General features: G+C 40.0%; 3 protein-coding genes and 1 long non-coding RNA gene across 15 annotated transcripts; 2 read left to right on the top strand and 2 right to left on the bottom strand.

Annotated features, from left to right (window-relative positions):
• Window positions 1-4,422: 4,422 nt before the first annotated feature.
• Window positions 4,423-49,671, bottom strand: UCHL3 (ubiquitin C-terminal hydrolase L3). Of its 3 annotated transcripts, none has more exons than XM_075046056.1 (9): window positions 49,517-49,671; window positions 49,265-49,276; window positions 36,944-37,072; window positions 33,618-33,774; window positions 33,153-33,238; window positions 32,120-32,167; window positions 9,097-9,172; window positions 5,931-5,989; window positions 4,423-4,652 (listed from the first exon to the last, which is right to left on the bottom strand). In XM_075046056.1, exons 1-9 carry the CDS (start codon window positions 49,556-49,558, stop codon window positions 4,569-4,571), a joined length of 693 nt encoding a protein of 230 aa, XP_074902157.1. In that variant the 5' UTR covers window positions 49,559-49,671; the 3' UTR covers window positions 4,423-4,568. The 3 variants fall into 3 exon arrangements, with proteins under 3 accessions (XP_074902157.1, XP_074902158.1, XP_074902159.1); XM_075046057.1 differs by having other exon boundaries at window positions 49,245-49,276; window positions 49,517-49,573; XM_075046058.1 differs by lacking the exons at window positions 36,944-37,072; window positions 49,265-49,276; window positions 49,517-49,671 and adding exons at window positions 18,226-18,435; window positions 29,992-30,079.
• Window positions 49,672-59,133: 9,462 nt separating this feature from the next.
• Window positions 59,134-64,754, top strand: COMMD6 (COMM domain containing 6). 2 transcript variants are annotated; one of them, XM_075046070.1, is made up of 7 exons: window positions 59,134-59,243; window positions 59,894-59,952; window positions 60,538-60,603; window positions 60,784-60,860; window positions 62,158-62,326; window positions 63,433-63,585; window positions 64,617-64,754. In XM_075046070.1, the coding sequence occupies exons 1-7, from the start codon at window positions 59,195-59,197 to the stop codon at window positions 64,665-64,667; spliced, it is 624 nt and encodes a 207-aa protein (XP_074902171.1). In that variant the 5' UTR covers window positions 59,134-59,194; the 3' UTR covers window positions 64,668-64,754. The 2 variants fall into 2 exon arrangements, with proteins under 2 accessions (XP_074902171.1, XP_074902172.1); XM_075046071.1 differs by lacking the exon at window positions 59,134-59,243 and adding an exon at window positions 59,365-59,589.
• Window positions 64,665-187,101, top strand: TBC1D4 (TBC1 domain family member 4). 9 transcript variants are annotated; one of them, XM_075046065.1, is made up of 20 exons: window positions 64,665-64,762; window positions 139,509-140,111; window positions 141,487-141,576; window positions 145,215-145,319; window positions 147,855-147,987; window positions 149,854-149,945; window positions 150,722-150,832; window positions 151,467-151,586; window positions 155,194-155,268; window positions 156,280-156,506; window positions 158,371-158,520; window positions 167,362-167,522; window positions 168,454-168,663; window positions 172,318-172,476; window positions 174,072-174,230; window positions 174,687-174,931; window positions 177,845-178,004; window positions 180,294-180,463; window positions 183,011-183,187; window positions 184,823-187,101. In XM_075046065.1, exons 2-20 carry the CDS (start codon window positions 139,857-139,859, stop codon window positions 185,039-185,041), a joined length of 3,018 nt encoding a protein of 1,005 aa, XP_074902166.1. In that variant the 5' UTR covers window positions 64,665-64,762; window positions 139,509-139,856; the 3' UTR covers window positions 185,042-187,101. The 9 variants fall into 9 exon arrangements, with proteins under 9 accessions (XP_074902166.1, XP_074902161.1, XP_074902163.1 ...); XM_075046060.1 differs by lacking the exon at window positions 64,665-64,762 and adding an exon at window positions 76,934-77,593; XM_075046064.1 differs by lacking the exon at window positions 64,665-64,762 and adding an exon at window positions 77,135-77,151.
• On the bottom strand, window positions 69,720-77,612 carry LOC142039500 (uncharacterized). Its single transcript, XR_012652913.1, has 3 exons — window positions 77,519-77,612; window positions 71,962-72,066; window positions 69,720-71,065 (listed from the first exon to the last, which is right to left on the bottom strand). It is a non-coding gene; the product is annotated as an uncharacterized LOC142039500 (long non-coding RNA).
• Window positions 187,102-288,358: the final 101,257 nt, after the last annotated feature.

Here is a 288,358-nt window from a genome sequence, read left to right on the forward strand (position 1 = left end):
ACGGAGTTGCTGCACACATCTTTTGCTTACATGGACCATGGCAAGAACATATGCCATTTTTTAAGGACTACTGAGAAAAAGAGAACTTAAAATTTGTACTGCACACAAATTAGCTTCTCCTAAGATCTTTACTTAGGAGCACATCTTATTTCTGCTCTGTAAACAACCTTCTTAGAATATGAAGGAAGATTTTAGGAAATCAGTTCAACATACAAAGAAGCTCTCTATCGGGCATCGGTTTCAGAAGTACATGGAAATTAGTGTTACTGGTGGTACACAGAGGAAGGAAAACCCAGTGACTCTGGGTGAAATAAGTTCCATAGGAGATGTTTGACATTTATTAAGTTACAAATCCATAGAAATGATGTAGTTAGCTCCTCACAGTGGTATGATTTGAGACATCCATGCTATAGAGCCAGTGATGAATGAAATGATAATCAAAGCTGTAATTTTGAAATTTGTTCTTACTCCTTTTTCCTGCTCCAAGCTAGATCAGCCACAAGACCAAATACAAATGAAGAATCTGCATTTTTCTTGAGTGGGAAGCCTGAGCATCAGAAAACAACCCTCTCATCTCACTATTTAACATTCACGACTACAAAGGCTAAAAAAAAAAGTCTTAAATAAAGCATGTATGTGCTGCTGGTGCTGGCTGACATTGGTTTGCATTAGCTGTCATTACTTAACATTTTTCTGGAGAACTACTGCAGCCTTTCCCAGATTTTTAAGGTCTGCGTTTTCACTTCATGTTCTCACTTATTTCTGATTACTTTATTTCACTTAATGGCAAATCAAATCACTTCTCTTATGAATCAAGTGTTTGGTGTTTTAGATCAAATAATTTGAGCAATCAAGTAATTTAAGTCCTCATTTTAGTAAACCGCGTGGACCACTGCAGCTTTCAAGTTGTTCACTACGTAAAAAAATTCCAACATGCATATTTCTTCCTCAAAGTGAATTTTAAATAGTCACAGATCATTTATCTCTGTAAGCTTGAACAACAAAAATAGCTTAGTATTCCTTTGCACTAACAAGGTAAGTCACTAGACTCCTAGATCATAAGAAGATTACATATACCAGATATGACTGCTAATTGTTGGTGTCAAAAGTAGCAAACATAATACTGTTCTACTTGGCAAAAATAAACTGTTTCAATGTGCGTGCTCCTAGGGATAAGTCAAGCAACAGTTTACGTCCTATTCTTTTCATAGAGAGTTCTACAAATATTTGATACAATAATATTTTCTACCAAGGCAGGCTTCTTCCCTTAAGGAAAGACTGTATTTATTTTCTAAATGTAAGTTTTAGAAAATAAACACGCTTAACGGCCCACATTTCAATGACAGAAACCACATCTTCTTTCCTTAACTGAATCACACAGCCATGATTGAAAGGAAAGGGCATTGTACTGGTTATTAAATTCTTACGGTTTCTCAGCAAAATACTTGTAATAACATGGGAAAACTTACACCAATATACTTAAAAGAGCTTGAACAATCCTGAGTGCTTAATAGCACACCAGCTCCACTCAGCTAAAATTAACGTAAGCACTGAGCATGCATCTTCTCTTCACTCCCACATGCACCATTGCCATATGGTGATGTGTATGGCCGGCCCAGAGTGCAGGAGCTGAAGAGGGATTTCCTGGCAGTCAATAGCACTGCATGCCTCCAGCCAAACCATGCTCCACACAAAGGTGGTGAGGCTCTGGCAGGGCTGCACAAGTTAGGAAATACAGCGTTATTTTCCCACGGAGCTTGAGCTAATAAGCACAGTGTACAGATAAGGCAATGTCTGCATGGGCATCGCAGAGCCAAAAGCACTGTGTGGTCTGCAGGGCCTGTCAGCCCCTGGTCAGGACCTTGCTGGACTATATAAGTCAGCCAAGTGTTCATACCTCCCTCCTTGTATCCAAGTTATACAGGTTCTGTCAATGCCAAGGATATTCCAGTATCTTGTAGATCCCTTTACTGCCTGTGCTCCTCAAGATGGTCAACAATGCCTGTGCCAAAGCATGGTGTTAGAAGCACTGGAAAGCTGTTACACCGTACATGTTAGGTGAGACAGTACTACTGCAGTGCAGTCTTTCAAAATTTCAGTCTAGCAAGGAACTGTGCAGTGAGCAGATAGAGTTCAGCATAAAAAGTGGTGCCTTGCTCTTCCCTTTGTTATCTCAAACTTTTGAGAACCTTTCCAAAAGCAACGTTCACTAAAAAGTACCATCTTATATATTAATAAACTGGAAATTAACACTGAAAGTAAACAAAATAGAAGGAAGCCTTACCCAGCAGGACAACTGATTTGAAGACTATGTAAAAAAACGCTGAGCAAAACTATCATATTGCCAAAATACTAAGAATTCTTATTTATAAGTTTTTACTTAAGATTCAAGATACATTTTTCCAGTGTGACCATGAAAAATCCCACCCCATGTTTACTATTCTTTGATTTCCTTTGTCATTAATCGCTTAATCAGTCCTCATACTCAATCAAAGCTCCAGTTCTGAAGTGATTTTGCAATAAATAATTGCACAAAAATGGAGCCCCTTCATTTGTTACCTAAAACCACCAAAATCTTCTGAACATTGTAGAGCATTTATGGTGTATTTCCCTAAAGCAGACAACTGATGTAGCTAGTTTAACAGCTTTGAGCTGCACTCCTCTCTTTCCTCACCCTCCTCCCTACCCTAAAAAGCACCTTATCTATATTAATTATGGCTTACTTTAAATGTAATCCTCCGAATCACCTTTGGCAGAAAATATGAAATACCCCAGTTAAATTGTGACAACTTCTATTTGATTTTTCTGATATTAGCAGGAAGACAATGCAGCTGCTTTGGCTACTAAAGCCTTTGATTTTTATTTAAAAGCAAGTTTTGGGGCTTAACTAAGCCGCATGGCAACATAAAGCAAGTCTTAACAATACCGCATTTTATTGGGGTAAAGAAGTGCTCAAAAATAGAAGCTCATTAGTGTTGTTCTTCCCCCTCACTTCTCCAACCAGCTCACTTAAAGAAAACAGACTCTTGTTGTTAGTAGACTCTCCAGGTGACATGTTTTAGGCAGACACTCCAACTTTTTCTTTAGTGTGCAAAAGATGTTCTTAAGTGATAAGACAGACTCCCAGGCCCCTTTCTTTTCTATAATGAAGGAAAACTCTGCCAGACTGTGTCTGGCATAACCCCATTCATTTTTCCTGCAATGACAACTGATAGAGAATGAAAGCACCCTCTGGGACACAGAGGGTTCAGTTTCCTTTGGCAGTGGCCTTGATTGGAAGCAAACTTGAATTATTTCACTTCAAAGCAACAAATAAGGAATATTTGTCTGGAATGTCAAAAACACGCACATTAACCAAAACCAACCTTCACAAGAATCCTAATCCTAAAGCATAAAATTGCTTAGCCAAAAAAAAAAAAAAAAAAAAACAAAACAAAAAAACCAACAAACCCCAAACCAACAAAAAAACCCCCCAAAACCAAAACCAACTCCCAAACCAACAAAGCAACAAAGTCATTACTAATTCAAGCATAGAAATTGGTCAACAGTACCTTAGGATCCAGTGGGTGGGGTGGGAGGGATGGCACAGGGGAAGGGTATCCCATAGCATTCAGTAATGACACCTGACAAACTTACAACAGATATTCCGAAAGGGAAAAAAAGGTATATGACCATCATGGCTATCTTAAAAACTATAGTCTGTTTCTGGTCTCGTTACACAAAACTTCGTTACAACAATCATTACTTTTCTATCATTTATTTCAGTTAGGTGAGATACCTGACATGGCTGTATTCACCTGTATGTACCCTCCGCGTCCTACCATTTGAACTAGCATTAATTGCTAGTGTGGCTTTTCTGAGGCAAAAATCCATGTTGTTTTCCCACATATACAAATAGCAAACACTGTTTTAACTAAAGCTTTTTGACAATTTATTAACATTATTAGGCTTGAGAAACAAAATTAAGTTTTATTCAAAAAGTAAAGATTAAGATAACTTTAAAATGTTAGTGCTCACCAACAGTAAGAAGAAACAGTCCTTTTTCTACCTTTTTTCTACCATATATTTATTTATAAATAATGCACTGGAAAAAAATGCCTTTGTCTTTTGAGTCACCTGCAAAAGTTTTTATAATATTCTTGTATCATTATAATTAAAAGATGGAGATAGCCTCATATTTCAAGTTTTTACCCATTAACATACCACATACTCCACTCAAAATATCATCTGTGCATGACACAAATGATAATCCTGCTCTGAACTAGCTCATCATTATTATAATGAAATATCACAGACAGTAATCCCCAAAACTTTTAAGGGGGTGAAAGGGGAAAAACCCACCACATAGAAGAAGAAGTCTTGCACAAAATGCATGCGTGTATATAAATACCCAAAGTTGCTTTAGGAACAAGCAGCAAGATATAGCAAGGACAAATGCAAAGTTTATTCCACGTATGCTACAATTAATCAACATGTTTGGGAAGTATCAAAATTTGTACTATTAACATATGGCAACGGTTTTATTGTTACAATACATTGCAATAGACCAGCCCCACTGGAAAAGGCTTTTAAGCTGCAGACAGTGCAATTGCATTAAATCTTAATTCTTCTGGGTCACGTTCCATGAATTTCTTGCAAACTTCTATTGCATCCTAGGGAAAAAAGTAAAACAACAAAAACAAAACCACTATAAATTATACTTACTAAAAAACCCCCACAACTGAAATATGAAGATATGCTTTATACAAACTATGCGCAAAATGGATTTTTCCATAAAGGACTACTAAATAGTGTGACAAATCTACATGAATTGTATTTCTGATCTGAGTTACCAGTATTCAAGACTATTTACGGTGCTCATATGGGCAGCATAAGAGAGCAAAAGTTTTATGCAGAACCTTAGCAACAATTATTTTTGTGACTAAATATTACTTTGTGCAACAGATGTGTTGCTTGTCTGACTTTCTAAATGCATCTCTGACGTTTGCCTTTACTAGTGCTGCTGTATGCAGAAATGTTTCCTTTGTCTCAAGATGAATCTAAGCTGTGTGGGGTAAGTGAAAGATTCTGAGTAATTCCTTCATCTAGCTTTAGGGTGCAATCTGGAGAACACATGTTATCAGTAAAACAGAAAAAAGCCACATATAAAAAAAGGGAAGTTTTATCCAACTTCTCCCGCTGCCCAAACAAGCATAAATTGTATGCAAACTTTACAGACATTAGTCTATGCTACTAAACTGTAAAAGGTTTTGTTTGTTTCTTTTTTAGTTTCTTTGTTTTCTTCCTTTTGTAAAACTAATCTAGTCTGGATACAATTAAAGTCAGATCTATGCATTGCCTTTTCTCAGCTTCAATGTCACATCATTCTGTGGGGATGACAATTTATCCTCCCAATTCAGTGTATTCCTTTCCAATTAATTTCTCAACTAAACAGCTCTTGACACAAAGAAGCACCCAAAACAAGCCATGAAACTGGAGAAGAATGATTATTAGCAAGCATCAGAAAGGAAATCAACTTCTGTCTAGCATGGCACCTATGAAACTATAACTAAATCAAAGGAAAGAGAATGAAAAATTATCCTAAGTTTTCAATCTGATGACTTCATCTCATGTACAATTTGAAAGAAGCAGGGGTATATGAAAATCTCAGCACAGAAGAAAAGCCAGTCTGATCTTCTGTTCTGGTCAACTCTTCTGACATTTCTTGTTACCATGTTACGATACTCTCTCATCTAGAGTCACAACATGAGCATTCCGAAATACCTGTTTTAAAACTGAGTAAACCTAATTTTGTCTCACCATCCCACTTGCTCTATTCCTCATCCAACCATAAATATAGCAAGAGTTTTGTATAAATATTTTTCATAATTTTTGTGGAAATATAGCAAGAATTTTGTATAACACCATTTGAGAAGGTTTTCTATTCCTACCTCTAAGAAAGAATCGTCACTAGTTTCCCCATGGTTTATTGGAAATGGCTTGCGCCCATCTGTTGAAACACAAAGCAGCATTGAACAACACATTTATAAAATTAGAAAAACTTCATTTTTCCAGTTAAAACTATCTGAACAGATTTTTTGCTCCACTTACAAAAAAGCTACCTCATTTTTCATAAAAGAATCACACATGCAGCTAGCTATTCCTGATCTCTCTTCCACTGCTGACTGCTTCAAGAGATATCATTATGTACAGTCTGTTACATTAAAAAAAATAATCCAATCAAACAATGAAATACTTCTTAATATCTTATTTGAAAACTTTAAGGCTGTAAGTTGCAACTGGTTTAGTGCTGGGTATAGTACTTCAGTTTTTCAAGTAGAGAAGAACAATTTAAACTACACTTAATGGATTTACCCAGACAGACAGCTGTACATCTGTGGTCTTTGACAACTGTGATCAGGGACTCCACAACAGAACAGAATACCAAACCCACCAGTTTGAAGAGTCTGGCATAACTGAAAGGTTACTCTCATTTAAAAAAAATAAGGAAACAAACCCAATAATTTTAAGTATTAAGTACTTTCACAGTGTTTAAAAATGGTTGCTATAGTTAATTATTTTTTCACTCATTTGCAATATAATAATGCTATCATTCTCAGCATTTTAAAAATAATTTCATTCATACAAATAGAAATATGTTTCAGGTTACTTGTGAAGAGCTAACAGTATGAGGACATATGTCAGGATATCCTAAGTATTCACTAGACCAAATTCCCTTTTGGCTCTGTCCTCCCTTTTAAAGACTTTTCCCTCCCCAAAGATTCCATTGAAGTTGACAACACTTCCAAACTACATTTTCCATAACTAAAAATAGATTTAATGTAAGAAAACTTTTGGATTTACATGAACAAGAGGTTGTTCATTATTGTAACAACAATGATGGAAGGTACAACAACAATGCAAAACCCTCAGAATGTTCCTGGGAAACAGAACTGAATGCCCTGTACTGCTGCAAGCTAAGTTTGATCGTGGGTTTTTTTTGGGGGGGGGGGGGGGGTGGGGGTGGGGCGGAATTTTTTTTTACATACATCTTGGCAGAACAGCATTTTAATTTCATATGCCTATAAATAACGTGTTTTCTATGGCAAAAACATCATAAGCATTTAACGTCCATGTGCTTCCTTACCATTTTCTGCCTGCCAAAGCCCACATGCTGGCCACAATGTCTGAAGCCAGTGAATCAACTGAAAAACCTTCTCCCATTTTCCTACTTTTAAGTATTTTTTGCTGTCTTCTGCTGGTACAGAGAGAAGTTATTTTAAGAACAAAGGAAGTAGTATTATTGGCATTCCACTATACAGTGGAGGTAAATGCCTCTGGGTGTTTTTTTTGGGGTTTTTTTTGTTTGTTTGTTTTTTAATTTAAGCAAAAAATTCAAGTGGGTTTTATCTTGCATCATACTTACGGAAAATAACTAAACATGGTAATTGTAGTCTGTAGTGTGCTTTTTAAGCAGAGCAAATTAACGGACAATGAAAAGTTAACATGGAAATAGTAGCACACAACTAGAAGAGGAGCAAGCCATCCATCACGCCTTGAAATTTAGAGTCATAAAGTACTTATATTGCATCCTACAGCTGTTGCCTCACTATTTGATCTAGTTCACTGACAAGACATACAGCATCATAAAAATACAGAAATGTGTCCCTATTGTTCATGACTTACCACTGATAATAGCCCTTATATGACCTTAACATAAGCACTTCTTATATACCCCTTATGCCCCATGTTATAATTCGTTGTCACCTGTTAAGGGCATTGCTTAATTACATGTTGATTTTCAAAAGATGAAAATGTTCTCACCATAAAATACTGCAAAAATTATGTTAGAAAAGACCAGTGACTTGCAGTTTTTAAATCTTGATCTACTTGCTAGTTTTCTGAAGCACCTGCAGCAAAACCTAGTTGCCCAGCAACTTGTTTAAGATTTGAGTAATTAGAGAATATCTGAGCAGAACCTGGTGCTACACAATCTGAAGAGGGAAAAAAATAGCTGTAATTCAGAAAACAGAGACTACTGTTTTACAGTTAACTGACTAGTGACCAAAAAAAGGTAGAAGAAAAGATAACCAGCCTATAAAAAATGAGTTGCAGAATATTAGTATCTGCTAGTATCCTGACTACATAATTTCAGTTTAAACTGTATCATGCTATTTAATAATATAGCTAACACTTCTGAAGTGGCATACAGTTAATTTATTAATTTCACAAGCAATTCAGGGACATAAGCGTAACAGTATTTTCCTCTCTGAAACTTTGAGCATTCATCAATTCTTTCTTACTTCCTGTCTTGTACTGCTGTCCTGGTTTCAGCTGGGATAGAATTAACTGTCTTCCTAGTAGCTGGTACAGTGCTATGTTTTGAGTTCAGTATGTGAAGAATGCTGATAACACTGATGTTTTCAGTTGTTGCTCAGTAGTGTTTAGACTATAGTCAAGGATTCTTCAGCTTCTCATGCCCAGCCAGGGCACCTGACCCAAACTGGCCAACAGTGTATTCCATACCATGTGACGTCCCATCTAGTTTAGGAACTGGGAAGCGGGGGGCAGGGATTTCGCCGCTTGGGGACTGGCTGGGTGTCGGTCAGCGGGTGGTGAGCAATTGCCCTGCGCATCATTTGTACATTTCAATCCTTTTATTACTACTGCTGTCATTTTGTTAGTGTTATCATTATCATTATTAGTTTCTTCTTTTCTGTTCTATTAAACCGTTCTTATCTCAACCCAGGAGTTTTACTTCTTTTCCTGATTTTCTCCCCCATCCCACTGGGTGGGGGGGGAGTGAGTGAGCGGCTGCGTGGTGCTTAGTTGCTGGCTGGGGTTAAACCACGACAATGATAAAGGAAGTTTGGAGGCAGTCTAGTATTCTGTACCATTTTAACTTAATAGGAGGGAGTTGAGGGAAGGAGAATCCAAAAAAACAATGAGAAGAAGCTGCAATTGTTTGACAGAACCCCCCAGACCCTACGATGCAGCTGAAAAGAACCTAAGCCCTACATTACATCAAGGAATCTCTCTCAAACTTTGATAATTGACAACATTACTACTTGTATTTGTTTCAAACAAATGGAGAGAGCGGATAAAAAGTGTTCTTACCCAATTCATAGAGATGACCACCTACATTAACTAATGCAATAAAGTGAAGATCTACTTTTTCATCTATACTTGGTGCCTGCAAGATAAAACAAAACAAAAAGAAATTGTGTTCACTAAAACTCTTACCACAATACGATTAATGAGAACACATCATCATAATATGCAAAACACCTGGCCAAGAGAAATCACAAGTGAGAAGCACATTCTGGATCTATACAGAATGGCAGAAATCACACTGCAGAACATTTCGGAATATAATGAAGCTTCTGCAATGCATAGATCAGTAAGAATCCTTTCAGTAAAGTATCTGGAAGTATTTCCAATTACAGCTCTACATAAAAGCTTTATTTTTCATTACTGAATTAGAAGTTGTATCAGCTCAAATACATTAACATTAAAAACAGATATACATATAAATAGTAACTCCTTCACTAATGCATCTCCCATAACAAAGCAATGCAGGGCTGAACTCTGAACTTGTATTATCTTGAAACCAAAAATATTCATTTGGTCAAAATAATTTTTTCCTTGCAAGCCACGTATAGTACAGTTAACCTGTTCCCTCTTCACAGGCAGTCGAAAGAAACAGTTCACACATCTTAGGTGGGAAGGAAAATAACCAGAGGTGCCTAGACTGAAATTTCAAAGTGGCATCATAGCCATCATACCAAGAAAGGATTGAAGTGCAGTGACAGCATCAAGTAACATGACATAAAAATGGTTACAGTTGGTAAAGATCTGTCTAGCTCAGTACTGTGTTGCCAACTACAGCAAGCAAAAGCTTTTTCAGAAGAAAACACGGCATACACAGCATGGTATTCTGCCAGCATACATTCCCAGCGTCCACTAAGCAGTGGTTTTTGAACTTCTGAGCCAAAAGGTGCATCACCACTGTTGTGTTCAATAGCAATCGATTTTACTTCCTCATCAATCTGTCCAGTCTGCATCTGAGCCTCAATCCACAATTTAAGATACTGTTTAAGGGAATAGGAAAAAGCACCTCAGTTTTTCTTAAATGATCAAGAATCTGACTTCTGCGAAAATATATTTCAGGCAGTTTTCTTCTATCTTGTAATTACTGTTAGCCTTATGTGAATTTCTTGAAGCACCCCAAAAATCTAAGAATTTGCCAGAAACAGATTAGAGTATAAAATGAGTTGTAGAACCTTACAGTTGCACCATGTTTTCAGGGCTGGGTTAAAAGTTTCCTTCTTCCTGATCGTCATGAAAAAAGACTTTAGAAGATGATCTAAATTGAAAAAATGTAGCAAACAACCAGAACAATAAAGCAAAGAACAAGAAGTCACTCTTAAGTCCTTCAATACATCAAGAATGCCAAAGAACACAGCATTACAGAGGAAATGCCAACAGCTTACAGAAATTCTGTGTAGCAACCTCAAAAATGAAAGAGAGAAAAACAAAACAAAAAATCCCACAACCTCCCCTCACCCTCATTTCAGATTCCTCTCCATGACCAGTTAAAGTGCAAAAGGCATCAATTCCCTATTTCATCTGGCCTAGAATAGAGAAAGAGCATTCCTGCTGCTGAAAATGAGGCAGGTATCAAAGGGTTGAGAAGACCTCTCCAAGGTCTCCAAGGAGTCTTTTTTCCCTATGGCATGAGTCAATTGCCTTTGAGAAATTTGTTCTACAGAAGGCCAAATAAAGCCAGGGCTTAGAAAAACAAGCAGTCTCAAGAGTTTGGCTACCCCAGTTGTAAACTTCCAAGGACCACAAGTTTCCCTAACTTTCTGAAAATCACACAAGACAGTAGCTGACAACCACCTTGTTGTTATTCCCATCTATCAACCAACTTTTTACAGGTATCTAAACTGTGGTGGTACAAAAGTATGCAGGCAGGCAAAGCTGAAAGTCCTTGCCAAATTCCACATTGCCATCTCATTCCCTTGTAAACAAATGACTTCATGGCTGTTCACATATCAATTAAACCTACCAACTGGGAAAACTGGGCTTAAGGAATTTCAGTGTTAGGGGAAAGACCACTGCCAGTTAGTCTCACTTTAGGAAGTAAATAAATGGCTTAGCATTTAAAAGCTTGCATCTGAACGTACACTACCTGGGCTCAAACTGACATTAACTAGAAGATCTCAAAGTATCACTATTTCAGAGTACTTTGAGATGTTCAGGATTTGGTTTTGATCACTTTTAGAAGAAAATACAGTTCCCCCTTTGACCATTTTGAGGGTTATGTTCTTTGCCAGCTTCTAATGAACATGTTTTCTATAGAGAGACACACTTGGCATGCTTGGAATGCTGAGCCTATACACAGCTAGAAGATGGATAGGGAAGCCATCAAAAAAAAGCATTAACTTTTCATAGAGTTTACTTGGAGACAAGACTCCTATAGAATCCTGCTGAGTTTTTGTACACGCCTAATCTAAATAACGTATTTTCATTGTGTTATTGCCACAACCCGTGAGAAATGTTGTGTTTTTACATTTTTAATTCCCCAACCTCAGAATGAAAAGTTTCTACCACATGTTCTAATGTAGACAGTCCCCTTCCCTAGTGACTTCTTTTCATCTAATGTAGATAGTCGTAAATTTACTACAAAGTAGATCTATTACATTTCCTGAAAAATGAGGATTTCAATCTTTTTTGACAGACAATTATTTGCATAATCATAAGCACAGAGAAACAATAGGGTCTGAATAGTCAAGATAACCTAAAACTTTATATTATAAAAATCTGTCGCATATGACTTTTCCAATGTGATGAATCTGATTCAAAATCCCCCCAGCCCTCCTTAGGGAAAAAAAAAGACACCCATTGCATAAGTGTGCGTGCATGCATGCACACACACACGAAAAGAAGCCTAGTCAGGCCAATTTCTGCTTCACTGGGAAGCTCTAGAAATTCTAACGCTTGAACCAGAAGATTTTAAATTTCAAAGGAATGGAAAGAAGAGGGAATGTCAGCTTCAGGGAGATGTCTTCTGTGGTCTCCTTGAAAAGCTATACCTTTGGCCAAGTTTTCAGCTTCTAATAAACACTTTGTGTGAATGCTTAAAAGAACAAGAGAACATAGCTTTAAGAAGTCTGCCTGCATGTGCATCACTAGGTAGTATTTTCAGAACAATTAGAGCATTTTCTGTTAATTATTCTTCTTGTCAAAGACCACAGTAACATGAACACTCAAGTGTTGCGATGACCTGTTCCTTTAGATTTTTTTCATTTAGAAGCCCACTCAATGTGCAAAAGGAGACAGCAGATTTGAATGACCGCATGTATTAACCACAAGGAAGGAGGAAGACACAGGAGTCTAAATAAGATCATTGTCTAATCAGGATTTGGAACTAACCTATGGGATTCAAGACTCATTTTTCAAGTCTTCTGAAGAGCTGTAGCACACAGTGAAGAAAATTTGTATTTCTTTCCCATCCAGAAAAGAAAGAAAGAGGACAAATACCAGCATCTTGGGTAGCTTACAGAAGCTTGTATTATGGTTTCAACCTTAGTATAAGAAATAAGTTTTGGTAGCATGGGTTAGTGGACATTATTTTTCCAAGTTATCTCTTCAAATGAAAAAAACCCTGAAAAATAATGACTAGTAGACTTGAAACTGATTTGAAGAGGAAAAATGCAAAAAGTTTAGTGCTCAAAGTGATGGTTCTGAGAATATCTTCTTAGCTGAAATTTGTTCTTGAGGTATTGAGATAACGCTCAGTGATAATAATATAGTGTATCTTCATGGAATACCCAGTCTCATATACAAAAGTGACAGCCAAGGTTGTTGTGCCCTCTAATTTTGGATACCACACTAAAAGCACCTAAATGACCCAGTCCTAATTTTTCATAGGATTTGACTGCCTTCTCTGCTAACCTGGACATTCAAATTGAATAATAAACAATTGCTGACTGCTGTGAGAAGTCAATTTTTATTGACTTGTCTCAGGTCAATACCCATTAGTTCATGTTATTGAAACAACATCTCTACATTTTTCCTCTATTCTTCACTAGCAGATTTACAGACAGTAATTTTTAAAGTGGTGCTTCCCAAGGTTTTTACTATACAAATGATAACCCCTCCTGCTACCTCTTACTGTACTGAGAAATTCCTTGATTTTACCTTTAACTACTGCATGTTGCCCTCTCCTCATGAACTACAAGAGTCTTCTTTCCTGCTGTTGAACTAACCTTCAGAAACTCAATGGTACACCCCTATATCACTGTTTGCCCAATCATATTAGCTGGTCTAATGAAGTGTATTTCACCATCTACATAGTTTATCTTGCTAATGCACTTAGACCATTATCCCAATCTAAAAGTCAGTATTCAGTTTTCATGCATTTGAAATCTTCTGATCTTCAAATGTTGCCAACTTAGAACAAAACTGTTCATCAAATTTGATGCACAACTGGTTTCTTTTCCCCAAAACTGCATTTCTGGGACAAACACGCAATTGAGGAAAAAAAAAAGAAATTGTCTTGCTCTCATTGACATACTGAACAAGTCCTCACCACATCCTGCTTAAAATATATTTATGAAAGACCCCATTATAAAAACAGGTTCAGTGTTACGTGACAGATTTCAGGCAACTTCTTTCATCTAAAGTCTTCTATTTTTATTATTTCCTTAAATGTGCTCTTGAGAGAAAGGAGTAAAGCAAGAAGTCTCACAAACCAGTTCAGTAGAATCCTTTGCATTGGTAGTGACTGTGAACGGAAAAAGCACCACTTGGGTTAAGTCAAGAAATTGGCATCAAAAGTCTCTCAGGTTTTGGAAGAAGAGCCATAAAGACTGATAAGGAAAAGACAATTTTGCAGAACCTTGAGGAATAAAAAGTTTCAGATACATCTGCATCCAACTGAAAGATCTTGACAAAAGGAACTGAAGTCTAAGACAAGAAAAAACCTTAGGGGTTTAACTATACAATTTCACTCACAAGGAGTTACAAGAAACCAAAGAAAAACATATTAAAACATGAAGTTTACACAACAGAATGTTTGGTATGGTTTGGATTCAATAAATTTTGAAGTAAAGGGAAAAAAGTGATGCAATTGCTATTGGGTAGATTAGGCATCTGTAATTCCCATTTTGAAGCATGGAACACACTTAGGCAAATGTACTGTGTAGGCCTGTGAAAGGCATTTGAATCCTGGTTAAAATACTGCAATTAAAACAAAGACAACTGGAATGATGATCACAAGTTTCAGCAAGATTATTTCTAGCTCATTCTCACAGAACAGTGACATCTCTATTCATGCTTAATATACTGCAGTGAGTTTATGGTATTTGAAATGCTCTAGAGTTTCACAGTTGACCATACATAGCTTAATTTAGATCAAAGTATCCCTTGTCCAGAATAATAAAAATGAATTTCTGTAAGAAAGGTGCTGAGGGACTGTCTTGAGTGCTGACCTAGGAATGGACAAGAGGTTCCTTTGCTAAGCATTGCTTGTGTATTTTTCTACCATGCTGTCATGGTAGACAAGCTGTTTCAAGCTTATTAACTCTATATCCCCAGCTATAGCTAGAACATGTAAGTGTCAGGTGAGGTACAATTCCAAGCTGCAGGATAGCAGCATCTGATTTTGAATGGGAGGATGTCAAGCAAGAAGATGAAATTCAGAGATGGGCTCTATCAATGATCAGAGTATCTGGATACAAAATGTTTATACAAACACAAATATCCCTTTAGATCCATAAGCAAGAGAGATTATTAAGTAGTATGCTGCTCTAAATAGGTATTTCCTGTTTGTTTGGGTTTTTTTAAGAAGAACAGCAACTTTAGTCTGTCACAGAAAATAAATGTCAGAAAACAAAGAGCATGTTTTCCAACTTGAGAAGTGTAGGAAAGAAAAAAGAATTAGACTAGCTTGACATAAAAAGCAGCAAAATGATCCTAAGACAAGCAGAGACACTAAACTAAAAGAACAGATGACCTGGAAGAAAAAGAAATCATTACAAGGATTGAGGAAAAGTCAACATTACTAATGATACACGTTGTTACCTATAGCTTCAAAATTTGCCACATCTACTGCAATTTATCAGGTTTGCATAGAACATTTCAGGACAGTATTTTTTTTTTTTTTTCTTTTCTATTATATGTTCTTAACTCATCTGGAGACCTACTCTAAAAAGTTGTATTGGGTCTGGCTGAGATGGAGTTAATTTTCCCCGTAGCAGCCCTCGTAGTGCTGTGCTCTGCATCGGTAGCTAGAAAGGTGTTGGTAACACACCAGTGTTTGGCTACTGCTGAGCAGTGCTCGCACAGCATCAAGGCTGTCTCTCCAACATTTCCCCGTCTCACCAGTAGGCTGGGGGTGGGCAAGATCTTGGGAGGGGACATAGCCAGGACAGCTGACCCAAACTGACCAAAGGGATATTCCATACCATATGACATCTGCTCAGCAATAATAGCTAAGAGAAAGGAGGTAGGGAGGGCATTCATTATTATGACATTTGCCTTCTGGAGCAACCACTACGCATATTGAAGACCTACTTCCTGGGAAGTGGCTGGATGTCGCCTGCTGATGGGAAGTAAAGAATAGATCTTTTGTTTTCCTTTGTTTCCGCACATGGCCTTTGCTTCTGCTTTATTAAACTGCCTTTATCTTGACCCACAAGTTTTTTTCCATCTTATTTTCTCCCCCCTCCTCCTGCTGAGGAGGGGACTGATAGAGTGACTTGGTGGGCACCTGGCATCTAGCCAAGGTCAACCCACCACAAAAGTCAAGGAAAGTTTTCAAGTAGGAAAAGTGGTTTTATTTAAGGAGCATAAATACAGTCTCCCATCATTAAGACTTTTGCTCTTAATTTTGAAACAATCTATTTTCTGTCTGTCATGTTTAAGTAGTAGAAGTGTACTTAGAACTACAAGAAAGTTCAACTGTACTTTAAATACAATATACAGGATGTTTCCCCTTCCCCCCTTAAATTTAAGTGCATAGATTTCTTAATAAAAGCAATCCTAGAACATTTTCATACAACGCTAAGACCAAGTCAGCTCTTTGTACATCTAGCAGAATGATCAGAGCTATACTAGTAATAGTTGTTGGTGGGCATTGAGAGGACAAAACTTGAATGACAAGGTAGTATTTATTATCAAGCCAACTGAGACAGCTTTAATGCCCAAAATGCTGGTCTGTTTTTTTGCATATTACACTAATTTACATATAATTTGTGTGTTCTTGAATCTTCTTGGAAAGGCGTGTTATACAAAAGTGGAGAACAACATTTTAGTTACTAATAACTATCAGAATATATTGTATTCAGTGATAAATATTTGCATATAGGACTTACAATTTTAATCTGTCAGATGGAGACAGGATCTCAGGGGAGTTAACAAGTAATATTTTAAAACTATTTTTAGTGGCAAGCTTCTGTTTTGCCAGATGCAGTTGTATGGAAGGCCACTTATTTTTTGAATGAATTTTTTGAACATTTTCAAAGCAAATGCTCACTGCTAATGGCTGAGGAGTTGTTTTTAGAAATTTTCTGAAGTAAATAGAACTCTCAACTTGCCAACAGTGGTTTTCTCATATAATCACAACCGATTATGCCGTAATATCCATCTCTGGATAAGTCATGGTTTATTTGGTGTTGAAGTAAACTCATGGTCAATTAATATTTTTGTTCTAGGCAGGCACACTCAAGCTCTAGTCTTCCTCACTAAGTCTTTTGTTAACAACAAGCTTATATAGGTCAAATTCATAAACAATGCCAGTTTCAAATTACAGAAATATGACGTAGAATTTTCCAAGTTTTGCTAAACAAACAAGAAAGTCCCCAGGTAAAATGTCAGAGGTATGCCAATGGCAGATATATTAAATGGGGGGAGGAAGCATGAGTTGCTGAGAACTTAACTCTGTGCTAAACTCCATGCCTCCTCACATCCCAAGGTATTTAACTAGCTCCAAATGATAATATTAAGAATGTTGCATAGTTCTGAAGATTACAAGAGAGCTAGATACTTAATAATAGCAATTATTATTCACATAAAGAGAAAGGAGTCTGGGAAAAGGTCCCATCTTGAGATACTTATCAGGATAAAAATATAAAAGCTATAAAGAAATGAAAGCATTTAGACACTAATTTTTAATAGCAATAAAACATTAAGAAGGATTTCCACATCTGGAAAGACAGATCTGTATGAAAAAGGAAATTATTTGGACCACGGTCAGAATAGTTATTTCACCTCAGTAAAAAAATCCACATACCTCAAATAAGAATTTCTAGTTACACAGGTGAAATGTGGTCATTACCAAAGAATGATAAAAACAAAAATCACAGTACCAATTTTGCTTTTAAGACCATTCACTTCTGCAAGATTTTTCTTGGGTGTGTACTAAAAGTGCAATCACTCCTTAAAAGCAGGATGAAATACCACTAAAACACTCTTTCAGTTTAGTGTTTCTGATGGTGGTCATAGGACAGTTTAGAAATATTGGCTACTCTGTGCATGTAATTTTTTTTCTACGTTTTCAAGATATATTTGTGCCCTGTGAGTGAAGAAGGAAAAAAGTTTAAGCATGGTATTTGATGACAAGCTTTTCTTATTAGAATGTCTTCAACTAGAATGTATGTCCACAAACTGGATAAAGAAACAGATGTCAAGTGAGAAAGTATGCCAGCCCCTTGGGATTCCAGGAAACATTTCATCTTTACTGAAATATCCAGGGACCATTAAGCAAGACTTAGAATGAAAGAAAAGGAGACTAGGTTTAGGATATGAGAACATAAACCAGGTCTCAAACATAGAAGAAATAATATCGTGTGACAAAGAATTAGAAGCCTCTTGGTTTAGCACATCCAAATGAAAGATCATGAAGATGAGGTGAAAAGAAGAGACTGGATGTGGAGCCTATGGCAAAAAAAAAAAAGCCACTTCATGAAGGGCAAACTTCATCTATGCTTTGAAAATGATTTGGCATGTGTATTGAATCAAAAATACCTGGACAGCAAAGCATGGAGTGATGTACTTTTGCTGTCTGACATGGGGGGAAAAAGGAAAATAAAAAAAAAATTTAAAAAAAAGGGAAGAAAGAAATCCTACAAATGGTTGAGAAAAGACCCCAACAAAAAATGATGCCTTGAAGACCGAAGTTACATGGCAGAAGGCCAGTTGTGTCACAGTAAGAAAAGACTGAAGATGGACTACACTTACAACAGAATGAAGCCCAACAGATGGAAGGCGTATCAAGGGCCGCCAACGACGAAGACGGATTGACGGACTGGTAGCCTTTGCAGGACCTACATGATTACGTTTGGCCCAGGAGAGGGATGCAGAGTGACACAATGGTGAAGCCTTCGTTCTGCTGTAGCTAACCTGAGGCTGCGATGAGGATGGTGGTGAAGACAGCGAGGACGATGACGACTACATAAACATTAAAAAAGAACATACTTAGCCCACTTAAACTTGAAGAAACATACCTAAAAAGGCAATTGCAAAGATTTCCACTATTTATTATACTGTCCTTTAACTGATCAAATCACACAGATAATAATCAAGAATGTATTGAATTTGAATGAGAAGACAAAAGAACAATGAAAATAAGCAAAGACATGGTCCAAATCTGAAGTTTATCACCAGATAAGCTAGAGGTTATTCACACCCAGTGAACTTCATACGAACACAAGTTAACTGACTCGTTCAAGAGACAGACTGGGAAAGTGAGGAGGAGGGGGATTTAAGTATCATCTCATGGAAGGAATAGTTGAGAACAGAGTTTTGTCTACAGCTACAAGAACCGTAAGCAACAGTTCTTTGATAATTTGGGAAAGCTAGGTTGTGCTACTCTGGGATTTAAAATGAATCAAGTAAGTACTGTTACAGAACCCAGAGTTTCTTTACCGTTCCATGTCTAACATAAAAGGAAAGCAAAGGAAAAGGGAAGCTTACCGTGGTGAGGTATGCAACTTCCTAAGCTTTTCACCTATTCTTCTAAAATAGCAGGCCAGTGGCAGTATTGCCATTAACACTCAGGATCTCTTTAGTATCCGTGGAAGCAGTAGGACTATGTTAAACCATTCAAATTGTTACTATTAGAAGAAAGACCACAGAAGTATTAAAAATGACTCTCAGCTGCAACTGACAAAGTTACAGTAAATATATTAAGACCAGAAAGGACCATTGTGATGATTTAGTTTTGCTCTTCTGTCCCACACAGGCCACAGGACCAATCAAGTTCAAGTTTTGTTTGGATCAAAACATACTCATAAAACAAAAACAAACATTCAAGCTTAACAATATTTTTACTACTGAAATAAATTAGAACAACCCAAAATTTCAATCAATCCTGTCTATAGTTACAGAGACAGTAAGTAACATATTCATACAGTTTACTAAATATGTCAGTGCTAAATGAAAAGGCAACCTTTCCTGTTACTAGTCCTGCTTAATGATGATATGAATATGGAACAATGATTACATTAGTTCATCTGGCCACAATGTCAAACCAGGGGCTCACCTTCAGTTTATCATCCACCATTACTTTCTCCTCTCAACACATATAAAAATCCCCAATGACTTCTTCAGTCTTTCAGAGAACCCCTCACCTTCTGTCAGAAAATAAACTTTCTTTTGTGCTAATTACAAAGCTTTTATTGGCCTCAGAAAAGCTATCCAGACTGTCTTGTGTTGATGTCTTGCACTTTGCTATCTCTTGATCTTTTTACACTGCCTATAGGTTTGCTATCTCTTGATCTTTTTACACTGGCTATAGGTTTTGGGGTGTATTTCTATGTTGTCTTCCATGTCACTGATACAAGCTGTTTAACAGTACAGGTCTTAGAAGCAATGCCTGTAGAGCCCCACTAGCAAACACACTTACTCATCAGTGATACCCCACTTATCTGCATGGATACCAGCCAGCTGCTTATGAATTGATTAAAAGTTATACAAGCAGAATAAAAACTGCAGTTCCTTGAGGTATGTCCCACATTATGCATTCAATGCAATGATTCTAGTAGACTTCAAAAAAGAAGCATTAGATAGCTTCTCTGAAAAAAATTATTTTCACTCTTTTTAATCAATGCATAAGTGCCAGTCAAAACCATTTACTTTCTTTGGATTATTTTTGAAGCAATTCATCTTCTTTCCCATTGAATTTTATGTTTTTTCCTTTTCCTATCAAGAGTGGGATAATGAATTGGTTCTTCCTGCTCTGATATTGCTGACCTTAAAGAACAAAGGGATAGGAATTCTTCATAAAGAGCAAGCATCAAGTACAGTAGGAACTGCAGAGCTCAGAGATAAGCATGGAGTGTTATCAAGTCTCAACCTGTCCAGAAAATAGTTTTTCACAGGTTTGCCACAGTGTTTTGGGTGGGTTTTTTTTGTTTGTTTCAATTAGCTTCTGATTTTCAAACATTCTAATCGACCCCTAAATCTCAGTAGCTCCACATAAGAGAGGACAAAACCAGAAAACCTCCAGCCCAAAAATGTAACTATATGCATAAAGAAGAATTTAGCAATGCCAATACTTCTATGAGTCAGAGAAGCTTACAAGACTTTAATGGCTATTATAGTTTATCTGTACTACTGGTTGTTTTTTTCAAATTCTTCACTTGAACTGATTTAAAATGAGACATTTTACATTTAGATAACATATCAGATGGCTTTAAGAACAATTTATTCTCAGCTTGCCTAAAAAAATTCCAAAAGGCAACTGATAAAACACTGCTCCTAGAAGTCTTCACAGTCCACAGATCTCCCTATGGAGGGAAAAACCTGTAAGATTAGAATCTGCTGTGGGGTACAAATTTAAGAGCTTTGCTGACTAGACAGTTCAGGACAATGGCAAGACACACTACATTATGTTTTACAATTTTGTAAGCTGCTGCTATCAAAACAGACAAGTTTGTTAGTCTTCCCAGAATCTGCAATATAGTAACTGTTTACTTTGAAATAGTTAAAAAAATGAAACTGAAAAACTTGTTGAAAGTAAGAATTTACTATGGCTTTGATGCATTTCATTGACCGAAAGCTGTTAAACTGTATACTTTTGCTCTAAAAAAACCCCCTATATTTTAGCACTCCTAGTGTAATTACTATGAAACCATTAATAAGACTTTGAACAATACCAAGTTTAAGGTCTGTTTAACAGTACAGGGATGAGCAGAATATTGAAAGATTTTTTTTATAAAGCCTTTTTTACTTTTGTTACCGTTTTTACCAAAATTCTTCAACTTTAATATTCTTAATGATTGCACATATTTCTTTATTTTATGGCTAATATTGCTAAAATAATGAGAATATATTAAAAACGCCCCTTGCCTGAATGTAATGAGACCAGAAAAGACTTTAAATTCTCAAAACTGAATTTATAACCTAGAATGAAGTTTAAGGCAACTAAATATTTTTAGGTCAGTAATTGTTCTTATTTTAAATTCCATTCATTGAATCTTTTTATCTTTTATTTCCTGTACTAGTGGGTCCCCTAGTGAGATCAACCAAGACAAAAAGAAACTTCCTCCCCACTGAAAATATACTTTTGCATTTGTAAGAGTAAAATTTTGACAGACAGTATACAGGAATTCTGGAAAAGCAATGTTAATACTGGATTATGACTAATGAACAAGGCTGCAATAGCCATAAAATTCCATGCATTGCTTTAATAATAAGCACAAATTAAGCTGTGTCAACGGAAGTTGTTTTCAACTGAATATTAAAAAAAATTAAAATACAATTACATGTCAATAATAATATGAAATGAATGTTAAATACACAACTCCAAATAAACGATACAAAGTTGTACATTTCGCATTTAATTTAAAATGTGGAAGACAAATCATAACTTGAGACAGTCTATTCAAAGAAGACATTAACAGCTAGAAACTGCAAAGAAGAGAGCATTAGACTAACTTCACAAGATGAAAAGATCACAGGAGCATATTTCTGTGCTGAAAATGTAACAGGTCAAATATCTGAAGTGGTAAAACAAAAAGCCTGAAATAGAATTAAATGTTATTGTCATATAAACCAGTAAGCACATTAAGTTTATGGTTTGTAATGCAAAAAATGCATTTTAAACAAGTTAAAAGCTTCATGGAATATGTAAAAAAAAATGTTCAGGCAATTATCATCTGCCCCAATCCAACTCATTCCTATATATAGCTGTTATTAAAGCCTTGAGCCATTTAAATCTAAGATCTAAAGGAAACTCCTATGAAGTTCGTCAGGCACCAAGAACTGTGCTTTTGCACATACCTAAAAGTGCAGAAGTTTGATAGTGCTGAGCAGTTCATGACTTGGCTCATGCCCAAACCTGTCAGGTTCTAGAAACAGGGATCTGTCTGCTCACCTTGTTTGGGGAACCCAATCCAGCAAAGTATCTCAGTCCATGTCTAATGTATTGAAGACCTGACAGGACAAAGCAGCATCTGGTATTGCATGACCATTTCTTCCTAAGAAGAAATATTTATTACTGATGAACTTGCTAGTGGTTACAAAAATTCATCTATCTGGAAGCTCAAGTTCAGGGCATCCTCTCAGTGGAAAGTTCAAGCCCATGCCACCTTCCTCTAGGGATGCTTCCCTGTCTATCAGCTGACTAACTATTCTGGGACTGTGGCTTTCTTCTTTCCTCCATTTTGAGGTTGTGTCACTGTGTAGAAGGAAATGCTAGTTGCACTGGGACAGAGATCAAATGAGCTTTAACTGCATTCCAACATCACTGGAAACTTGGGAAACAGAAGGAGATACAATACTTTCAGTCCTGGTCTTCGTTTCATATGGACAACCCTGGGATCAGAGGCCCTGCCACATGTTCTGCATCTGCTCAGTTGAGTCAGTCCATGAGTGTGCAATAACTCCTCCCAACAAACTAAGTGTTTGTGGCCTCGTTACACAGTTCCCGTACAGTAAGCCCTGTAGTAAAGATGGGGGAAGGTTGAAGTGACAATAAAAAGTGCAACTTTTCCAGCCAAATGGGCAATATAAGAGTTATTATAGCTTTATGATTACATTCAGAGAGGATGTACTTAATATCTATAATTTTTCCCCACCACCTTTTGAGGCTTTTTTTGTTTTGCTTAAGTAATTGCTCATTATTGAATTAAACACAATGTTTTAGAGGGTCTGTATTACAGTTCAAAGTGTACTAGCGTTTTTCTTCCTTAGAAGTCATTATCCATTTTCACATGCAAATTAAATCTATGCATCGCACTGTCTGAAAAAAATCCTCCTCTTCCTACACAAGTGTTTTTAATCTTTTAATAGCATTTCAAGCCTGTTTTGGCAGTGGTGGTGAAATCTTGAGACATGAAGTTCCTTCAAGCTTTTATAAGAAGATAAGCAGCCAGACAGGGAAGAGGAACCTGACAAAGAAGTATTCCACAGAAGCAGAAGCTGCTTCGTGAGCTCACCTCCAACAGTACACCACAGAATTCACACGAACGAGAGACATTATGAATATTTCAACTGCAAGAAAAGCCCTGTTCCTAACTAGAACTTCCTTACATGCAACAAAAGCCTGCACAACATTCAAATTCTTAGGAAGTTAATGTTCATAAACTCCACTCCTCACAGACCTACTTGTCAACATTACAATTATCACCATTAATATGTATTGAAACTGAGACTACAGTTTTTAAACTGAATTGGGCTACATCTGCTAGTTGATCAACTTCTGCACCAGTAAGTTTAGTGTTTCTGCAGCTGGTAAAAAGAAAATCTTTACAGTATTCTCCATGTCAGTTTAATCCATGATTAAGAATGGACAGTATCCTGAGACTATTACTTTGCTAGACATATGGGTAAAGACAGAGCTTAAAGATGAGAAAAATGGTGAGATCAGAGCACCCAAAAAATCTTTCCAAAATTAGTGATAATTTATCTCTCTCTGAAGACCTAAATTTAAGTTCTATGGCCTATGTTAGGCAAAAGTCAAGCTAGATTATCACAATGGCGACTTCTGTGATCAAAAATTCGTGGAATTACAAAAAAGAAAATTCCAAAGATTAGGGAGCTCTGCAAAACCTAAATTAACTAGATTTTTTGAAATAGTTTTTCCTCTGCAAGATTCTTTTTCTTAAATAACTAGAACAGCATTGTTGCACATCCAATTACCATATTTTTAGAGTGCTTCCTTGAGCAAAGTTGGTTGATGCAACATCAATTCTCTGAGTAGTTTTAGCCCACTGTCTAGCTTCAGCTGTATTGGTAAAATGTTGGCAGTCTTGTCTTAAGGAATATAAGTTCTTACAATTCCCCTCTCAAATCAGTAGTTAAATAAAGAAATAAAAGAAAGCCAATTCAGTTTCTCTTCTGCCTGAAGGAAAGAGGTTGAGTGTGAGCTCAACCATCACCTGTCATGAACAGCCTGCGAAAATGCCAGTGAGAAAACACATGGCTAGAGCCTGCTTCTTACTGTCTCTTACACAGATAGTGCAAGAACAGCACTGGAAGTGTTATGGATTGGAGAGATGAAAAAAACAGAACAAAACAAAATTTATGGCAGTTGGTTGGTAGAGATGTTGGATGCAAAACTGTAAAAACATTTTGTTACTTTCACTTGTTATTTATTTCTTATATACTTGTTATTTAAATTCATGGGCTGCTTTATGGGTGCGAATATCCTCTATAGTTATGTCTCATCCTAGGAATTAAGAGTTCCTTTGTACAGATTTTACAGTTAAGCATAAGACCCAGAATAACAATTCAGAGCAATACTGTATTAATACCTTCTTAGTTATTTCCTCAGTAAAGTATAGAAATCAGATTGATGCATGTCGCTGAAACAGACACGTTAATGAACAGGACAATGCAATGAGGCAAAGACTAACCAAGTATAATTTCCAAAACATTTCACATGATTCTAGTAAGTTCATTCTTACACTTTTACTGCGTAGGCTGTAAAAGAGAAAAAGCTATAGCTAACATTTTTAGGCAACTTCATCGCCTTTACAGGAGAGATTACATGCTTGTTCTGTAATGCTAACCTAAACAAAAATCATCTTAGAAACAGTTATATAATTGATTTTGTATTCTCCTGAGATCCACATCTTTCTTTACAAGACTGTGGGTTATTCAGAAGAAACACTGAGGAATATGGGCTATTTAAGAAAAAAAATCCCACCATATGTTCTTGGCGAGAGCGAAAGGGAAGCTCCTTTATGTTTCTTCTCTAACAATAAATTGTAATGCCTCAGGGAACCAGAGATCTTTGAAAGTTCAAGTTTTATAGCCGTTAAGAACAGAGTGCACTGACTCTACTTAGTTCTTGCCAATGTTAACGACTGTTACTGTGATCAAAGTCTAACTTAGCGCATTCCAAGCAAGATTATAGTTCTCAAGGCACACTAAGCAAGTTTACAGACTACAGTCTGCAGTTATGGTTTGAGTTAAAGAAGAAATCAAGCTGTGGTAGCTTTTTTAGTGGCTGCCAACTTCAATCCATGTTAAAAATATTCCTGATCGTACTTGTGAACAAAAAGTGTATCTACGTAAACATACTGGTGTGCACAAGTATTTCAGTTTTTCATGAACATCTGAGACCAGTTCTTACTTGTGACTTTTATACTGACAGAGTCAAACACCAATTTGATTTTCAAAGTCTAATGTTTCCACCATCAATATTTTTGATAGAGGTCTAATGAGGTGCAAGAATGTTGTTTTCATTTGAAGTGGCAGCTCGGATGCAGCACCTGAGTCTGCTCAGTTCTGAGCCTCATTTAGCCCAACATAGTTCTAGCAAACAAAGCTGTCAGTTGGTAAATAGATGTATGAAGTGTACTAAAAAAACCCCAAACACCCAAACAACAAACAGGAGGAGTTACAGAACCAAAGGCAGTATTTCCTGTGCTCCCCAAAATAGTTGACGTATTTTATGTTCTAGTTCTGTTTTCTTCTCTCTTCCATAATAACTAGTAAATGAAACACTGTAGGTTAAACTTCTTTTAGTTGGACATTCTCAATAGCCTCTAAGGAAGAGGAAAGAACAAACAGGAATTTGAGAGCTCCTAATTTTCTCCTAAGAATTTAGGTCATGAACAAAATCAAAAGCTCTTATTAGTCTCTAACCAATATCTTACACAGGTATTTCAAGTGGCCATTTCACTTTTATTTATTTGCTTGATTGAAACATTATTTTGAGCTATGCTGCAATAACATTTAAAGAAGGAAACTTCCCAAAGACCACAAATCACATTCTGCTAAGCAGTAATGCATAAACCATGCTAAAACTCCCCTGTCCAAAAAAATTTCAACCTCAAACACAAAAGTGGTTCCATATGCCGCAAGTACCACAAGACATAATAAAAAGTTCAGTCTATCATTTGAACTTTATAACAAAAAGTGATATGGAAAAGCCATGTGTCAGCAGTTAGTGATACCTTGATGTTGCACAAACAGCCTGCCAATTACTTAACACCACAACTATTCGAATATTTGCTGTCCCCAGCAGCAAAAGCTGATCTAAGTCTAGTCTGTTAAGCCTTCTTAACACAAGTGTGCTTCTAACACCTCTGTGCCAGCATTAGCTCTACAAGGCTATAGGATGAGCTGTTTCAGGTAGCTGTTTGGGAGGCTGATGGAAGACAGAAGATATTGCAGGTAATCTGACAATCCAGAATTATTTCAACAGCTACAGACACACAGAGCTGGCTAAAACTTCAGATACTGTTACCAGACTAGATTTGAACAAGAGTTAAGCATGTCAAAGCCTTTAGAAATGCAGACATTGAATACAGATTCTTCTCTAGATCTGATTCCTTCACTAAAGGCTAATTAATCTTTTTAAAAGTATTTTATATGGTATAGCTTGCCATTTTCCTTACTGTAGAATTGAGCTGTAATGAAGCATAGCTGCAAAGTAGTGGATATGGATGTCAGTAATACACGAGCAAAGCAAAAATATCTTGCTATTCACATTATTATAGTCACATATTTAAAAGGTCATTTATTTCAAGAATCAGTACAGATAATATTTTCTACCTGGAATAACTTCCCTTAAGCCATCATAGCATATAATTGTTTAATTCAGTTAAACAACTTCTACTGGTTTATTTCTATAACAAGTGTGCCTTTGCATTTTCCTCCTTTCCTACTCTCTCAGAAAACTATACAGTAACTTTTTGTTATTAATGAAAATGAGTTAGGTAGGATACAAAGTAAGTTTCTTGCCCAGCTCCAAATTCAAAAGGGCTATTTGCTCTGCAAAAGACTTGAGACCTGGCAGTCTCTCTCATGTAATTACATGTTTTCCTGTTTTCAGAAGATTCTCCCCTCAGATTTTCTGATCTGTTACTTGACAACAGTTACTATGATTGTTCTGAAAGAAAGCAACCCAAGATAGTAATACAAAAAAGTTAGATATGAACCTAATGCTGATCAGTGCTATTAGTTGCTACTTTTCCTCCCTCATGTTTTGCCATAACTTCTTCATTAATGATCACTGCAGATTAGACAGCTAATGCAGATGCTCTAGCATCCACAAACTGTATTGTCTTTTTAATATTGTTGAAGGGTTGTGGGTTTTGTTTTGTTTTTTTATAAGAGAGTATCAGAAATGTCAAGATGTGTGGTAGTACAGGGTTTCAGCAGTTCATGAACTGCTGAAGGAGGCACAGGAAGAACAAAAAGAAAAAAAACAAACACAAAACAGACAGAAAAAACTCAAACACTGCTCAGTAGGAAGCAACAAACAATATAAGGACCAGCTTAGAAGTGTCTGCAGTTCTGCAAAGAAGCAGGTTATATTTTCCACATCTTCAGACAGCCTAGATATTATAAACAAAAGTATATGCTCAGCAGAAGACTCATGAAAGAATAAAGAGCATCTTGAGTAGCTGGCAATTATTCCAGTCTCAGCAATAGCTGCCTTTCAGGAGCTATCACATAGAAAGGAGAGCAAGCTGGATCCATGAGGCTTTATCGTAAAGAACTAGATCCTTTTTTGGCAGCTTTGCATATGAAATACCTGTCACTTGAGAAAGTGTAAGCTTCAGCAGCATAAAGTTTAACAGAAAGACCGTTAAGAGTCTCACATTAATTGCCCTCATTATGGTACTGGAACATGGGACCAGAATCAAAACACCCTTGAAACCCCTGAAACCAACACCATGCTTCTCTTCTGGAATTATTCCCAGATCTTACTGCTTGCTACTAAAGTAATTTTAAACAGACCTACATTTTTTACACATAGAAGTACCCATTGGACTGCTTTATCTATTTATTTGCTTTACTGCAGCAAAAAGTGAGCCATGGAGCCACAGAATCCAGGAGTATTAACACAAGACTTGAATCAAACCTGGTCCAAAACATGGCCTGAAGGATAACCCCAAGTTTACAATCCTTTTAATTTGCAAACCTGCAATGAATTTGCAAAATGAAAACCACTTAACTATTCTTAAAATGTAATCTCTTTGAAAGACGAAAAAAACTTCTCTATTTTTAAGAAAATACTTAAGTCGTTTAATAAAAATTCAGTAAACTTCATTAAAAACCTCACATATTTTAATACAAAAAACATCCCCAAAATACTCAGTTCTAATCCAGTCTATCGATGGCCTGTAAAAGTTTCAAATGCAATACCAATAATTATATAAAATGGCTAGGAACACAGCCTTTTTTTTTTCTTTTTCTTTTTTCTTTTTAAACTAGGCAAATTAATCACAGCTATCAAACTTGGGAAGCCTGTTAAAGCACCCATCAAGGCATAACACTCGATAGCTCTCAGCTTCAATTCACTTGTTTAGCAATTCATCTTAATGCTTCATCTAAAGGCCTCACATATTAATGATAAATCCCAGAAGCAACCTGGCCACCATAATTCTTCTCTTCCAGCAATCACTAACTGGAACGTAGAATCTAGCAGTCCACTAATATTAAAGTTATACAAGTAATATCTTGTCAGATACTTTTTTTTCCCCAATATAACTTCTTAAAAACATAAGAAATTAAAATAAAAGATTATTCAAAAACAGAAACAAATTCTACCCACTGGACAAGATGAATAGATAAAATACACAGATACTAGAAAGAGAGCATTGCTTTACTCTATTACTAATCTTTTATTTCTAGATAGACTTGCTTTATTTCAACGTTTGAAACACCCACATACACAGAACAGAAACAAAAGCAGAAAATCCACTTGCATACTGTAAAAATCAAGTAGCCACTGAGATAGCTTAGCAAGCCTGTCAAGGAACAATCAACAAATAAAGGCTTTACTTAGAAGCATTAAAGGCTGAATCCTCAAAGATCTGAGGAATCAGAGCCCAGAAAAAAAAAATACCATCAGAAGAGAACCTGTCTGTATTCTTTGCTATTTTTAAACCTTCCCCATCTCAAGATTCCAGAAAATTTTACTTTTATCCCATAATACTGATCTATGGTGAGGTGGTGGTGTGTTTTGCATGGGGGAGGGAAAGAACAGCATCTTGAGAGCAGCTTCTTAACCAAATCAGTGAGGCCGACTGCCATACATCCCACTTTTGGAAGTTATTCTGTCTAACACAGTTGATCTTAAGTAACATTTTCAGAAGAATTCGAGTGGACAGTAGTATGCAATATCTATCTAAGGGACAGAACTAGCCACAGAGCAGGTTATTCTTAGGAAGCATGCAAGCCAATTTAATCGTCCTAAAAGAGTAGGCCTGCACATTTTCTTCATCTTTAATTCTGTAGGAGACCTGGAAAGGACTTTTTGCTCCCAAAGTTACAGCAGTTACTATCATTAAGCAACTATATAAGCCACTTTATTCAAAGGGAAGATTTATATGCAAAATGCCCTTGCTGTTCAGGGAGAGGGGCAGGGCAGGGGGGAGAACAAAAACCCAACAGAGTCACAGAAAGGCAAACATGTTCCTTTCCAGTGCTCTGAAAGGAAGTTTAAGTTCTCAGGAAAGTAATCATAACAATAATGGATATGCAAGAGGAATGGGATTCTCTTCTCTCTTGCTCCAAAGGTGCTAGAAATTATCAACTTACCCTGCAGGACAAGTCAACATCCTTGCATGACCTGCATATCCTAACTCCAGCATCTTCAAGGGCATGCTGTTCATCAGTCCCTCCACCACTATATGAAGAGGTATACAGCAACATTTAAAATGTACCATTGAAAGGAAAAAGACTATGAGATTAACTCACTCCAACCCTCAATTGCACTTCTCAGCATATTCACATCTCAGATTTTGTTTTGCTTAAAAAGAATTGTACTTTAAAGTAAAGCAATTTGTCCTGTACAGATAACAGGGGAGGCCTTGCTGCCAATTTAACTACACTTTGGTAGGATAGGATATTCAGGCAATTAGATGTTCCAGTCAGATGACTTGTTTATTCCTTTCCTCCTTGGTTGATGAATCAGAACTATTATGGAGAATCATCCTAGGACATGTATTCAGCTGTACTATTGTACTATTTCAACTTTGGAAACAGAAGGACAGGAAAAAGTTATTTTACCAATCTAAGGAATATACACATTGAATTACTTCCAGATTCAGTTATGCAAAATGGAATAATAAATATTTGGCAATGAAACGACCCATTCAATACTTGTGTTTAGACACGGTTGCTAAGAGAATCTTGCGAAGCTTTAATATGAAAAAAAAAAAGTCTTCATCTTTCCACACAACTATTAATCTTTTGTACTGTGGTCATCTTGATCAGTAAACAAATTAATTCATGGAAGTTCAAGAAGTTAACTCTCCCTTATTAGGAGATTCCATCATCACTTAGATGCCTCCTGAATCTTTACAAAGACTCTCAGGAACTGTACAGCCCCTGCATTTTCTTTCCAATCATTCCATAATTTCTGCCAGAAGAATGCATAGACAAACCATTCCCTGGATGAATGTCACAGTACATCAAAACAACTAAAAAAGTTTTTCTCTTTCACAAGGATCTTAGGAAAAGATTCAGTCTTCAGCAACTTGTGGGAATAATCTCCATAGCCTCTCTCTTACTGGGCTTGCCAAGAACATCTAGAAAAGGACTCATTTATAAAGAAAACAGACCAGATTTTTTTGAGTCTCTCACTTAGAAAAGGAAGAGATGTATGAATTTGTTCTGATATTTCTTCTTGAAATATAGAAGCTTGATTAATTTAGAGGAAGAGGTAAGAAGAAAGGGTGGTGGTGTTTTTTAAAGAAAATATCACAAAGGAAGTTGAGTATCAATAATAGAAATAGTTAAAACAATTCTCTCAATTTTCATTTCCAGATGGTGGGGCAAGGGGGAGCAGAAAGGATGGCTTTTTTTTCTCCTGCATTGTTTAGAAGACACTGCACAAGCCATAAGAAGAAAGAAAACGTCACCTACTGCAGTTCAAATAAAAGAAAGCGGATGAGCCACTAGAGCCACAGCCAAACAATGGAGGGTTCTTCTCTTTCTCAAACAAAGCAGTGCTAGCAAAACTCTACAGTTTTCTTTTTGTGGGACAGATACTGAAATCAGAACCAGAAAGATGGAAAACTGCCTTGGTATGACTGAAGCAGAAAAATGTTGAATGTTAAGTTTATGTTAAAGTTTTTAGTTGGTTTTGGGGTTGGGTGGGGTTTTTTTTTGTTTGGTTGGGTTTTTTTATATCATCCAATCTGTTGGGGGATAAAAGCTTATAGATATATGTATTAGTGAGAATTTATCTGAATTAGTATCTGTACACAAACAGTACATACAGAATGGCAAACCAAGTATTGTACTATTTCTTTTCCTAAAGTAAAACTTCTCAGACTCTCATAAAATGTTTGTTCCACTTTTATGATTACTATGGATCTTACAGTCTCAGCTACAAATTTGCAGTATCCAAACCCCAACTTTCATTAAAAATACTATTACTGGTTGTTTCACTCTGAAATGAAGCTTGAAAAGATCATCTATGTTATAGGAAAGCTTAACACCCCTCCCCCCCAAAAAAAACCAAAACAAAGAAGCTTCAAGTTTGGTTCCGCCCAACAATGCCACTTGATTTTGTGCCCTGATTTTTGACTAATGGCACAATACTGCAAACCAAGCAATAATCTCCATTTCACTGTAAACCTTTAATACATGATTGTTTTAATTTCAATTATATTCAACTCAAAGTAGTTATTAACAAAGATTTTTTTTTAAAAATGAATACCTCAGTCTGACCTTCGTGGGCACTGGATTCATGAGTGACACGAATAGCCTAAAATTAAAATATATTTCAATTAGACTTTAAATGAGAGACTTTCAGTGTTTTAAGAATCACTGTATGCTCGTCATTTTATCAAATGCCATAGCCGTAACTATGTTTGTTCAGTGCTTGAAATAAATAAATAAATAAAAAATTAAACAAATAATCTCCACTTCCAAGGATCTCAGAAGACCAGTATTTCAGTTTCATGACAGTCAATTCAAATCAAATATCTGACAGTTTGTAATGACCCTTTCACACACAGAAAACACTATGGGCAAGTGTCTTTGTTATATATCACTTCTTGAGCAGACAAAATACTTTAGACAGAAGCTCTGATCAGACATCTTGTGTCCAACATTTCTACAGAAAACGTCATCAAACCTCTACTGTTTCTGTTTGTTACTACCTCCCTCAGCCACATGTTAATACCCTTATTCCTGAGGGCTTCACAATAAGCTTACATTTAAACTCAGACTTGGAAATCATCTAGATTTTCATTTTGAGAGAATCATCATTACCATCAGGAGCAACAGCACCGTTCTCCCCTTCCACCACTGGTCAGATGTTTCTGCCACATCCTTTCAAACAGCACTAATGATCTGGCTAACCACACTATCAGCTAGCCCATCTAATTGTTTGGGGTGGTGGGGGAAGGAGATTATATTTCAGCCAAATCATCTCTTTGTGTGCCCCAAACTGCTAGAGCCAAAGAGAGATGACTAAAAGGCATAAATGAAAGGAGGCAGCAGAAGGACCACCCTTTCAGCAGTAGCCCCAGAGCTGCTTAAATTGACCATTAAACTGCATCTTGAACCCACCAAAAAGATTATGCACACGTTTCTCATCCATTTCAAAGTCATTTTAAACTATGCCAGTGAATTAATATGGATGAGAAACATTGACAAAATCCATTCTGCTGACAGAGCTAGACTGACTGCTCACGCAAGTAATTCTTACGCCATTTTAAATAAAAGTAAGACCACGTGATACTAACTTCATAAGTTTCTAGATATTTGGCCCTCTCTTCAGGAGTCATAGATAATGAATCTTCTAGGAACTTTTTCAGTGAAGAATTAGTTTCTTAAAAAAATAAAAAAGACATAATTAGAGTCATGCTGTAACCCCAAATTCATTCAAAGCTTACAGAATGCTTATTCCAACAAGATTTAAAGATATAATTACATTGTATCTTTAAGACACTGAAAGCTGACTGCAAGAGGAATTGCTACCTGCTTCAATTGCAATGTTTCAAGTGCTTTAGTTCATGGATTAGTATGAAATACTGTTTTTATAATTATAGGTAGGAAGGCTCTTTGAACAGAGATGGTCCTTTATGAATGGTTATATTCAGAGAAAGTAGTACAAAACGTTATCCTTCCCTCCATGCCTCCCCCACAGTTAAGGAAAAAAAAGGGAAAAGCCAACAAAAAACCCCAATCAACCCACCAACAAAACCTACCAAAGTTCATTTTATCTCTGTTGTTTGCAATAGCATGAATTAGCCCAATTGTTCCACAAGCATTGTTAATGGTCTGCTTCATGAAATACACCGATGATTTGACATCTTGCCCCTTAGCTTTTATTCTCTCTTCTTCCTCTGTTCTGAAGGTTTCATACTAGAAGGAAAGTTACAGACATTTCACAAATAGTACAAATAGATACAGGCTACATTACTGAAGCAAAAATAATTTTAAAAAAGCAACAGCTAACTAATAAAAACCAAAACTCAACTTGTAATTTGAAACGCTTAACCCATGTGGTCCAACAAGTATATGTAAACTTACTCAACTGAACAGCTCTATATTGTTTCTTAAACCAATGCCTTCTCACTAGCCAAAAACCAGTCACACAGGAAACATAATTTTGAAATATGTGTTATCTAACATAATTCCAAAAATGTTCAAAATATTTCCTTGATCTGAGCACCTGTCACCATCTCTCTTCAATCCAACAAAAGGATTTTAAGGACAGAGGATTCAAAGCGCTATCAAGCAAACCATAATACTTCAGGTGCTTAATTAGCATGAAGCATTTTTACATTTCATTTTTTCCAGGAATATAAAATATAAAAAGATTTATATAATGCTCACAGCCTCAAAACAGGCCCTTCAAAAGCCATATTCATAAAGTGAATGTTTATTTTCTGAAGTAAAAGAAAGAATTTAGTATAATTGAAAAATCTAAAGTATTTGTTTTGTAGAGATCATAATTGACTAAAATATGTTATACTATGCAACAGTGTGTTGGTTTTGTGGGTTGTGCTTTGTTGGTTCTTTTTTGGGGGGATGGGGTTGGTTTGTTTGTTTGTTGGGGCTTTTTTGTTTGGTTGGGTTTTTTTAAGATTTTAATCTCAAACAGAAAAAGAACAAAAAAAACCTGCAAGTGTTCCAGACAACGCTGTTCTTTCTTCCTCCTTTGCCTCTTTTACTGGGCACTTTTGCAGACAAAAAATAAAGTAGAAGTAGATGGGCTTTTTATACAAAAGTAAAGGTTGAATGCAGAACGTTATCAAGGAACTTTTCCTGAAAACCCATGAGAAATTTCTCTCAGACTCTATGTATTGTCAGTGACAAACAGAAAGAGGAAATTTTTCCAGCATCATGATTCCACACTTGTAGCTTCTCTGAATGTTCTGAATGGTCTAAACAATAGTGAGAGCATTTACAAATTAATTTGACACCACTTATCTACACGTTAAAAAAAAATAATTGAGACAGTTGAGAAATTTTTCTTAATTGAGAAAAATATTTCATAGAGCATAATTGGACGAAAGTTCATATTAGACAACCAAAATAGACTCAATGGCAAAAATAAATATATAAATGTTGAGAATACTGAAAATACAGTTTTGAGCAAGGGTTAGACCAGATCACCTCAAGAGGTCCCTCCTAACCAGAGCTATCCCATGATATGTATTCATTGGACCATGCCCAAAATGCCCAATGCTCACAGCATTCACTGTCTAGAACCTACAATGCAGACTAAGAAAGTCATTGACCTTTAAACTGTACAATAACCCTAAGATTACCTGTATGCAAACAAGAGTATCTTGCCCTAAAAGCAAGTTCAAGCAAATTGATATATAGGAAACATGAAAGAAAGGAACTTCTAGATAGAAGAACAAAGGCATGATAGAAAAGTGTTTACAAAGGCAGTAAAATTAATTAAGGGGGATACTTTCATAAATGTAGACACAGCCAAGAAACATAAATAAATGAAAAATTAAATTAAAGCAGAATATAACAGGCCATATTGAAAGTGAGACTGAGGAGGGGAAAAGTACTCCAGAAATACAAAATAATGCTCAAGAGTCTTGTGGAGTTCACACTGAACAACAAAAGCTTCACATCATTGAGACTTCACATGAAAGATTCAGCCTTCACACACTCAGGCTAAGCAGTTGATAGTAACACTTGTGTCCCTTATGTTTCTGGAAGATTAAAATGCTGGAGAAAATCTCAAATATTTGGCTGGTAGTCAAATTTGATTGACTTATGCAACAGAGCATATGCTGTTTCTCTGGTTCTGTTTGTCACATGCTTCTTCAGAATGAAATTGGATACATCTTCTGGAACAAGAGTAAGGTTGCTCTTTCCCATGGGATGATGCTCCCATAGCATGATCCAAGAAAGGAAGATTGCACAGGAAGGGAGGCAAAAGAAAAGTGACAGTCACAGAAGGAGCTCAGACCTGCAGCTCAAGCAGACAGACAGAAACCACAGCACACAGAAAACAACTCCTCAAAGGTGACAGAAAGGGAATTTCCTGAAGACAGGCGAGGACAGTTAAGAGTTTGCTTAAATTTAAAACTATCAAGGTGGCTGAAATCAAGCCTGAGGAGGACTGCCTGCATGGCTGTTTTGGAGAAAAAATGCAAAAGTTTACAAGACCTAATGAGTAAGAGGACTGACCTACTCACTCTTCTATTTAAACAGGTTTTGTTACAGAAGTCAAGCTTTAATAGCTAACTGCTTTGTCCTTATAAACCATGTGTTCTTTTTGAGAGACACATTAAGAGGAAGAAGTTTGGGCAAATTCACCTCAAACATTTCGGCTGACCTTATTACAATCACATAAGATTTTTAGAAACTGAAAGATCAATATGAATCACAAATTTCAGCCTACGTAACACTTGAAGGAGATATGTAAGATGGATATCTTCTCTATGTAGAAGCATGTGATGACACAAAACAAGCAGACTTGAAGATTTAACCAAATCAAGTATTTCAAAGTCTAACATAGAGGAAAAAGGGGGGTGTGGGGAATTCTCTTTCATTTTAGAAATATGCCCCATCTGTCCAAAAAGTGAAAGCCATATTGGTATTGATGACTGAACTGAAAGTGGATTGAGGTTTGGTCAGTGTGACAGTACAAAAACTCAAAAAATAGTTGCATTTGATATAGTCCTATACCCCACCTCTTATTTTGCTTATGCTATTGTAGCTTTCTGCTAAAAGTAGCAGAACTGAGCCATTTCACAGTGCATATTTAAAAAAAAAGCCTTAAATTGTCTGTAATAGAAAAATGTTAAGCGTATTTCTCTGTGATTCTACATTAGCTTTTCCCACTCCAACTTGAAAAGAAATTGGAAACATACACATAAGGTTATGAAAAGAAGGTTCTGAAGGAAGCATTTTATTGTTGTTGTTCTTAATTAAGAAGTCTCTTGAATAAGGTTTGAGTCTCATCTTGATTCTATCATGACATCAAGTACCAGATTTAAACTGTTCATTCCCTTTTCATTTACAGCAAAAGTGATTAGCTGATTATAAAATAAACACTTACCTTTTCTGTTATTGGAAAGAGAAGTAGCACTGCACAGACAGGTCTTGGCACCATGCTAAGCAGTTCTGGTTCCATACCATAAACATCTACAAATTGCCAGTCAGGATGTATACCTAGCTGTTTGAGAAACTGGAAAAGAAAAGAATAGAATAATGTTAAATGAGTACACTCGTATACCTATCTTTTTAGAAGCATAACAGAGTATTTACAATGTGAAATACATTGCAACAACTAATACTTTCCAAAATTTAAGGAGAATAAAGGACAATAAACAAGATTCAAGTTTTAATAAATAAGGCTAAAGAAATCGTAGTGCTAACAAAGACACACAAAATCCCCATGTTTTATTTATTTAAATAGGTTTATGAAAGGGAAGTGAAAACACTCCCAGCACTATTTACTAAAGCATTAAAGCATTTCAGCCATTTTGAAAGTGTTCTGTCACAAAATAGAGGAGTACCGAATATTCACCTTAACTAGAAATCATGGGTCAGAGCATGCATGAATAAACTTATGATACTATTTGATTCCATGAATACTCCAGAACACCTGACACCAGTGCTTATATTGGAGCTGCTGGGTTTCAGCAGCTCAAAAAAACCTGTGATCTTTGATGGCCTTTTGAGAAAAGAGACAAGATACATATTTTAGTAGGTGTACCTTTTAAGGTGTTCTTTTACATGAAAAGTCCTTTCAAACTATGAGAGTAACACATTTTGAAGTAGACAAAGATTAAGTGCCAGACAATAATCATGAATCTTCAAATAATTCTCAGTTGCTTCTTTAGGACTTCTGAACAGTGTCTAAGCCAAAGGCTTTCTGATCGTCTTTCCTATACGAAAGCTATATGTCACAATACGAAGAGTGATTTTGGATCTTTTACCTAACACTGAGCTACTTAAGAAGGAAAGAGAGACTGTAGCACCTGCTAAGCTTTAACAACCTTAGCCTACAATTGGGTGCTCACTTTTTAATCAGATATTCTTCTTTTACTCAGATAAATTATGTATCGCAACAACAGTTGCAGAATTAATAACTATATATGATCTAAACCAATTTGAAATATTTGTGTTATCACAGTCTAGAAGAACCTAACTGAATTCAGAAACTATTGTTACTGTACACACACTGACCGTTCATAATTATAAGAAAAAGCTGATTGTACACTGTGGCATACACAAATCCTATCTTGAAACAGTACTTCTACTGGTAAAAGAAACACATTTTGGAGGAAAACTGAAAGATGTGGGAACCCTGTGTATTTTCCAAAAAGTTAACATTTCACAACTTACTATATTTCTGCTGGAAAAACCATATTCTATAGGAAAATTTTATTCAGTTACCTGGGGCTCTCAAGTTTAAAATAAGCAAAGTCTGCTGATAAACAGCTGCAATTTAAATGCCTGAAAAAACATGCAGCAAGTAATATTCCTCTGCCCTCTCTAATGGAAAAAACAATGAACTCCTAAGACGTTTCTTTAGTCAGGTCACCAAAACTCAACTCTGCGGTTCCCAATACTGTTCCCAAAAGTGATACTGTAGAAGACCAGACTAATTTGTCCATTGTCTTTTTTAGAGGGGAAAGATTACTTCAAAAGCTTCATCATACTTCCTGCCCAATGCTATTTGAGGAAATCTATTTATTGATACATTTGCAGTAAAGATGTTTAAGAATCACATAAGATGGTAAGCCTAAATGAAAGGCACAATGGCTCTCTCTTCTTTCCATAATCCACCTAGTGAGGAGGTTTATACATCCGCACATGAATTCAGTAAGTTACGCCATGTTTGAGTAGATTCTAACCTACACAGACGTAACTGTAAGAATACCCCGAATGAGTATTTTATTAAAACAGAACACAAGAACATACAACAAAATACAAGTGTCTTCGTCTAACATGAGACCTCTTCAAATACCATTTTCAACTTCTGTTGGGCAAGAGGCAAGGTGGTTGTCTTTCAGGAGACATAGCCAAGGGGCTGACTCTCAGTATTTAGAGACACAAAGGAAACAGTTTCTACAAAGTCTGAATGTATGGACAACAAGTATTTATAAAGAGTAAGGAAGATTTTTACTGGTAACACTTAGGAATATATTCTACAACGGGGCAAAACAATAAAAAATATACATACACTTAAGTTTATTAAGAGAATGAAGCTGTAGTTTGCAGCCAGTGTTTTAAGGGGGTGAGAAAAACCCCTACCCAACCCACACTTCATTTTAAATGCATTATTCTCTTTCCATTTTACACTGCAAAACATGACATCAAAACCAAGGGCAAGTAAAGGTGATTTAAGTTTGAAAAAAGTTTAAAGCATATATTGAAAAAAATAATATGGCTTTCTGTGTATCTACAGTAATAACCTATACAGTTCACAGAGTTCAGTATTTGATTCTGGCTGCCTTGGAAAACATGGAGATTTTCTTTTCATAAGGCCATGTAAACAGTTTTCCCCATTTCTCTCTTTTTCTTACACTACCTACTAATAATGAAAAACATGGATTGACCATAAATTCAAAGAGGAAAAGGGGGATGAGGGAGAAAATACAGTGTCTTCATCAAGCTCTTAAGAAAATTTTGTTCCCTTAGAGGTTTGTGGGACTGGGCACAAGTCATAATTAAGGCTTTGCAGAACCTCTCCTTTTGACTAGTTTAAAAAACAAGGTAGTGTTGAAGTACAATAAGAAAATTAACTTAGAAGATTGCTTATGTAATACACCAAGCTCTTTTCTTTCTGTACCACCTTTAAGTCTTGCCAAGATTGGGAAGAAGGCCAAATTATTATCTTTTAACGAAAATAGGGAAAAGGGAAAGTGTTAAGTATTTACTAGCTGATGAAACAGAAGACAGTATATTTTGAACTCCTATTCTAACCCTGTAGGTTGTGAAGATAATTACCACTTTGTGAATATCAACAAAAACAAAAAAATCTGAAGGGGAAGGGAGTACGTGTATGGGTGCATTAAAATATTATTTGTACTTCTAGTACTTTTCTTATGAAGCCAATGACTAATCTGTCCATCATCTTTACTGCTGTTATTCAGAACTGTGGGCTAACTAATGCAACTGAAAAAAATATAAGTTTTTATTTTGCAAGATTACATGAAATAAAGGTAAAAAACCCCAACAAAATAAAACCAATATTCACCTAGAAAAAAAAGAAAAAAACACAACCAGAAGAGGCAATGCTAGAAGGATCACATTAAGCTACTGGACAAATAAAGTGATTTAGGTTCTCCTGTCCTGTTCTATACCACTGGGAAAAAAAAAAACAAACACAAAACCAACCAACTAACACCCTCCCCTGCCCCCTCAATGCTCCCTAAACCCAAAAATAGCAACTCAAACTCCTGAATGAAATATTCAATGTAATGAACTCCACAGATGTAGGGTGCCTTTCATTACTCACATTACCATAATGCCTAGAAACTTTACAATCTATGAAATCATAAGTTTCAGTATACAATGAGACCAATGACTAAAGTGATGGTCAGCACTACAAAGAACAGCAAGAGCATAGGCTTAGTATGACAGGCAGTGATCTTAACACACAAGCGGCCTAACAACTTTATTGTAGAATCATCAAAAAAACCAAACCAAACCAAAAAAAAAAAACCCTAATGAGAAACCCAAAATAGGCAAAGGAGATATCTCTGTGTATCAAGAAGGTTTCATTCAGGCCTGTGAAAAAAGTGATAGAAATATCCCTCTGAAAATTTAGAGAGTACATGATAAAAACTGGCAGCATAAGCCCCTGTCTAAGAGAGACTGACAGATGGGTAACAGATGAACAATAGATGACAGGATGGGAAGAACCCTTAAAATAAATATATGAAGCTTATTTTTAATGTGGAGACATGCAAAGAAAGAAAAAGGAATTCAATCAACACCACAGCCAGGTAAGTAGTATTTTGCAACTGTGTTCTGAATGGCTAAAAGCAAGGCAAGACTATTTAGCAAGATCAAAGAGAAGAAATTTTGCAGGACTAAAACCAACTTGTTAAGAACCAGGAAAAGTTCTTTAAAGGGACAAAAATTTATATTAGATGTGACAAAGGAAGGTCAGAAAAGAGATGTCACAAGCAACAGCTTCAATTTTTTAGGGCAAGTTACCCAAATACCTTAGTAATAACTAAATTAAACCTCCTTTTTTTCTCCCTCAGTCTTTTTCTAGCTCTTTCCTAGACAAAGGATGCTGGTACAAAAAGGAGTGAGTTATGCACTAGGAGATGAAGCAACCCCTTCCCCACTGACAAAAGCATTCCTGTTTTAGGACAGCACGCAGTTCTGTATGCTTTTTAGATAGTATCATTAATAGCGAGGGACCTCTACTGCTTTGCATTCCACTTATTCAGCGATTACCTAAACAATTTTATTCTACAGATACCTACTGGACAGAACAGTTAGGATACTTTATATCTGAGGGCTCACTGACTTCCAGCTGTTTACTATCTCTTAGCTTATTGACACTACATAATAAAATAGAGCTTTATATTTCTCTAGATCTGCACAAGAGTGTATTAGATACTCCTTTTCAGTCACTGCTTATCACATTGCTGACTATTCTTAATTTATATGTCTTCAAGCATTTACCTTAGAAAAGAAAAAAAATACTTGGCTACATTACAGAAGTCTTACAGGGGCTCACGAAGAACAACAGCAGCAGCAACAACAACAAAAAACACCACATGTCTGTATCTAGTTTATTAACTTTTTCAGAACTTCATTTTTACTGATTGTTGTCATATTTTCAGTTGTCTCTATTCTTGTATTAAAATACCTTCCTGAAAAACACTTTGTGGTTTTTCACTGGTCCAGCTAACCATTAGACAAAAAGTCACTTTTGAAATTACTTTACAAGCACACACATACCCTACCTGCACTTCTCATGAATTTCTCCTTTTTTCCCCAGTATTCCAGAGGGCCCTTCCTTCTCACCTGATTATTACTGTTTTCAACTAGCCAAGGGAGAGTGCAGAGAAGATGGAGACAGACTCATCTCAGCAGTGAACAGTAGAACAATGAGAAGCAATGGACATAGGTTGGAACACAGGAAATTTGAACTTGATAAGCAAGGCATTTAAAAATAAATTTAAAAAATAATGATCATGGTCAAACACTAGCACAGGTTGCCCAGGAGGCTGTGGAGTCTCTATCCTTTGAGGAATTCAGAACTTGACAAGTTCCTGAGCAACCTGTTTTGAACAGAACATGGTTGGATTACAGAACTCTAGAGTTCCCTTCCAGCCTACCTGATTCTATTCTGAATCGCCACAAACTGTAAATCTGTATGTCTAAATGTTAGTTAATAGCAAAAACATTACAATAAGCACATTTAGGCACTCTACCTACGTGGTGTGTGGTACAACCTATGCTGTCTTCATTGTCGATACCACTACTTTAACCTACTGTTAGGCATTGAAAGAAGCACAGAGCAGTTATCTTTAATACATGAGTCTACTCTGAGGCACAGCGGCTACCTTTAAGGTTCATGAAATTTACTTAATTAAGGAAAGGAAAAAAAAAAAAGAGTTCACGCTTATTTATTTATTGTTAAAGAGCCTCAAAAGTAGAATGGAAAACCAGTGGACAAAGACAACGTAGCAACATCTTAACCCAGCCGAACTGACTTCAGCAGTTTAAAATAGTACTTCTGCCAACACAGTTACACAGCCAGTAGGAAGATTTGATTTATGGGGTTGATGGAAATGTGGAAAGGGTAAGTGGGATAAGAGAAAGTAAGGGTGGAGTTTATTTTAACACAAAATTTCTGAAGTAGTTAATGCACAATTTAAATATTGTCTGAAGTACAAGTGCTCTTTTCCACTTTGTCACTTGCATGTAAAAACAAAGTGAGAACAAACACTGAAATAAAATGGACTTTGAAATTTAGGTGCAATTAAAGTTGGATGGCATTTGCAAATATTTCAAGAACGCCACATTCTAAATACTAAGGCATTATACTCAAGACTTTGAGTTTTCCACATTTTACTGTGGTATTTGTATACAAGTTGGAACCATGAAAACATAAAACTGGCAAAATGCACAAACATTTCCAGACACTCAGATGCAAAAGTCAAAGAGCTTTTGTGGGAAGAACCAACTGTTGTAATCCTCTTCAAATTGCAAATGCAAACCAAGACACCAACAGAGTCTACATTTTATTGTACTTCTACCCAGTAGATTAAAGCATCGCTGTATCACAACAAAACCACAGTTAAGAGTTCCTTCTGCAAAAACAAAACATGCCTATGGCTTTAGGAAACTTGAAGGACTTCATCTAAATAAACCAATGAAGACAATCGGTATTTTGTAACTTTTTCATTAAAGCATAAGAATTTTTGGCACTTAGTTAAATTGAAGCTAATCTTTTTCCCTAGAACGTAGTAAGACACTGCATAAAATATGTCTGATGGAATTATCACCAAGAAAAAGAAAAAAAAAACCAACAGAACACTTACATTACAATATATATAAATCCACAAATAGATAGTTGTATTCAGCCCCTTAAGTATTCAATTCTTATTAAGCTAATCTATATTACAAATATAAATGCACAATATTTTGCTTTCAATTCTTTGTACATAATTTCTACAGGCATATTACAAAAAACTGTTTGTTTCAGAAGTGAAATTCCTTTATGGAAAAAAGGGAACCACCCAAACAATATTTTATTGTTTGGGCATTATATGTTTCTTAATTCTTTCATTATGACATTTATGGAATTAAAATGAAGGGATCATTTTTCAATGCAGTTTAGAGAAGGCATCTTTCAGACCATTAATCAAAATGACTGACATGACAAGATGGCAGCAGCTGGAGAAATGTTAGTTCTAGACAGCAGTTCAAAAGGCATACCAGAAGCAAATACATGGCTGTAACTTACATGAGGTGCATTATTCTTCTTCACCAACTACTCTTCACTTAGAGTGGCCACAATATGGTCTTGCTCAAACAAGAGATGCTCCATTATAATAAACTTACTTGGGGAAATTCACGATTTACTATGAATTCTTTAATATCCTCAAGCACTGTATTTCAGGACCTCATAATAAAGTTCAAGGAATACAGCCCATTTATCATCACAAATTTTTTTTTTTTTTTCAAAATTTGCAATGAAGGAGGAAAAAAAAAAAAAAAGAGGTCACTTTCAACTTCATCAAAAACATGAGAACTCTTACACCTACAAAATTCTTATCCTTCCAGTTGTGTTAGTTTCTTCAGGGTGTCTAAAAGAGCAGCACTTACTTAACAGTTAGTGCTCCTGATCTTCACAATGAGGTGTATATATTTTTAACATATCCATCAAGCAGTTTCGAAACTTAATACTCAGTATGCCCAGGCACTGACGTATATATTGAACCAGGACATCACACAGGCAGCAATGCAAAGCGCACGGAAAGCTGGACTAACCAGCTGACCCAGGCTTCCTCTGAAACTGCCCCAGTGAGGAAGAACTTTAGAATGCTCCGAACAGAGTCCCAAGGTGCAGCTACTGAGCCACTGGTTCAAAACAAGACACCACGTTATGCTGTGAAAAACACTTAGAGACCTGTTTCTATGATCTAAACAATTATTCATAACGGGCATGAGCCGGATCAATCCATTCTTCCAAATAAGCTGTTATACATAGTATTTTTACAGTGTACTAAAGCAACAATTGGATTCTACTGGTCCTTTACACCAAGGAAAACCTGGAAGCAAGGAACGGCATCTTCAGTGCAACCAGATAACCTACCACATGAACCACTACCACTTGTTTTCCACTCCGTAGCACCCCATCCACTTAAACAGGGTTCGAGACAGTAAGGGTTTCCTTGTTACAATTTTTAGTTGTCATTGAAACAGAAGTAAGAAACTGAGCAAAAAAGAGCATAATAAAAAGCCAGAAGTGGCAAGTATAAATAGAGGAACGAAACACATCGTTTTCTTAGCTTTCAGTTACTGAGGAACGTACAAAGGCAGATCTAAGTCAATCTTTCAACTGTTGATATAAATAATGCTTTAAACCCCAAAACAAGTTACAATTTTCCCTTTGCAACATACCTACCTATTTACACTCAATAAGAGGTCTATATAGCTTGAAATATTTTAAACTAGAGGAAGCCATTCAACAAGTGATCTCACAGTGGACATATGCAATCCCTTCATATTTGTCTTTGTGTTTATTCTTTGCTATGCTGTGCCACAGCCTCAACACTTCCCCTTTGTTGGCTCTGTGGAAGGCTTTCTGGGCTATTCTCTTTACAGAAAGACACAAACTAAGTCCTGGTCTTCCACCTTCTGAGGCTACGCTCATAAAAACAGGCTGTCTTCCAAGCATGCACACACTGTTTCCACTCTGCTTACAACAGAAAAGTTAAACTCCACTCCCCCACCCCCCAACTAAAAAAACGGCTTAGCTAATCATTTTCAGAAGGACATCTCTGTTCCTTCACATCTGACATCATTTCACTCAAGACAGTAACTCATCTATGAGTACTACCACCCAACACACTTCAGGAATGGTGGGCACTGCCTTTTCAATTACTTTGATCAGTAGGGCTTTCTTTTGGAAAAGCCTGTGTGATAGTGTTGTAGAGTTCATAAAATGGAAAGACCTTTTAGGAAGAGTAACATTTGCTTCCTTGAGATACTTAATTAATCCCTGTATTTGCCTGACACACTTTAGAAATGTGTTCCATAACTGGGTGAAGGCTGGCTGTATCCAGTTTCTGCCATTTGTTCTATGTTTTGTGATCTTTATTGCCCCTGTGACTTTAAAGGCACAGCTGTCAAGGGCATCCATGGACTAAAATGAATTTCTTTATGTAGCTGACTCTCAGTACCTTAATGGCTTAGGAAAAAAAAAAAAAGTAGGATCAAAGACCTGAAAATAATGCTGGAAGGTAACTAAGAACTGCCAAGTAAGCCCTACGTGGCAAGAGAAACCCAAGCCACAGCCAACGCTCAGTAGTTTAACTCTGAACTACCTGAAGCCAGTGCTTGAGCTTCATAATCAGATGCAGTCAATTACTCTATCCTTATGGATATAACGAAAGCATGAGTTGACATGGTACCTTATCTAGGAAGAACGTGTGAGATGAAGAATGGTAAGAGAGAATGAAGAAAGGTGGGGAGATCAAGAAAGATATCCAGCAATACTACTTTGTTTAGCTAGGCTTGCTAGGGAATCAATTGTGGATTGCAAACCAGACTGAAGCGACATCATGATAGAGAACAATCAGCCTGTGTCTGATCTTTTCACTCCCCAAATCTGTATGCAGTCTGACTTTTTTTTTTTTGGTGGTAGAAGAAATTGAGAACAAGATACACAGCCAAACACCATCTGGTAAACAGTGGGCAGATAAACCCCATTTTCTTGCATTTTCTCACTTTCTCTCTCCCATTAGTGGGGAGAGTCTCATAAGAGATTCAGTTAGAAGGGTAGCTCTGGTCACGTCAGGCCCTCCAGCTGAAGGTCAAAGAGAAGAAACCATTCCCTGTCATCACTGTACACAAAGTGCAGATTTGTAAATGCTGAATCATCAACTCTCTCTGTATCAGAGGTGGACTAACAATTCATTCTGTCAGACTGTAGAAGTGGAGGGGGAAAAAAAGGCATTGCAACAATTAAATTAGCACTGCATGGTACATTTAACTACGCTGACTTCTCTCTTAAAAACAGTACTACAGATACATGGCTGTGGTATTCAAAGCGAGTCACTGCCATTGGAAATCTTTAAAGCCAAGAAAGAATATTCCTGTTATCCTCACCAGCCAGTTTCTGACCTTTAAATAATTCCAACATATGTGCACAAAGAGAGGTCCTATATACACTAATGATTTAGAAATTCCGAGACTTGTATTATAAAATGAATGCTTTCAGATAGAGAAAAGCTTTCAAGATACTTTGGAAAGATTTCACATACCCTATAACTGAGAAATACCAGTTCTCCTCCATTATCATCTGAATTTCTACCACAAAGATTGAAAGAGTATCAAATTTACAACTTACATTTCAAAACTAGAGAGCACAGACTATGGTAAGAACATATTAAAAGCAAATGTACATGCCTTCAGTACATTTCCTTTCTAGTTACTATTAAAAAAGGGAATAAAATGATCAGTACAATAACCAAAATAGACTAAGCATTTGTTAAATCATAATGACAGTTCTGACTACAATCTATGAGTTAAGAATACACGCATCTTACAGGTGACTGGAATTTTTTTTGGTTTTAAGAGTTCACTACCACATCTAGCAATAACATTAACAGAAGTAGTATGTTCCAAGGATAGTTTAACACTCAAGTAAAACAAATAAAATACAATTAACCCCCCCCCCAACAAATAGCAAAAAAAAAAACCTACCAAGAAACACATGGCTAAATGTCTGTGTAAAGAGATATATGTACTAAACTACTACTAGACACATATATTACAGCTATTAGGGGCACACCATTGTTGGTTGGTTTTTTTTTTTTTTAATCCTGAAGAATTCCAGAGTATTTAACAGAGCACAGCACAGAGAACCACAAAAAAAGTCTGTCCTTGCAATTAACTCAACAGGATTTTCTAAAAATGCCTTTGCAACTTCATTTGAATCTCAAATTACTATTATTGTTATTTTGAACATAAGCAGGATATGAATAACTTGTGACTAACAGCCCTGTTGTTATAGTTTACCACTGTACTGATGAGATTAAAAGAGCAATGACTAATAATGCAAGGTGTATTCATATTTAACACTAACCATTTTTTCTTTTTTTTTTTTTTTTAAATATACACCTCTCAGTCTGGAAAATAACAACTACTGCTCAGTTAAGACTGGCAAAATATAGTGAGAGAAGAAGTCTAACTGGTCTAAAATGGCCTTTTCTGTACAGAAATATTAACAAGAAAATCCTTGACAGAATATACTCTTATAATCCATGATCATCCACAACAGATAGATATCATCCATCATCAGTGCAAAGCCAATGAGCAAGAGAGACAGATTCTGAACACACTTAGAACTGTTCGTTTAATGTTCTTCTAGGATTTTCTCCATAAAATATAAACATGTAGTGATACAAGATAATTCAGATAAAAAAAAGCCACTAGTTTTTCCTCCTCAATTTCTACTTTACAGCTGACAGGACTTCATTTGTAGCATGATGAGCTCAACATCTGGAAAATGAGAAAAAGTTAGAGAATTTGCAAATCTACTAGTAATTTATTCACACTTATTTTCTTCCAAACTGGAATTTAGTGTCTGAATTTCAAAATTTAAAGAAAATCTAAAACATGATGAAATTATAGCACACATTCAAGAAAAGCTCCCAGAAATGTTGTTAATTTTAACTCAGGACTGGGATTCAAGACTTCTGAAATTGCAGCAGCAATACTGTTAGAATTGCGAAATTATTTGTCCTAGGAAACTAGAAAGCCAAGTACAAAATAATCCGCCATCAAATAACCCTTCACTCTCCTGCAGACACAGTTAGTATATTACAGCAACAACAACAAAAAAATACATTCTTCACACATAGAAATTCCTAATTTCCAAAATGTTTCAACAGTATAGTTTTAAAAATGTCATCTTACTGCTGGAAGCTTTGGAGTCTTTTGGCTTAAGCACCATCCTTAACATTATCAACAGGCCTGCTGGGATCAACATCTGACCTCTAATGCTTGTTAAAGATACTCAAAATTATCACTGAGAACATGATGCAGGGTTGGAGTATGTGTGTCTTCCCTTCAGCTAGAGTTTATCCAGTGCTGACATTGCTTTGTAAAAACTAGAACAAGCTTCCTTCCTCTAGTGTCTACACTAACAAAACTAGCAACAAGAAATCATGCAGGTATTGTCATGAATAAGCAGCCAAGTGCAAATATGGTAAAATGACATTAATTCTTATGGTGAGCCAAAGAAGAAAGAGACTGTGACACTGATGTAAGAAGATCCATACAAGTGCACAAAGCCATCATGTACAGGTCCAGAACTGGCACAGGTTACATATAAATATATAATAATGTTTTAATCATTAATTCATGAGTTAAAACTCACCTTGAAACACATCAGAGATTACATTACATTAATAGCCAGACCACATCTATTCTCTTTTCCTTTACTGTTTTTTCCTTAATATAGTATCTTTACATGACACTATGTACTCGGAGGTTTCACAGGAGGTTCCAGTACGGTCCAATATTAGAAGACTGAGCGCAGACACCCGTGGGGGAAGAAAGGGTTACTCTCGTTGGAGAAGCAGGAGCCTTTACTACATGAAAATGAAAGAAGATGGGCCTAAACCTGCAGAGAGGCTAAAGCTTACCTCAATCAAAAGCTGCTTACCTGATTCGTGACCTGAAAAGAAAGCACAGGACCCCAGTTAGATCCGCGGGCTAAGATTTCCCCCGTTCCCTGCCCCCACCAGCCATCCCTCAGCCCGCGACGCTGAGGCCGGAGCGGCCCCGAGCCCTCTCCTCTCCTCTCCTCTCCTCTCCGCCATCCTTCCTCCCTCCCTCCCGCCAGCAGCCATGCAGGCAGGCAGGCAGCCCGCCCTCCCGCGCACCCGGCAGCTGCCCTCCGAAGCCGGGTACTCACGTCGGGGTTGGCCTCCAGGGGCAGCCAGCGATGGGGCTCCATGGCGGGGTCAGCGGGGCGGCTCCCGGTACCAACGGCGCGCTGAACCTCGCACCGCAGCACTGACAGCGCCTCGCGCCGCCTCGCCTCAGACCTGACCCGGGACCGCACCACCGAGCCACGCGGGAAAGGGGGGGGGGGGAGGCGGGAGAAGAAACCAACCCTCCGGCGCCCCCAGGCACACTTCTGCCCCGCTCCGGAGCGGCGGGCCGAGGCGGCAGACGCGGCAATGAACGCCTTCCCCCTAGGTGCTCCCGGGCACCGGCGGCCGGAAGATTTCCCCCTACCCCCCTCCCTTTTTTGGCTCCCCCCGGCAATGGACTCTCCCAACGGGGCAAGGGGTGCTGCCTCGGCCGCCCCGCCCCGCGCTTGCTCCCAACCATCGGGGCCTGCGTGGTGCGCGGGAGCCGCCAGGGGGCGCCCCGCCGCACCCGCGCCGGGAAGGCCGGAGCCCGCTGCCGGCCTTCGGGCGGGAACCGGGGGCTGACGGGAAGGCGGCGGACAGCCGGGCCCCTCCGGAACGGTCTCCAGCCGCTCACCGGCCGTGAGGTACAGGCAGCGTTCAGGAAAACGCAGCCGTGGGAACGGGACGGGCCAGGCAACGAGGCGGGACAAAGGGATCCGGAGGGAACCGGGAAGCGGTGGGCGGTGAAGGCTTCAGGGCGTGCAGCAGCCCGGACGCAGGTGGCGAGGTCCACGCGTGATCTGCCGAAAATCACTGTAGGAGGCGTTAAACCCCATCAAAAACAGTGCTTCTCTTCTAAAGCTGCGAACCCCCTCATAACTTTCCCATCTCAGGAGCACAAACACACCAGTTCGTGGCCTTTTGGCTAAGATCAAGCACAGTGTAATCTGTACGTATCACATGGAATGTAGTAAGATGTTTTTATATGTACGTATATACATTCCACATTTAGTGTTATGCCTTCTTTCAGGTTAATTCAGAAAAGCTAAAAATGAAGGAAGCTGTCCTTTTTCGGCCCCAGCTCTCCCCAGCTGCCACCGCTCTCTACAGACTGCAGCTGACCTACGCGGCCTCGTGCACCACTTGCACCAGGCCCTTTATCTCCAGAAGCAAGCATTTGGACAGGGTTTTCGTAGAAGCCCATCAGTGGTGTCGGGGGATGCAACGAGCCTACGGAATTCCTGACAGTTCGAGAACAGTGCGACCTTGAGCAGCTTGTAGTGTATCCTTGAGAGTCTGGAAAGATCCGAGAAGACCAGTACAAAAACAAGATAGTGATAAGAAGAACCGTCCTAACGAACTCACCAATCATGAGTTGTTAGTTACTAACCAAACCAATCATATACTAACACATACTCAAAAGAAGGGTATAAAAAGGTGTGTTAGAACAATAAAGTAGCCATTTTGCATGATCTATTACTTGTCGTGTCCGTCTCTACTGCGACAAATGGTGACCCCGATGCGTCTGAGCGAACAGATCATTTAAAGGCAATAAATCCAGCACTAGCAAGAAGTATACCGGCGGCGACGAGCGCTGCGAAAGAGTATACGGGCAGCGAGACAAGCTGCGGAGACGGAGCCCGGTGAAGCTGAGAGCAGTGGAATCTGCCTGGTCCGGACCTGAGCCTAGACACCTAATAAGGTGAGCCACGGGGGACAAAACTGTTAGAATGGGGCAGCAATTAACACAAGAAAAGGAGACGATTTTGTCTACCTGGAGAGCCCTATTAAAAAGAAAAGGGGTTAAGACCCCAGAACAAAGCTTGAAAAGGATTTTAATATGGTGTAAGATGCAAGGCTTTCAAGCCACAACAGTTACTGCATTCAGTGTGGGTGTGTGGCAAGCAGTGGGATGGAAAATGTTTGGTGAAATCTCTAAAGGACAGAAAGAGCTGTGTATGTTGGCGATCGTATGGCATCTATTACGCGAGACCCTGAAGGAATGGACAGCAGAATGTGATGCGAAAGATCAGCAAAAGAAAGCTGAGGACTCTGACAATGTTAGCAATGAAAAAGTTTCTGCTCAAGTAACAGCTGCAGCCAATGCTGCAATCTCAGCAGTTGCGGGCAGAAAACCCCTCACGGGCAAAATCAGATCATACCCTTATTCACCTCCTCCTCCTCCTACGCCATTAATTACTTTACCGGGCGATGAGGGGCCCTCCTCACCTACTGGTGCGGCAGCAGAAGGGGTGACTCCATCAGCCCCCGCCGAGGAGAATGATGTGGCAATTAACACCGAGCCGGACAGTGTGGGCCGTACTGAAATTGAGGGCCGAAAGGACGGTGAGAGTCAAACTGAATGTGAGGGCCGAACGGAAAGTGAGAGCCGAAATGAAACTGAGGCAGAAAAATCTCTAACTGACACTATGCGATCTCTGCAGCTCACAGATAAAACCATACCGAAGGAACCCCTGCTGGGGGCTCTCCCTCCATCCACAATAACTGTGGTCCTGAGATCCCCTGATCAGTTCTGGGAGGGAGTTAGAAAATATGCTGCCGACTCTGGCAACTGGGATCTAGTAGAACGCCTCAGCCCGTGCTCTCTAACACCGGCGTTTCTAAAGCCTCTAGATAAAGCAGCAGAGGCTCCTGTTACATTTCGTGTTTTCAGAGCTGCTCCAGGCACAAACCGGCACGATGAGCACAATCCAATCGGCTGGAGAGTAGTGCAGGATTTGCAGAATAGAGTACAAAAATACGGAATCAATTCTCCTGAGGTGATGCGACTTATTCGTGTAATCAGCACAGATCTGCTGTGTCCATATGACATTATGCATCTAGCACTCGTGCTGTTTCAGCCCGTACAATTGCACGTATTTCAATCTACTTGGAGGCAGATGGCACGCACAGCAGCACAGCAAAATTTACGACTGCTACAGGGTGACGTGAGATTAGGCCTTGGAGAGGATGCTTTGCTTGGTGCAGGGCAGTATAGTAGCCCTCAGCTGCAGGCTACATGGCCTCCGATGGCTCTCGAACAAGCACAAAATATAGGCCTTATGGCAATGAAGCGAACCATGGACATGGCAGCTCCGAAGCAAAAATATGCCACTATCTGCCAAGGCCCCACAGAACCCTTTTTACAATTTGTAGAAAAAATATCTGCCGCCCTGGAAAAACAGGTAGAAGATGAGGTCTTAAGGCAAATTCTATGCAAACAGTTGGCAAGAGATAATGCTGATGAGGACTGTCAAAAGATCATACAGGCTTTACCAGGAGACCCTTCTGTCCCTGACATGGTCGCTGCATGTTCTAAAGCTGGGACACTGGAACACACGGTGACCACCATAGCCAATGCTATGAGAAATTCTGGACAGTGCTGTGGGTGTGGCAGTGAAGGGCATATCAATGTAACTTCTCCACACAAAACATCACCAGGTCACATTTGTGCGATGGTTTCGACCCCCTACCCACCAGTGACAATCCCTAAAGGTACTCGTATTGCTCAACTTGTTCCTTTTTCGAGTTCTATTTCAAGAGCAGGACAGCACCTGCGATGCGATGGAGGCTTCGGCTCTACGGGACCCCCTCAGTTCTGCTGGTCTCAGACTGTCTCGTCATCCCGACCATGTATGACGTGCACGCTGTCGAATCACGGAAGATCGCCGACTACAGTAAGGCTTGCAGGGCTCCTGGACACCGGAGCCAATGTGACTATTACTGCCGATTGTCTGTGGCTGTCCACCTGGCCCACAGAGGAGGCTGGTATGGGAGTAGTGGGGCTGGGAGGCTCTGCGCGAGCAAAGACGGCAGACACACCAGTTCTGATTACCGATCCTGAGGGCCAACAAGCAGTTATTAAACCATATGTGACGGCAGCTCCCCGCAATTTATGGGGGAGGGATTGCTTGTCGCAGTGGGGGGTGAGAATTACCACGGATTTTTAACGGGGGCCACTGTGCTGCAGGGTGTTAGACAACCCATGCTTGTTTTAACCTGGTTAACAAATAACCCTGTGTGGGTGGATCAGTGGCCCCTACCAATTGAAAAATTAAAGGCCCTGCAAGAATTGGTAGCAGAACAACTAGCTGCCAGACACATTGAACCATCTCACAGCCCATGGAATACTCCAGTGTTTGTGATAAAACAGAAATCAGGTAAATGGTGATTTTTGCATGACCTGCGGTAAGTCAATGCTGTCATGGCCATGATGGGGGCTCTGCAACCAGGCATGCCTTCACCTGCCATGATCCCTCAAGATTGGGAAATCATTGTCATGAACCTTAAGGATTGTTTTTTTACAATTCCATTAGCTTCTCAAGATGAAGAAAAATTTGCATTTTCTGTGCCTTCTATCAATCATGCGGAACAAGCAAAAAGATATCAATGGAGAGTTCTGCCGCAGGGCATGAAAAATTCACCAACCATTTGTCAATGGTTTGTTGCACAAGCTCTGTCACCTGTAAGGGAAAAATTCCCCACTAGTTATTGTTATTACTATATGGATGACATTCTGTTAGCATCAGACAACAAGGAGCAGTTGAATGACATGAAAAATTTGGCCACAAATTCGCTACAACAATATGGGTTGGTTATTGCCCCTGGAAAAGTGCAAGAAATAGCACCCTGGAAATATTTGGGAATGGCAATTACAAACATGCAGGTTGTGCCCCAACCTGTGAAACTTAATCTTGCGGTTAAGACACTCAATGATGTACAGAAATTAATGGGATCCTTGAACTGGATCAGGCCCTATCTTGGACTGACCAATTCGCAGTTACAACCTCTCTTGGACTTATTAAAACATTCCAATGATCCAACAGAACCCAGAATATTGAATACGGAAACGTTAAATGTAATTCACATGGTGGAACAATGTATATACTAGAAATTTGTTTCTCGAATTGATCTGTCTCGATTGGTACAATTCTTTGTGCTAATTGCCAAAACTGTGCCATTTGGTGCTTTGGTGCAGTGGAATTCTGAGTGGGATGACCCATTACGTAATTTAGAATGGATGTTTTTGTCATTCCAGCCATGAAATACTGCTCCTGGCTTGTTTGAACTTATTGCTGATGTAATCATAAAAGCCAGAAAACGCTGTGTAGAACTAATAGGACGTGATCCAGCTACGATTGTTTTACCTGTTCAAAATTGGTACTTTGAATGGTGTCTGGCAAACAATTATGAGCTGCAAGCAGCTATGGCGGGTTTTCAAGGACAGATTTCGTATCATCTACCGTCGCGCCCGCTCCTGAAATTTGCTCGAGAAATACCATTTGGTCAGAAAAACTTAAGCCAGCCGGAACCTGTGAAAGGCCCTACTGTCTTCACAGATGGTTCTGGAATACCGGGTAAAGCAGCAGTAGTATGGTATGAAAACAACAACTGGAACGGCAAAGTAGTACATCAAAATGGTTCTCCACAAGTGGTAGAGCTGCGTGCAATGGCTGTTGCTTTTTCTATTTTTTCTACTCCTGTAAATATTGTAACTGACTCAGCATATGTAGCTAATTTAGTTTCTCGACTAGACAAAGTGGCTTTGACCATGTCAGACAATCAATTATTATTTGATGTGCTTTTAGAACTCTGGAAAAGTATTCAACTACGAACAGAACCTTATTTTATCGTGCATATCTGGAGTCATACCACTTCACCAGGTTTTTATACGGAAGGTAATGCCAGAATAAAAAAAAACCAAAAAAACAAAAAGGGGGAATGGTTGGGGAACTACCATAGGCATGCTTAGATAAAGCAGTTTATGTTCTTAACTTTCTCCGTTATGGGGACAATTCTTCCCTACCTCCTCTTTCTCAACACTTCTCTCTTTTCAACACAGAATTTACAAAAGGGTATCAAAGTACATGTTAAAGATTTAGTTACTGGTCAGTGGAATTGACCATGTGAGCTATTAACCTGGGGGAGAGGTTATGCTTGTGTTTCCACAGATACAGGCCCACAATGGACTCCCGCTCAATTTGTGCGACCGTCATCATCTGGAACATCCCAGAGGGTGCGGCAATATAAATACCACCTCAACCAAAAAACTAAGTGTAGGTCACCTTGGCCAATATAACAGGTCAAGATTCTCTGTGTATTGCAACCGCACCACAAAGCCCATGAACCAATAGACAGGGTGGCTATGACTTGTGCAGCGCGCCTGGCCAGCGAGCGCATGCGTCATATGTTGCAACTGAGGCGGATTTTGGCACCCGCTGGCCACGTGTGTTGAAATCCGTTCCTCTGCAAATGTATAAATACCGGGATTTTCCGAAGAGCATCGGGCTGGTGTACAGCAAGGCCATCGTTGCCTCCGTGGGGACGCCCACGCAAAGCTGGCACCTACCGATTGCTGGGCTGAGTTCGCAGAGCAAGACAGCACAAGAATGTACAGATGGTTCATCTACCTCACAGTCCTCAGATGGACGTAGTCATGGATACCGCCGCAAACCAAAGAAAACATCTGGATGACCCTGGCTGATGTGACCAGACAAGATTGCTTATACCTTAGTACAGTAACACCAAGCAATCCTTTTTTTGCAGGTTTAATAAGGGGTTACACTGACATCAACAGAGTTTAAGAACTTATTGATGGAGACCCCTGTGCAGCAGGTCATGGACTCAATGGATGGGAATGCCTGGTTTCCACGAATCGGGCATTCACCCTCATTGCCACCCCAGGAATCACAAATTCTGGGGTCCCTGAATACAGACTGGTGTAGTATTATCTGATTTACTGCTAGCCTTTGATAGTGTCAGACATGCTACGCTACAAAATAGAGCTGCAATTGATTTCTTGCTTTTAGCACAAGGACATGGTTGTGATGAGTTTGAAGGGATGTGTTGTATGAATTTACCCGATCACTCAGAATCCATTTTCAGTAGTATTCAACAATTAAAGAAGGGAGTCAGGAAGCTGACAGAAAGCGATGAATTAGATTGGCTGACGAAGATGTTCGAGGGTTGGGGATTGTCTGGATGGTTGATATCTCTGCTCAAGACTGTGGGGGTAGTGATCTTGGTTGTGATAACTATGCTCCTGATGTTACCCTGTCTTTTCAGCCTTCTGCAAAGGGCCCTGCAGAGGGCAGCCGGGACAATATCTTTAGCACAAATACAAAAAGGGGGAATTGTCGGGGGATGCAACGAGCCTACGGAATTCCTGACAGTTCGAGAACAGTGCGACCTTGAGCAGCTTGTAGTGTATCCTTGAGAGTCTGGAAAGATCCGAGAAGACCAGTACAAAAACAAGATAGTGATAAGAAGAACCGTCCTAACGAACTCACCAATCATGAGTTGTTAGTTACTAACCAAACCAATCATATACTAACACATACTCAAAAGAAGGGTATAAAAAGGTGTGTTAGAACAATAAAGTAGCCATTTTGCATGATCTATTACTTGTCGTGTCCGTCTCTACTGCGACAAGTGGGACCTCTGGGCCTGCCCTGCAAGTGTCCAGAAAGACCTGGGGCAGTGGGAAGGAGGTGGTCGAGCGTGCATGTACGTCTAGGGCAGAGCTAGGTACATCTGAGCAGAAAGGGCAAAGGAAAGATAGAAACTGTGCCAGTTTACAGGGAAATCAGAGTCCCATAAGAGAAGGAAGGAGAATAATATGAGCAAACTGTTTCTAGGTACTGTAGAGACAGGAGTACCAAAGAGACAGGCGGCCAGAAAGGCAGGGTGTTGGGGACACCATACAGTTGAGGGCCCAGGCACTGGAGAAACCCAGGTAGCAGATACACTTTCTCCTGCCTGCCTGAAGAGCTTTGCTGAATAACTTGGTGTAGCTTTTTAGAGTGTTGATGCAAATCACACCCCATTCTGTAAATGTTACGTTTACGAAACGGAGTAAATTACCTAATGATGTTTTTATTTTACCCCCTGTAATCACTTAGCAGGGCTACGGTGATGCTACATGGCTGTGCCTGAAGCTTCTGTATTGACCTATCAACAGTACTGTATCGTATCTCTTCAGCAATCCAGTCTACTCATAGCTCAGGAGATTTGTCTTCTAGTTTCTATACCAAGTGTCTCCTTATATTAAGTTCTCAGTCCTCATCTAGCTAAAAGATGGGCCTGTACTGTCAGATCACTGGTCAGATCACTGTCAGTCTGCATCTAACTTCCTCTGCCACTAAAAGCTTCAGAGAACACACTTAGAGAAGGCAGAATTTTCTAAAGGTACAGTTTAATTCTGTGGATGGGCAGACAAGCCAAGATTGTTCCATACTTCACCACCTTCTGTTCCAAATTCAAAGAACAAAATGCATGTTTACATGTTGATGAAAATAACCCCGAAATAACTCTAAAATTTCAGCAAATGATATTGTAATTATCAAACCACCAAGATATTCAACTTCACATGTACCTCCCCATCTTGGAGAAAGAATCAAAAATAACATAACGAACATTAGTCATAGTGCTAAAGCCACTACTAAGAGACTTGATAAAATTGTAATAGAAAAGAGTATGTAGAGTGCTCTAGATAGTGAAGTATGTTAGCTAAGAACAAACAGATTAAGTCAAGACCTTGCTATCAGAGACAGATCTGACCAGTATGTACGTTGCTAGTGTTTTGATAATCATGAGGTCATAAAAACACATACTACTCAGAAACATTCACAGAATTAGATACTTTAAAAGGAAGAGGCCAAGATCAGACAGGCCATAAATGTATAAAGCTTATAAACACACACCGTGTTCCCTAATAATTACCCCTTTCCTGAAATATATTCTGAATTCTTTCATAAACATTTACTGAAAATATGTAATTTTAAACTAGCCAGCACTACGACATGACAACTTATGTATTACTGCTCTGTCACAGTCTTACAATAGATCTACTTAGATTGTAACATAATTTAAAAAAAAGCTAAAAGCAAATGTCAAACTGATTACTAGAGAAACCTAAGAATATTTTCTATTTTTAAAAGGCGAAACTGGTGAAGGATCGGTATCGTTTGAGGGCTCCAACCACACCCCAACCTTAATTCAGTTCAGTATGAAAAGCTTATTGAACACGGTTCTAGCTGTAGCTTTACAAAAAGCGGCTATTTTCCCATAGAACCGAAGACAACAGCTTATCTACACGGATCATCCATGAACCGCACAGTTCATTTGCAGGTGTACAGGCCGACCCCACAGTCCACCTGCACAGAGTACGGTCGCTCAGTGTATCCGTGCGAAGCTCAGTGCGCGGCAGGCACGCCCGAGTGCGACAACCCTGACGCCAGTTCACGAACCAAACTCGGTCAACTGCTCGTTGTGCAAACCAGGTGCGCCTTGAACGAGAGGCCTTTCCCAAAGCCTCCCCGGGGACTCCCACGCCAGCGCCGTTTCCCAAGCCCCCCGGGGCCTGCAGCGGGAGGGAGAGCGCGGGCAGGCCCTCCGCCACCGCCCGCCGGTGGCCTTTTCCACCCGACGACTGCAGACCCGATACTCTCCTAAAACGCAGTCCCCGTTTTACTTGTGTCTATTTAAAAAACGATTTATTTCGAAAAGGACAAAACACGCAAAACCCTCCCGGCGCGGCCCACAGCGCGGCCGGGCAAGCTCCGCCGTCCGCCCATCCCCCGCCCCCCCCCCCAGGGAAGAAGAGCGCATGCTCCCTGCCCGGCAGCCAATAAAGGCGGGGCCGCTGGCCCTGACTCGCTCTGGTAACGCCCAGAGCCAATCAGGGCGGCGAGCCTTGTGTGGTGGAAGTCGGGCCTTGGCGCGTGAGCGGCGCCATGGCCGCCGGTTCTGCGGCGGTGCTGGCGCGGGCGCTGGAGGCGCTGGGTGAGGGGCAGGGGGGGACGAAGGGGGACGACACCCCGGTGTGGGGGCGGAGGGGAGCTGAGCCCACCCGCGCCCGTAGGGTGGGGTGTGGAGGGGAGCGGAGCCGGCCCCCCCCCCCCCCCCCCCCCCGAGCCACCTCACCCAGGCACCGGGGTGAGCCGTTCCCGGTGGGGCCGGGAGAAGACTTATGGTGGGCCAGCGGGGGTCTTCCCAGCTGTCCGCGGGCCGCCTGGGGGCTTCGCCGGGGGCTGGTGGCCTGGATGTAGCAGCGTAGCCTTGGGGAGAGCAGCGGTCTTGTGCTGCCGGTGGTGGAGGGCAGCCCTGGGCATGCCCGTCCGGCTTGCCGGTAAGCTGAGGGACTTGGTGCGGATACAGCTCCGCAGAGGTGGGGGAGTTACTCAGGGCTGTCAAACTGCAGTTGCACAGACTCGGTCTGGGGCTCTGAGGCCTTGTGGAGTCGCTCCTGTTAGGCTTACTTGGGTGCTGAGCAGGTTATGTTAATGCCATTCAGGACAAACTCCCTTAAAGAAAGCTTTGCTTTTAAGGTAAATGTATGGCTCGTGACCTAGGAGCTCTTCAGAGAGGGATTAGATTTATTACCATAACACTTTAAGGATTTGTTTCTGGTCACTACTGCTTGTGTTTTTCAGATGTTGGTGGTGTAGCAGATAAGATTACTTTAATACCTCAAGACTTTTTTGCAGAACTGGTAAGTAGAGCAATAAATAGGATATGGAAGGGCTTCTGGCACCCTTTGATTCTAGGAAACCTTATTTTTTTAAGCTCTGCTGGTTTTTATCTGTTGCAAAGGGAATCTTATGTATCTGGTAACTTAGATTTACATGACTTATAAAATGGACCAGTCCTGCTAAGAGCAATGGGATTGCTTTAAATTTATGTTTTTATCACAGAAGACTTTTAAAAATGTGTTTTGCCTTGCATCTAAATGAAATATCAAGCTAGCTTGTCTAGAAAACATTCAGCTTGTTTACTGTAGTGTGCACTTGAACAGAATGACCAATTAGTATGAAAATGGTGTGTTATGTAGGAATAGCTAGTGAGCTAGCAACTAAAAGTCTTGCCTGAGTTTATTTCCTTTTCTTGGATATGTTGTAATTTTAAAATCAGCCATTTCAATGACTTTATTCTTCACTCTGCATTTAAAGCATCCTCCTGTTGTCCATTTTTGCATTAACCAGTTTTGGTTTTTGTTTAGTAATCTCCAAGTATTCAAACTAGCTTTGTCTTGTATACTAAAATATGCATTAAGAATGTTTTCAAACTTTCTTTACAGTGTGAACAAATAATTCAACATCTGAACCGTAAGATCCCAGGTGTAAATGTAGCTGAACTGTGTCAGGTAAGTTTGGATACTGACACTTACAAGCAAGTATATTAGCTGTATATGCTGTAAAGGATAGATTCCCCATGTCAATTTTTGTGTGTGTGTGTATATATATATATACACACACACACAAAGAGGTTTTTATTAATGCATAACTTACTATTATTTGTAATTGTTTGAACATTCTGTTTCCAGAGAATTCAAACATCTGGGATTGAGATTAATGTTGGTGACCTGGCAAAAATAGCTAACATTGTTTCCTTTCTATTTAGGTAAGCACAAAATAATTTTCCCTCGTGTCTTTTTTCCCTCCACCACAACTTAACAGTGGTATTAAAAAGTGACATCAAATGTGTGTATAAAATGAACTGATTTGGGAAAAGGGCAAAAGTTTGTAACTCTCAGTATACAAAAAAGAACTTCTGGGCTTAGTTTATGTTCTTAAAAAATTAAAAAATACTCAATATATTGTCTTACTTTTTGTAATAGAAAAACTAAAGAGAGGAAATTGCTCCAAGATCCTGTCTGCAAGCTTTAGAACTACTGGCAAAATAAAAGAGGAAGTTAAGTTCACCTCTAAAGCTAAGTCAGCTAGGCCTTTGCCTGGAAGAAACATGGTCTAAAAACTTCTTCTTTCTTAAAGATTAGAAACTAGCATTTGTGCCTGTTTAAAGGGCACACAGTTTTATAATGTTGAACTTTGCTGTGATAGAGATTTTAGGTAGTATTTTCAGCTGTTGTTTTGCTGTAAGTTTTTCTCTTTCCAGAAAGATAAAATTTTCAAGATCTTGCTTGTTCTTTTAATATCTAGTATCTGAACATTTTATGTAACATTAATATGACTGAAGAAAATATACCAGTAGAAATTGAACACACTAATTTTTCCGCTATAAAATATAAAGCATTAAATTATATTAGACCATGCTACTTGGAGGACCAACTCTTTTTCTCTTTTATTAATGTCTCTTTAAGAGGAGTGGATCTGCATGAAGAAACCTAGGGTGGGAATTTTTTTTAACCTATTCTGTAGAGGAAATCGAAGGGCAATTTTCCTCTAGACTTGCTGCCTTTTCAGCTGAGGGTTTATTGCATCATTTGACTCCTCTTAGTACCAACTATACCATTACCTAGAGTCCTTACTTGCCTTTTGGTGGTACTTAAATTACCTCTCCTAAATGTTTAATTAAATGGCCTTGTTTTTAAAGTAATAATATTGTTTAACTGCCCTATGCACACATCTTTCACTGAATTATACCTTTTTTCAGTTGCAACAGCACTTGGATGCTGTGATTATTTTTGTTTTAATGTTGTGTGTTGTGCAAGCCCAGTGAAGCTTTCTCTCTGCATATTAAGACACATTAGAAGTCAGGTCATGTTGCTCTTTGCATGTGGATACAAAAGATTAGTAAAATATTCTGGGGAAAAAAAAAACACAGGCTGCCTAATTATTGTAAAGTGCATAGACACATAAAGCAAAAATTTAAAAATGCCTGTTTGGGGTGTAGTGAAAAATTTTATTAAAATTGTGGAGAATGGGACTGATGCGGTGTTCTTTGGATATACCTATAGTACAGCAGCCAGAAGCAATCTCTCTACAGAGGAACTCGTCACTGCCTTGGGCAACACAGTCAGCGTGCTGCCGAAACATGCCGTTCAAGTTATTCGTCATGTATGGAATGAACAGGGCAAATCCATTAGTGTGTCAGAAGATGCAAGAAATACAGCCACAGTGGGGCAGGTAGCTAAATGACAAAGTGCAGTTGAGCTAACTATTAACTTTTCATAAATGTCAGTGCTTCGTTGTGTATGTTGTATTGTCAAGCACATGGTGTTATCTTGACTGATGAAAGCTTTCCTATATGTATGTGTTGCCAAACGTCCACCCAGATAAAGAAGCATATACAATAAAGGTTGTATAAATGCTGAACAGTTTTCTGTTATTTTTTGGATGATGAAGTCACATTTCATACCTCTTTAAAAATTAGTGCTTCATAGTACTATTAGGCAAGGTGAGTGGCAGTCAGTGTGGCAGACAATTGTATTAGCTGTTTACGTAAATCTGTTTTAAATGTAATTTGAATTGTTCTATAGAGTTGATAACACTAGCACTTGATTGTTTTATTCGTTGTCTCCCTTAAGTTTAAACTTTTTAAAAGATACATTCTGTCAGTTTCCAGCATTCCTTTTTTTTCCTTTTTGAAAAAATAACACAGTGTATTTGCATTTTAAGATCTTTTTTTTCTAACAAGAGTTTTAAAAGAGAACAGAATTAGGAAAAAAAATATCTTTCTCTGAGGCTTGATAGTAAGCTTCTAAAGGCTCTCTTCACTTCTTTATTCAACAGTTCTGCCTATCATAAAAGGCTAAAAATGGTAACTTACCTGTCTGAAACATATTTATGGTGTACTTTGGTTTATCTAAAATAGTTATGAAATGTCTTGGTTTTTTCCATTCTTGCTATTATAAAACTTTTGTGCAGTGAGGTTTTTCTCATGTTTCCAATTGATTTAGAAAATTAAAAACAAAAAGTCAAAAGCATGAATGATATACAAGCCAGGTGAACCTTGTGGCTCAAGCTCCTCTTACTGGAACTTTAAATAGACTGTACTTGACTATTGACAGTACTTGAATAAGGAAGACAAATTAACATTGCTAATTTTTTCACTATTGAAGGACAGATGATTTTTGTATTCGCAATAATATCTGAATGTGTATGCTTGTTTCCCATTTGGATATGAGCTCTAGATGTCCTATATTGTCTGTAAAATACCCATCCAATAGAATAGCAATGGTAGGTTAGATCCCTTTCTTTAACACTGTTTCCAATGTTTTTCTTCTTTGTAGTTTGTAGACATTAAATGGAAACTGGGAGTTGCAATGAGCTCTGACACCTGCAGGTCTCTGAAGTATCCTTATGTTACAGTGACACTAAAGGTGGCAGACCCTTCTGGACAAATAACAGACAAATCTTTTGAAATGACGGTCCCACAGTTCAAGGTCTGTAATCAGTGTTACTTGATTCAGTCTCTTAAAAACAATGGTGACATTGTGAAGGAGCAACTGTATACCTTGATGAATATGTCTGTGTTGTTTACTTACTAATACAGTCATTCAAAGATGAAGTGTGAAATAATTATTTAAAATACTGAAGCTAAATACTTCATAGCATTCGGTTCTACATCACTTATCCAAAAATGTTAATTTAGCAGTAATTAATCTGTTATCTTACAAATAAGATAACAACTGAAGATGTAAAGACTTTTGGATCTGTCTTGTCAGCTGTCACTCTGCCTTATTAAAAACACATGGAATGTTTTAAATCTATAGAACTGTTCCCCAGCCTCAAAATCTAAAACTTGGGTTAAGCAATGGAGGTCAGTCTGCGTTGTAACCATTGGCTCTTAATTGCTATGCTTTCATCTATGAACTTATGTAACTTTGTTTAATTTTGCATAAATGTGGCACTTCTGTTGTCATTCCTGTTTAAAGGGCGAATAGATACATCACTTAGAATATTGTACAAGTTTACAAAGAAATAAATCCTTGGAGGTGGGTGGCAGGAATTTGAGAAGGATATTCTGAATCCTTAGGTGTGATACGTTGTATTAATTCTGGCTGAAACCTATTTAATAATTTGCTGATTAACTACTGTAAGAAATGGATGCTATACTTGAGAAGCCTGGGTTATTTCAGCTGGGAATAGAAACATTTGTGTAAGAAGGTTTTTTTGTTGTTTTTTTTGTTGTTGTTGTGGTGTGAGAGCTACTTTGTATTTTTCTTTCATAGCAGCATCTCCTATTAATAGGCAAACCCATGCAAATAAGGCATCACCTGTGTAGATTTCATAGTGAGTGTGCCCAAATGCCAAACAGCCCACAAAAGGAAAAGCAGAAACTTTCAGTTCAAGCTGCAAATGTAGCTGGAGGAAAGAGGGCATGTGAGAAACATGGATTGTGATTTTTGTGTAACATGCTCAGTTTGAGCTCTTCTTCAAGCAACTGAAATTTATATTAATTCTTGCTTTTTAGAACTTCTTCAGACAGTTCAAGGAAATGGCAGCTGTTCTTGAAACAGTTTGAAGAGAACTCTTTTATTTACACTGACATTTTGGACAGACTTGGATCAAGTAAACTTTTCATTCTGCACAAGGAATAAAGTGCCGTTGTTCAGCAAGGTATGTATCCCTGTCTTTTTGACAGGTATTTGTCAGCATCGTCCTTGCATTGCTGTGAAGATTCCTTTGCTTTTGAATACTTGAAGCAAATTCTGCAGTGCTTGTGAAAATGTGTTCAGCTTTATTCATCTTGATACGCAACAGATCAGGATGTGTATGGAGAAGCACCACTGTAGACTTTCTAATATCCAAGAGTAAGAAACTGTATGTAAGAAACTACACATATAACTCTGGAGTACAGAAAAACACCTGAAAACATTGAGTGGGAAGATACTGAGAGAAGTGTAAATGCCATGGAAACATTTTTGTCTGTAAAACTGAGATGTGCTTGGACTCAACAATAATATTAAGTATAAGGAGTATATGAAGTTACACATAACAAGCATACAGTTATTCTTGAAGAATAGCAATGTCAAGTAGTTAGTTGCAGGTATTTGCGGACCTGGCTTCCAGTCTTCTTTTAATAACTGCAGAATGTACTTGTCCTAACAGCTTGTTTATTTCAAATACTTATTTCCCACCAGCTAGGCTTATAAAAACTGAGTTAATGCATTAAGCTTTTGTGGAGACCCAAAATTTGTTCTCTGAAATGAAGCCCAGAGGATAATTTTAAATAAAGGTAGAAAGGTGAATTTAATTCAAAAGCATTTTAATATATTTTTGCCTTTGCATTTAATCCAACTCTAATCTGTGGCACTCTGCTTGATGTTTTGAACAGCAGTCTGCTTTCTAATTAAATTAGAATATCGATGCAGTTGCCTCACTTCAAGCTCTGGACTAGAAAAGTCAAGAGGAAACTTGAAAATTGAGGCTGGAGTGTTAGCTGAACACATCAGAGAAAGGACCACTCTAAAAGTCAGCAAGATTTTTGTTGTATTGTGTGTCAGGAGTCCACTGGACTGTGTTGTGCATGCTTGCACTCAGAGAATGTCCTAACCAGCAAAATTTTGACTTTGATTCTGAAGAATGGGTGCATTTCCAAAGGGAAGTGATAAATCCAGCGTGCTTGCATGCTCTCTTTTTTGTTGTCGGTTTTTTCTTGAGTTTTCCATAAACCAAACACAAACTGCTAATACAGTGGGATGTAATAAAAACAATACTGTTGCATTTCAAGATGTGCTGGTGGTGTAGTAGAGCAAGTAAACATGAAGAGGGGTGATTCATACTGGTAAGCAGACTGAAGTTTATGTTGCAATGTCAGAATAGTAGACACTGAGAAACAGTTTTGCTGGGACAGATCCTCAAGTGATTTCAGGCCCCTTTTAAGTGAGAACATCTACCTTTCTAACCCACTTACATTTTATTTTATTAACTTTCTTAGAAGCTGGCCAAAACTCATTGATACAGGTTATGCCTGCCTTTTTGCATCATGAAAATAAACTGCAGCTCACTGTGCGGGCTGCATACTGCATTCCTTTTAATAAGGAGAGGCATGCCCCCCCCCCCCCCCCATTTGGGCATTATGTATGGTGCATAAAAACAGTACTTGGAATTGCCTAGAAGCCCAAGAAAGTGAAACAGTGTTGGCTTTAACAAATGATAGTAAAAATTTTGGGCTGTGACCCTTGATCTGGGTGATACTTCCTTTGTGCTGCTGAAGTCTGAGGTGTTTGCTTTGTGGCTGGGGAGAGCTGATTGCTCTTTTCTGGGACCTTCTCAATGGAGTGTCACAATGGTCTCGGCAACAGACTTCCCGTTTGCCTTTTCCCTTGTCTGTCTACAAGGGCTAGGGGCTGAACTTAGTGGGGAAAAAAAACCCCTCTCTGTGTGTGGAAAAGTGATGTAAGCAGCTGATTTTTTTTTTTTAATTTGCAAAAGTTGGAGTGTAAGGCTGTTACAACTGGAAAAGACTGTCATGCTTTGGCTTAGTGAATTAATTGGTTTACATCAATGCTAGAGTTCCAGAAAAAGAACACTACTTTTTTTTAGTAAAGCTGGAGCCTTACAAATGCTTCCCGTTTGTTCTAATGCACTTAAGTTCTTCATATAGGTGGAAACATTTGTGCCTTCATTGGAACTGGATGGAAAAGAAGATTTAATTTTGTCTTAACTTCTAGAAACAACAATTCAGTAAATGTTGGAAGGTATTGAGGAAATGTTCAGTTACCATTTTTGCTTGGTCTGTCACCAAGAGGAGAAAGTTGGCAGCCTTTGAAAAATCTAACTTATATTTTGTCAAGTCAAATATTCTAGAAATATTAATGAGTATCTTTGAAATGTCCCTGAACTCCAGCATGTTGTAACACTGGCTGGAAGATGCCTGGACATGTGTGCTATACCAGTTTACTGTCTGAGAATTTTTGGAGGTCTTCATGGACATCCAGGAGACATGATTAAAAGTTGGCTGTGTACTCAAACTTCTGAGATTTGTCCTGGTTGCTATCAGTAGGAATTCCTATACTGAGTAATGGAAGAATTAAGTACTTTATTAAAAAAACCAAACTAAAAACCTAACAGTTTGCAGGGTAGCAATATTAACATGTTCAAACAAGCCATTGAATTGTTTGTCTCTATGTGCAGAAATGAGATCTTTTCAAAGAGAATCAGGAGTCCTTGTGTGTTTCTAATTCTACTTGTTGATTGATATTAAATTGTATAACATGAATATTTTTGTAAGTCCACAAACAGTCATTAAACATATAGGTAAGAAAGATAAAGCTGGTCTGTATTTTGTTTTAAGCCTATTGCATGAAAGTCTGTCTCATACTATAATGGGTGAAGTTCAGGACTAGACTATGACTAAACTTCTTGCCTTATTAAATTAGCATGAAGTTCAGACATATGCAGTCTTCCTCTGTGATGGGGTACCAAGGAGCTGAGGGATAACTGCAGGCTGCAAGGAATATTTGCATCAATTACAGCTAGACAAAGTGTTGTATTGAACAAGGAGAAGACAGAGGATGTATGAGATTAATGAAATTTTGCAGGAAATTGAATTCAAGAGGTTTTCTTTCCTTAACTGTATTTAGGAGACAAGTAAACAATTTTTCTTTTCAACATTTGCCTGGAACGGAGCAAGAGGAAGGGGGGGGGGGGGGGTCTTACACAGTAAACAAACCCAAGGGAAGGAATGATGAAGGAACCTCCTGGCAATGATTGTCTGTTGTCTTCATCACATCACCATTTGCGGTGTGTGTGTGTGTTAGTTTCAAACACACCAGCCCACTTCCAGAAAGCTGTTTTTTAGAAAAATGGAGAAAGACCCACAGAAGGAGTGTACAAGTGGCTGTAGTCATGTCTGTGCACTAGTTTTATATATTTAGCTTCTGCACACTTTGGTCTAGTTGTGGCAGAAGTAAAAGCATGTCTCTGTTCCTGCTTCCACATAATTGTACTGCCTTTCTTTAACCACATTTTAAAGATACGTAACCTTGTTCACTGTGAGCGAATCCCTCTCTATTTTTTACCTTCCCCTTTTCAAGCCTTTGCACTGTATTTGAACACCTGAAGATACATTAGCTTGGACCCATTAAAAAACAAAGGTAGAGAGATGATAAATTAGAGGAGAGGAAGAATGTTGTTTATTCTTCCTTCTTGCCCTGTTCCCTGTTGTATTTGAATGTTTTATTATCCTCTTAACTGTAGGTATAACGAGAGGGTAATTTCCCCTCCTTTGCAGAGGCATGCAGGGTTTTTCTGTTTAGCCCTTGCGGGTACTAGAACAACACACAAAAGTGTCTGAGTCATTTAATCTACCTGCAGCAAAAAATGCTCCATCTCTCAAGAACCTTTGCAGCAGGGGCAGGGACTTAAACTTCAGCAGCCTCTATCCTACCCAGTGGTTGATCATGGTAGTGCTCATTTCCCAGAGAGATTTTTAGTAAAATGTTATATGACTTCTGGTTGGGCTGCTAGCTTACTGGGCATTCACTCAATTAAGAAGTTGGATCTGTGCAGGTCAGTACATGACATAACGAGTGCTTTGACCAGGGTTGAGCTTGCATGGTATGCTGCTACAGTCCTCGCTTCCTGATGCTTGGTCACCTCAAAACCAACTGAATTTGCTTGTCACTGTGCAGTTTTGGCCAAATGTTTCCTTTACTTTTGCTTCTACTGTGCAGCACTGTCCCTATGTGCTTACCCAGTTCCACTCTTGGTCCTTGAGTTGCTTAAGTGCATGAGAAAGCATGTGTGTTAAAGGGATGATGCTCAGCACTCCTCATACCCAGTCCTGGATGCTTTGAAAGACTTCTGACTCTTGTTTCTGAGGCTTTTCTGAAGGAGGGTGGAGAAATGACCTGCCATTTGAACTGAGTTACTGGGACATGTCTGTTAATTATTTATGACTTTGTCATTGAGAAAGTAAGGAATCTGAGATTGCTGATCTTCTCCATGAAGGCTAATTTTAGTGCTTTGGGGTTTCTTCTTCCCTGTACTGCATTTTCCTCTTATGGCTAATTACAATCTGGCTGCCCTAACTTGAGAACCATTTCTGTTCGATATGTGTAGGTGCCATAGTTTCCAAGTACTCTGTTCGTGTTGACATTACAAATATTGTTATATTTATAAATTGGAAATTTCAGTGTCAGTTTTGTACTTCACATACTGAACTTTGGAACAGTAACCTTTAATATGCGCATTAAAAAAGAAGGAAAATTCTATTATATCACACAATAAATTTCTGTGCTACGTAGTATCTTAAGAGGAATTTGTCATAGCATCGGTCACCAGGTGGCACTGCTACATACACAGTCTTGATACACAGTAATCCTCTGAGAGCATGTCTGACAATGGGATAAGGACTTCAGGTTTTCTCCAGTGCAGCTTATATCTGGAACTGTACACATCCATGTCACCATAATTCTCATCCTACTTCTTACATTGTAGGGAAATACTCTAACATCTGAGTTAATTGTTAAGAAGATGAGCGTAAAGATTTCCAGTGACATAACCAATATTCAGCATTTTAATGGTAACAGAATATATACCATACATTGTATATTTGCAGTAGCTTAAAACAGTAATTTAATTATACTAACATTTCTGCATTATTACTTGCTCTTTAAATAGTATCATGTTACATTTCTATTGGGGCCTATTCTTTTTACATTATTTTTCCTGTTTATACAGCTCTCAGATTTTTTTTTTTTTAAATCTGCATTTGCATTTCTCTATCCAAGGTTTTCATGCAGTTTAACCACTCTAAAATCTTTCTGTTGTTCCCCCAAGTGGGGTTTGGTACCCGGTGTGCAATGAGCCAATCTTACACACAGAGCTGAGATATTTGTTATTTCATGTCTGCACAGAGATGGGTGCCAGGGCGTGATTCCACAGAGCTGGCACACCCTGCAGTTAAACAGGCAAGCAATTTATACACTTTTAGGTTGATCCACTTAGTTACCGAAGCCCTTCCCAAAATCATTATTGGTAGTCGCTTATGTGCCACCATTTCTACTGGGCTAAGGTTTTCTCTGCTTCAAATTAAAAGTACAGTGTTCTTTTATTCTACAGTGCATGCTCAAGGAGTGGGGGGGGTAAGTCTTTTAGGTCTTTAATTGAGTCAGTGGTCGTGATCTCCCCCTGCCGCCTTTACTTTTCCCCTAGTTCATGCTGCTTTAGCAATCATCCGGCCTTCGGTGCCTCCTGGAGCAGGATGTTTCCTTTTCATCAGTCTTTAGTTTCTTCTTCAAAGGTATAGTTGCTGGTAAAGCCTGCATCGTTTATACAGAGTAACCAGGCCTACATAGTGAAACTATTGAGTAATGGTTCTCCTTAAAGGATAATGCATCGTGTTTAACGCTAAATTGAGCAGTGTCACCATGGTTAGGCGGTAACTCAAACATATGACTATACTTCTGCATTTTGTTATGCAGCCTAGTGTTCAGTGTCTTTATGCCACACTTAGGAATATACTTCTCTGCCGCTGACAGTGGCCCTGTTGCTTAATTCCCCTGTGAATTACCTCTGAATCTGAAAAATAATGTTCCGATGTTCTTGGTACTACTGAAACTGCAAAGAATTTTTCTGTTCCCCATTAGTGGGACCAGAATGTCATCACTGCTGTGTCTTAGGCAGGTTACAGGTGTTTTTTAAAAAAAAATTCATCTGAAAGCTTGGCCAAATTAAAGCAAGACAGGCTTCTTTCCCAGTGATGCTTCTGAACTGGCAAGTACTGGATGCTGCAACCATGCAGGAAGCTTGAGAGGGGTGTTAAAAGTTTACCTTCAAAATGAGTAGAGGAATGTAAGTGCATGTCTTGCATGAATCACCAGTGTGCTGTGTGATGCTGCTTCTCGCAGTTGAGAATGGGGGATGAAAGATGCTTTCTGGTCAACAGAGTCAAGACAACAGATGTTGATTTACCTAGGAGAGAGTTAAGAACGATGAGAAACAGAATTAAGGGGTTCCTATCTGGGTTGGTTGGTTTGTTTTTGGTTGGGGTTTTTTTTGGCAGCTACGCTGGCACCATTCTCAGAATTGTGTTGGGACTACAAGTGCCCTGTTGTTCCTGGTAAGCTGTACCTTCTCTTACCAGACGTACAGTACTGGGTTGTGAAGTTGCAGTAACATTTTAATAGTGATACGCTGTTGAAGTCTAAACGGTATTTGCATTTTCCTCTTGAACAGATACAATTTGTGACCTTTGAATTTGGAAGTACTCTTGCCTTCCAAAGCATCTCTCTTCTGTATCATTTCTGCACTCTACTACAGATCTGCTAACCTTTCTAGCCTGTGGATCAAGCTTTGTAATAATATATTTGTGGAATAATATCAAGATTTTCCTTTTAGCTTTGTGATGACAAGTAATTCTGTCTTAGTTTCCATTGCTGGACAGTTGAAGGGGACCAGGATGCCTTCCAAACCACAAAATGAGGTAGAGGTAGTGGGCACTGTCAGGGAGAGAAGTAGACTCCAACAGCTGTGGTACTCTTCTTCCTCATTTTTTTTTCTCTTTTTTGTATGTTACTGCAGTGGTTGGGGAATAGTAGGGAAGTAATCGTCTCCTTTATGTAAAAGCAGCAATAATTGGGAACGTGGAAGTTCTTTGTTGCAGAAGTTGCTTTATCTCCTGCAATAACAAGCTTTGCAACTGGCTTGAGCGGCTAACAGCCACCAAACTCTATATTGTTTCAACAACAAGGGTTTTAGTAAGCTGATCTGATACCCTTTTTGGGGGGAGAAACCTTACAAAAAAAACCCCCAAAACAAAACACCCAACAAATTGCAAATATTCCCACCTGGAAGGATGCTATACTCACAGGTAAGCACACAGGACTCGAGATTAAAACTTAGTTTTAAACAAAGAGCATTGTTGTTCTTCACTGGATTCAAAGTCTGCTGTGCCAGAAAGTTTCATGGGATGACTGTTACATAAAAAAAAAGACAAAAATAAGAATCTTTCCACAATCAAATGCTTCTTTGAAGGGAAAGATGCATTGTCTCTCTTAATCAGTGCTACACTGAATAACGATACACTGAACACAGACATAAAATGTGGTGGGTCGCCTTAAGTTCTACAGATGTTTATGAAATTTCTAGCTAGGGATTATTCTCTTCTGAACTTTGCTCATTCCAGTTCCCCTAAATCTGTTTTGGAGTGGTTCTTATTGGCAGAGCAAATTATAATCTGTCATTATGATCAAAAAAGATTAGTGCCATTTGAGAAGAAGAACAAAACCCAAACCACCCAACCCCCATCAGATTAATTTTTTATCATTTTTATTGTGTACAAATTGCAGTGAGTGTCTCCTGCTATTGACATGTCTCTACAAGACTGATATGTATTACTCAAACCTTTGGCATTACATTTTAAACTATAATAACCTCCATACATCCTGCAAAATACACAGTTTTCACTATTTCTAGCTATGGTTTTACAAACTTAATAGAGGAAGCCTGAGAGTTTCTCCAGCAGCTAAATTTTAAAGCCTTGGTAATATGTCCAGTCTACTGAACTTACTTTCTAATACTTCAATTATATTTCCAAAAGTTAATTCATTAGAGTCTTCAAATAAGACTGGGTAGTTTAATAAAGTTTTCTACAGTAAAAATGTGTACGTTTGAGATCTTACTAAAAGGTGATCTGAGCATAAAATAAGATTTGACTAGTTAAAAATAATGCAAATATAGTAGTAGACCTTGAAATCCCAGAGACTTAAGTGACAGCATTCTTAGAAAAGCAGTAGGATGAGAAGCAATTCCAGCTACAGGGCATATTACTGAAATAAAGTACTCTAGTCCAAGGTGATTGAAGTTATGCATAAATTACAGGATTGTAAAGTGAAGTCTACAGCTCCTCTAATAACTTAATATTTTTTTCTGCAATTAAAATTGTGGCTAGAAAGCTTAAGGGGATGGATAATTACTAGCAATTAACAGTCTGATCATGTGAGATGTTGAGGTCTTTCCGCTCCTTAAGAGATTACTGAGAACTGTGGTTGCTTACCATTTTGTAGGTTTAAATCCTTTAACACTGAATATGAACTGATGATCCAGATATGATATATGAATCAGCTGCTGTGGTGTCATGTGCAGAAACAGTATACATCATCAAGATATTGTCTTAATGAACAAAACACGCTTCCTTTCATAAACAGAAGGAAAATATACTTACCCATTTTATTTGCAAAAATAATCTTTACATGTAGTACTCCATTGACCAAGCATATTGAATCCACAATGTTCAGAGGCATTTACTTACATTTAGTTAACTGTATCCATGTTTGGTCGCTTCAATAATATACCTTATTTTAAGAGATATTGCATCTAATGTCTATTTAGTCAACAGAAATCAATGGCAGGTTATCAACAATTCAGAAAAGGCTGACTGGGTATGTGGTCAGTTTTATTTGACCAACTGAGCATGTATTTGCAGCACATGCTATGGCGATTATTGAGCACGGGACTTTATGTACTTTAGATCTTCCAATATAGTTTTCACTTTGAATTTTACAATTTGTTTCAAGAAGCTTGGCCAATAATAATAATAGTAAAGAAAAAGGAATTTAAAAAAAATTGTGTCTTCTCATCAGAGGCTTTGTCTGTTTTGTCTCTGCATGGGTGCTGCATTTACACTTCTTTCCATTTGGGATGACCTGGAGAGGAACTGCTCTTTAATGAAGAGCAGACATGTATTTTCAAAGCTCTGTGGATAAGGGCTATGGAAAGTTGCTTTCTTCTCTATCCCAAAGTTTCTGATTCCCATTAACTGAGCTATAAGGATTACATAGCTTAGGCTAATTCCTAACTATATTGTGCAAGAATTAGAGGATGATGCTTTTGTTACCATTGTAGTTTTAAACACTAGGGGAGAAACCACATGAGGAGCATGTCAGAGGTCATAGGCAAAGGAATACTGTGCTCCATATGAGAGAAATTATGAAGTTTTAACTTAGAGGTGCAGGAATACTTGCAGCTGAAAAGAAACTAGAAAAGGGGACCAACTTCAAGAAGAAAAGTTACATAACTAAAGGACTGAGTTTCTAATGAAACACTATTAATGAGATGGGGGGATAAAAAGTGGTAGGCAGATTAAAGGATAAGAAAGAAATGATGAAGTAAGTGGATAAAAGTAATGGGCAGTTAAGAGGGATTACTATGAAGAACCAATGCAGAGAGACATAAAAGCTGAAGCGAGAAGAAAGCATGAAAACTTTGGATTAACATCTGAGAATTTTATTTTGAAGGTAGTTAAAATATTAGTGGTAGAGTTTATATAGATTAATTTTGTCCTATAAGGGATTTGTATAAAGAATTCAGTAATAAAAATAAATTAGGTCAAAATAACCAGATCTCATACCACATGAAGCAAATCACCCAGCCGAAGGAGAAACCAAACAGCTTTACATAACTGGCATAATGGTGACAATTTAAGAATTTCAGATTCATTTTCCACATTTTGTTCCTCGCAGTTCTACCTGATAAAATAATTTGCAAAAATTGAAGTGTGTCCTTAGGAGCTGAAAACCCAGTTCTGTAGCATCTTCAAGTGAAGGCTTCTTGTTCCATTTGAACAATGTGAGAACATCAGTGGACCTGTGGTTGCTTAAAAGAATTTCATCCTCTTTTTGCCTTTTTTTTAAATGTATTCACATGATTGTCTTCATGTTTCATGTTTATTATTAATTATTTGTATCGCCACAGCACCTAAAAGCCTAGGTGGTTGTCCACAACCTTACAAACATAATACAAAGGGATCTAATAGTCTCGGAGATGGTGTTCGTAAGCAGCTGCAGCAATTCAGTATGTTGCAGCCTCCCCCTTAGGCTGCTTCACTGGAGCCATTTCATGATTACCCCAACTAAAATCATTGCAGCAGAATGTATGAGGGGGGTTTGCTGCTGCTTTAGAGCAAGCCCAGTGTTCAGTTCACTTCGCTGGTAGTTTAAATCAGTCTTTGCGCTCAAGTGACTGAATTGCAGCTTCACGCTCTGGATCAATCATCTAACCAACTGTTCCCAAAAGAAGCGAGTAGTCTTGCTGCCCTCTTCGCCCCCCCGAGCAGCTATTCCTGCTTCCTCTGTGCCAACAGCGGTATCTGTATGAGCGCTGTCACTTAAATTAGAGGCGGCTCACAGAACTGAACTGGCAGAAAATGAGCAGTTCACCGCAGCGTTAAGCCAGTGCCAGCCAGCGCTGCTGCCAGGAAGCAAATGGGGCTTCTCCCAGGTGCGTTGTTAGAGGATCCCGGTGGCTCCCAAACTGTCATCCTGCAGTGCCGGAGCACAAAATCTCAAGTAACCTTCTCGGCTAAAGGGTTAATGCTAACTGTGCAGACTGAGACAAGAAATTTTTTAGGTTTGTGGTCCGAAGGATTTGGCCATTCTTATTCCAGCTGCCCCAGTTGTAACAGCGCAGTTCAGGTGTTAAAGTGTGTGAAAATAGTCAGCTTGGGAAAGCAGCTCCATTCTGGCTTTAACTTGTACCACTGTAGCAAATATTAAAGCTGGCATCCAGCCTACGTTAAGACTTCTGGCGTTAGGTGCCCTGTTGTAAGGAGAGCTCATTTTAGGATGCTCTGGGAGGAGGTGTATTTGAGGTCTTTCCAAGTCAGAATGTTAAAACTGAAAATTACAACCGATAAACCAAAATGCATAAACCAGATGATTAAACTGGTAAAAAGAAGAGCAAAATACTTTGCTCAGGAAATGAGCGTAGTTGCTTGTAACGCTATTAAGATCCTGCTAACGCGACAGGTTTTGTGTCAGTTCAGGCTGTCGTGGGTCGTGAACCGCTGTGCTACACAACCCTTCTCTGCCCAAATAATCCGTCACGCAGCCTCAAATTACACGGAGTAGCTCTTCAGCTCAAGCTACAGATTTATTTTTTTTCTAGAGAGGGTTAAAACGGCTGCCGTAATAGCATGTTACTGGGAATTATTGCCGCTGTTGTTACAGGTGTAAACACAAGGTCGGTCACGAAAATTGACGATTACAAAACGGATATGGTTGCTGTGTGACTGGAAAAGCTTTGTCCAGCTACTTTCTCAGGTAGAGGAGACTAGTTACTAACATTTACAGTAGGTGGCGGGTTTTTCGTTGACGAGAGAGATGTTATCGCGATAGCGAGGGGAAAAAAACCCCCCACAACTAGAAGCTCAAGCAGGAAAAAGAAACCGGGGGGGGGGGAAGTAGTTTGACATCAGTCTTAATTACACTCTGACTTTGACAGTGACTCGGCAGGGAGACGCTGCTGCAATCCAGCCGTGGAAGCAGCTCCGCACGTCTGCGACAAGGCTGGTTTTCCCTGGCGGGGGGGGGGGGGCAAAGCGGTGCCCCGGGCCCCCACTGCCTCCGGGGAGGCTTCTCCCAGCGCCCCTCCGGCTCGCCGAAAGCAAAACCAACTCGGGAAAAGCTTGGGAGCTCTTGCAAACGGGGCGGGGGGGGGCAGCCCCCCTCCGCCGCTCGGGGACCTTCCTCCCCTTGCGGACCACCTCCTCCTCCTCCTCCTCCTCCTCCTCCCTCCGCAGGGAGGGACCAGCATCCCCCCCCAGGGCCGGGGGGAACCGCCGGCACCCGGCGAGGCGGGAGGCGGCGCGGAGGCCACGCCGTGTTTTTGTTTGGAGCCCGGGGCGGCGCCGTCCCGCCCCTCGGCCAGGGGGCGGCCGGGCCGCGGAGCCCGCTCGGGGCGTCGCCTCTCCGCTCCTCCCCGGGGCGGGCAGGAGGAGGAGGAGGGGGAGGACTCGGCCGCTTCCCTTCCCCGCGGGCTGAACCCGCGCGGGTAGGCGGCTCCGGGGACGTGCCCGGCGGGATGCGCGCTTAAGCGGCGGCCCCGGCCGAGCGCAGGCCCCGCCGGCTGCAGCTGGCGCCGGGGGCAGCGGCCGCGGAGCGCCGCGCTGTACCCGCCATGGAGAAGCGCGGGGAGGGCGAGCCGCTCTCCCACCCGCTGGAGCCGGAGCCTGAGCCCGAGCCGCAGCCGGCGCCGCCGGGGGAGAAGCGCTTCAGGCTGTGGTACGTGGGCTCGTCGTGCCTGGACAGGCGGACCACGCTGCCCATGCTGCCCTGGCTGATGGCGGAGATCCGCCGCCGCGGGCAGCGCCAGGAGCCCGGCGGCGCCCTGGGCAGCGGGGTGCCGGCCCGCGAGGTGCTGCTGCTGCTGGGCTCGCCCACGCTGCGCTGCGTGCCCGCCGGCCCCGCCAGCCCCGGCCGCCCCGCCGGCGCCGGCCCCGCCAGCCCCGGCCGCCCCGCCGGCCCCGGCCCCGCCGCCGGCCCCGGCCGCCCCGGCAGCCCCGCGCCCGCCGTCTTCATCTTCGAGCACAAGGCGCAGCACATTTCCCGCTTCATCCACAACAGCCACGACCTCACCTACTTCGCCTACCTGATCAAGGCGCAGCCCGACAACCCCGACTCCCCCATGGCCTGCCACGTCTTCCGGGCCACCGACCCCAACCAGGCGAGTGGCGGCGGGGGCGGAGGGAGGGGACGCTGCCCGGGATCCCCCTGCTTCGGTTCCCCCCCCCAATCCCCTGACGGGACCCCAGGCACAGCCCTCCCCACCCGCGGAGGGGGTCCGTGTGCTCGGACGGGGCAGGGCAGCGCTTGCGGACCGCTGCGGGACCGTAACCTCCCAGACACCCACCCGCGGAGCTGGGGGGGAGCCAGCCCGGGGCCGGCCGCGCCCGCCGGGCTCTCCCCGCCGCAGCCGTCCCGGGGCTGCACCTGCGCTGCACCGCGCCGAGCCGCTGGGGTCCGCGGGAAGGGGGCGCACGCCGTCCCGCGTGGCCGTGGGGTGCCGTGCCACCCCCTGCCCCGAGCGGAGGGCGCACCCCTCTGCCGCGCCGGGGGGTGCCGGCCTCTGGGAAACTGGGGTGCGCGGGGAGACGGAGCCCCTTTCTTTCTCCCCGGTCCCCCTTCCGTGGGGAGGCCTCGCATCCTGCAGCAGCTCAGCGGCAAGCGCAGGGTTTGCTGGAGGAGCAAGACACGCAGGATTTAGCGTTAAGGCGTCCTGACGGCGGAGTAAGCGTTAGAAAGGAACCGGGTAGCGAGGACCGTGCTTTCAGGCGGACCCCCGGTGGCGTGGAAGCCCTGATTGGTGAGCCGTGGGCCCTGTTCTGCTCACGGGTCATCCTGAGGACACCTGACCGTGCTCAGGCACACTCGGTGGTGATCTGGACAACCCTAGGTTTGGGTGGAGACATTGTTGATAAAGTGCCAACTGGAAAAAAAACACTGAACTGACTGTATTTTCCTGACTCTCTAACAGGCTTTGGCTTGCGTGTCGAATGTGCAGCAGTCTTCTTTCTCCTCCCTCTTTAGAGTATGTGAGCGATGGCGGTTTGATGAGTAGGTTTGATCATTGATTTAGCATGGTGGCAGCAAGAAAAAGGCCTTTTAGTAACGATCCTTTGATTAAGTTAAGACACCTTGCCCTCACTCAGATGTATGTGGAGGAAAAATGTGTGCAATTAGAAATGCTGGATTTCACTGAAACCAGACTTAATAGATCTACTAAACAGTTGCTTGGGTTTCTTTTGGTGTGTGTCTTTTTTTTTTAAGTGAAGAGGGTAGGAAGTATTAAGAAAACAATTGAAAGTTCTCAGTATATTAATCTTTATTTGAACTAACATACTGCCACAGTTTATAACAAGGGAGGGATTTAGATTGCATACATAGCAGTGGCTTGAGCCGTCATCAAGGACAGGACAGGCGGTATCGCAAGTGGAGGTAACTATGCTTAACTCATTGGCAACTGCTGCCACCACTGTGATCTGCCAGGAGAGAGCATGCAGAAAGAGTATGATATGGAGGAGATCGTGTCTGGCAAGGGAGGAGCCGAAATGTCCCTTTAGGAGTCTGACCATATGGACTGAAGGGAACCAAGGTTCATGCTGGTGGCAGAAGGTGCTGAATCAAATTTATTTCTGCAGTAGGTCTGCTCTCATACCATGGTGTTGTAAGACAACCTCATTCTGTAAGTGGATCCCTATTACTCTTGTGAACATGCAAAATACTATGTACATTTACATCTGGGAGGCTGTTTCTGACTAAACCTTTTATCCATATATCTTGCCTTCTTTCCTCATGCAGGAAAATGCATGGAATTAAATCAAATTGGTACTATAGGTAAAGCCTTCCTATTGAAGGAAGTTATTACTATGAACATGTTCCCTTTTATAAACTTCTATCTTGTTCTGACAATATAGTCTAAATTTTATCTGGCAAGACTTTTTTTAGCCTTGTTATCATTAATGAAGAGTAAGTCCCTCGCACGAGAGTTACTCAGAACATGATTTCCAGACAAAGAACTACGATAAGGGTAGTAGATGCACAGCCAGCGATGTGATTCACAAGTGTCTGACTAACAGGTTTTTTTAAGGTATCAAAAAGAAAAGAGGGTGGGATTTTTTTTTCCCTGTCCGAGTTTTGTCATTGAGGGTTGGTTGGCTAAGTCTGTGCAGGTCTCTAGCTGTTGATCTGTGCTTAAGCCTAGTCCTGAGCGAATGAAATCAGGCTGCAGGTTGCTAGCTCTGAAAATCTTCTTTTGAAGCTCTTAATTGTTTGTTATAAAATAGATGCTGTTCTTGCACGCTTTCAAGATCTTTAAGTACGTCCTTCTCTTTCATATTGGTTATATGAGCTTCATTGTGCATATTAGCTTAGAAAGTATTTTTCACAGCTGTTATTTTAAGATGACCTTATTTTCCATCTTGGGCCATAGCCGCTTACAACCAGCGTAAGTTGGCATGGCTACTGAGGGCAGTGATCCTGTCCCCTTCAAGCCTCGACCCCTCATTCCTTTCTCTTGGCTTTGTCCTCATGGCAGCACAACTGTTTGCAGCCGCACAGCAAACAGGATCAGGGAATTGACTGGTGTTAAAACTTGGTTTTCCCCTACCTTTGCTGGATTGGTTCCAAACAGCTTCTCTTGTTTGCTTTACTATGCAACCCTAATACCGTTTACGTCAAGACAGGTAGGTTGGAGGTATGAGGTAGCCGTAAATGGCCAAGAAGGGGAAGGGTCCAGTAGCCTTTCCAGAAGTTATACTGGCTTCTGACGAGCTGAAGAGGACTGCAAAGCCATGGTGTTATCTGTCTTGGCAGTATTAAGTTCAGTGGCACGCTAAGTCACTCTGGAATGAAGGAAGAGTGCAGGAGATGTCGTGTGGTCTTTGAGTTAGAAGACAGCTAGCTGTAATTTTCAATGGTGGATGTAAATCGTGAAAGTGAGAGGATAACGACTGACTTCCAAGAGACTAGTGCTAGCACGGTAATTCAAAAAACAATGTAGGTGAGAATGAAAATTTTGGCTTCAAGCCCTTTGCTTTGTCCACCAGCTGTATTGCAGTGTCTTGGATACACGTTCATTCACTGTGACGGTGAAAGGGGCTGTTACTTGCAGAAAAAAGCAATACTTCTTGCCAGTCCCTGTAGATTTTTTTAGCAGGTGACCAATAAAAAGCCAATGCAATACGTGCTCTGTAACATCACGTGGGAAGATAACATCTTTTAATGTTATTTGCCATGACTGAAGAAAAATGAGAGTGAGGCGGTACGAAACACCTTTGCATTTTATTTGAAAGCCTGCAAATTGTAGGCAGAGCTGAAAAGTAGGAGCCAGTGGGTCAACTCCTGCTCTGGAGTAGTACTTTGGCACAGTGTCAAACCCAGAGCTCAGCTGTCGGTATGGGGGTGGATGCTAAGATGTTAGATGCTAAGATATTGGGGGGGGGTGTCTCTTGCTCTTTAATTACAAGGGGAGAGAAAACTTCTGGAGCCATCTGACTGGTGAGCATGGGAACAGAAGTTTTTTTGACTTTTTTTTCCCCTCAGAATTATTACAGAGTTTTCTGCTCTTTATAACTTTTCAAAGCAGCAGCCAGCTGAAGTGGATGAATGTAGTTGTCTGTTTAGTGCTGGCTAGTAGCTTCTGAATAGCAGCCAGGTATTTGTTAGTTTTGTATTGCTGTCATATGAGAATTATCTAGGATGCACAGAGTCTTGTCTGTAGACATCAGATGACAGAGTTATCTCATTTTATATTTGGCAGATTTTTGTCACAACCTCAGGAACAGATTTTTTTTTTTTTAAACGCAAAAGTTAGAGTTTATAAGTATAGGAGGCATACCCTTCTCCCAGCCACCAAGAAAAGCCATTTTGATTAGGGTTTTCAAGCTCAACTTGAAGACAATTTTACCATGAAATATTGATTTTGTTCTGTAAACCAGATTTTAATTGTGTGAAATGAATCAATGCTGTTTGACAATTGCCTTAAGTTCCCTGTTCTCTGGGGGAGATGCTTATGATCTGATCTCTTTCTGCACTTTTTTTTTCTTTAATTATTATGCTGGTCTAGGCTGTGCATTTTCTTCTTGAAACATGAATAAGCCTGTTTTGGGGGAATTCTTTTTTAACCTGATCTGGCATCCTAAATCTAATTATACTATAATTGATTCTTACTAGTGAAGATAGTCGTCTCTTCCAGTTAAGCAAGAACTTACTTTGATGCATTTTGTATTTCTTTTAGAAACCTTATAAGCAATGATCCAAATATATTGCTATGGGCTTTCAAAACCAATCCAAGCTGGCTCTGAAAGAACAATGTTCTGGTGCGCAGACCTCAGTAGGGTTTAGCTCTTGTGTGTATAATCTGTAGCTGCGGCGTTCTGCTACAACCACGTGTTAGGGGGACTAGGCTGTCTCAAGGCAAGGCAGAAATAATGGAGCATTTTGCTGACAAAGTAAAGCTCTGATAAGAACTGGAGAGGTAGAGGGCCAGAGACAAGAGCCGGGGGCAGCCTGCTTGTGACCCAGATCCCTGCTCTGTCATCACTGCATGGGCTAAAAGTCAAAAATGTTTGTCTATTCCAAGAGTGTGTTAATTGTTAGATAATGTATTTCAGTAAAGCAAGGCCGAAACACAGTTTATTCTGGAAGGCAAGGCATCAGTACAAAGTCTTTCATTTTAGCTATTCAAAGGAGGCTTTTATGCTGTAGTAACATCATGTTCTGTAAGGCTTCTTACTGAAGAATGTTAGAAGTTTAGAAATGTTTAAAGAGTAAAGTTCCTGAACTTTACATTCATATTTCTTTTGTGCTTTGATTTTTATGTGACACAGTAGCATGAGCGGAATGGCAGCAAGCCTTGGCATGTTAAGTGCGTATGTACAGCTTTGTTGCAGTTCATATTAAAATATTGCACGGGTTGAGTGAATCTGATAAGCTGTGTTTTGAATAGGTGTAACAGCCATGATAAAAAAAGATGGGCTCTGGGTTTTGAAGGATTCTGCAGGAAATGGGAGAGATGCACAGTTTGGTTGCTAGATAGACTTGAGTGCGCTTTGATTGCGGAGGAAAGAGGTAACACCGTTTTCCATGAGAAGGATAGGTTGTCCCAGTTTTATCAAGAAAACAAGTCTTGGAGAGACCAAAAGAAAATTTTCTCTAAGTTTGTGCAAGTCTGAATTTCATTCATGGGGTGAGAAACTGAAAAGCGATGGCTCAAAACAAAGCATGGATGCTAAAGGCTTGCAATGAATGCAGAATTGTTTGGTGAGCGGCCCTCATTATCTCCAACCTACATGGGCTATACAGCCTCGGATGAAAAGTCCTGCACTCCCTTTTTCTGTTGTTTTTCTTTGTTTGTTTGTTTTGTTTGAACAGTGTCTGACTAAAGATTTGGGAAGTGGAACTGAAAGTTGAGAGCTTAAGGTTTCATTTTTGTTTTCCTTAATGATAGATTCAGCACTTTTTTCTGAAAGTGAGAGTGCTTGTCATTTTAGGCTTGTAAAGCTATCTTTAAGTTCCAGTTTTGAACATCTTGTCGATAATAATTTTCTCCCCCATCCTAAACAGAAGAAATAGTAAAAACACTAAAATTGTTAACTGTTTCTAAATGGTGATATGTGGCCTTTATATCCCTGATTAATATTTAGGAGAGGAAAGGGAATGGTTTTAAATATTCTTACCTGCTGTGTTTGTAGAAAGGATTCATTAATTTTTCCTTTTGCAGTTCCTGAAAACCACCCCATTATTTGGGGAGTAGAAGCGATGTTATGGAGGATTGTATTTTCAGAAAGCAGAATAAAATTTGGAATGAGAACTATATTAAATGATGTAAGCTCACTGAGAGTGGCTGTAGGTAATACAGTGACTAGATAATAAGGCTATTTTATTGGAAGAAAGGACCTTGTATGCATCTGTGCACACCAAATCAAGGCTCCTCTTCTAAGTATCTGTTTCTACATTTTTTTGGTCCTGTTTTTCAAATGTAGAGGCAGTTCCTTTTAAAAAATAATTAAATAGAAAACTGACTTCCAAAAGGTTTGGCTAGCTTATGTATATCTTGGCAACAGGGAGAGTCTGATTTTTAGGGATGGTAAAAATCTCGGACCAAAATGCTTGAAGGTGGTATTTATGAAAGTGAATGCTAAAAAGGATTCAATTTCTAAACCGTCCTTGCAGAATAGTAGTGTGACTGGCTCCTGCCAATCTCTACTCTTTGCTAGAGTTTGGTGTGCACATTTGATGTGCACAGTTCACCCTTACTTGCATCTCTTCCATCCGTCTTCCCCATTTGCTTGGAACTCCCTGAGCATCTTGAGTTTCTCTGAGGTAAGGTGATGAACACTACAATGAAATTCACAGAGATGGCTATCTAGGCTGTAGGTCATGCAGAATTTTCAGCAGCATTGGCACGGTCCCCTCATGGCACCAGCTGTCCTCTGCCACCTGGTTTTGTTTCCTTTGTGGTTGCAGATACTATTTCAAGTTCAGAGACAAGAAAAAAAAGAAGAGTTTATTTCCTTGTGGCTTTTATCATTTGTCCCATATGTGAATGGTGGCGTCATCTACCTTCACATTCTGCACTGTTCTGAGGGACCTTTAGAGACCACAAGGAGATGACTGGCTAAAAAGACAAGACCTACTGGAAGTCTTGTATAGGTCATTAAATAATGTGGTGTTTGAGGCCAGCTGGAAAGCAAACTTAAGGCAACAAAGTGAAGTGACCTAATTCATAAACAGGACCTGTGCTTTTCTGTTCTGTATAGACTGTAATATAATATCTATCACCTTGTGTTCTGCCACAAGTAGGTACCTCAAGACCACATGCAGTAACATGGGCTCCAAAATAAAGTAGAGCATCCCTAATGCAAGATAGTGTATGATCAGGGCAGATACAGTTGTTTGTGACATGAAGAAGTCTTCAAAGTGTAAAAAGACAATATTGTATGTCAGAGAGTGGGGTGAAAGCACAAAGTGTGGAAGTGGTTACCCCAGGGATGCATGAACTATGTGACTTCCCATTTTGTGATCTGTTTTGGGTACCAGAGAACGTGGATCGGTTTTGGATATGCATGTTTTCATCCGTGACCATGTTTTGGGTTTGGGTTTTTTCCCTTTCCAGGTGTATTAATTAGGTGACAACTGGTAGATTAGTGAGGTGGGCAAATAAACATGCTTGGCAGTCCTGTAGATCTGAAAGTACTCCAGTAATACAGTCTTCCTCTTGGCATTGGTCAGAGGTAAGCCTGTTCGGGCCGTAGAGGATTAATTCTAGTAGTATATTTAGGACTGCAGGAAAAGGCCATAAAAAAAACGAGCAAGCAAACAAAAACGTGCATTTGTCCCAAAGGGCTCATTTTATATTTTTATAAAACTGTTTCTTGAAAAATCCAGTTAATCTTCATTCTGAACACAGTTGTGCTTTACCAGCACAAACCCTATCATAGTCTGAATCTGCACTCTCTCGCAGCAGCTGTACCGCTTGAAATGAACAGTACCACATCCTGCTGTTTGAAGCGAAGCCTGCTTAAAGCCATCCATCTCTTAAGTGAAATTGGCTGCTTGGTCCTCCCCCTCCCTGCTGCTGGGAATTAGAACTGCCAATGAGAAATTAATTACTCGATCCTCTTCTGGTGAGGGGTGGTGCTGTTGGGATTTCTGCTGCTCCCGAAGCAGACCCTCTCTGGGCTAAAAAGGAAAACCATGGCAGCAGCGGGCCCTCGAGGTATCATTTCACATTCCCGAAGTGAAATTTTGTATGTTGGTTTCAGCTGCGGTGCTTAAATGTGGCTTTTCTGTCCTTCCACGTGGTTTTAGTTACTTCAGTCAACTGAACAAAAACCTGCAACGTACTTCAAAGGCTGTCATACCATGAAGACTGTTTGGACAGGGTAGATGGCATATAGTAAGTGTGTGTATAACATGTCTTAAATTTTATTTTTCTGTTTAGTGCCTCTGAAAGATGTCATGAACTAATAAGCGGTTACCTAGATGCATTACAATTCCCTTCAGTTTGGATCATTTGTAAGAGAGGCAAAACATTTTGGTTGAACCACTGCAAAAAAGAAAAATATCTTTTTTCTAAATGGGCTCCCAATGCTATTTAGAAACTCTGCTTAGTGCTTTGGAGGAATTGTATCTACTAAACCACATTTCCTGACTTTATAAGTTACTTTTAATAGTGAGTTGTCTTCGTCTCTGCTCAAATCTGGTTGCTTTCTGATGGAATCCATAATTTCATTTGTTATCATTTTATCTCTTCAGAATTAGATAGTCTTTTACAAATTATCTTTTCTGGAAATTTGAAAGGGCAGTGTTGTAAGGTCTTTCTTGTTCTGCATCTCTGGAACCACTGAAGATAGGTAGAATTCTACAGTCTTGGGCACATGGCACTTTTCTGAAGGATTAAATTAATTTAAAATGCAAATATGAGAGAGATCCTTGTTCAAAGCCTGTGTGAAAGACTTGTGGAAGTTATTAGATAAGATAAAACCAATACTGTAGAAGCGTGGCGCTTTCCCAACTCCACCGTCCCTGGCTCTGTGGTTTTCCCCCTCCCTTTACAGTTGACTTAAAAGTGTATTTCCATCATGAACTTCATTTTTGCATGTTGATAAAACTTAACAAGCAGCTTGCTCTGTTAAAGTGACTGGGGTTATGTTTTATTTCATTGCGCTTCTTGGCAAGAATGTTTAGATCTGCACAGTGCTGTTTAGAGATCCTTGATGCATTGAAAAACATGTTGTGGCAAGTCAGAATATTATCCTCTGGGGCATAGCAAGGACTGCCTTCCAGACTGTTCACAATTTTGTTTTTCCTAGCAAGATTAATAAATATTTATTTTTTAGGATGCTGATGTTAAATATATTTTGTGTACTCTGTGACACTGATATGGGTTTCCTGTTATGTTCATTTAAAAAAAACAAAAAAAAAAGAGCAGCAATGTCTCAAGAACTTTGGGAGTAGTCAGTGGCCTGTGGGTTCTTGAGTATTTCTGAACTAGAGTAAATATTCAGTAACAAAGCAATGAAAGACTGGGACACGCAATGCTAACTCATTGAAACGTATTTTTATATGCCTTCTCATAGTTTGTTTCTTGCTTTGGCTTTATTATTCCTAACAACTCGATATCAAGTTACGGTAGGATTTCTAAATAAAAATAGAAGTAGGGTAGTACATATTTAACAGAGCCATATTTACCAGAGAGGAACCAGTTGCTTTCTTTAGGACTGCTTGGCTGGAAGGGTAGGAACAAAGCAGCACATAAACCCCAGCTAAACCCTGTGCTGAAAGCTGATGTGTGACCTTCAGGTCGATGTCCACGGTGGACCGCAGCACACATGCAAGGCTCTGCGATTTCTGCCTGCCCCAGCTCTGTCATAGCGTGCAAAATTATGGCTTCTGTCATCTAAGGTGAAAAAATATATTCCCGTTAGTGTGCAGATTAGAAAGAGAAGGGATTGTGTGTACGGCCTGCTGCCATTCTTGGCGATGGAAATAAATACCAAACTGCCCTCAGTGTCATGGTACTTTTGTGGCAATCTAAGCAGTTTAGGATACCAATTGCCAAAGAAGTTATTGTAACTATACTTTAAAAAACAAAAGAAAACAAGAACATCATTTAAGATGCTGAAATGTTGGTCTAGTGTGCAAGTCCCATAGCATCTGATAGGAAAGCTTTCTGTGGAAAATACTGCTCTTCCTGTAACGTTTGGTTTAGGCTTGTGTACAAGACTTTGTTTTTTATGAAGAAATATTTTAAATAAGTATCCCTTTTGTAGAAAATACTTTTGGCCTGACTTTGTGGTCATACTCAATGAGAGTCCCTTAATTTTCTGTGCAGCAGGACTGCAAGCTTCTGCGGTACAAAACAGTTTGTACAGAGGATTCACTTTTTTTCATAAACCAACTACATTATAAATAGGGGCAAGATGTTGGCTGTTCTTCAGCAGGACTTTTTTGGGCGAACCTTGCCAAAAGAGAAAATCAAGTGGGCCTTTCAGTAGGAACAGCACATCATACTTTTATCTGAATTATTCATGAAGAAACACACCCAGATTATCCATGACATATGTGTGCATGTATTCAGATTTAGCCTTGAGGAAATTTGCTGACCTAAACATGGGAGCAGAGTGGGAGCAAGGCAACATGATTAAAACCAGCTCAGAAGGAGTGGGTTTACATCCTGGCACTGTGCCTTGGATTCCCTGTCTGCTTAGTGCTAGGGAGAACTAAAAATAGTATCTGCAGTTTAGTGGGGTGGCGTGAAGCTTGCAAAAGGAATACATTTCCTCCATAGTGACCTTCTGTCTGCAAAATCACTACAGAAGAAGGTGATTTAAAAAAATTACATGGAGCACATCAGTCGATCTGTATGAATGCTAGTTGGTTGGTTTTTTTTTTTCTTTGCTCAATATGCAGGTTGTCCTTAAAATACACAGCATCACAGTTGCGAGTGTGAGACCAGCCCAGACTGCTAGATTAATGAGCTTGGTGTTTCTTTATGTAACCAAGTACTTTGTTTCTGTACGTTCACCCACTGTTCTGCGCTTCATCTGTTTTACTTAAAATGGTATGCTTGCTAGTGATACGGGAATTTGAAAGGGAACTTTCTGTGTTTAATGAAAATTCTTGGTTACAACTTCAGCAGTCCTTGTTAATGATACCATCAATAGTAAGCTGAACAGAAGCTTAGCTGTAGTGCTATTTTATTTCTTATCTGAGTCTAAATTTTTCCGATTTGCCAATTTATTTGATATGCTTCTGCTCCGAGTTCTCACATGACCACCATAAAAAGGTCAGATTTTGAGAAGACGATTTACTTGGATTTCTGTAGCACAACAGAGTGGATGCTTCAGCTGAATTCTGTTACTTCTGGAAGTGTCAACCTCGGGCAAGCCAGGGATGTATGTGTATATGCTGCTGTTTATTACCTATCAAGTAATAAATCTTCAAGAATCAGATTATAAACTGGAATATCATAAGCTTTCCTATTATGCTAAGCTTGAAGTTGAAGAAGAGTATCAGAATGAAACATGACAGTGCTAATTCATTGTTTGCCAACCCAGCCTATAATATTGGAGGATTTTTAGCTATTTAGTCCTGCTGTTATGCTTTGCAATTGTACTATTAGATTTTATACGCATAGTATACCACCACCTGAAAAACTCCTGCAGAGTTCCACTGGCTTTGATGCTCATTTTGCTGATTTTAGTTATGTGGGAAGCTCAAAATACTGTGGAGTCCCATGGATTATTGCCATCCTTGTAGAAACACAGCACCCAGCTTGTGCATGCCTACATAGCCATGTACATAAGAGTTAGCACCTAATAAGATAAAACACACTGGTAAAATGCTCAACTCTGCTATGTATTTTAGCCTTTTACATAATGATTTGAAGTGTGCTCGCATCTATGTCATGCTTTTGAGTGGGATTACTGATTTCAAGTAATAACATGTAGGGTGTAAGGTTTAAACTTACGATCGCCTGAGTTTGTTTATAGAAGGTGCAAGCTTTATTTTTGTGTGATACTCTTCTTTCCATCAGTTATAAAGTATTTAAGTCTGTTACCTATGGCACCTGTAGCAAATACTTCCTTTCAACCCTGTGCTGGGCCAGTTTGTTGGAAATGGAGTAGGCTTCATGGTGTCCTGTTACAGAGGTCAGTTATTTCACTGGAACATGCTGCTGCCACGTGGGCTCCGCAGCCAAGTTATCGGGAGCAGCGTACATAAATTGTAATGGATCACTGCTCCTGGAAGGGCTGCTGTTATGTACCCACAAGAGCCCTGCATGAAACTATGCAGGGTCTGCTTCATGCTTTCATCCTGGGCTTAATTGCTTTGGGTTGGTTTCAGGGGACTATTCAGTCAACAGCTTAAGACTCCGTCCAGAGAGCCCTGCTCTTAAATAGGAACCAAGTCATGCAAAGTTGTTCTGCCCAAATTGCACAGTGTTTTCCTACAGGATCGCCAGCTGCTAGAAGATAGTACTGCTTTACTGGTCTGTAGCACATTTTGGTTTTTATACTGCTTTAAGTATCATCCTACCATCAAATATAGCAGTCTTTTGCTATTACTACATCATAAAAATAGTAGTCTTGAGGCTTCTTGTTTCTGCTGGTACTGTTCATATTAAAATGTCAAAATATCTTTCAGCTCAGTTGAATAAGCAGGTGGATAAGGATGTGACAGGTTTCAAATTCAGATTCAGTACATGGTGCTACTGTCATTTGGACTCCTGCAGACACCTAAGAAAACATAACAATTTTTATTGGCGTGCAGATTTGCTGGCTTTGTTTGTACGCCTAGAATGACCATGATGAAGTAAGGGTTAGGCACCGTGATGTGAAGATTATGGGGAATCTTGTATAGAAGTCAGACCTGCCCACAAAACAGTAAAGAACACGGGTCACTACAAGATCCCTTTGTGCTTGTCAACAGATGCATTAGTTTCCAAATTTGCAGGCTTTTCCAATCTCTTTACCATTTTTACAAGGCTACTGCTTATTATTTTCTCATGTCATGTCTCTTGCTCTTCTGTTTTTCTCAGCTCCTTGAAATTGTCCCAATCTAGGATTATAATCTTTTTTTTGCAGGAGTTGTCTGTACTGCATGCAGGACCGTTAACCATGAAGAGTCATGATTCTGACCATAGGAAAAAAAAAAAGATAGTCTCTTTCCCCCCACTGCTTCCCACAAGCCTGCTGGACCCAAATTAAAACTTGAAAGAAAAAAAACCCATTCATTCTTTTGATTGCATGTTGCCTGGAGCTGAGCTTTTCAGATGTAGCTATCAGGATTATAAAAATTTTAACTTTATTCCTGTTCATATTGCTAATTCCAAGTTTCACATTTTAGAAATACCACCAAGACTAGCTCCTCTCGATTCTCTTCCCACCCAACCCCTCCCCCAACCTATTTTTTTTTTTTTAAATTATGTTCTGGTAACAGCTGTTTATTGAATAAAAACTTGAACAGAAAATTTTATGTAAAAATAAGCATGCATGATGATAACTTCAATTTTAATAGAGCTATTCTAATTTATTTACTTGCTCAAAGTTCCTTTGCATTTAAAGTTTGTTTTCACCTTCACTCCCTTCTTCAAAACACATGACATGGCACATGTTTATTTTTAAGTCAAGGCTGCATATGGCCGATGAGAAGTGAAAGTTAGCTTCCTTGGTGATCAAGGCAGTTGCGTCATGTTTCAGAAAGAAGGTATGAGTAACAGAAAACCTCCAAACAAACCAAAAAACCCCAACCCCTGCTGTGGGGGGAAAGGATGCTGTGCTGTATGGTAAAAGGCTGTAATATTAGCAAAGTAACTCCTGGAGCATGACATGAACAGCTGAGTCATTTATAGCTGGTACTGAGACAAATTGCTGCTGAAGGATGCTTGTTGTTGCATGGCTACTGCTACAGCTGGTAGATTGCCAGCTTGAGAGCAAAGTAAACCTGAGTCCGGTAGGGACTGCTGTGAAAAAGTACACTCCAGGTAAGCGTACTTTAATCTCTGGAACATTTAATAGGTTCAGCAGCATTTTCTAGTGCCTGAAGTTTTCAAATGTGCAAATATATTTGTGACATTGATGTAATTACTAATTTCTAATTTATTCTTTTCTATGAATCTGCTAGTAATAGTAGCAGAGGATGCTTGCTTTTTTACTGTTAATACAGTTATGGTTCATATATCAAATTATAAAGTTGATATCTGTCCTTGAAAGTCTCCTGACTATTACTTCTCTGCATCTTAATGTAGTACAAGGCTTCTGTTGTAGGTCACTATGCTGATCTTGCATCTATCTAATGAGGTTTGAATGTGTTTAATATGAGCCTCGGAGTATGGTTCCCATGCAACTATATAAAATTAATCCTTTCAAAAATGTGTATTGTTTGTGGTCATTGAACATCGTCTCCATTGGAAGATTGTTTTGCCAGATTGGTTGTTGATAATTATTTTTTTAAAGCATAAATCTGGTAACTGTCAAATATTTTCATATATAAGATACTGTTTGAAATTTGATCTGAAGACAGAGGGCTACTACTTTCCTTAATAATGCTTTTGCCTCCCAGCTCCCAAATGTTCCAGCTCCCAAATGTTTTTTTCCAAGCAAGCAGACTCGAAACTGAGCGTCAACAATAACTTGCAAGCCCCTGCCCTGGTGCACTGTGGCAATGAGTGAGCAGGTACAGTTTTTAACAAGCCCCTGTTTCTTTCAGTGGTCTTGAAGCTGGCAAGTTCATGGGACTTGAAACAGTGTATAACAAAATTTCAGAGTGCCATTTCCAAGATGATAGGGCAGCATAGGTTAAAGTTAGGGGGGGAAAGAGGGAGCAGTTCCCTTTCTTCATGAGGGAATTGTAATGCTTCCATGGGAGTGCTTGCAGTCTGCTGGAGGAACAATTAGCAGCAGCTTTTGGAGGAAAGGGAAGCTTCTAGTGTCCTGCATGATGATCAGGCTCCTGAGTAATTAACCAGTGACTCTGACAAGTATATTCCTTCCATTTCTTTAATCACATTATTTCTGACACCAAACACGGTTAGTTGCCAGTTTGCTTTCAGATGTGGCACTACAACTTTACAGAGTAAAAGCACAAATATAGGCTGGGCAGACAATGGATTGAGAGCAGCCCTGAGGAGAAGGACTTGGGGGTGTTGGTTGACGAGAACCTCAACATGACCCAGCAATATGCATTTGCAGCCCAGAAAGCCAACTGTATCCTGGGCTGCATCAAAAGAAGCATTGCCAGCGGGTTGAGAGAGGTGGATCTCCCCCTCTACTCCGCTCTTGTGAGACCCACCTGGAGTACTGCGTTCAGCTCTGGGGCCCCCCAAATTAAGGACATAGAGTGACTCACTGCTGGAGTGAGTCCAGAGGAAGGCCATGAAGATGATCAGGGGGCTGGAGCACCTCTCTTACGAAGACAGGCTGAGAGAGTTGGGGTTGTTCAGCCTGGAGAAGAGAAGGCTCCAAGGACACCTCATAGCAGCCTTCCAGTACCTAAAGGGGGCCTACAAGAAAGCCAGAGGGAGACTTTTTACAAGGGCATGTAGTGATAGGACAAGGGGTAATGGCTTTAAACTGAAGGAGGGTAAATTCAGATTAGACGTAAGGAAGCAGTTCTTCACTGTGAGAGTGGTGAGGCACAGGAACAGGTTGCCCAGAGAAGTTGTGGCTGCCCCATCCCTGGCAGTGTTCAAGGCCAGGTTGGATGGGGCTTTGGGCAACCTGGTCTAGTGGAAGGTGTCCCTGCCCATGGCAGGGGGGTTGGAACTAAATGAGCTTTAAGGTCCCTTCCAACCCAAACCATTCTATGATTCTATGAAATAGCTGAATACCTTCTTGGGTGTCCTACTTCCCATAGCCATGTAACCTCTTGTCTTTTTTCCTTTTGGTGCTATTTTCCCTCTTGGCTCTATTTTTTTATCCATCTTGGATGGTAATTGATCAGAAGGGTTTAACATCATGGTTATTAATTTGTTTTTCTGCTTTATGCAAATCTGTATAGTTTGAAAATAGTGACGTGAAGGAAAAAAACCCTGAAACACAGTAGTAATTCATTCAAGTAAATTACTTCTAGGCCCTCACAGATTCAAGTACCGTAGAGAGCCAGACCCTTGCCCATGTCTTCTGACCAGGGAGCTCGGAGTGCTGCGATAGCTCTTCATCACTCATTTCATCCAGTTGCTTCTTTCTGTCAACCTGAACAGTCTCAGTCTGTAGCAGCAGCATATATGACAGTATACGTTGGTGCATACCTCTTGCTCCAGCCCGTGGAGTATAAACTAACAGATGGCATCAGCTAAGGAAAGAGAAGATACTAACTACGTCAAAAAATCACATATTTTAAAGGGTGCTCTTGCATGAAAATTTTTTTGAATAGCTGAAGTGTGGAAATTCCATTCATAAAAGTTTTTTGGTTTGGTTTTTTTTTTGCCACTTTGGGGGGGTTTTTTGTAGGTTGGAAATAAATTTATCTAATTAGATATAATCTTTTAGGGATGAGTAAACTTAAAAGAAAGTACTGATGGGGGGGGTGACTTTGTGCAGGCTTATTAGGACTATAAAAAAGATCAGATATTTTCAGGAATAGATTGAGTCACTAACAATGTTTAATACTCCAGATTAACAAAAATGCCTCTTTCAAGTCTTTGGGGAGCTCTAATGCTTGTGTTTTTCTCCAGCTTTTCTGTGAAGGATGATTTTGTCTCAGTAAAATTTCCCTGCAGCTTCTACCATTATTATATTTTCTCAAACTTAAGTGACTTTCACTTTGCTACTTCATATTCTGAATATCTAAAGTTTATATGCGAGAATTGCATCTTTCACTGTGCACCCCAAGAATTCCCCAATGCAAGAATATAAAGCAGAAACATCCATGCCTCGCAAGAAACTATACGCGGGAACATCTAGATCTTGTAAAGCAATTTGGATGTGATCACGCATAACTGAATTTTTCTAGGTGGTTCTGCAGTTTCACATAAAGGAATCTGGAGATATGGTACTGATGGCTGCTTTGAACATCATGAGTCCTGTTCCAACAAATATCAAGCTCCTGTTTGTGGGACTGCTCCTCTTAAAATGTCCAGCTCTCTATATTTATGTAAATAAGTTCCTTTCCTATAAGCCTTTCCTTCTAGATCCCTTGTTGAGAACATGCAGCAGGGATCATATATATCACTTCTAATAAAAGTACCTTACCTCAGGTTATTTCCCAGCTTGCAAACAACCTTCCTCCATGACCTTGCAGTCATGCTGCCGCCTTGTGAGCTGCAGTTCCTGGTTGAGCTGAGGACACAATTGCCCAGTGTTACAGCTGGGCTGGCACAAAAATGCCAGTTACTGCACAGAACTACATTATTCTGCTAATATCTATATGCTGAAATACTTAGAAGTGATGATTCTTTCCAAGCTTATTTCTAAAGGCGCAGGCCTTTCAGGTGTTCTTGGACAAGTCTAGCTGACTTCAGGGAGTTGGCTCACATGTATGAATTTTCCAGAAATTGGCTGCAAGCCCAGAATTTGACTGGGAGCGTTAATCTGAAGAACACCGTAGTTAGGTCTTGTTTCCACGTGAAAGCTTTTTGTAAATTTTTATTTTTACCAAGACCTTTACAAATGTTCTTTTACTTATTTGTTAGCTGATTTGAAATATGCTTTAATAGGAAAGTATCTAGGAGGTCACCTCTCCTCTTCCAGCAGGCATACTTCGCTTTACTATGAAGTATTAACTTTAAATAGTTGCATAATATTCTAAAAAGAAATGGTTACTTGTTTTGCCACAAATTCAGGTATTCAAGAACTTGCTATTGGATCTTTCTTCCAAATACTTTTTTTTAGTAGATTGCAGTATTATGTGACCTTCTGATAACTTTGGGGTCTGTTAGAAAAAGCAGGTTTATTACACGTATGCCATAGATGTTAATGGTGAGGGCGTCACTCTTTCACAAAGTCCCTTTTGGTTGCAGGAGCCCCTGTAGATGGCAGAAGGTACAAAAAGTCTGTAGAAAAAAACCTGGTGACAGTTTCTTGTGTATTGATTATTTTTACCAAATGTTGCAAATATTTTGTGTTATATATTGATGTCCTTATTAACTGCTTCAAAGGGTTTTCTGAGCTACTTATTACTATAGGATCTGAATGTTTTACAAAAGCATTATTAAATTTATTTTCACATTTGTGAGAGAAGGGAAGAAGTGTCTTCATTTGGAAAAAAAAAAAGAAACAAAATTTAGAATCCTAGGAAGGGATTTTTAACTGGATAGAAGTAGAAAATATCTATTAGTTGAATGCTCAATTTAGGGTGTTGAGGAACTGTCTTGTCAAAATAGCTGATATATTCAGTCCTTATACCAGCTTCTGTTCCAGCTGTAACTTCCCAGCCTTCCAGCTCATTGGACTCCAGGACTTCAGTCAGTCACTGGGACACCTGAGAAGCGCACAAAGTGTTGGACACTTTCAAGCACTTCACCTAGCACCACAGGAGATCCCCGTGGTAGAATAGTGACAATCTCCTTTGTTACAGTTTATCTTCTGTAACTACAAAGTCATCCTCCTTTTCTGACTTCTGTTCCTTGGGCCGTGTATGACAAACACTCTTATAAATGGAGCAGGCAGACTGTCTTCTGCTGTAGTTCTGGTGCGTTCTCAAGTCACATCCTTTTTTTGATGTGAACGAGCCATGGGTCTTGTGGAGAAAAAAGATTCGGTTTTTAACCACAAATATTGTCAAGAACCTCACTATATGCGCTGCAAATCTCTGTCCCTTTTGAGCTAATTGGATAACTGATGGTAACAGAAGACTCATCCTCCAGTGCTAATGAAAAGAAAAAAACCCAAAACCCCACGTTAATTTTTCCCAGACACTTACTGAGAGGAAACATTTTGTATGCTGGGGTGAGAATTACAGTGGGTACTAAATTCTGCATTCTCCTTCCAACTCATCTTTGCCTAATCCTGTTCCTCTGCCATCGCAGCTCCTTCCCAGTTTGCGGGCTGCTGCCACCGTGCTTGTTTGCACTCAGTGTGACTTACGTTCTCAGGTCTTTCTCTGATCTCTGTGTTTTTGTCAGTCTTTTTGTATTGGCAGTCCCTGGTCTGACACAGGACCTTATCGATCTCTTTTGCTTGCTCTTGCCTCTTTCCTTCTGTCATGTGTTTGACCGCAGTCCCTGTCACGCTTTCAGCTCCTCCTGCAGTTCTCTTTCTTCTCTCAATCCTCTCTGGTCTCCGTCTTTCCTTCTTTCCCCTCCCTAGCTTGTTATCTGAACTCAGTCTTTCCTTCCCACTCCCGAATTTGTGGACTTGAGCGTATTGGAAATCCACTGTGAGCTATATTTGCAGGCAGAAGTTGTTGAAGGTTGGATGAAAGTACTTTCAGGGTCTGGTTAGCATCCAGGAATCCGACCACTTACATATATTTATTACCGAACACCTGTTAGCCAACATTTTGCAGAGATTTATAGTTTGGATAGATTTTGGGGGAGACAAGAATTGCAAATCATACACAAAGACTAAACTGAAGAGTTTGCATGTCCCAATGCCTTGGAAGAATTGCTTGCGGTGGTGGGGTTTTTTTTGGTTTGGGTTTGGTTTTTTTTGTTTTTTCTTGTTTTTTTGTTTTTTTTTTTTAACAGGAGCCAAAACCCAAGGAAAAGTGTATTTGTTTCTTAGCAGTGGCTGGACTATTTTGAAGATGTCAGTGCAGAAAGCTTGGCAAAGTAGTGATCTAAAACCAGAGCCTTGTAGCATGAACTATTGGCTCACCTGAGCAGCCTTTCACTCCAGGAGACATATGTAATTTTTATTTTAAAACTGTTGGTTGGGGAAAAACAATCCAAGGTGATGCTCTTCCATAGAGGAATGGGCATTATTTTAAATTGCCGAATGTGTCATCGAGTTTTTCTATACAGATTTGCTGGGCTAGTGGTGTGAAGGGGTGTCTCTTTCTCTAAGATGTTTTCAGCTCAGAAGTGATGAGAATTTTACCAAAAATGTGGTAAAAAAAGGAATGAAGCTGAATGTGTTATGAATTAATTTAGTCTCAGACATCGGTATGTGGAAATGAGCAATTATGTATGTTAAAAACACATTCAGATTTAACATAGCGAATGTTTCCATTTTGTGCTGAGGTTATTAATAGAAGAGACAACATTTTGAAAGGGATTAGGAGAAATTAAAGCCCTACTAGTTCCTGTTATTACTTTGAACTTTAAACAAAGATTTCCACCTCTAACACCAAACTTGTGCTAATACTCACTAGTAAAGGGGGACCCATCTTTCCCTGGCTGGTGCTTACAAGTCTATGTTATAGAATGATAAATCAGTATTTGAAATTCTGCTGATCAGTAAAATCAATTGAAAGCTTGATTCTTTCATAGAAGACTGTCCGTCCCATGGACGCAGGTTAAATAGGGTCGGAATTTCAGCTCGTTCTAAAATACAAATGCTAAATGCGAAGTGGATTGTCAGAAAGAGTTGAAGACATGAGAAGATGGGTAACTTCCCTTTTTGGCATCTCATTGGAGGCCAGGTTTCTGATGCTGATTCTCTGAGAGAGAAGTACAGCGGCAGTTTACCCTAATAATCCAAGCCAAAACGAGGTGTATTTTCTCACATGTGGGAAAGAGATGTGCTCACACCTTATTGACTGTTGCTAGATAGGACATGGTTACTCCCTGTGTGTGAAAACAAGGAAGGTGGGAAAATCTATTGCCCTGCTTTTTTTTTTTTCCACTTAAAAGACAATTTTTTTAATACTGAAAGCCACAGATGCCTTTTGTATTTTGAATATACAAAACATACAAATTATTCTTAAATGCAGTGGAGAGAGGGTGTTTTCCTTTGAACTCTCCAGCACATTGGACCTTCATGAGCTAACAGCTGCAGATTTGGTGCGCAGCTGGTTTTGCTATGGGAGTGTTACTGCCTGACTTCTCAAACATTCAGCTTTCTGCAAGCAGTACAGTTCTGCTGCTGCTGAAATTTTTCTGTTCAGTAGCGTTGTTTCCATTCATGTTTTCAACAAGAATGTTGTGTTTTCTGATGTATTTTTGATCACCAGAGCACTGCAGTTTCCCTCCAGATGGACTGACAGACAGCAAGAGGAACTAGAGAGGAACCCCAGCCTTTGGGGGTAGGAGAGGCTCTAAAAATACAGAGATTTCTTTTTGAGATCATCTTCAGGAAGGACAGAAGATGGAGATGCAGTTAGTTGATCCTTTGCCCACCGTCTCCTATTCTTACTTCTGAACAAACGCCAGGGGATGCATCTTCCTGGCACAGCAGTATTAGGGTTATGAAGAAGTGAAACTCATCAGCCCTGTTGGTCATCTCTTGTACCTTGAGAGCAGACAGTAAAGGCAGAATACTCAGACTATATATTGTATTGCAGTCTGGGGAGCTGGTGAAACCTATGTGTGAGGTCCCGTGCTGAGCCTGCTTCTGAAACAAGACAGCCCTAAAGAGATGCTTTTCAATGTCAGAGTAAAACTAGGACGTAATCGCGTGGCTTAGCCATAAGCATCTCAAGCCAGGACCGTGATACAAGTTCCCCTGATGTTATGGAAAACGTAGATGAAAATCCAATTGATTTCCATAATATTTCAAAACAGCAAAACTGGTAAATGCTAGGAAATACTGGAGTTAATGAATCTCTTATGCAGTTCAGTAAAAGTAATTTAATTTTAAAGAGAAAGGCTTTCCAATAGCATTAAAAGTAATTTCACAGCTTAGATTAATTCAGTCATGCCTCTGTAGCAGAGAGTGCATCACCCTTTTTACTACCATCTGTGGAAACTGCTCTTAGCTACATTTGAATTCAAGACACGATGGTTAGACTGGTCTGTGCATAGTTGAAAGCAACTGATCTCATTTTTGAGAAGATATTTCCTAATAAATACATCTGTTCATCAAATAGAGTTTCAGAAGGGAAATGACTATTCATTTACTGAAATTAAATATAGAGGGCAGCTTTTTATAGCCTAACTTTTAGTAATTGCTCTAAATATACAGCAGCTACTTTTTAGAATATGTAACATGTATTAAGGGCAGATATGACTCTCTCTGAGAGGAAAAGTCTGTCAGCTCTTAAAAGATCTCCATTTATCTAAAACTGAATGTAGAATTCCCTGATATCCCTTTGAGACAGATATTGAATATTTTGAAGCATTTTTTTATAATTTCTTCAGATTTCCTCAGGTTTTCAATGATTGTAATACCTGGATTGCTTGTAAAGACAGGGGTAATGTGTCTGCACATACTTCGGTTCCCCTTTGAAGTTTCCAGCTCTAATTATTGGTAATGGCTGCTCGGTCTCTTTTCATTCTCATCATAGAGTAGACAAACTGTAATGGTTTTTAATCGCTATCAGGTATTTCTGAATTTGAAACAGTTTGGAGAGGCTGAATTTGAGGCAGAAGCAAATTTGGTGCCCTGTATCCATTCAGTGTTACAAATTTGTTTAATAGGTTTAAAATAAACAGATTTTATTTTTAAGTATGAGCTAAGATGCAAAGATCGGAATTCTTTGCCTACTGTGGGCTGAGGCAAATGGGCCAAACACAGACAGAGGTCTGTTAAAATACGTAACACTTTAAATGGACAATACTGTGGACCATATACTTTATTTTAGAAACAGCTGACTTGAATTAATGTCTGTTGTTAAGATGTCTTTTCTGTCAGGTGGAGTTCATCATGTGCCTTTACAGGTCCAGCTGAACTGCACTTGCAAATGATTTAAAAAATCTAACCTAACTCGATGCAAACAATAAAAATTCAGAAATAAGCTGAAATGTAACTTTCACAGAGAGAGCATCATGGAGTCTGACTTATTTTTTGACAAAATGCCGCAAAGAGTGAGCACTGTATAAAAAAAAACCAAAAAAAAACCCAGAACCCCCCAAACAAAGCAAAAAACAAAACCCACAACAAAATACAACCTTGATGGAGGACAGTCCTTCAGTCTTCCTAACTTTTGAAGAAAGTCAGAATTGTGCTGCAGAGCATCTCCCTTTATGTCAGGATGAAATGGCAGATTCAGTCGTGCATCCAACCAGCATCCAAAGCGCCATATCCTCACCCTTTTAGCAAGAATCTTGCCATTGACTGGGAACAAAAACTGTCATCAGTCTCCTTTCTGGATTTTTATATATATGTATACATGTCCCAACTGTGGTATATAAAGAGAGGATACATTTCATTCATTAAGACTCTTTCACAATGTTTTGTTGTTTTTTTGTTTTTTTTTTTTTAAAAGGCTGTTAATGAGCCGATGAGGTTTAGAAATCTTTGGAACAGACTATGTGATGGGGGCATTTGAGTGTTCAACAGTTATTTAGCACCACATTGTTTGAAATAGGATTGCAACAGGAACGAAGTTTCCATGGGAGATTGCCTCATGTACCCAGCAGAATACCAGTCTATTTTAGTTGCTCAGTGCAAGTTTTATATAGCTTTAATGTAAGTTGAGAAAAATTGCTCTGTTTTGCACAAATAAGCTGCACAAATTGCACTATTCTAGTTTTCAAATCAAAGGTGGGTGACAGATTTGTCATTACAAGGAGAAATCTATAGGGATTGTTTCTTGAAGTCAGAAAATAAACCAGGTTCATAGTTGGTACTTTTAATATGGGAGAGACTAGGGAAGTTTTTCAGCTCATGGTTCTGCTTTACTCTGTCCATGGCACAAGGTCTGGGTTCACACCACCTCCTACAGCCTTTTTTTCTGCATCAGGCAGAGACCCCAGAGCAGGAGGAGAGATATGCTGCACCCCAGAAGACACGTCGGTCTGAAGACCAAGCCTACCTCGTTCAGAGGGCGTCATGGAATGAACCCACCTTGCAGAGTTAACGCTGCCCTAACAGAGCTGTGTGTCATGTGTTACAGAAAACGGTCAGAATCTGTCTTTGGAAACCAGGCATACCAAAATAAATCCCTCAGAAATTGGAATTGCTTTCTTATCAGAAGATTGTGTCTTCTGCTTTCTGTCTGTTTTTGAAAGCAGATGTTTGGCAACCAACCACTCCCAGATTCCCAGCGTGGAAAGATCCAAGCTACATCCCAGATCTGTTGGTTAGCTGGAGCTGAAGCTGGTCCCCCAAGCACTGGTCCTGTCCTCTGAGCAATGAGTCAGAGTATAAGAATTCCTGACGTGCATTTCCTTAGGCCATCACTCATGTTACAATTGATTTTTAAAAAAAGTGTTACATATATTCTCGCTTTACAGTGGTTCAAGGTCAACCATGTAGCACCTTCTGGTTTAGGGTTCCTAGCCTGAATACAGTACTTTAAGCCTTTATTGGAAACACCAAAATACTTTTGTGGAACATAACCTCCAGGCACCATGGACAAGTATTGTGTTATGCAAGAGCTACTCCTAATGTATTAAGGATTAACATCTATGTAGAAAGTTAATCAGGAATAAGCATCCTGTGCCGATAAGGTAAAAATCACTCTCCATTTAATAATCATTCCTGTTTTTAAGAGTTCTCAAATTAGATCTAAAGCTTGGATTTTTTTAGCCAGACATTGGTCCATGGAGTAGTCAGTCAGGAATATAATTTTTCTTTAAGAAATATTGTTTACCGTAACTGACCTTTTTTTCTTTGAATTTTCATCTTCATTATTAAATAAAAAAGGTAAATCTGTTCCTTCACTTTTCCATTGTTGCACTTCTAGTTATAAGTACAGGTAACTTCAGGCTGATGAAAGTATTGATTAATCTCAACAATATTAAGTTAATTGAACTTGCAAATATTTATTAAAGGAAGCATAAATTTGCCTCAGATCTGTTTGTTAAAAAACACTGTTACTGATGCTTATAGTTTTGAAGTCAATGCTTTAAAGTATGAGCTGTGCACTCCTGGTTTTTTTTAGTGCATCTAGCATACTTTATTTTGGGTTAAACATTTGTTTTAAGCTAAAGCATGGGTTTAGGTAGTAAGTTTCAGTACAGACACAGGTAACTCGCTATGATAATAGTTGTAGTACTAAACATCTAGAATAAAAAACCCCCCATGAAATTACATATACAGAATAGTTTTGTTCTGCCAGTAACAAGTCAAAAAAGATAGCATTGCTGCTTGGACTGTGAAAATTTCAAAAACATTTTTTCAAAAATTAAAAAAGATTAAATGGGGAAAAATTAGACTAAGAAAAAAAATACAGTATATTCTTAGGGGTGAATTGAGACACCCAGTTATTAGGGAGAAAAGAACCCAAAATCTAAGGAAGCACTGATTGTAACAGATATTCTTTGACATCTGTAGCATGTGTATGGGCTGAGAAACAAAGTCATTGTTAATTTTGGAATATTAGTTTGCATTTTGTCCTTCCCATGTATTTGGCTTCCCAATCTAAGTTTACATTTGACATAAAATCCCATAAAAGCACATAAACAAATAAGGAAACGATGAGCAGTAAGAATGCCAGTGATGCATTCTGAAGGGTTTTCTCTAAATTCAACTTGAAAGCATGATCATAAGATTTCCAAATACTTTTCAGTATTTTTGCAAATGTTGAAGCTCAGAGATTCCACATGGTTTGTAACCAAAAGAAAAAGATCACATATAGTTGGGGAAAGCATGGTGCAAGACAACTTGAGTCTGCTGAACCTTTCTTTGGCTGTGTCCAACATCTGACAGTACAGCAGTCATGGATATGCTTGTTTCTGCAGTTTGCTCGAGCTGTCAGCATCTTTGCTTTATGATTAGCTACTACAAGTTCTGTCATAGTCAAAATAAGCTTCTGACTCTTAGAAGTGGAATAGGAGATTGTCATTTGTACTCCTGAGGTTCCTTGGAAGAGATTAAATGTAACTCTGCTCCTTAGCATACATTAGAGGAGCTTTAGCGTTAGCCCGGAATGGTAGCACTTGCTCTCTCACGTGCAGCCTCTCTTAAGTGCCAGAAAGTTTTGATTGCTTTTGTGATTTTTTTCATCCTCCTGGACACACAAGTCAGGCACTTCCAGGGCCACCTTTTCCCTCACCGTTTAGATGGAAAAGAACACAACAAAAACTAGTTTGCGAAGCAAATGGAAGTGGTGGGTACTTGGAAGCAGTGGCCCTGGGGACATTTTCCCTGTCCAGTACCAGCAGGAGAGAAAACCACGACAAGCATGTGTTCTGTTGCTTACTGCCCCTACCTGTGTTTAAATCTTTTCCTGTCACAAGCCATATGCTGCTTCTCCTTTGGAGGGGTGTGAAGTATTGGTACGGATGTTACAAGAAAAATGCCTTTGGAGAGGCAGTACGTCTTCACCTGGGGACGGAGGATGAAATACAGCATCGCCGGACTTGCTTCCCTTCAGGCTCTCTTCCAGTGCAAAGGCAGTCTGCAAGGCTTACCTTCTGTTTTGAAATTCCTGATATTTCTAACAGTCTGCAGGCTGTTGGCCAGGGTGTTTCAGTTTGTGTAGACTTTAAGCTGTCATATTTTAATTGAAGGGGAAGGATGTCAGTTGTTTGAGGCTTCCTCCAAAGGTTTTCAGAAATTAAACCTGCTTTAACTGTGATGTTAATTGCACCGATAAAACATTTGCATCTCAGCAAAAGCCTTAGCTAGCTATTTTGGATATGTTTCTTGGACTATTTCTCTCAGTTGCTTAACTAATTTTACTTCTTCAAGGGCTGTCAGAAAGGCTCCCAAACTGGCTGAAGATGTCACATCAGCTAGATACATTGGAAGGTGGCTTGAAATTTTTAAAACCAAAATCCTATAAAATGCAGATAAATGGTGAAGATGTTTCTGCTATAGTCATTCAGTTGAAGTTATTTATACTTCATCTGCTTTCATATTTAATTATGTTGCAACTTAAGTTCCAGTTGGAATACAGCTACAAGATGACATATGATGCTTTTAAGCAATACCATTGTGCTGTTCTTTCCTGGAAAAAAATTAGGATATCGGGTAAATTATGCCATAGTTGACAAGCAGGATTAATTTTGACAGTAAGCTTTAAAGCAAAGTGGTTGGAAAAAAATTTAGCAGATGTGCATATTTGTTGAAGAATCTGGATTTGCAGATTATTACATGTGTTATGAATTGCAAATTAAGACTACTTGAAAACTTCTCCACCTTCTGTGCCTGCAACTGTGTTCTTAGTCTCCATGGTCTGAAAAGCTTTTCTCCTGCTAGATCAGAAAATGCTAAAAGAGTAACTCAGCTTGGTTAGCTAGTTGTTTTGTAATGCGGTTCAATAGTCATAATTGAGTAACAGCAAACTACAAAAGCAAGTATTTTGCCAGTTACCATTAAAAAAAGGCAAGAAAACATTTATTTGAGAAATACAGAAAATAGTTAAGTTTTTCTGATGCCTGCTACAATGCTTTTATTTTAAAATAAACTTGAATGTTTCTTAGGGGGAGACTGAACTGTAGGGAGAAGAAGCACGTGCTGCAGAAGAGCTGGGCGAACAGCACCAGGAACTGCCAGAAACAACTTGGGAACAGCTAAAGAGGGGAAAACAGTTCAAGGGCTGTTCACATCTAAGCTTGGGTATCCAGTGACTGATTCACTGTGGCTCACCACAAGAAAGCTACAGACTAAGAGAAATCCAGGCCTTTATTTACAAGAGATGCTGACATTCCCTAACTTTAACCATAAGCTTGTAGGGTGCTTTATAATTTGCTGTATTTTACCACATTATTTCACATGTTCTTTTATTTCTGTAGGACATATCCTGTACATATTTTTTTAAAAACTGCTAAATGGTTAAGCACCTTCCATCCAAGCTTATTTTTCTGAATGGGACATCATCTTAACAGGTCTGTAGTCTTTTCTTTGTATTGTAACTACAGCAGTGCTTTATCTCACCCTAAATTGAAAAGATCTTATCAGACAGGTCTTGAATAGCAGGTGCAAAAGCAAAATAAACAAACAGTGTAATTTAAATTAACTAAGGGCTTCAACTCACAGTTGCTGAATATTTGAAAAGGCTGATTAGCATTTTCATTAGATGATGGAAACTTTGGCATAGGTTTTTCCTTGGGAGGCAATGACTGAGAAAATTAACACCTTTATCAGCTGCCCTGTTCCTCATGCATGGTCAAAGCCCTTGTATGTTTTGCCATTAACCAGGCATGTTCACATGTTTCTAATTGAGTTGTCAGTGCGGAGCAGCTGGCCCATGGACATGTTCTGCTTCCCAGTTCAGCAAGGTTAGCTGCATTCAACCTGTACGCTCTGCCTTCAAGAAGCAGCTAATCAAATTAGAAACAATCATTTTAAGCACAGTATTTTTAATTGTGTGTCCAAATCTGAAGTTTGTTTTCTAGAAAAGCAGGATAGATCAAAAGTTACTTTTGTTAAATGTTATTTTAAGGGAATGACATCTGCACTGTCTCTCTCTCATCAGAGCTGTTTGACTTTTTATCACATCAGTACAGAAAGTTAATTTTTTCAATGTAAATTTCTTTTCCCCCAACTCTCCCAGTTACTTGTCCTCAATTTTAAGTCTTTCTACATGAAGCTTTAGATAGCAAGACTTTGATCATCCTCAATCTCCTGCTTAACAGTGTTAGAATTAGCCTAAGAAAACTATTATTTTTATAAGATTGTGGGCATTTTTTGCTCTTGTAACCCATAAATTTGTCATAGTTGATAAGTTTCAGAAGTTGACACTAGTTTGGGGGTTTTCTTTATAGAAAATCATAGAATCATCCTTTGTTAATCCATACCTAGCAAACAAAAATATACTAGTTGTATTTTAAAATTAATCGTCTTTTCCAAGCTAGAGTTTTCTGTACACTGTATCTGTGAAATAATGAACAAGTATGTAGTAGCTCAGCCTTAAATGTTTCTCTAGGTCTGCTGGACCAAAATTGGGATACTATAGTGTCTATTCTGTAGTAGCACAGATCAGTGGTCAAAAAGTTGAAAAACAAAGAACGAGACAAGAGGCTATCAATACAAGATTGTATACTGCTTAGTAGGAAAACTTTAAGCACCCATGTAAGAGTTGACAAGAGTTAGATTTTTGTGAAGTAGACAGAAATTAAGTTTTCCTAATAAGTGTGGCTCAGCAACTTTCGCTGGTAAGTAAATAGAAATATTCTAGTTTGATAGGCAGATTTTTAGAAAGCATCGAGATTTGGTCATTGTAATTCATGAGGTTTTGTAGCATATTAGTTACATGTGTCAAACAAGGCTGTAGGAGTAGCAGCAAGATATATATATTTTTTTTAAGCAAATGAAGACTAGGAGTACCTCTAGGAGGAAGTTCTTCAGACTTCTTCAAGTATAAGTAAATTCATATCTTACTGTTTAGAAGCTCTTAGAAGCTCAAAAGACCATCTAAAGTAAAGGAGAGCTTGGTAATACACAAACATGGCATATAATATTCTAAGAATATAAGAAGACTAGTTAAGCAAACTTACCACCCTGGAAGAAAATTAAGGTCCATTAGCATCACTGAACAACCAAGGCACAATAGTTCTTACATCTTTACTGTACTAGCAAGACACAGATGGAAATGATAGGAGAGAGTGAGATGAGAAGACCCATGAGATTATAGCGTAAAAATTAGTATTTAAAAACATGAAAAGTATTATTCAGATTTAAATTCTTATTCTTAAACTAGAAAGTGGTAGTATATTTAATTTCATGATGACTTAAACCAGATTCTGGTTATTATGTTAAATTTATTCCTGCTTTAATTTAGGAATGTAACAGTACATCTTACAGACAAACTTCAGGAGTTTCTGGCTTGTTTATAACCACCAAACATTGAAAGTAATTTCACTTACAAAAATGAATAGTTATATTTTGTATAGCTTCTAGATCAGTGAACTAGAACATCGTATGTTTTCAAAATTAATTGTGGTACCTAAAAAGATAAATAAAAATTCTCTATTTAAGAGGAAAATAGTAAAATAACTTCTTGAAGTACTACCTTAAGCAAACATCACTTGTAGTAAATATTTTATATAAGCCTTTGAATGTGGTATCAGGTGTTTTCTATGTAAAATCTTGGCCCCACCTCCTTAGTGCTCAGTTGCCAGCATTTTTGAGGGAAATTAGAGTATGTAGCATGAGTATACTTCTAGGAAAAGGAACTCGTCTATGTTAACTTCTTACGTGTGTTTCAATGGAAATTCATGGTGTCCTTCGGTATTTAAATAGACACAAAAGAACAGCTTTTGTAAAAGTAAGTTTTTTGTATTTGTTTTTTCTTTATGTTGTAGTTAGGTATAGGGTTTATAAAGCTGTGAAAGATAATGAAGGGATTTAAAGAAACTACTCAGTTTTAGTAACTGTTTTAATTGTGTAAGTGTTCTGCTTTAAGGTTTCTAGTAGTTTATTAGAATGTCTCCAGAGCTGACTTTTATGATGCCTTGTTTCATTCTCTTGCCCTGCTCCCCCCAAAAAAGTTCTTTTATCATTGATAATGTGTCAGTGTTGTATGTCTCCCTGTTATTCCTTCCATCTGTATAGTGTTTTCTTTTATACAAACCAGTTTTTTCCTTGTGAATAAGTAGCTAAATCCTGATTTTTCGTTGTTGTTAATTGCAAAAACTCTTGTGTAGAATAAATCCACAAGTATTAGTGATCTTGTGCTTAGGATTTATGTATAAATAGTTACTGTTGCAGTAAGGGACTGAAGCTACAAAAAGTGCCTGTCCTAAAGCCGTGGAGGTGATTTGTATCTGCTGCATTGGAGCTCCTATTTTCCCATGCAAAGTCTGTACTCTAGCCATAGGTTTATCATTCCGTGTTTTTATCTACTTGCTGTTGTTTTTCTACTTACGCCTCTATGAGGCTTCTGTGGGGTTGCCTTGATAGTAAAACTGTTTAGGATAACGATGGCAGGATAGGCTCTTCAGAACAGCTTGCTATGTGGGTTGTACTTACAATGTATTCTGGAATAGTCCCGTTGAAGAGCAATTCTGAAATAGCTTATCTTTCAATAGGAAACTCTGACTGGAATAGCTCCATTGTTGGGACATCCATTATTTTTGGTTGGATTTTGTACTGAATAAACACTTGGGTGAGAGTGAGCAAAGAATGAAGGAGGAATGCAAAAGTCATAGCAGATGTATCTTTATAGACTTACAGGTTGCTTAAATACGGAGGTTGCTAGGTGCTTGCGCAGGATATAGTGTTTCTATGTCTGGCAGAGCTGCGACAACAGTGCTGTGGAACTAGTGCTTCAGAGGTCTGTGAAGATCGAGGAGATAAAGGAAAGGAGGATTGCTTTGGGCAGTGGGGTCTATTCCCCAAATATTTGGGGCTAAAGTGGACTCTAATTTTGCTGTTCTGTTAGTCATGGGAGAAGACAAAAGCTGAAGGTAGGAAAAAAATTCCACTGAGGCATAGGCTTTAGTGCACCAAGTTATGCATCAGGCTGTTACCTTCTTATCTCCAAAGAGCAGCTACTTGGTACCTTCACTCATTATAGCTGGGGTTTCAAATTGAGGCATATGTGGGAGACAATGGTGAAAATCCTGTGACTGTGCATTGTATTTCACAAAACCCTCCCTCTTTGAAATGACACCTCTATCAGTGATACAGGGTGCATTTGTTCACCAAAACAGCATTTTGGTGTTCAGATAGGAGCAGGGCTTAGATCTGTTACGAACCCACTCCCATTAAACTCAGTGTGTTACGGTGGAGTCCTGTCAATCTTGGAGAACAAGAATGCCAAAACAGTAAGTGTTAAACATATTGATACCAAGAAGCATATGAAGGCATCACTAGTTGTAACATTCTTGAAGGATAATGACATCGTGAACAGCGTGTGCCTTGATGAATGTTGTGGTGTTTTGTGTGAAGTATGGTTTTAAGTGGCAGATTAAATCTAATTACCGTGAAGCTGATAGCGTTAACAGTTGCGGTCTCTCTTGCGCACAGCTGAATAGCTAGAGTGAGTGCTGCATTGCAGTGGGAGCTGTGCAAGCATAAAGACGCGGTCTTGTCCTTGAAGAGCTTCCCGTTTGAGTTGACATACATCCTGCTAAAGGCATCTGCTCTGGGAAGTGGTTCTTGACTCCAGCACTGAACAGATGGGAGTCTTATGGTCAAGCTTGCCCAGCTAGCTCCCTCCAGAGGGTACTGGCTGTGTCCACATTCCCCAGCATCTGCTGGGGGTTTTATCTGGGTCTCTTGTGGAGTGGTCACTGGGCCTGGGAGGATAGGTGGGCGCTTTGCGTGGTTCAGAGTGCCTGAAACGTGAGTTTGGAGCTGGCAGGTACAGGAGTGACATGATGGCATGGTGTTGAAGTGATCGTATCGTGTCCTGGGAGTTGGCTGAAGGGAGGATCGGATGTGATTGAGAGTGGAAAGCAGCATTTGAGGGTTAGTGTTGGAGGTACAAGGGTTGAAAGAGTCAAACTTGATGCAGTTTCACTGTTTTCCCTTAATGTTAAGGGTGCCCTGCAGAAGGTAATACTTGGCTTAATGCTTCATGTTTGAGGACCAGTGAAAATACTTGGCCAGCTACTTATCCACAGTGAACAAGGGAAAGCTGCTAAATGACTTGATATGAAGAAGTAAACTGCTGAGGACTTTTTCTTAAAGGAAAGTAGATGTGAGGAAACCTTTTTGACTGACTGCTGTATTTCTCTAGAGGAACTTAAAGGCAGTTGTAGCCACTCAAACTGCTAGTATGGGAAGCAGATGATTGAATTAATCACAGAAAAGTTTCTGGATGCCTGGGGAGAGCTTCAGGTGAAGGTAGTTGTTGGGAAACTGGTCACATCTAACAGGTCTGCTTCCCTATGTAAATGCAGTAGTCTTACTGATGAAGAGACAGTTTCCTTCTCGATGAAGAGGGAGCTCTTGCAGAGAACAAATGGGTGATGCTGGACCATCTTCCTCAGTCTGATGAATGTGGGAGTTTCAGCATCCGTTTTTATGGCTCATTTCCTTTCTGTTTACGCACAAAGTAGGACATTAAAAAATTGTTCATTTTATTGACGCAAAATAGAACATTTGTGAATCATTGTTATATTTAGCAGAACGCATCTTTTAAGTAAAATGAATTGGCTATTCCTAAAGAAAATGTATGTATCCATTTATAAAGTTATAACTTATTTCCAGCGTTATGCAGGAGTATGACAAAAGTTATGTGCTGTAAATTACTTGGATTATTCTTTGTGTCAAATAAGGAGTTTGCCAATGCTTCTCTTAATTCATGATTGAATGCTTATATGACACTTGGATTTCACTGCCTTTGTATTTAATTAATGAGAAAAACCTAGACTCTGAATTTCAGAACCAGAAGTATTTCCCTAATAGTATCAGGAAATGTTTCCACAATAGGGTTGTCAAATTGCCTGCTGATTAAAAGCTTCATGATGAAAAAAACACGGTAATCCTTTCCGCCAGGATCTGTGAAATTTCACATTGCAGTTTAATATTGCTAATGAATTCACTTCTATGCCAGACTAAAAAGAATATACTATATAAACTATAGAGTCACAACCTATGCTTGGGTATGATTATGGGATTTAGTTGCTGACAATGCTTATGTTCTCCTATTCTGTATGGTTGCTGAGTGAGTATGTAGCAAAGTTTTTTTTTGTTGTTGTTTTAAGTATTGGTATCTGACTTGGAAAAAAGGTCACTGTCCAACAGTAGCAAACATAGGGATGTGCTGTGGTTCTGCCAGGCACTTATCACCTGGGTTCTCTGATGCATGTTTCTCATAGCCTGGAAGAAGGAATGCATGCATCACTGATCGTGAAATTACAGCAAATGCAAAATACTGATTTGAGATCTTCAGATCTTTAGAACTAAATTGTTCTCTAATAATTGTAGAACCCAGTTGGTACTTACAATGTTTTTAAGGGATTTTCTGCTGTGTTGTCTTGATACTATGACTTCGCTGGCTTATCAAAGCACGTAGGTAAGTGAGGCTCAATGTGCTACAGAAGTAACAAGGTCAAGTATTGAAACCAAGCTGCGGCTTAAGAATCTGTTATGAAAATAGTGATGTAAACTGCACTTAGTTATGACCTACTGGCCTGGATCAAGAACATGGAGTAGTAATGGGAATGGGGGGAAGAATCAGATAAAACTTGCGTTATTTCTTACAACATTTACATCTACCTTTGTCTCCTTTGCTTTGTTGTAGTTTATAAATTGCATGTCTTGCCCTGCGGCTTATTCCTCCACTTGACTGCACTGAACAACAAAGGTGGTTCATGCCACTTCGGTGGTTAAGAGTGCACATAATGTTTGCACGAACACAAACTTCCTGGACACGTGCTTCTGCTGTCCATAGTCTGGTACACCACAATTACAGCCACCAGCTTCCTAAGGAGTGTGTATTTTAACCTAAGCTGTATCTGGTCATTGACCTCAATGATGAACTCCTTTCACTCTTACAGCAATTTCCCTTTAAAGAAATGTAAATAGAAGTATTTCATTCACAAGCTTAGGGTTTAAGAGGTCCAGCAGCGAAACTCATGGTGAGGTGCTTGCACTATGTGCACTAGAACAATGGTAGAGGAGATAAGGGGGGCAGAAGGATTGTTATTGCAGGAAGAGTTGAAATAGTCTGCGGGAAAATATCTGCATCAGTGTGTTTAAAGGATGATCTTCACATTCTTCTATGTTATTTCTACAGTCTTGAAGCTATGTTATAAAACTTCACCAAAAAACCAAGTCTTATTCCCTCCTTATAATCCTGAATCAATTCATTGTGTTTTTCAGTTGACTTGCGAGCATTGTATCTCCAGTGAGGCAGATAGTGCTTTTTTTTTTAATTTTATGTCTGTTCCTTTGTAATGTTCATAGTGCCTTAAGCAATGTGCCTATGAAATGGATGCCAAACTTCTACATGTTGCCCTTTTTTAAACCTTAGCACTAAAAAGCACTGAAATAATGTGTAGTCATATACAAATAAATGCTTTAGATTTAACTTGGCTACTGTAACACAATTTACAGAATAGTAAAAACCGAAGGGTTTCAGCCCCCAGTTACGCTGTTTCATTTATCAAAAATGATAAAACCTTAGTTAAAACACATTGTGCACTTGTGCACCTCACACTCTGTATCCACTTTTGAGAAGCTGCCTAGATTTAGTATTTCACTACTCAAGTGCTTGCATTTATCATTAATGCAATAAACAGTTACATAGTTATATATCACTTAGAAAAACTTTAGCTCTTTCCTGCCTTTCCCCCTCTCCCACCTTGTTCCTGAGCACTCTCCTAAAGCAGAGCTCTCATCCTGCGTCCTCTCCTGCTGCAACATCCTCGTGCCACCACTCCTCTGAAGTCCTGTCCACCCCATCTGTCTGTGTCCGGAGCTGGATGTGCGAGGCCCGGGCTCACAAGACACTTCCCATGTACGAAAGAGGCGCCTGAAGTGGCTGCTCACAGGGGTGAGCTGTGGCTGGGTATGTGCTTGTGTAGCTGCTTTCAAAAGCGAAGCTTTGAAGTGCTTCAAAGAACCCAGTGGTATGTGTACCTTTTGATAAAAAGGATGTTCGATACAAATAGGAGAATATACTGAAATAGTAAGATAAGCAAATTTTGTGGTCATGAACAATGATTCCTAGGGGAGAGCTGGTGGTGACCAAGGTGTACCTAAGCAAAATGTACTTTCACCCAGTTCATAATGGCTGAATAAACAAACAACCTTGATTAAAGAGAAAGTGGACCGAAACACAGTAGTGACTGGTGGTGTTACTGCCCTCTACTAGAAGAGACAAGTTATGGGTAAAGCTAAGGTCTTCGTGCTACTGGATTTTTCTAAATATCGGATCAAATGTGTCTGGGTTTAGTTTTATACATTTTACTGCCAATACCTAACAAATAATGGGACTAGCCATATCTTTTAAGTGGATAACCTTCCTAAAAATGTTTTTACTTATTTTGAGTTTGGTTTTTTTTTTTTTCCTTCTGGAAAAATGAGGTTAGGGTTTTGGCAGAGGGGAGCTGTCTGTAACCGTAACAGAACTTAGTTCATCTCATGCCAAACACCAGCACTCGAGGTCAATAATCTTCAACTCAAATATTGCTCTTGGGTACATTTATCATTCCCATTGTTCCATAACACAGCGGGAAAAACAGTCTTTAACAATTCCTAGCAGAGAAAATCTGCACACAGTGGGAGCTGAAACAGTTCTTGGACTTGTGTAACAAAACCCCAAAATGTTGGCAACACACTGGACCTGGATGGGGATTTTTGTTGGTGAATGCTAGCAGTGGTTTCAGGCTGGTGTGCATGGTTCTTTCCACTCTGTGTGTGGTATTGAGTGACACTAGACATGCAAAATGTAATCCTTAAAGGATGTGTTTTTTCTCTTCCCCACCCCAAAGGGAGTAACTTGTAGGGAACATAGGACTGGTAAATTCTAACAGTGTGAATTGGAAATTCTCTGCTGAATGACTGGCAGTGGGTGATACATTTGTACTGTGTAGGCAGATCAGGCTTTTCTAGTGTTCAGTGGTGCTAGCCTCTGCTTTGGAGCATGTGTACGTTTTAAGGGAAAATAAGATACAGGATATTTCCCTTCAGTTTCTTCCTAGTAAGAGTGATTAAAGCACAGAATATTTTCTTCCCTCCTGTACCCCTCTCCCCATTGTTTTAACCACAAACCATGCTTAGAAACAGCGACATTGCTTCTTAAGACAAATAGTTTTAATTAAACTTTGGATGAAGATCCTGCTGACTTTCAAGGACGAAGAAGATCATTTGAGAAACTAAGATATTTCTGAGGAAAGCACAGGATGATGTCTCCCCTGCTCCCAGTTAAAGCAACCTAGTCCTTTACTTTTGGGAAGGTAAATTGAAGCTCTTTTAGGCTTAGGTATGTTGTTGTCTTGATGCTGTATGAAAGTGGAAGATGATGAGACTTTCATATCTTTAGGAAGATATGGAAGTGCACTTACCTTATTTCCCCCACTGTGCATCCTCTGTCTTCCCAGTCCTCCATGGAGGTGGCAGCCCTATTGCTGGCTGTGCGTAGGTGAGTGCCTAGGATCCTCAGACCTAGTAAATTGGTTCAACACTGCCTTTGAGTACGTTTCCCAAGCTCTCATCCATTAGACTGTGGCACTGGTGTGGAAAGCCTTCAGAACAGCCCCAAGACTGTTAGAGGTGCAGGTCAGAGCGTGAGATGCATTCTAGCTCTTGTTCAGACCTGTCTGCTTTGCAGCAAAGATGCAGGGAAAATTGCTCAAGTGCTGGCAGCTCCACAGTAGCTTTGCCATAGCTGTGCTTTACTCAGAGTAGTAATACAGCAGGCACAGAGCACCTCCCTCCCACCCTCAGCTAGGATAAAGCGTGTCAGCACAGCCAGCCATGGGAGATGCCATACAGTGTGTAAGCACATTGTGGAGCTTTGGTTGGGTAGATTGATGTGGTTGCTTATCAGCTGCAAAGATGGCAGTTGCCTGATAACTGTGCAGTGAAGATGCATACTGTGACTTCTGACTGATCATTGAGATGCTTAAAATTTTTAAGTCTCCCTTCCATTAAGATTCTGAGCCTCTTTGGTAATACAGTTTGATCCAAAGGGGCAGGAGTCAGGGTAAGAGAGGGATGTCTTTATTAGGAATTGATCCATAATAAAACTTCTCACCCAGTACCTCCATAAGCTTTCTAATGTGGTCTCGTGTGTGTCTCAAGCACTGATTTCAAGTTAGTAATTTATTTCAGACATTATGTCCCTTCTAGAGTGTTTGCATGCTTCCTTTCAGGTAGTGGGGTAATTTCAAAGGATTTTAAAAGGATCCAGTGGATGGTGACATATTGCTCTGACTTTATGGTTCCAAATACCAGAATTTGGGTAAGTTGTTACCCTGAGTCTTATGCTCGAGAATAAATGCTCCACCCACACGAATAAACTTGCCTGGTCTCAGTCCATCTGAAAACACTTTTTGTTCTGGGTGTATTCAGCTATTTTGCATTTTGTAATGGGAGCAACTGTGTTAAATACCTTTATCGGCATGTCTACTTAGTGCACAAGACCTCTTCTGTTTATGTTGATGGTTTTGGAGAGCCGCCAGACTGAATCACTGATGTAGCAATAATATTTTATAATACTGCAAGATAGTTGTTCCCTTGACTCATTACCATGTTCAAGAACAAAGTTTAGGTAGGGAGTTATGTGCTGCCAGGTAGTGTCTGCCTACATATCAGAAGCAACAATGCTGTTCTAGCAGAACTATAGTTTTGGAAAAAATCATGACATCTTTTGGAATATTTCATGGCATGATAGTTGGCACTTGTGACTAAAATAAAGAGATTTTCTGTTGTAGGAGGTATGGTTGACTTCATATATTCTTAGTCTGTTTTATTGGTCCTTTCAGGTAGGAGTTGTAAAGAGCAACTTCTGCCCACTTAGCATCTGAATAGGCTCTCAGTAAAGAACAGGTCTTACTACTGCTTGCGCAGCTTTCCCCAAAGAACTGGAAAAATGCTAGCTGCTGCTCTTCTTCCTTCTGTCACTGGGAACAAAGTCTCTTACTAATTTTTGCAAGCTTCCTGAAAGTGTCTTTTGACTCCTGCCATAATATTTAATGAAACGCTGTCATGTGAAACATCTAAATCTGTGTAAGATTTAACCCCAACAGCATTCTTCATATATAAAGCTAAAGTTAGTTCTTCACTGTTAGCCAACTGTTTCTCCTTTGCAACTGAGCTGTCTCCGTAGCTATAGTAATTTCTTCAATAATATCTTTCAGTTAATAGATGGGGGGCAGGAGAAAAAAAAGTGGTGGGAGAAGGCAAAGTTAGTACAGGTGGTGTTACACTTGATGAAACACTTCAATGATGGCACTTATGGGCAAAGAATCAACTGTGATACAGGGTAGCGTGGTTTTGTGGGACTCTAACAATACTCTGTTTCCCTGATGGTGGCATTGGAAGGTGTTCAGGTTTCCTTCACAATGCCATGCAAGATCCAGCAAACAGATTCTTCCCTACGGGTTACTACCTCATTGTCATAATTTGCAGATGACCCTCTCTGACTTCATTTGCATAATTTCCCCCACACACACTTAATTTTTCTGTTGTCAGAAGTCAAATTGCCAAAGATAATCTCTCCTACAAGCTAAGTAAAACTAAGCCCTTTGTATGATTTGAACCTAGACGCAGATTTTTTTTTTTATTATTTTCTCCTCCAAGTTTAGATAAAAAAACCCCAACTTTCCTTAATCCAATAGTTCAGACAGAATCAGTTGGAAGAGAGGTCGCATGCAATTGGCAAAGGTTTATCTTTTGCAGAACTCGAGTCTCAGTATTTGGGTTTCTCTTTTCAGATCTGGTACCCTTTGCTTTGTCTAAAATAAGAAAAAAAACCCCAAACCCACAATCTAGAAGTGCTGAAATAATAGAATTAAGATTCTTTGTATGTCTTCCTCAAGTGGGGGGTACTATATTGGAGAAACTGACTTTGGAGTGCAAAAATGGCTTCTTTGTAGGCATAACTTCATCATCACTATTAACTGAACAGAAAAATTGACTCTCTACACAATCGTGGAATGGTAGAAGGGTAAAGGAGGATTTACTTGTACAACCGACAACCTTGTAGGCAGATTATTTTTTTTTTTCTCCCAACTTGCAGGCTAATTACTTGTGTGGTAAGTAGACTGTACTGTTTTCTGAAAGTTCATATGCTTTCGTAGAAAACTGTCGATGCAAGGCAGAGTTTTGGTAAAACTGGTCCACTAATTAAGATCTGTCATAAAGAACCTTTGGCAGACTCCTTAAATTTCTTTTTTCTTAATCAGTATTGTTGCCCAAAGTTAACCATTTGGACATAGCAGGACCACCTTCCATGCAAAAGGGAGCCTGTATCTCAGACTGATTTTAAAATATGTTTAGTTGCTTTCTGTGAGCACGGGTCATCAAGAAAACATTGATTAATGTCTAAAACTTGAGCAAGAATTCTTCTGGAAGCTAGAGACTCCCTGCTGTAAGGAAAGGGCTGGAAGGGCTTTCTGCAGCTCCCACAGCTGTCAAAGTGTGATAAATTTTTCGGTAAATGCATGTGAGCTGATAGTGTAGCGACTTGCTAGAGCTTTGTGGTGGGAGTCCCTGAGGATCCCAAGCTTGCTGGACACAATTCAGCTCAAGCCTCCTTAGGATGTATCCTGCTAACCATAAACTCTGATCGGAAAGGATCCAGAGCTGGTAGCAGGGAGACTGCTCCCTCTGACATCAATGCGTCTTTTCAGGCTTACACATTTAGAAGGAAATTAGCTCTTAATGACCACATGAGGGTGTGGTAGAGGTGGTAGAGGGCAGAAAGTTGTTATGTTTACTGTGGTATAAATGTGTGATCTTCTTTCTGTTAGAGTGTACTTATTACTAGAGACTGAAGTCTAGAGACGGAAGTGGAAGCCTTTGAAATGCATCTGTCAGGTAATGCTGAATGCGATAGGAGATGTCCTACCTTCCTGGATGTTTATGCTTTGGATGATAACAAGTAGTACCACTGGTAAATAAGCAGCTCAGATGGCAGTTGCTCATTTAGCCATGCTAGAGGTTTAAAGAACCCTTTGGATAATAGTGCAATATAAAGGGAAGATGTGAAGGCGCTTTTTTTTTTTTTTTTTTTTTTTAATGCAGACTATTGTCTTCCCTGGAGAGGAATGTTAAATTCTGGATAGGAGAGGAGCCAAAATTGAAGTACTTAAGTTCACATAATTAAGTAGTTGGATATTAGGAAAGGCCCCTCTTGCCTTAATCCACTTTTTAAAATGGTGTAACTGAGGAGCTTTTGAAGGATTTGCTTTAGGAGGAATAAGTTTCTTAAAAGTAGGAATTTTTGACTTACACAAGGAAGCGAGAGAAAGGAAATAGGAAATAACTAGGAAGAGAGTGGTAAGTAAATAACCTAGATAAAGTCAAAAAAGCTTTAATCTGTTCAATATCATTTGAAATAACAGATTGGGTTCAGTAAACTTTGTTCTGGTGTGGTGCTTGTTAAAAATGAGTCTTTCTAATAACTTCAGTGGAAGCCAGACTAAATTTTTTTTTTTTTTTGTTAGATGCTTAAATAAACTGGAAAGTGGAAGGCAAGAGAAGAAGATAAGCTGTGTTTGTCTTCAAAGGGACTCTTGTCTAGTTTGGGATGCTCACATAGTAACCTTGGGGTTGGTGTATGGAGAGATGATAAAAAATTCAGCTCCATGTTAGTGGATTGTCACTCTGTTGCCGTTCACAATGTTGAGTTTATCCACCCATAGGCACCTACACCTGGGCTTAACAGAGATGTTCAAATTGCCATTATAGTTGGTGATGGTCTAGTAAATTTGGTCTGTGAAGTCTGGAGTGCTGGTGCCTGACCAGATGTCAGTGAGATGAAAGGCACTCTGTGACCTAACTGTGTTTCTGCTGTGGGAATACGAATTCTTCAGTTAGACTCACTTCAGGGGGGAAAAATGGAAAACTGGGGATGGGACAGGGCAGGATGGGATTCAGCTACAGGTTGAAGTTCCATCTCCTACATCAGATGGCTACTGTATTTCATTTACGTGTAGTCATAGAATTCCTCTCCATCTTTTATTCACCACTCACTAAATTATTAATCCAGTCTGTTTACTCATAATAAATAGTCTTGTCTAAAGCATGAGAAAGTTGTGTTTTGATCAACAGTCACAGAAATACTGTATGCATGAATTGCTGTAGCTCATTTTGTCAAAAATAATCAGTGTAAGACCCAGACTAAGTGTATAAATTTTACATGCTATTTCGGATTTGAAGATCCCTGACTAGCCAAACACAGTACTTCTACATCAGAATCTTATGTGCTATTTGGAGTCCATCTTTCTGTTGAAAACAAGTATGCCAAAAAGTCAACTCTACTGATTTTTTTAATATTGAACTTGATTGTAACTTAAGTAGCTGTGGCATTGTATTACAGGATAGCAGAATCCTTGCTGTCTCTGCCAGGCTTCAAGAATTGTTTCTATGCATGAGGGTTGTGTAACACTCGTTGGATTCAACCAATTAATCATTTCAGTCCTTGAAGACACACAACAGATATTCCAGGTTGGTAGTATAACACCCTTGAAAATACTCTGTGGAAGGAGGTGAGGGATGATTCTTGTGTGTGGAAAATGTGAAGTCTTTACATCTAGAGGCTGTGGATGTGCACCGAGACAAGGTAACAGAGCTGTGCTAGGCTCACTGCTGTCCTGCTGGGAATACGGCTCCATCTTGTTGCTGTTGCGAAGTCCAGCTGTTAAGTCTCTGATTTGGCTTTGGAGGTAGTATCTAAACTAGGGAAATGTTGTCCAATGATTTCAGTATTCTTAACTAGCGGATGGTGTTGAATGACATCCTACAAAGTGTAAATATGAACAGGTCAAGCTTGAATGCACTAAATTGGTATAACATTGGTGATAATTAATAATGTAGTCTTTGTGGGATCTTACCAGCTGTTTGAATCATTTGGCTTAATGCTTTAGAGTGCTATGACTGTAACCAATGAAATACTGCAGTGTGTGTGTGGCTAAGAGGGGGTAGGAAGATGGTATTGAACTTGTGAAGCAAAGTGATCTTCACCGTGTCTGAAATTACTAACACTGTGTTAGTGTTCATGTAAAACTGTAATACAGTTTCTCATTCAGTAATGGGAAAAGTCCAGATTGCTGCAGAACAAACACTCCTGCCATTTCATGACTTATAGACTTTCTCATTTTGATCCACTTCCTTCTGTTTAGAAGAGATAAGAAGGTATGGTAATCTGCTGGATAGCTCAGAAGATTCTGCTAGGCCTTCAGCATTTCCTGGAAAGGGAACGTGAAATTGTCTGGTGAGATGAATCAGAAATAAGAGGGAAGGGAAAACACTCAATTAAAATGCACAATAAGAATTTCTTTCATATAAAGCAATTTATCAAGTTCATTTTTTTTTAAACAGTCTTTTAGTTTTCCCACTTATCCTATCTTCTCTAGCTAGTTGCTGGGAAAGAAACAGTGTGTTATGCCAGCCACAGCTGATGTTTGCTGTGCACACACTGATGTGTGTATTGGCCAACTGAGGAGAACAGATGTCTTCAGTACATGCTTGACAGTTCTCTGCATGGGCATCTCTGCTTTACACTTGCTCGCTTTCTCTTCTCCACTCCCCCCTTGCCCTTCCCCAAGAAAGGTTGCTCTTAAGCTGGTGAGATAGCAGTCAAATTATGGGGACGACATGGGCCCCAGATGCTTATGAAAATGGGGAAGACAAGAAGGAGCTGAAATTTCAGCAACCTTTTTTTTAGCCAGGAAACAAAGCTTGCAGGGTGCCTGTAGATGGTCCTTGATGTTTCACACAGAACCTGTGATTATTCTTTCCAGCCCCATGACCTGGCCATGCAACTTTCCATTGTGAGAAGCCTGCCAGCACACTATGATCCCTTACAAAGGCAGATGGGGCACCTCCAGATTAGCTGTGGAGATCCCAATAAGGTCTTTCACTCTGTTTTCCAAATAAGTAGGTGTTTCCTTCCAAACATTCTTTCCTTTTGCTGTCTAGGAACTGGGGAGCTCTATTTTCCTCCAAGAGGATCAAATATCTGGAGCGAGGAATGATGTTTAAGTGCTGCACACTGGGTAGCTTCTAGCAAAAGAAGGTCACCGAATGTGTGTTCTCTTTATCTGTGCTTGAGGATGTCATTTCTCAGTGTTATCCTTCCATTCCTCATGATGCTGGGGATGGGACACAACTGCTCGTATGTGAGCAGCATTCTGTATATTCCTGCCTGTCTCCCAGAAAATGACTTCAGATGCTACCTGTTAGCAGTAACTGAGACAAACGCTTACCTCTTTGAGTGACAGGGCTTGTCTAAGACCAGAATGAAGTCAGGCAATGTGGAATTCCAATCTGAGTTCTGTTTCTGAACACTAGTTTTATGCAAAAAGGAAAAAAATTAGCATTGTTATATTCTGTTACACTGCACTTTTTATTTTAATAGTTTCATTCTGTGAAATGATAAATGATAATGCTTTGTAAACAGAAATCAGCCTTGCTTCCTGCCCTGGAATTTAGTAGAAACCTAAGGGTTTATGAAAAATAAACGTATCAAGTCCTGGTTGTTGCTACAAGCACTTGTTTACCAGAATGTAAGCAGTAGGAACGCTACTGTGAACAGTTAAGTTGGCTATGCTTTCAGCAAAAGTTAAGATGCACAGATGCAGCCTACTGTGTTGCCTGGTTTCTAAATCCTCAAAACAAGCTTTTCAGAACAACTGAATCTCTTCTCAACCATAGTTAGGCAAATAACTTCCTTCCTAACAGATGAAGCTTTAAGTTCCTCAAGAGCCTGTTATTAAACAGGAGCTATGGAGAATTTATTTTGGCTTTGCAAAAGCATTGGAGAAAGGCTTCGTCTTGGCTTTTTGCAAGATGAGATGAAATGAGCAGGCTTTCTTGGCATTCTGCTCTGTATTTATGAGGCCATTCCATGAAGTGTAACATATGTAAGCGGGCTGATGTCCTGTCTGTCATTTGTCAGCCACTACAGATCAAATTGCACTCTTCATGCTACTTATGTGCTATGTAATATAAATAGACTTTACTAGGGAATGAAGTATCTGAACTCACATTTTTTTGAAGTATGAAGAAACAGACCTTGGTGCCTAAAAGTGAACTTGGATATAAATTGAGTCTAACTTCAGAAAATTGGCACTTTTAATTTTTTTATGCGATTCTCACTAAATTTTTGATAGTGCTTGCCATTGCTTTTAAGTGTTTCCAGGCAGAATTCACCCTAAAGCACCTGTATGTCTTATCTCTCCAAGTTCACCTTCAAGTTGCGTGGTTGCAATGTTTTCAATTGCTTGGTGCATAAAGAGTCAGTACTGTATTTTTTTTTTTTAAAAGTATTTGGTGGTGGCTTTTCCCTGTTGCTGAAATTTGAGCATCTTCCAAACAATACCGGATTCCTTGAATGTGTAGGAAAATGATGCTAGTATGAGCAACTTCAGAAAGACTAACAGAGATACTAAGTGGAAGCTGCTGGTTCACCTTGTGTGAACTATTGTAGGTTCATTAGAACCTGGCTGCTTTAAGAAATGTCAGCATGCAGTTGAATGTATGAATGACACAGGTAAAATGGAGGGAAGGCTTTATCTTCTGTCATCTTCCTCTTGGGAAAGATGGACTTTGTTATTTATGTTTTGGGAAGAGAGAGTTTCCCTTCCTCCTCTCTGGAGGGAGTGGAAAAATGTGCAGATTTAACTTATTCATTATAGGCTATAAGACATAATAAAGGTCTAATAAAGACTTGGCCTTTGTTTTGTTTTTTGTTGGTTTTGTGTTTTGTTTTTTTTTTTTTTAAGTCAGAGAAGCTTTTAACTTAGACTATAACAAACTCCAAAATACTTGCACTCTGTTTTTTGGTCACATTATAGCAAAGATTTTTTTTTTTTTTTGTTTAAATGATAAACTAGTGGGAGAGTCCAGCATTTGAGTGAACTGGTTTCTGTTTGCTCCTCCCCTTCACTGCTACCAAGTAAAATGAAGAGCATTTCCTCTCTAGCTTCCTAGTCAAACATGTAGGGCAGAAGGACAAAAAAAAAAAAGTAATCTTTCCAAGGAACAATGAGCTACTTCAGCTGTCAGGGGTTAGGTGAGAAAAAATAACCACCTTGAAAACAAAGCAACGCACTTCCCCCCAAAAAACCCCCAACAAACCCTTTTGACCTTATAGCTAAGCTGCTGTTATTTAAACATTCTGATACAGAAAAAAATTTTACACAAGTGGTACTAATTCTCATGCAAAAATTTTCTTTTTTTTTTTTCTTTTTCTACTGCACAGCCTTTGCAATTACTTTATAGAAATCTTACCACATACATCAGATCAGACGAACTTATGTAGGCATTTAAAACTCTGATCTTGCAGGTGGATTTGAGAGGAGGACCCTCTATCCTTTCATAGAGACCTGCTGACTAGACATGGTTGATCAGTCTATCTGGACTCCTCTGGGCATGGCTTTGAAAGGAGAGAGAGTAAAGCCTGCATCTTTACAGTAATGGAGAAACACTGCTGGGGCAGGGGAGAGTTTACTGCCAGAAAAAGCAGAGGTCTCAATTTTTCATCTCATTCTTGAGTGTCTCAGAAAATCAAGTTCTTTTCCCCCCAAGCAGTTAGACTCCAACGAATTCAATATTGTAACCTTGGCCTTTTTCTGGCAAACTTACTTGAGTAAGTTTGCCAAAGAAATGAAATTGCACTTATAAATATAATGAACACTGTAGTAAACAAATTCTTTTCTTTTTTTTTGCCTTTCAGAATAAAATGAAGAATGCTTTAGTAGCTTCTGCTTTTAAAATAAAAAGCACTTGCAGAGGGTCCTCACTGAACCTTGAGAATATAGCAAAACAGTAGGAATGAGGGTGGGTATTGTAGCCCCTTGGCCACACACCTGTTCCTTTGCCAAGTGCTCTAAAGCCCACTGTGCATGTTGCAAGGTTTATTTGCTGCACTTTTACATGTGGGTGTTTCTTGGCCCCTTCCTTCATGACTTCAGGACCTCATTTAAAATAAAAAAAAAAAGCTTCGCTGTCTGGTTTCTGGCTGTCTAAATGGGAAACTTTTAGCCAAGATACTCAGCTGAATGTGGCTGTTGATGTAAGATGTAAGAGGTCAAGATGCAAAAATCTCAAGTTAGAATAAAAATAAACCAGTGGTGTGAACCTCGAGGCCTGGAACTGAAACGCTGCTCTAAGCAGCAGGTGTGGATGCAGCATTAGTGGTTGCCAAGTGTTAATTTTCTGCATTGATGTTTGAAGTCTGCTCCCTCGGTGTGTCTGTCAGCTGGCTACCAGTAGCAAAGGCAAATGGTATGGCCTGTATTGGCTTTGCAGTTCAGTGACTTATTGCATTGGTCATCCATGCTATGCTGTATAACAGTCTGAAAATCCAGGTGTGAAAACAGGTTGTGTTTGAAGAAAAAAAAGTTTATTTAGCAGCATGTGGATAGTAATGAAAATCATTAGTGTCTCTGTTTTTTAGCTGTCTGTGCTAGGTTAACCTTGGCCAGCAGCCAGACACCCACGCAGCTGCTTACTCTCACCTCCACCCCAACCAAATGGAAGGGAAAATAGGATGGGAAAGCTTGTAGATTGAGGTAAAGACAGGGAGATTGCTTATCGGTTACCATCATGGGCAAAACAGACTCAACTTGGGGAAGTTTAATCTATTGCCAATTAAAATACATTTGGACGTGGAGAAACAGAGACAAAAAATAAAACACTTTCCCTCTACCCACCCCTTTTTTCCCAAGCTCAACTTCCCTCCTTCATTCCCAGCTCCTCTCCCTCTCCCTCCCAGAGCGGCACAGGGGGATGGGGAATGGGCGTTGGGGTCAGTCCCTAGCAGCTCCTCCCTGCCGCTCCTTCCTTCTCACGCTTTTCCCTGCTCCGGCGTGGGTCCCCTACGAGCTGCAGTTCCCGTCGGGAGAGCCCGATCCATGGTGGTCTCTCCGTGGGCTGCAGGGGAATGAATCTCTGCTCCACCGCAGAGCACCTCCTCCCCTCCTTCTCCTCTCCCCTCCGTGTCTGCAGGGCTGTTTCTCACACGTTCCTCCTCTCTCTGCCCGTGTGACTTTTTTCGGCCCTTTTTTAAACCTGTTTTCCCCAGGGCACCCCGGCCTTGTCTGTGGGGCTGAGCAGTGGGTGGGTTGGAACCAGCTGGAACCAGCTGTGTCCGCCATGGGGCAGCCCCGGCCGCTCCTCACAGGGACCACCCTGCTACCAAAACCTTGCACCTACGCCCAGTACACCATCTAATCTTTAAGTAGCTGAGAGGGGCTTGCAGGGTCCTAAACCTCAGTGTGGCTTTTTGGAGAGGGAAGAGTAGTTGGAAGTATCTACTTTGAAAGGTAATCTTGAAGTCTTAATTATTTTGATGTGTCCCTTTTCCCTGTATGCAGGATTTCTTTCAGCCCTATAGACTAATTTTGTAGGTTCTCTGATAACTCTAGTTAACCGCAGCTGGCACAAGGTTGCGACAGTGGAAAGTATTAAAGTTGAGGTAATTTAACTCTTCAGGGGAAAACATGAAGGGTTTGCATTCATTCTGCAATTTTAATTCAGAAAAGGGGGGACAAAAACTCAAACAAACCTCAGCCAAGCATTGGTTCCCTCATTTCTTCTCAGGCTGTCTCTTCCATCGTTAAGTCTGTTTTGTTCTCCCTTGTCATCTCAGGCTATCAGAGTGAACGCAGGACATAAACACAGTAGATAATTTGATTAATTTTGTATTAATACGCTATGCAAGCAGCAAACGTCTAAAAACGTTTGGCTCCTCAGCTAGCGTTCTTTCAGACTTGTGGGTGTGCGGAGGCTTTACTGAGTGGCTGCTGATTAAATCCAAGCTGAGTACATAAACCTGAAATCGGCTGTTCCTGTGGTGCTTGTAATGGGACGTGTTCACATCCTGTTGGAAGGGTAAGGCTGCCTTAGCACGGGGTGTTTTATCGTGAAAGCGTGTGAGTTTTGGTAGGTAGCGCTGGGTGGTGTTCAGATAAGCGGTGAAATAATATAAATACAGCTTTGTTCTTAACATGATGAAGGGACCTGTTGTATTATAAAGAGCAGCTCCCTCCCTTCTTCAGTCTATTAGATGTTTTTAAGTTATCTAGGGGCTTAACAGCTCTGAAGCTCCATTTTAGCCAGTTTATGAGCAGCAGCTGCTGGGTAGAGTCTCATAGCTGTAGTTCTTAGGCTGTATTCAGGGAGGGCCTGCTCACAAAGCCTGTGAAAGCTCTGGGTAAAGTTAGGGTGGCAAAACTTGATGATTTTTGTAAATGAGTATGTGGAAGTACATTCTTATCTTCTCTGGGTGTGAGCATCCAACCAAGCCTTGTAGAAACATAATGATGTCAGCAATCATATTTGTATGCAGCTATAACAATAAATAATTAGGAGTAAATGTTTTTGGTGTGATATCTTGAGAAAATACTGGGGAGGTTGTGGTGGGGAAGCTCTTCAGCATCTCAACTGCCAGGTGCATCTCTTCCTTCCCTGCTGCATGTAGGAACCCTTCTAAGGACCAACCGTTGGGGGAGGGGGGGGTGCCCTCTTCTGGTAGGAGTTTCATCTGTCCTCTTGTCACCACTTGGGTAATTCTTGTAAATGTGAAGCTTTCTAATGGTGCTGCATATAATGATGAGATAAGAAAGACTTAGCTGTTTTGTCCACTGCAGTTTTGATAGGTGCTTGGGAGTTTCGGGGTTGACAGCAAGTGTGAGTGTGCTTTTAGCAGCTGGAGTTGCTTGCTCTTTCATCTCTTCCCCAAACTAATCTCACGCCTTTAAATACCAGGCCTTGCTCTGAAGGCAAAACTCTGCTTGGTTTGAGAGGACTGCTACTGTATCAGTAACTACGTGCTTTTCCTGCTTACACCTATATTGCTGAGCTGTTAGCTGCATGAACCATGATTTCAGCTTCCAAGTAGGTTCCTTCTGAGAACTGCAGAATCCAAAGTGCTGTATTCTTCCACATTTTAACATCATAAGTGATTTGTAAAAGTTTATCTAGCATATACTCTGTTCTTACCAGAATGTCAGGTCTCAGGATTTTACAGGTATTATAGCTGCAGGTCCTTTCTTTCCCCGCTGAAAAGCATAGTAAAGAAAACCCCGAAAAAACAAACCTCAAAAGAACATGAATAAACAGTAGTGGGTTATTGCTTCCTCCATCAAGTATCTTCTTCTGTTGTCCACAGTTTTTTTGATGCGAAGAATCTTCTAAGTTCTGAAGCAGATGCATCATAACTATAAAGCAAATAAAGGTGCTCTTTTTAAATCCTTCTATAGTACATAAATATTCTTCCAACTATCTGTATGACTTTTTTTGCAGGATGAAACTGTAGGGTATTCCATAAACTGGCTAAAATTATGCAAGTATATTTTTTTCTTAGAAGAATAAATGACAGCTCTTTTACTGTAAATTTCTAGACTATGAAATAAGACATAATTTAAAGCTTGGGGGGAAACCCTAATTTCTGAGTGGCAAGTGTGCATCCCTCAGGTTTTGTTGAGGTGGGACTATCTGTGGAGCTTGTGCATCATGAACAGTTCTTAACTGCTTGGAAATCAGTTAGGTATATATTAACAATGCAGGACTCTTGGAAAACTTGCCTGCAAAGATGACTGCCTTGTTTTTTTCTGGTAAAATACTTATTACAGTCAACGTATATTATAGCAGCATGACCTCAATTTGATCTTAATTTCCTGCCTATATTGATAGATACAGAAAAACTTAACAATATGCAGTGCCACTATTCTATTCTTTGCCAGTATTTGAATCTTACAGTATTCAGATACTTGCCATTGGAAATAAGGCTCGTATGTCTTAAATCCTGTATTTCACCTTCATGTCACTTAAGAACACTCAATATAATACCAGGATGTTGTTACATGACCTGGATCTGTTATTACCTAATGTGTCTCTTTGAAGTGCTGCCTTAAAATTAGCCTCCTACTTAGCTATTTATCCACTTAAACCAGTGACTGATTTCCAAAGTGATGAGCACTCAGCTTTGAATAATACATATTTTATTTTTTTTAAAACTTGAAAGACTATCATTCCTTGGTTGTACCTAAAAATTTCAGACCTGTCAATGCAGCAACTTATAAGGGTCTTTGTTCTGTGTCCTCAAAATTAACTGAATTTGTAGGTAACAGGTTTTTTTCTTTTTGTTTTGGTTAGCTGTTATTTCAGTATGTCCTTAACATGGATTGATTTTTAACGGGTGCTTGAATTGCTTTCCTCTTGTGTTCTTGATACGAAAAGAGGGCACAAGTTTTAAATTCGCTGTTCGGTAGCATTTTCTACCATATGTATAAAAAATGCTGTTGAGCCTTACTATTTCCTTGCAGCAACTCTGTCTCCTTCTAGAATCCCTGTCCACTATGGTCAGCCTCAGAGCAGGCATCATCTAAATAAATTAGGCTAGCAATCATCATGAAGCTGCTATTAATGGAAAGTAATACAGTTTCTCAGATGTCACATGCTGGTGAGCAATTCCAAATAGTTTAATTCCAAGACTGGTGTTTATATGCAGTGCATCTTTGAAGCAGTCAGGCAGGCTGAACAAGGATTGTGATAAGTATAAGGACCTTGGCATAAAATGGGTCCTGTCAGACTTCCTTGCTGCTTGGGGAGATGAAGCATGTTGAAAAAAATAAGATCACAGATCAAATTCAGAAAAATGAAAATCTCTGCTCTGCACAGTGTGAAACACAGGTTAGCTGTCTTATGTAGTAGAGTCAGTAGAAGCTCCTTTTACATCACCTTGTAGACTCTTCAGAAGTGGAGTACTTTCAGTGTGATACTAAGTTGAACATCGAAGTCTGAGCTAGTCATTCCCAGTGTTCCCATGAAGGGAAATAGGATGTAAAAATCTCTTTAGGGGATGTAGGTTCAAGCATCTGTGGAGAGCAGCCTCAGCTAGGCAGGTTGCAACACTGCAGAAAGCCGGTCTCATATGCCACTTTGAAATTATTTACGTACCAAGTACTGGATTTGGGAGCAAACATGTCTGTTCTTATGTTTTTCTACTACTTTTGCTTACAATTTTGTCATTGCATTGTTCCAATGCATCATAACCCTCTTATAGTGGTCTTCCCCCTACTTAAAAAAACAAACAAAACTCCAAACAAAAAAAGATATCTACTTGGGTGAACTTCTGGCTTCTGTTAATCTAAAAATATGGAGACATTAATATATTCAGTTTTACTCACTTCTGTTCATGTAAATCCCTATGAACAAAACTCCATCTTGGTCTCTGAATTTAATTGGGCTTCTCAAATGAATTGTGTGTTTTTCAGGTTTTGCTGCTAGCTGACTGTCCATATTAATCTCTGAACTTTTATAGTTCTAATAAAATTCTCCTGATAAACTATGAATCTGTTACACCTGCTTCATTGTATCATAACTGTTTTGAAGTTACCTAATTTATGTAAGATGTTAAGTTTTTCTGAGAACAAAAATACAGAAATGAACCAACTTGTATCCTGTGCTAGCTTCAGCTCCCTGAGAGGTCAGGAACAAACAGAAACTACAGCACCTGGGATTATGCCAAATGGTTTAAAAACTCCCTAGAGAATAATAAATCTAACTAGTTTTGTATATTTCTGTCGTGTTTGGGATAACCATTGAAGTTGAGATTTCTATTGTTCCTCGTTGAAGTATACCAGTATCTACCATATAGAAATGTATGGAATTGTTTTGGAAGCCCTTGCGGGTGTCACAGCTGAAATTGGAAGGCATGCTTGAGAATCCCACCACGCAAAAGACAGGCTTGGTGACTACGACATATGTTGCCTTCCTAGATAGGATGCTGGGAAGCATAGAACAGCTATATTGTGAAATGTGCTCGCTCTTATTGATACAACTGACACATTTCCTTGCTGGCTTTGCAAAACGAATTTCAGCCTTGACTTCAGTGAGAACAGGACATCCAGACATGACCAAGAATAAGTTCCTGATGTAGATAATTCCCAGATAGGCTAAGCTCCCCCAGGGGAGGGAGAGTTGATGGGCGGGAGGAATGAAGCTCCTCAGGGGAGCTTATTTTCCGATTGCCGTTAATAGCTACATGTTCACTGTTAACTCTCATCAGCAAACTGACTTTCAGTTGCAGAGAGAAATATTTCATAATCTGGGCTATTTTGAGTAAAAAAAGTAGCTTCAGCTGTAGAACGATGAAATTATGGATAAACTGAGTTTTAAGTTCATCAGTCCAGAGAAAACTGTCGTCTTTTATGAAAGAAGAACTCACATACTTCTTTCTGAAACTTTAAGTTACTTGAAGCTGTATCTTGCTTTGTTTGCAGCTGAGTGTGACAATAATACCTTAGCTGAAATGATTTAAAACACTCCTGTGGTAATCTGAAGTGAATGGGATTTATACTGTCCTTCAAAATAACTTATTTAAATGTCATGAGAACACTATTGTGTCGGTGGCAAAACCACTCTTCCCTTATCCCTCCTCATTCCTTCCCCCCATCAGCCCAGAAATGGGAGTTTAGTTTCCAGGCCAGACAGGAGCCGCATGACGGGGATTGCCGTGTTACATCCAAGCTTACTTTTGCCAAGCCCTAGACGTTGGGGCTGTGCCGCCCTTCTTCTCTACATGCAGGGAACATACCTTAATATATAGGTACCCAAGTAACATGTGCTAATACTACTAGTAAGATGAAGATGCTGCCACAGAAGGTGAAGTACTGTGGGCTTTGATGTGCTTTAATAATGAACTTAAATTCCAGAAATCCTGGGTATATTTGTGATCGTATTTCTAGGACGTGATAAAGCCTATGCCATTTCTCCTATGAATGTTGTTAGCAATGTTAGCTCTAGTTAGTTAATGCAACCTACCTATTCAGCTTGCCTGTGTAGACTCAAGCCAATTCTATAATCTAGTTCCTTAAATCTTGTAGTTTGTGCTGTCAGGCAGTGCTGTGCAACTGCTGGCTCAGAAATATCAATCATGTAGCAGACATACTAAATTGAGAAAATACAGGTTAGCAGTACTGAAACAAGTAGTATCTACGAGTAGCAATTAGTGAAGCACTGCAAAAGTTACTTTACCCAAAGTATATAAAAATGTTGCCTAAAAAACAAATGGGAACTCCCTATATACCGTCAAACAACTCCATCCCATCTGTCTTGATTCTCAGCATTCATCACCTATTGTGTTTTCTTCCTTACACAGTAACTGAGTGCTTTTATGCTCCCTTTTTCCCTATAGTTTTATAGAACCCAGATTCATAACCAAAACAAAACACACTCTCACAAGCTTTTTGGGAATATATGCAAATGGTCTCATGGGTCTGTATCAAACCCTTAGATTATTCATCATGTATATCACTATTGGTGCAAGTCTTGCCTTTGGAAGCTGTTCCTCTGGAAGGACCTTAACTGTCTCTTTACTTCATTGACTCATTTGTCTCAAAGCTTTCTGGGAAAGTGTTTCCTTTTCTGTTGCCCCTGGGTGTTCTGGGTTGGGGGTTTTTATTATTATTAATAGTAACTTTGTAGCTCTTCTGGAATTCCTCTGCTTGAAAAAGTGAAACAACCATGCACTTAATTACTTTCAGCTATTAAATCTGAAATACTTACCCATTCTGCTGTGTCTGTACAGATTTACTTTTGAACACTGTAACTATCTAACTGTATTTAATTCTTTTCACAGCTAAGGTAAGCAGCTGCTGAAATCTTAGTATTTTTAACAGTTAGTGATTGACAAGATTAGACTATTGTGACTCCCAGTGAGAACAGGGTTGGTGTTTTGTGGTGTGCTAGCTCTGCCTTCAGGCATGGTATTCATTGTTCCTCTGTCTCTGTCAGGCAAAGCTGTGATTCAAGATTTCGCAGCTGGAAGAAGTCTAGTTAGGTGCAAGCTCTTTGCTCTGCCTGGCACCTCGTTTCGAAGTGGTTGGGAATTCACCATCTGGATCAATATGGCTTTAAAATCCTCTTTCACTGTGTTTATGCTAGGGTTGTTTGCTGGTTGTTATCTGGGAAAAGTTAATTGTACTACTGGTTGCTTAGGCATTTGATACTGTCTCAAGATAATGCAGTTGCTCTTGTGAACTGAGATTACTGGACAAGCTAGAACTTGTACAGATGTATATTTCCAAAGTACTAGAAAATAATGAATGTTACTTGACAGGGGTGGAGAAGCTATTGAAAGGCTATTAGGCTGCAATCAATTTTTTTCTACTCTGTGCACACTGCCTGATAAATCATGGTCATTTGTCTTTCACAGTTTCTTAGTGAATGTCTTTTTGAGAAAAGGAGTCTTGAACCCAGTAGTGGCTTTTTTTGTGTCTCTGCCACAGTGTCACCTGCTGCTTGACACTGTTTTTGGTGGCCACCTTTCTGTAAGCAGAGCCTTTTTTAAAGAAAGTTTGTAGTTCGAAACTTCTCAATACTGCAGTCAAGAATTTCTGGGAAAACATCAAATAGGAAAAGACCTGACTCCTCGGTTTCAGGTCATTGGGGAACTTCTAGCCTCATTAAGGGGGCTAGAAGTTACTGCAGTGCCTGACTTGTTCTGGGCACCTGCTAGATCTCTTAGACTGAATAGAGTCTGTAATTTTCCCATCTCCCGGAGTGAGTGCTGAATTACTAACCACTTAACATCTCCTTCAGTGATAGAAGAAGAAGGTGGTTGTTGTAGCAAATAAGTTACAGAGGTGGTGGCATCCATGGAAATCAGATGCAGGTGTTCTTCAACCAAATCTGGGCCAATATTCACTTTAGGAGTCATCATGGTTTGCCATACAGGAGTCCTGAAACCTTGATCTCTTGACTAGGGAAAAACAGACTTTCCAAGGTGTGTTTGTTTCATAGTGAATCAACATGTTAATTCATCTTTTTAAATTAAAATCTTGAGAGCTTCTGTCTAAAACTACTGGATTAAAAAACTGCCGCTGTCTTAAACATGGTGCATGGAGCACTTCTTTCAGTCTTAGCACTTGCACTTTAAATCTGCTAAAATGAAGTTCACTATCTTCTGATCTGTATTTGAGAAGTGGATAGTGACCATAAATGGGCAAAATACTTCAATGAGCTCTCCAACTGTAGCTTTTTTTTTTTTTTTTCCCCAAAAGGAAATGAATGCAGAGAATGTATTAATTGTTTGGGACTGTCCACGTGACAGCCTTATCCAGCCTTATCTTCTCAGGCAAGCCCTTTTAAAAATAGGGTATGTGTTAAATATGATAGAGTTCTTAAAAACAACATCTTCTTATTAAATTTCTTACTAGAAAATGAAGTGCCAAATTAAGTTAAAAATGTAGAGTTTTCAGAAAATTCCTGGTTAGTATCTGAATTTGTGCTTTCATAGTTTGGAAAAACTTGGGTTAAAGCAGTTGAAAAGTTTAAGACAAAGTGATGTTACAAGCAAGCTGTACTTTGCTAAATCTTTCACTGGGAGCTATGTCCCAAACTTGGAAACAAACTTGAGAGTACTTGCATATGCTCAAAGTGGGTAGGTGAATTGAGACTTGCTATTCTACATAGTCAAAGAACATAAGGATTGTCATGAGAGCTCTGTACTGACACTTCTATGGGTTGCAAAGTATTCAAGCAGAGTGAGTGTGAGCTGTATCTGAAAGGTGGAAGAGCATCAGTCTGACTGGCCTGAATGTAGGAGTGAAATACTGAATGCAAGAACCTTCCTTATTTAAAGCAATGTTCCTGTTGGGCTATGCTGTCACTACCATCATTGAAGTTCTTTGATATACTACTGTAGAGTGCTTGCATGCAAGTATAAAAAAAGGCATCTGTAGTCTGCTCAGGCATCCGAACAATCTTGTAACTCTTACACATTCTTTCCTGTTAAGTAATTTGATCCACCTTCTATCATTATACTGCTTATTTAAATTTGGATACTTGGCAAAGCAGCATCTTGTTCTGGGTGCTACACACGCAAATGTGCTAGGTGATCTACAAGTTTCCAGTAGCAAATAAGGTAATGTGGCAAGTTCTCTAAGTGTAAGCAGTGCAACTGTGGTAGACTTTTTTCTGCTTGTTAACTGTATCAAAACTAAACAGCACGAGTAATTCCTGGGTTGATCTCAAGTAAGAACTATTTTGAGAACTAAATTTTATTTTACCTATTTAAAAAAAAATCTCTTTCTCTTTAGGCTGGTTTAGTGGTAGTCTTCAGCTTTGCCTTCAGCAGGAGTATGGCATGAAGTTGAATGTCAGAGTAAAATGAGTACATTGCTGTGTAGTAGTTCTTTAGAAGCAGACCGAATTGGGTCCTGACCAGTCACCTGGAAAAAAAATACAGGCCAGGCAAATAGGAGGAAGGCTCTGTCTCCTGAAAGCAAAACCTTACTGAAGGCTCCGTCTCCTGAAAGCAAAACCTTACTGTGTGCAATTCTTTAATGTGTTTTTGGCTTCTTCCTCATGTGTTTTCTATTGCTGTAAGTTTTGGCTACACTCATGAACCTGTAGAGAACAGCAGAAACATGAAAACACTAGCTGCCAGGGGTGACAGTCGGCTTGAAGCTCAGAAAGCTGTGTTCACTGGGTCTTTCTTTGCCAGCCCCTGTGTTCCAGCTTTCCTGCTACTGGGCTTGTGTTGTGTTAGCCCAGACTTGCATCGGAATGAATCGGAGTTGATAGCAGATGCTTATTACTGCCTGCTGAGAACCTGACTTTCTGTTTTCTAAACTGTATTTCTAAACTGCACAGAAGTGCAGGTGGGTTATAGAAATGCTTAGCAATTCGGCTGTTATTCTTTCCCCTTTGTGATAGCATTTCTCTTGGCTACAGATCCTCTTCACAGTCAGCATTCCTTAGGCACTAAGTCAGCTGATGAGACAAATTATTCTGTTCTAGTTTCTGAATACCTCTAGCATAAACAAAGTCAACAAATTGCTTGTGTGACTGCATAAATTGAATCACTCTGAGCTAGTCTTTTATCTCTTTATTAGAAAGATGCATTTTTAATGGTGAAAACTGTTAAGAGGAGCACTGTCACCAACATGTAAAGCAGCAGACTGCTGTAGATTTGGAAGTATAAAAGGTCTGGATGATCAGTGCTGTACTAACTGGAAGGCAGTAAAAACATTTATAGCAGTTAAAAGAAAACAATTTTTTTCCCCTCTCCCACCCTTCTCTCTAGTTGAGAGTAGTTATTGATATCTGCACTTTGGCTGGCATTTGGGTGTGTTTTTGTGTAAGATAAGAACTTTGCCTTGGTGTCAAATGCCTGACGTGTAGCAGGATGTGATATGTCGCTTTTTTGTCTCTGTTCATGTTTCACTGCTGTGGCTGGGTTCTCCTATCTTGTGGATATGCAACTTAACAGTAACTGAAAGGAGAGTCATGTCCAATTGCTTCTAATTTTTTCTTGCATTGCGCTGGTTTCTAATCAATAGATGCCAAACTCTTTCAGTAATTGGCAAAACATGGGGTGTTGATTTCTGGATGGTATCCTGTTTCTCTTTTGTTCATTTTGAAGTATAAATAGCTGGATCATGAGTGGGACTCATTATTCAAATCCGAGGCAGCGCGGGTGCTTCCAGCCCGGAGTCAGGAAATACTTGGCTTTTGAAGTGTAACGGTTGCTGCGTGGAGCTCTGGCTGTGCCCTGATATCATGAACCCAGCCTGAGGAAATGCTGCAACAGCACTGCCAGCCCTTTGTGAGAGGGGGATCTTTCTGCACTCACTTATCCCAGGAATCTGTTCCTGAGTCCTCTTGTTCATGACACTAAAGTTTGGTGACAGTTTTGCTTGGACATGCCTGTGTTTCTAAACTGGAGCCTACACCAGAAGGTACTGACTGCTCCTAACGTGCATGAAGTTCATTCATCTTGTGTCTCTTTGTATGGTGGAAGGGATCTAACACTGCACCTTGTGTGGTGATGGAGTGAGAGGGGCCGAGCTTTTTTCTTCCTTTGAAAATAATCACCTTGCTAGAACTGCTGTCATTAAGTAGCCAGATTTGTTAGGTATGCTTGTTAGATTAGTACTTCACAGTCATGCTAACGTTTATAAGCCTTATGGTATGAAGAAGGGCTTTGCTTTGTTAATAAATTCCAGACTGAAATTTTCCATGTGGAAGCTAGAAACAAACTAGCAAGAGCTACAGCTTCTCTGCACAATGAAATTCTATCCAGCTGTGAAAATAATGACATACAGCAAGTGAATTTTGTTCTTCTTTGCAATATCCATAGTGTTCAAGTTCTAAGTTTGGGTTAAAATTGAAAGCACTGCTCAGTAGTTACTGCAGGATGCATTTGAATGTTATTGCTCCAGCAAAAAGGGGAGTTCCACCTTTGTTCACTGGAGGCTGTTGTAAATTCAGAGGGAGTACATATATATATTTTTTTATTTTTTTATTTTTTTTTTTTAATGCTTCAACTTCTGTCACTGCTATTCAAGAAAGCATGTAGTATCACCATGGAGATACTCTGCCTATTCTAGAGTTGTGACAAACTGTTCTAGTGTTATGCTGCAGCATACATGATTTAGTAGGCTTGATAACCTTTCTGTTTTGCAACTTCAAGATGCTGGTAATAAATACCTCATAACTGAAGTTCTTTTGCGGGGTTTTAAGACAGGGTTGATAAAGTTGGAAGTAATTTTAACAAAAACCTAGTTGCATGGCATGAGAAGACATGTGTTAATTATTTTCCTGTAGTCCTCTCTTTGGTTTTCATCCTCACTTTGGTGTTAATCAAATCAGGTGAAAGAATTTGCATTAGCTACATCCGTTAAACTGGTGTTTCCAACATGAAAATATGCTTCTGTGTTGAACACAGTGAAGTTTCTTGATGTATAGTAGAATAGTTCTTGGCAGTACTATCCACATGCACTTTCAACAGTGTACTACTTATGTGTGAGAAAGGTGTTTGCTCTCCATTATGTATTGACCCTGTTGTAGGTCTAGTCACAAGGGACAGAGCTGGATGGAGCCTGTGAACGGGAAGGCTGGAATTAGCAGATTTAGGGTATTAATGTATCTGTCTTCTAGCCAGGGCTAATTGCTGCAGCCTTGTTGTACGCTAGTTGGCCAAATGGATGAGGTACTACAGTAGCTCTTAAGGTCTGTAACCAAGGTCATGGGGGTGGTGGGCGAAGGGGGTGTGAGGTGCAGATGGAATAGATTGGGGGACTGTTTGGCTAGAATTGATGCTGTCATTAGTTTCAGCTTACCAAAACTCTAATGTCTGTAGTAAACAGAGTTTGTGGCAGTATAACAACTATCACGCTTTACTTCTTACATTGTATATTCAGAGCTGAATCTTATTGTGGGTGATGCAGAACTCAACCAGTGCCATCTGTTCTGATTTGAATACAGCTTTACTTACTGAATTGCCATGTATTGAATCAGATCTAATTGGGGGAAGAGTGATTCATATGATCTCAGGCTACTCAAATATGAATAATAACAAATTTAATTTGGATTCCCAAGTGTTGTTTTTTTCTTTAATTAGACTTATTAGATCGATCATGTTTCCCTGGAGGGAAATATTGCCTCTTTAATGTCTTTATGGATCTCTTCCTTCTTACTTGCCTCTTAACTCGCAGTCCTGTTTGGTTGGGTTTGGTAGGGTTTTTATGTTGTTATTGTTGTTCTGTTTCTCCTCAAACAAGTTTTGGAGTGTTCCTCACGCTGAGGAGCTGATCTAGTATCACAGGTCTAGTCTTGTACTTATGGTACCAACTGTCCATCCTTTTCTTTTTGGCCTCTTGCATTTGGGGCGGTTTGGTACAGGCCCTGAAGAAGGATCTCTGCTCTTCTGAGTTCTCTTGGCTCTGTTCAGAGGTTTAGGAGTTACTGTGAGCACTGTTTGAAGGGCCTTAAAGTTCACATGCCACTGTTGTCTCCCGACAGGCCTGTGATAAATAGCAGGATGGTAAGGTATTTTTTTAAAATAAAATTGCAGTTACTTAAAACTCTGCGTGTATGTTTGTGGGGGAGACCTCTGAGAGAAGAGGGGATGGATGGGGAATCCTATTGTGGTAGAGTCGGTAGTGTCTTATCCCCACCCTATTTGGACATTGTCTGGCGGGGGAGTGGGGGGATAGGATGTGTTAGGAGGCTGTTGGGTATTATAAGAAAGACTTAAGAACTTCTCCTCCAGTCTTTTATGTTAGAAGTGATGAGCAAGTGCCAGAACCCAGTTATTGGAGTGGAAGTGATGGTACACATTTTTTTAAAAATGCAAATTGCCAATTAAGCAGCTGATGTCGTTTGTTCTAGTCGATTGCATGTAGAATTTGTGCATTTTGAATGGCATTATCATTTGTCACTGTACTTCAACTAGAAATACAAGTGAATTGTCCTGTAACAGGTTCCAGATTCTAAAAAGGGAAATGTTAATTAAAAGACAGCTAGCTTGTGAATGTTGCTAAAATAGAGAGCTAAGGGATTTAAACTCTAGAGCTTCTTTAAGCACAGACCATAGAAGGAATAAGAGGACTCATCAGTGGAAAAAGAGCTGCATCTTGGAAAATGAACCCGGATGTATAAAGTGAGAATGTCCATGTCCAGCTGAGCTGGTGTGGCTGGGAGGAAGCACACCTTGGGTGATGGTAAAGCAGCCTGGTAGTGAGAATGAGTAAAGATTAAATACACTCTAGTATCTGTGTCATATCAAGACTAACTTTTAGCTTCACTGAAAACTGAGATGATGATGACATCTATTGGGATGAAAGCCAAACAGTCAGAAGGTCTTAGGGTAATTGAACTTAATTTTGCAATAAATGAACTGGAAGCAGATTTGAGTTGAATGCCCAATGGATGAGGAGTGTGTAATGGGAGATGGGGATTAAGATGAGGTAATTTCCCACCGTGACTTGCAAAAGTATTGGCATACAAGATTACTGCCTCATTAGCAAGTTTCAAGTGGTATCGTGTGACTGAAAGAAGGATATGCTGTAGGGAACATGGATTATTTACCAAGGTTTATTTACTAACTTCAGAGTTATCTCTTTTTTAATAGAAAAAGTACTTTAAAACAAATTATCAAATATTATAGATATGGTGGGAAGCTGTATGAAATACAAAAGCTGTTGATTGATTGCATTGGATTAGGTGAATGTTGTGAACTGACTTCTCTTGCAAAGAAAATCAGATAGATATTCTCTTTTGATCTCATTGGCACTAGTAACTTCTCCAATGCATGTAATGTGATGCCATTCATTATCCTTCCAGAGAAGATGAGACCTGATAAGAAAGAGGTTTGGTCAAGCGGAGCTAGGTACTGTCAAAAGAGCACTCACTCTGATCCGAGCTCAGTAGAGTTGGACAAGTCCATGTTTTCTTTAGTGAAGGCAAAATGAAAAAGGAGCTTGCATATTAAATATGTTGATGCTGAAGGCAGACATTCTCCAAAGGTGATTGGGATAAAATGGCAGAAAAAACAGGTGGCCTTAAAAGACTGGGTGATACACGGCTGACACTAAGAGTTTCTACTGGCAATGTGCAGTTTGGCCTTACAGGGTATAGTAGGAATCTGTAGGTAAGAATGACAGAGGAGAAGAGAGATTTGGGTGTGCTTCTTAATTGCATAATGACTGAAACAGCAGAGAAGTGTGACCTTAAAGTAAGCTATGTCATAGGATGGATGGGGTGAGGATTTTGCCGTAAATAATAAACGAGAGCTAATGCAATTGTACATGGTACTTTGGTAAATTCCCATATACTTGCTGCCTGTATTCTAAAACTGTAATTTGAAACTGATGGGGATTGCTGGTCACTTCTTCACAAAACTGTTTCCACAACTGTCCTAAGAATGGAATATCTGGCTCTGCAAAATAAAAACAAAGGATCAGTGATGGCCCTATGCAAAATATATCAGCAAGAGCCACTGATCTGGAAGAGGGCTACAGAAAAGAGAAGGCAGTCTCAGTAAAATAAAAAAAAAAAGATGTGAACATTTGTCAGTAGACCTTCTGGTAATTTAAAACCTTATGTTCTGAAACAGGTTCCAGTAAAAAAAAATCAGAAATTATTTGCTTTGTTTCCACTGTATAAATTGTCTATAGAGAATTTAGAATTTACTATTTTTATGTTGTCAGCCAAGAAGCTAGTGGCACTCTACTGAAGAAGTAACTTGTATAAATACTTACGTTAACAAATGTTTGATGTATCACTGTCTATGCTATCTCATTTGTGGCTACTAAACAGACCTTTCACACTGTCCCTTAGGTTCCTGATGTCATCAGCAGCATAAGACAAGTCTCCAAAGCAGCGCTGAAAGAAGATGCCAAACCAAGTAAGGACAGTGAAGATGCCTTCTATGACTCTCAAAAATTTGAGGTCCTGTACTGTGGAAAGGTAACGGTGGCTCACAAGAAAGCTCCCTCCACACTAATTGATGATTGCATTGAGAAATTCAGCCTTCATGAGCGCCAGCGCCTGAAACTATTAAACGAGCAGCGGAATAACGAGTCAAATTTGGACTTACCCCTGTGTGAAGGAAATGTGCCAGCTTCTCCATCAGATAGCCCATTTGAGGAGCTGGACAGCCCAAATAACACTGTGGGGCGTGCTGCAATGTTTACAATCGGCAGCCAGACCAACTTGACCAACCTGGCCAGCACTCGTGGCTCCTTTCCAGAGCGAATTTTAGAGGACTCTGGCTTTGATGAGCAGCAAGAGTTTCGCTCCCGGTGCAGCAGTGTCACTGCAGTTATGCAAAGAAGGGTTCATGATACAAACCTGAAAATACAGCCACGCAGAAGACATGCAAGTGCACCCAGTCATGTTCAGCCCTCCGACTCTGAGAAGAACAGGACAATGTTGTTCCAGGTGTGTACTAGGATAAGCAGTTTCATGTTGGTTTTGCGCTGTATCTTCCCCTGTGCAGTTTGAAGCTGAGACAAGTTTAGCAAGTTAAGTAGTATGGATCCAGTATGGTTTCATGATGTGTCATAAATATTTATGTATATCTTCATAAATTATTGGAACACAAGTAGCTGAACTTTCTTAAGGAAGTCACCTTAACTCATGAGCTCAGGTAAATTTTAAGAAAAAGGAATTACTTACGGAGTAATAACAGCAGCAGATTTTCTAGGGAATTAGTTATTCTATATGCAGTTCTGGTTTGTCTGTATTAGTGAGATCTAGGACCTAGCTGAAAAAAGTAAGTATTCTTTCAAAAAAAGAATCGATGAAGACTTCCATGTGAACAAATACTCTTTTTTGTGCAATTAAAAAGAAGCTCACAACTTCACATAAGGCTTTCACAGCTTTTTGTTTGAGCCAGGCCCTTTATGATAATTTGTATTAACATTCAGCTGGTCTTTCCCAGATGAGTACTCAAACATCTCTGCACTGAAGGCTTCGTCCTTCAGATCTCACAGTTATGTCTTCTCTTGCCTGAAGTGCATTTGACATCTTCAAAGCTTGTATTGAGAAAACAAAAGGGCACTTAAAGGAGGTGACCCATAAAAGGAAAGATCTTTGGACCTTAAAATAACAGGGGGCTAAATGCCTGGGTTTTGTCTTTCCATTTTCTTTTAAAGATCATTCTTGCCTTTTATTCTCTTGGGGAAATGCTAACTGAAGTGAGAATGCATTACCCTTTAGAAAACCACAGCTATCACCAGTAATGAAAAGAATTTAGCTGAAAAACTCCCTGAGGTCTATGGAACAAATTCCATACACCTGAGAAGCAGTTTGGGAAAGCTGAAATACAGCTTGCTGCAGAACCTACTCTTTCTCATCCAGAACTACTGCAAAAACAAAAAGTATCACCTTCAGATCAACATAGTTTCCCAGCTGATTTATGGTATAGTTTAAAAAAAATAAAATTCTCAAGTTCTGTTTTTTACTGCAGCTTTTAATTTAGCCACATTGTTTACTAAAGGTTTCAGTATTGTCTGTCAAACGTGTGATCTTTTGGACCAAAATAACTCGAAAAGAAAGGGGGGGGGGGGAGGGGAAGCTGTCTTCTTTCCAAGTCTTTTTCCTATTCAACTGAGTGTATTCTCACTGAAATATTCTTACTCAACATAGGCTGAATTATGGCACCCTTGTTCCTGCTGAGTAAGCTGTTATGCTGAAGGTACTCTATGTGAACAAGAAAGGGCTAGATTGTGACTTTTTTGTTGCTGTTAATGTTGTGTCTCTAAGATAGTTGTAAACTAGACTTATTTCCTTCCCCCTGCCCCACTCCCCTCAGGTTGGAAGGTTTGAAGTTAACCTCATCAGTCCGGACACCAAATCTGTTGTGCTTGAAAAGAATTTTAAAGATATCTCTTCATGTTCTCAGGTAAGCATTAATAAGAAGCAACAGGTAGATCATCAGGAGAAAAGGAATTTCTTTGTTCTTCAGCTGGGTTGCCTTGCTGATCTATAGGCAGCAGAAAAAAAGGAAATGTAGAATTCTTTTTCAGCATTCTGTGCTGTTTTCCTTTATTAAGTCTCAAAGGTCAGTTTATCCTGGCTCAAAGGCCATTTAAACAGTTTGTCCTATTGAATTGGGTCCTTAATTTAAAAAAAGAAAAAACAGAAGAGGGAAGGAGGGATTTTGAGCGATTGTGACTAATGTGTATACAGATCCTGCATGGAGTTTGATGTATCAACTTCTTTGGGGAGTACAGCTGAAGAAATTGGATCTTAAACTGTAATTGCTTTATGAACACTTAAAAAAGACTTGAAGTACTGATTTACCTTTACAAGAGCAAGAGCTGTTATTCAAATCTGGGCTTTCACTCATCTGGTAGCTGTTTCAAGTAGATACTGCACAAAAATAATGCAATGTCATCCCCAAAGAGCTTAAGTACAGAAAAGACAAGCGCAAGATAACCAGTCTGAGCTGTGGTAGTGGCAACTTTGATCTTTGGTCAGAAAACAAACTATAAACTGTTCTGCTTTGGAAGAGCATTGGATATAATTTGGGAAGGAGCTTAATCTTCATTTAGGATGCTCTGAGTGTGCAGTTTCTGAGCAGCTAAGCTCCTGAAAGCCTCTGGAATGAAAGGAGGAGAGCATCAGATCAGCCCTCCAGAAAAACAGCAGTTCACCTGCATAATTTTTTCTGGAGGATATGGCAATAGGTGAACCTAGCTATGTCCAGTAATAAATAAACAAGTCTTACAAAGTTAAATGCCAGAGCTGAGGGATTCACCTTTCTATCTTGCTGTTGTTCAGCACCTGTTACTTCTGGCACTTTCTGTTTTGAGGTCTTATTTTATTATCTTCTTTCATTTGCCATGCACATGCATCACTTCAGGCCTCCTTAAACACCATTATTCTAGTTTAAAGTATACTTCCTGGCATACTCTAAACCTGTATTTCACCCCCAAGTGCTTTCATTTTAATGCTAATAACAAATCTGCTCTTGCATGACTGTGCTACCAACGCTAATAAATATTAAGAAGTGGTCAGCACTTGTAACTCAAGTGGATTCTTGAGCTATCAAGGTCCAGGTCCTTAAGTCGACTCTGCTGTTTAACTACAATTTGTATTGCTCTTGGTAGAGAAAAAAGGCAAGTCCAAATATAGAGTGGGACAGTATAATCAAACAATGATCTATTAATAGCTTTATAATAAGTATAGGTCAAAGAAATTCTTAAAGCAGTGGTATGGAAAGCAAAATTTGCAGACAGCTTGAGTCTTCTCCGGGTTTGTGGGTGTACTGAGCTGAATAAAAGTTGACACTTCAACTTTACGTACTGGGCTCCTGGGTTGCATATACATACTGATAATTGTCAAACAAAACAGTCATAAGTGGGGACAATGTTTATTCTTCTGACTTTAAAGCTTGGTGGAGACAGCAAGACCATGGCAGACCTTCAAGGCCTAGCTTTCCTTCAGTAAAATAACTGTGTACAGTAAATAGTGTTAGGTAATGCTGTGTGTTGGGCTTTGGAGGTGGAATATTTCACTCCCTCTTCACTTTCATTTGGAGCAAAGCTTTTGTTATTTTGCATGCTTGAGTAACTCAAACAGGCACTAACAATGCTGTGGGGTTTGGGACTTTGTTGGTTTTGGTTTGTTTTTTTAATGCAAAATGGCTACTTCAGAGAAGTCAGTGTTTTTTCTATGTTCAATAGAAATGAAATATTAATTTGTTCAGGACTAAGGACTTGGTGGCATAAGCCTCACCAGTATTTCTTTTAAGAACTTGGTGCTAGCCACAGGCCTTCTGTGTTGCAGATTTATGGGGCAGTGATTTACTGCATATTGTGAGACTGTGGCTTAGGAATGTTTGTTCATCTAAGCTTTACAAACGATGAAAAGGATACGTTCTCTTCAGCTTGCATTCTGGATTCTTTTAGTCTGGTCCAATAAAGGTATTTTTATTCTATAGCTTAAGTGTGGTTGATCTCCTGCATTCAATTCATTATCTGCGCTCCATATAATTGTCAAAGCAGCAAATATAATTGATGAAAAACCCCTCTGTGTGTTTTCAAAGCTCAGGTGTCAGACAGCTGTAGAAGTTTTCTTGTTGCAGCCTTTCTGACCTTGAGGGAACCCAGAACAACAAACAACTTTGCCCCTTTGGCATGACAAGTCTGGCCACCTTCTTAAAGAAATGTGATGGAGGTACTGTTAATTGAGGAATGTACTGTGCTATTTATGCTTCAGTGGTGCAAGTGTCACATCCTTCTCCCCCACAAATGTTCTCCTGTGGAGACTGAGAAATCAGACAACACTAGACTTGTCCAGGCACTGTCAGCAGGAAGGAACTGGCATCTTACTGAACCAGCTGAAGTAAATATGGTTTCCTTGCAAAACAGAGGGCAACGCTTCACTGTTACATAGATCAATGTATGTGTATACATCTGTTCTTTTTCATTTTATGCTTTTGAAGACTTCACGTGTCACGGGAAAACTAGTTCAATTAAGTCAGGATTAGTGTGGACTATGGTAAAATAATGCCATTTGTGCCATCTGAGATGCCCTCTGCAACTTTGTTAAGTTTTGTTTAAAAGCCCAAATGTAACTTGGAATTTTGTTTTTAAAAACTACAGTGTGTAGTGGCAATATGTTCAGTCTGTCACGTACTGCATTACCAATTTTGTCTAGAGTGTTTTCTGTAGTGACAAGCAAGTTGTTTTGCCTCTTCCCCTCTTTTACGATATAGGTGTTTTCTTTGGAGATGGATCCAAGCAACTGAGTTCTGCTTTCTGTTGTATTTGAACTTGAGGGATTAGGCTTTCTTTTGGAGAAAATCTATTACCATACTCAGATGATAAAAACATTGGCAAAAGCATTAACAATAGTGAGTCATGTTCCATGAATTGAGACTGGGAATATAGTGTTTCTTAGGAAGCAGCTCTCTTTGATCTTTTCAGTGCTGTTTTTAGCAAGGCAACATTCCCTGTCAAGCAGTTAGACTAGGATCTTGAAAGAAAACATCAGTAGTAATGTGTAGTAAGTCTTGAAACTTCTGGTATGTAACTTGGTTTCAAAGAATTTATTTAAGAATTTGTTTGGAATTCTGCATGTCACCACTCATTCCCTGCTCTTTTTGGTGTAGTCCTAACTTGTATTACAGGAAAACAAAGATCTGTTGCTACTTTGATGCTACTCCAGTCCCATGTTTTAGCATGGGTTCATTTACATCAAGTTTTCACTGCATAGGCAATTGCAAATACAACCTAGGACTCTTTAGTCTGCTTCCATGAAAATCCAGTTTTCCCAATGGAAGAAATTCAGGTCCAGGTCCATTACTGTAGAACTTTTGATTGTATGAAGAGCTTTATGTAACTTTTAAATGCAAAAAGCAATTTAAAAGATGACTGTTGTAGCTGTAAAATAGATCGTTAGTAGTATGCATTTATAGTTTCTCAAATTTTTGTATTGGCAAGTGTTGGAGTCTGGCAACTATTTTTAGGATCACTTCGGAAACTAAACCTTTTTATAAAATAGTCCACTAATGCTGTTTTTAAACTCTCTTAGGGTATAAAACACGTTGATCACTTTGGTTTCATTTGCCGGGAATCTTTTGAACCTGGGTTAAGCCAGTATGTTTGCTATGTATTCCAGTGTGCAAGTGAGTCTCTGGTGAGTATTTATTAATGATCCTAACATTTCCATCAGAGGATGTCTGAGGCATTTCCTAAATCATGGGAGTCTCTGTTATTCTGCTGTGTCAGCTGAGCCTCAGTGGTCTCAGGTGTGGGACCTCATTTGTGATTATGAAAATATGCAATAGGAAATGCATACATTCTGTTCATATATAGCCATATCTTGCTACTCTGCTGATGCTTATATCAATAACACATAGAAAAAATCTGGATGGATGAGTTCACACATGCAGACTGTGAGCATATTTGGGCTCTATATTTGATTGTAACTCTTGCATTTCTAATTGTTGAGACACTTGGCTCCCCATTAAACATGTAATTACATGTATTGAATCAGTAACAATGTTGATGATAAAATTCAAACATACTTTTCAGGATAAGGTTTAAACTATTGGCTGATCCTGTATATGGCTTTAGCGTTTTCCCTGTAGTCTGTTCTGTTCCTCAGGAGATGAAAATAGCAGCACCTGATCATAGAAGAAAACCATATATGTGTGGATGTGTGTAACTATGAAAAAGTCCCTTGGACATTTGATAAAGTATGTATCAATCAATTGAAGTTCCAGGTGCCGGTGATTTAACTGATACAGGTAGCTTAATAATGTGAGGCATACAGGAATTAATTTTGGCTACTACATTTTTATTTCCAAGCTCTAATACTTTAAAAGAAGTTTGTTTCTATTCTGAAACATGTTTGTTCTTGATCGCTGTGTTAACAGCTGCTAACTCTTTTTCAGCTAAACTTAAAAATCACTTTTCTAGCTCGCTGAAAATGTAATTTGTTAATTCATTGACTAGCTTAAGAGTGAATAGATTTATGTCAATAAAACTTCAAACAGCTAGCAGCCCTAGATGTACAATGGTAGCTGAGGCTGTACATTTTATAAAAATGGGAGCTTGTTATGAAATCAGCTCTAGCTTTGTGCTAACAGAAAATGTTACAACTGACCAATTGATAAATCTGACCATGTATAAATCAAGGACTTAAAATGTGGTATATAGAGAAACCACGTATTTATTAATCTCTTTACATATTCTAGTACTGATATGTGTGGATATGCCCACATGTAATATGAAATGAACATTCCTTAGCTACTTTCAGATGCAATCGCTTGGACTCCAGTGGCAGTTTGACTGTGGCAGGGCAGAGCTGTAAAACCTAATGCTTTCCAGATTCTGTGATGTCAGGCAGGCTGTGTTGGTACGCTCATGTATATTTGCTCTAAACCTAGCTGCAGTCTGTGCTACAGTTGTGATTTTAGTGTAGTCATAATCCATATGCTTAGCACTGTTCTGTGGATCTTCCATTTGAGAGGCATTGTTGCCAATTAAAAAATTATCAGTCTGTATTGCAAGATGGATATTCACTGTTCAATGCCCTGCTTTATTGCTAAGAAGAGAGAGCACCCAGAAATTACTGGTAGTGCTTAAAACTGTGGGTTTAAAAAGACAAATAATAGAGAAGACCTAAACAGACTGGGACACAAACTAATTCAAATTTCCACATTCAGGTGCCATTTTTTTAATTATTTTTTTTTCTGCCAAGTGACAGACCCTCAAAAAAGTCTGTATCTTTTCAATGTTAGACTGCATGATTTTGGTCTCAAATAGTTCAGCCTTCTTCTTTCTGCTTATAAAAAAAGCAACAGATAAGAGCAAGGACCTGATTCTGAAGTAGAATACTGATTGCTTTCCTAAGATTGTCATCAAGCTGTTGTCTCCTTCTTTCCATGCTAATGCAAAGACTCAAGTAAACAGCTTTAATAAGCATTGTATTCCCCTAAAATACAGACAGGGGAACTCCAAGCACTTTGTATTTAAGGTCTGGGAGCATATTTGAATGAGCGTGGAGAAACACTGTCACCTCAACCTTTCTTACACAAAAGTTGAGCTTTTCCAGTGCTGGTGTGTTGGAACACAGCACTGCTGTATTTGTGGTAGTGGCAGAGGAAAGATCGTGGCAGACTGCAAGGCAGGTCGGCAGTACTTAAAGATAAGTTAGTGATTGTAATGAAGCTGGTAGCCAGTCTAGTAGCCTGGAGAAAAGTGAACTGCTGTGGGAAGCTCCTGTCTGCCAGCAGGATGGGTCTGTGGGGTTTTGTGCTAAAATGGTGCAGTGGTGGGAGGAAAATCATTGAGAGGGAGCATGTGCAGTTTACAGGAGAAACTTGAAGCTAAAGAAAAAGAAAGAAATGCAGTTTATTTAGCCAGCATATATTCAAGCCAAAAATTCCCACTTGCAGCTTCTTAAAACAGCGGCTGCCTGCCCAGTAAGCTTGAGTAGCTGCAGTTAGATACTCAAAATTACACTGTCTGGCTGAACTTGAAGATGGTGAGCATCCACAGAAAAGGCAGAAAACTGGGAATACAACCTTGATATCTTCAGAAGACAGCAGATGGGGGGGGTGTGTGATTGTAAAGCACCTGTCTACGATGTGATTTATAAATCTAATTTGATATATATGACATGCATTTTTGTTTATGTACTGTCTTTTCCTTCCTTCTCCTATAGGTTGATGAGGTAATGCTTACCCTGAAACAAGCCTTTAGCACTGCTGCAGCTCTGCAAAATGCCAAGACACAGATTAAACTGTGCGAGGCCTGCCCTATGCATTCATTGCACAAACTTTGTGAAAGAATTGAAGGTAGCAGCTGAGTTTATTTTCTAATTGTGTTTTTCTGATTATTCTAGAAGAATTTTAATTATGTTAACCATCCTCTTTCAACTTAAACCATGTAAGAACAGAGGGAAAAGTATCCCAGTAAGGAATTCTTACCATCACTTTGCACTCTCTGTAATCAAGTGGAGGTCATAGCAGTAATGATATTGCAACTGAATATAGTATCACTTCTGTTAGAAATACATACTCTTTCATTGTCATACCTCTCTTAAATGTTAAGCAGAGCAGAAAACCCCACCAGTTCACCTTCTGTTTATTTTTTTTTCTGAAGATGCGTGCTTTCAAAATGGGTCATAAAAAGACAGTTGTGATCAAAAAGGGTCTTGCTTTCTTGTGTGTTCATTCTTTCCTGTGTGGGGTTATTTCTTCCTCCTTTGTGTTTATTCTCTTACACACTTCAAAATCTATTTCTATTATGGGGAAATAAATGATTAAGTTAGGAGATTAATAAAATTAAGGCAAATACCTGGCTTTAAATATGAATAGACAAACCTTTGTAGTTTCTCTGAAGCAAGGTATGCCAGAACACATACAAAAATCTTACAAGATAGAATTTAAAAAAACAAACAACATAGTAGCAGGGTCCTATTTTTATATTTATTCCACTGTGTCTCCTTGCAAAGTGTTGCATGCAAAAAAAGCAAGTATGTTACAGTAGTCTTGTATCTTCTGGTCTGGTGATGATGGTGCTGGTAATTGCCAGTTGTCCCATTCATTAAAAGTCACTGTTGCTACTTCCCTCCCTCTGGTGGATGAAAAGCAAAGTGTAAAATCTTAGTGGAGTGAAATTCTCTTAGGTTGCGACTGGCATTTTCCATGTTTAACAACAGATATTCAGAAGTGATAAAGCTTAACTGGGAAAGTCTTCTGTAAATGAAAAACTAGAGGCTACTGTATAAGGCAGTGTAAGTATCTTGAATACAGGTACTTGCAAGCCTGGGATAAGTGTCCAGTATCAAAATAAAATCACTTCTAGGGCATCAGCTTAAGTACCACAATAGTAGTTTCATAAACTTTGTACTTAGTGACTGAAAGACTTATTTTAGTGTCCCTTTGTTTTTATCCATCTGCTTTGTTTAGAGTCTAGAAGTTTATCATAATCAAACCTAGAGCTTCCTGACTTTGGAAAAGTCTTTATCTGTTCTGATTGCAATTTTCTATGAATGAGATCTACCTTGGATGGAAAAACCGTATATCTTAATCTGGTTCAGGGCGTTTTGTTTTCCCCCATGGTTTTTGTAGCTTTCTAGAACAAGCTCTGTGAGAAAATTTGCATTTTATTGAACATCAGAAATTCTTTCCTTTTTCTTACAGCTTTTATGCTGTTCTTGCTTTTAAAAGTGTCTTCAGTTCTCTGGTATGACCTGTACCCTACCCTTTCCTTGTATAGGAATGTATCTAACATTTTCAGTTAAAAGCATCTGAAAACTTCTGAGTATCCTGTGCATTGAGTATCTCTCCAGTTACATCCCTGATCTGTTCCTCTCTTCCTCCTCTCCCATACAGTTGTCAGGCTTCAAGCTGTCAGTGAGCTCTTGGTACTAGTACAGAAGACATCAGTGGGGTAGGGAGCACAACCTTTTACACAGGACCCAGCCACTTAGTTGCTGCTAGTACCATTTTTACTGCTAAAGAAAGGATACAAAACCATGTGGTTTAGCAAAACCTGAAGTATTTTGTATCATGTTTACTGCAGATATACAACTGTCATAAGTTAAATTTGTATAAACTCAAATGCAGGCTTTTATCTTCTACTATAATTTTTTTTCAACAGTTTTTTCAGAGATCATTTTAGAATCTAGAAGCTTTAATGTTCCTTTCTTTTCTCAGGACTCTATCCACCAAGAGCCAAACTTGTAATTCAGAGACATTTGTCATCACTAACTGATAATGAGCAAGCAGACATTTTCGAACGTGTTCAGGTAATACGTTAGAAGCTGTTCTCTTTCAAATTTAAGAAAGACCATGATAAAATGGACTAGACATTTTTGCTTTTGATTATGTTTGTTTTGTTATGTAGTTGATCTAGAATTTACTGGTTTTCCACCAAACATCATACTAAAATAGCATGCTCCAACCTAACCTCATGTGATACACTGCTATTGGAAAAGTTTTGATTCCCAAGTCTGCTGAAATACTCTTGTCTTCATAGCCAGAGTACTTTTTTTTTTCTTTTCCCTGAGTTAAGTTCTTCATCTGTAAACAAGTTTCCCTACTTGAAAGTAATGTGGGAATGAACATGTCTGGCATTTTCAGAAGTTGTCTTTTGACTTATTCTGAGGCAAGATTCTGGTGTGAGGAAGTGTACTCAAGTGGATGAAGTATACATTATTTAGGCTTCCAACAGCTATGCTCCTCTCTAGCTGCCTGAAGAAGGGAGTGGCTTTTTGGTTTTCCTGGGTTCCTTATTCCATTTATAAGGCTATACAATGGCAGACAACCTTAGAAAACAAAATGTGTGGGTGTAAGGCTCCCTCTTCTCCACAACCTGTAAAATTTTCCATATGGAAAGTTTTGGTCTGTTTTGCTCAGGAGTAGGAAGGCACACAAACATTTTGCAATTTGACATACTAATAGTGCACTCTGGCATCTGGTGTATCGGTATATTAATTTCAAAGAATACATACGTATGGAAGGGAAAATGAGCAAATCATTACTTGAAAGGCAACTTTTTTCTTTTCTTTGCTGTTACTGGCAGAAAATGAAGCCTGACAATGACCAGGAAGAAAATGAACTTGTGATCTTACATCTACGCCAACTCTGTGAAACTAAGCAGAAAACGCACGTTCACATTGGTGAAGCACCACTGGTAAAGCTAATTTTTGTATTATACCTCTCCCACACTATTAAAATGTAACTTTGAATACTACCAGGGTCACTGCTAGAGTTCATCAGAGATAGCTGAAGCTGGATACTGTAATTGAGAGAGGACTATGAAAGAGAAGTAATTTGATTTGATTTATAGTGGCATGCATGTTTTTTTAAGTTTGGGGGGCAGGAAGGGAGGGAAGAAAGACAACCAATTATTTTTAGGTCTAGATTTCCTTACAGTGTGAGCACACCTCTTCTGTCCTTTTCCTTCCTCCCTGATCCCCACTCCCAAACAGTTACTCCTAGGGAGAATAGGGATGAAGAAGGCATTGATTTCAGTTTAAACTATGAACTTACCTAGCAAAGAAAATGGGTAACAGTATTGTTAAATTGATAGGCTTTTACAAGATAGACTTTAGCTATGGAATGTGCATTTAACTGTGGTTTTTTGTGAGTTTATTTTTTTGGGGGGGGTGAGGGGGTTTGTTTTTGGGTTTTGTTTGTGGTGTTTTTTTAATAAAGGGCAAAGGTATGTTCTTTATTACGTAAGTTGGTTCATCTCTAGTCTTTGGAGGTCTGCAATTGCAAAAAGAATTGCTAAAGCTGAACTGTGTCCTTGCTCATTTCAACAGACCGTTTCTAACAGTGCGATTCCAGAAAGCACCACCAGTGGTGGCAGGTTTAAACTTGACATTCTGAAAAACAAGGCCAAGAAATCCTTGACTAGCTCTCTGGAAAATATCTTCTCAAGGGTAAGACTAGCAACTCATTGTCAGCGTCTCTCCCAGATATCCTTGACAGTAAAGACCTATCAGATTTTTTTTGTTCTTTGGCCTCAGTCTGATAAATACTTAATGAAGTGATATCCCTATTGTGAAATCTGAGGGTTACAGCTGGGTTGATTGTGACTTAACTGTGCTAGAAAATTTATGGTAAGGCTACATATACAGAGAGGAAAAAAGGCAACTTTCTGAATAATGAATGTTCATTGTAGGTGGCAAGTGAGTTGGCTGAACATTATCAGATGTGTTACTTCAGAATAAAAAAAATAATCAGGATGGTTGCATGATCCCACAAAGAGACGTTATCTTATTTTGAAAGTGTGTATAAATGTGCCTAAATAAACTGGAAATCTTTCTGTTTTGAGAAGTAATGCCTTACCTCCCATAGCTAAAATTGCTTATGTTGGTCACTAAGAATCTTTAGAAAGTAGTAACAAAGTTGTCCTTTTTCAGGAAAAAAAAAAAGCTATAAACTTAAACTGAATTGTTCTTCATTTCAGTGTTGCTAGCCAGATATGATGTGGAATTGCAGATAATTACTGGAACTCTCTTACATTAAATAGCCTTTTAAAGAAGAAGTCTGAATTGCAAGTTTTGCGTAGTGTCTCCTGCTCAGTAGGAAGAGTCCTAAAAGCAGAGAAGAGGCTTATAAAGGAGTAACTGAAGAAGGCTTGGTGCCTGGGATTCAGTATGTTGTTACAGAGGAAGTGTGATGAGCTGTGAATACTGGACGGTGAGGTCTAACTATGATTTGGAGCAGTGAAATTAAGTTCCTTCTGCTAGTAATTTTAAAAGTACCATGCTAAATCAAGGCCTAAGTTGCACTTGTCCTGGAGTTTATATGGGCATGTCATAAAGTAACCTACAAATGTAGGATGCCGCAGATGTTCCCTATAAAGGAGGCAAAATATTATTTGCCACGGAGAATCCTTAGAACTTAAGGTTAGGCATGAGTTTGAGCTAGGACTGAAGCTAGCATTAAAACCCTCTTGGTCAAATCTGACCTGTGTTGTGTAGCAGGTTTTACATGCTAGGGACTTGGTCTGAATATGGAGAGAGCAAGCATGCACATGCAAAAGAGAGCAGTGGCAGTCAGAAGATCTGGATAATTTCAGCACTCTGGAATATCATCAAAAGGTGACAGCTACAGTCATGCCTGTGCTGAGTCTGATTTCTTTTCCACATCTAAAGAACATGTGACTGGAAAGTGTTCTAGTTCTGATGGTGGGTCACTAATCCTGTGGTGGTTGTGAAACAGGCATACATCACTGGGAATAACCCAGTAAAGCAGCCCTGCCATATACAGACATACTAGCACTCCAGTCATGTCAAGGAAGAATCATTTAGAAGAAATCTGCTGCTTAAGTTGCAGAGCCTCTGAAGGGAAATTGCTTATATATTGTTGGTTTTGGTATAGTATGTTCCTCTCACCAGGGCCACTGTGACATGCTGCATGTTATAGTATGAGGATCTACACAGTCCATGATTGAGTTCAAGAGAAGTGGACACCCAAATCTGGATTAGGGCCATTTTAAGTTTGCTATTTATGAAGCAGACTTGCTGTTGTGAGGAAGGTTGTCTCATCTATAACTTGAAACTGCAATAGATCAGGAACAGCAGTATGTTGTAGTGAATCATGATACACATAGGAGTTCATCCTTGCAGAGTCATTTAAAGGTTGCACAATGCAAGACCGAGAAAAATAATTTACAGTGCAGCTCAACCACTAATTATTTAGTTAAAGCAGGTGTATACGGCAAGTATCTCTGTGCATGTATACTGTGTGTTATGTGCATACATGTGTTATACAATGACTGTTTTGATGGTTCTTAGTCTCCATCAGGCTATTACAAGAAGTCTAATGGAGTGTGGCTAATTCCTAAAGGTATTTAAGCACCAAATACCTATTGGTGTGGTGGGTTTTCCCCTCCTGAAGCCAGCTGCAAATCACATGGTATTGATGTAATGGGATGCTAATTATTTATGACTTATCATTTTTATTTTAAAGTACATTTAATAACGAAGAGACTAGGAAAGAACTTCAGTTGGGGTTTTTTTGGGGTTTTGGTTTTTGTTTTGTTTTTTAAAGTTGGCATTTAGCATCTTTTTGTAGATAAAAAGTTTTAACTGAAAAGTAGAAGTCCGTATGTGTGGGTGAGAGACTTATGCAGCCTCAATCTCAGCAAAATTAGAAATAAGTATGTAGTAACCAGATATCTAGGAACACTTTAAGTGGATGGCTTCTTAGCTAGATAAATAGCATCAAGTGACATTTTAAGCTACTTGAAGGAGTAGCTGCTCATTACTCACCATAGGGAAACATGCTGGGTTCTGTGCTCTGGCTTCACTTAGTCCCAGAGGAATGTCACTTTTTCACTTGTTTGTTTTGCTAGACTGATCTTATTTTTGTCAGGTTTGAACTAAAAACAGGCTGTGGCTTCCTAATGAGGTACCTCAGAAAAATAAATATAACCTCTGCTTGACCTCATGAACAGATTTCTTCCAGTCCATGCTGCACTAACCTCTTCTGTTGTTGTTTTTTCTGAACCAAAAAGCCCTCCTTACAGTGCCAAAAGTGTGTGTTTTTAAAGCTAGTGAGAAACTTCCAAGTTATCCTTTGCTCTTGTTTTATTGTGAGGGTCATTGAAGAGATGCTTCAGGCAGAGTATTCATTGGTAATGAGCTTAAAGGGCACTCAAAGTCTTGAAAATAAACCTTACCAGGAAAAAGTAGGCTAAATAAATACTGCTGATGTTGACAAAACTTCCCCTGGAGTTGCAAGCATACCAAGAGGAGCTCTATCTACAGTTTTCCTAAAAACTAGACTATTTTCCCCCTGATAAAGTACTGAAAGCAACTTACTTCAGCAGTTGGAAATGTCCAACAGCATACTTTACCAACATTTCATGGGAGTTAAAGTTAGGAGTGGAAGGTAGTCAAAAGTATTGCGGCCCTATCAGCTCTTCCTGTGAAACCAGATGACTGTTAATAAGTTCAGCAAAGATCTGCTAACGCTAATTTCTAGCAAATTTCCCTCAGGGTTATCTGCATTATAATTGAAAAGTCATCTTTGTATTTGGCACTATTTGGCTGAGTTTGCAACCAGAGAGCATTTTTTCCCAGTTTTAGCACTTTCACTACTTTTGCCCAGGTGGACTTAATTTGTCTGAAATGTCTAGATATGGAGTAAACTCTCTGTTGAGATTGTAGTATGTCAAATGCATCCATTAGCTGCAGTGCATGCACAGTACTGAAGTCTGGAGCTTTTTGAACTCGGCTGTTTAAGCCAACTCAGCTATTTTGCCTCCAATGGATCAGGAAATACTCAGTTACTTCAGACAACAGAGCTGCAGGTTTAAAACTCCTGGGAGCAAGGAGGGAGAAGGTACAGTTTTGTCAGCTAAAGATGTCACTGCTTGTAAAATCCAGTGCTTGTCCCATGATCTGTGGTCTTATGTTAAACGTGTCACATGCCTGAACTCTCCTGTGTTCACCTGCGCAGCTGTTGCCATCTTTGCTTAACCCTCAGAAAAAGAAGAAAAAGACCAGATTAAATTACTCAGTCCTTTTCTTGCAGGGAGCCAACAGAATGAGGGGCCGCCTGGGAAGTGTGGACAGCTTTGAGCGCTGCAACAGCCTTGCTTCTGACAAAGTATGTAAGGAGCTTAGTTACAATTGGCACATTTTCCTGTGCAGGTGTTAATGAAGTGTAAATATGGCACTCTGCTTCCACTTGAAGGAAGTAGCACAATTTACAAAACTCAAATAAGAGTTTCCACTGGGCGGCAGAGGGTGTAAGAAAGCTGGCATAGATGTTGACTTGAAGCTTCTTTTTATTCTCTGTTTGCCACTTCTTTTTTCTACACTTCCTTTGCTTTTACAAAAAGCAGGGAATTTCTGGTCAGCTTCTGCCTTGTTTCACTGAAGTAATTAAAAAAGGTCATATCTCAACAAAAGGAAATGCTCTGAAGGTGAAGAATCCTTTCTGTAAGTAACAGTTGCTTTAGGGAAGTGAGAATTTTTGACCTAAAACCAGCTGTTGGGGATGCTGTATGGGGGCGAGCGGGCAGAACTCTGTTCACTTTCTTTTTATTTCCTGTTTTTAATGTTTTACCTCACGTGAGGATTGGTTGCTGGTTTTCCCATGAGGTGAAGATTCTGTTATGGTTTTCCTGCTACAGTTACTCATAAACTGGCTGTGTAATAACAGTCTCTCTTCCAGGATATGGCTATGACGGTACAGGAAGTATGCTCACGATATGTCGAGGAAACTAGCTAAAAGCAGTTTCCCTAGTCTTTTCAATTCCCGTGTTTTCCTGAAAGAGTGAGGAGTCCTGTCGCTGGAATGCCGATCCCTGTGAGAGGATGCCTAGAGTAATTAGTGTGGTGTTTGCATTGTATATATGTTTTTATTCCTCCCTCCTCCTCTTTTTTTTTTTTCTTTTTTTTTTTTTTTTTTTTTTTTGTTAAAGAAGGACGCTGCTGGTTTGGAGTAAATTATCAAAGGATGTCTGGTTTTGGTGATAATTAGCATACAATAGGCCATGACCGAGAAGGGGGAGAGGCTTTGGTGCCCCGATGCGGCGCATGGCCCGTGGGGTTAGGTGAGAGCTCTCGCAGGGTGCAGAGCAACAGGCCTCACTCTGCCAGCACTTCCTTTCAGGACGCTTCGCCGGGCGATTCTCCGCCAGCTACTCCTCCAGTGTCCCCCGTGTCCTCGGCCTGGCAGCCGTTTCCCGAGGAAGACTCGGACTGCCCCCAGTTTAGGAGGCGTGCGCACACCTTCAGCCACCCCCCCTCCAGTGCCAAGCGGAGGATAACCTTCCAGAACGGGAGGTCCCAGAGCGTCCGCTCCCCACTGCTGCGGCAGAGCTGCATCGAGACGACAAGGTGAGTCAGGGCATGCTGCGCCACGCGCCTGCTCTCTCCTGTGGTTTTGGTGCATGAGTGTCACCCGCGTTCGTTCTTACGGAAGCTGTTTTGCGCTGCTCTGGGGTTTATTTACGTATTTGCAGCCTGTATTCTCTGCCTCTGAGTAGTTTGGTGCTCTGCAGTAACTCACTAATCCCTGAATTAGTGATTCAGGGGAAGCATCAATCCAGCGAATTGATCATCAGGCTGGATGCTGGCGCTGATCTATTAATTTATTTATTTGCCACTTCTGAGCTGAGCCTTTTTGTCAGTGTTGGTAGTCAGGCCCTTTGGAGAAGAGGTCCTCACCACTTTTAACTGCAGAGATGGTAGCCTGACGATTCTATGAAGTGAAAAAGGCACTGACAGCTTTAAGTGTCTGTCACTATGTTAGGCAAAGCTCCCGGAGAGTATGTCCAGAATTAAAACTGGTGACGAGTCTCACAAAAGAACTTAAGGATTAAACACCTCCACTGAACTGTCGGGCACGGGATTTCCCTGTTTGCCTTTCTCTGGAGCTTCCCTCTGTAACTTCTTTCCCCTTCCTTTTTGGAGACTCTCCAGCTATTAACATGTGGAACAGTGTTCCTTCAGGAGTTCCTTCACTCAGTCAGAAGAGGTCCCCACAGTTTATTGTGGGCCTCTTTGGTTGTACTTTCTTTCTCTGTCTCCATCCTGGTTATTTGCAGCTAAGTGACTGTGCAAACTTCAAAACCTTTACAAGATTCAGGCCCAGATGAGCTGAATTTTTTCTGTTAGAGGAGCACTTTCTCCAAACTACTTGTCTGTTTCAGTGCGTGGCTGCAATTATGCTTTTTGTGGCCTCTTTCTGAAAATGGCCTTAAATGGTAATTTCTCACCTGTTATTGATGTCTAGATTAACATATCAGTGTCAGTGCTGCACCAGCTTCTAGAGAACGGCAAAAAAGTTTATTCTGTTTAAGAGAGTGGAAGGGGGTGAAGGGTAAGAAACTAGCCTTGAAGTAGCTTTGTTACATTGTGTTTCTGAAGAGATAAATAATGTGTTTTTTACTGAGATAAACTTTGGTTATTGTTTTTTTCCACTGACTGTGTTGTATGCAAACAGGAAACCCTGACAGTTCAAACTGAAGGACTTGCTGACTTCACTTCTTTGTAATAACTTTTAAGAAGTCACTGATTTAAGTGGCATCATCAGCAGATTTTCAGTCAAAACAGTTTGTAAGAACTTTGTTCTAGGCTGGGATTTTTCCTTCTCTCCTTTCCTATTGAGGATTAATCAAAAATGTTAAGTAAAAGAAACTGAATTAATTTTTATGTCCCCCCAACACTTGTTACTATTATTATGTAATGTTTAACTGTGTAGTAGGACTAGCTTGCTTGATTTAAACACTTCACAAAAATTTATTGGAAAGCATTGCATTTAAATAATCTCTACTTTCTAATGTGTTCTAGCAATACACATTATTTACAAAAGCAAGAGAAAACTGAAGGGAAGAAATAAGGTGGTTCAAGTTATTGGAAACAGGTTTCTAAGGATATTTTCTGAATGTTTCAGAGATTCTTTTTCTGAATTTGCTTTGAGAATAAATAAGGCTAAAGAAATAAAGGTGGTCTGCCTGTTCTGCAATGTCATTTAAATGTTTCTTAAAAGAAATCAGCTGTAACAGCAAAATCGGTATCACCAGGGAAACTACCCAGTAGTGCACTTGGTACATTCTATCTTCTGGGAAACAGAGTTACCGTAAACCAAGATGAGGTACTTGGCCTCATCTTTAATCTGGCCAGTATCTTTAATCTGGATATTTTGTTGTGTCCGAACCCATGCTGACCCATTTGCTATGTTCTCTTGTTGCCTGCACAGTCCTACTGTCGGGGTTCGGCGCGCTTTCAGTGAGAGCGAGTCTGCATCACCTGGTCTCTCCTCCTCTGTCTCTGCCCCTTCTTTCCTGAAAACCTTTTACCAGGGCTCAGGAAGGTTGCTCCAGCACTCAGAAAGTGACCTCTCCAAGAGGTGAGAGCATTGTCTCCTGCCTAGTTCTTCAGTGCCACCAGTTTAACAACAGGATTTCCAGTGCAAATGCAGCACATGGGATCTCCCCCCCTCTGCCTTGTGCTCCTGCATTTCTAACAGACTTCCTAGGTACTTGATGCAAATGGGCGAACAAGCTTTTAGCCAAAAAAGCCTGTGAAAAATAGGGGCTTGTCTGCTGACATCTAGTAGCGGTGACCTGTTTCTCTTGCAGCGTTGCAAATCTGCTGCATTGGTTTGTCACTTGAAATGCAATGTTTTTTAGCACTGTCACGCCAATTTAATGCTTTCTCTGCTGAATGCAAACCAGCATGTGTTGCTGTGATCATTGGCATGTGAAATTAAGAAAACAGCAATGTGAAGAGTGTACAGTACTAATGTGGGATGCCTGTGCATGAGGATGGGGAAGTGCCAAGTTAGCTGGGTGATGCTAGCTGTGAGATGTTTAGAGAGAATCAGCAAATAACTTCCAATTGAAGAGGAGTGGGGAAGAAGCAAAGATACAAGAAGGGCTTTCTGACATCAATGTGAAAGCTAAGTATCTGAATGGAAGTCACGCTTCTTTTTACTGTAAGAATAGGCCCTTCTTCAGGAGGGTGCTTGAGGAAACTGCGTATGGGTTATTTTTCTGACGTAGGCCTGTAGTGAATAAGGTGGAGCCATAGTTTTGAACTTCATGATGGTTTTTTGCCAGTTGCTGGCCTTTTTGTCTCTCTTCTGCCAATGACAACTCCTTTTTCCTTCATCAGTCTGTCCTTGTTTGCTGAACTATACTAGTGTTTCTGGTACTCTTCATCTCTGGATGTGGCCCTCCCCTAATAGTTCCCAACAGAAAACTGTGGAGTTGTAGAAGGTGCTTTTGTGACTGTTTCTCCCTGGAAAAATAACAGTAGATTGCATTCGTACCGAAAACAAGTGTTGATGATGTCTGGATTCTGGGTGTGTTAGGACTCTAAGGCATGGGGATTTCAGTTGTATGATATGGGTGTGGAAGTTTTTAGGAGTGCCTGAAGAAATTCTTTCACCTTGTGGAGTACAGTTTCATTAAACATAGATTAGTTTGTCATCTCCGTTTTAGGGTAGGTGTAAGAAATTAAGTAAGTATACAAACTAATGTGAGAGGCGTTTGACCTAAAGGTGGCTTTAAGGTACAGTTTGGGTTAGTCATCTCTAATAATATATAGGTTAGAATAAATACAAAGTATGTATCGACTCCTTAAGCACACTGTATCCTACCTTGATTCCACTGACATTTAAAGTGTCTCTTTCTGGCCTATAATCTGTAATTGGTATATAGGGTGCAGCCCAAAACTGTAGTGTAGGCACAATTACAAAACACCTAGTGGGAAATTCCTACAGTTTAGGTTCTTCCAGCAGAATAAACTTGTGTATAAGTGGAATAAGGTGAGACATTCCTACAAGAAGATGACTGCATCATAGCTGTAGTGGCAGGACCACTGCAGGCCGTGACCCTCATTCTGCACCCCCCCCCCCTCCACTCCCCTCCCCCAAATCCCACAGCTTTTAAGAAGTAAATGGTAAATTATCTAGATTGAGTTTCTAACAGAGGGCTAATGTAAACTAATAATTCCTTAATTTTTGGAGGTCTTTGCAAAACCAGTCGTAGAAGTATTTCACAGTTCTGAAAAGAGTGTCGCTTTAAAGTGACCCCACCTTTTTACCCAAGCACAAATGAATAAGGAATAAGCAGTGTATGTTTTTGAAATTTGAGAGGAGAGATTGACATCTTGTCCAGTGTAGAAGTAGGCTTTTAATATTGCGTGTTCTAAACCTTGTGTCCAGTAATAGTTACTATATAAGTGAATTGGGTGCCTAGACTTTCCATTCCCTACTATACTGCAGTAATACTAGACGAAGTAGCAGGTGAATTATTAAAGTTGAAATTCAAGAAACTGATGATTACACACCAGGATGTGCAGAGGAATGGCAAAAAAATTACCTGTCTCTTGCAGACTACCTCTTATTTGGGTTCCACTCCAACTTTGTTTATGTGTTCGCTTCAGTTAGCAGACTCGGTCCAAGCTGAACCAATGCCCAGGTCAGTTTGTACAGGCAGCTGTATCCCATTAAACCTAGCTTTCTGGATTTGGGGAATGTAGGTATTCAGTATTGTACTAAACCTGTACTTTAATGCCAGCTAATTCCAAGCTGAAATTTCTGAGATATTAGTCTTTCTGGAATTGGTTATGCACATTTTTCAAGATACTGCATTTCATTATAATGGAGTTTTGAAATGTAAGGTGGGGAGATCTTAAAATTAGCAGTAATTCCCAGAAGACAACCTTGTTTCTACTTAGGTTTTGTAGTATACAGGTTTCTGATACCATTTAGTCTTGAATTTGTGTGAAAACTCTCTTGAAAATGGAATCTCATTAGCCATAGGTCTTGCTGGGAGCAACTGAGCCTGAACTGTCATGGTAAGGAAATTGCAGTAGCAAGACTGTAGCGTTGGCATCTAGTTGGGTTCATGATGTGAATACAACAAATACAGTCAGAAATGCTGCATGAATAATACTGATGTGATAAGAGTGACTGAGGTAATCTAGCTGTCACTTGAACTGGCTAATGGAGAATGAAATATGTTGTCCAACTGATGGTGGCTGAAACTCTAAACTTTTCCTGCTTTAGCTTGCAAGTGTGTGTTGTGACATCAAATCATCAAATTTATGAATGAGAGGAAGTTCAAATTTTTTACAGTGTGCTTTTTCTTGTGGCTTGGTTTGTTGTTTGTTTTTTGGTTTTTTTTTTTCCTTTGGCTATTTTTTCACAGAGAGGACCATATTCTATCCCAATAGGCTCAATGTGAGGTGGTGTTAGCGTTCTTGTGTGAGTGTATGTTGGCTGGAATTGAGCATGGTGTGGCAGTCCCTTACAATCTGAAGACTATAAGCTGTTTAACTGTTAGGAACCCTAATTAAAACTTCAGTGCATTTTCCTCTCTAAGAATAACCATGGTTACTATGCATTCATGAAGTGTATCCTAGCCACATTGCACTGAAGAAAAATTCTTATAGTCTGACTTCTTGTATCATGTAGCTTTGAAATTACACATGATGCAGCAGGCAGCTTTTCTCGGTGTTCTGGTGATCTTCAATGTGCAGGAGTGGAGCTGGTTTCAGTCGGAATTCATTTTAGAAAGATGTTTGATTTGTAGCAGTCAGATGGGCCTATGCAAATAACACCAAGCCAGGGTCAGCTGGGGAGCTGGGTGTTACGTATAAAAAGCAACTCTGCATATTATCTATGTGTCTTTATGTATTGGCTGCTGTATAGAAGACGATTCTGATCCATGTTTACATGACATTTGGCATACGGTCACAAACTCAGAAACTGATACTAGGGTGTTCGAGATGCTGGGTACAGTGGTTTTCACCTGATTGTAGATATCTTCATCTCATCTAATCAATGGAAAGAAGTTGGTGTTTCTGCAGCACGGTTGCTCTCATCCTAATGTGATTGTCTTTAATATTCTGACATTTACAGAACTCATCCTGCCTATTTATCTGCCTTCCTTCATGAACACTAAATACAGCCAGTTGTGCCTGTCACTGGGATCATCTTCATTTAGAAAGCATGAATCATGCCTTAAAATTTTGTGTCTTGACCTCTATTAAAAAGGGAGTCTGAGTTGACTTGCTAGGATTTAATTGGCTGTGTTGGAGATACCTAAAGCTAGGAGGAAAAAAAAAATTATTCTTCAGATAAGTTCACTATGGTGAAAGATATATCTTTTTTCTTGATGTTTGTGGGGAGGCTGAGCTTTTTGGGTTGAGTTCTAATGATTACTACTGTGATGCTTTATGTGGAAGAGAGGAAACACTGGTACATTTTTTTGCTTTAAGGAATGAACAGTATAGTAAAATTGGGCATCAACACAGTATTAATAGGTGCCTTCAGAATGTTTTTACTGCGTTGTCGATTCATTTGTCTAGAGAGAAGTCTGAGGTGGAAGTGGTCCACATAATCTTGACTTCTGACAAGTGTGTTGTGCAGCATTTAATATTGAACACAAGCACATAAAAGGATTAAAAAAAATAATCCTGCCAACATAGAGGTAAACAAACAGGAATTTGAGAGCATAATCTGCTCTTAAACTTTAATTTCTGTAACTTCTGGAATTTCTGGCTTTTATTCAACAGCTACTCCTGAAAGCTTGGCTATTGGAAGAATCTGTTTGGTTTTTTAATATAAAAATAAAAGCACTTTAAAAAATGGGACAACCTTCAGCATAGGTTTGATTAGCCCACACTGCCCCTGTTCATTGCATTGTTATGCAAGGATAATTTAAGATGATTTACCACCACTTGAATTTGAACAGATTGCTTTTTTAAAACAGCTTCATTTCTCATGAAGAAAGTAAAATACTTGAGAATGTTCTTTAAACAAAATAGCAGAAACTAATTATTCAGAATAAAAATATATGACAGGAGTGAGAACCAAGAGAGAGGTGTAAACTGATCAGAACTAGTTTTTCTTCCTCCCAGAGGGGAGCAATAAAATACTTCATGTATTAGGCTTACATATAGGCTTCTGCCAGCTTAAGTCCTGGGAGCTGAAATATTAGTTGTCTGTCTGTACGTGATCTGGGGGATTTTGTACCATTTCAGCCTCCAAATTGGAGAGTAGGTTGAGTTGATGCAATTGCTGCTTGGAGCAATCAAGAGAAGAAGTTGAAATAAAGCAAACTGGGGAAAAATGCAAACCTTGGCATGAGCAGCAACAGTATTCATTCTCGAGTCAGTTGGCTTGCATGGACTCAAGTGCAAAATAACTCAGATAAGCATTGTGTAAAGAGTTCACAAGAGAAGGGGTAGCTTTGTGGTTTTTTGAATATCAGTCTTTGGGGGCATTTTAAAGAACAGTTTTCGGCAAGAGATTTAGGTAATTGAAACAAAACAATAAGCATGTTTGTAATCTGAACAAGTTTTTTGAGTTTCTACTTCTTTTTTCTTTTTTTTTCCCCTAAACTAGCTGTCTCATCTTCATACTATGCATTATCTGATAGAATAGTGAATGGATGATGCTTGGGTGAAACTGAGTTGCAGTTACGTGAGATAAAAAGCTTAGATGATGGGTACTCTGTACTCTTGAGTACTTGGGTTATCACTTGTTAACAGCTTAAGGGTGAAAGTACAGACCGAAATATTTGAGGCATTATATTGAATTTATAGCTTTCACTTTTTATTGCATACAAGCTGGTGAATGCTTTTGGTTTCTGTGTTGGGTCAGGAGCATAGGCTAAATAGCCTTATGGAGAGCCATTATTCTTCAAACTGAAAAGTAGTGCATTTGTCTTAAATATAGAGTATTACATTGTTATTGTTTTCCAGAGCTGTGTGGGAGGTATGTTAAGTGATTAAAACAGGAACAGTACATAAAATAAATTGCAAATACTCCATTTTGTGGAATTTCTCTATTGAACTCTTTGGCTTTGCTGTTTCATGTGTCTGTTTTACCAAGCTGAAATACTCTGATGTAGAAGCTGTACCGTAATCTAGTTGTCATTTTCTTAAAATAAATAAATAAGAGTAAAGTAAAAAAAAAATCAATTCTTGCAATCATGTCCGAGTTTGCAGTTCAGTTCTTAAATAGCTCTTCTGTACTTCATTAAGATTTTATATACTGCCATCTCTTAATTTGCAGCACATTTACTCTGGTGCATTTCATCTTGCTCAGTTGAGTATTTTTCCTGTGAGTGTTTGAGGTTTGGTATCAGTGCTCTGACAGGAAAGTTGTGAAAGCCTCTGTTTCCCCAGGTTAGGAGGTTGTGAAAACTCTGCTCAGCTTTTCAGTAGTAATGACTGAACTCCATTTAAGTTGTTGTTTTGGAGTTGCTTTTGCTCTTAGTCTCTCCACTCACATTAATAAACCTCTTCATTTTGCAGGGAGCTGATAGCTAATGGTCAGATATACTTTTTTTCTTTATGCTCACCCTGTTTGGAGGAACTGTATGAGGCGTTGCTGGCCTGTCTGAGCAGAGCACCTAACTGCCTGGCTGTTAAAATCCATGGCTACCTTAAAACCTGAAGTAATCATGCAAATATGACCAAGAGTGAAGCCAGTCAGTTAAGTTTAGGTATGAGAAATTGTACAGTCTAGGGAATAAGTATTGTGTAACTCCTGTTTAAAGGTGGGGAATATGTAATTGAGTTAACTCATCTGTTTTTTGCACCAACCTTCTGAACCGTTTCATCATAGGATAGGAGACGCTACCATTTTACTCCAACTTCTTCCTGCTTTTACTCTGTAGGGTATTGTTTCACATCTTCAGATCTGATGTTAAGCTAGGACTTGTCTGTCTGTCTTGGAACAAGGAAACTTTCTTTGCTCCTTTTCCTAAATCTTGGTGTTTTCACAGGTGCCCTTGCCTTCCATTGAATATGGCAAGGTGTACGCATGAGACTTTCAAAAGTTTTTCTCTAATCACTCATCAGACAGCTCTTTGAAAGATGAGGTGATTATTGTTACTTGCTTAAAACGCCAGGGGAATTTTGGAAGGGAGTGTTTAACAATAGAAATACAGGTCCTCAGAACTGTATGATTTGCACACTTCACGAGGTAGCACATGTGACTAATCCATCCCACTGTAAACTCTGTGACTCAGATGATGTAAATGGCTTTGTTTCATACCCTAAAATAGCCGCCACCTTATTCTGACTTTCCTGTAAATTTTACTACTCTAAAAGGAACACTATTCCTAGTGCTGTCTGCACGGTTAGGGACACGGTAGCTGAGTGTAGATTTTTGTACATAGCAGTAGAAAGGAAGTTTTCATTCCCTTGTCATGTAGCTTCTATTTAGTAAGACCTGGAATGACTCAGTTTTTGTGTTCTAACATGTGATATGTAAGACCTGAAATAGTGAGAAGAAGTTTTGTTACAGTTTTATTTATAGGAGCATGAGTTATAATGATTAATATATCCAAACTCAATACCATATTTCAAGAGTTGTTGGACTGAAATACCTTTGGAAAACAGCACCTCTAGATTCAAAATTGGTTTTGTAGTCTGTGTTTAGCTAGCACAAGCAGTAGTTACGCTATCACTAAAGGCTGTGTAAGAGTTAGCGAAAGAGGATTGTCACAGGGTTTTCTGTTGCTGTTTTGGTTAGTGCAACATGAGGCTCTACTGAGACCACCTACTCACAGTATGATGCATAGGGAACTGAGGCACTGCAGAAACTGAATTGGAAGTAGAGAATAATTCAGACTATCTGTTATCCAGGGCTCCCAGCCCATAGCACTGTTCTTAGAGGAGGGCAGGGGTGGTGCCTAATGCTGTGTAGATGAACTTGAAGACATGATTATTTCTCTGCCAGGGTATGGAAACAGGGTCTGATACCTGTTCATGATAGTGAGTCCAGTTTGCTCACTGAGGCTTAGAGATGTCAGGGAGCTGTTGTGGATCATTAGCATAGGGACAGCTTTGGTCACCAAAAAGGCCAATTCTAGCTTGGTGGATTATCATTCAGCACAGAGTATTTGATATGAAAAGTGCTGATTGAGATAGTGTAGCTGGTAGACCGGTGTAGTGCAAGCCAAATGTGGGGAGACGGACTGCAGCTGGCAAACTGCCATCATCTGCAACTGACTTACCACTAAAAACATAGTGAACACTTAATGTGCTGGGCTTTCCTTTCATCTAACTCCTTTTAGGGACTTTGCTCTGTAGCATGGAAATTCTTCACAAGACAAAGGTTTCTGAGTGTAGCTACTGCTGTGTTGATATAGCAGTTTTCCCTGTGATTAAGATGAAGCTGCAGACACAGCTCCTCATATTTGAAGCTGTTGTCCCAAGAAGCCTGTAGTTGTGTGTCATGCTGTTGGCATTGCATGGAAGGATTTGTGGCAGATAATCAATATATCCATTGCTGTATGAGATCTGTGCACTTACTTTACTACCACAAATGCAAAATGCTGAAATATTTCTGAAAGTGGCTCAAGTACTTAAAAAAGCTAAATGTCCTTTCCTCTGACAATAGTCAGTAGAGAGGTGTGCTTGGTGTCCTCTTAAAATAACCTCCCAGCAAAGCTTCCCTATATCCTCTCCTTGCCTCTTCCAGCAACATAAGCTACTATTAAAATTACTGTGTAAATATATTTCTACGTGGCAACTGGGGAAGAGATCAGCTCCTTTCAGGTCACTGTGGTAAGAACTGAGCCTGCCCTCTGTTTGCAAAGGCTCTGTTCCTTGAGCTGGAGATGCTAATGAAACATGAGGACATTTGGCCCCATTGGTGTAAGTGAAGTGTCCACTGCTTGAAGCATAGGAAGGAGGTTGCATGAGAAGGCCAGAACATTGCCTCCAATGAAATATTCACCTGTGAGCTCATCATGCCATTTAGAATGGCACTAAATGGAGTGTTGTGGTCTGCTAAAGCAACACCTGTGCTTTTAGGGGTATTGCATCAGATCGCCCCTGTAAGACTAAGGTATGGCAAAACAAAACCCATTGCTGTCTATTTTAGAGGCTAAATATTACCACGTTTTTTCTCTTAGCTTTTCAGAGAGTTTGACTTACTCTGAGCTTCCAGCTGAGCACTGTATGAATGCTATGAATTCTTCCTGGTGGTATATAGTGCAAACTTCACAGCACTGCATTACAAGAAAACAATTGGGCACTTCTGTATTCAAGGTGAAGCTCACACACAGCATGCTTTCCCTTCTAAAGCTTCCCAGCAAATGCTCCTGCAGGTTTGGCTGTACATTAGACAGACTTAATAGAAATGTGGGTTTTGTGGTGGTTTTTTTCCTCCAAAGATGACTGACTTTGATCACCCCATCTGCTTTTTTCTTTCCTTCAGTGATGGGGAGGGAAAGAAAAGAACATCAACTGTCTGCAGCAGTGAATCTCTAAATGCTGTGGGGGCCACGCTCACACCTCGCCGCATCTCCTGGCGGCGAAGAATATTCCTGCAGGTAGCTTCACCTATGAATAAATCTCCTTCCAAGATGCAGCATCCAGGTCTGTGTGTGCTTTTAAAGAAAATAAACAAGCAGTTGTTACTGAATAGTTATTACTATAGTGAACTGCAACATGTGAAAATATGAAAGGGAGGAGGGAGTCAGCTTGATACAATATTCTTGCTAGAACCTCGCTAGACATCAGTTGTGCTCAGTTGCCTTTAGGTCTTTGTTGCTTTGAACAGAGGATTCTGTCACCAAAATCAAATAAATTGCAATTTGCCGTGGCTGCACTGGTAGCAAGGAAATGAAGAACTGCCTCTTGCTGACAAAGATAACCCCTTTAACAGTTAGCAAATTTTTACCCTAGCCTGCTTACGTAATAGCAGTGTTTGCAGAAAATCGTGAATTTTCTGCCTTGTCCTTGTACTGCACATAGCACCTGTTGAGTGTGTTAATAATTCTTACAGCTTTAGGTCATTTAAGGTAGAAATCTCTGAAATATCTGAAATCCTGCTATGTTGATAAAGTCCTGTTGGTGGAATTCACAACCATAGGTAAATGACAAACTCTATATTTAGTGACCATAAAGTGCTGTAGCACTGCCTATAGTGCAGCTTAGCAGATGGAAAAAGTTGCTTTTAGTATAGAGCCTGTGGTAAATGACAGCAGTAAACAATCTCAGCTGTAAAGGAGTCTTTGTGGATAAATGTCTCTTTGTAAATCTAGAAGGAGCTAGCAGGGGAAAGGGTTGAAATACTGGGTGACCCTTTATTTAGCTTTATTTCATTTCAATATAACTTCATTTAATTTAAATAAAACACTTTATTTAAAAATAATTCTCTACTGTTGAACTGCATTTTCTTTGTCTTTGGAATCAGCACCTCACTGTCGAATGTGGAAGACAGCTATTTTTGTTCTGCTGTGACTTAGATTTTTGTAATATGTCAAACAATCTGAGTTTCCCGTAATAGCTTTCTGATTCTTTGCAGATGGTCATGATGGAAGTGAATTGTTACCATTATCCCCTCTTGCTCCACCCCTGGAGGAGGACCCTTTTGTTCTAGTATTGCAAAATGAGGATGGTCCAGATAAAACTGGAGAGAGGAAAAACTCAGAAGAACTACAAAGTCTGTGGAGAAAAGCCATCCATCAACAAATTCTGTTACTTCGAATGGAAAAAGAAAACCAGAAGCTGGAAGGTTAGCTATTTAGAAAATACCCCTAAAAACTATTACAAATTCTGTTGCCCTAAGCTGAAAACTGTACTGGTGTTGGGGACCTCAGAGATGTTGTTCTGTAACTTTTTGGTTAACAGTGCTAGAAAAAAAAGTGTTCACTCAGTCCTATCTCACAGTCTACCAGGTTCTCTGTCTACCTGCCAACTCTTAATGAGTCACTTTAAATAAAGAAGAAAGCGATAACTTTTTCCTTTTTTAGTGCATGTTAGACAAAGGTTGCTACAGTCTGTGTTCTAGCTGATGTAAGTCTAGGAATTCTAATGTGAAGTGGAGTCAGGAGAACAGATGCCATGTGAACACTTAGGTATGGTAAAGCTTACCCTCTATATTTTGTTTCAGTCCTTTGCAGTGTGTGGCATTTCTGTCCAGGCTTTCTGTCCTTCGTTAACCACATCACAGTGGTAATTTATAAATATTTAAATCCAGATACGATTTTTGAGTAACTGGCTCTTGAGTTATGTCAGAAAGTTCTTTTTTTGGTAGATGAGCACTGTACATTGAAAATTGAGTGCTGTTACTGAGAGATCCGCAGTTGGCCATGCTGACTTAGCTGCCTGAGCTTCTGGCTAAGATACTTTATTATAACTGATGAAGACTTACACAAATGAAAGATAGGATGCAATGTCTATCCTAGCATATAGAAGATCTTCAGTAGAATAGACTGATAGCTTTCGGTGCAAGTTGAAAATTTTAAATGTCCTCTCTGCAATTGCTGCCCTCATCTTCTCCTGTATGGTGTATAACCTCATTATATGGTACTCTGATTCTTCAAACACAATATAATGATCTTGTTAAGGTCAGTTAACTCTTTTCCCTCCTTTAGCGGTGCTTACTGAGAAGGCAGGGAGAGGAAAGAAAAACAGCAGGACAGAAGTCTTCCCATGTCCCTACAAGTGTACATCCTTGAATATATTTCCTACACATGTAGCATATTTCTCTGTGCATTTTCTCTACAGTTCATCTCCCTGTTGACACACACTTCTGTGGAAACCCCTAGATTCATAGGAAACATCTACAGAGAAGTCCATTTTAACTTCAGCCAAAATCTTTGTTTATTGTTTTAGCAAACATTCTACTGTTGTGGGGTGGGGAAGCTGGATGTCTTCTATAGTGACTAATATCATGTTGTTCCCTCCGGTAGTATGAGCTGCTGAGGGACAAACTCTTTTCTGTACCCACCCTGCATGGGTGGACGTACTGAAAACTGTTAAATCAGTCCAGTTCCTTAAGACCTAGTTATAAGTTATTTCCATTGTGTAACGGATATGTAGAAAATAAGTTCTGCCTGCTTGATCATTTGTGGTGAAAACAGGAGTGCCAGTAGTGGAGACTCCAAACTGGTCATCATCTGCCAGCCCACATCTCGGTTTGTGCTCCAAGCAGCATATCTCCATTCTTATGTGTAGGTTCATAAGTACTGCTAGTGACACTGGTGCTCTGGCTAGCTAGAATTCATCTTCTTATTTTCAAAGGGTGAAAAGTAAACTATCTTAATGCCTATCTTTAGGCTTCCTTCCTGTGGGCTGCTGTAACATGGGCCATTTTACAGACAGGACATATGCAGAACTGATACATTCCAAACAAGTGCTGGTTCGGGCAGTGATTGGCATCCTAGCCTACAATTAAATGTAGATCTCGGGAACGGGAAATGTAATAACAGAAATGCAGCCATTTCTGTACTTGAAGCCAGGTTCTTAGCTGTGAATTTATTCAGCTGTATATTACTGGTTGAAGACTGGAATTGCTGTGGAGTTGTTTTTAGTAGTTTTCTGATAATGTTTTCTTGATTTTTAATATTAATAGAACCTCTTTTCCTATTCCTTTTGCTGTCGAGGAGACTTGAATACTATTAGCTCTTTGTTTTATAGAAGGTAAGTTCTGTGAATTGCACAAACTTGCTTATTTTTTTTTTCTGAGAAGCTAAAAGGTACTTTTTCCAGTAGATCACCGAGAAATACAACTATGAAAAGTAGTAGGCCACCTAGCAATGATTAGGAAAAATGTTACCAAGGATGGTTGCAAGCAACCACAGGTGGCATAGTAGGTAGGACAAATATGATCAACAAGCAAGCTTGCTGACTTTCACTAGGGTTAACTGCAGAGCCAAAGTATGGTTCAGTGAATGATAACCTGTGCACTCAAACCTGGAGTTCATTGTCACACTGAAATATGTTACTGTTGTCTTGAATCTGTCGCATACTGCTTACGAGAGTGAGCATTCTCAGATGCATTCTGTGGAGCAATAGGGTAACATTTAAAATTGCCCCAGTTGGACTGCAAATTCTTGTGATGAGATCACATTCTCATTTTTATGGAAGTGTACTGCACCTTGTATAACAGTTGTTTTTACAAGCCCCCCCTGTAGTCTTGAATAGATATGGTCTCAGAGGTGTGACATACAGCTTTTGGAAATAATTTATCACCTAAATTTTTTGAGCGGGCTAGGCAATGATCATACGGATTCATCCAATATTGGCTGTATCCAAAGTGAGATGATTAGGCGAAGGAACTGATCGTCTTGTTTTGCAGGCTGTATAAAAATGTGATTGAGAGTTTGCTTTCACCTAGAGATGATGGTGGGGTGGGGGGTACAGCTGTAAGAGAAAGGAGTAAGTACTGCATACGGAGCAAGTACTGCACACAGATCAAGTCGAATTTGGAATAAACACAGTTGCAGCTTTCAGAGGTCGTCTTGTGAAATGTACAATTCAGTCCAATGATAATGAAACCTATCTCTGTAAATTAAGACACATTCAGGTCTTGATTCCAGTTTTTTACACCAGTAGTACAAGGAATTGGAGTGTTTTTCTGCATGCATATCATGCGTAATAAAATAACCACAGTTAATGTCTCAGTAATGGAAATGAAAGCTGCTCCTCCATGAAATTCCAGAGTAACAATGCAGCTTTACTTCAAAAATAGTGAGTCCTCTGGAATAAATATTTTGTGCCAGGTAGTCCTATGCAGCAAACCTTCTAAGTCTTCAGCAATGTGAGTTCTGTGCTTCAGCACAGATGTACCTTCTGGATATGGTTCATGTTGGTTCATTATGTTTACTTGTAGTCAGCCTGATGATGCCAGGTAGCAGTGCCAAGAGCTCTTACCAGTGTCTTAAGGGACATGTAAAAACTGGAACCAGTGTGACCAACTTCAGTTTAGAAGACTTGCCTAGCTTGCTTGCCTAAATCTCTGATATAAACATTCATATGTTCGGGACTTTCCACACTAAAACAATTGTAAGTTTCAATATAAACAAGAGAAAAATGATCAAAGGTGTTTTTGCAGTTGAAAGCAGCAGCAGATGTGGTGAAGTTGACTGTGTTGAGTGGGTTTTTCTTCTTGCCCCAAGCCTTAAAAAATGTTTTCATGTACTTCATGAATTGCTAATGTTCATGGCCCAGTAATAGAAGTTAAAATGTTACCTGCAGCATCTTATAACAAAAGACTGGCCCCATCTCAGCTATTAACTGATGAATTGTAGAAGGTGTGTTTATGCCTAGTCAGATTATCAGATAGATATATCTAACTTGAATGGGTTTTGCGTATTTGATGTCTCTTGTCATTTTCTGATGTTCTGGTTTTCCATGTGCTCTTCCTTTCCATTCTGTGCTCTAGCAAGCAGAGATGAGCTTCAATCAAGAAAAGTAAAACTGGACTATGATGAAGTTGGTACATGTCAGAAAGATGTCATAAATGTTTGGGATAAGAAGTTACTAAACTGCAGAGCCAAAATCCGATGTGACATGGAAGATATTCATTCCACTTTGAAAGAAGGTATTTATGGCGAATGGCTTTTAACTATGAAATCTGAAGATTTTTTTTGTTGTTGTTCCCTTTTGATATGGAAGGAAATCTGCCAGCAATACACTTTTTCCAGTAGCAGAAAATCATGAAAAAATTGCCTTCTTTTTGCAAATGCACCCACCTCCTGCTGCCAAAGAGAAAATAGGTTCTGTTGTGTCTGCAGCTTACAATGTCAGCAATGCAGAAACACTCCTGAAAGTAGTGTCTCGTGCCCATGTATTATTACATCAAAGATTGACTTGGAGCTTCTGCAGCTAACATTGACCTTCTGATTTCTGGTCTGTGGCTCCTATCCAATTGACTCTGAGTTTCAGATGCTCTGATTTTATTAACTGAGAAGGCAGGACTGTAATGTCTAATGCAGACTGTGCCTAAAACCTAGGGGAATCACAACCAAGCTTCAGAGAGTCAGAACAACCACATCTTGTAGTCTGGAACATGGTCTTTTAGTATTTTGTTTCCTTGAGTGAAAGGCTGGGGATTTTGTCTTGAAGTAGATCTTCCTGTGGCCTAGCCATAGGCTGGAAGGGGAGCCAGGGGGCCTTGTTAGTATAATGTGAATGTAAAGTCTGATTGCACCTCTGTGTCCTCCTGCATAGAATCTCATGTCTGTGTTACAGATGCTAAAAAATAATGTTTCAGTGTAATCTGGCTGTGGTACAGGAGGGAAGTTTAAATTGGCACCAAAGGAAATGGTGGTCGAAATAAGGGAGTTCCTGTTAAGTGACCTGCAGAAGACTGCCAACAAATGACTTACCTTGTTGCCCTATCTTCTGCTGCTGGACTGTTGTTCAGAGTTGGGAACAAGGATATGCTTTTTCTAACTTGTATTCTTGTTAAATAATTATTTGCTTGGAAAGTATTTGCAGAGTTGACAATTTATTTTGACTTTCAAAGGTTGTTTTACAGTCAGATATCAAAGGGGGATGTATGTGAAAGTCCAAAAGTACTATTTTAGTTTAGTTTATGCTTTCACAGGTGCTTGGCTGACTTGAGAGAAATGATGTCTTTCAGTATGAGTGATTCTGTGTCCTTTGGTATGCAGCATTAATGCTTTTTTAGGTTTTAACTGAGCCTTTTATTATCTGTGCATCTTTCTCCAAGTCTATGGACTGACATGAGCAGCCCTTTAGGAAGGGGAAGAGGAGGTGGACTTCCCCATATTTTACACCTGTGAATTTAGTTCATCCTTTCTAAACAGGCTGGACTGCATTCTGTATGTAGTTGTGCATCTTTTCCTGCTGGAGGCTAACAGCTCAGAAGTGGCAAATCAAGTGATGTCTATAGGTCAGTCACCCAGTGATGTCTATAGGTCAGTAGCCCAATGTACTGCTCAGTGTAATTACCATAAATTTGTAGTCAATGTTTAGTTAGTATAACTGAACTGTGCCTGCTGAGTGAATACACTTCAGAGTGGACAACTTCCGAAGCTGGCTGTAAGGGATCCTCCAGAGTGGTTCGGCCAAGATGATGACAGGGCAAGATTGTGACAAAGCAAATTCTTGTGTTATAGCACTAAATGTATCCCCCTGCTTATGCCTCTTGTTTTTTTGACTGACCTGCAGGCGTACCAAAAAGTCGTCGGGGAGAAATTTGGCAGTTTTTGGCTGTGCAACATAGAGTCAGACACAGACTGCCAAACAAGCAGCAGCCTTCTGATGTCTCTTACAAAGAACTTCTAAAACAACTGACTGCTCAACAGCATGCCATCCTTGTAGATCTAGGTATGTCTGTTTGTAGCTGAGAGATTTTTCTGATTTGTTTTGTGGGTCTTTGAGTGAAAACACACCAGTCTTAATGGAAGCTGTTGCTGGAGATAGATGCTGCTGTATCAGCACTGCTTGCTATGTTGTCAGGATACATTCTGTTTATGCCACTTAGTGTCTCTAAGCAGATGATTTCTTAGGTTATGCTCTTTGTATTTGTGCTCCTCTACATCTGTCTGAAAAAAGAAATCAAGCAGTCACTTCTACAAGTTCTATGCAGATGAGAATATTAAATGAGCTCAATGGATACAGTCTAAAATCAGTGGTAAAATACAGATTGATCTGACTAAAGTCAACCTGCATGTGAAAGCAAAGAGAAGTGGTCTATGGGAAGAGAGAAGTGCTGGTTGTCAGATGGATATGGGTTTTTTTGAGAAGAAGTGAATATCAACTACTCCCCTCTCTTTATGTCAGGACGGACATTCCCTACGCATCCTTACTTTTCTGCCCACCTGGGAGCAGGACAGCTATCACTCTTTAATCTCCTGAAAGCATACTCTTTGCTGGACAAAGAAGTGGGTTATTGTCAAGGTATCAGCTTTGTAGCTGGAGTGCTGCTTCTACACATGAGTGAAGAACAGGCCTTTGAAATGCTGAAATTCCTCATGTATGACCTTGGGTTCCGTAAACAGTACAGGCCAGACATGATGTCGCTACAGGTAAGTCAGTCCTTCTCCTAAAGCAAACCAGAGTTTTAAACGAGTTTTGAGCTCTCAGAGATTGCTCATGTTCTCCAGGGCCTTATGAAGCTTCTTATGCTGTTTCAGAGGTTGCGAGGTGCATGCAAATGTTATTGTCGAACCCCTCTCCGCCTCTCAATTTGCAAACAGAGAAGTTCAGAACTTGCAGACTTTTCCTGTCACACGTCCCCATCATCTCCTGTTTGGAAACTGCTTTCTCTGCTATTTTGATCTTCCTTTTCTTTTCCTCACTTCTCTCTCTTCCTTATGCCAAAAAATCCGATATACTTGCAACTGTATAGATGGAGTTTAAAAATAAATTTGGTTTTCTTCAGTCCATAAGCACTTAGATGTAGATTTTTGTCTTGTAACTCCAAGTCAAATCAATAGTGACACCCAGTGGCTAGGCAATGTACTCCACAGGCGTTTGTACTTGGGGCTGCTTTGTCTTGCTTCATCATTTGCACCTCTTTTCTCTCACCGTCCTCTATCCCACCACCCTCAACACAGAGAAAACATACAATTTTTTGATCATTTAGTTTGCTTATGAAACGATGCATGCTCTGCAATATTAGTCTTTTGATAGCTAGCTGTAGATAATCAAGGCTGCTTAGGAAGGAGACAAAATCTTTCAGATCTGTATAAACTTCAGGGTTTAAAGTTTGAGAAATCTTTCACCTTGAGGTGCAACTGTCCACTGAATTAAATAACTGTATGCTATAAGTCCTTAATATTATAAAGGGGTATACCACTGCTGAGTTAAAGCTTGTAATCCACAGTGGAGAAAGAGAAAATTAAGATGCAGATACAAAAGTCGGGTTTTTGGGTTTTTTTTCCATGCTCCCTCCATAACAAACCCTTATGACTAAGCAAAAACTTAAGGGAGAGTTTCAGTCCACTTTTCATGACCAGTCACTTGAAGTGCTTGTTTGGCAAATGTCCAGAACAATAGAATAGGCTGTAGTTAAAGAAATTGTATGTGCTTATTCTAAAAACGGTAGAGGAGTGTTTTACTGTGGATGTAAGTATGCTATAACAAGTTTGTTGTGATGAATTAAGGGTGAACAGTCATAAAGAGCATCGTTGTGCCTCTTCCCTGTCCCATTCCCCGCCCCCCCCTTCCCCAAATATGTTTTGAACCTGTGGGGGTCAAACTGTGATAAATGCATGGTTGTGGGATTTTTTTTCCCCCTAGAAGATGCTCTCCTAGTGTTTGTATGTTATACTGCAGCTGTAGACTTTCACTAACATCTGATGGTTTGAGAGCATTCAGATGTCCAGAATTTCACCATTTGTTTTAAATGAGTCTGAAACCTTCATTGTCAGAAGCTCTGAGGAAGAACGCTTTTTAAGTTTAAGAAGGTTTACCGCTTGTAGTACTGTTTGCCCTTTAAATGAAATGACCTCTCTTTCCCAACAGTTTGCTTCTAGGCAGTTATCCTCTTCTATACAAAAGTACAAGTTTTTTCTGCTCAAGACAAACTAGACTATTGAAGATGACTTAGAGGACATCACTAAAGCCTAACCCTTTGTTTTGTTTTTTAACAGGAGTAGAACACTTGCAAATTTTTTTGCATTATTAGTACTGAAACATAAGTAAGCTTATACACAGAATTAGCTTGTCCTGTAGAAGAATAATGTTGGATGTTTCTTCAGGATAATGAAAACTTATTTGACTTGTATTTTTAATTGTTGTCTGGAAAAGTAGTAATCTAGATCCTTAGTTCATAATGAACTCATCCAATTGGTTTACTGCCTCTGTGATACTATTCTAATTTCACACGTAAATGTGTTTTGTATCGACACTGTCCAAACTGTGCTTAATTACTATCATTGGCAATTAAAGCATGGACTCAAATGCATGCACAAATTTAGCTAATTTGCCTGATGAATGAGAAGCGATCTCTCTGCTTCTGGACATTGCTGACTGTAGATAGTTTCAAGTGCAGTCAGTTTTTGGTAGGGAAGAATCATGACCAATAAAAGTAGCAAAGGAACTGGATTTAATAAGTCATTTTCTTATTGAGGAATGGATTCACCTTAAGCATAAGGCACTGTTGAAAGCAAAATTGGACCTGACAGCTAATCAATATATGCCTGCTTCTCATCTGCTTTCTGAGAGAAGTGTTGCTCTGTGCTGTGAGCGACTTACTGTGGAATATCAACTATCAAAATGGCAAGGAAATAATTTGCCACAGAGTGATATTTTTAGGAATGAATAGCAACTTTTAACCACTTTGCTTTGCAACCTTATACAGGTTGTGTAGCAGCACTTTTTGCATCAGTATCTTGAATTTCTCTGGACCACTGGCATGTGGGAGGTATGCTGGGAAATATGTATGCGATATACCTCTATTGACCCACCGTATCTAAAGTACTCTGTGGGTACAGAAGCTGTCTAAAGTAATGATTGTAGCATAGAAGTTTTAAATGCAGCAAAAATATGGCTGAGATTCAAAGGATGAAAGCTGAAGTGTGTAAATTTAGCCAGAAATAGTTCAACTCTGTAATGGAGAGTTTTGGCATCTTGGAAGACGTACTTCTACTTTCATTGCTGCAAGATTGAAAGTTGTGGTTTGTTGATAAAGTTAGATCAAAATATTCTCTTCTTACCTTAAGCCTGCAAATCTGTAATGATACTTCATTAATAATCAGTTTCAAACTGTTCTTTGTTATTGATTGCTGTGTTGGTTTTAATTCATTAGGAGTGGGTTGTTTATATGTGAGTAGATATCACTTGAGGCCCTAGGCAACAATTAAGCTTCATTTTACAGTGCCATCTGTACTGAAGTTAATTTCCCTCGAGTGAAAAGTGAATGGTTTGGAAAACTGAGTAAAGCTGAACTTTTCTTTCTCTACTTCCTTCCCCCCCAACCCCTTCATGCACTGTAGATTCAGATGTATCAGCTCTCAAGGCTTCTTCATGATTATCACAGAGACCTGTATAATCATCTTGAAGAAAATGAAATCAGTCCCAGTCTTTATGCTGCACCATGGTTTCTTACACTGTTTGCATCTCAGTTTCCATTAGGATTTGTAGCCAGAGTATTTGGTAAGAAAGTTTATTTTATTGCAGTAATAAACAGAACAATGTTGTCCATCATGTTTTGAAACTCTCAGGGAGTAGGTTTCTACATACTGGGGACATCTGGGGTGACTATTGTGGGTGGCAAGTAGCAACACTCTTCATTGTGGGATGTCAGCTCCTTTTCAAAGGAGAAAACCAAAATGTATTCTTTGAAACATCAGACTTGAGCAATTAAATATGACTGCTGTTATTAGCCAAGAGACTTCTGAAGTGTGAACAGCAGCAAGTTTATTATTGCAAATGTATTTTATGCATCAAACATTCAGTTGATGTCTATAGAAAAGTTCATCTTGTTGAACTTGCAAACTGAAAAAAGAGAATGCATTGGTTTTCAAGAAAGTGTTTCTGTATAACTGACTCTAAAGTGCTTTCTAATAAAAAATCAAATAAACCTGAACTTAAAAGCTGTTTCAGGTATTCATGTATATATTGAACAGTTTTCTAGTCTTAGTATGCCTCTTATTCCATAGGTTTTTTTATGATATGCTCCTCTTCAGATAATGTCTAGTACAGAAGCTTAAATATTGATTGTGCCTTGTAGTGTTTACAGTATCAGCATGTCAAGTACTTGGTTTTGTGTTCTTTCATTGTCAATAAGAACTGCTGGCTTAATCAAATCTCTAGCAATGCAGCTTTTTAAAAATTTTTTTTTATTCATTAATGTAAAACTCGCTGCACTCAGATATGCACCAAGAAGCTAGGTGCATATGTCATGTACTTCCTCCTAAATCAGACTTTTTTCCATTTGATTTTTCTGTTTTCATATGGCACCTTTTGTCTTTTCTTAAGAAATTCAACCTGACTTTTGTCTCATGTTTTATTACTGGAGTGTGTTAGGTTTTTTCCGTGTGGTGGTTTGGGGAGAAAGAGGGATTTGCTTGGTTTTGGTTTTCTTTTTCTTTTTTTTTTTTTGACCTAGTGATTTCTCCATTACAGAGGTTTTTTCCTTTTACAGCAAACTTTTTCTGACTGATCATTGGGTGAACAAATGATTGGTGTATCTGTTTTTCAGTGGTATTGACGTGATTGGTACATCTCTTTCCCAGCGGCATTACTGAATTCCGGGACACTCAAGCATTTTTTTTTTCTTTTGACTTGTTTTTCAAGGCTAAAGTGTTCTTTTCTTTTTTCTTTTTTTTCTTTTTTTTTTTTTTTCTTCAGTAGGCTTTGAATTTGGAAAACATGTATTTTAAGGGTGGGGAAGGTCAGTGTTCATTTCTCTGTAAATGGGCTGAGCAAGGCATGTTCTCATTTTAAAACTCAAACGTCACTATGTTGTTTTACTTCTTAATGCTTTGGATTCCTGCATCTTCAGTGTTTTATGGGCCATTGTCACATACCAGGAACAGACGGTTAATGTCTACCCATCACAAATTACATACTTATATTTATGCTGCTTGAATGTGCATCATAGACTTGAGAAGGGAGACTTTTAGGAACTCTGCATGAGTGAGATGGCTGCCTCACCAGTATCCTGGTGCTACCCTGGATTAGGGCTAAGGATGACCTCTCAGTATCAGGATCAGAAATTGAGTTTGTTCAGTTGTGTAGCCCTGCTTTTGGTGGTGTGACAGAGCCAACAGCACAGGAGGCTTAATTTGAACTGCTCGTGTGCTGCGTTCACCTTGGTAACTGCAAGTCCACCACTGATACCAAGACTGAGTTTCTAGTTACTGTGATCAAGTTTCCAGTTTCTGTGTAGTCTGTGTCTACTGACTTCTGCAGAGCCTGGACTTTCCCCTCAAATCCACTTAATTATATCTCAAAGTAAAGATTTGGGGCTTAAATTATAGCCAATATGATAACTACTATGGATTTTGAAAATATTGATTTGGTATGGAATCTACGTGATTGTTTTTTAAGGACTAGCTTCTGCCTGTAGAAAACTGTAAAATGTTAGTACATTGTGTTGTGATCTGCTTCCCAATTGCTTTTCAGTTATAGATGCACTTAAAAACAGTTAGCAGTTAGTTAAAAGTCTATAGTCTACAGAAGACGGTAATGAAATGCTTATTGCAGATAACTGTTACAGACATAACAAGCATGCGATATTTTCTTTAATGTTCTCTCACATCTGTAAGATGACAGAAAAGGCTTTTATATGCTTTAACCTCATGTTGAAATAAGACAGATTGCACTTCTGAACTGAATAAATTTGCAGTATGATTGATTAAAACATCCCAGCAAATATACATATTTATCCAATGACTTAAGCTTTCATTTTCAAGATATGTTAATAATTTTCTTTTTTAGACATTATTTTTCTTCAAGGAACGGAAGTCATATTTAAAGTAGCACTGAGCCTACTTAGCAGTCAAGAAACATCTATAATGGGATGTGAGAGTTTTGAGAACATTGTTGATTTTCTTAAAACCGCTATTCCAGATATGACTCAGCCTCAAATGGAAAAAATTATTACTCAGGTAAGATTGTTTCTGTCTTTACTTTCTGCCCCTCCCCCCCCCCCCCCCCCTTTAGTTTACTTTTAAAGAATCGTGCCTAAGGAATATGTAAAAGTCTTCTCAGTACGTTCCCTTTGGTTTGAAATGCAAAGGAGAAAGGAGTCATCTTCCCATTAACTTGTACAGAAATTGGATATGAGCTAATTTCAGTGCCTTTTGGACTGCAATTTTAGCAAGGTTTTAGCTGCTACCTCAAGGTTTAGTACAAAGGTTCTTTTGTGCCCTAGCTACTGGGTAAACATGACTTTGCTTATAAATTTCATGTCACCATCAGAAGGGTAAAAGTAGCCTATTTTCCAAACCTAAACCCAGCTGTTGCTCCCTGCTAGTTGGTGAGCAGTCCTACAGTTTGTGACGGGAAGCACAACTTGCCATGGTGGGAAGAGGTAGCATCACAGCGACTTCTCCTCCTGATCCTTCAAAATTCTGGCTGGGTACCCCTGTAGGAAATTTTCTGATACCTCCAACTTAAAATCCTACAAATTAGGAGACTGGTGAGGCCCTGTTTTCATGATCTGTACTAAAATGAAGGTCAAGCAAACTTTTGCTGTTCTGTTGCGGGGGTGGCTTCTATCCTCCTGGGTGTCATTTTTAGGGTGCCCTCATGCAACTTCCCCTTCTCACCTCAACACCATCCTTGGAGGGATCACATTTGGCAGGTGCTTGGTGCCAAGAGGTAAAAGCCCCTCAGGATTGATGCCTGCCTTTCTTGAGTATGAGGAAGGAGGATTGGAGTATTGTTATTTCATCAGTATCATTGCAGCTTCATGGCAAAGGGTGAGAATAGAAGAGAAACAAAGAATTACTGATGCTGATACAGGAAAACCTTCCTGTGAAATACTGTCAGTGGCTGGGATCTTCATCTCTCTATATCATCTTCCTCTGCATTGAAGCTGCAAATTGAAAATGAGCCTCAGTCTAGTACCTTAACTGTGAACCTGTGAGCAGTTTTCCCCCTTCAGGTGGCAGTTTGGAGATAACAGAAGAGCTCTAGAAAACCATCTCCATATGCAGGAGTACAGTTCACACTAATGCTTTCCTATGGCTTGGTTAACGCTTGAATGTTTCAGGTGCTGTCAGTTAAGAATTCATTTTTAGATGACATGTAAATCTTCATTTCCTCATTGCACTGATTGTGATTGCCGTGCTAAACCTGTGTCAGGCACTTTAGTGTCTATCTTCACAACTCACTGATTCTGGCAGTGATAGAGATGGTAGTTCAATATTTTTGATACTATTAGACATTGTCTCTGTCCTGTGGTCTGTGTGGGTTGCAGAGCAACTGCGCTGTGGTGAGGATGGTAGAACTGCAAAGCCAGGTCTGATTGAGTAAAGAATGGGTTATGTTGCCTGAGTGGAAGTGGATGTGGTTATACGCAGGTCAGCTCAGCTCTGAGAGGAAGGTCGCCTGCTTGCCTGTGGTGTGGTCTCATGCTGAGCAGCCTTCTGGATCTGCTTTCATGTGTAGACTGCCTATATCATGTTGCTTCTACCTAGACTGGCTGCAAGTGGAGTCGTTTGGCTGTCTCAATGTTGTAATTCCTGGGACTGTCATCTTACAGCAGATAATGAAAGAAAAATGTTATGCAGGACTATAATACACAGATGAAGAATTGACCGGGTAGCTACATAGAGGAAAATGGCACTTGCCCAGCTTAAACACCATATGTAATTTAAAGTTTTACCTCATTTGATTTACCTGAAGAACAATGAACATAATGCAGAACTTGGTTTGTTGGGGGATCTGCATGTATATTCTGTTGGTGTAATGTTTATGGTCTCTAGAACAAGGGACAGAGTTAATGTCACTGTTTCCCTTCCTAGTCTAAATTATTTGGTAACTTCTAGAAGCTGAGAGGCTGTGACTAGATGTATAAACAGATAAGGGTCATATGGTCCCATCACTGTTTGATGCTCAGTTCCATAGTCTTCACAATGCTTTGTCACCAAAACATCCCAATAAGAAAATAGTGTATCTTCACGCAGAGATAGAGCACAGGGAAACTGTGTGAAGAGTGTTTTTATAAAAGTCTATAAATGGGTACTTGAAGTCAAGAGATCTTGTTTTGAGGGTGGAGATCTGATGATTCCTGGATTTTTCTTCCTCATTGTGTGATCCTGCTCCCATCACAAGCTGGTGAGGCTTGAATTGAAAATTTCTTCTTGAACTTCTTAACATTTCTGAGCAAGAGATGATAAGACTTGGTCATATTAGAAAATTCTGGGATTAAATAAGACTTTCCTGCTGATACATCTCATAGTAAGATGGTATTTAGTAATTGTAAAGGTGATGATCCAATTTATTCTAAAGTCTATGATTTATTATGGCTACAATAAGAACTCTAGATATTAAAATGCTCTTACTGTAGACTTTTCCTTAAAATACTTTTTTTGAGAGGAACAGGAAAAAACATTAAGTTAATCAAGCAAAGTTGCCTCTTAGCCAAACATTCATGTGGAGTAAGCACTCTCTCTTGTAGTTAAAAATTGTTTTTTCTTTCATGGTAGGTGTTTGAGATGGATATTTCAAAACAGCTCCATGCCTATGAAGTAGAGTACCATGTTCTTCAGGATGAACTGCAGGAAAATGTGAATCCCTGTGACGAAGGTGAACCCCTGGAGAAGCTGGAGAGGGCAAACAGTCATCTGAAGAGACAAAACATGGATTTGTTGGAGAAGCTACAGGTAAATGACGTAAGACTACAAATTCATGGAGAGGTCATTTCTGCGATTCAGCCAATAGAGGAGTAAGTCTCTTTTTTAAATGAGAAGTCTCCTAACTGCAAGACTTTATGCAGTTGAGCAGTTCTCTCAGTTACCAGGCTTTACTTCTGTTAGACACATTTTTAACTCCTTTGTCATTCCTTGGACTTTTCCTTCTTGATGTAGGTTTCTTTCTCTCAAAATATCTCTACCTTTCTCTCCCATAAAATCTGTTGGCAATATTTGTGTATCTTGCTGAAAAATAAGTTCTCTGTCCCTTCATCTCTTTGCTTCCCTACTGGAAAGTTTTAAGAAATAATCCATAGTGCAGTATCTTGCTTTCTCTAGACCTTTGTAGGCAATATCATTCTGTTTCCTTCTGTTGAAGCTCATAGTCTTGCTTTTGAAAGGTGGTGTCTCCTAGCAGACTTGGATACAGCTGAGTGCCCACCAGACTGATGAAGTCATGCTTTAAAAAGTCTCTTCTTCCTCCTTCACTATTCACCCTTTCTCCCATAGCCTGGCCAAGACTTGTTTCAGGTTTCGATATGTATTGTCTTCCATTTTCCTGAAAGACAAGCTATTCTTTTTGCATCACCAGGCCATTTCTTATTATATTTGTTAATTTGAACAAGTATTGGAAAAAGCTCAGACAGCACCTTCAGCTTCTGAAACCTGAAAATAGAAGCAGGGAAAAAAGGAAAGATCAAGGCCTCATTATTTTTGTGTTTATGCGCTAAGGGTGCTGTGCTGTGTTCTTTTGATATTAAAAACAGGGATCACTTGCCTTTTTTACTGTTGTTATTTTTGCTTTATTTCATTTTTTTATTTATCTATTTACTACTACCTGGGCTTTTACCTCTCTTCTGAAAATGCATCAAGGGCATAAAATAATCATGAGTGACTGATTTGAAAGGGTCTGTCGAAGCTCCTCTGTTCTTCCAGAGCGCCATACTGTAATGCATCTTCCTCAGTTCCTTAACATCTTAATCTTTTTATTTGTATAGCTTCTTCATTCCTCTGCTTGGGCCCTTTCCTAGGAATGGTCAGAATTCCCCGACTCTCCACAAAGACACGTTTGCTACTGCTGATTTCCAGGCTTTCTCATTACCAGTCAGTGGGGTTTTTTTGTTGGTTTTTTTTTTCCCAGAGGAAGGTGTAGGTCTTTTATTAGAGAATAGGGAACACTGTCTGCTTCTATTGAGGTTCTCTTTCCCTCTAACCTCTCCATCCTACTAATTTATTTTTTTATATAGGGTTCCCATTGCTCCATCACTGTCAGACAAGTAGTCTCTTCCAGTGCTACTCCAGCTGCTAATTTCCTTTTTCTCCCTGCAGCTCCAGTTCCTTGTTACTCTTAACTGTCCCTTGCTTGCTGCAACTTGCATGTCTCCTTCCCTCTGCAAAGCTTTCAGAAATCCTTCAGAGTGATCTGGTCACTATAAGGAGATTCTGTGTATGATACACAGTAGGCATTCCTTGTATTATCTGCATACACAGGTGTCTTTTAGAAACATCTATGTAATTAAGTTCTTTCCTTAACATATAGCATATCATAATATAAAAAAGTTATTCAGAACATCTCAATTTATTATAAGATAATGTTATTGTTTACAGGTTGCTCATGCTAAAATTCAGAGTCTGGAATCCAGCCTGGAGACTATTTTGACTCGAGAAAACAAAATGAAAACTGTAATTCAGTCCCTGGAACAGGAGAAGATAACATATCAAAAGACTCTTGAGCAGATAATGAAGTATTTGCCAGCAGAAGCATTGTCTGACTGTGAACTGCTCCTGAAGGAAGTAAACTACAATCCAAATAATAAAATAAAATAAGGAGTAAGCCATAAAACAGGGTTTTCTAGGCAGCATCTTTTCAAAAAAAAAGGGAAAGAAAAGATGAGCATGCTGCTTTCAAAGGACTTAGCAATAGGCAACGGTATTATCCAAAACTAGTGCTGGGACACTCATAGCTACAGATGGGCCTTCAAATGTCAGGCTATTAATTTTTTTATGATTATGTAAATAAATCACAAGGGGGAAATAAAGGATTCTCACATGTAATTATGATTAGTAGATGTATATTTAGAGTTGACTTAAAGGAAAAGAGAAATTTCAGTAGTCAAAGCCAAGATAATGGTGATCTACAAATTCACTCTGGATGTGCTTGTCTTGTAGTGAAATGAGAATAGCGTGTCTTTATATATATGTATGTTGAATAATACTTGAAGAAAAAAAAAAGAATGTAATTTTCCCTCCAAAGAGCAGCATGTTTCACATCTTCTGTGGAAAATCTGTGTGAACTCATGCGTGCCTCTCTTTTTAATTCTACTGACATTGTGTGCACAGACCAATAAGCAGAATAAGTATCACGACTTGGTTTGTACAGAAAGAGCTCTAGTGCCATCCGCTGCCTGGGCTGTATCAGTCAGCAGTGTAATTCCACATGCATGTTGGAACTGGAAAAAAAAGCACCATGTCATAGCTCCACCTCTGTAACTCAGAGCTAAGAAATAGGTATCTATACACACTTGCAGAACTTGTAAAGGCAAGAGCTAACGGTGACTGCTACTTCCTTCCTGGCCTGTTTGCTTCCACCTGTCCTGGGGTTGGTCGTGATGACAGGAGGTGGGAAGCAAGGCTGTGGGATGGTATTTATTCTGATGTTAATTTTCTGCAGAAGACTTGCTGTCATAAGAGTTAGGCATGTAAGGGGTTCTCAATTAACCAAAGAAATACTGCAAGAAGCCTTGTCTTATTGTAGCAGGAGCCAGAAAGCTGTTCTTAAATTTTATTTGAAGAGAAGATTGAGGCAGGTTGCAGGAAGTTGAGCATAAGCGCATGAGAGAGGACCAAGCAAGTTTCAAATATCATGTACCTTTCAGTTTTCACATACACGTGAATATGCATTTGAAAGGGGATTCTGAAGTACAGGTGCAGTTTTAATAATGCTTTCCAGGTTATTCCTGTTTTAATACTGCTTTGTGGTCTTCTTTTTAAAAGAAAAGTCATGAATTTTTGTGTTCTGGGCAGAAGGTGAGGTAAGCTCTGATCATTTCAAGGAGAAAATATGTTTATAAAGGTATAAAAAGATGCATATAGTTTTGAAAATGTTTTTGAGTGGAAATTTTGAGAAGGCTTAGACAAATGTGTAATAGACACGTATTTTGGAGTGCATGTCTGAACCGTTAATTGAGTGTTACAGTGGCTCATGTTATCTCTTACCATTTATACTGTATTTCAGGAAACACTTATTCTTTTTAGTAAGAAAACCAATTAAGCAAAGTGCCAAATCCAGCAGTGTCTTTATGCATAAGATTGTCCAATTTAGAAAGCAAGGACTGAATTTCACTGCTTTCTAAGTATTACGCTTTATGTTAATATAAAAGTGAGGAACAACAATGCTGATTTGCTGCACGCTGCTGTTTAACTTGGGGGCTTGGGGGTCTCCTGGATTTGTTTTTGTTGTTGTTGTTGTTGTTGTTTTTTACTTCTGTGGTGTTTTATTCAATTAAAGATATTGATTTACTTAACAGTCTTTCTTTTTACAGTTGGGGTGAAAGGTCTTAACACTGTGTATAAAATTATGTGGAATCTCTCTAGATATTTCAAGAATATTGTATTGTACTAGATGGGAAAATGCCAAGTGAAAAGGCAGTTCTTCACAGTTTTGTTCAGAGTAAGTTTTAGGTGATATGTACATACAGAACCAATCCCAGGAACTGCAGTAGCATGTATTACAAAGAATCAAGATTATTCAGATACTTTTTTTTCTTTTTTCTTTTTTCTTTTTTTTTTTTTAAGATGCACTGAATGTGCTTTATCCTCGGTTTCACTTATAAAATTTTTCATGTAATGCCTGGAGAAATTCCAATAAATGTCATTGCTGCATTTCCCATGGCCTCTGGCTACTTTATTTTTCTACACTTCAGGTACCGATCTCATTTTCAATAGTACTGTTTACAGGAAAGATGAAAAGGATCAGTTTTTAGCTTCTAATTGTGGGGAAAAAAACCTACAGGATTTGTAGAAGGGCATGAGGAGGGTAGAAATTCATATCAAGGGAAATAGTCTTGCATTGTTCTTAACTGAAGATGAAATGATTAAAAGGTATTTTTATTCTGTAGCAGTTCATTTAATATGTATGCATGTTGAGAATAGAAATTGATGAACTCTACACTGTGCATCTAGCTTGGGAGGAGGAGGAGGACACCATATCAGCAAGTAGGAATAAACTACAGAAGTAAAACCACAATGAGGTAAGTGCCTCATGACATTAGGACATTTGTGATAGCATTTGTATTCTGAACACAAGTGTGCCTTGTAACTGGGTATCTCTAGTATGTCTAGCTTGAAGTCTGCACTGAAGCAGGCATCCTCCAGACCATCTTCAGATGAATAACCAGCAAGATTATCTAGAAGTCTGTGAACGGCATGTGTGTTTGTGTGCATCTGTTTGTGTCTCCCTGTCTATTGGATAAATAGCTTTACAGCTGTTCTGGTTGCAGTTGTGCAACTGTGAAGAGGGAAGTCTAAGGTGCAGTGGGCCAGAGAAAGCTGCAAGGTTATTTGCTTGGGAGAAGGGAGGGTTCCTGGGTTTGGACAAATTGCTCTTTTATTCCTATGTTTTGTTTTTCTGTCTGAGCAAAGCACACCAACGCTCAGTTTTTGCAGTCAACTTGCAGAGAACTTAGGAGGAAGAAGTAGCTGCTGTTTTCAGGAACAGCTAACTTTTAGACTGGTTTCTGCTGGCAGAGGGCTTTTTTAAAAGGCTGGGAAGACATCCATCCTAGCTAAAGCTAAAGCTAGCAAACTAGCCTGTAAATAAAGAGTACTGCTTGCCAGGAATACAGTTGAAATAGGTCAGTCCGGTAAGAAGGGCTAACATAGGGAACTCTAGTATTTGCTTCTTTTACGGATGGAAAACTTGGCCAGAAAGTTTTGGGGTTGTTTGGGTTGGTTTTTTTTTTGTTTTCTCTCCTAAAAAGGAGAGTGGGTTTTTTTCTCTCCTAAAAAGAGGTATATTTATTTAAGGTGCCTGTAATTTGCATTTTGTTCGCTTTTCTCTAAAAAATCATTAGATTTTACTGAAAAAAACGAGTCTTCTGATAAACGGTATGTTTCAATTGAAGACCTGACTTGAAATCACAAATCTGGCTAATCTTAAGTGGTTTGATTGTGTGCTCTTCAACATGACGCTGCTTTGCTTAATATCACTACAAGAAAGCTGAACAATTTGTAACACAGGAAAGAATTTCAGCAGTTTGGTCCAAGAATTTGATATTACTAGTGTGATCCAGGAGGTCTACATTTGGACACTTAATCTAAACCTAAAACCACATAGGTATTAGTGTGAATAGCTTTTTGTGTGTTGAGGTGAATAACCCTATGCACTGTTAATACTGATTATCCACTCAGTCTTTGTAGTCCTAGATGGGTGTTGACAGGCATGTACAGGCCATAACATGCCAAGCTTTATGCCAAGCTACACCATCCATTTGAAGAATTGTAATTGATTCTGTATTTCTGTAGTTCAGCTTTTACTGTCAGTGTTAGCTATTGAATGCATTTAACGTATGCTTTGCTGCCTCAGTCTTTCTAGTGACTAGAAAGAACAAAATTTAACTTTCTTTTCCAAAAAGGCATATTGAATGCTTAGCCATATCCTTCTTCCAGACATCTGGTATGCAAGGGATAGAGTTTATATGCTTAAAGTTTAATAGGTTAGCTCACTCTGTCTGAAAGCATATTAAACTCAGCAGTGACAGTAAAAAGCTGGGGAGTAAAGCAGAGATTACTGTGTGCCTTGAGCAGTTAATGGGTTGTGTGCTGACTGGCTTGCAATGAAGTGGGATGTGGACGGATTGGTACTTTGTGTGTTGTTTGGTTTTATTTTAATATTGACCTTAATTCTGGACCAAGGGAAGGAGCCTGCACTGCTCCTTTACCAAAATATTGTGTTGGAGTTTCCTTTGAGTTGAGAAGGTTTTCCACTCCTTTAATATTCTCTTCAGAACTCTTGGTCAGCTGCCAGTTTTTAACAAGGGAATTGGGAATTGTTTTTCGTAGTCTTACCATCAGAAAAATTTCTCTTGGAGCTTATCCAAACTGTTCCTGTACTCAGATTAAAATTTATTGACGTTTTCACTCTGATAAAAGGAAGTTAGAAGATTTTAATATATTGGTTTTATTTTTGGTTAGAGCGTGTGCCGAAAGATGGCATAAATGCCATACATTATGTCCTGCCAAAATGTACATGGGAGAAGTACTGAGTGAGCTTGTGCTTGTAAAACACTAGTATGGGAAATAGGTCTATATCTGACTTCAAAATACAGGCCTAGTTGCATTGGCTGTATGTATTCTATGCTGTTTTCTGTCCAAACAACTAATTCAGTTGCCTGCAGACACTTAGTATTTGGAGTTGCAAATATTTAGATGTATATGGCCATTTTTGTCTAAAAAGTTTAAACTGCTTGTACCATCCAATTTTGAGCATGAATGAAGCAGGAATTAAGCCTTCTGTATAGTGTAAGCATTCTCTCCATGTCCAGAGTAGCCGTCCAGCTGAAAACCTTGTTTCAGAACAGAAGAAACACACAGTGAAGAAAGAGCTGGTTTGAGTCTATAGTTGCTTTTCCCTTGGCTGGGCAAGTGGGCTACCCTAAATAGAATCATAGAATATCTCGAGTTGGAAGAGACTCATAAGGATCATCGAGTCCAACTCCCTGCTCCTCGCAGGACTACCTAACACTAAACCATATGACTAAGAGCTTTGTCCAGATGCTCCTTGAACTCTGACAGGCTTGGTGTTGTGACCACTTCCCTGGGGAGCCTGTTCCAGTGACCCACCATCCTCTCAGTGAAGAACCTTTTCCTAATGTCCAGTCTGAGTTTCCCCTGATGAAGCTTCATTCCATTCCCATGTGTCCTGTCACTGGTCACCAGAGAGAGGAGCTCAGGACCTCCCCCTCCGCTGCCCCCGTGAGGAAGCTGTAGACTGGGGTGAGCTCACCCCTCAGCCTTCTCTCCTCCAAGCTGAACAAGCCAAGTGACCTCAGCCGCTCCTCGAAAGTCTTGCCCTCGAGGCCCTTCGCCATCTTGGTCACCCTCCTCTGGACACACTCTAATAGTTCGATGTCCTTCTTGTACTGAGGCGCCCCAAACTGCACGCAGTGCTCGAGGGGGGGCCGCACCAGTGCAGTGTAGGGTGGGACAATCACCTCCCTCGACTGGCTAGCGATGCTCTGCTTGATGCACCCCAGCATGCGGTTGGCCCTTTTTTCTGCCTGGGCACGCTCTTGACTCATATTCAACTGGCCATCAACCCAAACCCCCAGATCTCTTTCCGTGGGCCTGCTCTCCAGCCTCTCATCCCCCAATTTGTACGTGTAACCAGGATAGGCCTGTCCCAGCTGGAGAATCCGGCACTCACTCTTGTTAAATTTCATATGGTTGGTGATTGCCCAGCTCTTTAGTCTATCCAGGTGTCTCTCTACCCTTGAGGGAGTCCACAGCTCTTCCTAATTTATTATCAGCAGTCCTGGGGAGTAGAGATACTCAGGGGCACAGTGTGAAGTGAAGAGTAAATCCAGGCTAGCCAGAGCTTGGAAGCAGCCGCAATAATACCGTGCAAAGCCTGGCTTGCTAAACATCCAGGAAAGCAGTCCGTGCGTGGCTCTGGGAGGGCTGGACATTCCCTCTGTGCTGCATCGCGGGGCTCCTCACTTCAGATGAGGTCAAGTCTGGTCCCACAGACTGAGCGCCCATTTGTCCCTGGCAGTTTGTGCTCCTGAAAGATGTCTTCCAGTTTAGTTTTATGTGCTGAGACAGTGCTATGATGCAAACCAAATCGGAGTAAGCAGGGATGAGTGGGAGATTTCCTTCAAAGTGTACACCTGATGCTATCTAAAACCCTGCTGTAAGCCCCCAATGCCAATCAGCATCCCATCAGTACTTCAGGAAGATACAAGACTACTTTTGTATGAAGCTGCTGGGTTGTCTGCATGATGCTCTCCAGCGCTCAGTAAAGGGTGATTATTTTTTTTCCAGTGCTACAAAAAACATTCGCCTTAATTTTTTAGTGATAGTCTGCTAAAGTCGATGCTTCAGAAATCCTAGTAAATTTGTACCTGAATATTTAATATCGCCCACGAGGTGTCACTGTTGCTTTTGTAGGTGCTGCTCGTGTGTGTGACGGTGTAGTGGTTGCGCTGCTCCTGTGCTGGGCACAGTGTGCGAGCAGCACACTGAGGCTCTTATTTTAGAAAGGAGAATTAACTTATTCTCCTGCCTGATGAAGCATGATGCTCTATTTGCACACTCTTTGTAATAAAATGTGATGTTCGTGGTCAAAGAATGTATTGTAATGAGAGGACTTACTAAATGACAGATGCGTCCTTCTCAGAAACAGCTGCCTCAGTTGCAGTGTTTAGCCTCTGCTCTTGTGTGAGAGAACTATGGAAGCACTTTTACACCCTACAACAGGCATATTGTCCCCAGCAATCTGATCCTGGGTGTCTCCTTTTGTACTGTTCTGGTAGAGCAGGATTTATTTTTATGTCTCTTGAAACCAGCATTGAGCTGATCTGGTCTAACTGCAGTCTGATTCTGCACTTACTCTATGTTTTTTTATATAAGGTTTCCTTGCAATAAGCTTCTCTGTACCCACTAAGTCTTAAAGAACCAGTCCTTCTTCCCAAGTTTTCTGTTAATTAATCTTACTGTGTTTTCAGTGATCAGAACAGAGATGAAGGACTTGTTTCTATTTTTCCCAGAGCTACAAAGAAAACATGATTTGCAACTTCCATTTTCCAGTTAACACTTTTCCCCTCCAACAGCATTGCTTTCAGATGGTCATGCTTGCTCTGAAATGCAGAGGACACATTCAAGATAACATGCTGTTCCAACCACCAAGACAGACACGGTTGTTCTCAAATACATCTGGACAACAAGCACAAGGCATGTTTACTTCCCTACCAGAGCCTAATGTTCAAACCCTACTCAGGTAATGATGGCATCAGCATTTCCCTGGGGACTTCTGGGCATAAACAAAGAGACCACATCTCTTCTACAATGTGTTTGCATTTCTAAAAGCACCAAATTATAGATGGGCCTAATGGCTTGAAGGTGCTTAAAGCAGGGCCAGTGCACTTCATGTGCAATACACCATCATTTGAAAAGCTATCACGTTGTGGAAACATCATTCAACTGCTAATTTAAATAATACTAACATCTAAAAGGAAGGCATGCTCTGACATTTATAGGTTTAATGTCTATTTCTGCACTCAACCAAAATAGATGGGCTGTGGGTGGATCTATGATTATTGCTGTGCATTAGCAAGACAAAAATTGTGTAGGCAGCTGGTATTATGCCTGGGTAAATATAGATGAGGGAGAATCTACAGAGTAATTTTTTGGTGTCATATGTTTATTTAAGAAACAATTAGAAACAACGTTAACTTCAGCAGTGCTTAAGGCTTTGGAGAGGGAGAGAGGATCTTAAAAATTTGGTGACCAGGTATGTCTCCATCCTGCATAGCTTCTGGTCCCAGTAGCACAGTCCTGGGAGCAGTGATTCCCTGCTATCCTTTGCCTGCTGAGCAATAACAGCTGTTGAGGCTGGATGCATTGCCAAGCCATCATCCTGACCAAAATTTGTGATGTGTTTGTCTTCTGCCCTTGTGGTAATCCTGAAAACTTCAGAGGGCCTTGATGGGCTGAAAAGGCTATTTTTTCGCTGACTGCTGGTATTGCATATTGTGGAAGGAGCAAAGGTTGCAGTCTTTTTAGATGAAGGTAATTTTATCACCTTCCTACTCCAAACAGACCAGTGAAAGGAAGTGAGGTATGCCGAACCACTAAATTGCTCACAGTGGCATAGCAGCTTTTAGTAACATACCTGTGCATAACTATAATAATATGTCAGTTGGAGGATAACTTCTAACAGTTTTCTAATGGAGACTGATAAGTAAAGTTCTCCACAAAGCATTTGGTTCCTCTTTTCTGTGTAAGAATAAACTTGACATAGTGCTGCAGTAAACTTCTGCTTTGTAGGAGAAGTTTGGGTGATTTGTTTATGTCAATGGGTGGGGGGGAATGTAAGAGTGCAGTGGAGGGTAACCCAGCTCTGATACTTGATACCAACTCTTTTTACAGCCTGACCTAGGCAGGTCCCCTTTGACTTTCTCCTCAGAATGAAAGGTGCAAACTAGTATTAAACTGTGTGTGTGTTTCTTTTCCTCATATTTTTCCAACTTTATATCCTCTGCAGGAGGACATATCTTGTTTTCCCTTCAGGCCAGCTGGTCCCCGTGTGTGTAGTTTTTCCCCTCCCGTTTGCATTCTTCACAAAAGGTGAGACCACTGACCGTTTCCTCAGCTTGTGGGCAATGTTCTCACCAACCTCAGCCTGCTGGAGAATGTAGCATCAAAGCCTTGTGTTTTTCCAAGAAATGCATTTCCATCAGCCCAATGGGCAGTGGCATTGCTGCCCATCTCTTGTGAAAAGGCCGAGCATCTTGTCTGGCAGTGCCTTGGGATTTGCATGCTCCTGCAGAGGTTGTACACAAGCAATGCAAGAGGATGCTTCATATGCTTGCCACAGCTGGCTCCTTGTTAAAGGTCCAGGGTTTGGATGACTGTAACACCCCTAGTACGCTGAGACATTGGGGTTTTATTAACTCTCTCTCAGTGGAAGTAAGCCTGATGCTTCCCTGGAGGAAACTTTAGTTCAGTTTAGTTGGGGGGGCTGGGAATGCGTAAAGTGGTTGTGTGTGGGAGGGCAGGAAGAAATGGAATTATGGCAGGAAATCGTAAAGTCGATGTGACAAACACTTCTGCTCTTACAGCAGCTTATACCAAAGCACATGATAACATGCCAATTTTTGAGGATTTCTGGCTTCTTGACATTTGTCCTACTTACTCCTTACAAAAACTGTGTATTTTTCCTAGCACCACCTGAAATTATCATAGCCTCCTAGAGAGCCAAAGCACTTAAATGATGCAAAGTTGCTAAGTGGAGAATCCTGCGTTTTTGGAGATGATATTTGCGATATAAGGGGGCCTAGAGAGATGCTAGAACATAAATCTGGTAAGACAGCAAAAGATATACCAAGAAATTTACCATTAAATCAAGGTCTTCTCCAACCTAAATGATTCTATGATTCTAGGTGGGAAGAAGGATGAGAGTGAGTTGGTAAGAAGAGCAGCTTGGGCCCAGGGCAATTATGATCAGTTTAGGCAGATGTACAACTGTATTTAGATACCTGTTTTTAGAAGTGGGAAGGTTTGATTTAGTCTTCATTAAGCTTTCTGGCTCGGCACTGACTTTATAGAGACACCTCCAAAGAGTAAGTCTCATTCATCTAATTTTGATATCCACCTTTCTCTGGCTGAGGTGTGTCCTAAGACATTTGCCCATTCCTTTCTTCTCTCCCATGCACTCCAAATACCAGTAAGAAGAGAAGAGGTGTGGTCCCTCTTTTCTTTCCCTCGATGTAATAACCTAATGGTTAGCACAGTTGTTAAGGAAGCAGAAAGCCTGACTTCTGGTCAGAAATGCATCCTGGAACAAATGCAAGTGGAAATACGTAACACGGGCAGCCTCCATAGCCTGTTTATTTATTCTTATACTTAGAGATTCAAATAATGAGCATGATTACACCCTCAAAGGCTCTCAATTACTGACTCTCTCTCCCATTTATGGCATGCTTTGAGGGAAATTATAATGAACATGCTATTAAACAAAATGTGAACCCTCAGGCTATCTGGGCTATGGCAGATCCTCTGCTCCTTGGAGTGTGCATGAGTCTCTCTCCCTGCTCCCCTGTGTGAGCTGGGATCCTGATAGGACTTTCTGACCCTTCTTTGCTCCTGGACCCCAGCATCAGGTCTCTAGCCACCATGTCAGGGAGGGCAGGAAAGGGAGAAAAGGGAAGTGTGATGCTTTCATGGTCCCTCCACGCATGCTGAGACCTGAGATGCTGCTGTTCTCCAGCTGTGGTGTCATCCAAGCTACTAGTCTTTTTTTTTTTTTTTCCTTTTTCTTCCTTTTCTTTCCCTTCATCCCAGGGGAGTCGGAGTCTGAAGAGAGTCTCAGTGTAAAACTCTGAACACAGAAATAAACTGTAGTCCATCTTGTATGAGATAGGCAAATGACTAGCAAAGAAAACTTTTCCTGGAGCTGCAAGAAAAGGTGGAGAAGAAGGATTTGCTGCTGCAGATGCCTTAAGTAGATAGAGTGTGCTGGAGTTTAGGGCTTGGTTCAATACATCTCTCATAAAATAAATGTGCGCTCTACCACCATCTGTAGAGTGTGCAGCAGCAAACCATTCCAGACACAGCTAAAAGTGTAATGGCCCAGAGGCAGAGAAGGAAAAGGAGAAACAGAAGGGCAGGGGGGAACATGTATTGCAGGAGAGAACAAGGACTGGGGTTGCATTGGGCATGTGAGGAGAAACCCATGCCACTTTTCTTTGCATGCTGGAGGTGCCTGTCACCATGAGGTCTAGAGTCACAAATCCGGTTGGTGATCTCTCTCTTGGGCTCTGCCAGCAACCCTCTCTAACCTGTAAACATTTCAAGATAAAATGGTTACCTCTCTTTCACTACAACAAAGTAGGGAGGAGAAAGCACCTACAACCAAATCATTGGTAGCCCCCAAAACACCCTGATGGCCCCCAAAATCACTGCTTCCCACAAACAAGGTTCCACTTCCCACATGAAACAAGCCGTGTGCTAGGTTTTGCCACAAAACCAAAGGCGCTTTAGCACTGAAGTGAGTAAAACTTTTCCCCCCTTCCCAAAAAGCAAGTTTGGCACCATTTAAACTGCTGAAATCCAGGAAAAGAAAAGGTGAGCTTTTGAGCGAAGATCCAGTGCACAAAACCCCTGCCTCTATTGGGCTTGGCCTCTGAACTGCGGGTGAAGAGGAACTTTTGTTTTCAGAAAAGTCCAGATACCAAGCCAGGCAGTTGGAGCACGCGACCTCCTTGGTGTTAGCTTTTTGTAACCCTCCAAATGCAACAGCATCCATCTGGTCTGTTTGTTGCCTTTTTTTTTTTTTTTTTGGTAATGTTAAAGTATACAGTTCTGTGTGCATGTAAATGATAAATACAATTTCAGTATAGAGGGCTCAAGGGTGTGTAGCATATTTCTTTGATTTTGCAGGGCCAATAAAACTTGTGTACCGAGAGTGGCTTCCTTTGGGCATCCTTTTACAGAAGCTTTTAATACTTCCTTTCCCTCCACATGAAAAGCCACACACAGTCATGGCTATTATACCGTGTAGGATTAACTTAAAGTACAGCACTGAGCTTGCAAAGGTTTGGGGTGTTGAGCTTTCTGCAAAGTCTGCTACCTAAGTATTTAAGCACTCTTCTCATTTACATAATCTAATTGTTACATTCGTTAACAGTTATTCTTTCTTCCAAATCCTCTATCTGATCTCCACTAGGCAAATGTTGTGAGAGCAATTCAATAGAAATGCATTAGATGTAGACAGGAGGAAAAAGCAAGCAAAAAAGATGATCACCAGTTTCTCAGCAGGGTTTGCAGCCCTTTAACCACAGTGCAGAGCTTGATGCGGTTGCTGATTCTACCTCCTTATTCAATTTTGTTCCTAATAGCCATGGAAACAAAGAAATGTCAGTAAAAGTAACCATTTCATTCTGTTTCTTTCTGACCACAGCCTGCACTAAAAGCTTTGTTATTTGCTCTCTGCTCTGCATGCTGCAGGGAAAGGAGGGAGAAAGCAAGGTAGCTTGCAGAGGGCAAGGATCGCTGCTGATGTGGCAGGGAGGGATAGAGCAGCAGGGTGCCAGGCTGAGACAGTGATGACCTGGGCAACTGAGATGTGATGTAATCTTCAGAGAAAACAAGACCATTTCAGTGTGCCCTCCCGGTCTGTCTCCTACCCCTGCTCCTTACGCTTCAGCCCAGAAACCCAAAGTGAAGGGGCAGATGGAGGTGGTGGTGGAGCAGCAGCAGAGAGAGTTCCAAAGGCAAGGTGGACTCCTTAGGGGTTGGGGAGCGGTCCCCAGCTTTCCTCTGCTCTTCCACCAGCCTCTCTGCAACCCCTGGTAAAGGCTGAGATGAGATAAGGCTGGGAAGCAGGAGCGGGTGGCTTTAAGCAAAAGGAACGTTACGGGCTATGAGGGCTGAGGGAGGAGAAGACTTGGGGAGGGCAGTTGTCATCAGTGTGGGAAACAGGCAGGAGGCAGTTGGGGACATTAAGCTGTGAGAAAGGAGAACAACTTTTTTTTTAAGAAAATGGGTGGAGGAAGCAAAAAAACAGAATTGGGGAAGTGTACATGTGGGTTGTAGAGGAGGTGTCAAACAGGACATTGGTGTTTCCCAGGTGAGGGCTGTGCCATGCCTTAGCTGGAGTGTGAGGTTCAGCAGGCTGTGCTAATAATAAAAATAAAAATAATTAAAAAAAAAAAAGAAAGAAAAAGATGGTCATATCTGATAACCACCAGTAGTGTCACTCTGTGAATAGGAGTACTTGAAGGTGGTGATTAAAACATCTCCTGCTCTTTTTGCAAAAACCTTGACTGTGAGGGAACTTGGTAGAAAACAGTCAAAACTGTTAGTCATTCTCTATTTTGCTTCTATCACTCAAATAGAAAAATAGCACCAAAAAAGTTAAATCCATGGAATTTTATTCATTCCACTAACAAAGAGAGTTATGGGTGCTTGCTGCTAGGTTTTGGAAGACTGAAAAGACTACTGAATCTGAAACTCAGGCTTTGTGTAAATGCACAAAATATACACAATGATAAACTTTTATAGAACTTTTTTCTTAATCTGTGAAGATTAGTTTAACCACAGTGCTGTTGGCTGCAGTGTCTAATTGTTATCATCTTGATTGCCAGATAAATTCTTTCCAGAGACTCCCACTGAACAGAGATACCCACCCAAACCTGGGTTTGCCCTGCATAGTCATGAGCTGTCACCTCAGTAGTGCCACTGAGGTTATTCCGTAGAAACTGAAGACAGAGAACTAATGTTAATGAGGATTATTTTAGAGTATTGAGCCATGAGTCAACTTTCTTAAATCCAAAGGAGATTGGGTATATGTGAAGAATGACTGCTGCTAGAAGCAGGATTGAAAGGGAAGTACTGTATTAAATATATACTTAAATGCTTCACAAAAAACTTAATAGAATATGTACTTATACTTACTAAGGTATGTACTGGAAGAGGATAGTCTCATCTGGAATAGTTAGGTAGGGTTAGAAATCTTAGCTATGTGTTGGATGTCCGTCAAACCACTGTAAAAGAGAAAGTCTCATCTCAAAGCTAAGGAAAGGTGGTGGGTTAGAGGACAGTTATTGTCCCACAGAGGGGACTTATCCCACAATGATTCAAGTGTTTCTATGCACTCCCTGCAGGAGGGGAGGAGTGGGAGACCTCCAGAGGATAATCCAGACTTTATGCTAACTTTCAAGTAATTTAGTCTGTCTAAAACTGGAATTACTCTCTGGAGGGACCTTTCTTGTTTCACTGGCTTTTGAGGAAGTGTTAAATTAATTGGATATGTCTAACTTAGTCGGGTAAACCTAGGCCTAAACTGTGGCATTTCTCTTTTGTTGAAATGGTGGTACTGTTGCATGCTGTGTCATGGCTGGTGAACAACTCTCATGTCACATAGCACCCAAAAGGGTGAAGAGTCTGCCTATAACTCACCTTGCACTTGCTAGCAGAGCACAAGCACTAGGCGGAGGTGTTAGGCCAGGGATATCCTGCTATTCACAGCAGACCTTGAACATGGAGGAACTTGAATGTTCAAGGGACTGTTGCTAAAATGGCCAGGCACGTAGGACCCAGTTGCAGCTAGCCCAGAACTAGCATTGCAGGTTGTTTTGGTGTGGACTCCTACCACAGACATAAAGGTCCAACCCCAGCCAGGACTGATGCTGGTAATGTGGCTGCACTGGGAAATGGTGATGAAACACCTCCATGCTCTTGCCATGTGTCAGCAGCAGGTGACAGCAACGGAGATCTGATTGACTGTAACTGCTCAGCAGTGATTACCTTGACGTAGATTTTTGTGTACGTATGGATGCCACTGGGTCAGATTTGGTGACGGTTTTACAAGTCCCCCTCATAACCTTGGCTGTGTATGATGCCTCTGTGTTGAAAGCCTTCTGGAGCTCTTGGCTCTCCTCAATTCTCCTTGCTGGTGGTGGGTTTTGGTTCTGAGTGGGTTTACCCCAGGGGAAATTAACAGTTCTCACCAAAATTCTCCTTAGGTTTCTAAATGAAAGGGTATGAATGCGAGAAGTACTAGCAAAATCCCAGTCACCAGAGTTAAATCTCTGCTTCCGTCACAGAATTTCTGTTGGCTCTGTATAGTGGCACTTACCTGTGCAGCTGGAGACAACAGGGTAAATATTGCAATAAGGTTGGATGCCAATATGTTACACATGTATTTTTAAAGGTATATCTGCTGTATTACTGTAGGTTATTTAAACAAGATTTTCTTGCTCTGGAGCCTGAAAACAGCACAGAAAAATGTTAATACCTTTTTTTTTTGGTAACTTTAATCATCTTTCTGTATTTCAGGGCTGGAATGTAATCATAAAAGTTAACACGGCTCTTCAGATTGTTCTTCTTTCTGTAAGCATGGCTTCATAATGGAGATTTAGTGGGCTGTAAACAGGATGTCGTATGGTGCTTTCTGTCAAAAATTAATGATGGCAATGAAGATTAAATTATTCTTCCGTGAAAATACAGCACATACACAGGGAGATGTTTGCAAGCAGGCTTAAAATAGGCCATTCCCTGAGGACAGCCTGGGGAGTTTACTGGCTGCCCCCAGTTCCTGGTGAGAGTCTGGGTTTGCCACAAAGGGGAGCTGTGTTTAATTTCTGCAGAATCCTGGGACACAAAGGGAGGCTTTTGTTTCTCTCCCTTCCAGGTGGAAGCTGTAGGCTGTGGTGCCTGGATAATCTGATATTTGGCTACCTGCGGTGTACTCCCATTGCTCCAATTTGCACTGCTGGCCTCCTTTCACTGCCCTTCGTTGTCAGAGCTCGGAGCATTTCAGTCTGTGGGGATTCATTGTGAATTCGACTATGCATGTTGGAGGGGGGTGGAGGGAGAGGGAGAAGGGATTTTCCACAAATGGAAACTGAAAACCTGCAGCATATCTATATGAAAAAGGCTTCTACTCCATCATCTGCTTCTGATTTTTTTCCCCCTAGATGCAGCACGAACATGTCAGTGGGAGAAAAAAATATTATGTTTCCTGAGACAGGTTTGTCCTGATGCTGGCTAGTATGGATTGCCTGGTGTGCCAAGCAAAGCTGTTTCATGTGAGGCATGGTTTTCTGTAATGCAGCTCTCAGGAAGCCTGTGTGGCTGCTTTCTATTTCGTTTTTTGGCAGTAGGTGGCTGTCTGCCTCTGCAGAGGCTCAGCCCAGGCCAGAGTATTCCCCAAGCTCCCTGCTTCTACATTCCCCAAACCTGTTTTCCATATTACCGCTCAGTAAAGATGTAAATATTAAGCAGAAGATTTCACGCCTTCCACAAGGGCACGGCTTTCTCGGTGAATTCATTCCTGGTACCGGGGAGAAAATTAGGAAACTACATCTTGGAGGGAAGACGTCATTGTGACCTTTTATTCCCCTGTGGAAGAGCTACTACCAATATTCCAGTTCAATGATCTTTGTCTTCTCACAGCTCCAGTGGTTACAGGTTAGGATCCTGAAAAGCATCAGGTTTGGGGATTTTTACATTTTTGAATACTTTCTTTTTTCTTAGTCTCATAAGCTGCCTTGATTTTTATTTTTTTTTTTTTATTGACCCAATCATATCCTGTGCGTCTTCTCATGTGAATCCCCTCGTGGGTAGATCTTTGTAGCTGTATAATCCTTTGAGCCATCTAGCCCTGGGAGAACACATCTTTCCCCCTTGTTTTTGAAGCCTGTTGTCTAAGAAGACAACACATTTGTGTATCCTTAGAATATATGAGCTGATAGAACCAGAAGGGGAAAAAGAGGTGACTACAGTACTGACTCCATCCCTTTGCACAGGGAACATGGCCCTTTGTGGCAGAAAGCGCTCATTTCAAACAGGTACTGCACTGGATCTTTGGCACATGCGGATGTATAAACTGAATCACACCTGACATTTTAACTCTCCTTTGAAGTTCCGTCATGATAGTGAAGCTAAAATGCATCTGATATGTAAAAAACAACTATTCCTGTCCTTTCACAAATATCTCTGCTCCTTCAATTACTAGCGTATTTCATGGGGAAAATTACTACCCTGACAGAGTTAGTCTTTCAGTGAGCAGTGAATATTGTTGTTGTTGGTCAGGAATTAGCTGAATAACATAAATTACGCGGGTAAAGTTAACCCAACCAGCGTGCAAGCATGTCTTTCTGTTTCGCTAATTAGTTGGAGATTACCAACTCCTGCTTTGGGGCAGAGATGACCTTTTCTGCCGTAGGCAAGGGAACCTGGCAGGGCTTCTCAGGTTTGCCTTTCAAGTATGCACTCTATACCTGGGTAGATGTGAGGCATTTTTGATATTGCTGTTCTTTGGTATAGGGAATGGTGACTCTAACGACATTCCCCCCCGCCCCCCCCCCCCCCCCCCCCCGAAAAGGAGATTTTACTTTAAATGCTAAGACATGATCCCTGGCTTTTCCAGTTGTACTGGTGAGAACTGGTAACTGGAAAGCAGCCACCTAGCATGGACTGTCTAGAAGACAGAGTGAGGACAAAATAACCCCCTATGCCCCTGTGAGCATTGCCCAGTACACTGCGTACTCCTGTGCTAGGTGATGGGCAGCTGCCTGCACCAATTTTCATCCTCTACCACATGCACACTTCACATTTTCCTGTTCTGGTTGCTATATTAAGATCTCTGTCATGGCGCCAAAGTACGCATTTTGCTTCTCTGGATTCAGCACAGTGGGTCTGATAAGTCCTGTAAGCTGTGTAGCCATCTCTGTCTCTACGAATGCAGGTAAGTTCTAAAACACCTTCACGATAAAGTCCCCTCAGCCCTGGCACAGATCAGGGATTTGCCACCTGCTCTGTATATCCAAGCAATTTGCAGCTGCTTTTGCAGCCCAGGGATGAGTATCTGTGGGCCTGGGACAGAGACCAGACTTGTGGGCAGCCTGTGGAGAGAGGATAGCAATGTGCTCCGAATGGCAGAGTGAGGTGGAGAAGTCCACTGCGGGTTTCCGCCAGGCTGCCTCCGGATGGTGCTTCGGTCTAGTGTGGGAAGGGAAAAGAGATGATCAAAGCTGTCATTTGTGGATCACACCTACTATCCAGGTCCTCTGTTTCCAGCTGTGGTATATCTTATTTAAAAAGAAAAACTTCCGTAGAGGGATGCCTGTGGGGCTGTGGGAGCACCTTTTGGTTTAAATCCCATCCAATGGTAAGTGACCGTCCAAGCATCCCTTCACCCTAGCTGCCTACTTCTGAGTAGGACGGGCTGTTTGAGTAATGTATTGGCACTTTTTGTGATGTCTGTCTCTCATATTAATTGCAGATAGTGACAGCAATAGATAGGGAACACTGCTGCATTTTCTCATAACTCATCTATGTTTCTTCACCCATGTGCTGAATTGACTTGAGTTGTGGAGTCTTGCCACTGAATCCTCAAGAATGGTCTTTAAACCTCAAGGTACAAGACCAGATGAAGTTTTATAAATACTGCCTAGTTTTTCTCTACCTGCACAACTAACTGTTCAAGGAGCACAATTTAAGGGATAGTATAGCTACTGCTCACGCTGGCCTCAGGGTGCAGGTGTTTACATTGCCTCCTGGATTTTCCAGATCATCAATAGGGAAGTCATCTCTGAAACATGATTAAATCAAATAACATTTTATTTAACAAGTCATCTTCCTTCTGGCATGAGTCAATTAAGTGGTCTTGTCTGGACTTGTAATGAAATCCCTCCGGAATTTGGCCAAGGAAAGGTATTAGCCATACTAAAAGGCAAAGACCTTGCACCTAAGCAATGTGCAGCTCAGCTGAATCTACAAACACAGAGTTGTGGACTCCTTAACTGAACAAGTAAAGGTATTGTTTTTAAATAAACCATGTTCTTTTCATTTCTTGGACATGGCTGTCGGTGAAATAGAATCCTAACTACTGCTTCAAACCTGACCTACCCTGAAGTTTGAGTAGCAGAAATAATGAGATTAGTTGCTAGTAACATAACAACTGTGATTACAACAGAAGCTGCTCTGGAAAGACTGCTGTCCTTTACCTACTGTGTGGTAAAACAGAGGTGAAAACAGTCAAGAATGAATGGCTTTCATTAAATTTATGTTAAAAAAAAAATTTAAAGTGCTCTGTAATGGTAGCAATGAGTATAAATAAGGAATAAGGATGTCTCACTGTAGAGAGTCTGCCCAGACATGACAACAAGAATGAGTCTTGAAATTATTGGGGGAGGGGTTGTGTATATTTCAGGAATTTTTCATGTATTATCCTGTGTATTTCAAATAAGCCAGAAAAAATATGGATGGTTATTTGAATAAAGTGTCCAACTTTTGTCTTCTATTCATCACTAATATTTGATTTTTCTAGCCATGTGATGCTGAACTTCAAGTAAGCTAGTCAACATCAGAGGCTATCTCAAGCCTAAGAAAAAACAGTCTCTTTCTCCATCGATTGTTATCTCAGAGGAAAAGACCATGGGTAATTTTACAAGCTTCTACTACATTGGACTGCAAAGATGTATACAGTGGAAAACATCTTCTTGCTGCTCTATATTTTCAAAGATTTTTTTTAAAGTTCCTAATTGAATAAAAGCCAAAATCTCTGTTACTTTAATCCAATCTCTTTCCCCAGTTCAGTGAAGGAATCTTTTTCTGGGTTCATGTGTTCAGTAATGTAAATCCAGACAATAAATTCAACTCCATGTGTTCAGCTGCACTATAGAAAGGCTAATACAGCTGGGACATCACTCTTAATAACCTCTACTCTTTGTATCTGTGGTGGTTTTAGAGCAGTACAAAGGGAGATAAATATATCTCTTCTCATCAGTACAGGCTATATTTGGAAGATCTCATGTGATGTAAATTTCCATTGTTAAATCACTGCAGGAAAAAAAACCACAACAAAAACCACCAAAAAACTTTCTGAGTTCTTAATCCTTGCAACACTGATGGAAAATCATGGTGTCCCACGGTGGTCTGTGGGTCAATATGTCCTTCAGGAAATTATAGGTACCTTTGTGCAGCATTTGCAACATTACTGTGAAACTAAATGAGGGCTCTCTCTCACATTTGAGTTGGTCTTGATCCTCAATGAACCTGACATAGTAAGCAGGTCTACGTATAGGGCAGCACAGACTGTCAAACGAACTAGCAAATACATGCTGCAGTAACAGAAAATGTGTAACAGAAAATGTCAAAGGGAAACAGACCATAAGAATGGTGCCTCAAACATAACTGCCTAGTTTTGCTTGGTCCATTTCTCAGGTTTTACCACAGAAATGAAAGCTGTGAACTTTTTTTTTAATAAAGCTTGCTCATAAATGGGGCGTCTCCTTGTAGTGGGAACTTTCTAAAATCTCCTTCTCTTTATTCTGCAGCTGACAGGCAGTACAGGCAGGTGTATCTGTGTATTTGTTCTTTCTTCTAAATGCTGCAGTTTCATTCACCCTCTCTTCCCCTGGAAAGACCTAGATAAAGTGTGATTGATTACCTGTTCGGATCCACAGCAAATTGTCTCATTCAAAATGTTAATTTGGACCAATTCATGCTCAGGTGAGAGACTACAATTTAAAAGGCTTTAAAAAGCCTCTTACAGCAAATAAGTTCATTATGAGCACTGAGGGGCTTTATTAAACTTGTGGGTTTTCCACACGCATCATACTGTCCCACCCTGTCAGGTCTGTAAGATCCATCATGGGTGCTGTGACAATGACAGTCATCTGAAAGACATGTTCATATTTGTATAAGGCCTGGTGTGGACATGACACTGTAGTTCACCATAGACCTGATCCAAAGTCCACAGAACTCCCTGTGACTATTAGTCTGGAATTTGAATTTCTGTTGAACTTCAACTCGGAGAAGAAAAGCAAAGTGACAAAAAACATTTCACTGGAGAAACTGGCATCACCTTAAGATCTGTATGGATGGCTTTGCTTTGTTGAGGAGTCACAGGTAAGACTTCTATTTATTACTAAGTCATTGGTATTCAGAAAATAGGCCTGGACAAGCTGGCTCCATTACATATTTCTTTGAGGGACCAGAGTGTTTCACTTCCTACGTTAAGATTTCAATTCCTGAGCATTGTGTTTCACTTCCTACGTTAAGATTTCAATTCCTGAGCATTCAACAGGTCCTTCAAAAGGTGATTCTAAATGTAGTTCATTTTCAGGACTGCATTTATGTTTGGTAATTGGATCCAGTCCCATAAATATTGTGCACAAACACAAAAGAGAACACTAACTTCTGAACTGACTATAAGAATGATCTTGGGGGTGGTATGAAAGAGTTAAAAATATTTTAAACATCTGAATTTGAACAAATTAACCCCACCCTCATGATGTGATTGCCAACCATTATAATAACATCCAGATTTTTGTGGACTGGGAAGCTCTTTGTAGAGGAGGTCGGTATTGTTAGCCCTGTTTAAGTTGAGGAAACTGGGGTATAGCAAAAGAACTGGCCCAGCATCACTCAGCCAGTGATGGAAGTGACAAAAACAGAATCCAGATCCCCTTCATCCCAACCCAGTGAACTTTACATAGATCACTAAACATCACTATCTTCATTTTGTGAGGGGCAAAACCTGACCTAAGCAGAATGGAAAGGCATGGGACCCGTGTCCTAGCTGGCATCCCAAACCTGAGTCTCTCACCTGGGGCATCACCACCCCAGCGCGGAGACTCTGGGGACTCTTCCATTCCTCATATTGTTATTCCTCCTGATTTCTACATTGTCTGTTCTGGCATTTATGAAAAAAAAAAAAAGAAAAGAAAAGAAAAAAAACCCACTTGGTTTTCTTTTCTGAATTCCAACCAAACCATTATGCTGAGCTGAGCATTTCTGAATTGAAGCAAATCCAACTGCAGTGGCCTTGCCATAGGCACACGCTGATTAACAGCAAAAAATTCCATATGTTCCACCCTTCATGCAGGCATGACTGTTCTGTGACCTAAATGCTCTGATGTGTCTCATGCAGGAGAGTTTTCACACTGGGGGCAACTTTGACTTGTGTCATTGCCTACATCTGGTTACATTTCAGGTGGTTTATCTTCTTTTTCCCTCAATCCTCTGCGGCTACTTTCAAAGGCATTTGTTTACTTCACCAGGTATTTTTAACCCCACAGCCTGTTTTGTCTTTCTTCATCTCACAATAAAGTTATAATGCTGAATTTATGACACGGCAATTATTTTCATGGCAACAGAGTGTGGCATCATAAAACAGGATTATGATGACTTCACTGAATAATCAAGTAGAAGCAGCCAGGTTCTGGGTAGGGAAAGATCTTTTTTAACAAAACAGGTATATCTTCAAAAACAATAGGAGGAAAACTCTTGTTAAAGTCAAATTGCTAGTTGCGTAAACAAGCTTTGTTATCTTTCTCCCGGTGAGCAAAGCCTTCCAGCAATGCACAGTAAATCTTTGAGGAACATTCAAATCCTGGAAACTCTTTCAGTGCTTATTTGTAGTTTACTCTGATGTATTTGGACTTCTTTTTTTTAACTGAGTAGGGATGGGTCTTGAAGTCTCCAAAGAGCAAACTTTCATAAGAGCTTTCCGTTGCTGCTATTGTAACTATAGGTTTTCAACTGTATATATGGGGCAAGAGGTGTACATGGTATTTTACAGATGAATAAAATGACAAGTCTTTGCCTCCAGCTGCCCTGAACCATCCAAACAAAGGAGAAAGGGAAGCTTGGGTTAGGCTGGAAATAAACTGTCCTGTGGTAGTTCTGTGCTTTGAACTTCTAAATGTGGGCAGTTAATGATTTTTACTATTTGCTCTGGGGTTTTAGCCAGTTTCTCGAAACACTCGTGCTCTTTTTTAAGGCTTGTCAAATTTCAGGACACTCATGATGTGAATCCTACTCTTACCAGAATTGATTATTTCATCTTTTCTGCATTTCTTCTCTTCAGAAGTCATCTCTAGGCAGTTATTACAGCTTCATCAGGGCAATCAATGCACTCAGGTTGAGCCTGGTGCTTCAGAGCACTGGAGCTAAGACCACAAGCACAGGCGGGAGCGAGCAGTGAACCAGTGCAGGCAGTGGGGAGCCAAATCAGAGCTGAAGCAAAGTCATCAGGCTAAATGGGGAGAGGGGGTGAAATATGGTAAGGCATTTCGATTCAGTAGAAACCTTCTTTTGACTGAAGCGGCACGTGCCTCACTCTAGTGTGGGAACAGGCTGGGGCAGGTGTGGTGGGAGCTTGGCAAAAGTCCTTCTCCCCCTTTTTTTCATGCAGGAATTGTACATTGGGGCAGCCTCTGAGATGCCCAGACTTATTACAAGATGCGACATGTATGATATCATAAATTAATAACCAACAGGAAAGAATAAGGCCTGATAATGTTGTTTTTGTGAACATATGAACATGCAGCGAACAAATCACACAAAAGTGGAGGATTCTTGTAACTGGACTTGTAGTACAGGAATTCATCACTTCTATAGCCCTTGTATTCCTGACCAATAATGGCTGTTCCTGTGTAGGGGAAAATTGCTTACGATTTCTCTATCTCCCCTTCCAGGTTCTAGTGATAGCTGTGTCTTACATACTTGAGGTGGTATTAGTGTATGCTGACACTTCATTGTATCTTTTTGGAGTCAGTTGGAAACGCTATGGACATCCAAGCCAGACTGCTCTTTTTTAACGGGGCTGTTTTTTCTGTACAAAGGATCTACCTTAGCTGTGGAGCCATCAGGGTTTAATGGGGTGTTTCATGGGACTTAAGCTAGCCCTCTGCAACAGGAATGCATTTCACTCTGATCCCATTTTTGTTAAACCCTATGCAAATATGGCATTCAACATTTCCTTTCTCCCAGCTCTGTACCACCTATCTTTATTTTTCGCTAACTCCCCAAAGCCCTAATTTGCAGTGCTAGTATGAAAAATCTGACAGGAACATATGACAGCTCTGGCCAATCTCTCCCCTTAGATGCAAGTAAGACGGTTAATAACCTTTTTAGAAGGATGAGGCAGAAAGCCTGTATATATCACCTCTCTGTATTAATAGGCTACATATGTGGCCCATCCACTGCATCTGTCTGGGGAAAACACAGGTTTCTGATGTTGCTATAGGTTGCTATCTTCACAGCGCAGCTGAAGAAGATGTTGGTGCCATCTTAGCCATTTATGTCAATCAGTCACCTGAAGCACATCCACCACCCTCGACGTTCAGCAGTCCCAGCTAACAGGAGCTCACCTGCTACAATCATCAGAATCTGGATTTTAAAAAGGGATATAAAGAGGTTCTTCAGATTGCAGATCTTAATTGTCTGTGTATTTGGGGGGGGCGGGTGGACAACTTTTAATATGTCAAATAGTAATGAATGGGGTTTTTTTTCTTAAAACTTGCATTTACCACAGATGTTTCATAGGTATATTCTAAGGCATTTTAATGGACTATGTATTCGGTGACCAATCCTGAAAGACCTTTGTAAGACTGCAGAGCTGTACAGGGTTTTGTATGCACTGGCCAAAGGAAAGGCAGATTCTTGGGAATGTAGCTCCAGAGGCATTTGACACTGGTCTCTCCAAGGAAAAAATAAGGTATGATGCCTGTCTCAGCCTCCCTTTAGGGTAACACAGCAATCAGAGGCAACCTGGATGCAGCACAGAGGTTCAGCATCAGCCTCTGAACTGCTGCAGCCTCAGTGAGGCAGGACTATGTGCAGGTGCTATGCTCAACTCCACTGTTGTCCTTCCTTCCAAGGATCTGGCAAGAAGTGCCCCGGAGTGAAACAAGAAGTGTTTCATTCAAGGAATATGAAACCAAACTGCAACTCAGATTTAACTGGATATCCAAAACCATTAGCCCACAAGTGAGGATGGAAACACTACCCGAACAGACTTCAAAATTCTTTGGCAGCCTAGATTGGTCCGGGGCTGCTGATACCGCAAATTAAACAGAAATTGGTGCAAAGGCTTGTATCTGCATGTCTGTGGACTGAAAGTCCACAGCCGACAGGTTTGCTGCAAACTCGCCGAGGGCTCAGCTGCTGGGCCACGGGGCCACGGCGTGCAAATTGGCTGCTGGGGCTCCGCTGGCAAAGAGAGAGGAAGCGATGTTCAATGTGTTACCCTGTCTAAATATCTGTGACATCAACAACTGCTTTATAATGATTACAGTTATTTGATCCCCCAATTTAATTGTGTTATAAGAATCTATTTATTATGCGGCCGCCTGGTTTCCGAGGGCGGTGCAACAAAAGCCTTGGCATGGCCAGAGCCTCCGTGTTTGTCAGTAATTTGTGAGGCTCGCCTACCGAGTGCTAATTTCGGTAAGGCGTGAGAGGACCACCGGCGGACAGCATCTTTGTTAAGCGAGCAACATCAGCAGTGCGAGGGTGTCCACGGCGAGCGTGACGGTGATGGCTCGACAGAAGGGAACAAAGGGAAGCAGAAATGCACATCCTAATCCGAGGGAGCCAGGGAAACCTCTCGCCTGCCTGTTTGCCGCGCAGTGGAAGCAGGAGCAGAAGGGAGACTTTCAATCCTGCTCAGCTGCCTCCTCCTGGGGCTGGAGACCAGTTGCCATGGATATCTGCTGATGGGAGGGCACCGGCAGACCCCGGCCGGGGGAATGTCTGGGGTGAGGGATGGAGCGGAGGATGGATGACTGCAGGTGGGGTGGGCAGCGGCGGGGATGTTTCCAGCAGCAGAGAAGCCAAAGGGGTTTTGGGGCTGGATGAGGCCTTCCCGAGAGCAGGGCATCCTCCCCACGGCAGTGCTGATGGGGTGACCCTCACAGCACCGAGCTTTGGGATGAATTAGCTGTGTCCCAAGAGCTCAGAGGGTTATTTCTGAGCCATACCTTTGACATTTCTCTGTGTGTGTGTGTGTGTGTGTGTGCATGCAAAATTCAGCTGGGTTGTACTTTGAAGCCTCTGGTTCCGCTCTCCAGCTGGGAGGGAGATGCAGAGCTGGCACTGGCAATAAAATGGGCATTGCAGGAGTGTGTGTGTGCATGTGTGTGTGCCCAGTGATATGCAGGAGGTTGTGGTGTGGGGGCTTTTTTCTCTTGTAAACAAAGAACCCGGTCCTACAACTTTATTTCTGAGACCCTGGCTGGTGATTTCAACAGTATATTTGGGTAGGTACAAGTATTTCTTGTATGAGTGAAAACACTGTGATTGTCTGAACCTGTGTATTTCTTGCTCTGCTGCTCACGTGCTGCAGTGCCAGTCCTCTTCTGTTTTACAGTTGCTCAGAAATGGTAAATGCCTGTGTGAAGAATAATAAACTGCAGTTATTCTTCTCTTTTGCTGAATTAGCAGGAATGAACTCTATGTATGCTTTTCTGCAACGATACTTAATAATGATACGTGACTAATGTTTTTTACAGCCTTGATCCTTTCAAGCCCTGTACTCATTGGGTCATCCACTGCCACAGTAGTTTAAATTAAACCTCTCTGTTTGAGGTCCATCCCACCATGACCCTATAAAAATAGGATGTAATTTACCTGAAATATATAAAAAACATAGATTTGAGTTAGTAATCATGTTCACCACTAAGTAAGTCCTGATGAGGTGCTGTTAAAGGCTGTATTTTCTGTGGGTAGAAACCAGCATGGGGTATAGAGGTGAGGTCTGAGGAGGCAGGACTGGCCTTAGCTGACTTGTGACTCATTTAGCTGTGAGGTACTGGTGATAAACTAGTCTCGCTGAGGACACAGGATGGATTTATTTTCATTAAAAGAAAAGAAATACATACATCATTGATTCTTTATACACTGCATGGAAGCACATCAATGAAAATTTACTCCCAGAGGTATACTCATCTCTAGGCAGTGTTCCTGCTTCGAGATGCTTAGGAGCTGAGGAGTGATCCAGTGGACATGAATATGCTTAACCTTAGAAACATGAGTAATAGACACATTCAAGTGTCATCGAAGTCAAGCATTTGCAGGATCAGGGCTTTAAAGGGTGCAGTCTTGTAGAAACACTCCACACACTCTGCTTTGATGAACAGAAGTATTTGCAAAAGGCAATATTTTATGACTAAGGACGTTTTATGATATCAAACACTAGTGCAGCTAATATGTAAAATACTGAAGGCAGCAACTGCCCAGAGTATATTTTTTTTATGATTATTTTCTACAGAGGTGATAATGGGTACTGGTGGATTTTCACTGAAAGACTTTCAGCTAATCACAGATATAATTGTCAGGTTACATTAATGGGTATCCAAATATACCCTTGGTAAGTGCAACATGTGTCCTAAATGTCACAAGACAAAGTAATCCCTGGTGTATTATTGTTAATTGGGAGGGTTGTATGAACAATTAGTCATTATGAATCACTATAAATCCATTCTAGCAATTGGACAGATTTTCTTGTTTGTAGGAATAAAAGGAAGCAGCAATCATGTTTCCAATCTGCTTTCATGGTCTAAGTAATAAGGTTAGTACTGTATCCTGCTTTTCTGTATTTAATGGGAAAGGATTCTATACAAAGGCCAAGAATAATCCATCTAATATGCTAATTTCCTAAAACTAAGGACACCAAAGCTACCATTAAAATAATTCAAACCCAGAAGTAACTACAAACAGATTCAACTGTATGTTAAGAGTGGGAAACCACATATTTTGAAAGAGTGACATATTTATGTTGATGTAACTGAACAGAATTTAGGTTATTAAATGTAATGTCCCTACTGAAGAGAAAATTCTATTAAAAGGGGAATGAATACACAGCTAGTCTACTTACTTTAAAAAAAAAAAAAAAGTTGCAGCTATTAGAAAGCAAGGAATTCTGGGTAACGTAAAATTAAGGGGTTTTAAAGGTAAAATGTGAGTCCTTGGCAGGCACCATCGCAATATAACTTGTCAGGATGGGAAGTGGCCCAGCTTTGAAAAGAAGGGGAGGTCCACAGCTAAGATCCGCTGAACATTGGAACTCACCTCATATGTGGAGTTTCTTTCATGTGTTAGTGTGTTACCTGTCATTGCACATAGAAAAACAGATAACGGTTATGGGAAAACTGACTATCTTACACCATAATTCACTAAAATAAACTTATCAGTGTTTTGGGAAGTGTCCTTAATCTGGTCCTTAGACAGTTCTCTGTTGGAAAATTACATATTCGTCATGACTTTTTACCTCCCTGTAACTTACTTCCCAAATTGGTCCAAAGCCTCTTGTCCTGCTGCTTTGCTCATCATTGTGTCATTATCCTGCCTATCTTTGCCATATTCTAGATCTTTGTTCTGCCTGTCTGCTATTTGCAGTATTATATCTTACTACCCACAGGCGAGCATACCAAAACAGTTCTGCAGTGATTTAAGCATTTTATATAATTCTTAATCTGCAAGGAAGTTTCATATGAAGTGTGGACAAAGTGGAGATGAAGCCATGCTAATCTCTTTGGCATTCTTCATCAGCTGAAGTGGACATTTAACTCATAAGCAGTAGTGTCCTTTCTCAACAGCGAGGACAAGCTAATGAGCCAAACAAGCAAATCATTTAGGTCTTCTTTGCAGAAGCATAGTTTAAGTAGCATAACATTCCTTATCCAAGAGAATACTTATCTAATATGGAAATCAAAGGAGACAGTGCTAGCTGACAAGTAATCCGCCAATCTACAAAAGATATAGGAGAATCAAAACACTGAAATCACGTAGGTGTTTCTTTATATTTTGACCAGATAATGTTGAAAGATGGGGAGAACAATTGGACAGAATGACTCAATCTCTCCTCATGGTACCTACAGAACAGACTCTGGCAGTGTTAGCTCTATGCACTGTCCTGCCATATCCGTAGAGCCAACTTCTGGAGTAAAGGGAGTATTCAATCAATAGCTGTGCGCTGAATCCACCAGGAGTGTCATCTGGGATGGTTTTTGATATGGAGGCCAGTTCAATCTGGTCTGGACTCAGAGTGCTGGGTCATTGCACTGGAGAATTAATTCCTCTTGAGCCTGATGGAGGGGAAAATTTTTCCTCTATCCTAGTGTCATTGCATAAGTGTGACACTGAAGGCAACAAAGCTGCAGACAAAGAACAGTAGCTGTGTGATGGTTGGAAGTGCACCCAAGGACTCTTTCCTCAGTTCTGGTCTCCTTGATCAGGTTAATTTTGAGAAGACAAGTCCTGTGCTTTGTTGGGGAAATGTGGCTGCTACAAACTTTACAGTAGGCAATGCCAGCATGGCATAATCACAGTATTTTCCTATTTTCTTGTCGCATTTCATGGTGGCATGCTGTTGCACAGTATGATGTGAATGTTGTGCAGGTAGCTGCAAAGTCACGCAGGGATGTGTCTCACAAGACAACTACATGGGAGTCAATGCCTTACTAGAGACTTGCACATGAAAGGTATAATTTTGATAAACTGAACACTCACATGCATAATTAAGCAGCTACATGGTGTTGTGTGTCATACCAATTTGATGATCAAGATGAAGTGCAATAATTTTCAAAAGTAATAAGGGAAATATAAACAGCAATAATATAACTACATCAGCAGGAACAAGACAGAACTGGCATTAGTCTTTGTTAGAACAAGGGAATGTCTTTGCAGATCCACAAACAATATGATCTCAATAATTCCTGAACTTGGAAACAGATGTATAGTATATTTCCTCCAGCAGTACAATTTTGATTTTCAGCTCATCTGCCAGAGAAATTACAAACAATGAGAAAGTGGGTGGGACGGGAAGGGAACGCAGAAATCCCCATATCTCCAAGTGTCTTGCTGTGGCAGTACGTTTTCAAAAGCCACATTAGCTGAGTCACTCAGTACTCTGAGACATTCCCTATTAAAACAAAACAAAAATTTAGCATAACTGCTTTAATACCACAAGATACATAGAACATATAAGAAATTTAAGCAGAAGGAGGAATTGGGAACCTATTATATGTCCAGCTTTAGGGAATCCTTTGTCATAAGCAATAAAACAGAGCTCTACTTGCCAAGACAAACTTGCAAGTCATTACGGGGTAGCTTTTCAGGACTTACTATCACTACTGAGCACTGTTAAATATCTGGCCCGTGGTAGGAATGGCCCATGGTAGACTTTAAACTGGTGAAGAATGACATACCGAGTGCATGGGGAGTGTAGCCTAGTGTATTGCGTGTGTCACTGAAGTAGCAGAAGAGACAGAGAAAGAGAAAGACATGCCAGTAGGTTGGGCTCCTGCATCTCCTGAAACCTGAAAGAAAAGAAAGCTGTAGGAAATTCATCCGGAAATATCTTGCGCACACACAGGCACAGATGGTGCAGTTCAAAGGCAAAACATCCTCTTTTCAGAAAGACAGAGAGTCCTTCTTTATAACAATGGTTCACTACCAACAGGAATGAGGGACCATCCCTGAGACAGGGAATTTATACAACTCTTGTATTTAGGCTTAATCCTCATGGCAGGCATGCATATGGCACAAAGTGTAGCTACTTACGATGAATCTGTCGTGCAGATGGCAGGGTCTCGGGAAAGGGAGTGGAGTGCGTGTGATGCTCTGTGTTGCAAACCCTGGTCCTTTCCCCACAGAAACAACTGGCCAAGGCAGGAGTGGTGCAGAGCATGGCCAGTATGTCTTTATTTCAGTCACCTGAAGTAAGGCCAAAGTCAGCTTGCTGAATACTGTTCAGGCTTACGTTTCTATATGGCTCTTGCTGGTGGGTTGCGCATGTTTCGTCCTAAACCAGAACAAACAGTGTTTATGTGTTATAAAATGCAGATAAAGACTAGAAGACCATACCACTGTCAAAATACATTGAAATGTGTTGAACTATGAAATACCTTTCATGTTTCCAGGCACCTGGCAGAGCAGGGCCACATCATGAAGCTCTTGTAGCCACTCTCAGCTGGCCAACTCCTCTGCTTTGACTTGGTCCATTTCTCTCCCATCATTGGAGCACCAGCATCGGCCATAAGTGAGTCCAGACCCTTCAGACAGAGAGGACATATGTCAGGAGGTGTATGCTGATACGAAAGGATTTCAGATTATTGTCTGCTGAATGCCTGCAGTGTATCTTACCACAGGTGAAGCTGTTCTCCACGTGGGCACCGAAAGAGTTTTCCTGCAGGTGAGACTGGCAGGGACCGCTGGAGGGTGTTTTTGACCATAGCATGGGAGCTTGGACAATGTTTTGAGAACGTCTGTAAGTTTTCTTTTTAACACATGCCCTTTTATCGTAGGAATCTAGACCACTTCTGATGTTCTTGAGCTCTCTTGCTTTTGTCCATGGCTCATTATAGCTGTGTTTTCAGTCTTTTACTGTAGACTTAAAGCTTGGTACCAGATATTAAAGATATTTGTGATCTGAGGGGAATTTGGAGAAGACTTTCTATGAACTCTTATGGATTCATCTGCTCTAAGCTGGGCATCTAGCATAGCGCCAAATTCCTGCACTAGTCCCCTCAAAGCTCCTTTAGCAAAAAGGAGTAGGAACCCTCAGAGGATGATTCACCTCACTAAATGCAGCTGTCTAGCTAGGTTAGGTGTAATCTCTGCACTCTTTGCTATCTATAAAATGACCTTATGGGACATGGGCAAGCTGAGATGGCCAGTGAATCCTACCCTGAATGCCTATAACCTGATTTTCTATGAGTGTGGCTGTGTCAGCTGTTTCCACCTGTATATCCCGCTTTTAATCAGTTGCCAGGTTATCCAAAGTGAAGAGATTTTAGTGGACATTTGGCTGTGGCTGTTTTGTGCACTGCTTGTACCGCAGGCAGCAGGGGAAGGAAAAGAGGGCAGTGGCAGCTTGGTGAGGACACAGGATCCAGCTACAACCAAAGGGGAGAGTCTCCTTTTCACTAATTTGTTACACTGAGCAGTGAAAATGGATGAGAAGGTCTACCTCATGAAGAGCTAAAATGCCAGAAGATACTCAGAGTGAGTGAAGGAAGGTGTATATCTTCTTATTTTTTCCTCCTGTTGCATAGTGAAGATTTATCTTGTGCCTGGCAGGTCTTGCAGCTGCACCTTCCTTTTCAATACTTTGCATTATCAAGAAGGACAAAAGAAATTAATTTTACTGAGATTGAAACACTGTTTATTTGGGTTTTCCAAATACTGCAGCTATTGGTTTTGACCAACAGTGCTCAGGAACAGGAATGAATGAAATGAGGAAATTTTACCCACTCACAAATCCTAATTTTTACTTATTCAGAAGTTTGTGGGAAGAGGCAAGTGAAGGTGTGCTTTAGTTTGCGAGGAGGACGTTAACAAACAGCACAGGCATTCACCTTTCTGGGTCTGAAAATTCATATCCTGTGGGTTAGCATCAACTTTCTTGTGGTTCTTGATGTTGCTGGATTCCCAATTCTGTTCTCTGCCTGCAAATGCAGCACATCAAGTGCTGACAATGAGCTGTACCAATGCTGATATTCAGTGGATAAACCCTGAAAGCTGGCCAGAAGTGCTTCAGCCATGTGTGCCTCCCTTTCCATAGTTTCTTTCTGAATAGTATGTTAAAGCAGTTCTGGGTCTGATCGGGAGAGATGTCCACCCACGTGCCCGCATGACTTAGGCTATTAGTGTTTATTAGCACTGTCTAACGCAAGTCTAGCCTATCAAACATGCTTTTCCTATAAAAAAAAAAAATTGCTATGACATGCCAATCATAATTCAGTACTTGATGGGCTAGTCTAAGGCTACACTTCATGTTTAGCAAGCTTTTTTTTTCTGTCTCTCATTTGGGTTTTGGTGGTTTGGTTTGGTTTGGTTTGGTTTTAATATCAGTCAGGGAATGTGGGGCAACTGAAAAGCACTTGGAGCTTTATGATCTTGTCCAGCACTTGTCTTTAAATAATGCAGTCTTGTGTCCAAGGAATGGATAGATGTGTAGAGCCATAAAAGTGAAAAACCTGATTACATAGTATTTACAGCCTTTCGCTCCTTTATGTAATAGCTCCTTAAGCTTTCTTCCACTGTGTGTGTCTATGCCCCTGACAGGCATTCGGGCAAATCTTTAATTTGCCTCAACTTCCCAGTCTTCAGCTACTACAAAAAGGAACATTTTCCTTCACCCCATCACCTTGAAGGTGATGCCCATGTAAGGAATTGTAAAATAATTTACGTCAGAGATAAAAAAAATACCTCTTACCTTATCTGGTCTGTCATACTACGTAAGTATTTTCCCAATGGACTTCCAGTCTGATTTTAAGCAGTAGAAACTTCAAATATGGTTTGAAATATCCCACTGATTTCTCAAACAACTAGCCCCAACTGTATGGAAATAATTCTCTACCCACTTTTGATGGCGATCAGCTTTTATATAAATGGCCCCATCCTCATGAGCACAAGGAATAGCAAGTATTGCTGTCTTGCCAGGAGACCCATACCTGCGAAGGTAGTTCTCAGCCATGTTTAAGACATATGGAGAGTGCAGTAATAACTAAGTAAGGATTTTCCTCTATGAACTCCAAGCTAGCATCAGGGATCATACTTCAGAGTCATGTTATTACAGCAGTAGATGATCTATTGCCAACTACCTAACTACGAAGAAAACTTGCCTCAGCTAGGAAGTGCCCACTAGAGACCAAAGCTTCCCTGCAGCACTTCATCTTTTTTAAACAAGTGATAAATACATTTCTTTAAGTTCTTGCTCACGGATTTTCCTTTTCATAATTCTCCCAGTGGGGGGTGGCTCCTGCTAAAAAAATTGTCTGGGGATTCAGGTTGCAGAATACTTGTATTCTCTGAGATGCAGTGAAGGTTGCAGGCAACCTTGCAGGGGGTCTGGTGCTTCCAAACTGTAGCTCGTGCTCCTTCTACTCCCTTCACTGGTGGTTGCTTCCAGCATAGCCCACCCTGGCACAGGGGGTCACAGTACAAGGAGACACCAGCTATTGCTAATGTTGCTTCGGGGCCAGGGATGCATAGGAAGCGATTTTCATGTCTGGAAGAGAATCTGTGAGGCTTTTCCTAGCCTTAATCAGGATGAAAGATGAAAACCTGGGGGGGAGAGGGATCAACCTGAAAGAAAAAAAAATAACAAAGATTGGACCAGGCTTTTTGGAGATTTTTGTTCCAGATTTTTAGGCTTTGTTACTATCAATGAACTACTTTAAAGAATGGTTATTTTGATCGCCAAAAAGCAGCTATGTCTCCTATAAAAGAAAAGTACAAACCAGCACATATTAATAATTAAACCCTCATCATTTCCTATTATAGAGAACAGTCCAGTGCTCAGCAATCTAACACTCTCCAAGAAAAAAAAAAAATCAGAGAAAAATTCTCAATTAGAAATACTCAGTAGTGCTGTGCACTTCTGAGTGATTTCTGAGCCCATTGCTTCACAGACATGTCTGCTGGTGTAACTAAGAGCCCCTTGGGAGAAGCAGCCCCTCTCTCCCACCCCGACCTGCTCACTCCTGCACTGGACCCCTCCTTTCCACTGGGGCCGTGTAGTGTAGACGAGGAGAGGGATGCTGCAGAGTAAGGTTAAGGATCGTGTGTGGTGCAATTATTACTGTGCTGATGAACTCCATCACCAGCTGCTGCTGCAGGGAGAGATCTTGCTTTTTCCCAGCTTCCCATGCTACTGCTCCCTTGCACCAGCACAGAAAGCTTTGCTGATCTTGTGGCATGCCGGTTCAGGGAGTTCATCTGGCAGCAAAGTAACTACTAAAATAACAAGAGGAATATTTTCCTGCTAGTCTAGGTCCCTTTGCCTAGAGACATGCCAGCCCAGCAGAAGAGGATGGACTGTGTGCCTTGGACAAGGAGAGTCAGGAATAGCTGTGCAGCAGCCGCTTGGGTCAGCTCAGCCGTATCCCAAAATCACACTTTGCATTTGGTCTGGATCAGTTCTCCCCCACCGTCTGATTCATTGTTTGGCCACACAGATGTTGTGCCGGGCTCAGGGGAGCCAGTGTGGCTGTGGGAATCAGAGGCTCAGGACACGGAGAGGAGGATGGAGGGGGACAGGGTGACTGCCCCAGCGATGCTGTTGTACACAGCCTGTGAGACTGCAACCAGTTCAGCCGCTGGAGAAACACTGAGCTCACAGGGGCACCAGAGCTTTACCTTGCTTATTGAAACCATCACGAGGGCTCAGATGAGTTGACAGGAGCTCGTGCAGCTTTGGCTACATCAAAATCTTGCCCCTGCCAGCACATCCCACCACTCGGCACCAGGAGTGTCACTGCTGAGAACTTCCAGCTTGGGACTCAGGAGCAGCACTACAGTGGGAAAAGGTAGAGGGTGTAATCCTTTGACAGATGTGGGCAGGGAGCCAAGGAGATAGCTTGGAGAACCGTAAGTAAATATGGGGAGGTGGTGGTGGTGAAGAGTTTCAGCTCATTGGGAGTGGGTCTTTTAGGGGCAGTAGAAATAAGCAGACAGAGACATTTCTGCTGGAAAAGAGAGAAATGGGAAGAGCCCCCTCTTATGCCTGCTTCATGCTCTTCCTCCCACCACCAGGACCCCCCACCTCTCAGGTCCCGAGGCGATGGGCCGTGCGTCCCTGGTGGGAGCCCCACACCCTCCGGCAGAAGCCCACCCTGGCTTTGTGGGGAGGCTGGGTCCTGGTCCCGCACCAGCACCGACCCACCTGCTCTGCCCTGGCTAGCTGCAGGTCTGCACCTTCAGTGTTCCATGGAGAGAGGCAGGAATGAACCCCTGGAGAACTGGTTGTGAGAGGTTGGAGAGGAAGGAGCAGCCTGAAGTCGAGCACCTGTGTCAGCTGGATGGAGTCTGTAGGATGAAAGTGCAAAGGTTTTCTTAAAGTCTTCATTGCCTAAGGAGGAGCTGGCAATGTATTTTCATTCACCTTCATAGAAGTGAGAAATCAGAGCTGATGCTAAATATAGGTGAAACAAAGGACACAGTGGACAACAACAGTACTTTTTTTAGCTTCTGAAACTAAGATGTGTGATAGTATCTTGTACCACTCTGTGTATTCATACAATATTTGGGGGTTTCCTGCCTATTATAACATGAGGTAGGTATAATTTGTCATGTCCTATGGCCCAAAATATGCTTTTACTGTGAGAAACAGTAGTATGAATAGCACTAGAGCAATCCATGGGTTTGTCTCATTAGTTTTCAAGGTAAATGTGTTTGTTTGGGTTTCCCAGCTGTGAAAATTACAATCTCAGCCTGAGATTTGAAAGATAGACTGTACTCTTTTTTATCTGCGTATCGGCACTGACCTTTTTTCTTTAAGTGTATGACAAGCACATTTTTCCACCAGTGACATTTGTCCAACCTGGTTGTCTTCAGTGGAATCTCACAGTAAAGACAAAATGGAGGTATTTCATCAATACATTTTCAAACACGTTACAAATTAGGCTACTGGGTAAACTAAGGAATGAAGAGATGATATGACTTGTTTCACAGGCACACAGCAGAGGAGTAGAAGAGGTCTCTCTTGTGTCCTACCTTGGCACTGTCTCAGCTAAACAATACTACCCAATGTTATTTTTTGGAAGACAATAATTTTTTTGATAGCCAATAAAAAGCAGGTTAGGCTATTTTTTTCCTCTGATAAATTCACTACAGAAGGGAAAAAAAAAAAAAAAAGGTAGTTATCACCAGAATGAAAAAACGGTTTCTACAGAGTCAGCAGGTTTACTAACGTTGTGCTTTCTTTACTATAACACCTTTGCAAAATGGAGCCCAACTTCATCAAAGCAAAAAAAAAAAATAATGAAACACCACAATATGCACTTAGCAGCTCTTGCTCACTTCATGTTCTAGTTGGTTTTGTATCTGTCTGCCTTAATTTGTCTAATTAGAAAAAAAAAGATCTAAGACTGTTCATATAAGAGTTGACCCTAGTTTATATTGATTTAGAAACAGTTTAGTTTAAATGATACAATCCTGAACTGCTGAACAACCTGAGAAATAATCCCTTTCACTGTTTCTTTGAAGGAAAAGAATGACCCATCTTCTTTCATTTTTTCATGTCCTCTTTGTTCCCCTCCCTTCTGTTAAACATGCAGCATGAAAAAAACATCTTTGGCAAGAATTTTAATAGTTCTTGTTAGCGGTTCTGGCACTAATAATTTCAAAGGCTTCTCTGCTTCCCTGTCGGTGGCTGAGCAAGGAGTGGAAGCAGCTGCCTCCTTCTGCAGCCCCACCGGAGAGACATGATATAGCAGTCCTGGGCTCTGTCTGCATGGACGAGAGCAGACAGACACCAGCTTGTTCTGTCCAAAGTGAAGCACAACCCTGGCTGCAGTCCAGGAGGTATACGTCCCATGGCGTAAACCGCTATGTTATATGCTCCCATATGCAGTACTGAGCAATCTGTAGTGCTTTGGGATCGCAGCCAGTACTTTCTGCATATTGATGTTGCATTGCAACAGGATAGCTATACTATTCAATTTATGAGGGCAGTAGGGAAAAGGAGATACTGAGACTGGCCGTACCTACGCTGTTTCCCTAAAAGCCAGGGCCGGGCAGCGAGCTAAAGCCTGACATAATCCCCGACTCTTGCGTGCCTACATGCTCTGTGCTCAGCAGCTCCTGGTGCCTCTGTGTCAGGGAATGCAGGTCACCTCCTGGAATGAGACCCACGAGGATGTGACCTTGCTGCCCAGCACGTGGCTGGCTGATGAGAGACGCTGTGCTCAGCCCATTGACCGTGCAAGTACCTCCGTGTTTGAGCTAGTGCAAAGATGTAGCCCAAGTCTGAGTTTTCTTGTGTGAGCACAGGATTTGAAGGGAGATCTGAACCTGAGGCTGGTCTTGGACCTTTGCTTTAAATACACTGCAGATGTACCTACTGAGACAAAAAGAGTCAAGCAGTGCGACCAAAACCCAACTCCCCAGAGGAATATTGGCAAAAATGGTTACTGGAAAGTTGTGCTAAAGAGTGTAAGATTATAAACTATGCTAATCATTGGATACCTCCTTATTTGTAGATCATTTGTTGTATAAAAGGGGATAAAATAAGAGTATTTGTCTGTCAAAAGGCATAACATACTAGGAAGAATTCGATGAATAAAAAATTTAATTTTCTGCCTTAATATGCATTCAAGCTTTAACCAGACATGATGGAGCACTATCCTGTGTGGAGACATATTCCAGGTTTGACACATTTGCAACAATCATTTTGCTTTGTAGGATCTTGTGATCAACTGTTTGTGGCTTTAACATTACTCAGGGCAGCAGGAAGAAAATGACACTGTAGCCTTTTGTTTTGAGACTCCAGGAAACAAAGCCTTAGGAAAGTAGAGTCCTTAAAATGCTAATGCTAAGCATTAGTTTACTTCAGCTGAAAATCTATTATACAAGTAATACTTGAGTTAAATTAAATTGGCCTTCTTTCCCTCCCCCATTCCTACAGTTTTTTGAAGATTAGACTTTCAGTTATCTTATTACACCACACTTAAAACTTTATCAACCATACTGTGTAAGCTAAAGAGCTAACTAGCTATGCCTGCATGGAGAGAACAAATAGAATCATATGAAACAAAGTTTTCTGTGCAAAACATTTCAAATGGAGACCTTATTATTATTGGAAGCTAGTTTAGATCAAAAGAAGTCATCAGAACGTATTTTCATGTATATAATGTGCATGCATATATGATATATATGAATTTGTTAAATGAGATGTAAATTTGCCTCTTCCCTGTATTCTCTGTTCTTTCTGAACTTTTGTGTAATAATATTAAGCCTAGTCTCCCAAAACTGAAAAAAGAGAGGTATGTATTTAGGCACACAGACTTATATACTACTTGAGAACCTAAAGATACCTATATTGTACTGCCCTTCCCTGCTTCACCTCACTTTAGACAGGGTCAATACATTTGTCTTCAGTATTTATGGGCTGACCAGTGCTATGCGTCACTCAGGTAGAGGTGGTAGATACTTACAGGTTTACTAGTCTCAGCTATATACCATCCATGATCTCCTCACCATTGGCTTTTCCTCTAAACTTCTGAGTAGCTTCAGACCGTAAACTGCTGTCACAACTAAAACAAAATAAATGGATCGACTGCAAGTACATTTCATTCATCCATCTAAATATAGACATATATTGACTCAGGGTGTAGGCTGGGCAAGATTCAGCTTTTGATCAGCAGCTGATTTCTATTTGGAGTCTCAATAAAGCTAAAATAGGAGCTTTATCCCACTGGGAAGGGTAATGACTCAGCCCTCCTGTGGACTTCAGGAAGCTACAGAAATGCTGCATAAAAGAAAGCTCTATGAATATAGAATTGTTGCACATAAAACCAAACAGTAAAATTTCACTGAAATTATTTAAATTACTTAAGTCAAGAACCTGAAAGTTAGGAAATGCCAATCATCTTGTTTATATTTAATTACTCTCCATTACAAAGTAATCTGCAGGACAAGTAGAGGCTATTCATATAAGGTGGGTTACATAGGTGTACTTCAGTATTTATGGGTTCTCTCAGCTCACTCCAGACTTGGGGCAGACTGTTATCAAATGGACAGAAATTATGGCTGTGACTGAGGTTCAGCGTGAACTCAAGCCAATGTGACAGGTGAGGCATTGTATAACAAACTATTTATCTGAGATGGTTTCTGAACCAGTGATTCATCAATATCTCCATCACATGTTCCAGCCATTGGATTAGCTGTTACATAAACCATTAATCTATATTTCATTAGTCCTACAAGTGGAAATACCAACATGCTTAACAGAAAGGCAAATTTTAAGTATTTTGATGCTAAGTGAAGGTCTTCTAAACCATAAGGTAGAGAACCTTTGAGTGCGTACCAACACCTTGGTCCTAGCTCAGTCTGATTCAGCTTGTTATATATTGATATAAATTGGAAGAAACTTTACTAGTGCTAAAAAAACCTGTGCTAGCATAAACTGGTCTGAGATCAGACCTGGACCTCATGGGACTGGTATGGTGGTGAGTGCTTTTGACAGACTATTCAATAGGTTGCCCAGATCATCTCTGAGATATATACGGGCAATTGAATCTGGACGTGAGAAGAAAACTTCACAGTTTTCAGCTTTGTTTGCGTGGGTTGAAAGTGATTCTCCAGGGTGCATCCACTGCTTATAACTGCTCAGCTGTAAATCTGAATGAAGGTTGGAGAAACAAAAAGCTGCCTATGTAGACAAACCACTTGGCTCGATGCCCTCTTCAGTGTTTACCCAGGCTGCAGACTGTTTTAGCAAAAGAAATCAAAGAATAAATATGCTCTAAGGTCTAAAGATTCTCTCAACTATGTAAAATCCAAAATAGGGGCTGGGAAGGGCAGCTGCTCATTTGCATTCCTGGCATCTGGTGCTAAAGACTGGAAGAAACTGTAAGAAATGCTGGTTTTGATATGCATTAATGTTTAAAGGAAAACCACACCTAACAGAACAGCATCCTTTTTTTTTTTTTGCATTTTTGCACTTTCTGTGCTCTTTAGACACATAGTTGAGATGCCCTCATACCAGACATTTTTTATACAGCATGTGTGTTTGTTTTTGTTACTATGCTGAGCTCTCCAGAGGCTCTTTTCTAGGCTGAGCTCTGCTCTCCCACTCATCCCACCGCAGCTTCCTTCAGACATCTCTCCTGAAGGGCTGGCTTTTCCTTTGGCCCAGGGTTTTCCTCGCTCAGGTGCAGGTGACTTGCCTTGGGTGTTGCACTCTCATTTTATTTCCCAGTTTATGATGACTATTCCTCTCCTTTCTTTCTTAAAATCAGAGACAATGTAAATTACATAGGTTTCCTTGCAGTAAAACTTACCTGTTGAACTTTCTACTGCAGCAATTTTCCTTTTCAGATTTGCAAAGCTTCTGAATGAATCTGAGCTGTAAATGCCGATACTTGGAGACCAGTCATGTTTACTAGTTGAAGCTTGGTTTGGGGAACTGAGCTCAGAACTGAAAGTGTGAGTTCCTAAGCTTTCTTCATCTCTGCCTGTGATGATTTCTGAGCATATTTTGCCCTAACAAGACTTGCTAATGTTTATAATATCTTGCTAATGTTTATAATCTCTTCCAGCATTCAGATGGGTAGAAGACAGTGGTACGCAGATCACTTTTTGGACTGGTCCCCAGTTAGGTCACTGAAAAAAATGGAAAGGTGAACAGCCTTTTGCCTGTATTGGCAAAAGAGAGCCAGTGCCACATTCACACAAATGGCTTTGCTCTAACAGCTGGTCCACATCACAAAGTACAATCCTTCCTGTATGCCTCAGTAGGGCAAGGAGATGGAAATTCCTGTTCTCTGCTACTTCAGCAGAAAGTGAGAGGCTCTGGTCTTGTATTAAGAAATCATTACTCTTGTTTTCTATACTGAGGTGCTATTGAGATATAATGAAAAATTCAGAGCAAAACTGTGCCTTTATTTTCCCTGCCACTTGTGCACTTGTTGTCAGCGCCTGACCCTATATACACTAGGTGTTTGAGTTACCACCTGATGCAGCTCTGCTTACGTATAGTTCCTTTCCTGTATAGTTTTTGTGGTGGTGTTTCTCTGGCCCTATTTCCTCCAGCAAGCTTCTTGTCTCCAGTAGGAAGACCAAGAAGATGAAATCCCAGCCCACTTGAAGTTAATGGCAAAACAATCATTGACTTTAACAGGGCCATAACTTCAGCGCCTAACACCATAAAGCAGCCTTCGGTACAATTGATTTCCTGAATGCATTCACTGAATATATGGTTTATTCTAAGGGTTACCGAATGTTGTTTGTTCAGAAAGTACCCACAGCGGCTTGTGGCTTCTCTTTTCTTTCCTCTGTAACAACAAATTTCATTATTATAATTTAACAAATAATAGATTTAAGGGTTTACCTGAATAAAGGATCGGATAATAATGTCTTACCTCACAACGGCACAAAATCACCAGTACTAAGGTTCCACAGGATTCTCAACACATTAGAAGCTGAAATTTCACAATCATAAAAAACCCCCACCCCATTCCCCAAAAGCAGGGCACAGAACTGTCTTCCTCAGTAGAGGTGGGTTTTAGACTCGAAGAGTCAAGTCAAAACCAAGCTAAAAAACCTTGCCAACTGCTTCAGGCATCGGGACGGACCCTGAACCTGAGCCTTTATTTTGAAATTTCATTGAACTTGAACTGGAATTGAATCAGGGCCTCAGTATCAGCTGGCCCCAAATCTGAACTCAGAAGCAAGTTGTGCTGGTTTGATTTCCTCCATGAAAATTGGATAGATGCATCTCAAGTTACTTCATCAGCAACACCTCAAGCTGGAGATGCTGTGCTTAGTGTGAAGATAGGAAGCTGATTTCTGGTTAGAGGGAGGGTAGAGAAATTTAAGACTTCTTTACAGTAAGAGTAGATGGGACCATTTTTGCATGTCGTGAGTGGGAAGGATGGCACAGGCACATGAGCAACATGAGGCAGAGATGGCCTGACAGTGGTGTCAGGAGCATGTACTACGTGACTAGGACTAAGCTGCACCTAGATGGATTTCCAAACTACATTTGTGACCCTCCAGATCCACCAGATCCTGCCACTTACCCAAGAACTGAGAACACTTTATCCAATAACACTGGCTTTTTTGGCAGTCTCACAATGGTATATATTTGGCACATTATTGCATAATTACATATCACAACATGTAATTACATATTGCAATCTGTAATACTACATATTACATAGGCTCAGTTATCCTGTGTAGTGTATAATCCATCTAAGTATCAAGAGAATGTGGTTAAAAGCCTATAGTTTCTATGAGGAATGTAAACTCATCTAATATGAATCGGTAGTAAAATCAGCATCACATATATTCAAAGGAAAATGGGTTTGACAAACAAGGTCAATGAAATTTTTATCTGTAAATCAACCAGAGTAGAACAAATATTGTTGTTTGGGTCTGTACATTCAAAGAAGGAATCAGAAAATGAACTGAGTAACCACTGAAAATCAATTAACATCTTGTCTGAAAGCACTGATAAACACAGATTTTTTTCTGAGTCATAAAAACAGGCAAAAGAGAAACATCTCACCTAATGTCCACAAAGCTGTCTAGAATTGAAATGTAATGTCACTTTTAGTAAATGCATATACCCCTTAATCAAACTACTGCAGGTGGAAACCCACAATTTTGTAAGAAAACATCAGATAAAATTACAGCGCAGTTTATCAACAGGCGTTCTCTGTGTATCTTGGGTTATATTTATTGCAAGCTTATTCTGCTGAGCTGAATCCCACTATTAGTATTAGGGGAAATATTATTTGCTTGATTTGTGATAGTAGTCATTTTTATTTGAGTTCCAGCTTCTCAATTGCAGTTGAAGCTTTATTCAATGAAACCCAATAAAAGCACAGAAAGAGATCTCTTCCCTGCCTGACAAGCACGTTGTAGCTTTGTCTCACCCACATGGTGATGTACAGCACAGGTATGTACAGACAGGGTGGCGTATGCCGATTGATTTGGTGGCTTATGTGTATTAGAGACAAGGTTTTGTAATCCTGTGCTTTCAATTCCATACCAGCTTTCTAGAAAGCAGATTGGAAGTAAACTGTGCTCTAATCCAAGCTACACAAGGTTTCATGTGAACAGGTTAGGAGCTTGTGCCAGATCGAGAGCTGCTAGCTGATTTATCCACCTTGTTGGTAGGCTATCGGAAGACAACACCTGGCTGAGCTAAACACAGTACTTTCTGGAAGATAGGAGGCGGTTGTTCTTGAAAGAACCAAATGAGATGTAACTAGCTGAACTGCCATTAATTTGGTTTTACTTCACAGCACGTAAAACAAGGTAAAAAAAGAAGAGGCAGCTGCAGAGAGCTCGTGACCCACCCCCAGCTCTGGCAATCAGTCAGGCAAGCGTTTCCTGAAGCCCCTCTGAAGCTTTAATGAAGCATACCTGTTGCTAAGGTGGCATTTAGACAAAGAATTCGTGCAGCCGTTAAAACCATCCCCGTTTTCTTCCCACCTAGCCCTGACAGCAGCCCACCATTGGCCTGAGGGCAGGGGGCTCTGCCCACCTGGTGGCTGCCCTGAGCAGAGGTGGCACCTCCAGCTCTGAGTTGGCCCTGGTGCAGGCTGCTGAAGTGCAAGATGTTTATAGTCTGGGGGAGCTTTATGATGACGTGTTTGTAATTTATGAGGGCTTTTTCTTTTTCTTTTTTTTTTTTTTTTTTCCCCTACTGGCTACATTTTAAATCATTGGTGTGATTCTCAGTCATTTTTGTGCCAGGATATAAATCACTCACCTCCCAACAGCTATTCATGTGTCTGTAGCAAAGTGCTTTCTGTGTGGTAATTTGAAAGGCAATAAGGGAAAACTGGTACAGATCAATAATGTAGGATTTTTGGGGTGTTTAGCGCAGAAAATGGAATGAAGGATATTCTTTGAGGATAAAACATCTGTTACAGCCCATTACAAATAGGAGAGCTGGGATTTAATGGTAAGTCTGGCACATGGCACTGTTATTGTCCTAACCAAATAAAGAATATGTGTTTACAAGGAATACATTAATGCTTGATGAGGCATGGATAGCACCATAAAATATCAGTTGCTTCATGTATTTATGAGGTGAACACTGACTATTACTGATTTTGTAGAAAAGTCTATCTTGCATTAAAAGGCTTGTGACGAGGAATTTTATAGCCACAAACACCAATGACATTAAAGAAGACAGAGCTAGATGCTGCAGAGCGCATAAGGAAATATGTTGTCTGAAAAAATGCTCTTACTGCTGTGCTGTGCTTTGAACTTTTTATTTTCCCTCTGTGGGGCTGAGGTGAGCAGGCATAAATTTGGCCTTCCCAGGAGAGCCGAGCAGAGCAGCAGCGCTCTCTCCTTTGCCGCAGACGTGACCCTTTCTATCTCTGAACCCTGCGATCTGTCACCTCGCAACCTGAGCGCGGTAAACCCTACTGCCACCTCCCTGGTTAAAATCAACCAAAATCTTCCCAATTCCCTTCTGCAAAAAGTGGCCCCTGAGATGCCTCCTTGGAACACTACAGGAAAAGGTAGTGTTGTTTACGGGATGCTTTTAGAAGAAATAACCCACATTCAGAATGTCTATGTACAGGTCGTTTCCACTTGTAGAGTGTAATGTTATTTATTTTTTAAAAAGAGCTAAGGAGAAAGCTTTCTTGCTTATGACAACATTTCTTAAATGGACTATCAGGGAACATCAGAGTGCATCACCACCTGACCTGCAAAGGGGAGCCCTTTATGCAATTACATTTATTTTTACTGGTTTTTGGAGGGGCGGGGATATGGAGGTGTTAGCAGTAGAAGATGGATTTTGAAAAGAATAATTTTGGCAGTTTTGCACTGTGCAGCCTCTCAGCTTTCTGCTTCCACAACAGTCTAACAGTGGAGTGCCCTGCGTTTGCCTTTTTTTTGGTGGAAGTACGGTGTATTATTGTAACCCTTTTCTTACTCTAAGAAACGGGTCCCCTTAGCTGGCATGGCTTGTAGTTTCTCAAATACTGTTGAATAAGCGATACAAAATATTTTACTTGACACTTCATATTGCTCCTGATTGCCAGCTTGAATATTACAACAGCAGTGACAAAAGCTGAAAGACCTGTTCTGCTGGCCTGATTCATAGGAAAACAATATATTTTTGTGCAAGCTGTCACAGCGAAATCCCCTTGAAACGTTATTCAACATGACTGGATTGCAGAATCAGGTCCTCTTTGAATAAAAGTCTTTAACTTTCAGAAGAACTGAAGGAGTATGGTTTCATCATTATAGCAAAAATAGATGCCAATGAAGAAAAGATTAATTTTCCCGTCTCTTGCTGAATCCTTGAAGACTTTTATATGATTCGGTGTGCTTTATGAGCTGCGTTTCCAGGAATGCTGGCAGAAAACAGGGTAATCGCTATTTCACCGTCATGTCAGCTTTATTTTAACTGGCCTCCACTGACTTTTGGAAAAATGAGGAGCAATAGGAGCCATCAACCAGCTCTGTTTGTGTATACCTCTGTCTGGTTACCTGACCTTGCCAGCCCGCCTGCTTTATTGACTTTACAGCACACGCGGGCCCGGTGAAATTACTCCGGGAGGGAGGAGCAGGGCAAAGCGTGGAATGACTTAGTCCTCTGAGCAGAGGAGGCGGGAGCCCTCCCAGCAGCCTGGCCAGCAAAATGAGCCGTTCCCAAATCGGCAGCTCGCTGGGTTTTCTGGCAAGCTGCTGTGCGGTATCGCCGCTACGGTGTTCTCGCAAAGGCGGCTGTCTGGACTGTAAGTGGGAAGTGACACTCTGCCCCTTCCTCTCCCTCCCCTCTTGCACCTGCCCCCTTTTATATGTTTTCATAGCACGGTGAGATAAAATATATGATAATTTTTTTTTAGGCTGGCCAAGCCAGAATCTGCTATTCAGCTCATCCCAAAGGAGTGCTGCATATGTGTACTCTGTGCATATGTGTCCCGTGTTCTCTGGGAGTGATGCAGGTGCACAAATACAAATCTCCAGTGCCCTCTTAAATGCCTTATACAGCCAGGCTGTCCCCAGGGGGTTGGCAGAAAGGACCAAGAGCTTAAAAGAGGTCTCTGCCCTCCAGAGCGGTTGCTGGGTTATTCTTCCCTCTGTGTTCTGACACTTTACAGCAAAATAATTTCACCAGTGTTCAAGAGAATATACATTCTGAGTCTTAAATGCTGCTGTTTGGGTCAGTCTAGAAATGTCTCCTGCTGTCTCTAATCATGACCTGTGGCAGATGCAGAGGAAAAGGGTGACAGGAAAAGGATGTGAACAGGGTGACCTTGAATTTGCTATATTCCTCAGCTCACAGAAATCAGCTGATTTGAGGCTTTGGAGATGAGAGCTGCATGCAGATGATCATACAGAGGTGCCACCTACCCGATATTCACTCAGTCAATGCTTTCTAAACCCTTTTGCCTGTGGGTGACTCTCACCACAGGCTGTCAGTGAATACCACGATACTACTCTGTGGCATATAAAAAAGGACTTCCTTCTGCTTGCTTTTAAAATTGCCCTGGATAAATTAGCTGGGAAGTCTTTAGTTCTTATATTATGAGAAATAATAAGAATCATGACCCATTTCATCTGCTCCATAGCACAGGATTTTGCAGACCTTTGTCATATCTTCCTGGATATGCTTCTCTCCAGGATAAAGTCACAATCTACAGGGGTGACCCTTAATATGGGAGCTACTTCATCCTTCTGATGATCCCTATTGCCCTTTTCCCTACCTTTCATAGCTCTGTTAGACTGATCTGGAAACAGGGTGACTATGAAATTACACAGTGGCATAACGATGTTCTTCTGCGCTCTTCTCTTTTTGACCACCGCCGACTGTTGCAATGCAGACTATGTATCTGAGCAGACTTGCCTAGTACCAGGTATCCAGGTTTCAATGACTTTAGCTTTCTAGTAACTATTTAAATTATGGCGGTTTTTCCATACAGAGTAGAACCTGATTTTTTTATATTCTTTAGCTTATACCTAAAATATAGCACTGGGAAGAGAAAGGAAAAAAAAAGGCTTAGGTCCTTTCTAATTGTGATTCCTGGTTTTCTGGTGGGACGGAGCTTGCATTTGCAGCCTGAATGAGTTGTACTGTGTTGGATTTTATACCTGCAACTGTTCCAGAACTAAATATTACTCATCCCAGACCTCAGGAAAGTGTAATTATATGGAATAAAGCCCACATTTGAAGGGGCAGCTGGAAATCTTATTCTCAAACCATTTGTTGAAAGCTGGGTAGAGTTTGAAACATTAAGAGGTAATCCCAGGGAAGATGGATTAGTGACCAGAATTCAAGAAAAGCAGTCAGATGTGAATAATAAATTGCATTTGTTACGAGTCTGTGGTTTCTCACATGGGCACTTACATGGTACATATAAAACTATACATATGAGGTATAGTTTCCAGACCTTTTTTTCTTTACTTTTTGTAACTCTATTTTATAAGCAGAATTTATGTCATGTGTTTTGTCCACCTGAGCCCATCTATATATTGCAGCACAGCTCCAGATGTCATGGACAATTTATATTGTAATATTTAATTTGCCAAGATGCAAAACATTAATGCAACAGCCATTGACCCTGACTGGGCCCATGGGCAGCAATGCTGAGCAAGTAACCACACTGCTAGTGACATTATACTTTGCTCTGCCTGTCAGTCTGGGCAGTAGCACGGCAGATCAATGTTTTACTTTTTAAATTGTTCATTGCCAGGAGCAACGTCACAGGGCATTGCTGCCTGCAGGCTGGCGTGGGGACCATAAGTCAGGGAGCTGTAATCTTTGTGCTTATGAATAACAAGGTGTGTGCCTGCACACTGATAAAGATCACATTCACAAAATATGTTTTTCTTTACTGTTCCATCCCACCAAGGACTAAAGGAATACATTGCAGTGGTCCCAGGAATGAAGTGTTGCAGACTATATATGATCCAGCTGTTTCAGGTGGCTGGATTCTGGGGTCTTGCTGCTTAGGAAGAGTATTAGGCAGCAGGTCTGCCCCTGGGATGTGTACTGTTGGGATCCAGAGATAAGACACCAGTCCCAAACCTAAAGAGTTTGAAAATATACAGGATTTGAAAACTTGATGCAAAGCAACAGCATTTCAAACAAATCTACTTGCAATTCTTTGTTCTGTGAAAATTATATGCACTTTCAATAGACAGTTGTTATTGGATAAAATTTTAATGAAAAATGTATACTTCCCATGGAAAACATTGATATTTTATTTAAAAAACCAACAACTCTGCCTGAAAATCTTGAGGGTTTGGGGGAAGAGAAAGGTATTTTAAAATGGTTTTTCAAAGAGAGATAAAAATAATCCAACCATGGTCCAGTTTTCTGACCAGCACTAATCCATGCATTTGGATGGCACTTGGTGGACTCTTTGAGAACACCCCATGTATTTTCTCCTGTTTTCTCTGCTGCTCCTATGTAACATTAGGACTATTTTGCTTGGTACTAAGTGAATTCTCCCCATGTAGTAGGTGACATTTCTTTATGTATCCTTGAAATGAATTGAGGCAGAGACCATTTTTAATGAAAATGTGCTTGCAGATATGGTCTTGCTAGAAAAACAGTCATTATTTAATAGGTTTTATGCACATTGGATCAACATGCTAAAATCTACTTTCTTCAAACTCTACATTTCCAGTGTTTTACGAAATGAAGGACATGCTTCAGAGTTTCCGTTCCCATCCCATTTATACTTCTTTTGAAAGGCTGTCATAGACTCTTGGCCTCATTGCAGATCTGGAGGACCATGGCTATAGTAATGTAGAAATACATGGATAAAAAATGTCTCTGGGTTGACTTTTGTATGGATTGAGAAATCTTGCAGATTAAGCTGAAGCTATTTTAATCATCTGAAGTGAAAGAATTGAATACATAATCTGGAAGAACTGGGTAGAAAAACAGTGCAAAAATACACCTGTTGCTTTGAAAACAAGGCATAATATAAAAATCTTGACTATAAAAATGGCCCAAAGCTAAGGCTTCTCTGTTCCCTTATAAAACCAGAATCAGGTGCATGAAAGAGGGAAGAGAGGCAAAATGGTGAGAGCAGGTCTGTGAAAAGAGATCCTGTTTTCAAATTCATGAAACTGAAACCCCATGAGGGAAACAGGTTGCTGCGGGACAGAAAAAAACATTGCACAACTTAGCCATGTTACTGTCATATAGTCATCGCTACTGCTACAGAGTCTCAAGCTAGTTGACTGCAAATTGAATACAGGAAAACTCCATTAGTAATTATACTGCAGTGTATAAGCCTACCAAGTGTGGTTTGTATACTGGTTGTATACTGCCAGTTGCGCTGTTCAGGCTCAGAGATTTGAACATCTTCCAGATTTGTGGGTAACTTCAATGAATACATTTCTTCTTAGCAGTATAAATCATAAACCAGATTAGCTAGGAACAACATCTGCCAACCAATGAGCCAGGCCCTCAGGTGAAGGTGGCCTTGCCTTTGAGTCCAGGCATACACAAATCATATTCTGATAAGAAATTTGAGGGATTACAGGATAGATCTCTATGGTTTCATTAATCAGTACAGATAGCAATTCTTGGTTAATTTCAGCTGTTCTAACACAAGGATTGATAGAAAATTCTGCAGATTATATTTATCTTATGTTCCTGGGGATATTTCTGTTCACCTTGGTTGAAGATAGACCACTGTGATTTCTGGGGCTGTGTCGCTATAGAGCTTATCACTGAATACACCATTGCTTTTTGTAAGACTTCAGTGTTTTGCATAAAGTATCCTCATATATTGGCCATTCTGTTTCCATTCCCTCTGGACAGGACTAAAGTATGCCAGATAAAAAGTTGTAAAGGCAACACTAAAGGATTAAGTACTGATAAAGAGAGAAAATGGGTTTTGTCTTTCAAGTTTCCTTACTTAAACAATATCTACGTCTCTTCCTGAGTGCCATGAAATGTTAATAATGCCAAAAGTCTTGCTGTGATAACTTGATTTGAAATCTCTCTATATTTTGGCCCTGGCTGTGATCAGAAGCGCTGAACTCTTTAGATTAGTAAAATCCAGAGGTGGAGTGCCTGTGGAGATAACATCTGTTTGCAGCCGATGTCGTCTTTTAAAGGGTAATCTCTTATGCATGGAGCTGAGTCGGGCTGTATTTCACTGCGTCTCTTGCTGTGATTGCTGATCATGTAGACATACCTCAAGCTAACTTTAAATGTCTCGTTTGGGTAGGGCTACTAGCAAAGCAGAAGACATTTGGTGTTCAGCACAGGCTGAACCACCTGGATGTTTTTCTCGGTTGCTAGGTGGATTTTGCCATCAGACAGAGCTAGTTTAAAATGAGGTTGAACATGTCTGTATGTGTTTCAGTTATGGCTTTGATCACTGCAAATAGGGATCCTGACTAGCACAAAGGTCAATTAAAAAACTCTGTAAATAGAAAAATTGTCTTTACTGTATGCTCTTACTGAAATGCTATATTACGGTGTTGATGTCCAAAATACCACTTTTACTGTCTGTCTCCTAGCAGTACATTAAAAAGACCTGATTCTTCATTCCTTTATACTGCTTAGTAGAGTTGCTCATTATTTACTTTTGTGTACAGCAGGTAAGAACCAGGCATCAGCCCTTCTGGTGTGTGGCTGCATAGGGTGCCCCAGGATGCCATCTTTTTCTAAATGATCTTTTCCAGCTGACCTTTTTCTTGAAGGCAAATAGTCCCAAGCCACATGCTCCATCCCCCAGCCAGGCTGGTTGCCTCCTCCCAACAACACATACCCCAGGCCCATACTCTCCCACCATACATACACAAACACTTTCTCTCCTACTGCAGGTGAATTAGGACATCCTCACTTTCCCCCAGAGATATCTCCTAGCTTTACAACCTTAATCTCTTCTTTGCTGCCTCTGGTTTAGCTTATGGTCCCTCTCACATTTTCCAGTATAGATACAGGTGATATCTTTCTAAAGTTAGCCAAAACAAGCCAATTTCCTTCCAGAAGAACTGGCACAGTACTTCTCTTGGAACCTAGCATCCATTTGATGGAAACACTTAAGGAAATAATAATTAAAGTAGATCTGCAGCCAGATGGGAGGGAACAGTAACCGTTGGTTGGTAGGGACTAGAAGAGGAAATAGGCTGGAAAACAGAGGAAGTGGGCTCGGGCGTAGTAACCTCTTTGGTTGGCAAAACTGTAGAAGGGTCTGTGGGTCTTTGCCTACAGCCTTATTAGTTCTGTGTTTGCATTACAGCTCTGAGGCAAGTAAGAAGCATCCCTCTGGTTCCATCACTCCCCCAGTGCCTACTGTCCTGCTTCCATTCAGCAAAAATGACCTTCTCTGTCCTCATGTGTTGCGCTTCCAACTTTTTCAGCTCTTTGGCCACAGCAAGGGCTAAATGAAATTAAAAATAATACAGAAGCATAAGCTAAACTGCACCCTGTTGTATTACAACCATGTGTCTTATAACCACAATAAAATACTACTGTGATAAATCTTTAAGTAGGGGTCAATAAAGCAATAATACTGTACAGAGGAAACTGATCATTTAACATAATGACTGATTTATTACACCATTAACTTGTCCTTAGCTTTGTCTTAGGGCAGTTTACTAAGTGAGTGCTTGTTAACTACTGTAATAAACTGCTTCTTGGGGGAAATACTCAAATAAGAGTCTGTAAGTTATTGACAGGTGTAAGATCGGTCCTTCAGTGTACCAGAACAGTAAAGTCTGTAGTGCAAAAGAAAACCATGTATAATTTGATAATTTTCAGTCATTATGGTATCAAAGACAACATGCAAATGTATGAAAGTAAATACAATGAGTAAATAATAGGCCATAGTAACTGATGTAAAAAAACTTAGCCTTTGGGAGATGAATTATTTTTGTTTACCCGAGGCAGGTAGGAGCTTAGTATGAGTGGCAAAATCCTGGCAGACAATGCCTTTGGCCAGTGGAGACCTGTCATGGCACTGCTTCTTCTGATTGTGTCACTACAGAGATCTTGCAGGAGGGTACAGGATGGCCATGCCAAGAGCGAGAAGAACTTGAAAGCTTTAGGAAAGGAGTTCATATGACTGTGGTAGCACAGCACAGGACTCAGAGACCTGGAAGGTGCTGACCCAGGGTCCCCTACTTTCTTCTGGGCGGTCAGGAGGAGCCAGTCCCTGACTCTTGCCCTCCCCAGCTGGAGAACGTCCCTTCGCTCGTACCTATCCTGTCTTTGTCACTGACAATGGAGCGCTTCAAAATGTTCTTTGGCCGAAGAGGTGTGGTCTAGCCCATACTCAGGACTGGACCTAGACCTCAGGGTGGATTATCCTGCATTGAGCTGTGCTTACAAAGACAACGATTTTTTGCTCCAGAGTGGAGTGGTGAGCTAACATATGTGCAATGGCAATAGGACCTTCGTGTGGAACAGTGGGCTGACTGTAGGGATGCAGCTTTAAGAACATATATGCAAGGGAATCAAACGTGTTTGTGACAGTTTTCTGACACAGAGGTCAGCTGGCGTGGCATGGCCATTGACCATGCAATTAAACCTTTTAACTTCCAAACCAGGTGTTAGCACTCAAACTCAGCATGGTCCCTGACTTGTGCTCAGGAGAGAACTATTTTGGTAGAGTGCTATTTTGTATTGAAACCATGCCAGGGTTTACTCCAACAGTAATGGGAGATGATTGAATTCTATTGCCCAAAAGCATTTCCTGACACAAACTGATTTATTTCATGTATGTAGTTTTAGAGCTTTAGAGGGGTGAGGCAAGTTATCTGGGATCTGTACAACCATCATGATATTTTAATTTCATGCTAGTGCAGCTCCACTGACTTCAGTGAGGTTACTCTAGATTCACCCTGGTGTGATCAAGATAAAAATTTGTCTCACATGAATTTGGAATAAAAATGTCCACTTTCTCCTGCTTGTAACTCAGTCCTCTAAAATTTAATGCATGGGTAAAGCCCAGCTTGCTAATAAGCAGGTTAAATGATTAACATATCCCTACATAGAAAAATTATCTATAACTTGGACATCAGCAGAAATGGGCTTGTTACAGAGAAAGTTTGTTAGTAGTGATGTAAAAATTGTCAAAGTTGAGTATAAGAGAGGAAACATCAGAAGGAGCAAGGGAATAAATATCCTGTAGAGGGAGATACATGTGGAGAACTAGGAAAGAGCAGAAATGTGTGGAACAGGAAATAGTGATACTGGAAGTAGAAATACATATGGAAAGAGTCAAGATTGAGCAGAAATAAAGCAAAGGTCAAGACAGCATAGACATTATTACAGGTGACAGATAGGAGACCTGGAAATACAAAAATGTTAATGGACAGGGTGATAAAGTAAGTGAGCCTATAAGGTAGTGATGGGAGAAGCTGGGGTGCTAGGCAAAGGAATGAGATCTGTGCCCAGTTTGAAGCAGGCACTCAAGGCTTGGGCGTAGGGAGACAAGGAAGAAATCTGGATCCAGTGAGGAGAATGGAGAGGCTGAGGTGCAGGGCTCAGGTGGGGAACTGGAGGAGTTGGAGTGCTTGGGAAACATGAAGGAAAGAGAAGGAGACCTTGACACTGGAGAAAAGGTTGACAGAATAAGCCCTGGCATGAGGATAATGGAGCATTGATGGAAACTCTGGCATATTGTCGTGGTTTAAGCCCAGCCAGAAAATGAGTTGGCCATGTTGGAGGGAAGAGGAAGGTGAATCATCTGCCATTGCAGAGTGTGTGAGAGGGTGCTCTGAAATAGCAAGAGGGGAAGGCAGCAGGTAGGCTCTGCTCAAGGGGAGAAGGAGAGGAAGCTTGGACAGAGTCCCTGTCAGATGCAATGAAGTGTGTGACACATTAGGCTTTAAAACACTTATAAATCAGTGTCAGGAACAAGTCTGCCAGCAAATACAGGAAGAGCAAAATAGAAACTGAAAACCTCACTATCATCCTGGGAAAACCCACATTTTTAAATGCTGCCTGCCTCCTACATGAAGCTGAACACATCTGAAAATATCCCCTAATTTGCATACAAATAGCTACATAAATTGGACTTGATCTTGTTTTTGCTTGTAAACAGAGGCATGGGAACAGGAGGCAGCACAGCGCAGAAACTGTTGCGCTGGACTCATTTTGCAGCTCTGCTCCAGTCTCGCTTCCTGACCTTGGGTGGGAGGTCCCTTGGACAAAAAATGGCAAAAGGAATCTTTTATGTTCAAGAAGAGTGTAAGAGTAGCTAACGGGGACAGGGAGACCATATCCTGCAGAGCTGAGTCTTTCTGGGATATTTAGAGTAGGACTGTCTTCCTTAATTCTGGATCTATTAAAAGTCATAAAAGGAACATAGTATAAGTACACTGGATTCAAATGTCCAAATGGTAGGCATGTGAATTACAGCAGATGACTCCAACCTAAATTCTCTTTCTTTCAGGAATTTGTCTGAAAATACTTAGTGGCAGTACTTAACATTCCCTGTAAATGTTTTTGAGAGCTTGAAATGTGACATGTAAACATACATATTATTAGTAGTAAATATATCCCGAAATTTCACATTTTTAACACTTGAAAGATCAGATTTTGTGACAACTAATACATTGAAATCTCAACAATTCAAAGTGTTTTTCTCAATCCTTTTCCCCTCCAACTTTAATAATTGAAAACAAAAATATTTATATGTAACTTCTATACAGGCCAAGTCACACTGCATGCAGATGATGAAGTTTTCTTCTAGGAATATTAAGACTATTATTATTAAGTAGCTTCCTTGGCACAGTTATTCAAAATCTCAAATAGAAATAAAATCCCTTTATAAATATAAGGTCTCACATATACTGGAAATGAACATTTTTTCGAGTAAGTTATTTCCCAGCCACCCTTGGAAATGGTTTTACTGAAAGATCACATCATATGTGAGATCCATGTCAGGTATTTTTTAGCCATTTCTTGGCTAAATTTAAACCATTTGGTTCCCTCTATAGCTGATAGAGAAGTGTCTCTGAAAAGGCAACTCATTCCACGCTAAAATGGGCACGCAAAGCAGATGAGACAAATCATTCTTTGTAGGTGCATCTTTTCCCTACTGACTACTGAGAGAGCACAGTTTAGAGTAAGAGGTTATTTTACATGTCTACAGGGAAGATAAATGTCTCCTGCAGTGTGCTCTACTTGAAAAATCATTGCCATTGATTTCAAAATACCCCAGGATCACCAGCGTTACTCCTGCCTCCACAGCATCTTCTCCAGGGATTTGGAAGCAGTGAGACTGCCGGCATCCCTGAATCTGCTCCTGCATCATAAGCAGTAATGACAAAAATCATGTCTTCAGACCCCTTCTTAAATGCAGTCAGGCTCTGTAACTCCTCATTCCTGCAGCATACTCCTCCTTTTGGGAGGCTGGTCTATCGCATCAGTTTTATTTGATTTTAATTTTGCCAGTATTGCTTGTTCCAGCATGAAGAATGATCAGTAGATCTTTGCTGTTCCTTCTCTGGTCCTTTCCTGCTTGAGGCCCAGATTGCATACCTGTCCTCTTGACAGATGGCACAGTCTTCTGTGCTCTGAAAGTGCTCAGCTGACAAACCTGATGGATCTCCTCAGTAAGAGCCTACAACCACGTTCAGGCTCCTTTTTTTCTGATACTGATATGCACGTGTTGTCCTTTCTCTTCCTCTCTGCCTTTTGGCTGTACATCTCCCTGTCTTCTGTTTTGATGGTGCATTTCAGTTCATATTCTTCTCCAGTTTCTGGTTCTCAAATATCTCAATTATTTCCCATTGTTCTACCACAGGGCTAGTTTCTCTCATACTCATTGTCACCTCACCTCCTTTTTTTTTGCCTATTTAACCTTTATGTTCTCCAGTATAGTGAACCTGTGCCTCAGCACTATCTCTCTGTATAGCACACTGCTTTTTCTGGTTTGTTATCATGCTCCCATTTGTGGGTAACCATCTTCATGTAAATCACACCTGAGTCTTTGTGTCCTCCTGTACTTTTCCTGCTTCTCAAACACAGATACCTCCACTAAAACATGTCGAAACCCCTCATTCCCTGGACAAATATCTGAATAACCTGTCAATGCAGTTTTTGTGAGGAGCTCTCTGATGTCTGAGTAGAACAGTTCCATAAAATACCCTTAATGGTTGCTTAAGTTATCTCCATTGAGGGGTGGTTGTTACACCTATCAGTTTCCAGGAGGTCCAGCCCTACCCATAACAATAAATAATTCCCTTGCCAGAACTCATACGTCGTTATTCCTTTGTTAGAACTGAGGTGTATCAGAGCCACAGGAAGTCAAAGCCTTTTAACAGTGCTCAACATTAAACAGTTGCAGGTGGTTAAATGTTTTGCCCAGACAGCGTTACAGACTTGGAATCAGCTAGCACAAATACAACCCTGTCGTCAGCTGTAGACACAGACATCAAGGCCACTTCCATGCTTTTGATGTTCACATAATAATGCACATAGATATTCATGTCACGGGTCAAAAACCAGGAACAAACCAGGAAGTGCAGAGGAAAGCCCATGCTGAAAAAATCAGGGAGAAGTACTGAAGAGAGTTGGGCAGAAATCACTCCTGCTATGTTGATTTGAGAGGGTTGGGTCTTTCCTACAGGACCTCTCTGGTGGGCTGGATGTTGTGCTGCCCCATTCCCTGGCAGCAGACCCTGACTCTGAGTATTGCCTCGGCTGTGTGGAGATTTCTTCTGGTATTACAGAGCCTGCAGGGCTGTGGCAGCAGAGGAACCTTCTTTCCTTACTTCATGAGACGGCTTCAGGTTGAGATTTAAGGGAGTTTGTACACAAGGGGCTCAAGAATAGATGTGCAAGCTTTTACAGAACTTTGTGGGAAATTTGCCAAAAGGTTAGTAGCTTTAGATGATAAGATTAATTTTCCTTAACCTCCCACTGTGAGATAAAATCAAGTTTCTGATAGTGGCAGCACTGAAAGATGACATAGATCTGTAGCTCTATCAGAGCAGGAGATTGGTATAAAGAGTAAAGGAGCAGAGGGTGTTTGGGCTGAGAGGCAGAGATATTCTGAGACCAGTGCTGACTGTGGCTAGCCACTTTCTGTTTCTAGCAAGTGATCTATGACTAGAAAACTTTCAAAATTCAACTTGAAACCAGTGGCAAATTTAGGTCAGATTGAAAGAACAGCTCTGACTGAAGAGAAGCAAGCACAGAAACAAAAAACAAGAAAGTGTTGGCAATGTCAAAAAGATTAGTTTCAGCATTCTCCAAACACAATGTTTCAATTTGGGGGGGGCTGGATTCAAAAAGAGCATCTGCTGAAGGAATTCCAGCTCTCATAATCCTGGTGATTAGGGCACTAGCCCAACATGCTGAAGATCCCAAAGTCCATCCCTATCTGATTCTGAGAAGGAGTTTGGATATCTGCTTTCTCCTTCTAAGAAGACTTTTCCCACTGAGCAATCAAGTATTGCATCTTTAGTTATTCTTCCTCTCTGTTGGACCTGTTCCACTTTGAAGTCAAATTGTTATAAACAAATATTCCCTGGGAAGGAGAGAGACTCCATAGTCTGGGAGTCCAGAGGAGGGAAACCCGAGCTCAACTCTCCCCCAGGTTGCATGGCAAGAGGGAGTTAGGCCCAGACAAGTGCTTTAATCAGCTTACTCTGGAGAGAGGCAACAAATGCTGCTGCATCCTTTTTGTGGTTTTTTGAATGGCTCCACAGACTAGCTTTTCATGTACGCTATCTTTTTTTTGTTTTCTTTCCTTTTTTTTTTAAATGCTGCAATATCTAGAAATTAAAAGAAACCTATCGTTTCCAACTGAGTGAAATTCTTCATGTTTTATTCTATCCAAACACTGGTTTATTCATTTTGTAACACCTTTTTTCCTCCAAATTTTCATTTTGCTTCCTCAAGTTTTCAGTTCGCATACTGAACCAAGTAATAAGTCATTCTTGTGGCACATATTCAGCTTCCTACTGGACTTCCAATCCAGTGGAAATTTATAAATGAGAAACATATATTTTACATTTTCTTTTCTCCATAGGAGTGGATGACTGAATCTTCCTGTTATTTAGGTCCTTGTTTAATACCACTCCACTGATTTTGTAAAATCATCATTTCTGCATCAGAAATAATGACCTCCCGGTCTGGCCCATTAAAAATAACTCATGAAAGGCACAAACCCCACAGATTATATTACCCTCCCATTATTCCATTTTTCTGTGAACTTTTTCTTTCTGTCATGCTTTATTGTATGAGACAGAGAATAAAATAGTTTTGCAATCTTTTCTAGGCAGTTTTGGATAGTGTGCTGTGCGTCATTTATTAATGTTTCAAATCCTTTAATCCTTCAAGTAAGAAACATATCCTAACTTTACAGCATTGGTCTACCAGGAACTTGTGGGAATGAAGGATTTAGAAAGTCTGTGGTAAAGGGATTACTACACGTTACTATTACTTAATGAGTATTACGATGTGCAAATTCAGATGCCAGTGTGAAATCAACACGTTCGGCAAGTAGTAGGGGAGATATAATAGAAAGCAAAAATTAGGGTCAGTAAATTCTTTAACTAGGAGCCAGGCTATTTGCAGAAGGATATAATTTCTTTTATTAACATGTGGCAACTCAGATCTCAGGCATGTCGAATCTTCTGAATGCACTGAACTGTTTGTTGACCCTCAAGGGACAGAAAAGAGTGCCTTGGGTACTTTGTTGGCTAAATACGGACCATGTTGCCTGTTACCTGTTATCTGCGTGCTTGATGTGGAGAAGAACTCAGCGGAAAAGGCTGGGCATACCCTACTGCTCATCTAGGGCCTTCCTTATTGCCATGGTGGTTCTCACCAGTGGACTAAGATGCAGGAGCTCAGTGACTGAGGTAAAGTTTTCCATGGAGCTGTGCACACTGTCTCTAGCTACTGGGCAGCCGACAGTTGTGGTGCAGAACCACAGCTCAAAATAGAGGAAAAATGATGGAGATGAGCAAGAGGGGCTCTTGAACTATGGCTTGCTGCGTGCTCTCACTTTCCCGTGTTTCACATTTTCTCATCTCTTGAAATAAAGATGATGGTAATTAACTGCCAACCTTGCATAGGTGGTGTGAAGTTTAATTAGCACAGGTACTCTTCAGTTGCAAGATAGCTTAGTGCTGTATTGCTGTAGTGCCACTTTTTAATTGTGTGTGAGGAACAAGACACATTACTCAGGAGCTGCCTGTATCTGAAAAGTGGGAGAGGCAGAGGAAGGTGAAGTAAGGGAGCTCTTGCTGGCATGGCTTTCAGTGTGTTGACAGTAATGGTTTGGAATGAAAAGGCTCATCAGTAAAACCATCCTTTTTAAATCTGTCCATTAGGGATAAAATAATTTTAAATCTGTCCATTAGGGATAAAATAATTTTGCACCATTACCAAATGTACATAGATATACTTGCATGTCTAGTGACCTACTGGATGTAATACAGTAAGACTACCTCAATAGCAATAATATTTTTGACAAGAAATGTAACTCTAAAATCTTCTGCTCTTGGTGTAAACAGTGCATTTATAGTCTGCTTGGCAGTGAAGGTAATTATCTCCTAATGAACAGAGAATTGTGGTTACAGAAAAATCATGATGGGGGAAGAGAAATAACTAATTTTTTAAATGGAATTATACATGTTTTGCTCTTATTATCATAATTAGCTTTTCTCCTGTTATGCTTTTTTTTCTATATTCCAGTAGACTATTAAATCAATAACAGTCTCTACAGTGTCTGAAAAAAAGTTCAAGACAAATGAACTTTCCCATATGGATGTAATTTTTGCAGCCATAAATAAATTCTTAAGGTTTTTGTCAGGCTTTTCACACACCCACAGATTCTGCTATCAGCCAGTAAATCTTTGTTTAAGACACTGTGAGATCAGATTTCCCTGGATGAAGTGTTGGCCAAAGCAGGGAGAAAATAACGTTTCAGAGAAACTAGTATTTCCAAGTTCTGCCTTCCCTTCCACCCAAAGCAGAGTATTCTCTTCCCCTCTGCTTTTCTTCAGGATTTCCTGCTATGGTGTCTACTTGAGTTGGGAAAGAGAAGCAGATAGTGTCCTTGGTGTGCATTTTTTCTAATGAGGAAAGAGAGGATCTTACTGTTGGACAAATGGGATTTGAAAAGTCAGAAGTGCAGCAAGTCATCTTGAATCATTGCTGTCTTTTCCTCCTCTAGCAGGACATCTGTTCAGCTAGCTCAGTTTCATAGCTCAGTCCCTGTGCAATAGCACAAAACCCCCCTCCATGATTTCTCCAGCAATGTTTGAGAGTATCTCTTGGGATTCCTCTGCAGTATACACAGGAGTCCTATGAATGCTTTCAAAAAAGTTTTGCTTGCAGCTATTCACATAATACTTCATATAATACTGTACTTTCCTACTGACTGTTGCTCTTCACCTCTAAAAACTCTCCCTGGGAGTCAGATATGCAGATACCAAAGCAGTGCGGTTGCATAGAATACAATGTTTTCATCAGTGACTCTGTTAGACAAAATAAAACAGGACCCTTTTTATCAAATAGAGGAAGAATATGAAGTATAGAACCTCATCGTCTTCCTGGAAGTCAGAGCAATGCTCTGCATGGTGTTTAATACTGAATAACCCATTTATTTTTGCATCTAGGGATATTAGTAATTTCTTATTTTGGGGGATTTGCTTCTTTTCCACAAAATACTTCCTTAAGATTTCTTTCCTTTTGAAGCCATGGCAAATGTAGCCAAGGCATTTACCACCTATAAGAATTATTAATGCTCCACAGTTGAGCTGGCTTTAGTAATTAACAGATGAAAGGCAATGGCTCAATAACAATAATACCTCTAATCAGCAGGGTGTATCTTATATGTGTGCTGGACTTCTGTACACAAGAACAATCTGATGATGTCAGCTACAGATTAGTTCCTACAATCACGGAAAAATAAATACCACTGAGGGACTCTGTAAAGTCCCTACTCATCCTCCTGCCCTGAAGCAGGATAAGTTACAGGACTAGTTATCACTTTGCTGACATCCTGACTGAATTTTGCACAACCTGTTCTTACAGTATTTCCGTGATGGAGATTCTCCCACCTATCTGGGTGGGTTTGACAGTCTCATTCCAGTGCTCTGTTATCCTCACTGTTTACCCTTTTCATCTGATGTTCAACTGGAGTCGCACTGGAGTTCACACCCCTTACTTCTTGTCCTGTCCAACATAGACATGGAGAACAGCTTTGATTAGCCTTTCCTTAAGGCAGTCCTCTATGAAGTTGAATGCTGTTCTGCAAAAGCAGCAAAAATGAGAGGCACATGTCTGCAAACCATCTTTCATATGCATGGTTTATTAGCTTCAATGAGCCAACTTATGTGATTCAAGGTCTTGCTCGCAAGAGAGTTTAGCAGCATGACTAGCATGGCTAGTTAAATCTATAGCTGGTGGTTTCTGTGGGCCCTGTATGCAGCTAATTGCAGTAACTTGTGGTGGAATTAAGAAGCACCAAGTAGTACACAGGACACAACTCCTACACCAAACACTGATGGGACTTTTACCTTACCTGAACAAACATAAATCATGGTAGGCCTATTTCCAGATAAAATCTTATATGGACTATTTTTCAGTGACTTTTAACAGATCTTCTAGTGCATCTTTGGCAGCAGTTCATAGCACTTAGGAATTGGGGTGTTATTGAAATTTACCTTTGAAATTTACTTTAATTGAATAAAATATCCCAGTAAGTCTGGAAAGAGATGGTATAAATATATTTACTGAATGCCCTTCTCACCTGTTGATCATCATGCTCAGTCTTGATAGAATCACACTCAGTGAATCACTCACAGTGGCAGGATGGACTTTTACCTCCCTGACCTTTCATGTGATGCTGAGTAAATTGCTAATAAAGAAATTCCTTTACCCCCCCCCAATGTGTTTTCTTTTGAATTTTCAAAACTTAAACCCAATCAGGTCGAATTTAAATAATTAGTAAACAAATTTACATACAAGATATTTGTGTGAGTGTGTGAATAGCCCCAAAAGACTGACAAATCACACATAAAAGCTCAGAAAAAGGAATTCAAATTCAGGAGATGTGGGATTTCCACCAGAAGCATGTAATCCCCAAAATCACTAGCTCAAATTCAAGTTCACATTAAAGTACTTTTAGTTGTAATACTTAGGTGGGATTCATCATTTTGCTCAGGAAGAAAACTGAGTGTCTTGAAGTTTAAGCAATGTATATATGGGTATGCATCAAGTTCCTTTCAGAACTAGGATTCAAGACACCAGGCCTGTATATTCAACACAGGGCAAATTAATAACTGTCTCAGATACGGTTTTATACCTGTGAGCTTATCACCTAACCCACCTAACTCCTTGTTCTGTGTTTATACACTAGACAGTAGGGCCTAAGTCCTGTTCCGCCTTTACCAGTTACATAAAATTCAGGACTTGACACTTTCCAAGGTAGCAATGGCTGGAGACATCTGGCATCCCTGTTTATGTTCAGATCTTGCCTATGAAAAGCGTCATGACAGATTTGAAAACAGAGGCAGTATAACTGGGCATTACCTAGATAATGTGCCAGATGTGCAATTAAGTTTGATGCAATATTAAACTCCTTATTCGTTAATTAACAAATTTGGATATCTCAGCTATATCCTGCTGAAGAGTTAGCCAATTAATGCCCCAGAGTGCAGTGCATGTTTTGAAACTGTCTATTAGCAAAAGCCATTAACAGATAGACATACGTTAAGAGCTCTGTCATGGGACTGAGCATCCGAATACCTCTCATAGCCCGATCACAGTATGGATAAGGCTGTATCTACACAGCAGAATTAGGACAGGATTACAGCCTGAGCTGGAGTACCTGTGCTAAAGTAATTTCAACAATTTCGGTAACAGGCAAGGCAAATGACAATGTTGTCAAGTTTGTACTATGTTGTTCTAGCAAAATCAAGGTAGGATAGATGTGCCAGCTTCTGCTGCAAACACACATCCATTTGACTGTGAGGCATGCACTGAAACATTGATTTCAATGCTCAAAAAAAGCTGTGGGCTGGAGTGAGCTGTGTAATCCAGGAAGAGAGTTGGCAACTAATTTCCTGCTGCCTTTATTACTCTAAAAACTAAATCAATTTTTGTGTCTGGATGGTGTTGCTGAAAAGCACAACCTTTTTAAAAGCTACTTTTCTCCCCCCTTTAAACTCCTGAATCTAAACAAGTTCCACATACTTGTCTCTGGAAGCACAGCTTTAGAAAAACAAATGGATTGAAGTAGCCCAAGCCAGCATAAGAGTAAGAATTTCCATTTGGTCAATACCACTCAGATAAAAATAACTTGTTTAATGGGGAAAAAAGTAGGAAGAAAATGATTCCTTAACAGGAAAATAGCCCATATTCTTTATTTCTCATTAATGGTGGAGTTTTCTAAGCAGAGCAGTACATTATGTCTTTGCATTCTCTTTCTCTCTCTGTAAGCCATGGAACCATGAAATAAATTATGTGTATTTGCCTCCTCGAACATCCTTCTCAGTTGCACTTTGTCCACTAATCTCTGCTGGAATTACTTCTAATATTCCAAACCTCTGTTGAGATGTCAAACAGCCTTTTCTTCTCCTGGTAGAAAAGAAAGAACTACCACAAAAATGTTTTCTTCTTTTCTTCCAAAACCACATTTTTTGCATATGGTGTTTGGAAATGACTGTTCACTCTGGGGTTTATCTTTGACATGAATGAGTTCTAGATTTACAGTATTTTTAAGATCCAGTAATTTGGGAAACAAAAGAACTAATTGAAATTTTTGCCTTGTTAAGATACGGATCTCACAGTGTCTTAAGCTGGGGATGTGGAATTGATTTTTTTTTTAGCTGGATAAAAAAAGCCTGTGCCTATATAATTTTTAAAGCAGTTTTTTCTTCTGTGTTTTTGCCAAACAGGACTGGTGGCATGGAAAAACCCCTCTGTGTGTGTGTGTTGAGGAAAAGCAGAGTGGTTCTGTCATTACATCCATCAGTATTCCCACCAGAGATTCCTACAGCAGATTCCTGTAGGAATAGTGACCGGTCAGGCCATGAGAAACCCTAGCAGGCTCTTTTAAAGGAAGTGCCAGATTGTCAAGGAGAATTCCCTTGGCCACGTGTAAATATGACATGGTGCAAATTATTTCTGTGCCTAGTCACTGCAACAGGCATGTGAATATGAGGTATGGTGTCCCAGGAAAACCATGTGCACCAAGTCCTCTCACAGCATGGTGTTTCCTTTGCAGGCACCTTGCCTTCCATCTCTTGTTTCTGTTAGCAGCATCAAGCCTCCTAGAAATAGCCCAAAGAAATGCTGCCTGTCATGTCACCCTGCTGCAAAAGCTGGTGGGATGGCTGATGGCACCTGGCCCAAGTGCAAGGGGTGTGCTAATGAGTGAAACAAAGCCCAGTTCTCCCTGGAAGCCAAGCCAGCTGGGCTGGCTGAGAGCTACCTGAAGCCTCTTGTGCAGGGCAAAGTGGTGTGTCTGAGTTATATGCATGGTGGCTGTTCCATTAACAGGGCAGATGCGTCTGAAGGGTCTAACTTTTCAGAAAATTTAACCATCACCAAAACCCAACACAAAACAAACACACAAAACCTGGAAACAAACCCAGAAAAACAAAAAGCTCAACGATAGGAGGAATACTTTAATAGAGATCAGTAAGTTGGAGACTAGTTGAGACATGCAAATTGTGACAGCTTTTGAGAAAGGAAAACAAAGAAACCACAGAAGGAGTAACATTTTCTGTCCAGGATACTAGGGAGACCTGAGGAATAAGATGAGGGTAAATTCAAGGGTTCTGAGTCATTCAGAATAATGCAAAGATAACACTGTACCACCCAACTGGTGTAAAGGAAGGCCTTTTACTGTAACTGTGTGAAAATGGTGGTTTAGTTAGATAAGAATACCCATGGAAGTAGGCTGGTTTGTTGCTTTAATACACCTCTTTCACCTCTTATGTCTAAATGCTTTCTTATAAATATGAAGTAAACCACACCTAGGTTTTGCAATACCGTTGGTCATAGTATCTCTGGTTGCAGACCCTCAAAATGAAGAAATAAAGGCACTTGACACCTCTTGGATTTACCTGGTAAGACAGAGGGATACTCTGCATACACCAGCCAGATCACATCCTCAGAGTAGTGTGAAGGCTTTGTTAAGGCTGTCACAAAGCAACCAGAAGGAAGAAGGAAGTATTGGAGATCTGTAAATGTGGCACAAACATGCTCCCATTCAGAAATAGCTGATACCTCACCCATTTTAAAGTACCATAGATTGAACGCCTTTTTTAACTTCTTCAGGCTTAAAGAGATTTGCTGAAGACAGTGTAAAACAGCCATGCAAAATCCCCATGGATGAAGGCGAGAAGCTTTTTTTGATGAGTACCATATTGGGATGAGCATGTGAATTATCTGTCGGGTTTTTTTTTCATTGTCCCCAGGCCTCAGAGAAAGAGCTGAATGAGTGAAATTTGCATAAGAGTTTTGAAATGTTGCCCTATTGTTTTCTTAGAGGCTCAGTTTGATGTAGAAAACATCTGCCTGCCTTTGAGTGCTCTGTGGATCATTTGGTTATTTGAGAAATCCCATTTCACTTCTTCCTCTGTTGCCTGGCTGGGAAGTGCTTGCTTTTGGTACCTGTCAGCCAAGAGAAAGAAGCAACTGGGAAAAAAAAAGAAAGAAAGAAAGAAAGCTATTTATTTTATGCACTTATCAACATACTTTTTTCTCCTGGGAATGGGAGTAACCAGAACTTGGCACATTCTGCGTCAGAGCAGTCCTAAGTACTCATGACAGTATTCAAACCCAAATGTAACAGAGATAATAATAGATACTAATTAGAGTCTTCAGCAAAACTATTTTGATTTCAATGGCACTATTAATAATATAAATAGTAGCATAGATTCCTGGACCCGCTATGCCTCATATTAAGGATTGCGTCCCTGGTTTGAACACTGTGGTTTGGAGCAAGGTTCTTCCTCCTCAGAATTTTCTTCCCCTCTGAGGAATTCATTCCTCTTTCTGTCTTCCAGTACTTAAGTCTAACAGCTCTTTAGGGCTTACAGAATATGCACTAGTTTTGTTTAACATTTGCTTAGCAGCTTTTGCATCATTACTTTTCTGTAATTAGAACACCTAGTGGGTATGATGATAGACACTATACAAATTAGTGATATAGACAACTAATTTCCTTTTCACACTCCTGAAAGGACAGTATCTTTGATTTGCTATTTTATGTTGGCTGTCTTACAGTGAATCTGAGCATACTTTCCCCCATACCTTGTTTTTTTTAAAAAAAAGGGATTATTTTTCTGTATTCTGTTACTTGGCTTTTTGTTATTCCCCAAAGGGTACACCTGAAATCAAGCTATTCTGCTTTCTATGGTGATGTTTTCTATATCTTCCACAAAGTTGTATAAGAAAAACATTACTAAGCCTTTCTAATTTTGTCTGACATTGCTAACTCAGACAAAATTTATTAAAAAAAAATTCCCAAACTTGTAGAACTACTGAGAAAGAACCTTATAAGCAGCAGAAGAATACCAATCTTTATTTGATTGTGTGGCAGAAGCTACACTTTCCTTCCAGAATTTTTCACAGGACAAGGATGCATTAGCAACTTTTCTCCAGGTTAAAAGGATGGGATTCAGTTACTTTGGTATCTAATGCTTTAAAGTATTCAAGGGAGTCCTGCCTACCCAGACAGCTGCAGGTCTTCTGGGATTCCCGTGTCATGTCTTAGATAACCAACAGGATTTGAAATTGCATGACACATCTAAGTTTAGGTACCTGGATCACATCCCAATAGTCTAGATCTGTGACTCACCCTATTAATTTTCTATTATTACATAATTTAGATCTCAGGATGAGAGACACAATAATCACCTAAAGATAGGCATCTATTACCATCTGGTGCACCATGGGGTGTCTGAGGCACCTGTATAGGTAGGTAGGCATGACCCAGGATCTACAAGACACTCTGCCCTCCAGGGCTGGCAGCTGAAGACAAAGTGAGAGATCATACACTATTTAGAACCACAATATGTACTGATATCTAGGCACTGTGTCCCACCCTTGGTGTCTGTTTTGCTTCTTTATGGTCTGTAATAAACCCTGAAACTCTGTAGACGTGGTATGTGGCTGGAAGGGCTTTGTAATATTTTTCCTACTTGATCTGTTAATTTTAGATTGTCGTATTTCTTGCAATGCCTTTTTTCTCTCTCTCGGGTTTTCTCCCCCCGCACCCCTCTCAACCCAGTAATTGCAAAGCATTTTATGTTCATGAGGGATTCCCCAAAGGGGAAAGGTATTGAATTTTTGACACAGACTTTTTTCATCTGTGTTTATTAGGCATTGAAATTAAATATGTGTTAATAAAGAATAAGTATTTGTTTAGAGTTTTATAACTTTAAAATATTTTTCTTTCTCTGTCAGCACACTCTGCTCATTTCATGCTGTAATTCTAAGCTTTTTTACAGTCACAGATGCACTTTTATGATAAGTATGTCTTTCTTTTAATCTACCACATGTGCTGTATTTTATACAACATGAAGAAAAGCAGTGAAAAGGGGACTGTTACAGTGACACAGCCCAACCGAGCTACTTGATGTCTCCCACTGGGTCTGTGTGAGGCTCCCTGGGCTTTCGCTCTCCTCTGTTTACTAGCTAATAAGCAAATACAGCATTGAGGTTGAAGTACAGGGCTTTAACTCATCCTAAAAGATCTGAGTGCTGAGAGTTAAGAGATCTGCCGTTAAGGCTGTGAAGAGTGCTGCTTTCTTCTCTGCCATCAGCTTCCCGTATGACCCTGGAAAGTCACTCACTTTGAATTTCAGAAAAGGCTGTAGGAACTCAAGGTTCAGCTGAAAGCAGAAGGCAGCGAAGCCCTTGCTGCACTGCCAGCAGCAAATGAGTCCCTGAGATCCCAGATGCAGAAAGGGTCATTGACATTGCCAAATCTTCAGGTGGCCTTGTGTACCGAGGGTAGGACAAAATAAGGTGAAGAAAATAATACATTTTAAGAGTGTCCTGTCTCATCCTGTTTGCTTGGGGCACTAGAGCCATTGGGACCATGTCTGTGGTAGGGTAGCACAAGAAATGGTATTTTGGCTTCCCAGGCTTGAATTAGTCTTCACGGTATGGTCCTACATGCCTAATGTCATCTATATTAAAAAAAAAAAAAAAAAAAGGAACTGTTGGCAAAGTGTCGTTAATGAATATTGTGCATTTTAGACCCCTAAATACTCAGAAGACACTCAAGCATAGCAAAGAGTTATCTAAATATGGCCAGGATTATGTGGCATGATGTGGAAGTTAGTATTACACTTCTGGTTTCTGTTGTAAAGCACTACCTATATTTTTATTCGTACAAATATTCACATTTGTTATATTACCCTAAACATGTACTTTTTATTGTTGTTTTCTGGAAGCTTGGCTAACACACAGTCCTGAACAGAAAAATATGACTATCACTTCACCCAGAAAATAGCTTCCCCAGCTTGCAACTCAGGAGAAAATTCTTACCCACTTATTTTTCTAGTAAATTCTGGTTGGCGTCCTGTTTAGGTTTGCTGCCTCATGTATGAGCAACAAAAGCATGGCCTGTTACCACATTGGTCAAACTATATACAGCACAGAGAGAGACAGAATTTAATATGTTAGAAGGAGAAAGAGCGCTCTTTTCTACCTTCTGAAAAGTTTGGGGTTGTGCTCTTGCATTTTAACAAACCACAAAAAGAACATCTAGTCAATGTTTTTATGTGGCCTTGACAGTATTCAGAAATGTGCTGGTGGCCTGGGTCCTGAGGGAGAAGAGTGGCATCCTTCAGAAGACACAGGGGGTTGGATGCCCAAAGGGACTGAAACACTCTGCCGTAAAAGAAAGTTGATGGCACATGTCAACGAGCGGAACATCTTTTTTACATGTGTATTTGTCAATATCTTGGAAGTTGTGGGGTATTTTTGTTAAAAGCTGTAGGAACTGTGGATGTTATTGTGTGAAATATTTGGGCCACGAGGCTTGGCCGCAGGTAGCAGCTCACCCCAAAACAACTGATCTACCTGGCTGCCCTGGAGGCAGACAACTGGGATGAAGAGGCACCTGAGAGCTCTGGGAAAAGAAGGAAAGATGTCTCCTTTTTGGCACCCTTCTCATCTTCAGCGGTTTTATAAAGGCCCTGCACATGCCAGGGTGAGACCTGCAGCCCAGCTGCTAGACCAGAGCAGTGAAGGTGGCCCAGGAGGCTGCGTGCTGCTGGGCATCTGCCTCCTGCGAATGGTGGGTGACAGCATTGCAGAGGAGCAGGGTGACCATTAAGACCAGCAGCATTTGTACTGAAACCTCGTTATACAGCAGCCTAACCATAGCATAGTTTGCTGACTCCCAGAATCTTGACAGACCCTATAGGGACAACAAACTGTGAATGAGGGTGCAAATGAAGAGGAAGAGAGTGACAAGCTGTGCCAGCAGTCACTGGCAGTTAATAGGAGGAGGATTTGATTTAAACAATAGATTTGGAGCCAACTCGTAACATGTATTGTATTTTCCTTTCCTCTGGCTCCCTTTCTTCACCCCCAGCAGTTCCTTTTGGTTAAACAATTTGTTTAACTCACAGCTTGTAAGCTAGGAAGTATTGCTTACAGTTCAATTGAGTTTCACAGATTTCAAACAGTGTTGGTGGGCTTTTTGGTAAGTACTGTTCATGACTGAAACTAGGCTTGTTGTCTGGCAAATAGGGTAGAGGCATTTTTAGCAAGATAGGAATTAATAGGATGAATGATCCTGCTTCTTCTGGGATCTGGGCATTTTCTACACTGATTGAAATGAGAACTGTGAGCTTCAGTTGTGAAATGCATTGCTTTTACTGCGAAATGTAGTAACCTAAACTACACCCTGCTCGGTGTATATTCCAATATATACTTTGGTGTTCATGCTTTTCTGTACCTGGCATGGGACACTGGTGAGCTTGTTAGGGATGACGCATTTGCATGACATTCCCTGGATTCACCTATCTACCTGCTTGCCTTTCTAAATTCATTTACCTGCTACTATAATTATTATTCCTTCAGCCAGGCAATTAGTGAATTTTTCTGTGTATTTTCCAGTAGAACAAACATATAAAAAGAGCCAGGTTTGATCTTCAAACTTTTATTTTTCTTCACAGAATGAACTTCCATCTACATTAGCAACTTTGTTCTTCTGCTGGAGATGTTACTGGGGGTCAATCCAGTGTGCTACCTAAATCATACCTTCACTTCAGGTGCTTGGTTAACCAGTCCACCTCAAATAAGATCCTTACAAAGCCAGTTGAGGAAGACAAGTGCCTTTTAATGCCTCCAGGGAAAAATCCTGTCTGCACAACTTAAGTGCCTAAACTAGGTGGATGGCATTTCTGGAACACTGCAGGACTTTGAAGGCACTAGGAGTAGGATTTGTTTGGCTAAATGTCAAATGTATAAGAACTAAATTTATATTGTATGCATCAGAGAGAGGTTCTCACATTTCCTATGTAGTGAATGGAGGGAATTAAACATTCCTATAGCACAATTCTCCTGAAGGTATTTTAACATTATCTGATCTGTGTTACAGAGGTAACAGTTTCTTTTCATTTACTAGGGTAGGGGAACTAGTTTGTATTAGGTGTTCTGGACCCTGCCCATATTATGGGCATTATGGATTTTTTTGGTCTGATTTCTAACAAATGAAAAATAATTTGAAATGTTAAAATAAGGAGAGGAGAAGAAAGAGAACATACGAACTCTGGACAATTTAAAGCACTTTTATCAACATCAGGCAGATTTTTTTCCCCATATTTCTGTCATTTTGCATAGTGGTGTCCCTCAGGGGTCCATATTGGGACCAGTACTATTTAATATCTTCATCAGTGACATAGACAGTGGGATTGAGTGCACCCTCAGCAAGTCTGCAGATGACACCAAGCTGAGTGGTGTGGTTGACGTGCCTGAGGGATGGGATGACATTCAGAGGGTCCTGGACAAGCTCCAGAAGTTGGCCCATGTGAACCTCATGAAGTTCAACAAGGCCAAATGCAAGGTCCTGCACCTGGGTTGGGGCAACCCCTGGTATCAATATAGGCTGGGGGATGAAGGGATTGAGAGCAGCCCTGTGGAGAAGGACTCGGGGGTAGTGGTGGGTGAAAAGCTGGACATGAGCTGGCAATGTGCGCTCGCAGCCCAGAAAGCCAGTCGTACCCTGGACCACATCAAAAGAAGCGTGGCCAGCAGGTCGAGCGAGGTGATTCTGCCCCCTGCTCTGCTCTGGTGAGAGCCCACCTGCAGTACTGCATCCAGCTCTGGGGTCCTCAGCACAGAAAAGACATGGACCTGTTGGAAGGGGTCCAGAGGGGGGGCACAAAAATGGTCAGAGGTATGGAGTACCTCTCCTATGGAGAAAGGCTGAGAGAGTTGGGGTTGTTCAGCCTGGAGAAAAGAAGGCTCCAGGGAGACCTTGTTGTGGCCTTTCAGTATTTAAAGGGGGCTTATAAGAAAGATGGGGACAAACTTTTTAGTAGGGCCTGTTACGATAGGACAAGAGGTAACAGTTTTAAACTAAAAGAGGGTAGACTTAGGCTAGACATAAGGAAGAAATTTTTTATGGTGAGGGTGGTGAAACACTGGGCACAGGTTGCCCGGAGAGGGGGTAGATGCCCCATCCCTGGCAACATTCAAGGTCAGGTTGGACGGGGCTCTGAGCAACCTGACCTAGTTGAAGATGTCCCTGCTCGCTGCAGGGGGCTTGGACTAGATGGCCTTTGAAGGTCCCTTCCAACCCAAACTATTCTATGATTCCATGATAAGGCCAAGATTGGTTCCTGGCCTTTTTTAGTTAGCATGAGAGACATAAGATGGGCTGTGCTAGCCACATTCCTCATTTGGACAATCAAGAGATCAGGATTGTAGAAATCTAACTACAATTAAGAAGACCTAATGACGTCTGAATTTTCTTCCTTGCTAGTTCAGTTTCTCCCACAGTCAAAGACTCAGTCAACGCAGTGAGGCCCCATGTCACAACAGGTTTCACCCTGGTCACTAATGTATGCTATCTCAGCTAAATTGTTTGTTTATGGCTCAAGGACCGTAGATTACCTGCTCATCTTGTTGGCAAGCAGGAAATAAAAAAAACATAATGACCCAAAAAATTAAAGAAGCAGTGTTATAAGACCAGACTCCACTGTGTTATGGCATGGCCAGGCAGTCAAATAAGGTCATGGAAACCTAGTGTCATTCTACCTAATTTTAGACATCTAAGGGAAACATTTAATTTAGGAAAGTCCTTGCTCTCCTTGTTTTTTATAGATAATGCAGACAATAGGCAGAAAACTGTTGGTAAATTAGATGTGCTTTATTACTCACTGGAAGTACCTTTCTTTCACCAATGATCTTACATAGACCCTAAAGGCAAAGTACCATTGATGGCCTCCTACAGCTTGGTGGGGTGAATTTAAGCTGCATACTTTAAGAGTCAGAAGGAGTGCAGCCCTGTGCTCTAGACACATCTGGGTTTCTCCTTCCATTTCTTGGAAGGCAGGCTGCAGTGTCAGAGGCAGAATGTGAGAGAGGCCAGGTGTGCCTCTTACCTCCCATGTTACCCAGCTAATGCGTCAGGCTACACCCTTGTGGTGGGAAAAAACCATGGTTTAGGATTCACAAGCAGAGAGCTGTGGACCAGCACTGCTCTGTGTCAATGCTCATTGTTGTCTTTTCTTAAATAGTACAATCAAAATCTTGTCTAGTTCACATTCAGGGAGGAAAGTAGTGTAATAAGGAGTTTTGAAGATAAAGAATAAAGAAGATGTGAAAGCCTTAGGTGCAAGGGCAGAAAGCCCCAGATAAACATGATTCAGATTCCCTCTGTCTGGGCAGTTCTCCCTGGGGAGAGCTGAACCACTTGTAAGTGGTTCCTTCTTTTACACCAGTGACTCTTATGTGGCTTGGGCTGCTGGCTTTGTAAGAAACAACTTTAATTGTTTCTTAAAATAGAAATCTCTTCAGTGCTTTAAAATGAACCAGAAAGACCCCATTTAATTCCACTAGGCTTTTTGTGTCGTGACCCTTGTGCAGTGCTTGAGTTATACAGTAGGGAAAAGGTGTACCATTCTTCCATTACAGATTCACGAATTTTTAAACTCTCAGTATGGGGCAGCTGCTACCAAGTAACAATGGGATACTGGTATTCTGTCCAGCGGTGCATAAGTCCCAAGAGAGCAGACAGGAAGCAGTAGGACCCAAAATGAAAGGTGCATCTCTGATGCTACCAAAAAAAAGCAGGAGATAGTCTTCCCTCTTTCCTACCCTTCCCTATTTCTTGTCTCACCACTTTTACCTCATGGTCTTTGTGTATCTAAATGTTGTTTGTGTCCGACGGAAGTGACAAGAAGCACTTACAAAGAACAAATTAGTATCAATGTCAATCTATCGACTAATATGCCTCCAGCAGGGGAACGAGAAAGTGTTGAAATATAGAATCACAAAAACTCAGAGGTCTGTTGCATCTTCAACAACAAACTTTAAAAAAAATATCTGTAGGAGTTAATTTCTTATGCTAGTTATAATACTGTTTAAAAGCAAACAAAAATGTCTACAGTCATGAAAGTCTGGTAAGCACATGTGTGTCTATAACAGCCTTTTTCTTTTTAACTGAGAAGAGCAAAAAATCTGGACACTTCCCCTTGTAATTGCAGAACCTCCTTTTGTATGACTTAATTGTGGGCTGGCATATGCATGAGGTATTTCCAGCAGTAGGTGAACACTGCCACCTTTCCTGCTTCTAACAGAGGCTTCATCTTGCTAAACCAAGGTATGAGCATCGTTGTGAAGGACCAGTGTGAAGCTGATGAAAAAACCCTTAACACCAGAATACCCCTGTTGAGTCCAGTTATCCCATGGGAGTTGCAGTTAATTTCCCATTGCCTTTTTGAGATCAAGCTGGGGATCACTGTGTCTAAATATGCTTTGTTAGATTGATTACTGAAGGCAGTAATCTCTCTAGGGCTATAGAATTAAGCAGAAAATTTTGACAGTTAATGAAATACATTAATGTTTTGAACCATTGTTATCTTTCAGTGATTTGTAATCCTGTGAGCTGTTATGCCCTAATCATAAAAGAAAAGGATTCTAGAAAGAAAGCTGCCCATTCAAAGGACCATGATATTAATTAAGCTAGTAAAAAAGAACTTGCTAGTGTCAGTTTTTTACAGCAATTAATAAAATTAATGTTTAGATTTTAGCTAAATTTTGAAAAATACTTTTTTTTAGTTTCCTGATATAAAACAAAGATGAGAACCTGAAAAATACTTAGTTTTCTTTTTAAAAATATTTTACATAAAATGTTCAATTTGCTGTTTTTTCTCAGCAGAGTCCTTTTTCTGTTAGAAAGCAGTAACCTGAAAATACGTGCTTGATAATGTTTTTTTTCTGTACAGTGAATATGCAGTAGACTATACGTAGAGAAGAGAGCTGAAGGGAAAATTTTGTTTGCTAATGACTACAGGTAAACCCAAGTGAAAGTGAAGAAGTCCTGATCCATTTGTTTATTACTTAAAGGTTTTCAGCTTTCTCTGTATTAAGATCACAGCATCTCTTTATCCTTTCATATCACATTCCCCCTTTAATATTCTGGCACGGTGTAAAATAACATAAAATACTAGTGGTTTTTAAGTGTTTGCAACAACTTACAAGAAAGATTGGGCATCACTGTGGACAACTGGTAAAGAAAGAGAAGATGTTATTCTGTTTGGTGAGCATCTGGAGGGTAGCATCTTCTAATAAGATTGGAAGGAAAATAAAATCATGTTAACTTCTTTTAAAGTTTTAGGGAACTGGCACATGTATTTGTTGCTTCCACTTTGCCCTCAAAGACACAACACTAGGAAAATCAACTAACTGCCTCTGAAGAGGGTTTGTCCTCATCAGTATGATTAGAAAAAGGCAATGAATATTTACATCTAACAGTGAATGTGTACACACAGGATATGCATTACTTTCAGTGGATTGTATCCTTCTCAGTTTTGCTTTTCCCTTTTAAGGGGCTTTCACATCAACTCCTCTTATCATTCACGAATAAGATAACTGATGTTCTGGACACTGTCTTCCAAGAGTCTTTTTTTTTTTTTTTTTTTTAACCCCAGGGAAATTTTCTAACAAATACAGTTAATTATGATCTTGCCATTTTATTCCACACCATTCCTGGACTTTTTACTTCAATTCATGAAACCATGGTGAAAACAGGGTAAGAAACTAGTAACAGCACCACAACAAAATGCTTCTAGGAAAGAGACTACAAGTAAAGGAAAGGATGGGACAAGAACAAAAGCTGTGTCTGTTTCCTGGCTGAATTTTTGAGTTCATACTGCTGCAATGACTTGCTCTGAAAAGGAACCAGTACTTCTAGAAGTGTTACTAGGTCTTTTTACTTAGACTGAGTAAGATTTCTGTTCATCACTAATACTGTTGAGGTGATTTAACTGTTTACAGTATTTGCTGTGTGTGGATGGACTTGCAGTTAGTGAACAAAGGATTTTGGGTGTATTTCTTTAATGCTCACGTTTGAAATTTTAACATAAGTATTACCTGGGAAATAAAAGAAATGAAGGTGGATAATGATGATTTATCCTAGATTCATCCAGTCAATATTTCAATAGGAGACCACTTCAGCTTTTTGAATCTCAGTGTTCTACTCTATTGACTCTTGGGTGGCTCTTTAAATTTATATGCCTTAATAACATAGCTAAGCTGAAGAAGCTGGAGCTTGTACAAAGTGCCCTTCTGAAAAGATTTGTCAGGATTTACCTAATGATTTCAGTTCTTTGTAGACTTGAAAAGAAATGTTCTGCCATTTTTGAAAGACAAGACTATTAAAAGTAACTAGTTCTCGAGGTAAACCTATGCATTACATAGAGTTTTCTAGCTTTCTTTAGCCATGTCCAAAAGAAGGTACCAGACACTGTCAAGCTTAAACTTAAATTATGGAGGGGGAAATGACAGAGATGGGGTAGCTGGGATATTGTATGGGGATTTCTGCAGCTGCCAAACAGGGGTTCTGGTAACTCACAGTTATCATAGTTATTATACAGGAATCCTCTCCCACAAGATATGCATATGAGCATAGAGAGGACAAACCTTGCCCAATTATAGCTATAGGCTGCATCATATCATATTATTGCCCCCAATCAGAGTGTTCTTATTAAATGCCTAGAGCTCCCACATTATTCTTGCCTTAAGATGCTAGTGATCTGAATGAAGGTTTGCCCTTTAGACACATTTTGCAGTCCTGTTTGGTTATAATAACCTGCTTGGAGGTTTATTTTTGAAGATTATTTGCAGTGATTACTTGTACCTTTTTAAAAGTTGTGGTTCAGGAAAGAATTATTCATCTAATCCATATGAAGTTTTTAATTCTGATCCACCGTTGTGTTTTCCAAGTCCCATGCAAAATGTGCTTATGCAACCAAATGCATAGGGAGGGATGAGCTTACTGAGGTGTAACAGCCATGGAGAATGTGGGAAGCGGGGATAAATGAGTTGCTGATCTGCTTCCCCTTATGAAGGGAGAACAGGGCTGCTTGGAGGGAGGATGTGTCTCGGCTGATGGAAGGCGAATTGACAAGGTGTATATCTTGGGCACAGGATACCTTGAAATCTCTGGAGTGTGCAGGGAAGTTGACCTGTGAGATGTTTGGGATCATGCTGTTTGGATGTAATCTGAAACATCTCCAGTATTTACATGAGGAAAGATATAAAATAAACAACCAGGAGTTGTTTCAGATCACAAAGCGTGCCATATAAGATACGGGTGAGTGCGGCACTGGTCTTGCTGGGACAGCTTCAGAGCTACAGGACCACAGATGTACCAAAAAGACACGATCCTGCACAGACCACCAAGGGCCACTGAGGAAGGCTGGTGTCCTCTTAACTTTCCATGGAAAATTATGCTTGCTAGAGATCTTCTCAAGGGGTAACTAACAATCACGCTGCCTTAGTGTGAACAAATCATGAATAGAAAAGGTCTGATGTTGAAGGCAGTGGGGAAAGAAATAACAATTCTGAAAAAGTCTTAAATGTGATTAACTGACTAACTTTCATTCTGGGATTAATCTTGTTTATGGGTCTGATCCATCGTCCAATGAGGCCAATGAAAACACATTTACTTCTATGGATCTTCAATCAGGTAATCTATTCGTGAAGTGTACTCTTTATTCGGCTTCTGTCGTCCCAAGATAGGCAAACCACTTATATACAGGAATATCCCAGCTATTGTAATGCAATGAACCAAGTCTATAATATAAATGTGTTAAAAGTCAGAAATTGTAGAATAGCGGGATTCTTTAAAACAGGGTTCTTTTGATCATCTTGTATATGGCATCCAAAATCAGAGCTTCCCCTGTAACCTCTCCTTTTTGCAATTGCGGGCAATATCCTCCAGATAATATGCTATCTTTTTCTTGTTGTCCTCCGAGCTTAATGCATTTTGAATGGTATAACGATATGTAGCAAACATTTGCCCCAATACACTAAATATTTGCTGGGGAAGTTTCAAAACCCTGCTACTCCTCTTTGTTTGAAATGTGCCTGGTACAGTGCTGCCTTTTGAGTGGGATGTGCATAGAGGCATAAAGCTTACCTGAGAAATATCTGAAGATAAGCCTGATAAGAATGTGTACTCATTTACATGTATAAGAAGTCACAGCAGCTGCTGGTGTTCAGACACAATTATTTTTCATGAAAATGTTTGCAAACAGGTTTCTTTTTTTTTTAGTGTAATCAGCCCAAGATATTGCATCTGGGAAAGATTTGTTGCTATCAAATGTAGGCACAAAAAGGGGCATAAGAAATACAGTTCTCTAAGTGGAAATCAGTTGCATTATGATGACTCTACCTACAGGTGAATGGATGCTGCCTCCTTTGGTCCATCATGCTGAGAGGGCAGCTGCTATATATGAATCTGGGAGGTATTTGTTTTCTCTCTCTCTCTATATATATCTCATCTTGTCTCCCTAGGGACATCTGTGGAATTAAATGGTTGGATCTAGGTTTAATTCTACATTCTAGTTAGTATTGCTCTCAGAGTAGATCTGGGAAAAAATTCAAACTGTGCATCATGCTGGTTCATAGAAGAATTTACTATTCCACCTAACTTGAATAAAAGATTTGCTGAAAACCCCTGAAGGGATAGGAAAATCTTCAGAACTCTCACTCGTCCTCAGTCAATTATAGTAAAGGACCTGACTATTGAAACACACTGCACAGCCTTAGCATTGTAGGCTGGGACAGTCTGAGAGGCATTCACTCAGTTCAATGTTAGTTAAAGGTAAGTATTGTTAAGTTTCTAATAGCAGATAAAAGACATTCAAACCAAATCCAACACTACTGAAATCTTTGCAAATACTAAACATAAGGCTTTGGTCTTTACAGTTTCTATCTTGATTTAAGCCTAAATGTACATGTAATATACCCACATTGTTAAAAGAGTTTTTATAGCAGTAGAGAGCATTGCCTGGTCTGCTGAAAAGCTTGATCGCCTACCTGCTTACACTAGTTTCACCATGAAATACCGTGTTTCTAAAATGATATGTGTGATTAGAGACATGCTGTCAGGTTTGGAATTGATACCAGGCTGCAGTAGGGAGTGTGGAAGAACTCCAGCTTACAGCTTTAAGCTTAAACTGAGCTTTTCATTCTGGGCAAAAGCAAAAAAATCCTGATGTAAAGATGACATTCATTTCACCTTCATCAGAGCTGAAGTGTGCTCAAGGTAGGGAAGATGCACACAGACTGCAGATGCAGATTAGATGCTCTCAGCACATGGGACCATGAAGAGAAGTCACAGCACAGTCCCTTGTCTGCCTTTTCTGTACATTACTGTTTTAGCTCTAGTGCTGGTTCCACCAGCGCCTTTTTGCCAAGTGTGTGATGTGTCACGGCCAAGAATATGTGTGTGTAATATCCGTGCAGCCTATCCTCTTGTCCTCCTTTGGCTTGCCTCCACTTTCCTTTCCCACCCCATCACCTGCAGAGCTCCTTCCGATTTGGCAGGGCATCCTTTGGTCTCTCACTGCTCCAGCCTCAGCAGATCCTAAGTGTTACAGTTGGAGAGAGATTTTAGTTGGCCTTCAGCTCTACAGCTATATTTCTGAGGATGTGGTTACAAAAAGAAAGCACCCTGGAAAATACGAGAAGATAAACCTGACAACATGCTTGGGTATACCACCATCTGTAGCGTATGTTAGACAGGAGCAGCATGCAGTAAATTCTGTCACCTTGCTCTCCACCCCTTTTCAAGATCACTTTTGAATATGTAGAAGTCTTATTCATGAGCACATGAACTGGGAGTGCTCAATGAGGCAGTGTTACGTGTTGCGAAACTAATACCAATTTATGCTTTTTCAGTTTTTATTTCCATGTCTGAGACTGACCCCTACTTTGTTTGCAATCCTTTCCTGCAAAATCTGGAGGGAAAAAAAAGAAGAAAATAGAATCCAATACTTAATGTATTTGAGGAAAAGAGACTTAAGATTTTTTTAAGGAATAATTACTCATTTCACTTTGTACCCAAAACATTTTGATGTATTGGACTGGTCTAGTGATATAAGTAGAAATGTGCTTATGTTCATAAAACCTTCTTATTCTTACTCTCTCTGTGTTGCTTCATAGAGCACACCATAATTTACAGATGTAGTTTTCTTTCTACTGGGGCTGAAAAGTCACATAACCATCCTCTCAGACTTGGCTCAATGTTCTTCAGCATTATAGTAGTGCAAGTACTAGAAAACCTGATTTGGAACATCTTGGAGACTTCATAAGATAATCGCTTGTAAGAGCTTTGTTTTCAGACAATGTCATCTAAAGGACTGATATTTAACAAGCAATTAAAACAGAACTGAGAGGGTTTTGTTTTTTACCACAGCACCATGGGGATAATTTCATGTCTTCAGTCAAATAATTCAGCTTCATGGTTTGAGGCAGAAAATGATAGCAGCTTGTTAGAAGCAGAGCATTATTTATCCTTCTAATAATCTGTGAAGCTTTAGTTTCTGGTTTTTTTTAATACAATGCAGATTCTTTTCTTATGGCAGTGTTGATACAACAAATACAAGCAACTCATTCATACACAATCCATGTCTTGTTCATTCTTAGCCTATGTTTTGCAAGTGTCATTATAACTATTTATGCTCATGAGAACAACATGGGTTTGGAAGTTCACCTAGTATTCAGCAGTTTTCAAATGTTGGCCTCAAATTCATTCTTATGGGGAAAATACTTTTTTTTTTTAAAGACAAATTTATTTACTTACTTGTTTTTCATCAGAAATGGCTACTCATCTCATGATGCAAACCTCTTGGGAAACCTATCTTGTTCCAGAAATATTTCTGCTGTCATTAGAAATGCTGATGGAATCTGTGTAAGTCATAAAATGTTTAGTTACTGCTCTGTAAAATGAAAATCTGTATTTTATTACAGCAGCCTCTTTTTTTTTAAAAAAAAAAGTATTTGTCTTGAAGAGAAGCCTTGCAAACAGTACTTGATTCAGTTCATCAAACTTCCAGTTTCTCTGAACAATACCAGTTATAACAGCACAATCCCAGCTTTGATCCGTTAGCTGTTAGAGGCGTTCTTATTTCTGCTTGCAGGACAAACTGTTATTTATATTCCTGAAATGTTGGCTGTGGTGAACAAAAGCAAGGGATTTTTATGATGATCTAAGTAGCTAAGGCCAAACTTTTTCTTAACTGGCACAGATTACCATTGTGTAGAAAAACAGCTGATATTGCAGAAGATGTGATAAATGGAGCTTTGGAGCATTCCACTGTGTACACAAACAGTCCTGAAGAATTTCAAGCTGGGACCCCTACCTGTGTCACACTTCAGTCGATTGGGCTCCTGTTTCGCCCCTTTCTGATTTTTCATTTTTAAGTCATTACAGTATATAATTTACTCAGACCACACCAGCATACTCTAACAGTTATTAAAGCTTAGCCAGTGGTTTTGTATTAGAAATGCTCTATTTTTAGAAGTTTCTAACTAGGCTATAAAAATAACTTTGGACAGACTTGGAGTTAGAAAGCTTCTGCATAGGCATTGTGTTAAAATATGTAATTAAAAATAGCAGGCTGTGTTTGGAAACAAATAAATGCTACTAATTTATGTAACAGTATTCTAGTCACCCTCTGTGTACTGTGACTTCCCTATCAAAGCAGTATCTCAAGATTTTGCTCATACAGTTATTACACTCTTAACAGCTTTATGCATGGTTCTATATATCTGCTGTATTCCTAGCTTTTATGTTTTTTTTTTTAAATTTATCTTCCCATGTACCTTGATCCAAACACAGCCCTCTTTACCATGAAAGAACTGTATTGTTAAAGATGTGGAGGTTAGGTGAGTGGTGGGTGATGCACACACAACCATGGAATCTGGTAGCTTAGTCTTTCCAGCAGGTAGTTGGAGGGGTTTTCCATTCCTCTGTACCTTACCAGTTGCATTCAGGAGAGGCTGCAGAAGCTGTGAAGAAGCTGTGAGGAACTGTTGTGAAGGCCCTTTACCATCCCTTTCTTCTGCCACAGGGATGTTGGCAGAAGGGATGGGGCTTGAGTGGAGCTGTGCCAGCACTCAGATGGGAGCACCATTAACCTTTACTAAGCCAATAAAACATCTACAGGGTGTGGCGAAGAAAAAAGGGAAGAAAGGTGCCACGTGACCTAATTTTTCCATGTCTAATGAATCTAAGCGAGTTGTACTTGTGGGGCTTTTAATTTTTTAGAAGGAGGCCGTGGAGAGTAGGGGATGGCTTGTGAGTGTTGTGTCTGTGTTGTTAGAAAGCTGTCAGCTCTGGTTTGGTTAGGTCTTTTTTATCCTTTCTGCTGTTTTTGCTTGCATGTTGGCCTGATTCTTCACATCATGGCAGCACAGACAGCAGAGGAACGGATGTGATTCCCAGATCACTGAAGCATAATTGCTTTAAGCAATGAGCTAGCTCCTGTTACTTAGGTACAATAGGCGGCAGGTTGTTTAAGCAACAGTCACCTACCTAGGGTCTGTTTTTTCCAGATCAGCATACAAAAGATGTCACCTGGCAGAGGAACCAGAAGGTTATAAAAATGGATTATAGACCATTTTTAGCAGCTCAGGCTGAAGAAGAGGTATCTGCTCCAGGAGCTCAGGGGGGTGGAAGGGAAACTGAATACAAACAGACCCGGAGGGAAGAACGAGATAGAAGGAAGGGCACAGTTTTCAGGTATTAGAGTTGGATTCAGCCCACCTGACTCAGGTGCTTAACTTTGTGATGTGTGTTGAAGCAGCTCTAATGAAGATGCTTTGCATCTCTCCCAGTCACTGGGGGAGGCAGCTGCTTGTGGAGATTTCCAGAGACAGATCGTGTCTGTGTGAGATGCTGTATGCTGGGTGGGTGGGATCCTACCCTTGGCAGATTAATAACCTTCAGTAACAACTTACAATTTGTCCTTTAAGTAAAAGGATCTGTGTTTCAATTCCTTGCAAAGCTTCTGTATACATGCATACAAGTCTACTAAAGGGCTAACGTGCAAGGATGGAAGGCTCCTATTTCTGGCATGTGAGAGGAATCTGTGAAGTTGGTACTTTGCCCTGGGACATGCAACTGCATTTTGAGTTTTTAGTCTCAGGAGATTTGCAAGACAGAGGATGTGCTCTTTGGGAATATACCACAGGGATTTAGGGGCTTCTAGACACAGCTTAGGCTCCAGAGGCTTGCAAGTGCTACATATGCAAAGTTTGGGTTCCCAGTAGACCATCTGAGCTTTCAATAGAGGGTGTGTGATTAGGTTTTTTCCCTTGGGATAGTGAGAGTCTCCATTTCCTCCATGCATATTCAATGATTATGTTCTTTTAGGCTTGATTGCTGTTCTCTTTTTATATGGGGAAGATAAATACACAGTCCTTGTTATTAACTTGAGTTTGAGAGTCTGAGATTCTCTGGAATCTGGCTTTAAAATACGTATTTTTCTAGGTTCTTTAAAATATTATTCTGTAGCATGTAAGGGTGTAGTTACATGAATATTTTCTTCAGCAGCAAAGCAAGTTTAAACTATACCCTCAGGCATATAAAACATCTGTAATGACACTGCTGGAAATTTCATAAGCAATTTCAATTGCATATTTACAAGGAATATACTCATATTAAGATGAAGGAGAGGTTAGTACTGAGTTATATGTGGAAGTATCTATTAATCAAAACAGCGATAGATGACCTCAAAACAAAATACTTTTTCAAACTTGCCAAAGAAAGCCTGGCGGACAAAACCAGCAGATATGTTTGAACATTTATGTTTCAGCGTTTCAGGCTGTTAAGCACTTTGTCCCATTCTGAATTGAATGCTCTTTTAGATAAGAAGGCAGCAGAAGTCACCAATGTTTAAGACTAGGAAGGCATATTTCCAAGGTGTACTAGGAATATAATTCAGCTACATCTTAATGAAATGCCTGCATTTTCTTCATTCATAGAATTAAGTCTGCACTAACTGCATTCAAGAATCTCTTCCCTTTAAAAAACTAATAGGCTTCTGCTTCTAACACTTGTGGACAGTTTTAAAAAATATAAACGAAATGTAAGCTCATACAATGTTGTTTTCCTGAGTTAGCTGGCAGCCTGAAATTATAAGGCTTGGCCCATTTCTTTAATAAAGGGCTTGATTGAGAAACCCTGGAAACTGCTGAAATACCAACACGTTGACTCTTGCTGCAGAAATACATAGTTAATGTATGCCTCCTAGAATCCAAATCTGTATCTGTGCCTTGTGAGTTTCCAGCAAATCTCAGCTTGAATGTATTCAGCTGCCAAGATCTTCATATTCTCGTTCCCCACCCTGTCCCACATTCTGCAGGCACAGGAGAACGGCAGGTTAGGTAAGAGTTGAAAATGTCTTCTTCATCCCAGTAATGATCATGGAAAAATGTACCTGGACGATGTCTGGTAGCAGGCTGTCTGACCTTTTTTTTAAAAGACCTTTACTGCAGAGGATGAGTAATTTCCAGTGTAACGCCCCCCCCCCCCTCCCCCCAAACTGCTTAAAAATAAAAAATCTTCTATGTCAGTGTGGGAACCTACTGTCCTTACTGTAGTATTTAGCTGTGCTTATTAAGGACAAAATAGGGATGGGATTATGGTAATTCAGGTTTAACCCTTTAGTCTGCTCAGATAAAGCTGTAGTCTGACCCAGAATGGCAGTTCCTATGCTCCTTTATTGCTAACGTTTTAGTTATACTGCAATGAGTGCATTCACGAATACTATGTGACCACGGCAGGATTAATCACATGAATAAAGACAAGAGGCTTGGGTAGAATTAGAAACTAAGCAATGGAATATATTTTATTGTACTACAAAAAGCCATGTAGTACACTCTAAAGTGCCACTGGAACTATAAAATTTGGGTTTAAGTTTGTTGTGGAAAACTCCAATTTCCTGTTTCTCTGTGAAACCAAGCCACATAATATTTTTGTTTGGGGGGGAAGAGGGAAGAAAATAAAGAAAAAGACCCAGCCTGCCCAGATAGTTTCTAAATTATATTTTGCAAATGGGCTTAAACAAATTCAAGACTTTCAGGGCTGCTGCTGCTCGAGCTCTCAGCACCTTGGCTGTCCCTCAGCTGGCCAGGCAAGATGCTGCAAACACGGAGTGCAAACTGGAGGCGATGGGGCTGGCAGGTACCCCCGGCCCCTCGCCAGCCCCGCCGGAGACTACAGAAAGGGAGCATCTCTCTGGAGGCGCCCCACAGGCAATTTCTGATCACGTCCAGTAATTAGTCCTGTGAGTCTGGCAGCAAAGAGGTGAAAAAGTAATTGTACCATCTCAAAGTCATTTTCTGTTGGTAATGGTCCGGTTTTGTCACACGTGTAATGGGACTAGGTAGCAGCGTAGCTTTCTTATTAATTCATGTCTTGACCACTTATTTTTTCCTTAGAGTTGAACCTTATTCAACTTAATCCCTTTCCACCAGTTCCCTGAACATTTATTGTGAATAAACTTTGAGTGTTTTAGTACTTAGCACCTTATTTCTACCCCGGTGCACAACTCTAATAAGGTTTTTTCTGTAATTTTTTAAATTGAATCCTTCTCTTTTCAGCAAAACCCACAGCTGGCTAAGAACTGTATAATCTTTTTTTTTCTTTCTATTATGCAGTTTCAGAGTTGACAGCTCCATCATAAAGCTAATTGGAAGGTGGTTGATACCTATTTCTGGACAAACAAGGTCTCTGCATGGGAAGGGTTTCTTCCCCCCTCTGCCCCCAAGGCAGTTAGAAGTTAAACAAGTTTACATAAAGATCAAATTATATTTAAAAAGCATTAAGTCATGCAAAGAATATTACTGTTGGCTGATGCCTCCACAACTCAAACCTCTCACTTATGTAGAACCAGGATGTGACTTAGACCATCCAATGAAAAAGAAATGTAAAATTCAGCACTTGGAAAGGAGCATTGTAAAAATAGCATAAGTCTATAAAGCTTATTGTCTTTGTTTCTAGATCATTATGCTTATGCTGTACTACAGCGTAGATCCTTTGTTTCCATCTAGTTTACTAGGAGATTCAGGTTGCTCTGTGATTCTGACCTTTCCTCTTCATTGTTTCTCAGCCCACCAATCTGTGTGTCATCTGCAAATTCAATCAGCAATGATTTTTCGTTGTTTTTTTTTTTTTATCCTGCCAGGTTCCTGAAAGGTCCAAAATGCAATCTGTTCAGGACTCCATCAGCAACACTCCAATATAGTAGTGAGTGCCTGTTTACAATTACATTTTGAAACCTATCAGTTAGCCAGCTCTTAATTAATTTAATGTTGTGTCTGCTATATTGATATTACATCATCTGAGTTACCTGATCAAAATACTATGTGGTACTAAGTCAAATGTCTTACAGAAATCTAAGTATATTAGATTATCACTATTACTTTTATGAATCAGATTTGTAACCTCATTGAAAAAGATAAGAAATATTCTCTGACAAAGCCTTTTTTCCATAAATCCAGGGCAATTGGCATTAATTGCATTATTCTCCTTTAATGCTGTATTAATCAAGTTCTTTCTCTTTTCCTGTTTCATTTTACCATGGACTGTAGTCCTGCTGACAGCCTTATTGTGGACTAAGGTCTCATTAATCCTTTTAAGATATTGCCATGGCATAATTTTTCCTTTCAGCCCTCTGGAACTTTCCCAATATTCGAAGAATTACTAAAAATTATCTTTAACATACAAATAGATGTGGGGAAAATGATGCATAAAACACTATTCTTATTCCTTTCTTTCTTGGAAGAGATACCAGGATGATTGCCATTTCCCTAAATCCGCTGTGTCCAGCATGAAATCACAGCACGAGAGATGATGCAAGGAGCTCTTCTTTTTTGCAGAAGAAATCACTTCTCTGGCAACCTGCCCACTTCTGGCCAGTGGGTTGAAAAGCCAGATGAAAACAAATATCTGTCTTTGCAGCACTGTCTGCAGTACCCATGCCCAGGGATCACAGTTGTTACTGGGATCGCCTGGGAAGAATATATTTCTTAGACCAGGAGTAGGAGGTTTGCATTAGAAATCACAAAATAGCAGAATATGCACACACTTCATCCCATTTTTCAGGTTGCTTTGTAGGATTTTTTCATTCAAGCTGAGCAGGTTGATTAAATAATATATTGACTTAAATAAAATGAAGTGGCTGAAAAGAATGTCACTGTACCAGTGGACATGACGTGGGCTATGACATCTTTTCGGGAAAAAGAATCAGATAGATAGTTAGTTATCTGAGCAGAGGCAGAAAAGAAAGCAAGTAGTCCTGAAGCACTTTGATTTTGTAAATCTTTGAGCTGAAAATTCCTTTTTGCTAGCTGAAATGTTGTTTCTGGCACTCCTTCCTGCAAGGAAATGGAGTGAGTGGGAGCCACAGAACCTCGGAGCATTACACAGGCTGCTTGTTGAACAGCAGCCTTAGTTACTGACATGTGAACGAGAGGCTGATGGGCAGCCAAAGGCTCCATAGCCCCTGATGTGGGCAGAGCATTTGCTACCTTTCACGGGGCTTGGGCTTTTCTAGATGAAAAATTTCTGGACGAGGCAGGAAAACGGGTTACGTTGAAGTGCTGGGAAGCAAATGACAACCATCCTGATGCACTGCTCAAGGGTCTGTGTGGAAGAACTAGACAGCTGAAGTGACATTAATATGGGAGATGTTGTGCAGATGAGTGAACTTAACGGAATGTTTCCCATTTCCCTAGATCTTGCTTCATACATTGAGATCCCCCATCCCCGCCCTGTGTTTTCTGAGTGCATCCTCCTAGACCTCAGAAGAGTTCTGCAGAAGACAGCCCAAATTGGATTTACATGCCCTTTATTTAGGCAAAGGCAAGCAAATTCTGGCCATGCTCTGGAAGAGAGAAGTATAAATCACCTCTGAACTCAAAGCCATGAAAGACTAGTTAGAGTGGTGCAGAGCCTGAATCAATAAACTTTACAGAGAGGCAGTTTTGTCTCACTCTTGGATCTCTACCACTGACAGTTGAGTGGTTTATAAGGTGCATTTACCTTAAAAGCTATTGCAGCTATTATAAAGAATCTAGCCAAAGACTCTCTAGAGTATTTTAATCAGATGAATTTGAAATGGTTAACTTTTTAATGAAGAAATGTAGCTTTCAAAATGCTACACTATTCCATTTTGTTAGTTTAAAGGGTGAAAATGAAAAAAATCCTTTTGATTTAGCATAGTTTTACAGAGAAAGGTTTGCTCATGAAAAAATTGCAGTTTATTGAAAAAACCCCAATGTGAAGAGCAAATTTCAAATGCTCCAAAATGATTTTCTGTGCAAGCTTTCATAAGGCTTTTTTTTAATGATTCAAAGTGAATTTTTTTGCCAGATCCACAAAATTTGTTCTGATTTTCTGCTCAGTCAGGTTGAAATATACTCTTACTGACACGTAATTTCTATGATCTAAGCAATAGTAGACTTTTTGGGTGGAGAACAAAAACTAGCCAGACAAAAAGCTATATCTCTGAAAGAAATGGCTAGGGTGTGATGCCAAAATGCATGCGTTACCCATTTTTCAAGGCTTTGAAATTCACAAATACTATGAGGTTCCAACCCATGCTGAGTCTAAAAAAGTTAGAGAAAATTGTGAATGCTTCACATATCTTCCATCAAGATGCAAGACTGTAATGTGAGAGACAATTCACACCAACACTAAGGCCTTCCCATGGATTTCTTGGTATGTGGTCTTTACCATTTGGCAAAAAACCTAAGGTGAAAGCAAGCTGCATAACATTCTTGCTGTGCAGTCCCTGAATACAGACAATCAGTCATCACAGCAAAGTTTGTGTAGAGAAATAATGCTTAAACAACAGTCCTAGAAATTCAGCTTTTGAAATTGCTACATGTTTAGAGAAAACCGACCAGTGTGTTCTCATGAATGAAACAAAAAGCTTTGCAAACTGCTGGCTATGATTTTACACTGCTTGTGTAATCGTACTGAAGGAAAACCTAAGAAATGCCTCCACTGTCAATAGTATAATTATTCCTTACTGCTTGTTACAATGTAGAGGAGTTAGGGTCAAATTCTAAAATTTTCATCTTGTTATTTTAACAGAAATGTTTTTAGCTACTATTATTTAATAGCCAGACTGGTGGGACTGAATGGATATCTAAAACTGCAAAGATAATGCAAAGGCCTCAGGTCTTTGGACACTGCCAATATCTACAAGGATTTTTTTCTGGACTGTGCCTCAGGTATTAGAAGGGACAGACCTGAGGCATCCAGCAGCATGTATCCATTAGTCTTTTCTCCCACGGAAATGATAGAAAATGAAGTTGAAAATGAAGCCTGAGATTCAAGTCAGTGCTCTGCTGCTTGGTGCATGTATTCCTGCTCCTAGTCTCCAAAGACCTGCCTATTATGCAGTTTACATGGTTAGTAGGCAAAAGAAGAGACTTAGAAGGGGTGTGGGTGAAATTTTTTATTATTATTATTAGTAAGCAGATGCCATCACTTGAAAGACTCTTGCTGTTTCTGATTTTTCTTTACTTTCTTCCCAAAAGACACTCCATGCTTTATTACCCAAACTCTGGTTAGAGACCTGTAGGAAGTAGACCTGTGCATGAGTGAACTCCTCCCCCCAATCTGAACCATGTTCCATGTTTGAAAAACCTGTAGTTAGCAATGTATTTGTGAGGACACTCATGGAATCACTAAGTCAATAGCTGAAAGCTCATTTATGTCTATTCAAATAACAGGGGCTTTGATAACACATTTCTCTGTTTTTTATTATAGCATATCATTTAGCCTTATTCAGAGAGGAAAAAGCAACCTGCTTGAAGGCATACAGGGTTCTGAGATAAATAATTAAATAGATTCTGATCATGAAATATTTTCTCATACCATGCTGCCTTCCTTTTGACAATGTGGTGTGAAATTCCACCATTCAAATGAGGTAGTAGTTTGCATTTACTTCACATGGAATAAAATCACTCCTCAAGGTGCAATGCCAGAACCAGGCTGCAAAACTAGGAGAAACAGTGGTCAAGATCCACTGTTAGTAGATCCAGCGTTAGCTGCTTCAGATGACATAAGCCAACATGGCTGTTTGTCTTTTTGGTTAGTATCTCCTAGCATGGAGGGAAACGTCTGCATAAAATACTAGGACAATGGTTGAATCTCTTGAGAAAGCCATATAAGTTCATTAAAAGTCATCATGCATCTACCAATATTTTTCGTTTTTATTTAAAAAAAATGCAGAACTTATAAACCCAAGTTAATTTTCTTCTCTATTTTGCAACTTCCCCTCTCCCCCTGCCTTCTTTTACCTTGTCCTGTCACAAGCCTAAGAAGAATGGAAATTCTTACTGAGATCAGTCCATTATAAGAAGATTGCATATAGATTAAGAAACAGGATTTATGGAGGACTCAAATTTGTAGAAGATTGAGGACTCATTTAAGGGCATTTGGAAGCCTTTTATGGATTATATATACAAAACAGATGTTACATCTTAGAAAAATTTGTAATTCATTGTTATTTCCTACTTGACTATGGGGTGGGAGAAAGACTACATTTTATAGTATTGTGAACTAAGACAATTTTTTTTCACACAATAGAGTTGCTTTGCTTCCTTTCCTTTTCCCTGTTGGGGTGTGTGTTCTCAATTACAGAATATAGCACCTCTTATGACAAATAATTATTTTTTCACAAAGAGAACAATTTCAAAAGCCACTAAGAACAATAAAGAACAGGAGTAGGAACACAATGCCTTGGTTCTAAAAAAGAAACTTCTTATTTAAGTAGAAACCACAGAAATATTGATAGGAACCATGTTAACTCTCCTTTGGGAATAATCCATCATTTGGCTGATATGAAACAGGACTGAGGTTTGTGCCTTCTCTTTATTGGACCTATCTTGCTAGGTCTTCACTTAAGTCAGCTGAAAAATGACCTGTTTGTCAGAATAACACTTGTGAACCTTAATCTTTTTGAGGGTGCCCTCAGCGTGGTTCCTCTATATGGGGTGTGGGGTGTGCTGTCTCCAGAGATTCCTCTATCCATAACAATTCCCTTCTGATCTGCTTTGTGAGCTTTTCTCTGAGATTACACACAGGGTCTGTAGGGCCATGGGTGGGACATCCCTTTGGGTTCCCACATTAAGCCCAGACTCATAATGGGAAAAACTTTTAATTGCAATGACCATTTCTCCTTCAAAGGCCTTGCTACCCCTCCACTTTCCTTAAGTCAATTTGTATATCCCAGGGAGTTGGCAGAAATCCTCAGACCCTTTGGAGGCCAAAGACTGTCTTGGGATGGTAGAATTAAAGCAAAGTTAATTTGCTGCTCAGATGCAGTGCATTGAAGGGAAGTGGTTCTTGAAATTTTTGTTTTCTGTCTTTATACTTGCATTTCCTGCCACTAGATTTGCTTCAGGAGTCTCCTTTTCATGTATGCTTTTAAACCTAGCTGTGATTGTTATTTGGCAGCTTGCCTTTTTTGGAGTGCTGCCATTTATTCCTTATATTTGCTGATCTCTGTTTAAGTATGTTGAACACTTAATTTGGAGGACCTGATTTTTATCTATGACTTTTATCAGGTGATTGCTTGTTGCTGGTGCATAGTGGTTAGCTATGTCAGTACCTAATTCCTGTGTTCCTAACACTTTTTGGCACAGAAATAATGGTCTTAAAAGAAACATACTATGAGCAAGTTTTCCATTCTTTTTTTAAAGGAGGACTTCTTTGATATTTTTCTCAAGGTTAAATTCAGTCATAGTATATGCTAATAATAGTATGTGTTTTCTTTCCATGACTTCAAGTATTGTAAAATTTGAAGGGGGAAAGATGAAAAAGTGGTCTTGGAATTAGGACAAAAGAAGGAGAATTGAAAAACTCACATTCAGTTTCTGTATCTAGCATTGAATAGGTGTTTAACCAGTCCAAGACCCAAACTTCTCCACCTTTGCTCTTAGATTTGTAAATGAGACTACTTTTTAGTTTTTATTTTGTATTTTGTGTGTGTATTTCTTTTGTGAGATTATTATTGCTTATTAAACATAAATCAAGCACAAAAGAACATTTAGAACATTTAGATATGACTGTGCAGTGTATTATTTATTACATATTGAGACTTATGAATTTCCAAAACAACTGAGCCACTGCACTCCAGGCATCCTTGGCATAGTTAGATATGTTTCTAAACATGACACTCTGCTCCTGTTAATGGCTGTTCTTTTCATAATATTTATGGGAAAGGAGCCCTCCCTTATGGTTGAAAAAGCTTAGGCTCTTTCAGAAGAAAGAAGGTAATTTCGTTGGACTCACAGAACTAATTAGGGGTTTCACTAGGGGTTTTTTGTTGTTGTTGTTGTTGTTGCTTGCTTGTGGCCATTGTAAATAGCTGTGGTAGTTTATTTGCCTGAGTTGGAGAGTAGCCTAGATATGGTAAAGAAAATTTTGGGATGATTATAGCTTGATGGAGATATATCAGGACTGTGGGTCTGATAAAATGTTTGGGGAGGGGAGAGAGAACAGCAAAACCAGCCAGAAAATACTATGTTTGCCAATTAACTGCTCCTGCTGCACAGTAATTCTAGCTGAAAAGAAGAAATACCCACAGCAATTCCTGCTCTGATGGATGGCCTGTTAGGACAGAGGATTGCAGGCAGGCAGGGTGGTTCCCTTAGCAAAAGAGAAGCCTTCACCAAAGCTGGGGCTGAAGAGATCCAGAAGCCTTCTTGAGTGTTTGTCTGAGGTTTCCATGTTCTACTGGATGAGTAGATCATTAAAATAGCTCTTTACCTCACTAGCAAATCCTGTGCAATATGTTACACATGATTCATAAAGACAGCAGAAGAATTAAGATAGTCTTGAAACTATTATTCAAGACTAATGAAGCATGACTGATTTTAATCATAACAGCTTTTTGGCCAGTATCTGGGGCAAATATTGTTTTTCTAAATTAGCACTCTCAGCCTGTGTAGAAGTTATTGAGAACTGCCTGCAGAAACTTACTCCCAAATCCTTTTAATTTCACTTGGGTATTCAAGTGCTGCTGTAAGTTTCTTCAGAAACACTTGTAATGAAATACATACCCTGCCTGAACGGGATCCCAAATCCAGACAGTGTATTTGATTTTGTAGTGATTTACAGGGCTAAGTATGACATCAATTTGACATATAACCTGGCTCACCAGACTGACAGAATACTGGAGGAGGGTGGAAAAAGTAGAATATATAACCACCTTTGATGTGTCAAAGCTGTGCTGTTAGATTACCCCAGTCCTGCGGTCCTAGGAGCTGACAGACTGGCCTGTTCCATGGTCTGTATTGGCTGGAGAATTGACTCTTTGGGCTTCCTGTAAGTCCATCATTCTCAAAAGCAGGAATGAGCTAAGGCTGATCTCTTCTTGAAATATTTGCTGAGCTTGAAGAACAATTATTCTTCTCAGCTGATGCTTCAAGACTGTTTATCTCCTTTCCTTTTTTCCATCTGTCTCTACACCACCTCCTCATACTTTGAACAGCTTCAGCATGACTGACATCATTATCGAAACATTATTTATTATGGTTCAGCCCAACTTCAGCCACAGTGAACCAGCAAGCTGACAGGTTTGGGGATCTATTGCAAAACACATCAGATTCATTTCAGGTAAGCAAATGAAAATAGCTTAATATTGTGATACCACCTCAACTCAAGGAAAATCCGTGCAGTGGCAATGGCCCTTAAACTTGCTGCGGTAGAGGTCTTTTGCCGACCCCCCCATTACATACCCGGCTGGGTATGACAAGATCAAAATTTAAAGTATAGCTTTGAGGGAAGAGATGTTCCCATTCTCTGACAGAGCAAGAATTCAATATCCACCATTTAAAAAGTGAGCAACCCTTCCCTGTATTAGCCAATTCTTACTGTTGACTCGTGTAGGTTTGGAGTGATCATAGCCACCTTAAGAGTGTTTACTGGGTAGCAAAACACTTCAGAGCAGGCAAAGGTAAGCTGCCTGTGCAGACATATTGCATGCATATTTTTTAATGCTTTAATTCTTGAAAATGCAGACTTTACCAAAGAATTTTTCACACAGGTGAAACTTCTTTTCAAAGGAGGTGAGTTTGAGGATGAAAGTTACTCTTGTCTGAGCCAAGAGATTCTTCCAGAAGAGCACAGTGAAACATTAAAAGAGTGCCTCATTGTCACCTGGGAAGTTGAAACTCTCAAGTAGCATCTGCTGGGGATTGCTCTGCTTATTCTGACTGGTACTGCCATGATAAAAATGGCTGCAGTGCTGTATTTATAGCCTGTCTCTGCTCCTGGACTACACAAGTAATTGCTGCCTTATCTCATGAAATCACAAGACTTATGGTTGTTGAAGAGTCTTTTCTTTCATGAAGAGGTGAACATTGATGAAAAGAATGGAGGAGTTTTACAATACTATACAAAGATCTACAAAAGCAGCTGCCTTTGCACTGTTTGCGTAAAAAATCGTTAAGGTGCTGGGGATCAGCTAAAATTATTCCCAGCTGAAAGATGTAAGTAGCCCCTTAGCTGCACTCTGGTTTTCCCAGAGAAGTCTAATGTGTGAAATAAGACTTACAAGGACTACCAGGAGCAGCAGGCTTTGCTCTTTCCTGGCTCAGCCAAGGGTTAATGTTTTTTTTTTTACTTGAAAATAAAGTAAATTTAAAGGACTGCCTGTCGAACAGGCTGTTGGCAGTTTATTCATTTGGGCTGGTGAACATGGAGCCCATGAGGTCCTAAACTAATTTATGGCTCTGTTAGTCAAAATCAACAACTTAAACTTTACCTGCAAGCTCACAAACAAGTAGTATATCTTGTGGAGTGCTGGGTTAGTATTTACAGTGGGGTATTTGTCACAGCTTCGTATGCTCTGAGCCAGATTCAGTTTCTATACGGATTCAAGCTGTAAATCTCTGAGCACTTGTTTTCGGAGCATCACAATGACACAACTATGCCTGCCTCTGAAAGAAGTGTCACAATGCCCTGCCTATGCCTTGATAACCCAGCAGGGATACTTGTTCCTTCTTATTCAACAGTGCATGGTCACAGGTTCCCTTTTTCTGCACTTGTACTATTATGACCATTTATAAAATCAGTGCTGCTGAAAAAGCATAAATTCTGAACACTTAGTTCTTCTAGAATTCACAATACGATCTCTGGGGTTCTTTGTAGTTGTGATTGAACTATCAGGGTAACAGTATTCTTCATCTCTTCCTTAAACTTAAAATTACCACTTGTAAAAAGTAGTAACTTAGCTTCCCCTCACCCCAGCTGTCCTTCGCATATAAGTTTTGCTGGAATGGGCGATGACAATAGCAAGCCTTTTGGTGGGGTATGTAACTTGGGCATTTAGTGTTTGAGTTCTACATGTTTGAGTAATCAATCTCTTTTAGCTTTACACACTTCCATGCTACTACTTATTGTAAAGGAAAACCATAATATTCTAATAAATCTGTGAAACTAGTTTTTAACTTCAACCAGGTCCTACTAGAAGCTGAGCTCAGAAGAATAACCTTATTTTATGTGAGAACTTTACAGGTAAGATTCAGATTGTTTAAATGTAGCTGTATAGAGGTTTCTTCTATAGCTGATGGACTTGGCCAGAAGGTGGTTCATTTCCCTCTAAGGTAAGGGCCCAGCTGCATTAGATATTTGTCTGTCTCCACTGTTTAAAGAGGGAGTTCAGATTATGATCTCAAGAAACATACATATGATCAAATAACTTAATTTTGCTCCTGGGTCTGGTCCTTGATTGCCTGCATAATGAGTCACAGATCACAAAGTATGACCAGTTTTGAAAAACCTGCCAGAAACACACATGAGTATAGATTTCTGCATTAAGTACCGGCTTTTAAAATCTTGTCATAGTGATGTTAACTTGAAAAACAAATGGCTGGAAACAATCAATTTTGTCTGATGTAAAATTCAGTGTTTATAATAATGATTCAAGTTTTGCATCTGGCAAGTAACTTTTATTTAGTGACTACAAAATTTGGATGAAAGGTTAGCTGAAATATTTCATTCTCCTACCTGATAAGAATGGAAAAATTCAGATTAAAGTGTAATAAACATGGTAAAACAATAAGGAAATGGAAATTTGCTGTTCCAGGGCTCTTGTTCTTAGACTATGCCTCAAAGCGTACACCTGTTGTTGACAATATTTTTCTATTATTTCTCTATTAAAATTGTTAGAAATAATTTTTCTAACTGTCATTACTTTTTTAATTTAGAAACCTATCTTACAAACTTTTTTTTTAAATTTAGAAAGGGGAATGTAATTACTCAGGTGGACTTCTGCCATTTCTCTTGGTAAGATCGCTTTATATTTACTCAGTACTTCAGGCTACATTTGTAGTTCATTTATAGCAACTGAATAATGGAGATCAGTACACATCCTTGCTGAAAAGTGTTAAGATTTTTTCCACTGGAATATACCATCCCAGATGGTTTTGGCATTGACAGCACAGGCAGCTTTATTAATATCGATGACAGCATCTTGTTAACTGCACCTCACTGTTTATTGTAAAGAACTGATAGTAAGGCTAAGGTGATTTCAAGAGAACAAATGAACGTGAACTCAATAGTTTCAGAAACTTTTACTGAAACCTAAAAAGGTGTTCTGTTCATAACCCAGTAGAACATTAAATGTAGTAAACCCCAATGACTTTGTGCACTTACTATGGGTTAAATATCTCAACTATTTTAGGAAAAACCAGTCAGTTAATTTTTCTTTCTTTTTTTTTTTTTTTTTTAATTGAATGCACCTTGGTTTGGTTTCTGGGTGACTGCACCAGAAGCAATGATGATTCAGGAATTCAAGATACCTGTTCCAGTCTGCAATAGAGATACAGAATTATCCTTTCACTGCTAGCTATATTTAAAAGCCAAATGAGAGCAAGAGATGAATATCACTTCTTCAGTCAAGGCAAAGTAACAAGTCAGGCCTTGAGGCTGTCTAGGACCATCCAGCAAGGAGCAGCAGAAGGCAAGACTGGAGACTGGCCTACCTACAATGTAGCTCAAGGCAGGTCTGGATGCCCAAGCATGAACTTACATGGAACTTCTGGGCCACAGGCAGGGGGAGAGGATGGTCAGGGCCAGAGTTTAAGACTTGGACCAGGTTAAGATGGTCAGGGCCATTAAGACCTATTAGTGTACTCAGGGCCCTGACAGATACTATTTTCACCAAAACGGTTTTTCACCCAGATTATAGAAGCAGTGCTCCATTTCCTTTCTAACTCTCGTTTATCCTTGATGCAGTCCAGACAAGAAATATTCTTTCAAATTTTGTCCTCCACTATTTCTTCCTCAGTTTGTACCCCTGGATGGCTTCCAGGCATCAAACTGTTTCTTGAGCAATTCTATTCCTTCCTGGGCTCTCCTGAACCCTCAGCTTTTGGTGAGTGTTTCTCAGGGGTTTCTTGTTGGTTTGCCCACCTTCCTCTTATCTTCAAGCAGCAGAATCCACAAGGTCACACTCAGCTTCTCTTTCAACCTTGATAGTTCACAGATCTTTTCTTATTCAGGCTGCTTTTCCCTGTCTCATCTGAAACTCCAGCTTGTCTTTCTCACAACTTGTGAATGTCTATCTGTCAGTCAGCTCAAGCTCAACACAGTGAAAAAGGCCTTCCAGTCCTTTAGTAAGGGGATGTCACTGCTGAAATAGCAGCATAGCAGGGAAACACCACTGCCTAGCCTGCCACTACCGCCACAAAACCTGAGTATGGAGGAAATTTGCAGATTATTTCTCCGTAACATTTCTAAAAAGTCTTTTCCTCTCCATCCACACAGCTAATATTAAAATCCAGATTTACTTTGATTCTTGCCAGTGTAATGATACTTTTCCCAGTGCCTTCAAATACAAACTTTCTAGAATGTAACTGATAAGATAATTTTCCTAGCCCAACACTTTGGCAAAATTACTCCCCTTTGTGATATCTCCCTTCTTTTCTTAAGGTGACTGACTCAACTGAAACCCTGAAGTCCTCAAGAGCACCTACATAGTGGATTTAGGCAATATTTAGGCATTATTTTAGCAGCACTGGTCCTCCCTGCAAGCCCAGGAACTTCAAAATTAAATATATCTTCACTTAAGCTAAAGAGACTCTGAGCCAATATGGCTATGACTTTATTACTAAAGAAGAAGTCCAAGGGATAACCTCAGGCTTTGTGTCCAGGTGCCACAGTCTAGCCCACACCATACCGCTGAGCACTACTCTCCTCTGTAAGAGATTTGTATTATAGGGAGAATAATAAAAAACAAATTAAAGAATGACCTGGCAGTTAGGTAGCATTGACAAGCAGGGGCCAGCTGGCCCCCTTTTATTCAGCAGTAATAGCTTGCACGGTGGGTTGATATCACATTAGATGACATTAACATTACCCTAACTGAACAAATTATGTTATAAGGTATGTGGCAAATGAATTGGAAATTGGAAAAGAAATGCAGCTCAGTGGAGGTTAAACATTCTCACTGAGGAGAGGAACAGAAGGGGGGGAATGTACTAAAAATACCATGCAAGAGTGTCTCGTTTAACTAAACTGAATAAAAGCTTATCAGCCGTATTTCCCCTTTCATTTGGATGGGTACTTAGCAAGCTAGATAAATATACACCTACACCTCTAGCCTGTTTTCGATTACACTGATATGCCACTGAAATTGTTTGCTGTGTTGCCAATAGTAACAGTGATGAGAATTTGAAGACAACTTGATTCAGGTTGCTGAAGTGATTTGCCTTAGAGACAGTTTCTGTAGTTAGGGTTTTTGGTTAATACTCACATAAGAAATCCATTTTGTACACTCAAAGTGCTTGTCCTACTAAATATAAATTCATGTTTTCATACTAGGAGGGCCACTAGTATTATGAACAATATTTTATTCAGAAAGGTAAATCTCAAAAAAGGAGCACTCATTTCCTCTTCTAGTAATTGTGTAGAGGAGACTTGTATTATCACAAAGTCCATTTGGCAAAGCAGGCATAAAAGCTAGTGGTCATTGCTGTGCCATACCAGCTGATGTTATCAGAAAGGTCTTTTGTACAGAGCTTGAGTAAATGCTTTCTTCTTTCAAATCCTCAAAACAGTATTGTTTCTGAGTTTTGGGGGTTTTTTTGTTTGTTTGTTTGTTTTGTTTTGTTTTTTTACAAATTCAGTTCAAAATTATTAACTGTTAGAGGTTATAACTAGTGGGGTTTTGTGCAACTTTTGTGTGAGCAATAAATATTACAAAGATGGGCATGAGTGAAGCTGATACTTGTTTCAATAATAACATAACCACATTAAAATAAATTAGCTATTGTGGCCCCTTCCTAACAAAACCATGAAGAATTCTCCACCCAAGCTACTTCCTTTCCCTGTGCAGCCCTGGTTTTGCTCTTAAATCTTTACATATGAAAAGTAAATGGTTCTTTTAATGCATTGTACAGAAATGTCTGGGCAGCATCATTCCTTTTTTTGTGTGGCTGGAAAACTGCAGACAACATGTGACTCCTATTGAATATGATTTAGGTGGTGCATCTGGCCACCAGCCTGGAGCTTGACTTTGAGGAGGCACCTCCGATGCAGAGAGTCGATGTCTGTGAGGCAAACCCAGCATATGTGCACACACACACAGAGGAAAAAAAGAAAAAAAAAGAGGCTGCCACTCTTGGGTAAACACACTGAGAACTGGGTGCTTTGTTAGGAACTGAGCAGGGTGATATCTACACAAAGGTTTGCTGGTACTTTTGTTTTCTCTCTGATGATATGAACAGATGGCATATAAGATTGCCCAGGAAAAAGGATACTGAGGTTTAGCTGTTACAAGTTCTACTCCTAGGGGAAATCATACCAGTCTAGACAGCACAAACACCGTTGACTCCAAGAGACAACACCCCTTTTTCTCTTGAAAAGTCACTATTGGGGTGAAACTCCAATGGTAACTCCTTAGTAGCTCAGTACACAGGGAATTCTAGTGTAGACAGTGTGTGTACATCCCTAGGGCAATGGAAATGCCCTTTGTAGTCCTAAGACCATAAAATATAAACTCTGAAGAACGCAAAAGATAAATGAGATGGCCATTTTCTGATGACTTAGAATGGAACCTTTTTTTATGATGTTACAATAAAATTAAGTCTCCTCTATTTTTGAATGTTAATTTAAGAGTCAGAAACTACATTATTGCTTTGAAAGAAGTCAGGAGACTACCATAAAAAAACCTGATGAACTTGAAACCCTCATACTGATGTTTTCATCAATGCAAGTCATGTGAACAAGTGGAACAACATGAATGGATTTTCATCCTTGCTTCTACAGAGCAAATGTGGTGTGATCTGGTACAGTTGTATATATTCATGCTGTTGGGGTAATAGTAATTATCAGCCAGTTTTTTTACAGGTAACACCCCCGCAGCACAATTTGCATCCATCACTATGAGAAAATATTACTGTAGAAGCAGTGAGGTCCAGAAAAAAACCACCACAGTAGCACTTAATTGAAAGAATTCATTTGGGACAAAGAAATGATGCCATAAAATACCTGACAAAGGTAGCTAGTATTGTAAATGGCCGATAAAGCTTAGCACATTCTGAACAATTATATTTTAAAGATGTTCATACAACTTCAGCAACCTGCTTACCTGATCGTTGTGCTGCTAGGTATTTCCATTTTGAAAAGACTATTACTGGAATTCAAATTGAAAGTCCAGCCAAGACTGGTCAATGTATAAAATATTATATACTAAATAAAACTATGTTCTAATACTAGACATGGCAAGCAAGCAGAGTCTTTTAATAAGGTAGTTGGGTTCAAGATTTATCACTGTATGTGTTGTATTTGCAGGTCTCGTATGTGTGAATAGATGGTTTTATTAAATGTGCAGATCCCCACTGGATGCTCTGATGTACATTTTGAACATGAGTTCTCAGAAGAATTAACCTAGCACTTAACTCCAATCTACAATTCAAATTTCTACTTGCCTTTTGGGCAGTAGATCTCAAGTTTTGGAATTATTCCATATTCTGTACAGATGGCACTAGGTAAAGCAGAGAAAATGCTCAACTTGGAAGGTGGAAGGCAGAATGCTGCCCTTTAATATTACAGTTCTTGTCTACACTTGAGTTGTCTGGTTTTGTTCACTGACATGTCTAAATATTTCCTCCAGAAGTTTGGCTGACATGGTGAGGTCTTCTTCAAGCTTCAGAGTCCTTTGGCATGATTTTTTTTGTTAGGAGATACTTCACTGGAATATATGCTATTTATAATATAGCCTGTATATAATCTCTGTTTTAATCTAAGCTCTTTTTAAGTGAAACATGACATTCTAAGAAGCAATTGGCTGGCATTCCTCTGTGTTTACAGCTGTAGGACAACTAGAAAAGGAACTTTGTTGTAGTCATTGCTTTTATATTAGACAAGTACATAAAATAATAATGGCATAAACTTCTTTGTGTTAAAAAATGATACTGTGTCTGTGACCTTAGCCACAGAATACCTAAGGGAGTATCATCTGTTTGTTAATGAATTGCTTTTATTTCTCCTCCTCTGGATAGGCCATACTCCTGGCAACAGTGCTGGATGGTGAGAAGTATATAGGTTGTGACTGCACATCACTGAATCTTCAGCGGCTTTCTGTGTTGATTCTTCAGCCAAATTGATGTTGGCGGAGAGGATGCTGACATTTGTATGTCCTGTTACGTCCTCTGGGTCACCCTGAAGTTATTTATTACTAGTGGCCAGTGGGAGAATTCCTTGTCACTGTGAATCTCAGAATCAAAAAATCATAGAAAGGTTTGGGTTGGAAGGGACCTTAAAGCTCATTTAGTTCCAACCCCCCTGCCATGGGCAAGAACACCTTCCACTAGACCAGGTTGCTCAAAGCCCCATCCAACCTGGCCTTGAACACTTCCAGGGATGGGGCATCCACAACCTCTCTGGGCAACCTGTTCCAGTGCCTCACCACCCTCATGGTAAAGAATTTCTTCCTTACATCTAATCTAAATCTACCCTCTTTCAGTTTAAAGCCATTACCCCTTGTCCTATCACTACATGCCCTTGTAAAAAGTCTCTTTCTGGCTTTCTTGTAGGCCTCCTTTAGGTACTGAAACGCTGCAATAAGGTCTCCCTGGAGCCTTCTCTTCTCCAGGCTGAACAACCCCAACTCTCTCAGCCTGTCTTTGTAAGAGAGGTGCTCCAGCCCCCGATCATCCTCATGGCCCTTCTCTGGACCCCCTCTAGCAGGCCCATGTCCTTCTTACATTGGGGGCCCCAGACCTGAATGCAGTACTCAGGTGGGGTGTCACAAGAGCAGAGTAGAGGGGGAGAACCACCTCCCTTGACCTGCTGGTTACTCTTCTTTTGATGCAGCCCAGGAGACGGTTGGCCTTCTGGGCTGCAAATGCCCATTGCCAGCTCACGTTGAGCTTCTCATCAACCAACACCCCCAAGTCCTTCTCCTCAGGGCTGCTTTCAATCCGCTCATCACAAGTCTGTATTTCTGTTTGGGATTGCCCCGATCCATGTGCAGGACCTTGCACTTGGCCTTGCTGAATTTCATGAGGTTTGGATGGACCCACCTCTCCAGCCTGTCAAGGTCCTTCTGGATGGCATCCCTTCCCTTCAGCGTGTTGACTGCACCACACAGCTTGGTGTCACCAGCAAACTTGCTGAGGGTGCACTCAATCCCACTGTCCATGTGACCGACAAAGATGTTAAACAATGCTGGTCCCAATACAGAGCTCTGAGGAACACCACTTGTTACTGATTTCCACTTGGACAGTGATCCATTGACTGCCACTCTTTGAGTGTGATCATCCAGCCAATTCTTTATCCACTGAGTGGTCCATCCATCAAATCCATGTCTCTCCAATTTAGAGACAAGGATGCTGTGTGGAACAGCATCAAATGCTTTGCACAAGTCCAGGTAGATGATGTCAGGTGCTCTTCCCTTGTCCACTGATGCTGTAACCTCATTGTAGAAGGCCACCAAATTTGTCAGGCACAATTTGCCCTCAGTGAAGCCATGTTGGCTGCCACCAATCATGTCCTTATTTTCCATGTGCCTTATCATAGTTTCCAGGAGGATCTGCTCCATGATCTTGCTGGTCACAGAGATGAGACTGACTGGCCTGTAGTTCCCCAGGTCTTCCTATTTTCCCTTTTTAAAAATGAGGCTTATGTTTCCCCTTTTCCAGGGGGGAAAGAAGGGAAGAACAAAATCTGTTATCTCTTTTTCTTCTTTGTGTGGTTGTATGTACCTGAAAAAGCCCCCAGAATTATTTCAGAAGAAAGGTCCTGTGTAGGTGTGTCAGCCCTGATTCCAACTTCTTTCTGTTTCCCTGATATGGAAGTAGATCTTTGAACTGATCCAATCAGTGAAAAATGTTATTTGAGCTTTAGTCACAATACAATCAAGCAATGGATCAGTTGGTATCAAATCTCCTTTGTTCTTGCCATACTCATTTATCACTTTTACAAACTGCTATATGAGGTAAAAACTATTAATTTCAATTTTTTTTTAAAGTATGTGCAACTCATGAATCAGTCTGATTTTCTTTAAAAAATCCAGAGCACATGACATTTTTGTGTTTTGTTCCAGTAGTTATTTTATTAAATAATTAGACACCACTGTATTTGATTTAAACCTGTTCCACTGCTCCCATGACATGCTACAAGTCATCTACAATTGCAGTTCTCCCACCAGTAAGGTATGCTCTTGGTGCTACCAGAATCTATTTCTGTCAGCAAGGAAGACCCTCACATCTCTGGGATGACATTAATGATCAGCGATCTCATTCACATGGGCTCCTACCAGCTGACCTGCATAGGTGAATTCCTGCCTGCTTGGATGATGAACATCCTGTGGTTCACAGGCTTAAGCAGTGAGATCAAATTTCTAGAATCTGTCTGGCAGCTCTAAGGTTCAGCCTCCAAACCCTAAGGACAAAAATATGTAGCGTCACATCAGCGTGACCTATCTTTTGGAAGGCTAGGCTTTCACATTGAATAAATGTGAAGACAGTTGGGTATTACTTCATTTTAAGGGAACATTAATATTAACCAACAATGGAATCCCAACGGGAATGTGTGGCTGCTGTTTGAATACCAAATCAAACTGTTATGACTGGTGTTGAACATTAAAATACAACATAAAGCTGGTTACAACCAGTGAATGTGTTAGACTGAGAATTTATGATAAGGGCACAAAATTGTTGCTTTGAGTACATGT

Source organism: Buteo buteo, chromosome 14, assembly GCF_964188355.1.
Source record: "Buteo buteo chromosome 14, bButBut1.hap1.1, whole genome shotgun sequence".
Taxonomy (NCBI): domain Eukaryota; kingdom Metazoa; phylum Chordata; class Aves; order Accipitriformes; family Accipitridae; genus Buteo; species Buteo buteo.

Coding starts and splice junctions, on each gene's coding strand:
- UCHL3 (XM_075046056.1), bottom strand. CDS start 49,558: ATGGAGCCCCATCGCTGGCTGCCCCTGGAGGCCAACCCCGAC. Junction 5,990..9,096: donor TGGTCATCTCTATGAATTGG/GTAAGAACACTT, acceptor GTGTTTCAACAG/ATGGGCGCAAGCCATTTCCA. Junction 4,653..5,930: donor GTGACGATTCTTTCTTAGAG/GTAGGAATAGAA, acceptor TTTTTTCCCTAG/GATGCAATAGAAGTTTGCAA.
- TBC1D4 (XM_075046060.1), top strand. CDS start 77,048: ATGGAGAAGCGCGGGGAGGGCGAGCCGCTCTCCCACCCGCTGGAGCCG. Junction 77,594..139,508: donor GGGCCACCGACCCCAACCAG/GCGAGTGGCGGC, acceptor ACTGTCCCTTAG/GTTCCTGATGTCATCAGCAG. Junction 150,833..151,466: donor ACATTGGTGAAGCACCACTG/GTAAAGCTAATT, acceptor TCATTTCAACAG/ACCGTTTCTAACAGTGCGAT.
- COMMD6 (XM_075046070.1), top strand. CDS start 59,195: ATGGCCGCCGGTTCTGCGGCGGTGCTGGCGCGGGCGCTGGAGGCGCTG. Junction 59,244..59,893: donor GCGGGCGCTGGAGGCGCTGG/GTGAGGGGCAGG, acceptor TGTGTTTTTCAG/ATGTTGGTGGTGTAGCAGAT. Junction 60,861..62,157: donor ATTGTTTCCTTTCTATTTAG/GTAAGCACAAAA, acceptor ATATACCTATAG/TACAGCAGCCAGAAGCAATC.